Source organism: Dendrobates tinctorius, unplaced genomic scaffold (genome assembly GCF_039654945.1).
Source record: "Dendrobates tinctorius isolate UK_male_01 unplaced genomic scaffold, ASM3965494v1 ptg000060l, whole genome shotgun sequence".
NCBI classification, from domain to species: Eukaryota; Metazoa; Chordata; class Amphibia; order Anura; family Dendrobatidae; genus Dendrobates; species Dendrobates tinctorius.
This window is the reverse complement of record NW_027361728.1, coordinates 14,257,732-14,546,089: the sequence shown is the minus strand read 5'-3', so window position 1 is coordinate 14,546,089 and position 288,358 is coordinate 14,257,732. Positions and strand designations below refer to the sequence as shown.

The 288,358-nt window shown below is 44.4% G+C and overlaps 1 protein-coding gene across 1 annotated transcript; it reads right to left on the bottom strand.

Annotated features, from left to right (window-relative positions):
• Positions 1 to 48,654: 48,654 nt before the first annotated feature.
• Positions 48,655 to 256,490, bottom strand: MELTF (melanotransferrin). Its single transcript, XM_073578729.1, has 16 exons — positions 256,347 to 256,490; positions 193,986 to 194,140; positions 162,095 to 162,194; positions 145,784 to 145,966; positions 145,193 to 145,337; positions 144,389 to 144,453; positions 135,180 to 135,367; positions 126,130 to 126,310; positions 124,959 to 125,110; positions 123,565 to 123,661; positions 113,269 to 113,463; positions 112,698 to 112,848; positions 102,762 to 102,826; positions 51,073 to 51,260; positions 50,245 to 50,434; positions 48,655 to 49,044 (listed from the first exon to the last, which is right to left on the bottom strand). Exons 1-16 carry the CDS (start codon positions 256,390 to 256,392, stop codon positions 48,977 to 48,979), a joined length of 2,169 nt encoding a protein of 722 aa, XP_073434830.1. The 5' UTR covers positions 256,393 to 256,490; the 3' UTR covers positions 48,655 to 48,976.
• Between the last annotated feature and the right edge of the window lie 31,868 nt (positions 256,491 to 288,358).

Here is a 288,358-nt window from a genome sequence, read left to right as displayed (position 1 = left end):
GGGTACATGGGGGCCATGCTTGACTCCCTGCCCCGCATCTTTGGTGCCTGATTTTCAGCCCCAAAATATGTGGGGATTGCCTGCCAATTACAGTAATGCCATAGCCACGTTGATTACTAGCATTACTGTGATTGGCAGGCCACATAGCATCATCGGGTCTTCTGAGCATGAACCATCTTTTTAAGGTCATGCCACAGCATCTCCATTGGATTAAGGTCAGGAATTTGACAACCTGGTGGTGCATCATTAAGCAAACAGTCCTTTTTAGGGCTAACTCAAATACTCTCTATTCTATAATATCGCTCTTAGCAGCAATTAGGGTAGGGTTAGCTGGCAGACTAGGGATAGTGTATTACAGGCAGGATTGATTGTGTTATAGTCCTTGGTGCTGCCACATAGAAGAAAAAATACTTTTATGGACAATTACATAGATTCTATTCTCTAGTAATGCCGCTCTTATCTGCAATTGGTTTAGAGTTAGCTGGCAGGGTTGATTGCGTTATAGTCCTTGGTGCTGCATGTATAAGCATAAATTCTTTCAGGAACAATGTAAATAGATCCTATTCTATAATAATATCACTCTTATCTGCAATTTATTTAGTTAGCACCAAAGTAAAGGAACACCTTATCCATCATAAACCCATGTGGATCCACGGTAACAGCAGCCCCAAAGCGCGTTTTGAGTGGGCTTCTTCCGGGGTGCTGTAGTGCTGTATGTCTTTGTCAGCATTAAATGGGAGACTGCACAGCTGTCAGCGATTCCATATGTATACCAGTGCATGCGCAGTAAACTTTTTAAATTTCTGGTCGGTCCATTGTTATGAACGCCTTATGATGAAGGATGCCCTTTCTAAATATCATTGGATGACATGAGAGGATGAAATGGACACATCATCAGCATATGGTCAGTGCCGCAATTTTGAGTGCCCAATATTATATAATATTCTTTGTTCACTACTGTTTTTGCTTTGTATATTTATTGTACATTGCCTTCTTATGCATTTCAAGTTACTATTTTTTTTTTCATTTTGCACTGTCGCTTTATTTACTATGTTTTTTATGGTATTAAATATATTCAAATATGTATTGATAGTTATAATATGTATTGACACTTTCAAAGCAGCACTCACCCTAATTTGCATGGACTAGGACTCCTTGTCTCTTGTAGGAATTATCTGTTAAGGAGTGTCTTGGTGGAGAATCCACTACAGCCTTGATATGGGCATTAGGCTGTATAAAGTACTATTAATAATAATAATAATAATAAATTTTATTTCTGTAGCGCCGACATATTCCGCAGCACTTTACATTTCAGAGGGGACATGTACAGATGATAGACATTACAGCATAACAATAATCAGATAGATCATAACAGATACCAAGAGGAATGAGGGCCCTGCTCACAAGCTTACAATCTATGAGGAAAAAGGTAGACACGAAAGGTGGGTGGTAACAATTGCCCTGATTGTATGGACCAGCCATAATGTTAAGTGTGTAACAGTACAGACACAGAGGGATAATGGATGCATAAAGCATGTGGGAACATGATGCGCGGAACCTGGTTATGGTAAAACTTTTGGCTGTGCCACACAGGGATAGATTAGGTTAATGTGTTGAGGTGGTAGGCCAGTCTGAATAAATGCGTTTTCAGGGCACGCATAAAATTGTGGGGATTGGAGACTAATCGTATTGACCTGGAAAGTGCATTCCAAAGAATTGGAGCAGCACGTGTAAAGTCTTGGAGACGGGAGTGGGAGGTTCTGATTATTGAGGATGCTAACCTCAGGTCATCAGCAGAACGGAGGGCGCGGGTAGGGTGGTATACTGAAACAAGGGAGGAGATGTAGGGTGGTGCTGAGCCATGGAGGGCTTTGTGGGTGAGGCTAATAAGTTTATACTGAATTCTGGAGTGGATGGGTAGCCAGTGTAATGACTGGCACAAGGTAGAGGCATCGGTGTAACGATTGGTGAGGAATATGATCCTGGCTGCAGCATTCAATACAGATTGGAGAGAGGAGAGTTTGGTAAGAGGGAGACCGATTAGAAGAGAGCTACAATAGTCGAGACGAGAATGAATAATAGAAACAGTAAAAGTTTTTGCGGAGTCAAAAGTAAGAAAAGGTCAAATTCTAGAAATGTTTTTGAGGTGCAGATAACAAGAGAGAGCCAGTGATCGGATGTGGGGGCAAAGGAAAGCTCGGAGTCAAGTATGACCCCAAGACAGCGGGCATGTTGCTGGGGAGTAATAGTGGAACCACACACGGAAATGGCAATGTCGGGTATAGGTACATTAGTAGCGGGAGGAAACACAAGGAGTTCAGTCTTTGACAGGTTCAGTTTCAGATATAGTGAGGACATGATGTTAGACACAGCGTTTAGACAATCACTTTTGTTTTCTAGAAAGGCTGGCGTGATGTCAGGAGAAGAAGCATATAATTGGGTGTCATCAGCATAGAGATGGTACTGGAAACCAAATCTACTGATTGTTTGACCAATAGGGGCAGTATACAAAGAGAAGAGGAGGGGGCCTAGGACTGATCCTTGAGGAGCCCCAACAGTAAGGGGAAGATGAGAGGAGGAGGAACCAGCAAAAGATACAGTAACGGAGCGGTCAGAGAGATAGGAGGTGAACCAGGAGAGAATGGTGTCCTTGAGGCCAATGGAGCGGAGAATAGTGAGGAGGAGCTGGTGATCCACAGTGTCGAATGCTGCAGAGAGATCCAAGAAAATTAGCATGGAGTAATGACCATTTGATTTAGCTGTTAGTAGATCATTAGAGACTTTAGTGAGGGCAGTTTCAGTAGAGTGTAAAGAGCGGAAACCGGATTGGAGAGGGTCAAGAAGAGAGTTATCAAAGAGATAGCGGATAAGACGGGCGTGGACCAGGCGTTCCAGGAGTTTAGAGATGAAGGGAAGATTAGAGACAGGTCTATAGTTAGCGGCACAGTTTTGGTCGAGGGATGTTTTTTTAAGTAGTGGATGTATGATGGCATGCTTAAATGAGGAGGGAAAGATACCAGAAGAGAGAGAGAGGTTAAATATTTTAGTTAGGTGGGGGGTGACAGCAGGGGAAAGGGACTGGAGGAGATGTGATGGAAATGGGTCACTGGTGCAAGTGGTTGGGCGAGAAGATGCAAGGAGCCTGCTTACTTCTTCTTCTGTGACTGGTTCAAAATCAGAGAGTGAGCTAGATGCACTGGGGGAGGGAGGACAGTGCATGGTATGAGGTGATTGGGAGATAATTTCCTGTCAGATATGGTCAATTTTTTCTTTGAAGTAATTGGCCAGATCGTCAGCTCGAAGCTCTATGGTTGGGGCCTGTACTCTTCGGTTGAGTAGAGAATGAAAAGTGTCAAAGAGACGTTTAGGGTTATTGGACAATGAGTTGATGAGAGTGTTGAAATAGGTTTGTTTTGAGAGGTGAAGGGCAGTATTGTATGTTCTAAACATAAACTTATAATGGATGAAATCTTCGTGTAGATTGGATTTTCTCCACAGACGTTCGGCGCATCTGGAGCTGGAGCACCACTGCAGGAAACGTGTTTGCAGGGTGTGCCAGGGTTGTCGCCATCTGTGTTGTGGTTTTCTATTTATAGGAGGTGCAATTCATCCAGGGCACTTTGAAGTGTTTCATTGTAATGCTTCAATGCAGAATCAGGACATGAGAGGGAGGAGATAGGGGCCAATGAAGACTGCAAGTTCTTCATAAGTTTCTGGGTGTTAATGGCCTGTATGTTTCTATAAGTATGGACAGTGGGGGTGACCTGAGTGGCCTGGCAGCTCTTGATAGAGAATGAAAGAAGGTTGTGGTCAGAGAGCGGGAGAGAGGAGTTTGCAAAATCATCCACTGCACAAAGCCGAGAGAAGACCAAGTCGAGGGAGTTTCCGTCTTCATGCGTTGGAGAATTAGTAAGCTGTGAAAGGCCAAACGAGGAGGTTAGAGATAAAAGGTGAGTAGCAGATGGGGAGAGGGGAAGAGCAATGGGGATGTTGAAATCGCCCATGATGAGGGTAGGGATGTCACAGGAGAGAAAATGTGGAAGCCAAGTGGTAAAATGATCCAGGAACTGATGGGAATGGCCGGGAGGACGATACACCACCACCACTCGCATGGAGAAGGGGGTGTAGAGTCTGACAGCATGGACCTCAAAAGAAGAGAAGACAAGTGAGGGTAGTTGAGGGATAACCTGAAAGGTACATTTTGGTGATAGGAGCAGACCAACGCCTCCGCCTGCTCTATTGTCTGATCTTGGGGTATGAGAGAAGTGTAGTCCACCATATGAAAGAGCAGCAGCAGCGGTAGTGTCTGACTGCTGGATCCAGGTTTCAGAAAGAGCCAGAAGGTTAAGAGAATTAAAAAGGAAAAAGTCATGAATGAAGGAGAGTTTGTTACACACTGAGCGAGAATTCCAAAGGGCACAATTAAGAGAGACAGATGGCATGCAGGGAATATTAATAAGATTAGAGGGGTTTCTGAGTGTAGCAGTTGGGAGGTTTGAATTTTATAACATGGGGGACCAAGGTTGGGAGCAATGTCTCCTGCGACTAGTAGAAGGAGGATAGAAAGAGTGACCAGATGGTTAAGTGATTTGTGGGAGCGTCTCTTATGTTGGATGGTGGGACTGAATGGATTTGTTCAATTTAGCAATGTAAAAAGAGCGTGATTGCTTTACATAGGAGAGGAAAGGAGTGAGGGGCCAATATGGATGGAGTGTAGAGAGTTAATGCCAGGGCAGTGGATGTGTGTGAATGCAGCGGCCAGCATATAGATTACACAAATGCTTATGATATATATTTGTTGTAATCCAAATGTACAGGGAGTAGATGTATATAAATGTCTTACCTGTCTCCTACCCTGTCTAACTGCCATGTTATAACTGCCTCGTACTTTGATAAAATGTACTTCGATTCAATGTGCATAAATGCCCCCTGCATAAATGCCTTCCCCAGACTATGTCTGAATATATAGGAGGCTAAGGCTTAGATCTCTTTTTTTTTTTTTTGCTCTCTCTTCTCATTAATCAATCAAACTAAATTGAGACAGCAGGACCCAATAAATGTTGTAGTCAGATAAACAAATGTCCAGCACTACATGGATCATAAAGCACTTTGAAAAGTTTCTTGACCTCACAACATAAGGGGACAAGCAGAGTAAGTTGAAATAACTATATACCAGATATAAGCTTGCATAGTTGAAAACACATAGCATTCAGGATTAACTGCTTGCTGACATTGAATGGAGTGGAGACACACAGGAGTTGATTCAGAGCAGAGATTGAAAGAGCTGGTTACCTGTATGAAGAGAATATATAACATGCATGCGTTTAAGATTATATTGATCCTATCTATTCATGGTTGACTGCATTACAGTCCTTGGTGCTGCCACCAGGCTCGGACTAGCCCATAGGGGAACAGGGAAATCCCCGGTGGGCCCCTGTACAGATCTGGGCTCCCAACCCCACTGTATGGGCAGGACTTGGCATAATTCACTTGTTTCACTCTGTACAGAAAAAAGCAGCATCTCATCATTCATTAACCAAACTGCCCAGCTTATTATTGTATAGAGGTATAGGTAAATCTGTGAATGAGTAGTGTAATATTTGCATGCAGGTGAAAAGTGGGCTCCCCCGAAGTCAATGTTATTGGTGGGCCCTTGGCACCCCAGTCTGACACTGGCTGCCACGTTCCACTGAAAGTCCTTTCAAGGACAATTTAAATGGATTCTATTTCTATTAGGTGCATTGATTTAAAATGCGCAAGGCATGTGGCCAGCATCGGGCTGGAAAACCTTGGGCCCACCAGATAAAATCATTGATGCCACTGTATAGCTATATACATATAAATACAAGACCACCAATCGTGCGGTGGATGTTTTGGGTTGTCATTATGATTTAAAAAGAGAAAACACAGAAGTTTGACAGTAAATGGCTTCACCCAACCACTAACCATGAGTGGAGAAAAAGTTTTGGTGTTATCATTCATATTCTCTGAAAAAAGGCCAAGAAAGCAAAAATTCTGCCGGGGTATGTAAACTTTGGAGTACAACTGTATATAGTAATGTTTAACCAATGATAAGTCTGTCTTAAACCACATGTATGTAATGTTGTCATTGACAAGCGCATGTACCACCGATACCTCCAGAAATCAGCATGACCAAGGGCATCATCGGGAGAGAAAAGTGCACAGCACACAGGACCACCTACATGATCACATGAGCGTGCCTGCGGTCACGCGGTCCCCCTGCTCCGAGAGAAACGCCGTCGGCGATACCAAACCATGGAGCAGAAGCGGACATGCGCACTAGACAACAGGGTAAATGTTTTGTAATGACATAATAAAATAACCAAAGAGATTAATAACCTGCAGAGAAGATCAACTGGTAAGCGGCAGCAAAAAGAGGAAGGTTGAACTTTGTGTAGAAAGGTGAGTAATTTCTATATATACAGTATATAAGGATAATGCTATTAAAAAATAAAATAATGATTACATATAAAAATAGTAAAAATCTCATTTACTAGGGAAAATAAGTGAATGATGGATGATAATACATTGAAAAATAAATATAAAACACCTTGTAAAGCACTGACCAGCAAAAAGGGAATTATTAGAATGCTGGATGGCATGTGAAAGAGAGTTAAAATACCCACAGGGAGCAATAAACAAAAAGGATTAGCAATACATATAAAGTGCTACAGTGCAATGTACAGTTGATACATATCAATGTAGAAAAAACAAGAACAAAATTATTTGCTGTCTAAATAGATGTATAAGGCTGGTTTCACACTAGCGTTTTTTTGCGCTGCGTTTTTGCGCATACATGCGCATGCGTCCTTTGCACCTATCTTTAACATAGGTGCGCATGGTTTAGCATTTGCATGCGTTCGTACGTGTTTTGCGTGCGCATGCGGTTTTTTGTATTGTGCGCCCAGGCGTGCCAGACGCTACCTGTTGCATTTTTGGTCCGTCCGACCTGTCTCAAAAAAACGCATGTGCACGAAATGCACACAGAATGCGCAAAAAACACATTACAGTCTATGGGAATGCAGATGTGCGCATAAACATGCGCACGTCTGCGTCTAAAGACACAAGCGCAAAAAAACAGCAAACGCATAAAAATGCATGATGCATTCTTTGTATGCGTTTGCACTGCACAAAAATGCAGCGCAAAAAACCCAAGTGTGAAACTAGCCTTATGCCAGTGATTCCTCATTTACATAGTCCAATGGCCTATAGAAGAAGTAGAGACTCAATCAACCTTCCGGGCAAGTCAGGGCTCTCCTCTCCAACACTCCGCCAACATGTGCCTTTCCTGAACGACTCTATTGCGCCTTTTAGTGTTAAGAACTCCAGTACCGTGGTTCCCTGAAGTTCCTCCTGTCAGATGTTCCTAACAACTCTACTTGTATGACAGACAGCTGTAGCCTGCTTCGGGGACTCCCTTCTCCTGAATCCCGGCTCTCTATTCGGTTGCTGTTGTGTCCCAAGTCTTTGATGGGAGTAGTGCATTTACAGCCAACTACTCCACCGGTGTCTGCTGCAGAACCATAAGTGTCCATACAACCTCGGGGACCGGGCCCCGGCCTTGCGCTGAGAACCTATAGGCAGGGTTCCTATCCAACCCACTCCTCCTCTCTGTTCTCCTACTCCTTCGTTCCGCGCTGTTCCTTCTCTCTCTTATGGAAGCTTAGGTTGCATTCCTACGTCTCTCCACCTTTCTTACTTTCCCGTGCCAGCTGGCTCAGGTCACTGAGGCAGCTGCGGCACTCCTTCCTCTATCCCTTCTTCCAGGGATCCCCCCACTCCTCACTGAGTGGCTTCCTACTCCGCTGACCTTCTGTCAGACTAAACTGTAATTCTAAACTTTCCCACTCTTTTATATGAATCTCAACTCCACCCACCTCCCAGCACATCTCGTGTTACGCAGCAAGGAATCACCAGAGGTGCTCTGCTACCCTCTAAGCATGAGTCGCAATGTGATCAGTGCTGAACTATCCTGTGTGTGGGATGCAGGTGTTAGAGTGCGGAAAGGAGCTCCCAACTTACCAGGATGGTGGGGCACTACACCTTAGGAGAAGGTGCAGTACCTCTGTGGCGACTGAGCCTCAGGGGCGCCACATATAATCTACATATATATGTAGCTTGATTCTCCTGATCCTCTACTATTCAATGGCATCTGGCCAGTGTATTGCTTTAATTTTTTTCTAACAAGTATTTTCTTGTTCTTTTTCTTTTTTCGTATATAGGAATTGACAGCTGGGGGGGTGACATGAGGATATGGGAACTGGGAGTCCTAAAGATTTATTATAGTCAGTGTTTTTTCCACATTTTGTTTTTTCTAAATTTGAATGTTTCATTACTCCCCATACCCTCTGTCCCTCCCCCGATTGTCATTTTAGGTAGAAATATAACATATTGCAGTATGTACAGTATATGTTTGCCCTCGATTTGATGTGTGCTACTATGCGTTAATGAATCGGGCAGGGTGATATAATTCTGTTGATTGACTGACTAATATATTTGATATAGCAAGGTTTTAGTTCTTTAGATGTGATCTTTAAATTAATTTACAATAACATATATATGTGTGAAGCCAGGTCATTGCCAGATCGCTTATTAAGACGGCGGAGACCCTCATGTCTCAATCAGTGCCTTCCACCAGTCCCGCAATGAAAGCACAGACAGGCCTAGATGGGTTGAAACAGGTTGGTCACAGTTTATTAATTACTTAAGCAGGGAAAGGCAATTACATGTCATAATGGGCTCATCACCGAAGGCCCTGTCTGCGACCGACGGGCGAGCAGGCCAATGAGCGATTACGAACCTTTGCCCTTCTCCACATATTTCGCTGTGACTTAATATCGTCAATTTTTTTTATAGTATTTATATATTTATACATTTGTTATGGTAATATAAAACAGAGTTGAATGTATAAGGGAGGGTGGGACAAAAGCTTCCAGGGGTCAGCCAGGGGAAAGAAGAAGTCACTGACTCCAGCACCTGAATTTAACCCCTGTAGGTGTGGCCGGACGCCCCTTCCCCTTTAATCCCATTGGTCAGCTGGCGTCCCAATTTGTGCATCACCTAGGGAATGGTGGAAGGGGGGGATTGGGCACTGAACAGTATTTCCATCTAACTTTACCCATATGAACTCCACAGTCAGAGCCATGTTCCTTATTTAGTACCGTGCCTGCCAGACTGCGGAGACCTTCATGTCTCAATCAGTGCCTTCCCCCTGCCCTTCCACCAGTCCAGTAATGAAAAGACAGGCCTAGATATGTTGAAACAGGTCGGTCACAGTTTATTAATTACATAAGCAGAGAAAGGCAATTACATGTCATAACAGGCTCATCACCAAAGGCACTGTCTGCGCCTGACAGACGAGCAAGCCAATGAGCGGTTACGAACCTTTGCCCTTCTCCACATCTTCCGCCATGGAGGATCATGTGTATGACCTGCACAGGACTCCGACCCCCAGCCCTCAGTATTAGGGCCTGTTTGACTCCATCCTGTAAGCCAGACAAAAATATGTCAAGACCAATGTCCGTGAGGTGAACTCCATCCGGTCTTAATAATGCCGCATTATCTCCTTTCAGCTGGTGGTGACGAACCACAATACCATATTTTCCAGGATTCCAGGATTTTTCATTTGAAATAGAATACTTGTGTTTTCCAACTGCTTACCAGATAGCTCCACTGATAATGCTATTGCGAAAATCTCTAACAAGGCTGGATCGCGCCCCTAGCTTGATGTGGTTCATAGCTCCAGCCAGCTGCCTTTGCACCATTGTTTTTTGTAGATTGCTGCAAAACCCTCGTTGATACATCCCCTGTAAGGATTCGCTCTGGTAGGCAATAGCTGGGCGGCAGTATCAAGGCAACACACAGGCAAAAAGTCCAATTTCAGTGGTTTTAATGTCACTCAGTAACCAGCAGCTTAACAAAACATGAGGGAAATAAAACACATACTCCAGCTTGGAGAACCACTGGTCCAAGACTCACCCCTTGCACGGGACAGGCGTAACTAAGTGGCTGCCAGGTCCTGCAGCATCCGCCAGGTGCAATTCCCGGGGTTCTTCCGAGTCTTGCTGCAACAGTCCCGCAGCACGGGAATCCTATATACAAGTTGCAGGCTGCGTCCACACAAGTCCCTGTAGTTTCCAGAAACACACTCACACTGTGGCATTTACCAACCTCCATTACATAGGGCCTAACCCCTCCCACCAGTAAGGTAGACATCACATGGGCTGATCACGTGACCCTGACATCATTGCAGGTCCCTTCTTTAAGGAAAAACCCGGCCAAACATTAATCTGCTAGGAGAAACATATCTTCCATCCAGTAAAACACCCTTTACTGTACCACATACCTCCCCTCTATGTTCATCCCTAGAGGGGTGGACACATGACATACAGTGAACTCTGGAAAGGGCATCTGAATTCCCCTGTAGTCTGCCTGCATGATTTTCTACTGAAAACTTAAAGTTTTGCAGGGACAGGAACCACCTGGTGACTCGGGCATTCCTCTCCTTAGCTTGACTCATCCACGTAAGAGCGGAATGATCTGTCACCAACCGAAATGTTCTCCCCAGCAAATAGTAGCGCAACGATTCCAGTGCCCACTTGATGGCCAGGCAGTCTCTCTCCACAATACTGTACCGGATTTCAGCTGGGGTAAGCTTCCGGCTTAGGAAACTAACGGGATGCTCTTCCCCGTTAACTTCCTGAGACAGCACGGCACCGAGGCCTATCTCAGCATTGCTGATGGATGATGTCTTGGAAGAACCAACTCGTGATCTCGTCTTGAAAGAGGATGCTCGCCCTTGAGACATGATTCAACAGTTAGGCGACCGCTGTGATATCCCTTTGTCAGCTCTGTGTGGATAATGGCGGGCTCCGTATGGTCCGATTATTCAGTCTGACGGTTAGGAGGTTGCTGCAATACCCGTATGCAATAACCGTATGCTTGGATAATGGCGGGCTCTGTAACGTCAGATCTTCTGAGCTTGTTCTGAGCAGTTGTTTCACTATACTGTCCTCATACACGTTAGCAGGGTGTGCAATGAGACATGTAGCTAAACCCCCTGTCTTCTTTAAGAAAAAGAGGCTGTAAAATTGTAACCTTCTTTTATTGATTGCAGATGTGACAGGAAAGAGTGAAACTATAGAATGCAATAACAGGAGCATTTCAGAATATATAACTGCACAGAGCATAAAATACAGATAGTCTGCAATAAACAGTAACATGAGGTAATACATAGGTACCATGAGGTAATACATAGGTAACATGAGGTAATACATAGGTACTATGAGGTAATACATAGGTAACATGAGGTAATACATAGGTACCTTGAGGTATTACATAGGTACCATGAGGTAATACATAGGTAACATGAGGTAATACATAGATACCATGAGGTAATACATAGATACCATGAGGTAATTCATAGCTGATGATTACCTATTTAATACAACAAACGTTATAAACACAGGATTATAACACCTAGATAGTGCTTACCAACTATGCTTAGAGCAGGCTGTTTAAGAAGCGTGAAGAACACGAATAGTGTAGTTTCTCCTAAGACAAATGGAGGAATAATGGCTGCTGTTCCCCTCACAGTGTCATAAACAAGACTATGATGTAACAGGAACAATCCCACAATGCATTGCAAAGTAAAGTAGAATCTATGCATTAAACGGCCAGCAGGTGGTGCTGTTACCTTACAGTATGAAATATATGAAGGATTAATACACACCAAAATGACTTTCTAGACAGCAATTATATGGCTGGACAGAACAGTTACGCTCACCGGGGTTTTGCCATGTAGGCACTGTGTTTGCCTGACAAGTACACCTTGAAGCTGAGTGACCCCCCCCCCGCAAGCTGAGCATTCGTGTGTATATCTACAGTATATAACACGTGAAAATGGCAGTTTCCCATGTTAAATACCCAACAGGCCCCGGGTTTTCGTATGACCACTGAGTGTTGACCTGCCGCTGCGGACTAGTTAGTGGTCGTAGATGAAAAGGGGGGCTGCTTCTGTGACAGCATCAGTCGTAGCCACACATTTGTCGCTTTAACTCCCCAGCCTAGATTAGGTTGTAGGGCCAGCCGCCTGCGGAACTCCTTGTCATACCGCCGCCAGGCGGAACTGCCATGTGATTTATATGAATTATATATCAGATCTTGATATATATACAATTCAGAGAAGCATTCCAGATGCTTCTGGCCCATAATACATCCTAATGCTGCAAACGCCTGTAGCCAGTTATTTTATCATATAACAGTTCGCTTCTCCTCCTTTCTTTATCTACCGTCGGTTGATCAGCTGATAATAATGAACATATGTCGACATAATCATTATTCCATATTTTCTGTCTCGTCTCTTGATCTATGTGTGCACCTAGTGGGTTGATTCCACAGAAAAAAACATCTTTGTGTAAGTTTGCTGACTGTGTAGTTACCTCGTTTTCGACAGAACTGCCAGAGAGGGTCAACTGTTTAACTAGCGCCTTAATAGCTGAGGCTATTTCATTCTCCCCTGTGTTATGTACGGCGTGGTTTTGGTTGGCTTTGCAACACTCACCACTGTCTGCCGCAGGACAGGTGACTCCAGTTGTTGGAGGAACACGGTCTCCTGCTTTGGCGATGGTTTGTTGCTTAAATTGGCTGGAGGCCCTGGGAGATAGGGATATGTCTCCCAGGCTGGCAGCCAATGATGGCGCATGTGACAGCTGGCATATGTCGTGTGCCCGAGCCTGAGTGACTCCAGATGTTGGATGAACTCCGCGCCCGTTTGTGCGACGGTCTGGTGTTTGAATTGTCCGGAGGCCCTGGGAGCTGAGGATTGGTCTCCCCGGCTGTCAGCCAATGATGGAGCACGCGACCGCTGGCATCTGTCGTGTGCCCGCGCCCACCTATCAGGACTCTGCGATGCGTCGGACCACTCGGATGTGGATGGGGAATGCCATTTAGAGGACCGAGATCCGTGGCGGCTCCTATGTGAACTGTGTCTACGACGGTAATGGGAGGAACGTCTTTTAGAGGGGCAGCAGAAATTATGTCGGGAATCATCAGAGGAGGACCTGTGGCATCTATGCCTACGTCCGCTGCGGCTATGGGGTGTGATAGGTGTGTTTTTATTTGTGGCAAGGGGTTCGTTTACTGGGTTATGTGTTATGAATGAGTCACCGTAGGAGGCAAAAACAGAAATACAAGCTAAGTCCAGAAAACCAGAGAAGTTGGCAACTATCAGATTGCAGACCCCTGAACCTATCAACACAACTAGCAGTAGCCGTGGGGGGTTCCTACGATGCCCTAGACCCCTCGATCACAGCCGGAGAATTAAATAGGCCTAAAGAAAGAAAGGGGAAATCTAAACTGCCCCAGAGCAGACCCCAAAGCAATAGGCAGCCCCCAACATATAATGACGGTGAAGCAAGATGAAAACACTAACACAGACAGAAAGATAGACTGAGCAAAGACGGGGCCCCAAAACTACCTAGATAGGAAAGGACAGGAAGGCTGCTGTCTGCAATCTGCCAAAACCCTATCAAAGACATAAGCCAACAAGCTGATATGAAAAAGGCCCTGAAGCAGCTAGGCTTCAAAAACTAAATCAGCACTCAGGTATTTTCAGAAGACAAAGCTAAAGGAATTCAGCACACCCCAGCAGGGAATGGCAGAAATCCAGCAAAAACAAAGCAAAACAAAGTCAAAGCACAAAGCAAAAGGCCGAGCAGCAAACTTAGCTTTAGAGGAGCAGGAATTCAGACTGGTCTCCAAGGATCCCACAAAGAAATCACCCGCAGGGCAGAAGGGCGTCGGCAGCCTTATATCCAGTCAGTAACTCCACTCAGCCAGTCATCATCATCAGCCTCAGGTGTTTGATAATCAGGCTCACTACCCTTCTTTACCAGAAGAGGGAGTTCCTCGGGCCTCAGTAATGAAGGGGAAAATGAACTCACAACAGTACCTCCCCCTTGAGGAGGGGTCACCGAACCCTCAACTACGCCACCAGGGCGATCAGGGTGAGCCCGATGAAAGGCACGCACCAATCTTTTGGCATGAATATCAGAGGCAGAGACCCAGGAATTATCCTCCTGGCCATAACCCTTCCACTTAACCAAATACTGGAGTCTCCGTCTAGCCAGACGGGAATCCAGTACTTTCTCTACCTCATATTCCATGTTACCTTCAACCAATACAGGGTCTGGGGGTGCCACCCCCGGAACAACAGGTTCAACAAACCTCTTCAACAAAGATTTATGGAACACATTATGGATTTTAAATGTGACAGGAAGAGCCAAACGAAAAGAGACCGGATTAATAATCTCCACAATCTTGTAAGGTCCAATAAATCTAGGCTTAAACTTAGGAGAAGCCACCTTCATGGCAATATTTTTTGATGATAACCACACCATATCACCAACCTTAAACTGGGGACCAATGGTCCTATGTCGGATGGAAAACCGCTGGGCCTTTTCCTGGGAGAGAGATAACTTATCCACCACTTGGTCCCAGATCTGGTGCATTCTCTCCACCACAGTGTCAACACCTGGGCAGGCAGAAGGCTCCACCTGCCCTGAAGAAAATCGAGGATGAAACCCAAAGTTACAAAAAAAAGGTGACATCAAAGTGGCAGAACTAGCTCTATTATTTAAAGCAAATTCGGCCAAGGGCAAAAATGAAACCCAATCATCCTGATCAGCAGAAATAAAACATCTCAAATATGACTCCAAGGTCTGGTTTGTTCTCTCTGTCTGCCCATTGGTCTGAGGGTGAAAAGCAGAGGAGAAGGACAACTGAATTCCCAGCCTGGAACAGAAAGTTCTCCAAAATCTAGACACAAACTGGACTCCTCTGTCAGATACAATGTTCTCAGGAATCCCGTGCAAACGAACCACCTGTTGTAAAAACAGGGGCACCAACTCAGAGGAAGACGGCAACTTAGGGAGTGGTACAAGATGAACCATCTTAGAGAACCTATCACAAATCACCCAAATAACAGTCATCCTTTGAGAGACAGGCATATCAGAGATGAAATCCATTGAAATATGGGTCCATGGCCTCTTGGGGACAGGCAAAGGCATCAACAACCCACTAGAGCGAGAACACAATTTAGACCGGGAGCACGTCCCACAGGACTGCACAAAAATCCTGACATCACGAGACAAGGAGGGCCACCAAAAAGACCGACTCACCAGATCTCTAGTACCAAAAATACCTGGATGACCAGCCAAAGCAGAGCAATGAACTTCAGACATCACTCTCTTCTTCCACTGGTCAGGAACATACAACTTTCCACTGGGACAACGCTCAGGTTTGTCCTCCTGGAACTCTTCCAGAGCACGTCTCAAAACGGGCGAGATGGCAGAAAGAACTACCCCTTCGCCTAAGATGGTAGCAGGCTTGGTCACCACAGGAGAATCAGCAAAGAAGCTCCAAGAGAGGGCGTCTGCCTTGACATTCTTAGTTCCAGGAAGAAAAGAAACCACAAAATCAAAACGTGTAAAAAACAAGGCCCACCTAGCCTGTCTAGGGTTCAAGCGCTTAGCCGACTCTAGGTAAATCAAATTCTTGTGGTCAGTGAGGACCACGACTTGATGTTTAGCTCCCTCCAACCAATGTCTCCACTCCTCAAATGCCCATTTCATGGCCAACAGTTCCCTATTCCCCATATCATAGTTACGTTCAGATGGAGAGAACTTTCGGGAAAAGAAAGCACAGGGATTCATTTTAGATGTTACAGGATCCTTTTGGGATAAAACAGCTCCTGCACCAATCTCAGAAGCATCCACCTCTACCTGGAATGGAAGTGAGACATCAGGTTGCCGCAAAACCGGGGCGGAGGTGAATCTTCGCTTCAGCTCCTGAAAGGAAGAAACAGCCTCCGGAGACCAATTTAACACATCAGCACCCTTCTTAGTCAAATCAGTCAATGGCTTGGCAATACTAGAAAATTTTGCTATAAATTTCCGATAAAAATTAGCAAAACCCAAAAACTTCTGGAGGGCCTTCAAAGAAGTGGGCTGAACCCAATCGTAAATGGCCTGTACCTTGGCCGGGTCCATTTCAATAGTTGACGGGGACAAAATAAATCCCAAAAAAGAAATCCTCTGTACTCCAAAAAGGCATTTAGATCCTTTGACATACAGGGAATTCTCCCTCAAGATCCGGAACACAGTCCGAATATGTTCCACATGAGAATCCCAATCCTTGGAGAAGATCAAAATATCATCCAGATAGATAATCAAAAATTTATCGACAAAATCTCAGAAAATATCGTTCATGAAGCACTGGAAGACAGAAGGGGCATTAGTGAGCCCAAAAGGCATCACCAGGTACTCAAAATCTCCCTCCGGAGTATTAAACGCCGTCTTCCATTCATCCCCATGCTTAATGCGAATAAGATTATACGCCCAACAATCTGAAATATAATCCTTAAAGGGTTCTCAAATCAAACTCATATATTAAATCCCTAAAACGATACTTTATTGTTTAAAAACCACAAATGTGGTACACACCAGAAAAAATGTGACAGAAAATGAAAAAAAAAAAAAAAAAAAAAAGTGGTTAAAAACAATTTAGAACACACATGGCATGGGGTGGCATGTTAAAGTCCCACAAAAAAATAGAGACAACTTCAAGGCAGCCCAGTGGGATAACTCAGTTCAGATCATGCCTAAATCTTATACACAAGATAAGGAGAGGCATCTTTTACTCAATTGAAAGCCATAGCTCAAAAATGATTGAGAAATGGCTAAAAAATGCCATCAATAGTCTCCCACTAATAGAAATATATGGGGAACGCAGAGCTGCAACAGCGGTACTTATCTGCGTTTTTCGCCACCTGCCATCAAATCATAAATGCCTCTTTTCTTGGGACACAGGGTCCTCTATAGAGCAGGCTTGATCTCTGTCTAGAACTAGGGGTTCCCTTATATCGGGTAGAAGGGACCACTAGTGGCTGTAGGGTTTGTCAGGGCCCCCAGGGATAGCCATCGTGAGCGGGGGCGCCACAACGTTCCCCCCTTAGGGTGCCAACCTCCGCAGCCAGGCAGGGTACAGCTCAGTAAACAATTAGGGACTCACAGGGGTTACCCTAGTGTGGGCTATTTTTGAACACTTTTTTTTTTTTTTTTTTTTTTTTTTTTTTTTTCATTTTCTGTCACATTTTTTCTGGTGTGTACCACATTTGTGGTTTTTAAACAATAAAGTATCGTTTTAGGGATTTAATATATGAGTAAGATTATACGCCCCCCTGAGGTCAAGCTTGGTAAACCAGCAAGCACCTTTAACTCTGGAGAATAGATCAGAAATCAGGGGTAACGGATACTGATATTTAACAGTAATTTTGTTGAGGGCACGATAATCAATACAAGATCTTAATGATCCATCCTTTTTGGCTACAAAAAAAATAACGGCACCTAAGGGTGACAAGGATGGTCTAATATGACCCTTCTCCAACGCCTCCTTAATATAGGATCGCATAGCCTCGTGCTCGGGTACAGATAAATTGAAGAGCCGACCCTTGGGAAATTTACACCCCGGGCTCAGTTCAATTGCACAGTCATAACTCCTATGAGGAGGCAGAGACGCAGACTCATTCTCACTAAATACATCATAAAAGTCCGCCAAATAATCAGGAACATCATGCGACTGAGGAGAGGTGGAAAACACCGGAGCCTCACTAAAGGCACACCGACAACCCCAACTCACCACAGACACAGATTTCCAATCCAAAACTGGATTATGAATTTGTAACCAGGGAAACCCCAGAACAATAGTATCATGCAGATTATGCAACACCAAAAATCTGCAATTTTCTTGATGGTCTGGGGCGACCCGCATTACCACCTGGGTCCAAAACTGAGGTTTATTTTTAGCCAAAGGAGTAGCATCAATCCCCATCAAAGGGATAGGCGTCTGCAGAGGTGTCATCGGAAATCCACAACGTTTAGCAAAATCCAAGTCCATTAGGTTTAGGGCTGCTCCCGAATCCACAAAAGCCTTGGCGGAAAATGTGGACAGGGAGCAGATCAGAGTAATAGCCAGAAGAAACTTGGGTTGAACACCCCCAACAGAAAACGTGTGTGCAAAGCGTTTCTCTCGTTTAGGACAGACAGAAATAATATGCGAGGCATCTCCACAGAAAAAACACAACTTATTACGCCTTCTGAACTCCTGACGCTGCTCTCTGGAAAAAACTCTATCACATTGCATAGGTTCAGACATTTGTTCAACAGGTGGCAACACCTCTCGTGCAGCTTTGCGTTCGCGCAAACGCCGATCAACCTGAATGGCTAATGACATAGAATCGTCAAGACAAGAGGGAACAGGAAATCCCACCATAGTATCTTTTACGGCTTCTGACAACCCCTTCCGAAAGAGAGCAGCCAAGGCATTATCATTCCAGGTAGTAAGTACTGCCCACTTTCGGAATTTTTGACAGTACAATTCTGCAGAATCACAACCCTGGTTCAATGCCAGCAGGGTCTTTTCAGCCTGATCAATGGCATTAGGTTCGTCATACAACAACCCCAAGGCCTGAAAAAATGCGTTCACATTAGTCAGAATAGGATCATCTGGTTTCAAAGAAAACGCCCAATCCTGGGGATCGCCACGCAGCAAAGAGATGACAATTTTAACCTGCTGCGCGGAGCTCCCTGATGAGTTAGGCTTCAAGGCAAAAAATAATTTACAATTATTTTTGAAATTCAAAAATTTAGACCGATCCCCAAAAAATACTTCAGGTGTAGGAATCTTTGGTTCAGCAGCATGTGAATGAGCAAGGTAGGCGGAAATTCCCCGCACTTCCGCAGCGAGCTGCTCCACACGATCAGACAATTGCTTTATCTCCATTGAGAGAAAAAAAAATTCCCCCTACGGCCTCAGAGATATAGAGGAAAAAATATACACACTCTTTTTTTTTTTTTTTTTTTTTTTTTTTTTTTACAATTCTTTCCTGCTACTGAGTACCCTAGGATCTGCGGTATGGCGGGTGATTCTGTTATGAATGAGTCACCGTAGGAGGCAAAAACAGAAATACAAGCTAAGTCCAGAAAACCAGAGAAGTTGGCAACTATCAGATTGCAGACCCCTGAACCTATCAACACAACTAGCAGTAGCCGTGGGGGGTTCCTACGATGCCCTAGACCCCTCGATCACAGCCGGAGAATTAAATAGGCCTAAAGAAAGAAAGGGGAAATCTAAACTGCCCCAGAGCAGACCCCAAAGCAATAGGCAGCCCCCAACATATAATGACGGTGAAGCAAGATGAAAACACTAAAAACAGACAGAAAGATAGACTGAGCAAAGACGGGGCCCCAAAACTACCTAGATAGGAAAGGACAGGAAGGCTGCTGTCTGCAATCTGCCAAAACCCTATCAAAGACATAAGCCAACAAGCTGATATGAAAAAGGCCCTGAAGCAGCTAGGCTTCAAAAACTAAATCAGCACTCAGGTATTTTCAGAAGACAGAGCTAAAGGAATTCAGCACACCCCAGCAGGGAATGGCAGAAATCCAGAAAAACAAAGCAAAACAAAGTCAAAGCACAAAGCAAAAGGCCGAGCAGCAAACTTAGCTTTAGAGGAGCAGGAATTCAGACTGGTCTCCAAGGATCCCACAGAGAAATCACCCGCAGGGCAGAAGGGCGTCGGCAGCCTTATATCCAGTCAGTAACTCCACTCAGCCAGTCATCATCATCAGCCTCAGGTGTTTGATAATCAGGCTCACTACCCTTCTTTACCAGAAGAGGGAGTTCCTCGGGCCTCAGTAATGAAGGGGAAAATGAACTCACAACAGTTATGGGCCATAGTTATACCACATTGGGGTGCCATATTATGGGTCATGTATGGAAGGAGGGAGGGTATTGGGATTCCTATTAGTGCATTAATGGTGCTTGGTGTAGTAACAGTGTTGCAGGCTGGGTGAAGCTGTAGAGTGCGCTCATTGGATGGGTTGGACTGATCAGTGCCCTTTGCAGCTGTATACAGTGTCCTGTTGTGAGTTCATTTTCCCCTTCACCATTGAGGTCTGATGAACTCCCTCTTCTGGTGAAGGAAGGTAGTAAGGCTGATTGCCAAACACCTGAGCTGGTAGAGGATGACTGGGTGACAGGAGTTGCTGACTGGATATAAGGCAGCCGACGCCCTTCTGCCTCACTGGTAATTTCTCTGAGGGATTCTAGGAGACCAGTCTGATTCCTGCTCCTCAAAAGCTAAGTTTTCTGCCTTGCTTTTTGCATTTGTGTTTTGGGGTTTTTTTTGCCTTGCTTTTCTGGATTCTGCCATTCCCTGCTGGGGTGAGCTGAATTCCTTTGTGTCTTTTTGCTCTGTCTTCAGAAAATACCTGAGTACTGACATAGTCTTTTTGAAGCCTAGCGTCTTCAGGGCCTTTTTCCCTGTCAGTTTGTTGGCTCTTGTTTTGATAGGGTTTTTGGCGGATTGCAGACAGCAGCTTTTCTATCCTGTCCTATCTAGTTAGCTTGGGCCCCATCATTTGCTCAGTCTATCTTTCTATCTGTGTTAGTGTTTTTTCTTCTTGCTTCACCGTCATTATATGTTGGGGGCTGCCTATTGCTTTGGGGTCTGCTCTGGGGCAGTTTAGATTTCCCTTTCTGTCTTTAGGCTATGTAGTTCTCCGGCTGTGATCGAGGGGTCTAGGGCACCGTAGGAACCCCCCCACGGCTACTGCTAGTTGTTGTTGATAGGTTCAGGGGTCTGCAATCCGATAGCTGCCAACTTCTTTGATTTTCTGGACTTAGCTAGCATTTCTGTTTTTGCCTCCTATGGTGACTCATTCATAACAGTGTCCTCTGCCCTGTCTCCCCATCCCCCTGTGCAGGAAGTGCGGATGTGCCTGCAGGAGGAACGGTGTTGGACGGGCACCGGGTGTGACGCGGGGATGTGGGTGGAGCTTGGTGGAGACTTGCCGGAAGTTGGGCGGGGTCTGCAGTGGCCCGGGCCCAGTGCATCCTGGCCTGCACCCAAGAAGTGCACGGACGCAAAGCCCAGTCACTGACCTGGAGCCACTCTGGTGGGTGGGGGCACCTAGCGGAATGCCTACCTCCTCATACCGGATGACCTACAGCCAGAGCACCGGTCAAAGTGGAGGGGTCAGCCTGCAGCACGGACGAGGAGCACGGTGCCCCAGTACCGGTGACAGACCGAGGTGGGCCAGCGCATGGGGAGATGGCGCAGGGTCCCTGAGACACAAGGGAATCACAGGAGGCTGCATCGGGAGAGGCCAAGTAGAGGTAGAGGTCTGGAGGGGTGGGAGAGAACCGTGGACCGAGGGGGAAGGCAACACTAGGGGCACAGTAGAATGTATGGATAGGAGGCCAGGAGAGGGCACAGAGAGGTGAGCCCGGGGCTCCACGGTAGTGTGAGTATATATGATTGGCTAGCGGACTTTACAATTTTGGCGCCAACCCTAGTGAACACATCCATTGGTCAATGACATTGTTTGTATGTCTTGTATGGGTCAGAAGATTAGATTGGTTTGTGGTCTCTATGACCACTGCGATGCTTAGTTGTGATTGGCCTGATACTGCAAGGAGGTTGACAGTACGGAAACATTGTCTTCTTATTATCGATATTATATTTTATTTTTTGTTTAACACGAGATGTTTATGTTTTATATGGTGAATATATGGACCATGTGAGACCATGAATGTTTTTTGTAGAAATTCAAAGTGGGAAGTACCTTGATAGTGATTGGTGTGCATGTGCCTCTACATCAGTGGTTCCGAAACTCCAGTTCTTGCGGACCCCAACAGGTCATGTTTTCAGGATTTCCATAGTTTTACACATGTGAGAGAATTCCTGATTCCTTGATGATACTTCTATCACCTGTTGGGGTCCGCGAGGACTGGAGTTTTGGAACCACTGCTCTACATTATATTAGGCTGCCACTTCTTCTATTGTGTATACTTAATAAAGACCAACACTGGTCTAAACGTTGTATTATGGTGGAATAATTTTCTCTTTTTTCTTCACCTGGACTGGATCCTGTTCCTTTTTTGTTCTTTGGATGAAAAATTGGTCATGGACAGGAAATGAGATGTTGCTTTCAAACGTCATGGTGGCGAATATTCGAATATAAAGACTCCACATCACATGTCACAAGGATTATGTCATCCTCTATGTGAATGGAGTCATTTTTTAAAGAGAGTCAGATGTATCCTTCAAGTATGATGGAATAGTCTCGACCAGTGGTTTGAGAAATGAATCGATGTATCTTCCAATGCCCTCCGTAAGTCTCCCCACACCCGAAATGATGGGCCTACCTGGACATACTTGAATGTTCTTGTGCATTTTAGGCAACAGGTAAAGTGTTGGAATGCATGGGTTTTTGGGTAGCAGGATATCCCCGTACTTCATGAGTTATAATAGCATCAATTTCTGCTTTCTATAATATTTTAGATAGTTCCTCCTTATAAGATGATAAAGGATTAAAGGTCAATTTCTTATAGCAAAGATGGTTCTTTAACATACGATAAGCTTCTGTATCATATAATTTAGATGGCCAAACAACAATATTGCCTCCTTTATCTGCCAGCTTATATACCACGTCTTTGATTTTTTTCAGATGTTTAAGACATAGCTGTTTAGTATTTGTGAGATTATTCTGATAAATATGGGATGGAATCTTATCAAAATCATTGGATAACAATTTGACAAAAATCTCAACATTTGGGCAAAGATTAATGGGAGGAAACTTTTTAGACTTTGGGTGAAGAGAGGTTGGAAGATTACCTAAATGAGGATTCACATGTTCAAGCGCCAGTTCCTCCTATGATTGTAGGGCTGCATGCTCACTCGCCATGGGATACAGTTTCTGAATATCCTCATTATGATGCCATTTTTTAAAAAGAAGAGACCTTGCAAAAATATGTAAATCCTTCAGGGCAGTAAACGGATCAAACCGCATGCTAGGGGAAAAAGTAAGACCCTTAGAAAGAACTGACAATTCATCTACATTGAAAACATCATCAGAGAGATTGATTACCTTAAGGCAGGGCCGGCGTTAGTGGCAAGCAGCTAGCTGCCTAGGGCTCCCGCTCCTCCAGGAGTCCCCAGCAAGTGGCTGCTATGGGGCCTGAGAGTAAGAGAGGCCCGGTGCCGCCCCCTCCCCCTCATTCAACTATATTGGGGCTACATTATACTCTGTGTGGGCTGCATTATACTCTGAGGGGGCTGATTTATACTGTGTGTAGGGGGCTGCATTATACTCCGAGGGGGCTGCATTATACTCTGTAGGGGCTACATTATACTGTGTGTGGGGCGGCTGCACTATACTTTGTGTGTGTTTGTGGAGGGTCTGAATTATACTGTGTGTGCATTATGGGGGGCTGAATTATACTGTGTGTGGGGGGCTGCATTCTACTGTGTTTGTGGGGGCAGAATTATACTGTATGTGTAGGGGGCTGCATTATACTGTGTGTGGCTACTTTATACTCTGAGGGGGCTGCATTATACTGTGTGTGGGGTTCTGCATTATACTGTAAGTGTGGGGTGCATTATACACTGGGGGTTGCATTATACTGTGTGTGCGTAGCTGCATTATATTCTGAGGGGGCTGCACTATACTCAGGGGGCTGCACTATACTCAGGGGACTGCACTATACTCTGAGGAGTCTACATTATACTCTGAAGGGGCTGCGTTATACTCTATGAGGGGACTACATCATACTCTGAGTGGGTTGCATTATACTCTGAGGGGGCTGCATTATGCTCTGAGGGGACTACATTATACTCTGAGGAGGCTGCAGTATACTCTGAGGGGGGCTGCATTATACTCTATGAGGGGTGCTGCATTTTACTCTGTGAAGGGGGCTGCATTATACTCTGAGGGGACTGCATTATAGTCTATGAGGGGTGTTGCATTATGCTACACTGGGTGCAGAATTATTAGGCAAATGAGTATTTTGATCACATCATCCTTTTTATACATGTTGTCCTACTCCAAGCTGTATAGGCTTGAAAGCCAACTGCCAATTATGTAAATCAGGTGATTTGCATATCTGTAATGAGGAGGGGTGTGGTCTAATGACATCAAAACCCTATATAAGGTGTGCTTAATTATTAGGCAACTTACTTTCCTTTGGCAAAATGGGTCAGAAGAGAGATTTGACGGACTCTGAAAAGTCAAAAATTGTGAGATGTCTTGCAGAGGGATGCAGCAGTCTTGAAATTGCCAAACTTTTGAAGCGTGATCAACGAACAATCAAGCGGTTCATGGCAAATATCCAACAGGGTCGCAAGAAGCATATTGCTAAAAAAAGGCGCAAAATAACTGCCCATGAATCGAGGAAAATCAAGCGTGAAGCTGCCAAGATGCCATTTGCCACCAGTTTTCCCATATTTCAGAGCTGCAACATTACTGGAGTATCAAAAAGCTCAAGGTGTGCCATATTCAGGGACATGGCCAAGGTAAGGAAGGCTGAAAAACGACCACCTTTGAACAAGAAACATAAGATAAAACGTCAAGACTGGGCCAAGAAATATCTCAAGACTGATTTTTCTAAGATTTTATGGACTGATGAAATGAGAGAGACTCTTTATTGGCCAGATGGATGGGCCCGAGGCTGAATCAGTAAAGGGCAGAGAGCTTCACTCCGACTCAGACGCCAACAAGGTGGAGGTGGGGTACTGGTATGGGCTGGTATCATCAAAGATGTACTTGTGGGACCTTTTCGGGTTGAGGATGGAGTGAAGCTCAACTCCCAGACCTACTGGCAGTTTCTGGAAGACACCTTCTTCAAGCAGTGGTACAGGAAGAAGTTGGTATCGTTCAAGAAAAACATGATTTTCATGCAGGACAATGCTCCATCACATGCGTCCAAATACTCCACAGCGTGGCTGGCCAGTAAAGGTCTAAAAGAAGAAAAAATAATGACATGGCCCCCTTGTTCACCTGATCTGAACCCCATAGAGAACCTGTGGTCCCTCATAAAATGTGAGATCTACAGGGAGGGAAAACAGTACACCTCTCCGAACAGTGTCTGGGAGGCTGTGGTGGCTGCGGCATGCAATGTTGATCATAAACAGATCAAGCAACTGACAGAATCTATGGATGGAAGGCTTTTGATTGTCATCGAAAAGAAAGGTGGCTATATTGGTCACTGATTTTTTTTGCTTTGTTTTTGAATGTCAGAGATGTTTATTTCTAAATTTTGTGTTGCTCTATTGGTTTACCTGGTGAAAATAAACAAGTGAGATGGGTATATATTTGTTTTTTTTTAAGTTGCCTAATAAATCTGCACAGTAATAGTTACCTGCACAAACAGATATCCTCCTAAGATAGCCAAATCTAAAAAAAAAACACTCCAACTTCCAAAAATATTAAGCTTTGATATCTAAGAGTCTTTTGGGTTGATTGAGAACATAGTTGTTATTCAATAATAAAAAGAATCCTCTTAAATACAACTTGCCTAATAACTCTGCACACGGTGTATATGTACTATATGGGACCTACATTATACTGTATCGAGGACTATCTGTATCCATCATTCTTCCTCAGCCGGGGTAAAGAGGCCGGGAAACAAACGTCGAATGACTTCAATATTGTCGATCATGCTCGTTTAGCAACCTGAACTCAGCACATGTAAATACAACAGAAATATTTCTGTGTGAAAATGCAATATGTAAACATTTGGGGTACCACTTTAAACTTTTGCCCAGGGCCCCAATTTGTCTAAAACCAGCCCTGCCTTAAGGGTATCCTTTTTCAGGGTGGAATTTGCTGGCCGATTGATTCACTGTCAAGCACCTGAGCAACCTGAGTCTGCCAAGCTGTACCCCTAGCTTTGTAATCCATAATAGCCAATAAAACGAGTTTGTGAAAATACACAGAAGAGGTTATAGAAACATATACAGGTTAGAAAAATAGGAAAATAACAATAAAAAGTCAAGTGACCCTGTATCAAGTAAGAATAACGTGAGAAGGTTATGGTGCAGATGTGGTGCCCCTGAGGGTCCAGTCACCACAGAGGTACTGCATCTCAGCCAGAGGTGTGGTACTGCGCTCTCGGGTAAGGAGGGGACACTACCCAGTATCCACACACTAGCAACCAACACAACACCTCTCTTGGCCAGGGAGGAACTAGGTAGAGAGTGTGGGTGGAGGAAGTGGATAGAGTAGGAGAGTTGTCTTGGTAACAGGAGTGACAGTTGTAGGAGGAGTCAGGAAGGAGAAGTCAGTTGGTGAAGGGGATTGGAGGAGTGAGGAGCTCGTCCCAAGACTAGAGAAGAGTGAGAAGAAAAAGGAGTCTTAGGGGCATGAGAAGTGGGGAATACACCTGTGGCGCCCGAATCCACGCCGATCATAGTCAGGTGGAGAGACCAGGTCACAGTAGGGGATCAGCCCCAGACTAGTGGAGAAACTGAGGACTCAGTTAGCTAACAGGATGCTGCAGCATCTGCACGTACTACAGCCACATCCGCACACAATCACCGAAAAGTATACAGGATCAAGGAAACCTAGAGTACGTCGCCTGACAGGATCTGAGGCTGCTGGCTCGGGTCACTGTGTGTGAAGGTGTAGGGCAGGCGAGAAGGGAGCCAGCGCAGTGAGATGGCCAGGGAAGGAACATCTGAAGGGGGTTCTGACACAGTGGACAGCAAATTACTTGAGAGCTGTCTGGACCACCAACCCGGAGGACACAGCACCCCGGCTGGGGAATGTAACTGGAGAACTGTGAGTAAAAGTGTGGAAACTGCGCACCGCTGTGTCCTCGGTTTTATTTATTGCATCACCTGTCTTGCACCACAACCACCATCATCACCTTTTACACCTATAACTGCCCTGGGGCCTAGCTCTGCCTGTAACAACTCTGCTGCATCACCAACAGCCCCAGCGGTCTCTTTTGCATAGGCAATAACAGTATAACAGACCCACTGTTTAATAATGGCCCTTTAAGAATATTAATGCCGCACTGATGCCCCTATAAAAATAGGCTCTGTGACTTTAAGAGTCCCTCCTTCATAAATGAAACAAGATGTGTCTGCTTATGTGTCACACACCACATGGCCAGCTAGAATTGTTAAATGTTATAATGACATTTCCCAGTGAATGCATTTGTATTGGTTGAAAGCAATGTTAAACGCATCAAAAACGCTTTGTGTGAACATAGCCCAAGTGGCGGAGGAACAATTTGGTTTTGGATTAATTATTTTGCCTTATATACAAGTCATTAACCTGGAAAGGATGTTCCTTAACATATTTCCCAGCAAAATCCATTTTGCTTTCGTTTTTGTATGTTTTTTGGTGCGCCTGTAAAAATGGCGTGAAACTCTGACAACATTGTTTACAGCTGTGACCTAGGAGTCAGGAATGCTTCCAGGGGCGATCCCCATGATGTTCCTGTGTCATTTGAGCAGTGTTCCCATCATTTTCAGAAGTTTTTAGGCTATGTGCACACGCTGCGGATTCACCCGCGGATTTCTATCTGCGGATCCGCAGGTTAAACCGCAGCTAAAATGACCTGCGGTTTTACCTGCGGATTGGCCTGCGGTTTTCCCCTGCGGTTTGACACCTGGACAATGGAATAGGTGGCAAACCGCAGTGCCATCCGCAGAAAGAATTGACATGTCAATTCTATCTGCGGATTCAAAACCGCAGCTTTTCCGCAGTTGAAAATCCGCATCATGTGCACAGAAGAAGGTAAATCACATAGACTTACATTGTACTGTACACTGTCTGCAGAACTGTCGCAGATCCGCAGCGGCCAAATCCGCAGCGGATTCGCAGCAAAAACCACAGCGTGTGCACATAGCCTTAGACCTTAACCTCTTTCTGACATTAGACGTACTATCCCATCCACGGTACCCGGGCCCCTATGACAGGGGACGGGATAGTACGTCTAAGCGATCAGCGGCGCTCCCGGGGAGAGGCGCCACTGATCGCGGCCGGGTGTCAGCTGATTATCACAGCTGACACCAAGCACTATGTGTAAGGGGCGGTCACGGACTGCCCCCTGCACGTTAACCCTTGACACACTGCGATCAAACATGATCGCATTGTATCGGGGGGTTGGGGAAGCATCGGCACGGAGGGGGCTCCCTCCGTGCTTCCCTGAGACCAGCAAAGCAGTGCTGCGCTGCTCTGGGGGCCTCTTTCCCTGCAGGCCCCCAGATCCAAGATGGCCGCGGGGGCCTGCAGGGAGGCGGCTTCCTCAGTGCCTGCAGAGAGCAGGCAGTGAGGAAGCCTGTGCAGTGCCTGTCAGATCGCTGATCTGACAGAGTGCTGACCAAACTGTCAGATCAGCGATCTGACACATTACAGTGATGTCCCCCCCCCCCCGGGACAATGTAATAAAGTTAAAAAAAAAAGTGTAAAAGTAATTTATAAAAAATCGCTAAATAAATTAAAAAAAAATATATTCCCTAATAAATTCATTTTTTGGAAATAAAAAGAAAACAATAAAAGTACACATATTTAGTATTGCCGCGTTCGTAACGACCCGCCCTATAAAATTGTCCCATTAGTTAACCCCTTTAGTGAACCCCTTAAAAAATAAAAATAAAAAACAAAGCAAAAAACAATGCTTTATCATCGTACCGCTGAACAAAAAGTGCAATAATACGCGATCAAAAAGTCAGATATAAATATCCATGGTACCGCTGAAAATGTAATCTTGTCCCACAAAAAACAAGCCACCATACAGCATCATCAGCAAAAAAATAAAAAAGTTATAGCTCGCAGAATAAAGCGATGCAAAAATAATTATTTTTTATATAAAATTGTTTTCATTGCATAAAAGCGCCAAAACATAAAAAAACAACATAAATGAGGTATCGCTGTAATCATACTGACCCGAAGAATAAAACCATTTTATCAATTTTACCACACGCGGAACGGTGTAAACGCACCCCCCAAAAGAATTTCATAAAATGCTGGTTCTTGTTCATTCTGGGTCCTAAAAATCGGAATAAAAAGCGATCAAAAAAGTCACGTGCCCGAAAATGGTACCAATTAAAACATCAACTTGTCCCGCAAAAAATAAGATCTCACATGACTCGGTAGGTCAAAATATGGAAAAATTATAGCTTTCAAAATGTGGTGATGCAAAAATTATTATTTCAATAAAAAGCATCTTTTAGAGTGTGACAGCTGCCAAACATAAAAACCCACCACAACTAGTAAATCAAACCCCCCTTTATCACCCCCTTAGTTAGGGAAAAATATGAAAATAAAAATAAATGTATTTATTTCCTTTTTCCATTAGGGTTAGGGCTAGGGTTAGGGCTGAGATTAAGGTTAGGGGTGTGTTGGGGTTAGGGTTGGAGTTAGAATTGGGGGTTTCCACTGTTTAGGCACATCAGGTGCTCTCCAAACACAACATGGCATCTGATCTCAATTCCAGGCAATTCTGCGTTGAAAAAGTCAAACGGTGCTCCTTCCCTTCCAAGCTCTGCCATGCGCCTAAACAGTGGTTTACCCACACATATGGGGTATCAGCCTACTCAGAACAAATTGCACAACAACTTTTGGGGTCCAATTTCTCCTGTTACCCTTAGGAAAATAAAAAATTGGGGGCAAAAATATAATTTTTCTGGAAAAAATATGATTTTTTTATTTTTATGGCTCTACGTTATAAACTTCTGTGAAGCCCTTAGGGGTTCAAAGTTCTCACCACACATCTAGATAAGTTCCTTGGGGGGTCTAGTTTCTAAAATGGTGTCATTTGTGGGGGTTTTCACTGTTTTGGCACATTAGGGGCTTTCCAAATGCGAAATGGCGTCCGATCCTGTCATGCTGCTACCTGCCCCACAGGTCCCACTTGTATCCTTTAGTGATTCTGGCCCCACTCTTGCCTGTGTCCTCTCGCTCCTTCCTTCAGTCTTCTGTTACCTCATGCCCTGCGTCACTTTCACCCTTTACCTGTGCTCCTGTGTTTCAGCCATGTCAGCCTGTGTCTTCGCCCTGCCTGTGCTTCCTGTGTTCCTGCCTTGCCAGCCTGTGTCTCCTTCCAGCCCAAGTTCCTCCGTGCCACCCTGTGTCTCCTTCCTGCCTACGTTAATGCCTTGCCAGCCTGTGTCTCCGTCCACCCCAAGTTCCTGTGTTCCAGCCGTGCCTGCCTGTATCTTTGCTCTCGCCGTAGTTCCTGATTCGTGTTTTCGCCAGTCTACCCGGTTGACCTGCCTGCCACCTGTTACGTCCACCGTATCTGCCCCGGGTTCCAACTGCCGCGGTTATAGTTTCCCTTAGGCCTGTCTCTAACGCTACCTGTATAGGGGGTGGTCCATCTGGCCCACTCGCCCAGGGGAGGTTCGTTGCCATGGTCCAGTGGGTTCACCCTCGGGTAGCCTCACAGCACGATCAGGCCATGGACCCCACTGGTACCTCTGCTACCGCCCAAAAGGAACGAGCATTCCTACGGGAGAACCAGGCCCGGATCATGGCCTTCCTGAAGACCATGGAGTCTCGGCTATCTGCATTGCAGCCCTCCGACCCCGGGAATGCATCCCAGCTGGCCAGCCTTCAGCAGGAGCTCGCCCAGCAACGCGACACCCAGGCTCATATTTTAAATTATATGGCCTCGGTGGATAACCGACTTCTCTCTCTCCAGTCCGTCGCCGCTGCCCCTGTTCAGGCTTCTGTTCCACACTCTCTGCCCTGTTTAGGTATGGCGGGGATCCCAGATTGTGCCGGGGATTCTTAAATCAGTGCCAGTTGCATTTTGAATTGCTGCCTCAGCTGACCGAGCCAAGGTGGCCTTTGTGGTATCCCACTTGGAGGGCGAGGCGTTGGCCTGGGTAAACCCCCTCTGGGAGCGAGACGATCCGGTGGTCTCCCAGCTCTCTGCTTTTCTTGAGACCTTTCGCAAGGTTTTCGATGCTTGGCCTCGACCACCAAGTCTCTTTTTAATCTCTGCCAGGGTACTCTTTCTGTGGGCCAGTATGCCATTCAGTTTCGCACCCTGTCCTCTGAGCTCGGGTGAAACAATGAGGCCCTGGTGGGAGAATTTTGGCGGGGTTTATCTGCTCGTATCAAGGACGAGCTGGCGGGTCGTGATACACCGACGTCCTTGGAGGATCTCATTTCCCTGGTGACTCGCATTGATTTGGGCTTCCAGGAGCGCTTTCGTGAGTCCGCCAGGGAGAGAAGACTTTCCCGCGTTTCTCCGGCAACACGCAGTCCACCCCGCTCGTGACTTGGCTCTACCTCCGCGGCCTCGGCATCTGAACCTATGCAGGTGGATCGTCTCAAGCCGGCAGAGCAGCGCCGTCAAGAGAGGCTCGCCCAGGGTCTCTGTCTCTACTGCGACAGTTCCTCCCACCTTCTGCGCTCATGTCCAGTGAGGCTGAGAAACGCCTCCGCCTAGGACAGGTGAGAGAGGCCTCCCTAGGTGTTAGTGATACCTCTCTACCCTTGACCCTCTCTGTCCTGTTGAATCTCAGTTCCACCCGTGTCTCTGCAGTGGCCTATGTAGATTCTGGAGCCGCATGGAACTTCATCCAGCTCGAGGCGGTCAAAAAATTGCGGATACCTGTAAGGTCCTTGGAGTCTCCTCAGCCGTTAGCTTCAGTCTACGGCGCTCCCCTGCGGGAGGTCGTTACCTTGGTCACCGAAGAGGCGGAGTTACAGGTCGGAGCCCTGCATCGGGAGAAGATAGCCTTCTTTGTACTGCCCTCACTATCCCATACGCTCCTCTTAGGACTTCCGTGGTTAAGGACTCATGAACCCGTCCTCAATTGGCGATCTGGGGATATTCTTCGATGGGGTCAATTCTGCCAGTCTACGTGTCTAATTCCCGTTCTGCCAATCAAGCCTCCTAGGACTCATGCGGTACCTGCGGACTTGCCTTCGGCCTATTGGTCCTTAGCGGATGTCTTCAACAAGAAGGAGGCAGAGAGCCTGCCCCCGCATCATCCATATGATTGCCCTATCGATCTCGTCCCAGGCTCTACTCCTCCTCGGGGCTGCATTTATCCTCTGAATCCTCTTGAGTCCCAAGCCATATAGGAGTACGTCCAGGAAAATTTGGCTAGAGGCTTTATTCGGAAGTCTTCCTCACCCGCAGGCGCAGGCTTCTTCTTTGTCAAGAAGAAGGACGGGTCTCTTTGGCCTTGCATTGACTACCGGGGTCTAAATGATATCGCTATCAAGAACAGGTACCCGCTCCTTCTCATTCCGGAGCAGTTCGACCAGCTGCACGGGGCACAAATTTTCACCAAGCTGGACCTTCGTGGGGCCTACAATCTCATCCGTATTCGCCCCGGTGATGAGTGGAAGACCGCCTTCGACACCAGAGACGGCCACTATGAATATTTGGTCATGCCCTTCGGCTTGTGCAATGCCCCAGCAGTATTCCAGGAATTTGTGAATTATATTTTCCGAGACCTTCTGTACTCTTGTGTGGTAGTGTATCTGGACGATATTCTTGTCTTTTCCCTGGATTTGTCTGCCCGTCCTTCTTGTTCTGTCGCGCCTGAGAATCGCCTGTATGCCAAGCTGGAGAAATGCTCCTTTGAACAAACCTCCCTTCCGTTCCTGGGGTACATAATTTCCGATTCTGGCTTATGCATGGATCCAGAAAAAGTATCCGCCATGCTCAACTGGCCACAACCTCATGGAGTCAAGGCAATTCAACGATTTCTGGGCTTCGCAAATTATTACCGGCAGTTCATGCCTCATTTTTCTTCTTTGACCGCTCCAATCTCCTCTCTGATTCGTAAAGGGGTCAATTCTCACGTCTGGTCCTCAGAGGCTGAAAGATCCTTCCTTGCCCTGAAACAAGCCTTTGCTTCAGCTCCCGTTCTCCATCGCCTGGAGATGAACAAACCTTTTATTTTGGAAGTGGATGCTTCTGCCATCGGGTCCAGAGCCGTACTTTCTCAGAAATCCCCTTCCAGGACGGCTGGTCACATGCGGCTTCTTCTCAAAGACATTCTCCACTCCTGAACAGAACTACTCCATAGGTGACAGGGAGCTCTTGGCCATCAAAATGGCGTTGGAGGAATGGCGGTACCTATTGGAGGGAGCTGCACATCTATTAAGATCTACACGGACCATAAGAATTTTGCATACATCCGATCGGCACAGAGGCTTAACCCCCGGCAAGCGAGATGGTCCTTATTCTTCGCCTGTTTCGATTTTGAACTGCACTTTCATCCGGGTAGTAAGAACCTCAAGGCTGATGCATTGTCCAGATCCTTTCTTGCTATCGATATGGAGGAAGATACCGCGCACATCTTGGACCCTTCCAGAATCATCACGGTGGCACCCCTCAGTTTGTTTTCTCTACCCCCTGGTTAGACCTTCGTCCCAGAGACCAAGAGGAGGTGAGTCTTGCGCTGGGGACATGCCTCCAAAGTTGCAGGCCATGTTGGTTTCAAAAAGACCCTTCTTCTCGTATTTCGCTACTATTGGTGGCCTACGCTTCCACAAGATGTTCAAAGTTTTTTAGCCTAGTGTCCATCCTGTGCCAAAAACAAAGTCCTCAGGCAACTACCATCCGGTCTATTAAACCCGCTTCCTGTCCCTTCAGCTCCTTGGCAGTACATTGCTATGGATTTTATTATTGACCTCCCTCGCTCTTCTGGATGCACCGTCATCTTCGTCGTTGTGGATCGATTCTCCAAGATGGCTCATTTCATCCCTCTGCCCAGTTTATCCTCGGCTCCTGAATTGGCAAAGGTCTTTATCCATCATATTTTTCGCGCCCATGGCTTTCCTCAACATATTGTCTCAGACAGGGGAGTCCAGTTCACCTCCCGATTTTGGAGAGCGCTCTGCAAATTTATGAACATCAGGCTTGATTTTTTCCTCCGCCTATCGCCCTCAGACCAATGGTCAAGCAAAGCGTACTAACCAGATTTTGGTGAATTACCTCCGTCACTTCTCCAACGTTCACCAGAACAACTGGTCAGACTTACTCCCATGGGCCGAATTTGCATATAACAATCACGCCAGCGAATCTTCGACTAAGTCTCCTTTCTTCATCGTCTACGGGCAACATCCAGGTGTACCTCTACCGGTTCCTCCTGCCTTGTGTGTACCGGCCACCGATCTTCTGTCTGGGGAGTTCTCCAGGGTCTGGCAGGAGACCAAGACTGCTCTCGAGCATGCACGTGTAAGGATGAAAAGGCACGCAGACAAAAGGCGCTTGGACCCACCTCTCTATCATCCTGGCGATAAGGTGTGGTTGTCTTCCGAATTCATCCGCCTGAAGATTCCTTCGCACAAATTGGGTCCTCGGTACATTGGACCCTTTGAGGTCTTGTCTCGCATTAACGACGTCTCTTACAAGTTAAAGCTCCCTGCCTCGCTCCGTATTCCTAATTCATTCCATATTTCTCTTCTGAAACCAGTGGTTGACAACCAATTCCATGCCTCTACTACTCATTCCCCACAGCCTATTTCCGCTGATGATGTCTTTGAGGTTAAAGACATTCTTGCCATGAAAAGGCTATGAGGGAGATCCTATTTCCTGGTGGATTAGAAGGGTTTTGGTCCGGAGGAAAGATCTTGGGAGCCTCGGGAGAACATCCAGGCTACTCGGATATTGGCACGATTCCTTTCCAGTCTGGGGAGGGGGGCGCGTAAGGAGGGGGGTACTGTCACGCCGCTGCCTGCCCCGCGGCCGCGCATACCACCGCTGCCCGTGCCCCGTCATACTCACGGGGTCCGTCGCTTCCCCGTCCTCTCTCCTCCTCCTGCAGCAGCGTCTGCTGCCTGTCAGGCACGCTTGCACGGCCAGCCCTACCGCGCACACGCACACCGCACTCTGTGAGACCGGCCCCCTCGGCTCACTATAGGATCTGCAGGACTCTGACCCGGAAACACCGCCGCACTTGCCCTTATCAGGCCGCCCCTTCCTCCTGGCGTTGCCTAATCGTCACTTGTATCCTTTAGTGATTCTGGCCCCACACTTGCCTGTGTCCTCTCGCTCCTTCCTTCAGCCTTCTGTTACCTCCTGCCCTGCGTCACTTTCACCCTTTACCTGTGCTCCGGTGTTTCAGCCATGTCAGCCTGTGTCTTCGCCCTGCCTGTGCTTCATGTGTTCCTGCCTTGCCAGCCTATGTCTCTGTCCAGCCCGAGATCCTCCGTGCCACCCTGTGTCTCCTTCCTGCCTATGTTCCTGCCTTGCCAGCCTGTGTCTCCGTCCAGCCCGAGTTCCTGTGTTCCAGCCGTGCCTGCCTGTATCTTTGCTCTCGCCGTAGTTCCTGATTCTTGTTTTCACCAGTCTACCCGATTGTCATGCCTGCCATCTGTTACATCCACCGTATCTGCCCCGGGTACCAGCTGCCGCGGTAATAGTTTCCCTTGGGCCTGTCCCTAACACTCCCTGTATAGGGAGTGGTCCACCTGGCCCACTCTCCCAGGGGAGTTTCGTTGCCGTGGTCCAGTGGGTTCACCCTCGGGTATCCTCACAGATCCCAATTCCAGCCAAAAAAGTCAAATGGCGCTGCTTCCCTTCCTAGCTCTGCCATGCGCCCAAATAGTTGTTTACCCCCACATATGGGGTATCAGCGTACTCAGGACAAATTGCACAATAACTGTTGGGGTCCTGTTATCCTTGGGAAAATAAAAATTAGGGGTGAAAAGATCATTTTTGTGGAAAAAATTATTTTTTAATTGTACAGCTGTACGTTATAAACTTCTGTGAAGCCCTTGGGCGTTCAAAGTTCTCACAACATATCTAAATAAGTTCCTTGGGGGGTCTAGTTTCCAAAATAGGGTCACTTGTGCGGGGTTTTTACTGTTTAGGCACAGAAGAGGCTCTCCAAACGTGACATGGCGTCCGATCTGAATTCCAGCCAATTTTGAATTGAAAAAGTCAAACGGAGCTCCTTCCCTTCTGAGCTCTTCCATGTGCTGAAACAGTGGTTCCCCAAACATATCAGGTATCATCGTACTCAGGACAAATTGCACAATAACTTTTGCAGTCCATTTTCTCCTGTTACCCTTGGTAAAATAAAAAAAAATTGTACCGAAGTAATTTTTTTGTGAAAAAAAGTTAAATGTTCATTTTTTTTTTTAAACATTCAAAAAATTCCTGTGAAGCACCTGAAGGGTTAATAAACTTCTTGAATGTGGTTTTGAGCACCTTGAGGGGTGCAGTTTTTAGAATCGTGTCACTTTTGGGTATTTTCGATCATATAGACCCCTCAAAGTGACTTCATGTGATGTGGTCCCTAAAAATAAAATGGTGTTGTAAACACGAGAAATCGCTGGTCAACTTTTAACCCTTATAACTTTCTAACAGAAAAAAAATTTTGGTTCCAAATTTGTGCTGATGTAAAGTAAACATGTGGAAAATGTCATTTATTTAGTTTGTATGTTCTCCCTGTGTTTGCGTGGGATTCCTCCAGGCACTCCAGTTTTCTCCCACATTCCAAAGACATGCTGATAGGAAATTTAGATTGTGAGCCCTATCAGGGACAGCGATGATAATGTGTGCAAACTGTAAAGCGCTGCGGAATATGTCAGCGCTGTATAAAGATTATTATTAAGTTTTTTTGTGTGCCATCTCTCTGTGATTTAAGGGCATAAAAATTCAAAGTTGTAAAATTGCAAAATTTTCAAAATTTTCGCCAATTTTCTGTTTTTTTTCACAAATAAATGCAAGTTTTATCAATGAAATTTTACCACTAACATGAAGTACAATATGTCACGAGAAAACAATGTCAGAATCAGTGGGATCCATGAAAGCGTTTCAGAGTTATTACCTCATAAAGGGACAGTGGTCCGAATTGTAAAAATTGGCCCGGTCATGAACGTGCAAACCACCCTTGGGAGTAAAAGGGTTAAAAGGACCCCCGGGGGGATCGCAGTAAAAAAGCTCGGGTCTCCCATAAACTTACATTGGGCTTGCTGTTCTGTCCGGGTACCCGAGTATTCCAATTTGCTCGACCCGAGCAACAAGCACGAACATTTTAGTGCTCGCTCATCACTAATAAGGTGTATTATGATGATAAAATTACATTTCCTGAAGAATGTTTTTTCACTGTCAAAAGCAATGCAAACATGTAAAAACGCAGCAAAAACACTATGTGTGAACATAGTCCAAGGTGTGGAGGAGCATTTTTTTATTATGTATATACAAGTCATTATCCTGGAAATAATGTTTCTTAATATTTTTTCCAGTCAAATCCATTTTAACTGCGGTTTTGTATGTTTTATTGTCAGTCCATAAAAGTGGCATAATACTCTCACAACATTGTTCCCAGCAGCGACCTGAGATTCAAACAGAGATGCGTCCAGGAGTCTTCCCCATGCTGTTCCGATGTCATTTTAGCTCTGTTTCCATAGTTTTCAGCAATTTTTAGACCCCCTCCAGACCTCCGGGGAGGTGGGGGTCTGTAGAAAAAATGTTTGAGTTTCCCATTGACTTCCATTATATTCATTTCTCGGGTTGATCATCCAAGCATTACGATTTGCTTGACTTGGGTAACGAGTACCCAAGCTTTTTAGCGCTTGCCCATCACTAGTTATCACACTTTTACACATGACAGATATGTTAAAATGCAGAAAGATGCCAAATGTGTTTTAATACCCTGCACACACATTAGGTTTCATAGAACACAGTACTTGATTTTGTGAACATTATTTTAAGAGTTGTCTTCAGATTCTCTACAAGTAGACCAAATGATGGGTGCTTCTGTTTGGTGATCCAAAATCCAATTATATTACAAGGGAAACTACAGATAAAGTGGTTGCTTCTGCAGGGTAGGCTTTAAATTCACTAACTAGTGAATATCTATTCTGATTTCAACGGATATCAGAGGTAGTCCACACAAAATATGTCTTTCATATGGGAAAATAGAGGGCATGTCTAAGAAGAGACCCTGCTCTGCCTCCTCTGCACCGCACATACCTTAAAATTTGGGCGTCTGTGGGCTGAGTGGTCTCCCTTGGTAATTATTATGTGATTTAACCTGTTCTGTCTCTCTCTTTTTTTCCCCATATGCATGGGATGGTATCCGAGATCTGCATGGCTTTCCCTGGGTATTTTACCATTATGTGAACTAGCATTGCTCTTTTTACCTGTTCATTTGCATGAGGCACAAGCCTTTTTTGAAGATGTATGCACAATTGATACAAATTCATTATTTATAGTGCAAGCCATTCATTAGCTAGGTCTTAGTCCTTTTTTATATTCTTATATGCATGGGATGGTATCTGAGATCTGCATGGCTTTCCCTGGGTATTTTACCATTATGTGAACTGCATTGCTTTTTTCACTTGTTCATCTGCATGAGGCACAAGCCTTTTTGAGGATGCATGCACAATTGATACAAATTTATTATTCATAGTGCAAGCTATTCATTAGTTAGGTCTTAGTCTTTTTTTTCAAACTCTTAAGAGACAAGAGATACCTAATAAATCACATATAGAAATTTAATATACATTTTTTGCTCTTTATTATCTATTGGGAGAAAAAGAGCATTGCTGCAAATTTATGCTATTTGAACATATGTGATTGCTATATCATGTATTCTTTGCATGTATATGTATGCTCATATCCACCTGCCCACAGTGTTTTCATTGGTGTTTTTTAACTGTTTTTACTATGCACTTTGTTTTCTTGGCATTTTATGAACAATAAAAGTCTTTTTGCATAGTGATATTCAGCTGTGAGTGCGCTCCATTCTGTGCTTCTTTTTCTTGTGTCTTTCTTGGTACTTTCGGCACTGTGCTGCACCCAGCTATCATTTATCTGCTACATGTTGTGGTGCCCACCTATACATACATACCTTGTTCATACCTTAAAACTATGATAGGATCAAGGTGGACCTTACACTAGAATTTTTATTTAAAAAACAGTACTTCCTCCATTTTGTCCTGCTTCACTAATTATGGAACATTTTCTTTTTTTCTTTTGTACCCCCTTTTTACAAAGTTATGCTCCCACACCCCACCGAAAATAAATACGCAACGTTTTCCTTTCAATCAACTGGGTTTACATCACAGAACGTCTCTGTAGGTGTAGGTGATTGCTTTTACTCCTGTCACACTGGCCAATGAAAATATGGCAACGCCAATAGAGAAGATCTGTGGTATACGTCCAGTTAGTTAAAGGAAAATTTGATGGAGTGACATAACTTTAGAACAGAGCTGTGCCATTTAGACGATGTACTCGCTTTAAATAGAAAAAAAATCCAGTGCAAGGTCCTATCTTAGGGCTCATACTCACATGCGAAAAACTTGGACGAGTCTCGCACGTCAATACCCGGCACTGCCGCAGGCACTCGGATCAGAGTGTTTAGCTGCATGTATTTCTATGCAGCTGAACGCTTCGATCCAAGTGCCGGGTATTGACATGCGAGACTCGTCCAAGTTTTTCGCATGTGAGTATGAGCCCTAAAGGGTAGAGTAACACAACTGTTTTTTTTCCATTTGAGAAAAACGGTCAGATTGTTCTGATCAGACTTTCATCAGTTTGATCAGAGTGGCATCAGTGTTTCTCAGACTTTTCCGTTATGTCAGTCCATGAAATTGTCATCCAAGTGCGGTCAAATGTTTTTCTTGGACCCACAGACTTGCATTGCCGGTTTTGATCCAACACTCGGGACAAAATCAGACCTGTCTCTGATTTTTTCCACAGATCACTTGGTCTGTGAAAATAAGCGGACATGTGCACAGTCCCACAGAATATCATCGGTATAAGTGCTATCCATGAAAACCATGGATATTACTCATACACAAAAATCGGTCGTGTGCATGAGCCCTAAAGAAGAAGGTCCCTTTAGTTACTTAAAGTTAATAAATTAGCTTTTACCCTGTATGTATCAAATGATAAATATATTGTTTCCAATATCTTTTTTGGGTTCTGGCAATTTAAATATTGCTAGATAATTTTTGACAGGTTTATGGTTGTATGAAACACATAGGGAATAGAGTACAATGAATTGGCCTTGGCTTGTACTTTGATACACCAAATAAATAAATCACCCTTTCTACGGTAATGAAGGAGTTAATTGTCTCAAAAAAAGAAACCTTTAGTCTGCTCAAAATGACTTATCATGTAATTTACCAAAATAAAAATGTCATTCTATTGAATAAACAGGTCAAGAAAGATGGTTATATCACCCTCATGGAAATGATCTGGCCATGACCAGAAGTATATAATGATTAACCATGCATGGATGTGTCAGCAATCATGGAGATATGAGTACATTTTGTGCAGGACTAAAGACTGTATATGGCATTCAGCATACTTGATTACAAAGGAGACAGATTCAAAAAATAATGGCAATCTACATGTAAAAATATCATGGAACCTAGACATATATGAATGTCTAGTGTTATTGAGAAAGACAATATTCTATTACTGTTTCCCCTGAATAATACTATATCAATCTATGTTATGTTAAAGCGGTATTCCCATCCTAAGTGTTTTTAGCAAATACAAGTGGAATGTTATAATTGCTTGTTGGGTTTAGGTGCCATATGATATGAGAGGACAGAGGTCTGGTTGTGCTGATCTTCCCAAGCTCAAGTGCAAGAGTATTCTACCAAATTATCCAGTCATCTGCTTTGATACAACAATAGTTTGCAGAAATATCCTTGGGAACTGTTCTAAAAGTTTAGGTTCATGGAGAGAGTTGGATTATAACCCTGTTTCTACAATGGAGAATTTTTAGCATTAAGAATTTGTTATTTCCTAATAACTGATGAACAGTGTAACTCCAGTTAGAAAAAGCACTTGAAAATCGGCTGCCTAAATGAAAAAAAGTGGACAGCTTCTCAAAGTAGATGAACTCCACAGAATATGTACATGGGTTTAATCAAGTGTTTTATGATATTATAAAAGGAAATTTTATAAAATATTGATCAGTCAACGTCTGGCAAAAAGATAAGTTAAAGAGAATCTATCAGTAGGATTAATCTTCCTAAGCCATCTATATGGGCATGCAGGTCATAGGAAACTGAATAGGGCGGAACGGTGGCTCAGTGGTTGGCACTGCGTGGGTTTCCTCCGGGTATTCCGGTTTCCTCCCACATTCCAAAGACATACTGATCGGGAATTTAGATTGTGAGCCCCATCGGGGACAGTGTCAATAATAAGGTCTGTAAAGTGCTGTGGAAGTAATGGCGCTAAATAAATGAGTCAAATAAAATTATGACTCGATAACTGCGATTTTATGTCTTATTCCAGAGAAATCCACATTTTTCTTATATGTAAATGACGTCTTCCAGACTATGGGGAAGATTTTGCCTGAGAGATAACTCTTCCTCCAGAGCTTATTGTGCATGAAGAGGAGTTACCAGTGAGACATGTAACTAACACAGAACAGGAGAAATTAAATTTATCTTCTTGCAAACACATTTTTGCTTCTTTCTGAGTTTAGTTCACCATCTTCTGGTGTGCAGTGGTTTAGTTCTCCAAACCCTGTTGTCTAGTAGTTCAGTTCTCCATCCTCTGCTGTGCAGTGGTTTACTCCACCATCCTCAAGCGCCTTTCCAACCTTGGAGATTCCAATACTTGTGCCCCTTCACCGCCAGCTCTCACAGCCTCCAGAGTCACCCAGTGCCCAGTCAACGAGATGTAACACCCCTGGCCATGCTTGCTTATCCAGGTCTCAGTGGTGAAATGCAGCCTTGCAGACACTGATTTTTTCAAGGAATGGGTGATGTTGTCTGCGACATGCTGATGTAGGGCAGGCACAGCTTCCTCAGATAAGTAATGGTGACAGCAACTGGTACTGGGGGACGGTGATGGGCATCAGCTTTCAGAAGGAGTCTGTATACACCAGGTGGAAAAGCAGCAGCTTTGTGGCCAGATAGGAGATGGTGAAGTTCAAGCTGTTTGTTTTCACCTACACATGGCAAAACTATCTTTTAAAGGGAATCTGTCACCCCTGTTTTGAGATATCATATAATGATATCATTCAATTGTGTGTCACATAAGGATTCTCTTACTACTTTTGCTTCCCCTTGACCCCGCACCTTTCATGCATAAATACCTTTTTTATATCGGTTCAGATGTATGTAACCTGCCACGGTCCGGTCCGATGGGCGGGGCTTATTCAACTGCTCCCCCCTCCCTGTCTTGCTCTACACAAGAAGAAATGCGTAGAGCAAGACAGGGAGGGGGGGAGCAGGTAAATAAATGGTGCTATATAAATGCATAATAATAATAATTTATGCATGAAAGGTGCGGGGTCAGGGGGAAGCAAAAGTACTAAGAGAATCCTTATGTGACACACAATTGAATGATATCATTATATGATATCTCAAAAAAGGGGTGACAGATTCCCTTTAAGTGACCACAACTGAGGGACGGAGGGCTGGCTTCTGTGCTGAGAGAGTGTGGAGTAGGGTGAACACAACAAACTGCTGGACTGTGAATGAGGTGCAGGTGGAGATGTTATGGTGGATTGAGCAAGATGTGATGTGCTTCGTGACAGAGATCTGGCAAAAACAGCAGGCATGTCCATTTCCGTAACAGCTGATGGGCTGTCACTCACTCCGACTGTAGTGGGTAAATAAGTGGAGATTCTGTGGCTGGAGACTTGTGTGAGAATACTTGCCACAATGACAGAGAAGGAAGCAGCAGATGCAGTTTATATTGCAGCCAGTGGTTAGCAAGGCTCACTAGGCTGCATTTTAGGCTGGTTTCACATTAGCGCTTTTTAAGCACACGCACGGCCGGGGGTAGCTCCGCCCCCGAGCCGGCTCTCTGCCCGGCGTGCCCGCCCCTTGCTTGTAGCGCCGCCTCCTATCGCATAGCGGCGCCTGCGATCGGCGCACCCTATCTTTAGTATAGGGTGCGCAGATCGTGCGCAGGCCGTGCGCTAGTTGCGCTTTGACCTGCGCTGCGCACTTTTGACGGTGCGCCGTGCGCATCAAAATCAAACTTTTTGGATTTTGGCGCGCACGGCGCACCGTCAAAAGTGCGCAGCGCAGGTCAAAGCGCAACTAGCGCACGGCCTGCGCACGATCTGCACACCCTATGCTAAAGATAGGGTGCGCCGATCGCAGGCGCTGCTGTGCGCTAGGAGGCGGCGCTACAAGCAAGGGGCGGGCACGCCGGGCAGAGAGCCGGCTCGGGGGTGGAGCTACCCCCGGCCGTGCGTGCGCTTAAAAAGCGCTAATGTGAAACCAGCCTTAGCGCAGTGAGATTCCCAGACTAACGCATGTTGATCACGCATGTGCCGGTTCATGCATGTAGTAGTCAAATTATTGCAATTAGTGCCTCTACTGAGTATTTTTTTTACAAAGTTGGCAGAAAACGTGAGTTTGGTCATCCTTTTCGGTCTCAAAAATGGTCCAGGCTAGGCAACCCTTGCCGTCCATGCAAACTGCAGACCCATGACTTGCTGGCACAGCCAGAGTTGTGACCGAGAATGCAGTGCTTCTCGTGGTTGCATTACCTGGTGTCTGTGTGGCAAGCTGCAACATAACCTCCTTGTTTCCTCCTCCTCTGCTGATCTACTCAGCTGCGTGCATCTGGGTTCAAAACAAGTGGGATCTACAACCTCATCGTCTTCCTCTGTTCTCCCACTCTTTGCCCTGAGAATCGCCCTCCTCCTCTTCCTGCCCCGATAGCACAGTACAGTCCGTGTGTACCTCAGGTATCTGACTCTCATCAGGATCACCTCCACCGCTGGGGGTTAACGTACGGTGACGAGGGTCTGGATTCTGTTCGGACCCTACTTTGTCTGGCCCCAGATCCAACTGAAAAATTGTTTGGGCATCGATAGATGCTTTCCTTCCCTTTAGTTTGTGAATCTTTGGAGCAGAGCTTTGATGCCCATTGAATAGAATGTGTAAACAGATCTGCAGACTCGCACATCTGTGGTTCCCCACAATCAGTTAGGCGGTTTAGAGTTGTGACACAGGAGAAAACAAGGGTAATTGGGATGCCACCTATGAGGACTGTACTGACTGTGATGATAAGGTGGAAGAAGAGAAGGAGACACTTGATGCAGATAGTCGTCAATATAGTATAATGCAGCCCACATAGGCAGACTCTACAGTATAATGCAGCCCACCATAGGCAGACTCAATAGTATATTGCAGCCCCACATAAGCAGACTGTAATGTAAGGCAGCACCCCCCTATAGGCAGACTGTAATATAAGGCAGCCTCCCCATCCCCTATAGGCAGACTGTAGTATAAGGCAGCCCACCCATCCCCTATCAGCAGACTGTAGTATAAGGCAGCCCCCCATCCCCTATAGGCAGACTGTAGTATAAGGCAGCACTCCCATCCCCTATAGAAACAGAAAAAGAGAAAGAAAAGAGAAAGAAACAGAGAGAGAAAGAAAGATTCTATAAAGATACTATAGCAGCCTGGCTGCCATTGTAGTGCCCACCTGAGCCTCCCAGTGCAGGACATATCATGATCCGCTCACATGGCCAGCATCCCTGATTCCAAGGCGATCCCGCTGTCAGCGCTGTCAGAGGACATGGTGATGGATCTGAAGCATTCCCTGAAGTGCCTCCATGGCTCCATCACAATCTCCTCCTGAAATTACCTCATTTCTGCTTCCAGCACATCACTTCCTATGGAACATCACGTGCAAGTTTTAAAGTGCTCCTCGGGGCTCCGCCATGTACTCCTGTGTCCGCGGGAAAGTAAGCTGTCAGCCGGGACTCTCAAAATCGGGACTGTCCCGCTGGATCCTGGATCTTTGTTAAGTATGAATGCTCCCCACTTCCCCACATACACCTTGTACACACACGGCTCCGCACACCTCATACATACACGGTTCTGCTTTGTATGCTTCGTACACACACGGCTCTGCTCCATACACCTTGCACACATACGGCTCCACTCAGTACACACATGGTTCTGCTCTGTAAACCTCGTACACACACGGTTCCGCTTCGTACACCCCACACAGATGGCTCCACTCAGTACACACATGGTTCCGCTCGGTAAACCTCATACACATGCGGCTCCGCTCTGCACACCCCGTACACACACGGCTCCGCTCCGTACACCTTGTACACACGCGGCTCCGCTCCGTACACCTCATACACACGCGGCTCCGCTCCGTACACCTCATACACACGCGGCTCCGCTCCGTACACCTCATACACACGCGGCTCCGCTCCGTACACCTCATACACACGCGGCTCCGCTCCGTACACCTCATACACACGCGGCTCCGCTCCGTACACCTCATACACACACAGCCCTGCTACATCCACCCTGTAAACCCCTCCTGACCCCACACATAAACTTCCCCTCATCCAGCACCATGACAACCAGCACAGCAGAGTCCTGCATACAGAGGCCCCTGATCTTGTGACCCCTGACTCCTTCCCTCCTGTGACCTCATCACATGTCCTGTGCATACAAAATAGCCCAGCAACGTCATTGCTGGCTGTGAGGTGGGGGCCCACTGCTGGTACTGGGGCTCCCCTGCCTGCTCAGGTGCCCATAGCGGCCGGGCGGCAGAATAGGGAGATCGATTCTCCCTGCTCTGTCGCAGAATGTAATTGTATCGGTGTGCTGCTCACGCCGATACAGTTACAGTAGTGTGGCTCTGGGTGGGTCCCCTCAGAGCGCGGGGCCCGGGGCCATCACCCCCTCTGCCCCCCCGGTAGCTATGCTACTGCCATGCACTCATCATCTCCTGCCTCAACTACTGCAAGCTCCTGTTTTGTGCCCTCTGTTCTAACAGTCTCGCATCCCTCCAATCTATCCTAAACTCTGCTGCCCAACTAATCTACCCATCCTCTCACTACTCTTTCCTCTCCTCTCTGTAAATCCCTTCACTGGCTCCCCATTACCCAGAAACTCCAGTTCAAACCCTAATGATGGCATACAAAGCCATAAACAACTTGTGTACTCCATACATCTGTGACTTCCTAGTCTCCTGGTACTTATCTGCATGCAACCTCCAATCCTCACAACATCTCCTTCTTACTCCCCTGCCATGTCCTCTTCCCAAAATCGCATACTAGATTTCTCCCAGAGAAACTCTCTACTCTGCGACTCTCTACCCTAACCTATCATATTCTCACCTACCCGGGGAACCTTCAAAAGGAACCTGAAGAACCACCTCTTCTGACAAGCCATCAACCTACAGTAATCATTGTTCCACCATTCCGCTGCACAAGCAGCTCTACCCTCATCTATTGTATCCTCACCCAGCCCTGGTAGATTGTGAGCCCTCATGGGCAGGGTCCTCTCTCCTCCAGTACCAGTTGGTGACTTTTATTGTTTAAGATAATTGTACTTGTTTTCATTATATATACCCCTTTTCACACGTAAAGCTCAATGGAATAAATGGTGCTATAAAAATAAATAATTATACCGCTGTGCGGCTGTGAAAGAGAGGAAGTTGAATAGCCCATCCAGTAACAGAAGTTGTCAAAAAGCTGCACAATTATACTACTTCTTTGAAATGTTTGCACTCCAAGTTGGGTCTCCTTCATGTGTGTATCCTGTAGCAGTAGGATTCCCAGACTGGCAGGTTTGCACTTACTTTCAGTCAACTACCTGTGTTATTATCCTTACATTTTTAGAAAATTTGTGGTCTAACAAGCTGATATTTGTGCCACTTCAGTCTGGCTGAGTGAAAAAACAGTTTGAGCTGTTGCACCTCGTCTTAATGTAAACTTAAATTCAAAAAGCTAAATGCTGGCCCAGACCCTGATATCTCATGCATGGCCTATTGATGACTGCTGCTGTGCCGTTATCAAATTTCTACTGTGGGCCAATTGATGCCACTTTTCCTGGTGTCTGCCCCTAATTTTTGGAAACGTTTGTACTCCAAGTTGGGCCTCCTTCATGTGTGTTGCCTGAATTTGGCAGACCTATCAGAGCAGCAGGTCTACACCTGTTACTCATCCACCTGCTACCGATCAATGCTTCAGCTAGAAATGCTGGTCAAAGCCCTGTCCCATGCATCAATGCTGTGCAATTATACTATTTGTGCTCTTGGTCCATTGATGCTACTTTTCCTGATGTCTGCCCCTAATTTGAGCTGCTTGTCAAGCTTTTTGGCCCCCCTTAAGGTGTTGTCTATACGTTTGGTTTAGTCTCCCATTGAACTTAGTGGGAATTGGGAAAGTTTGGCGCACCGTTTGACGAAAGGTTTGCTCATCTCTAATAGTCACATCCTACTCTGGACTGATTTGCATTCCAAATTCAACCTTTCAAGTGAATGAGTGTCACCATAGTGGACCCACTGCGCAATGAGTTGGGCTTACCCTGGAGGGGCATGGCTAAGCAGCTATTTGGTTTTCACTAGAGCTACTGATGGTGTAGTTAGGCTTGAACTGCAGGTAGCCACCAGTTACCTCTCCAGGGCAGTCCCCATTACTGCAGCAGCTGACACTAAGGGTCGTGATTGCAGACACAGACTTGGATTCACTGGCAAGACGGGATTCGGAATCACGTGAAGAATGGATATCGGAGACAGTTCAGACAGAATAGGAACAGATTCAGACAGAACAGATGGAATAGACTCAGGGTTTGGACAAGACAGGTTCTGGAATGCTAACAGAAGATGCAAGTGCAAGTTCAGACAGGATGGGTTCAGGACTCAGGATCAGATTCTGGCATAATGAGCTTAGGAACAGGTTCAGACAGGACTGGCTTTGGAACAGGTTCAGATAGGACGGTTCAGGAACCTGACAACAGACTTGTGGGGGCAAACACTAACTAGAAACTAAAGTTGCTCACGTACCTCCCTTTAGGGGAGGGTGTCTTAAGTACTTGTCCCAGCTATAGGCTAGGGACATTTCCGGAGTATGCGCACTGCCCCTTTAAGAAGCTGGGAGCACGCATGCCCTAAGCATGTTGTCGGGATACCTGCCTGATGTGCGCAGGCCCTGGGAGCAGGAAGCCATGGCAGGGAACAGAGCAGAAGGAACAACAGAGTGGCCAAAGCGGTGACCATGTCGGCATCCCTGCCGGGAGGATGAGGTGAAGTCAAGTAGGGATGCCAGCGTTACAATGAGTCCATACAAATATCAAACAACATATGAAGGCTTTCCTAAACAATGACAATGATGTTAAAGATTAATAAAAACACGGTGCATTTTTTCTGATCATGGAGTTTACCACAAAATCCAAAATGTGTTATATACAGATTTGGATGCAGTTTTGTCTCAGACATGCTGTGGGATTACACCTATTGCATTGCAAACAGTGATACACAAATCCACATTTTATAGATGATGATTTTGCATAAGCTTCAATATGACCAAATCATTAGTTGTAAAATATGCCAAGTGAGAATCGATCAAAGTAGTGCGATAACCATAACCTGACAACCCTCCATTTAAAGAGGACCTGTCATTAGATTAAAAGCAGCCAGTTTTTGCACTTATTTTATTCCCACTGTCTGTTGTCCCTGTTTCCTTCAAGGGACTGTCAGCACAGAATGCCTGTTCAAACCAAGTACAGTCGCTCAGTGCATCATGGGGTAGCCAAATATTTAAGTATATCTTCCAACCTGCTTGTTTTCCATCCATTTACACCCTCCCTTCCTTTGATTAACAGCTCTGGCATTATAGATCCAGTGAGGGATGGAGATAGATGAAAAAGTCGGTCAGAAGCTGCACTTAAATGATTGGCCCCGCCTTGATGAACTGAGTGCATGTACTTGGTTTGAGCAGTCATTCTGTGTTGACCGAGTCCCATTAATTCCTATTGATTTGTATCTACACTAAACCAGCCCTCATCGACATGACCCCAGTAATACACACATGAAAAAGTCACTTAAGAAACATTAGCAAACAAAATAACACTTGTTTTTATGTCATTTGAAGTTAATGAAGATATACATGCATTTATCCATGTAAACATACCTGCCTGATGATAATGCTATGGTAATAAATAGTTTATTGCCTTTTTTTCTTATAAAATCTTATTATAAAAAATCATGTTTGATAATTGTGGGTCGGGTTTGTTCACAAGACAGGTACAGAAGGAATAGCAGTACATTCATCATTTACAGACTTGTGTCTTCAGCAGTACAAAAAAAAAAAAAAATCACCAAGTTTACAGCTCTGCAATTTCCAAAGGCATCTTGAGGATTCAGTAGTTGGTAGTTACGCAGAAAACTTAATTAGTAGGATGCTGCTAATTAGCAATAAGATGGTGTTCACTGGAGTTATAGCTGTAGGAGAAAGAAAGAAAATAATGAAATGATGCCATTTTATCGTGTATTCATTTAATTTTGATGAAGTTTCAAAATAGCTTTATTATTAACTCACTAATTAACACACAGTGTGTACGCTTTCATAATGACAAACCCCTATATAAAGAGCATGTCTGCATCTACTGCACCCATACAATGGTGCACAGAACTCCTGTACAGATGTCTTAATGATTGTGTGCATTGCATGATAATATTTACCCACTAAATACAGTAATGAGCTATTCACAAAATAGAAGATAAATGTGGGGTCGCAGAGAGTCCAACCACTGGGACCCTCACTTGTCACAAGAACAAGGAGTCATAGTGCACATGTACGACCAATGTGTCATTAGCTTCTATGGGACTGAAAAGTTTTACATTTGGACTTCTGATATCAAACACTTTGTTGCCATTTGCTTTCTATTTGTCTCATAATCACATGCGAGAAACTCGGACAAGTCTCGCACATCAATAACCGATACTGCCACCGGGCACTCGGATAGGAGCATTCAGCTGCATAGAGATATATGGAGCTGAACGCTCAGATCCGATTGCCGGCGGCAGTGCCGGGTATTGACGTGCGAGACTTGTCCGAGTTTCTCGCATATGTGTATGAGCCCTATCCAGAATTGTGGGTTTAACATAACAGTGTATTTTTAGTATGTCATATAGTCGTGATCAAACATTTTGAGACAATTTTTACTTTACCATCGTTGCTGCTTCAATGTTTAGATCTTTCCATCAGATGTTTCTATGATTACTGATGTACAATTATAGGCATTTCGTAAGTTGTAACACTTTTGACAAATACATCAAGTTTATGAAAAGACTACATTTACATTGTTGACCCCCAAAAAGGGGTTAGACAAGTAAAAACACGGAAATTGGGATAAACTCCAAGCACCGATTAGACAAGAATAGGTTGCCGCTCGTCAGGATTTGGCCCAGAAGCTTGAAAAATAAGGGTCACCACTGTAAATACTGAATTTTTGCAGAAACTTGATGAATTTGTTAAATGAAAGTTTAAAAACTTGTGAAATGCTTATAATTATACTTAAGAAATAATAGAAACATCTGACTTAAATGTCTTAAAACACTGAGTCAGAGAACTTTGTGATAGACAGTTTGTGTCAGTCTCAAAACTTTTGGCCTTGACTGTACATTACACAAATACCTTACCTTTACAAGATGAGCACTGGGAACCCTCTACAGAGTCAATGTAATTTCTTCCTAGCCACTGTTCATATGTTTTCTTCTCTCTGACAGGGACAATGTTTTGGGTAGAGTCTTTAAAGATCAGATCCTTATTATCATATTTTGAAGAGTTAAACAGTTTAAAAACAGAACTACTGTCACTCCCATAATAATCCTGTAATAAAAATAAAACCATCAGACAAAGTAGTAAAGTCAGTAGTTAAGAAATATTCTGATGTTCAATATTTAAACCAGACCTTTCACCGGATTTTTTTAAAATTTCATCTGAGTACCTTCTCTAATTGATGCTGCTCCATTGATTCTGGAACATTTTTTCTTCTTTTCCTCTCCATTCCAATTATATGCCTTGTGGAAATAAAGAAGCAACTCTTCCCTTCAATCAACTGGGCATATACCACAGAATGTTTGTTTTTTTTCCCCACTTGTGATGCTGGCTAATCAAAACATGGCTCTGCCCACAAAGTTCTGTAGTACATGCCCAGTAGGTTCAAGGGTGAATTTGCACCTTTATTCCCAAGAGCATATTGTTGGGGCAGAGAAGAAATGAAAAACTGTTCCAGAATCAGAGCAGCTTCAATTGGAGAAGTTGCTCAGCTTAAAATGTCCAGTAAAAAGTCCTCTTGAACAGCAAATTTAACTTTTATCTTTTGTCAGGGAAAGTGTCACCAACTGTTATCAAAAGTTATAACCACTCTAGTCACCAAATTGGGAGTTGCCATCTAACATCCTGCGTAGATTTTACAAAAATAATTTACAAGAATAACAAAATATAGTTCTGCTGACAATCCATACCTGAGCCTTGTCCAGAAGGCCAAACACTGCATGTATATTCATCTGCGGGTGTACCATAACTGCATGTGCAGGGACCTGAGCCCAGTTACAGTCCGCGTACTGAGTCACCTCTGCCCTGGCACCATTCGGGCACAGCAACTGGAAATCAGAAGAATTTAACTTGGATGCCCATTCATTATCATTGTTTCCTAAAAATTAAAGTATATCATTAATTGGAACGTATCGATAGAAAATGACCTATTGTTTAAATTAGGTTTTATTTTAAATGTACTTATGCAAATTTTGAGATTTTTTTTTTTTTTTTTTCAATTTTCCATATCACTGTCTAAATTAAAAAAAAAATAGATATTCCAATTTTCTGATGACATTCTCTATGATTTTCTCTATAACTTATGCTATATTTCCTGTTCTGTACAAAAGATTTTTCAATAGTATCAGCATCATCACAGACAGGATTTCCATGAGATGTAACACCTCTGTAGACAGCCAATGACATGGTATCCACCATTCACTATAAGTGATATGGTGATATATCAGCTCACCGCCTCCCTCTCCCTTCACAATAACCTTTGACCTTTGCCCACATTAGAACATTTTAGAGCGGAAGCTCAGAAACCTTCTATATAAAAGTTAGGATCTGAGTCAGTATATTGCTGGAAATATCCATGTGCCCAATATGCAATAGAAATCTGAAATTAGGTCTACGGGTCTGTAAAAAAAAATTCCAAGATTTTGTATATTTTTCTTAAATACAGAAAGTAATACGAGAAAACAAAATTGAAAAAAAAAAATGTGCACCTCTGCTCCATTCATTCCTAATGGGAGTGCAGAACACTAGGCAAACACTGCACTCTGCTATCTCCGGCGGTCCCATAGAGAAAGAATGGAGCAGAGCTGTACATGATCGACCACAGCCCCATTCACACAGAGCCCCAGTTCTCAGAATCAGTGGGGATCCCAGTAATTTGCACCTCCAGCAATTGGGAATTTATCCCCTATCCCTTGCGTAGGGGATAACAAACTTGATACAATCCTTTTAAGTATCTATATTAGGTCCTTTGAGTGCACAAGGGTATACTGTAAGTTTTAAATTTGTGTCAGTAAATTAAGGAAATATATATGTGACTAAGTCATCGCTTGTGGTCATCTCTCCACAATAATAGCTTACATGTTGATCTATGGTATATGCAGTTTTATGATTTAATAGTGATCCCTAATGAAGCTGTGAACACAGCAATACTTGTTGGACCTCTAGCTCACATGCTTTATCCCTCAGGGTCGAATGGCTGATTTACTTGTGTTTATTTTTGCATTTTTTGAGTTGATGATGTACCTTGCTGGTATTGTTCGCATAAGTTGTATTATTTGTCCAGCACTTATTTTTTTGGTATGTGTTTTTATTGGCATGCAGTTCTCTTCTGAGCTATTTTCCATTATTGTTTTATATATCATCCTACCATATACATGGGGTAACAGGCTTTATTGTTGTCATGTGTGAGCTACCTCCTTGTCCAATGTCTAATACCACAGGTGGCGAAATGTGTTGACACACACTACTGTGTGTTTTTCTATTAACATTTTGTGAACTAAGCATTCTTTGACATATTAAGAGCTACAGATGATAATTTGGTGCATATACTTTTTTCATATTTTGTTATGTTGTAGTTTAGTGTACATTTCTTATAAACACATTTTTTTTGTTTGCGACGACCACCCTACTGTTGTGTACATGATTAAATAGTATGTGATTGTAGAAAACCAACTACAATTCTAGTAAAGGTGCCTGGTGACCACACATTATATCTGGCTGTACAACACCCTGAGAGCCTCTCTCGAGGCATCCTTTTACTACAGGACCATGTTCTATATCTTTCCCTACACAAATACACTCCCCTGAAGAATCCTCGGTACCAAGGAGGAAACATTAGTGGGGATATTGGGGTTACTTAAGTGACAGTACCACACTTGGGTACTGTCCTTGTCAGAGCAGGAGCAACCACATGGGGCACAACAGAGTATGTTAATGCTGGTCCGCCAGCCTCACTCCTGTGTGCTTTTTCTGGATGGTCTTGTCTCATGACATAAATAGGGTGAGATTGAACCATTACTTATGAGCAGTTTTGAACCTTGTGCTGTACCTTAGTGCACCTTGTCTATGTGTGGTCTCATTCAATATATTGTGCTCCTATTCCAGGCATAGCTCCTGTGAAATAATTAATAAATGTTTGGTCTTATATTCTGCTTTGTACATATATTCTCTCCTTGCTTTTGATATTGTTTGCACTTGAGAGTTATTTGGCCTTACATCATCATCTGGGGTTATTGATTTATTATATTGGTACCTGGTGAAGGACTTTGCCCGAAACGCACGTCGGCGTGTGCGCTGCACCTGGAACCGGGGACCGCCACTATACCACCACCAGGTAATGCTTATCTTCATGATTTATATCATTATTGTTTGTGTATATTGGCACATACACCCTCCTTTTTCTATTGTTTGATTCAGGCACTTGACATTGTATCTGGATATTTCACTATGGGTTATGGACCAGTGCATTTAAGTGATTTTTCTTTGGGATATAATATCCTTATGGAATTGCATTACCATCTCTGATTGTTATATATTATTATATATTTTATTGATTTTATACCCTTTTTTGTGGTGAATTGCCTGATATAATTAGGGACCTTATCCATATAATTACCATTTATTTATTTAACTGGGATGTATTATCAATTATAGGGATTTAGTCCCTTTATAAACTATAATTTGTATGTGGTCCCCGTTCCGTCTATATTAATGAATCACATGTGTGTTTTTTTCCTTTAACATTTTGTGTGTGTGGGCACTAGGGTGACTGGATCTCATATGGGGGGGGAAAAATAGTCTGCATAGTCTGTTAGACTATAAAGAAGGTGACAACATTGCAGAAATAGCCCTGACCAAATTTTCAAACCATTTGTGGTATTTGAATGCAGAGTTGGTGGGATTATCGTTTTTTGATCCCACCATTACAGACAATGAAAAGTTGTTAATGGCTAATAAATTGCTCAGTAGCACAGATGAACCATCAGAGCACGCTAACCTACATGAGTTGATAAATTTTACATAGTTATCTAATCTATTCTAGAGCTTTTGTTAAAGTAGTTTTTGAAACGTCAGAATATAATGCTCGGCATTTGCTTACAACTTGCAGGACATATTGCTTTTGTTCTTCATCTTTTGTCAGAAGGTAGTTAAGGTCGGTTACTTCCTACCTCTTTTAATTTTTCTTTCCTAACTTTTGGATTTACAACCCTAGCATGCTCTGATGGTTCATCTGTGCTACTGAGCAATTTATTAGCCATTAACAACTTTTCATTTTCTGTAATGGTGGGATCAAAAAACGATAATCCCACCAACTCTGCATTCAAATACCACAAATGGTTCGAAAATTTGGTCAGGGCTATTTCTGCAATGTTTTGTCACATTCTTTATAGTCTAACAGACTATGCAAAATACCTAAATCTTAAAATACCTCAATTTGGATTTTTTCAAACTTTGAGCGACGAGCGGCACGGGTTAACGTCATTTGATAGAGTTCAAATTTTGGCTCTCAATATCTGGAAAGGGGAATCGTTTGGTGGGGTCCAGACGGACAAAATTCTGACATCGATTTTTTGCGGTCACCCTAGTGGGCACTCTTGCACATAGTGCCAAATCACTTTTAATAAAGGCATTTTATATTATTATTATTGTCACTATTTTTTATACACATTATTTTCTTTTATATATATTTTGTTTTTTGTATATTTATTTTTTATTTGTAATCCATAGTTTTTGGTTTAGTTGTCTGAGTGGTTTGCCATTCAGTGTTTTGGACATACAAGCTATAGTTATTCGTTATTGATATCTGGATAAAGATATTTTCTATTGATTATTATTTTTCCTACTACGTCCAGTTGTTCTGTTTGTTCTTATATTGGTACGGCCAGATTTTTGTCGGAGGGTCCAGACACTGAACTTTGGCTTTCAGGGACTAAGGATATCTACTCTGAGAAAAGCTTCTCTCAGAAAAAAAATATACAGCCACATACTGCTGCATTCAGGGAACTCACTAAAACTTGCAAGGAACAAATAACATTTTGGTGGGAAATTCAGTGTTTGGAAAACTAAATAAAAATGGCACAGTCCCACGTGGTTCACATATTACCCTTCTCCCTATGCTACATTGAGGAATTCCCCAACTCATGAGTATCTGCGAGAAAGAAGCTACGAACAGTTCACTGACATTTATGCAGTTTCTTTTGGTGGAGGTAATAGCAAATCTAGGCCTATAAAACAATAACCTTAAAGAAGAAATTGAAGTGACTAAAAAGTTTCAGGGTGAAACAGATTTCAATTCAAAAGAAAGCCATTTACAAAATACTACAGAAAAATTATGATATCGTTTAAAAGAAAGAAAACACAATCAATATCTTAGGGACCTTCAGGATTTCAGAGACAATAAAATTTACTAAGTTCTTTATGATCAACTAGAAAACTAGAGTGGGGGGTGGAAGTGACAATGACATCACTTCAACTGAGACAGTACAGTCAGACTGAGACACAGAACAGACCACAACAAGGGTGACAGAGGGAAAGAACAAGGGGTTATTCTTGAGGCGAACGTCAGTCTGGCCTTCAAAATAAAACAGTTTTTTTAGACCGAAACTATTCACTTTGGAACCGCATCCTACAGAGCAGAGACCAGGATTAAAATTTCATATCATGAATCTTTCTAACAGACCACTTAGTGGTATGGAAATGTCAGCACTAAGTGAAGGACTCTCATTTTTATCAACTATTGATGTTTCCGCATTTGAGTGAATTACAGATCTCAACCATTTTGCAAGGAACTTGAAAATGTGGAGACATTACCCCTTTGGACAGAAAAACAGGTGCAGATTTGAACATACCCATTGATTTACTTTCTGATGTCAAACTAATGGCTGATCTTGACAAATCCCCCACTGCTCATGCAGGTTTAGGTCCATTTTCAGCTCTGAAAAATCTAAGCAAAAAAATGCCCCACACCACGGGTGATCTCTCATCTATAGAAGTCTTTCTTAATTTAGTCACCAAGGAAATATTGGAGAGCAAGACTACACAGAATAAACATACTCTATCTACACATCAGATATCAGAACTGTTCTCCCTTGAGAAGTATCCTCTTATTACTATCAAACCCTCAGATAAAGGAGATATTATAGTAATTATGGACACAGATTACTGTTGTGACATGTGTCTTACCCTTCTAGGGGATCAATCTGCATATGGGATAGTACCCAGAAATCCAATGCCATCATCGACTGAGGACTTGAAGCAAGGAGGAACAACCTCATTGGAGAAGAATTTGTCTACATGATCCCCAAACATCCAGTTCTGGCCACCTTCTACGCCCTTCCCATGTTACATAAGAGCTCATCCTAAATCAAAGGTAGAGCTACAGAATAAGGCATAGTGTGGGACATAGGGTGGGAATTTTTGTCTTTGCCTTTCACTCCTACATTAGGGACACTATGGAATTCCTTAATAGGCTGGAAGGTGACCCGGTTGGGGAAGGGGTGTACCTGGCAAGATTTGATGTTAAGGCGCTCTATTCTTCGATCCACCATAACAAGGGGATTGAGGCGGGTGAATATTTTATATCTGCCTAAGAGATCGACAGTTTTGTACACATAAAAACTTTATACACATAACTTGTACTTCTAGGACAACCTCTTCTTGATCTAAAGGTTTGGCCCCAATAAAATAAAGTTTATATTCATCTCCGATGCCAGCGCTGTTCCAGTGGTGTCCGCACTCGCTCTCCCCTGGGCTCCCGTTTGTGACGGACAGCTTCTGCTGAGCTGATTTTTTGAGTGGACCCTCTGAGTCATGGCACCCACCCACCGAGGGCGAGCTGACCTTGTGAGGAACCACCCCCTATACAGGGAGTGTCAGGGGCAAGACCAAGAGGGTGAGCCACCATGACTGCTGGGACCAGATGGCCAGCTCAGGGGGACACTAGCGAGTGTCTAACAATAGGAATGAGCAGGATGCAAAACATAAAGCGAGGTCACTGGGTTTCTTCAATAAACGTGGTTTCAAGCTTTAATCAGGTGCAAGGCATAAACAGTGAAACACAGCAAAGTGCGTGCAGGGGCACGCCAAATGTTCAAGGCATAAAACGTGCTAGAAAACATACCAGAGTTCAAGAGAGGATGCGTGCTAGGAGATGTGCCACAGTTCAAGAGAGGATGCGTGCTAGGGGACACGCCAGAGATCAAGATAGGATGCTTGAGGGACAGCAAGACTGCAAATGTCCAGGTTGCCCACACCCATAATATCTCATCTCTGTGATACCCCCAGGTCGTGGTCGGAACTGTTGGGGCCTAGGATTGTGAGGCGTGATTGTCATTGGCTTGTGACTAAGTGGAAGGGCAGATATAATTGGAGGGGGACGGGGAGCGGGAGCAGACCGTGGTTCATTGTCCAGAAGCCTCCTCCATTGCGGCTGGATATTAAGGGCTTCATCGGCCAGGGCTGCAGCTCTATACACGGCGTGCGCTCCCGGACCCATTCCCATACCTCTGCGGGGCACTTGGCAAGAAATTGTTCTATAAGGAACGCCTGTATAACATCTTCCACAGTAAAGGCGTTTTCTGCTTCCAGCCATCTCCGACATGCCTGGGACATCTTATGTGCATACATCCTAAACGATCCCCCCCGTGGTGCATGGGAGGTCTCGGAACTTGGCCCTATTCGAGTCTGGGGTGATAGCATGGTAATCCAGGATAGTCCTCTTTACAGTGTTATAATCCCGATTCCGCTGTGCATCAATGGTTCAGTAAGCCTCCGCCATGCTACCGTTCAGGAGTCCCACTAACAAACGCATCCAGCCAGAGTGGGGCACCTCCATCACAGCACACTGCTGCTCAAAGTCCTTGAAGAACCCCTCCACATCTCCAGAAGCCTCATCACATGGCTTAAACTCTGTCCAGGTGAACCGTACAGGCTCCCGGATCCTTGGGGTTACACTCCATATTGCATTACTCCCTCTTTCAAGCTCCATTGCTTCTTGTCTCCGCTGTGCCCGGCGGGCAGCCTCCTCCTTGTACTCCTGAGAGACACCTGGGCCCAGAACTGCCATCTCTTCTTCCTACCACACTAACCACTGGCTTTTCTGAATGGGGATCCCTGTCTCCAGTGCTCGTCCTTCAGACATCTGGGAGGAGGTGGCCGGGCTAGCACCCACCAGTAGATCAATTAGGGCCTCTTTAGTAAGTCCCTGGTAGTTCAGGCCCAGGTCTCTGGCTCTCTCCTGTAAACTAGATACAGTCCAATTTCTGTACTCACTCTGTGGGTGGTTCTCCATTGGGTTACACTCTGCTGATCCCACCGCTGCCACCAGTTGTCACGGGGTCCTTCTTCGATAGCACACAATCAGAGCGAGGGAAGTGTGAACAATCCCAAGAACTTTATTACAGGCAAAATTAGAAGGTCCATAAACAATCCACCACACTGAGGATACAATAGTCCAGAACAAGAATGTAGTCCAGGAATAGGATAAAATGTCCAGGGAGATGAGTCCAAAACTCTAGCATCCAGAGGATAAAATGGGTCCAAACGCTTCCTCCTCTCTGAGGTGCTGTCTTTTTACACGATGCTCTCCACACAGGAACTGACTTGACCAGCTCCTGTCCTCCCCACCCCCTTCCTTGTGTCCAGAGGTTGTCAAACAGGTTGGGGCAGTTTGCAGGCCTCCCAGTGGAGAACAAAGGAGCCTTGGGGATTAAGGAACTACAGGGGGTCATCAAGAGACAGATACAGTCAGGCTGTAGACTTACAAGGCAACTAGAAAAACACTATGCAAATAAGTGAAATAGAAATATACACAAAATGATATCTACATAGCATATCACACCATCACAACCTCTCCCCCCCATAATAAGTGAGCACGCTATGAGGTCTACACAGACCTCTGGCCTGCGCACTTTAGTCCACATTGCTCAATCATTTATAGTTCCTTGTACAGTGGCAGGGGTAGGTCGGAAATACCATATAATGCTCACCTTTGGAATATTTATTTTTTGTTTGCGGTGTTTCATTATTTGATTTATTGGAAAAATCTCACGAATTAAAAATCATAAAAAAAATTTCTTCAAAGTCTCTTTTGCAAAGATTATTTATTTTCTGAGTGCGACTGTCCATCCATTTACTGTAGTCTCTGGAAAGTAGCGGGGGCAGTTTTCATCCCAAAGGGCAGTCCCAGGAACTCAAAAAGCCCAAATGGATTCATGAAGGCCGAGCTCTCCTGAGCGCCCTCCGTTTTGGTTATCTGTCAGTACCCCTTGCTCAAGTCTAACGTGGTCACAAATTGGGCACTGGCCAGACGATCCAATAGATCAATCCTGGGCATGGGATAAGCATCACTCTTGGTGGCATCATTTAATAGTCTGTAATCGACGCAGAATCGTGTTGTACCATCCTTCTTGGGGACCAGGACGACAGGAGAGGCCCAAGAACTGTGAGATGGCTGAATAACTCCCAGTCGTTTTATCCCCTCCAGTTCATCCTTTATCATGCCTTGAACAGCCTCTGGAACCCGGTAGGCAGCCTGCTGGATGGGGCGTTGTCCGGGGGTTTCCACATGGTGGCTGGTGAGAGTGTTCTTCCCCGGCTTTGAGGAGAAAGCAGCAGCCCTCGGCCTTAGTACGGCAAAAATATCATCCTTTTATATATCCGATAAATGGGAGCCCAGGGGCACTTGTTCCAGTGATCCTCCCACTTGGGCAACCTGGAGGAGATAGAGGAGATACTCGGCGGCGGTTTCACTAGGGTGTGGCAGACAGCTAGAACAGGCAGAGATCAGTCGTGGTAGTCTTTCAGCATGTTAATGTGGATGGTTTTCTGTTGACGACCACTAGAATCCAGGGCAATAACATAATTAGTGTCATTAATTTTCTTGACAACCTGATAAGGGCCTTCCCACACTGCTTGAAGCTTGTTGGCAGGGGAAGCAGTAATCATGAGCACTTGTTGTCCTTCCATAAATTCCCGGTTCCTGGCATTACGGTCATACCAGGTTTTTTGTCTGGACTGGGCCATTCGCTGATATTCTTTAACCAAGGTAGCTAGCTGGGCGAGACGGTCTCTGAACTCTAGAACATAGGGAACGATGGGCATTCTGGTATCTGAGATGTCTCCCTCTAAATGTTCTTTCAGAAGAGTGAGAGGCCCATGGACCTTCCGGCTAAACAGTAGTTCGAAGGGAGAGGACCCTGTGGACTCTTGGGGAACCTCCCGATAGGCAAAGAGGAGATGTGGCAGGTACTTTTCCCAGTTTTTTTCAACGTCAACAAAAGCCCTCAGCATATTTTTTTAGGGTTCCATTAAAGCGTTCACATAGTCCGCGGGTCGTATGGGGTAGTTCGAATGGCTCGAACACCACAGGTATGCCATAGGGACTGGACCAGATCTGACATGAACTGAGTGCCTTGATGCGATAATATTTCACTAGGAAAACCTACCCGGGTAAAGACGGTAACAAGGGCCTCGGCTACCTTTACTGCTGTAATGCTGGACAGGGCCACAGCTTCAAGATACCTAGTGGCATAGTCCACCATGGTCAGGATATATTTCTTCCCCGACCGGTTGGGGTGGGCCAGAGGACCTATGATGTCGACAGCTACACATTGAAATGCTTCCTCAATTATGGGCAGGGATTGCAGAGGTATCTTATGTCGAGCTCCTGGATGCCGCATTCGCTGGCACACATCGCAGGTGCGGCAATAATGGGCTACCGACTGCGAGACGCCCGGCCAGTAAAAACTTTGGGTGAGTCTCTTTTCAGTCCTTTTTCTCCCTTGATGCCCAGCCAAGGGGATGTCATGGGCCAGTTGGAGTAGCGGTGCCCTGTACTTCTGAGGGACAATGAGTTGCCTGGTCATTGCATCAGGGTTGCCCTGGTCACTGACCTTTGTTACACGATATTACAGTCAGTTTTCTCGAATGAAGCCATCCCCATTATCTCCCATGCACCAAGTTCCTGCCTTTCGCCTAAGGGCTGCTAAGCTAGTGTCACCCTCTATTTCTCTCCTAAACTCCTCTCTATCCCAAGACTCTCCCAATGTAGTAGGAGAGAACGTATTGCTTACCACCACTGATGCGGTTCGTGGTGGTTACTCCCCGGTGAGGTCCGGATGACGTAGTGCTTGAAGGGCCTGTAGTCGGGTGACTGCTCCCACAAATTGGCACTGTAACTCCCCAATGTCGTTACCAAGGAGGATATCTGCAGGAAGTCCTCCCTTAACTCCAATACAAAACAGAGTTTTTCTCCACAATCATAATCCAAACGCACAGAAGCTCGCTGTATATATTTGCGGGCACCCCCCGCCAGGACAATGAGAATTCCCGGACCCTGGTAAATTGCCTCGGGTCGAACCACACGGGGGTCATTGATAGTCAGGAATACCCCCGTGTCTCTAAATCCTGACACATTGTATCCATCAATTAAGATATCCTGCAGGTGGTGTTGCCATTGCTCTGAGTAGCTAAAAGGACAGAGGCCGGAGTCTGTACACTCCAGGAGGAGTATCTATGGTGCCGTGGTCGGTGGTCCACTCTGGTGGGGGTGGTGGTAGCTCTTCCTCAGGTGGGGTGGAGTGCACAAGATGCACTGGACGAGGTGGGGCTGCGTGGGGCTCCCTCCAAATCCTTGAGGAACAGCAAGACTTCAAATGTCCAGGTTGCCCACACCCATAATATCTCCTCTCTGTGATACCCCCAGGTCGTGGTCGGAACTGTTGGGGCCTAGGATTGTGAGGCGTGATTGTCATCGGCTTGTGACTAGGTGGAAGGGCAGATATAATTGGAGGGGGACGGGGAGCGGGAGCAGGCCGTGGTTCATTGTCCAGAAGCCTCCTCCATTGCGGCTGGATAGTAAGGGCTTCATCGGCCAGGGCTGCAGCTCTATCCACGGTACACGGCGTGCGCTCCCGGACCCATTCCCGTACGTCTGCGGGGCACTTTGCAAGAAATTGTTCTATAAGGAACGCCTGTATAACATCTTGCACAGTAAAGGCGTTTTCTGCTTCCAGCCATCTCCGACATGCCTGGGACATCTTATGTGTATACATCCTAAACGATCCCCCCATGGTGCATGGGAGGTCTCGGAACTTGGCCCTATATGAGTCTGGGGTGATAGCATGGTAATCCAGGATAGTCCGCTTTACAGTGTTATAATCCCGATTCCGCTGTGCGCCAATGGTTCGGTAATCCTCCGCCATGCTACCGTTCAGGAGTCCCACTAACAAACGCATCCAGCCAGAGTGGGGCACCTCCATCACAGCACACTGCTGCTCAAAGTCCTTGAAGAACCCCTCCACATCTCCGGAAGCCTCATCACATGGCTTAAACTCTGTCCGGGTGAACCGTACAGGCTCCCGGATTGTTTGGGTTACACTCCATATTGCATTACTCCCTCTTTCAAGCTCCATTGCTTCTTGTCTCCACTGTGCCCGGCGGGCAGCCTCCTCCTTGTACTCCTGAGAGACGCCTGGGCCCAGAACTGCCATCTCGTCTTCCTACCACACTAACCACTGGCTTTTCTGAATGGGGATCCCTGTCTCCAGTGCTCGTCCTTCAGACATCTGGGAGGTGGTGGCCGGGCTAGCGCCCACCAGTAGATCAATTAAGGCCTCTTTAGTCAGTCCCTGGTAGTTCAGGCCCAGGTCTCTGGCTTTCTCCTGTAAACTGGATACAGTCCAATTTCTGTACTCACTCTGTGGGTGGTTCTCCATTGGGTTACACTCTGCTGATCCCACCGCTGCGACCAGTTGTCACAGGGTCCTTCTCCAATAGCACACAATCAGAGCGAGGGAAGTGAGAACAATCCCAAGACCTTTATTACAGGCAAAATTAGAAGGTCCATAAACAATCCACCACACTGAGGATACAATTGTCCAGAACAAGAATGTAGTCCAGTAATAGGATAAAATGTCCAGGGAGATGAGTCCAAAACTCTAGCATCCAGAGGATAAAATGGGTCCAAACGCTTCCTCCTCTCTGAGGTGCTGTCTTTTTACACGATGCTCTCCACACAGGAACTGACTTGACCAGCTCCTGTCCTCCCCACCCCCTTCCTTGTGTCCAGAGGTTGTCAAACAGGTTGGGGCGGTTTACAGGCATCCCAGTGGAGAACAAAGGAGCCTTGGGGATTAAGAATCTACAGGGGGTCATCAAGAGACAGATACAGTCAGGCTGTAGACTTACAAGGCAACAAGAAAAACACTATGAAAATAAGTGAAATAGAAATATACACAAAATTATATCCACATGGCATATCACACCATCACACTAGGGTAAAAACTGGGACACAAATCAGAAACGTCCACTTGATCACTACCTATGAAAATGAGACCCCACTGAGTTAGGGACATCCTTGAAAAATATTGGGACATACTGAAAATGTATAAAGATATCCGTGACCACAAAGCGACATGATCATAACCTATGATAACATTTCACAAAAATCGATCCATTGGGGATTGCGTTGTTCAATGTTATTTCATTCCACCACCTAAAGTAGAAACATTTCTCCCTCTTAGACCAGGGGATTGCAACAAAATGTAATAGTTGTGTGGAATGTCCACATTTAGAGAAGTGAAGTCACACAAGAACGTTTGTCCATCAAGGACTTCATTTATTGTAAAACTAAGGGAGTCATCTCTAAGCCTACCTGTAAAAAGGAATACATTGGGAAGACGATGCAGGAATTTTGAAGGAGAATGGGGGAACTGTTATGATGAGTCACCGGAGGAAAAAACAAAATACTAGCTAAGTCCAGAAAAGCCAGAGAGGTTGGCAGCTATCGGATTGCAGACCCCTGAACCTATCCACAACAACTAGCAGTAGCCGTGGGGGGTTCCTATGGTGCCCTAGACCCCTCGATCACAGCCGGAGAACTACATAGCCTAAAGACAGAAAGGGGAAAAACTAAACTGCCCCAGAGCAGACCCCAAAGCAATAGGCAGCCCCCAACATATAATGACGGTGAAGCAAGATGAAAACACTAACACAGATAGAAAGATAGGTTGAGCAAATGATGGGGCCCAAGCTAGCTAAAATAGGACAGGATAGGAAAGCTGCTGTCTGCCATCCGCAAAAACCCTATCCAAAATGTGCCAAACGACTGATAGGAAAAACAGGCCCTGAAGTCGCTAGGCTTCAAAAGACTAAATCAGCACTCAGGTATATTCTGAAGACAGAGCAAAAGATCAACAGATCAGAGACAAAAATGGAATTCAGCTCACCCCCGGCCGGGGATGGCAGAACTCCCAAAAAACAAGGCAAAACAAAAAACAAAACTGAAGTGTACAAAGCAGAGCAGAAAAACTTAGCTTTGAGATGCAGGAATCAGACTGGTCTCCAAGAGTCCAGCAGGATCACCAGCAACGCAGAAGGGCGTCAGATGCCTTATATCCAGTCCTCAATTCCAGCCACCCAGTTATCATCTAGCTGCCCAGGTGTTTGGTAATCAGCCTCACTACCTTCCTTCACCAGAGGAGGGAGTTCATCAGACCTCAACGGTGAAGGGAAATATGAACTCACAACAGTACCTCCCCCTTGAGGAGGGGCCACCAAACCCTCATCCATGCCACCAGGGCGATCCGGGTGAGCCCGATGAAAGGCACGCACCAATCTTTCGGCATTAATATCAGAGGCAGAGACCCAGGAATTATCCTCCTGACCATAACCCTTCCACTTAACCAAATACTGGAGTCTCCGTCTAGCCAGACGGGAATCCAGTATCTTCTCTACCTCATATTCCATGTTACCTTCAACCAATACAGGGTCAGGAGGTGCCACCACAGGAATTACTGGTTCAACAAACCTCTTCAACAAAGACTTCTGAAACACATTATGAATTTTAAATGTGACAGGAAGAGCCAACCGAAAAAGAGACCGGATTAATAATCTCCAAAATCTTGTAAGGTCCAATAAATCTAGGCTTAAACTTAGGAGAAGCCACCTTTATAGCGATATTTTTTGATGACAACCAAACCATATCACCCACCTTAAACTGGGGACCAACGGTCCTAAGCCGGTTAGAAAACCGCTGGGCCCTTTCCTGGGAGAGAGACAACTTATGCACTACTTGGTCCCAGATCTGGTGCATTCTCTCCACCACAGTGTCAACACCTGGGCAGGCAGAAGGCTCCACCTGCCCTGAAGAAAATCGAGGGTGAAACCCAAAGTTACAAAAAAAAGGTGACATCAAAGTGGCAGAACTAGCTCTATTATTTAAAGCAAATTCGGCCAAGGGCAAAGATGAAACCCAATCATCCTGATCGGCAGAAATAAAACATCTCAAATACAACTCCAAAGTCTGGTTTGTTCTCTCCATCTGCCCATTGGTCTGAGGGTGAAACGCAGAGGAGAAGGACAACTAAATTCCCAGCTTGGAACAGAAAGTACTCCAAAATCTAGACACAAACTGAATTCCTCTGTCAGATACAATGTTCTCAGGAATCCCGTGCAAGCGAACCACCTGTTGCAAAAACAAGGGCACCAACTCAGAGGAAGATGGCAACTTAGGGAGTGGTACAAGATGGACCATCTTAGAGAATCTATCACAAATCACACAAATAACAGTCATTCTCTGAGAGACAGGCATATCAGAGATAAAATCCATTGAAATATGGGTCCATGGCCTCCTGGGCACCGGCAAAGGCATCAACAAGCCACTAGAGCGAGAACAAGTTTTAGACCGGGAGCAAGTCCCACAGGACTGCACAAAATTCCTGACATCATGAGACAAGGCGGGCCACCAAAAAGACCGACTCACCAGATCTCTAGTACCAAAAATACCTGGATGACCAGCCAATGCAGAGCAATGAACTTCAGACATCACTCTCTTCCTCCACTGGTCAGGAACATACAACTTTCCACTGGGACAACGCTCAGGTTTGTCCTCCTGAAACTCTTCCAGAGCACGTCTCAAATCGGGCGAGATGGCAGAAAGAACTACCCCCTCGCCTAAGATGGTAGCAGGCTTAGTCACAACAGGAGAATCAGCAAGGAAACTCCTAGAGAGGGCGTCTGCCTTGACATTCTTAGTGCCCGGAAGAAAAGAGACCACAAAATCAAAACGTGTGAAAAACAAGGCCCACCTAGCCTGTCTAGGAGTCAAGCGCTTGGCAGACTCCAGGTAAATCAAGTTCTTGTGGTCAGTAAGGACCACGACTTGATGTTTGGCTCCCTCCAACCAATGTCTCCACTCCTCAAATGCCCATTTCATGGCCAACAGTTCCCGATTCCCCACACCATAGTTACATTCGGATGGGGAGAACTTTCGGGAAAAAAAAGCACAAGGATTCATTTTAGATGTCACAGGATCTTTTTGGGACAACACCGCTCCTGCTCCAATCTCAGAAGCGTCCACCTCCACCTGAAACGGGAGTGACACATCAGGTTGCCGCAAAACCAGAGCCGAAGTGAATCGTCGCTTCAGCTCCTGAAAGGAAGAAACAGCCTCCGGAGACCAATTCAGCACATCAGCACCCTTCCTAGTCAAATCAGTCAATGGCTTGGCAATACCAGAAAAATTAGCTATAAATTTCCGATAAAAATTAGCAAAACCCAAAAACTTCTGGAGGGCCTTCAAAGAAGTGGGCTGAACCCAATCATAAATGGCCTGTACCTTGGCCGGGTCCATTTCAGTAGTTGACGGAGACAAAATAAATCCCCAAAATGAAGTCCTCTGTACCCCAAAAAGGCATTTTGATCCCTTGACATACAGGGAATTCTCCCTCAAAATCCAGAACACAGTCCGAACATGTTCCACATGAGAGTCCCAATTCTTGGAGAAGATCAAAATATCATCCAGATAGATAATCAAAAATGTATCTACAAAGTCTCGGAATATATCGTTCATGAAGCACTGGAAGACAGAAGGGGCATTAGTGAGCCCAAAAGGCATCACCAGGTACTCAAAATGTCCCTCCGGAGTATTAAACGCCGTCTTCCATTCATCCCAATGCTTAATGCGAATAAGATTATACGCCCCCCTGAGGTCAAGCTTGGTAAACCAGCAAGCACCTTTAACTCTGGACAATAGATCAGAAATCAGGGGTAACGGATACTGATATTTAACAGTAATTTTGTTGAGGGCACGATAGTCAATACAAGGCCTTAATGAACCATCCTTTTTAGCCACGAAAAAAAAAACAGCACCTAAGGGTGAAGAGGATGGTCTAATATGACCCTTCTCCAACGACTCCTTAATATAGGTTCGCATAGCCTCGTGCTCGGGTACAGATAAAATGAAAAGCCGACCCTTGGGGAATTTACACCCTGGGTTCAGCTCAATTGCACAGTCATAACTCCTATGAGGAGGCAAAGACGCAGACTCATTTTCACTAAATACATCATAAAAGTCAGCCAAATAGTCAGGAACATCATGCGACTGGGGAGAGGTGGAGAAAACAGGAGCATCACTAAGGGCACACCGACAACCCCAAATCACCACAGACAAAGATTTCCAATCCAGCACTGGATTATGGATTTTCAACCAGGGAAACCCCAGAACAAATGGTATCATGCAAATTATGCAACACCAAACATCTGCAATTTTCTTGATGGTCTGGGGCGACCCGCATTACCACCTGGGTCCAAAACTGAGGTTTATTCTTCGCCAAAGGAGTAGCATCAATACCCCTCAAAGGGATAGGCGTCCGCAGAGGTGTCATAGGAAATCCACAACGTTTAGCAAAATCCAAGTCCATCAGGTTCAGAGCTGCTCCCGAATCCACAAAAACCTTGGTGGTAAATGTGGACAGGGAGCAGATCAGAGTAATTGCCAGAAGAAACTTAGGTTGAACACCACCCACAGAAAACGTGTGTGCACAACGTTTCTCTCGTTTAGGGCAGACAGAAATAATATGCGAGGCATCTCCACAAAAAAAGCACAGCTTATTACGCCTTCTGAACTCCTGACGTTGCGCCCTAGACAAAACTCTATCACATTGCATAGATTCAGACATTTGTTCAACAGGTGGCAACATCTCTCGTGTAGTTTTGCGTTCACGTAAACGCCGATCCACCTGAATGGCTAATGACATAGAATCGTCAAGACCAGAGGGAACAGGAAATCCCACCATAGTATCCTTTACAGTTTCTGACAAACCCTTCCGAAAGAGGGCTGCCAAGGCACATCATTCCAGGTAGTAAGGACCGCCCACTTTTGGAATTTTTGACAGTACAACTCTGCCGAATCTCGACCCTGGCTTAATGCCAACAGGGTCTTTTCAGCCTGATCAATAGCATTAGGTTCATCATACAACAACCCCAAGGCTTGAAAAAAATGCGTTCACATTATTCAGAATAGGATCATCAGGTTTCAAAGAAAACGCCCAATCCTGGGGATCGCCGCGCAGCAAAGAGATGACAATTTTAACCTGCTGCATGGAGTTCCCAGACGAGTTAGGCTTCAAGGCAAAAAATAATTTACAATTATTCTTGAAATTCAAGAATTTAGACCGATCCCCAAAAAACACATCAGGAGTAGGAATCTTTGGTTCAGCAGCATGTGAATGAGCAAGATAGGCAGAAATTCCCCGCACTTCAGCAGCGAGCTGCTCCACACGATCAGACAATTGCTTCATCTCCATTGAGAGAAAAATTCCCCCTACGGCCTCAGAGATAGAGGAAAAAATATGCACAAAAAAAAAAAAATTCTGACACTTTTTTTTTTTTTAAACACAATTCTCTCCTGCTATTGAGTACCCTAGGATCTGCGGTATTGCTGGTGATTCTGTTATGATGAGTCACCAAAGGAGGAAAAAAAACAAAATACTAGCTGAGTCCAGAAAAACCAGAGAGGTTGGCAGCTATCGGATTGCAGACCCCTGAACCTATCCACAACTAGCAGTAGCCGTGGGGGTTCCTACGGTGCCCTAGACCCCTCGATCACAGCCGGAGAACTACATAGCCTAAAGACAGAAAGGGGAAAAACTAAACTGCCCCAGAGCAGACCCCAAAGCAATAGGCAGCCCCCAACATATAATGACGGTGAAGCAAGATGAAAACACTAACACAGATAGAAAGATAGGTTGAGCAAATGATGGGGCCCAAGCTAACTAAAATAGGACAGGATAGGAAAGCTGCTGTCTGCCATCCGCAAAAACCCTATCCAAAATGTGCCAAACGACTGATAGGAAAAACAGGCCCTGAAGTCGCTAGGCTTCAAAAGACTAAATCAGCACTCAGGTATATTCTGAAGACAGAGCAAAAGATCAACAGATCAGAGACAAAAATGGAATTCAGCTCACCCCCGGCCAGGGATGGCAGAACTCCCAAAAAACAAGGCAAAACAAAAACAAAACTGAAGTGTACAAAGCAGAGCAGAAAAAAAACTTAGCTTTGAGACGTAGGAATCAGACTGGTCTCCAAGAATCCAGCAGGATCACCAGCAAGGCAGAAGGGCGTTGGCTGCCTTATATCCAGTCCTCAATTCCAGCCACCCAGTCATCATCTAGCTGCCCAGGTGTTTGGTAATCAGCCTCACTACCTTCCTTCACCAGAGGAGGGAGTTCATCAGACCTCAACGGTGAAGGGAAAAATGAACTCACAACCGGGAACATTCAAAATAATATAGATACACCCATTGCCAGGCACATCAATCAAGAACACGGTGGTAATATTAGAGCCATCAAATTTAGAGACATTGAGAGCGGGAGCAACTTAGTTAAGCTCTTATTTCAGAGGGAGATTAAATGGATCTTTCGTCTCAGTACCTCTATCCCCATGACTAAATAAGCACCTTAATATTTGATGTTTTCTTTGAATACATTTATCAATATTCACTGTCCTCATTCATTGATTTTTATCCTGACGTTACCTCCTTGTCTTTTCTTCTTCACCTATACCCTATATGTCCTCTGAATCCCAGGATACACTATTATTGGGCAAAGTAAATGTTTTGGTTAATTCCTTTTTCCTGTATTTTCATTCTTATACTTTCTTCTAAATCCCTGATAAACCATTATTGGGCTTCTTAGGTATACTGTTAAATCCTCATGTAGCTTATGGCCATGACACAGTCATTACTCAACTTACAAAGCTGGTCTATGAAACCAAGTGTTTGGTACAACATTTAGTGGCTGGCGACACTCATTGCTATGATGACACATTTTCCCTCTTTCACGCCCACTCAAGATCGCGTCATTGCTCTGGCCATGCCCAGATTTCGGGGGGTTTGCATGTAACTTATGACGCGACAGGAGAGGGGCGATATTCAGAGCTAACCCACCTATTGGATAATGTGTCACCGAGGGCGTCATAGTCACACGTTCCCATCGACACACGGTGCCCTCATGTTTTTCCGAATTCACCAGCCTATAGTACAGCACGGCACTGAGCACGTCATAGTGACGCTTTCCTATCTCCACGCGGTGCTCTCATCTCATCTGGAGACATGTGATCCCTGATACTTCCCAGTAGTCATGTTCTCCTGTACCTTGTCTATGTGTGGTCACATTCAATATATTTTGTTCCTATTGCAGACATAACTTTTATTAACTATTTAAAAATGGGTAAGTTTCATATTCTGCTTTATGCATACATTCTCTCCTAGCTTTTGAGTGACTACCATCAGAAAGACAAAGATAATGGCAGTGCCAGATCATCTACTTACATTTCTTGCAGAGCAGCGACTGGGCAAAGTTTTTTATTGATCAGTAAATTTATTACCGTAAGGCTAAGCGGTCACAAACATTTTTTAAAAAATGGCCGTATTTCATCTAGAAAACTCACTCAATTTTTCTCATTTGTTTTTTGTGTGCAATCCGATTTATGGTATATATCAACAATGTTTTCAAAATCAAATATAGTTCCAGTGTTGAAGAACTGCAATGTATCTGAAAAATTGGATGCTGTACAGTTGCTCCATATGGAACTTGATAATTTTTTCGCACCCATTGTCTTGAACAGGCAAGTGTCATCTGACACACAGAAGAAACTAATGCACGTTGTGAGATTTTTCACATGCAGATTCAGTCTGTGAAAAAAAAACAATCATTTGCACTGCCCCATTGAACAATCGGCGTGCGGCCCGTGTGCTGATCATTTGTTTTTACAGACAACTTTGGACTGAAAGTACAGTTGTGTAAACTTGGCCTTGTTCTGATATAAGCAGCAAGCAGACATACCGAGTGTGAGCCTACGATAGAGGCCGTGGAAGAGGGAAGAGCTTTGTCTCTAGCTTCTATCTCCTGCCCCTTTCCATATAATGTTATGAATAGAAATTGCCATCCCCTATCTCTATGTAACAAATCTGTCTTCACTGAATACAGATTTACCTCTGGAATTGTGAAATCTCAGAATAAATAATCAGTTCCGGAGGAGAAAGAACCTGATTTCTCTGATAAAAATAAGCAATTTTGTAATTTATCTTATGTGTATTATATAATTATGAAATAAAAATTTAAACAGTTACCATTTAACCCCTTTACCCCCAAGGGTGGTTTGCATGTTAAGGACTGGGACAATTTTTACAATTCTGACCACTGTCCCTTTATGAGGTAATAACTCTGGAAGGCTTCCATGGATCCCAGTGATTCTGACATTGTTTTCTCGTAACATATTTTACTTCACGTTAGTGGTAAAATACCAAAAAGTGACACCATTCTAAAAACTGCACCCCTGAAGGTGCTCAAAACCACATTCAAGAAGTTTATTAACCCTTCAGGTCCTTCACAGGAATTTTTGGAATGTTTAAAAAAAAAAAAAATATCATTTATCTTTTCACAAAAAATGTAGTTCATATCCAATTTTTTTTTTTATTTTACCAAGGGTAACAGGAGAAATTGGCCCCCAAAAGTTGATGTCCAATTTGTCCTGAGTACCCCGATACCCCACATGTGGGGGGAACCACTGTTTGGGCGCATGGCAGAGCTCGGAAGGGAAGGAGCACCGTTTGACTTTTTCAACGCAGAATTGGCTGGAATTGAGATCGGAAGCCATGTCGCGTTTGGAGAGTCCCTGAAGTGCCTAAACAGTGGAAACCCCCCAATTCTAACTCCAACCCTAATCCAAACTTTAGCCTCAACCCTAACCCTAATGGGAAAATGGAAATAAATACATTTTTTTTTAATTTTACTATTTTTCCCCTAACTAAGGGGGTGATAAAGGGGGGGGGGTTTGATTTACTATTTATAGTGGGTTTTTATGTTTGGCAGCTATCACACGCTAAAAGACGCTTTTTATTGCAAAAAATAGTTTTTGCATCACCACATTTTGAGAGCTATAATTTTTCCATATTTTGGCCCACAAAGTCATGTGAGGTTTTGTTTTTTGCGGGACGAGTTGTCGTCTTTATTGGTACCATTTTCGGGCACATGACATTTTTTATTAGGATTTTTGGGAGGCAGAATGAACAAAAACCAGCAATTCATGAATTTCTTTTGGGTGGGACGTTTACACCGTTCCACGTGTGGTAAAATTGATAAAGCAGTTTAATTCTTAGTACGATAACAGCGATACCTCATTTAAGTAATTTTTTAATGTTTTGGCGCTTTTATACAATAAAAACTATTTTATATAAAAAAATAATTATTTTTGCATCGCTTTATTCTGAGAGCTATAACTTTAATTTTTCACTGATGATGCTGTATTGGGGCTCGTTTTTTGCGGGACAAGATAACATTTTCAGCGGTACCATGTTTATTTATTTTCATCTTTTTTATTGCGTTTTATTCCACTCTTTGTTCGGTGGTATGAGAAAGCATTTTTTTTTGCCTTGTTTTTATTTTTTTTATGGTGTTCACTGAAGGGGTTAACTAGTGGGACAGTTTTATAGGTCAGGTCATTATGGACGCGGCGATACTAAATGTGTGTACTTTTATTGTGTTTTTTTTTAATTTACACAAAGAAATGCATTTATTGGAAACATTTTTTCCTTATTTAAGAATTTTAAAAAATATATTTTTACACAGCATAATATTTTTTTTTACTTTTTTACATTGTTCCTGGGTGGGACATCACTGTATAAAATCAGATCGCTGATCTAACACTTTGCACAGCACTGTGTCAGATCAGTGATCTGACAGGCAGTGAAGGAAGCTTTTCAGGTCCTGCTCTTAGCAGGCACTGAGAAGCCACCTCCCTGCAGGAAGGACCCTGCAGCCATCTTTTTTTTTAATTTGCTTATTAACCACAAAATAAAAAGTACAATATACACATTTGCATACAGTATTAAGCACGATACAGAGCGCATATACATATATATTATTAAACACAGAACAAAATGCGCACTCCTATTTATATCCAAGGTGATACATGCGTATCCTACGGAGTATTTGCAAAAGGACAATAAGCCGTTTATAATTAAACATTTATGTCATTTAAATTATACAAGTCTTTATACTATTGTACAAATAATAAACCTAATAACAAAGAAACATGGAACTGTAAATAACGTTCGATCTTATACATGTTCAGAAACATATGACTTATTCAAAGCTCCTAAACTACGACTACAACTACAGCAACTACTATTTCGTCTAATACTTTACATTATCCCCTGTGCGATGCCCCCAAAAACGAAAAAACTTGACTCCTTACATTGATGTCGAGTCAGTATGTATCTGTAGAGTAAGATGGGAAGAATTCCACCTATCCCCAATTTTATCAAATTTACCCAGACATCCCCTGTTCTGATATAGTGTACGCTCAAATGGAATAACCAAGTTTACCAATTCAATCCAGGCTCTGAGGGAGGGACGTGAGCCCCCATTCATCGTAATGCCAATAGCCTTCGGGCCATAAATAGCATCTTTAATAGAAAAATCCCAACATAGTGACCCCAGCTTTCCTCATCCCATACCCCAAACAAACAGACCGGTGGTTCAAGAGGAACAGGAGTTTGTACCAGGGATGTCAATAATGACGTCACCTCTTTCCAGTGTTGAACGATAATAGGGCACTTCCATACCATATGAATAAAATCTGCATCCAACAAGTGGCATCGCAAGCATTCTGATGATTGGAAGCGACCGATCCTAAAGAGTCGAGTCGGAGTCAAATGATTGGTATATTATATATAACTGGGTTATTCTGTTATTAATAGATGGGAACACCCTGATTGGAGTCTCCAGAATCTCTTCCCATTCCCCTTGCTGCACATCAGGGATGAGCCCCTCCTACTTCCCCTTAATAGACCTTATGGTCGATTCAGCTCCCACTGATAGCATGTATGTATACAAGGAGGAGATAAGGCCCTGAGGACCCTGCGAGTTAAGAATCCCTATCAAAGGTAGAGACAAGATAGCACGGCTCGTGTCCATACACCTTATGTGTGACTGAAAGGCTGATCTTAGCTGTAAATAGCAAAAAAATTGGGATCTCGGGACACCACATTTAGCCTGTAGTTGTTCAAAAGACACTAAATTCCCATCCAGAAGTCAGCGGATGGGTAGTTTAACAGCAGCGGAAAATAATTGTTGTTCCATGAGGGCATTTCAGCTATGAGGTCTTCAAATTTAATAACTTTTTTAATTTGCCTCCAAACTGATCACGCTAGCCGATAGGGGCAATAAACGAGGGACACTAATTTTCTCCAACCCTAGGAAACCCAGTGGGCAGTCAATCTGTGCAGCATGGAGCAGATGACTTTCAGAATTTGGGCGATAATTACCAGGCATCCATTTACCTGGGCTTTAGCCTGTCCAGCCAGATAATATAGGAAGAAGTTTGGTAGCGCCGCTCCACCCCCTTGTTTAGGTCTCTGTAGGGTGGATAACCTGAGTTGAAGTCTAGTTCTCCCCCATATAAAAGATGTAATTTGGGAATTTAAATTCTCAAAGAAGGATTTAGGTACCAGTACAGCACTGTGTTGAAGGGAATAGCTGGGCTTAGGAAGCAATATCATTTTGATCTGTCCCCTTAGTGACAGAGCCATTTTTCGGCTTTTACAATTTTGACACTGTCCCTTTATGAGGTTATAACTCTGGAATGCAGGAAGGAAGGACTTTCGATAGTCCTCCCTCTCACATTTAGGATGAAGTAGCCGGTCACTGACAGTACTGCACATCTTTGTCACAGTCTCATGCATGGGATGGGAATCATTCTGCACCATGTAGCTCACCTTGGCCAGTATCCTCCTGTCGCCTACTTCCTGAACTGGATCAAGGGGGCATCCCAGGACAGAGCTGGCCCTTCTAATCAGTTTGTCCAGCCTATTCCTGTCCCTGGTTGATATGCAACTACCCCAGCATGCCACACCAAAGAAGAAGACTGATGCCACAACAGAGTTGAAGAAGGATGCAAGGAGTGCCCCCCTAACTCCGAAGGCTCTCAGCCTTCTGAGCAGATAAAGCCTACTGTGGCCCTTCCTGTACACTGCATCCAAGTGATGGGCCCAGTCAATCTTATTATTGAGGATCACACCAAGGTACTTATAGGTGTCGACTATCTCAATGTCATTTCCCTGAATGTTCACTACTACTGGTGGATTTTTTCCCTTGCGAAAGTCCACCACCAATTCCTTGGTCTTCCCGGAATTAATCCTAAAGGTGGTTCCTTTGACACAACTCCGCAAAAGCTTGGTTAGTATCTCTGTACTCTCTTTCATCTCCTCCTGTGATGAGGCCTACTATTGCAGAGTCATCAGAATACTTCTGCAAGTAGCAGATAGATGAGTTGCACTTAAAATCCGCAGTGTACAGTGTGAAGAGAAAAGGGGCAAGAACTGTACCTTTAGGTGCCCCTGTATTGCAGATCGCCGTGTCTGACACACTGTCCCGAACCTTTACAAACTGAGGTTGGTTCATGAGGTAGTTAAGGATCCAGGTGGAGAGTTGGAGGTCCACGCCAACAAGGCCCAGGTTGTCTCTCAGAAGACCTGGCTGTATGGTATTAAAAGCACTAGAGAAATCGAAGAACATTATTCTCACACTGTTCCCAGGTTTCTCCAGGTGAGAGAGAGTCCTATCTAGAAGGTGGATAATGGCATCATCCACACCAATGTCCGGCCTGTAGGCAAACTGGAGAGGGTCCATATCCGAGCTCACTAGAGGACGGAGACGTGCGAGAACCAATCTCTCTAGTACCTTCATCAGGTATGATGTCAATGCTACAGGTCTATAGTCATTAAGGTCTTTCGGATAAGGTTTCTTCGGAACTGGTACCACACACGATAATTTCCACAGTTGTGGTACTATACCTATTCTCAGGCTCATATTGAACAGATATGTAATGATCTCACTCAGTTGGTGCCCGCAGGTTTTGATTAGCCTTGCACTGATGCCGTCAGGACCTGCAGCCTTCAAAACTTTGATCTTATCCAGTTCTTTTGCAACCTGGGTACTTGTGAAGAACAGACCCTGGCTCAGTTGACAAGTTGCAGCAGGGGGTGAGGTTATTGTAGCAGAGAGGTGTGATTGGTATGCAGGGGCAGGAGCAGCCAGTGTGTGATTAAATCTATTAAAGAATAGATTAATAGTGAGATTAGGTGAGAATGAAAATTATTCCAAGATGTACCCGGGTGCTGGTTCTTCTGAGTCTAATTCTACAATCAAACGTATCATGACTAGGCAAACCGTTAAAAATAAGTCCAACATTGGGAAGGTCTTCCAATCTCAGGTTGGCCTACAGGTACTTAATTTGTCTTCCCATACATTATCTAAAATACAGCTGGATGTTCTGTCGAGAGGCCTTTCTTTTTGTCCCACTAATTCTTTTCATTTTTTTACAGCCATGAAGGACCTGCATTTATTTTCTCGCAAACTTTTGCTGCGGAAACTACATGCCAAGAAGGCTTCCAGGGAGGTGATGCGTGAGGTCGAGAAAGAGGCCCTCCGCACCTTGGAGGAATTGCTTGACGAGCAGGCGACTCCATCTCCAAGTAGGTTTCCACCATCGATTCTGCCAAGGTCCACAAAGTTTCCCCCCTTGTCGCTAAGTCCGGCTATTGAGGTCTTTACGAAATTAGTTTGCGAGGACTTCAAGGAATTGTCAACTAAACGTCAATTTGATAATTTGACTCATGCTCAACGTACTGCCATTTCTGAATTGCAATCCTTATCGGATGTGGTCTTTAAACCGGCTGACAAGGGGGGGGAACATTGTAGTATGGCCACACGATAAATATGAACGGGAGGCCTTTCGTCAACTTAGGGATACTGATACTTACCTTCGTCTGCCTTCCAATCCTCTTGCGACCTTCTCTCTCGACCTCCAATGCATTCTCATCGAGGCTTTAGATACTAATGTCATTTCCAAGCAGGTCTTTGATGGTCTGGTGGCTAAATACCCCAGAGTTCCAACTTTTTATTTGTTACCCAAGGTCCACAAGAATGCCCTCGACCCTCCTGGGCGTCCCATAGTGTCCGGTATTGATGGGTTATGTGACCCCATCTGCCAATTTATTGACTTTTATCTGAAACCGTTGGTAGAAACTTTGCCATCTTACATACGTGACACCACGGACGCCCTGGCTAGGGTCGATGGCATTTTTGTGGACCAAGGGACTCTTTTGGTTACTGCCGACATGGAGAGTCTATATACTTGCATTGGACATACCGATGGCATGAACGTGGTCCGCCTCTTCCTGGGTGCCTCCGACCTGGACGGCCCCTTATGTGGGCTTATCCTCGAGCTGTTGCACTTTATCCTTACCCACAATTTTTTTACTTTCAAAGATCAATTTTTCTTGCAGCAACGCGGCACAGCCATGGGCGCGGCCTGCGCGCCCGCGTACGCTAATCTCTTCCTCGGTTCATGGGAGAGATCTTTATTTGGCGACGCGGGAGTGCCGGCCGCCTCCCATGTTCTGTGCTGGCATAGATATATAGATGACATTTTCTTTTTGTGGGATGGATCGGTGCAGCAGCTCTGGGATTTTATGGAGACGCTGAACGATAATCATTTGAACATCCATTTGACGTACTCATTTGATGCTGTCAAAATTAATTTTCTGGATGTCACTATGTGTGTTGATCACACTGGTCGCATCCAGACTGATGTCTACCGCAAACCAACTAGTTCATGCGTCTTCTGCCCACAACCCTTCCACCATAGGGGCTGTCCCGGTCGGACAGTTCTTACGGATGAGGCGGATCTGTTCGTCAGATGCTAAGTTTGAGATGCAAGCAGCCGATTTGAAAATGCGTTTTTCGAGCCGGGGCTACTCTAACAGATGCATCAAAAAAGGCTATTTAAGAGCAAGAGCCACTCCACTCGGTAGTCTTTTGGTTTCTCGTGACAGGGCCTCTCGACAGACCATGGATGGACCAATTAGGTTCATCTCTACATTTAACCATCAATGGGAAGACATGAGGCAGATCCTTACCAAACATTGGTCGATTCTTGGGACTGAACCTGCTTTGGGTTCATCCCTGGGACTATATCCCTCAATGACAGCCAGAAGGTCAAGAAATCTTAGTGATCTTCTGGTGAGGAGTCACTATCTCCCAGTGTCAACTAATGTATTTGGGTCTAGGGGCCCTGTACCTGGCTCTATACCTTGCGGTCACTGTCTTGCATGCACAAATGTCCTGCGCTGCAACACCTTCACCTCCTCCGATGGACGGAGACAGTTTGATATTCGCCATCGGATTTCATGTAGCAGCACAAATGTGATTTATTACGCCACATGTGGCTGCTCAAAAATCTATGTTGGTCTCACGTCCAGAGAACTCAGGAGGAGGGTGCGTGAGCATGTGCGGGACATTTGTGCGTCCAAGACAGTGACAGATCTTTCTCTCCTTAAGACTCTGCCTCGCCATTTTCGGCAGTACCATAATGGTGATCCCATCTCCCTTAAAATTAGAGGCATTGATCAGGTCCATTTGGGGGCAAGAGGTGGTAACTATAAACGGAGACTAGCCCAAGTCGAAGCTAAATGGATTGTCACACTGGACACCCTGACCCCTAAGGGCCTTAATGAATAGTTATCTTTTGCCTCTTTCCTGTAGCTGACTCTTGCTTTTCTGCTAACATTCATGTCTACACTTATCAATACAGTTCCAAGATAACTCTTTAGTTTTCATTTGCCTTGCCCTCCCATCCCTCTGTTATTCCCCATTCCAGTGATTGGGGGTTCTTTTTGGTTTTATTATTGTATATTTTATTCATTGTTTTATTTTTCCTTTTCTAGCTTTCTTCTGGACCTTTTTTTGCCCTGTTGTACACTTACCGCATGGGAGATGGATCTGCCGCGTGTTCGCTATTTCTTATACACATTATCGTATTGACATTATTCCTCGCACATGGATACAAGAATTGCAATTCGGAGGATATCGTATTTCCCTATATATATGTATTCTGCATTGTTCGCATGATCATTTGTATTTGGTCGTTTTACAGCTATATATATATATTATATATATATATATATATAGTAAATATGGAGTGGGGAATCATGCCCCGCATATTGATAGGGGATCCGGTTTCTCTGATATTTTTACCTATGTTGAATTCTAGAATTAATTTATCATTTTTTGTTGTTTATTTTTTATCTTTTATCTTTAATTTAGTGTTATTATTTCTTTGATTATCCATGTGCGCTCATTGTGTCTGCATATGATTAGCTCATGCTCAGCCTTGTGTACTTTTCTAACTGATATCACCGCTCACTTTTGGGTTCTGGTTGTGCGCATGCCCGCTGTGCCTGCTTCTGTTCGGCTGCGGGGCGAGTGTCTTTACGCGTCTCTCGGCCTCCGGGAATTTCCCCCTCCCCCTGGCCTTGGGCGATGTGTGACGCTTTGTCCCTGCATTGCCAGCGTTTGCTGTGCCCACCACGCATGCGCCGCCCTACACCACTCCCATTGGTTTACCGGCGGTCATGTGATCTCATCACATGGTGCATATAAAGGTCCTTTACCGTTCTCTGTGACACTTCCCTTGAGAAAGCGTGTGTTTATACACGTGAAACGCGCGTCGGGCTCGCCCCCAACCTGGCCCCGGACTCTTCCAGCCTCTGCCTCCACCAGTGGTAAGATACCGCTCTCTATACTGGGCGCATTTAGCGCCTTTTGGATATCTCCATATTTACTTTCTGCGGCGTAGCACTGTTCAGGTGGTTGCTGCGTGGTGATTATTATTGAGTTACACACATTTATACACCACGTTATGCATGTTGGCTGTCTCTGTGCCCGTGGGCTTCTGGTTCTTTATCCTGCGGTGTTGTTGTTCCCATGATTTTACTTATTACTATTTGTCATTTGTCTGTATTTAATAAAGATGACTATTTTTTTACTATATACACCCGTCTGCTCCATTTTTCTCCTTGCATGAAAAGAATAGATTAAGTTCATTAAGCCCCTCTTCATCTACAACCATCCTGGAGACAGTCTGTCTATGCCCAGATATAGACTTTAGACCCTCCCAGACTTCATGAATCTTTTCTGTGACAATTTCAGTTCAATCTTTCTCTTATAATTAGCCTTTCCCTGCCTGATTAGATTCTTCAGATCTTTCTGCACTTCTCAGCCTGCCCTTGTCACCTGATCTGAAGGCCAACTTCTTCTGTTGGGAGTTCATTTTCCCCTTTGTCACTGAGGTCTGGTGAACTCCCTATTCTGGTAAAGGAAGGTAATGAGCCTGATTATCAGGCACCTGAGCCTAATGATGACTGGCTGAGTGGAGACACTGACTGGATATAAGGCTGCTGACGCCCTTCTGCCCTGTGGGTGATTTCTCTGTGGACTTCTAGGACACCAGTCTGATTCCTGCTCCTCTAAAGCCAAGTTTTCTGCATTGCCTTTTTTTGCATTTGTGTTTTGTTTTTGTTTGCCTTGCTTTTCTGGATTCTGCCATTCCCTGCTGGGGTGAGCTGAATCTCCTTTTGCCGGTTGCTCTGTCTTCAGAATATTCCTGAGTACTGACAGTCTTTTTGAAGCCTAGCGTCTTCAGGGCCTTTTTCCACTGTCAGTCTGTTGGCTCTTATTTTCATAGGGTTTTTCACAGATTGCAGACAGCAGCCTTCCTGTCCTATCCTATCTAGTTAGCTTGGGCCCCATCTTTGCTCAGTCTTTCTTCTTGCTTCACCGTCATTATATGTGGGGGGCTGCCTTTTGCTTTGGGGTCTGCTCTGGGGCAGTTTAGATTTCCCTTTCTGTATTTAGGCTATCTAGTCCTCCGGCTGTGATCGAGGGGTCTAGGGCATCGTAGGAACCCCCCACGGCTACTGCTAGTTGTGTTGATAGGTTCAGGGGTCTGCAATCCGATAGCTGCCAACCTCTCTGGTTTTCTGGACTTAGCTTGCATTTCTGTTTTTGCCTCCTACGGTGACTCAATCATAACATTCTTCTCTTTGAGAAGAGCCTTTATTCCGGGGCTGATCCATGGTTTATTGTTAGAGAAGCACCTCACTACTTTTGTGGGTACCGTATTGTCTACACAGAAATTAATGTAGTCCATTATACAGTGTGTGAGACCATCCATGTCATCACCATAGGAATCTTGCAGCACATCCCAAGTGGTTGTATCAAAGCAGTCTCTCAGAGCATCATCACTCTCCTCAGTCCATATCCTCACTGTGCGAGTGACAGCAGGTTCTCTCTGTACAAGTGTCTTGTACACGGGTTGGAGGTGCACTAGGTTGTGATCCGATCTTCCAAGGGCTGACGAGGCATATGCCCCTCTCACATTGGCAAAGAACAAGTCCAATATTTTGTTGTCTCTAGTGAGGCAGGTAACATACTGTGTGCAACCGGGTAGTATGGATGCTGGAGACACATGATTGAAGTCTCCAGAAACCAGAAGGAGTGCTTGGGGGTGAAGGGACTGCATCATGCTCACTGTGGATTGTAGGACCTCAGTGGTGGCATCAGCTTTCACAGAAGGGGGGGACATATGCAGCTATCATGATTGCATGCAATAGTTCCCTCGGTAAATAAAAAGGTCTCATGCCCACAGCTAATAGCTCAATGTCCTTACAGCATGTTTGCGCTTTGACCACGATGTGCCTAGAGTCACACCATCTATCATTCACAAATATCGCCAGCCCTCCGCCTTTTCTCTTACCGCTCTCCCTTGTCCTGTCCGCGCAAATGAGTTTAAAGCCATTCGTGACATATTTTACTTCATGTTAGTGGTAAAATTTCTTCTCTATGACTTGTTTATGAAAAAAACGGAAATATGGCAAAAATTTTGAAAACCACATTCAATTTTCAAGCTTTAAATTATGCCCTTAAATCAGAGAGATATGTCACACAAATTTCTTAATAAATAACATTTCCCACATGTTTACATCAGCACAATTTTGGAACCAAAATTTTTTTTGTTATGAAGTTATAAGGGTTAAAAGTTGACCAGCAATTTCTTATTTTAACAACATTTACAAAACCATTTTTTTTTTTTTTTTTTTTTTTTTTTTTTTTTTTTTTTAGGGACCACATCATATTTAAAGTCATTTTGAGGGGTGTACATGACAGAAAATACCCAAAAGTGACACCATTCTAAAAACTGGACCCCTCAAGGTGCTTAAAACCACATTCAATAAATTTATTGACCTGTTATGATTCGGTCACCGAGGAGGATTACCGGGGAATTAGCTAAGCAACCAGGAAACCAGAGAGGTTGGCAACTTAGCGGATTGCAGATCCCTAAACCTAACAACACAACTAGCATTAGCCGTGGGACGTGCCTACAATGCCTTAGATGCCTCGGCACAGCCAAAGAGTTAACTAAGCCTAAAGCAAGAAAGGGGAAAGCTAAACTGCCCCAGAGTAGAACCCCAAAGGAATAGATAGCCCCCAAACATATATTGTCGGTTGACAAGATGAGGCACAAACGCAGGCAAAAAATAGAGTGAGCAAATGATGGGGCCCAAACTGTTTAGATAGGACAGAAAAGATACTGTCTGCAATCATGCAAAAACCTTAAAAAATCCAACACGTCTGATATACAAAAACACTGAGGTCTCACGATCTCTCCCCCGCTAGATCAGCATTCTGGTGTGAACTGGAAGCAAAGCAAAAGATACTAATATAACAGGGGATTAGCAATACTGAACAGAATGACATAAGCTGTGACATATGAGTGGGGTCCAGCACAAATACCAGCAGGGAATAATGCTGAACCCACACAGCAAAGCAGAAAGCAGAGTATGGCAAAAACTATATCAAATGCAAAAGATTCAGCAAACAAATAACTTATCTGAATGATGAAAGACCAAGGAGGGGAAAAAGCAGACTTCACAATGCACAGGAAGACAAACAAATCACCAGCAGCAACTGAAGGAAGTCTGTAACCCCTGACTTACAATCATCGTCTTCAGGTGATAGACTTCTGTCAATACAACCAGCTCCACTACCCGTTGTAACCACAAGAGGGAGCCCCGACTCAGAAGTCAGATCAAGAGAGTTCACAACATTAACCCTTTACGTGCTTCACAGGAACAGAAGCAATGTGGAAGGAAAAAAAATTAACATTTAACATTGTTTTGCAAAAAATTTACTTCAGAACCAATTTTTTATTTTCACAAGTGTTAAAAGAGAAAACGAACCAAAAAAATTGGTTGACTAATTTCTCCTGAATACGCTGATACCCCATATGTGGGGATAAACCACTTTTTGTGCACATGGCAGAGCTCGCAAAGGAAGGAGCGCAGTTTGACTTTTTCAATGCAGAATTGGCTGGAATTGAGATCGGACGCCATGTTGCGTTTGGAGAGCCCCTGATGTGCCTAAACAGTGGAAACCCCCAAAAAGTGACCCCATTTTGGAAACTAGACCCCTTAGGGAACTTATCTAGATGTGTGGTGAGCACTTTGAACCTCCAAGTGCTTCACAGAAGTTTATAACGCAGAGCAGTGAAAATAAAAAATCATTTTTTTTCCTCAAAAATGATTTTTTTAGCCTGCTATTTTTTATTTTCACAAGACTAAAGGCCCCGTCACACTAAGCGATCTCGGTAGCGAGATCGCTGCTGAGTCACAACTTATGTGACGTAACAGCGATCTCACCAGCGAGATCGCTGTGTGTGACAGCGATCAGCGAGCGGCCCCCCTGCCGGTATCGCTGATCGCTGGAAGAAACCTCTGGACATTTCTTTGGTCGCTGGTCTCCCGCTGGCCAGCACGCATTGCTGTGTGTGACAGGCGGGAGACCAGCGATCAGGTGTAAAAAAAAAAAAAAAAAAAAAAAAATAAAATAAAAAATATAGTTATTCTCACCTTCCGACGTCCCGTTCAGCCATCCTGCCTCTCTCCACGCTCCGGTCCCAGTGATCCTTTGCATGAATGACCACGAGACTTTGTTATCCCTCGAGACCGTGACATCTCGCGGTCATTCTCGCAAAGGATCACTGGGACCGGAGCGTGGAGAGAGGCAGGATGGCTGAACGGGACGTCGGAAGGTGAGAATAACTACATTTTTTATTTTGATTCTATTTTTTTTACAGGGATGGCCAGCGATACCGGGCGCTCGGCATCGCTGTGCTGATCGCTGGTGAAGCTGTCTGTGTGACAGCTCACCAGCGATCACATAGCGACTTACTAGCGATCCTGACACCTTGATATCGGTGCCGGGATCACTGGTAAGTCGCGTAGTGTGACGGGGCCTTAACAGGAGAAATTGGAGCACAAAAGTTATTTTGCAAATTTGTCCTGAGTACACCGATACCCCATATGTTGGGGTGAACCACTGTTTGGGTGCATGGGAGAGCTCGGAAGGGAAGGAGTGCCATTTTGCAATGCAGACTTTGATGGAATGTTCTACGGGCGTCATGTTGCGTTTGCAGAGCCCCTGCTGTGCCTAAACAGTAGAAACCCCACACAAGTGACCAAATTTTGGAAATTAGACCCCCCAAGAAGCTTATCTAGATGTGTGGTGAGCACTTTGAACCCCTAAGTGCTTCACAGAAGTTTATAACGCAGAGCAGTGAAAATAAAAAATAATTTTCCTCAAAAATGATTTTTTAGCCTGCTATTTTTTATTTTCCCAAGGGTAACAGGAGAAATTGGACCACAAAAGTTGTTGTGCAATTCGTTCTGAGTACGCTCATACCCTGTTATGAATGAGAGAAAAAAAAAAATCCCCCTACGGCCTCAGAGATATAGAGGAAAAAATATACACACACTTTTTTTTTTACAATTCTTTGCTGCTATTGAGTACCATAGGATCTACGGTATGGCGGGTGATTCTGTTATGAATGAGTCACCGTAGGAGGCAAAAACAGAAATACTAGCTAAGTCCAGAAAACCAGAGAAGTTGGCAGCTATCGGATTGCAGACCCTGAACCTAACAACAACAACTAGCAGTAGCCGTGGGGGGTTCCTACGGTGCACTAGACCCCTCGATCACAGCCGGAGAACTACATAGCCTAAAGACAGAAAGGGGAAAAACTAAACTGCCCCAGAGCAGACCCCAAAGCAATAGGCAGCCCCCAACATATTATGACGGTGAAGCAAGATGAAAACACTAACACAGATAGAAAGATAGGGCCCAAGCTAACTAAATAGGACAGAATAGAAAAGCTGCTGTCTGCAATCCGCCAAAACCCTCTCAAAAACAAGAGCCAACAGACTGATAGGGAAAAAAGCCCTGATGATGCTAGGCTTCAAAAAGACTATATCAGTACTCAGGTATTATCTGAAGACAGAGCAAAAAGGAATTCAGCTCACCCAGCAGGGAAAGGCAGAAATCCAGAAAAACAAGGCAAAACAAAACCAAAACACAAATGCAAAAAGTAGAGCAGAAAACTTAGCTTTTGAGGAGCAGGAATCAGACTGGTCTCCAAGAATCCCTCAGTGTAATCACCCGCAAGGCAGAAGGGCGTCGTCTGCCTTATATCCAGTCAGCAATCCCAGTCACCCAGTTATCATCATTCTGCTCCGGTGCTTTGTAATCAGCCTCACTACCTCACAGTGTCAACACCTGGGCAGGCAGAAGGCTCCACCTGCCCTGAAGAAAATCGAGGGTGAAACCCAAAGTTACAAAAAAAAGGTGACATCAAAGTGGCAGAACTAGCTCTATTATTTAAAGCAAATTCGGCCAAGGGCAAAAATGAAACCCAATCATCCTGATCGGCAGAAATAAAACATCTCAAATACAACTCCAAAGTCTGGTTTGTTCTCTCCGTCTGCCCATTGGTGTGAGGGTGAAACGCAGAGGAGAAGGACAACTGAATTCCCAGCTTGGAACAGAAAGTCCTCCAAAAATCTAGACACAAATTGAACTCCTCTGTCAGATACAATGTTCTCAGGAATCCCGTGCAAGCGAACCACCTGTTGCAAAAACAGGGGCACCAACTCAGAGGAAGACAGCAACTTAGGGAGTGGTACAAGGTGAACCATCTTAGAGAACCTATCACAAATCACCCAAATAACAGTCATCCTTTGAGAGACAGGCATATCAGAGATGAAATCCATTGAAATATGGGTCCATGGCCTCCTGGGGACCGGCAAAGGCATCAACAACCCACTAGAGCGAGAACAAGGTTTAGACCGGGAGCAAGTCCCACAGGACTGCACAAAATTCCTGACATCACGAAACAAGGCGGGCCTCCAAAAAGACCGACTCACCAAATCTCGAGTACCAAAAATACCTGGATGACCAGCCAATGCAGAGCAATGAACTTCAGACATCACTCTCTTCTTCCACTGGTCAGGAACATACAAATTTTCCACTGGGACAACGCTCAGGTTTGTCCTCCTGGAACTTTTCCAGAGCACGTCTCAAATCGGGCAAGATGGCAGAAAGAACTACCCCTTCGCCTAAGATGGTAGCAGGCTTGGTCACCACAGGAAAATCAGCAAAGAAGCTCCTAGAGAGGGCATCTGCCTTGACATTCTTAGTGCCAGGAAGAAAAGAGACCACAAAATCAAAACGTGTAAAAAACAAGGCCCACCTAGCCTGTCTAGGGTTCAAGCGTTTGGCCGACTCCAGGTAAATCAAATTCTTGTGGTCAGTGAGGACCACGACTTGGTGTTTAGCTCCCTCCAACCAATGTCTCCACTCCTCAAATGCCCATTTCATGGCTAACAGTTCCCGATTCCCCACATCATAGTTACGTTCAGATGGGGAGAACTTTCGGGAAAAGAAAGCACAGGGATTCATTTTAGATGTTACAGGATCCTTTTGGGACAAAACAGCTCCTGCACCAATCTCAAAAGCGTCCACCTCTACCTAGAACGGGAGTGAGACATCAGGTTGCCGCAAAACCGGGGCAGAAGTGAATGTTCGCTTCAGCTCCTGAAAGGAAGAAACAGCCTCCGGAGACCAATTCAACACATCAGCACCCTTTTTAGTCAGATCAGTCAATGGCTTGGCAATACTAGAAAATTTTGCTATAAATTTCCACTAAAAATTAGCAAAACCCAAAAACTTCTGAAGGGCCTTCAAAGAAGTGGGCTGAACCCAATCATAAATGGCCTGTACCTTGGCCGGGTCCATTTCAATAGTTGACGGAGACAAAATAAATCCCAAAAATGAAATCCTCTGTACCCCAAAAAGGCATTTCGATCCCTTGACATACAGGGAATTCTCCCTCAAGATCCGGAACACAGTCCGAACATGTTCCACATGAGAATCCCAATCCTTGGAGAAGATCAAAATATCATCCAGATAGATAATCAAAAATTTATCCAAAGTCTCGGAAAATGTCGTTCATGAAGCACTGAAAGACAGAAGGGGCATTAGTGAGCCCAAAAGGCATCACCAGGTACTCAAAATGTCCCTCCGGAGTATTAAACGCCGTCTTCCATTCATCCCCATGCTTCATGCGAATAAGATTATACGCCCCCTGAGGTCAAGCTTGGTAAACCAGCTGTCATGATCTGACAGTTTAAAATTGCACTGGGTGAACTTTTTTTACTTTGGAAAGTTCCAAGGTGTCTTGACTGTCCCCGGTGGTGGTTAGTGGTATCACACTTTAGGTTTTTTGTGCACGGAATTATGGATCAGGTGTGACACCCTATAAAGGTGTGCTAGGGGTGTGCAATCACGGCTGGTGATATTGATTCTGTCATTTGAGTTTGTGAGAGCCTGGTGGAAGGATGGAGCTGAGGAGGAGTCCGGTGCAGCTTAGCCGGGGGGGAGTGTGTCAGCTATGGTGTCTGGACGAAGAGCTGGCATGGCGTGGTGGGGTCGCAGTGATGGTGTCAGCAGGAAGTGTCTGCATGGACTGGTGGAGTGGCTACTATGGAGAGTGGCACTCACCATGTGGGACTTGGCTGCTGAGCTGGACTCAAGCATGCTTGACTTCGTGGCAGAAGCTGAACTCATCCTTGGGACTCTGTTACTAAGCAGCAGCAACTGGTGGTGGACTCTGCTCCAAGGCTGCACTATGGTGAAGGATCCCGTTATGGTGATGGATCCGGGTGGAGGAGAAGACGCACGCAGGTGGAGGGCTCTGTTGCAGGAGCATAAGCACAGAGCATAAAGCTAAGTGGTGTCCCCCTGTATTGTTTCTTTCCTCATGTGTGTTGTTAGTGCAGTGGTGGGATTAGTTTCCGCACCGCCCAATTCCCTAGTGAGGGTTTAGGGTCAGGGCGAGCAAGGGGTTAAGGTTCGCGTGCGGCGACAGGCGCGGAGCCTGTATAGGGAACGTTAGGAGTGCAGGGACACTGGCTCAGGGGAGCTCAGGAGGTCTCCATGTCCCTATTCCCTATTGCAGGGCCCACCATTGTTAATGTTTCCCAGGTTCCCCCTTATTTTTTAAATTCGCCTTACTGGAGGCGGGGTTTCCAGAATTATTGTATAACGTGTAATACCTAAATTCGCCAGGTGGAGGCGGCGTATCCACCTGCACGTTTTATTATTTAAATGCGCCCCACTGGAGGCGGTGTTTCCAGGGTCACGTGTGTTATGGGTTCACCTTGCGGTACCCGCTGCGTCCAGAGACACGTGACCATGACACCAGCAAGCACCTTTAACTCTAGAGAATAGATCCGAAATCAGGGGTAACGGATACTGATATTTAATAGTAATTTTGTTGAGGGCACGATAATCAATACAAGGCCTTAATGAACCATCCTTTTTGGCCACGAAAAAAAAACGGCACCTAAGGGTGAAGAGGATGGTCTAATATGACCCTTTTCCAACGCCTCCTTAATATAGGATCGCATAGCCTCATGCTCGGGTACAGATAAATTGAAGAGCCGACCCTTGGGAAATTTACACCCCGGGCTCAGATCAATTGCACAGTCATAACTCCTATGAGGAGGCAAAGACGCAGACTCATTCTCACTAAATACATCATAAAAGTCCGCCAAATAGTCAGGAACATCATGCGACTGAGGAGAGGTGGAAAAAACCGGAGCCTCACTAAGGGCACACCGACAACCCCAACTCACCACAGACACAGATTTCCAATCCAAAACTGGATTATGAATTTGCAACCAGGGAAACCCCAGAACAATGGTATCATGCAAATTATGCAACACCAAAAATCTGCAATTTTCTTGATGGTCTGGGGAGACCCGCATTACCACCTGGGTCCAAAACTGAGGTTTATTTTTCACCAAAGGAGTAGCATCTATCCCCCTCAAAGGGATAGGCGTCCGCAGAGGTGTCATCGGAAATCCACAATGTTTAGCAAAATCCAAGTCCATTAGGTTTAGGGCTGCTCCCGAATCCACAAAAGCCTTGGCGGAAAATGTGGACAGGAAGCAGATCAGAGTAATTGCCAGAAGAAACTTAGGTTAAACACCACCCACAGCAAACGTGTGTGCAAAACGTTTCTCTCGTTTAGGACAGACAGAAATAATATGCGAGGCATCTCCACAAAAAAAGCACAGCTTATTACGCCTTCTGAACTCCCGACATTGCTCCCTGGACAAAACTATCACATTGCATAGGTTCAGACACTTGTTCAACAGGTGGCAACACCTCTCGTGCAGTCCTGCGTTCACGTAAACGCCGATCAACCTGAATGGCTAATGACATAGAATCGTCAAGACCAGAGGGAACAGGAAATCCCACCATAGTATTTTTTACGGCTTCCGACAAACCCTTCCGAAAGAGAGCTGCCAATGCTTTATCATTCCAGGTAGTAAGGACCGCCCACTTTTGGAATTTTTGACAGTACAATTCTGCAGAATCTCGACCCTGGCTCAATGCCAACAGGGTCTTTTCAGCCTGATCAATAGCATTAGGTTCATCATACAACAACCCCAAGGCTTGAAAAAATGCGTTCACATTATTCAGAATAGGATCATCAGGTTTCAAAGAAAACGCCCAATCCTGGGGATCGCCACGCAGCAAAGAGATGACAATTTTAACCTGCTGCGCGGAGCTCCCTGACGAGTTAGGCTTCAAGGCAAAAAATAATTTATAATTATTTTTGAAATTCAAAAATTTAGACCGCTCCCCAAAATACACATCAGGAGTAGGGATCTTTGTTTCAGCAGCATGTGAATGAGCAAGGTAGGCGGAAATTCCCCGCACTTCTGCAGCGAGCTGCTCCACACGATCAGACAATTGCTTTATCTCCATTGAGAGAAAAAAAAAAATTCCCCCTACGGCCTCAGAGATATAGAGGAAAAAATATACACACACTTTTTTTTTTTTTTACAATTCTTTGCTGCTATTGAGTACCATAGGATCTACGGTATGGCGGGTGATTCTGTTATGAATGAGTCACCGTAGGAGGCAAAAACAGAAATACTAGCCAAGTCCAGAAAACCAAAGAATTTGGCAGCTATCGGATTGCAGACCCCTGAACCTAACAACAACAACTAGCAGTAGCCGTGGGGGGTTCCTACGGTGCCCTAGACCCCTCGATCACAGCCGGAGAACTACATAGCCTAAAGACAGAAAGGGGAAAAACTAAACTGCCCCAGAGCAGACCCCAAAGCAATAGGCAGCCCCCAACATATAATGACGGTGAAGCAAGATGAAAACACTAACACAGATAGAAAGATAGGGCCCAAGCTAACTAAATAGGACAGAATAGAAAAGCTGCTGTCTGCAATCCGCCAAAACCCTCTCAAAAACAAGAGCCAACAGACTGATAGGGAAAAAAAGCCCTGATGATGCTAGGCTTCAAAAAGACTATATCAGTACTCAGGTATTATCTGAAGACAGAGCAAAAAGGAATTCAGCTCACCCAGCAGGGAAAGGCAGAAATCCAGAAAAACAAGGCAAAACAAAACACAAATGCAAAAAGTAGAGCAGAAAACTTAGCTTTTGAGGAGCAGGAATCAGACTGGTCTCCAAGAATCCCTCAGTGTAATCACACGCAAGGCAGAAGGGCGTTGGCTGCCTTATATCCAGTCAGCAATCCCAGTCATCATCATTCTGCTCAGGTGCTTTGTAATCAGCCTCACTACCTTCCTTCACCAGAAGAGGGAGTTCATCAGACCTCAATGGTGAAGGGGAAAATGAACTCTCAACATACCCTATATGTGGGGGGGGGGAACCACTGCTTGGGTGCATGGGAGAGCTCGGAAGGGAAGGAGCGCCGTTTTGGATTGCAGACTTTGATGGAATGTTCTAAGGGAGTCATGTTGTGTTTGCCAAGCCCCTGATGTGCCAAAAAGTAGAAACCCCCACAAATGAACCCATTTTGGAAACTAGACCCCGAAGAAGCCTATCTAGATGTGTGTTGAGCGCTTTGAACCCCCAAGTGCTTCACAGAATTTTACAACGCAGAGTAATAAAAAAATCACTTTCCTCAAATGATTTTTTTAGCCCGCTATTTTTTATTTTCCCAAGGGTAACAGGAGAAATTGGACCACAAAAGTTGTGCAATTTGTCCTGAGTACGCTGATACCCTATTTGTTGGGGGGGCACTGTTTGGGTGCATGGGAGAGCTCGGAAGGGAAGTCCCCAATATTTTTATTTTCCCAAGGGTAACAGGAGAAATTGGACCACAAAAGTTTTGTACAATTTGTCCTGAGTACACTGCTACCCCATATATGGGAGAAAACTACTGTATGGGCACACATCGGGGCTTGGAAGGGAAGTAGTGATGTTTTGGAATGCAGACTTTGATGGAATGGTCTACGGGTGTCATATTGCCTTTGGAGAGCCCCTGATATACCTAAACTGTGGACCCCATTTTGGAAACTAAACCCCCAAGGAACTTATCTAGATGTGTGGTGAGCTCTGTGAACCCTCAAGGGCTTCACAGAAGTTTATAACGCCCGGGCATGAAAACAAAAAAAAAAAAATCATTTTTTCCACAAACATGATCTTTTAGTCCCCAATTTTTTTATTTTCCCAAGGAAAACTGTGGCACCCCTGAGGGTTCAGTCGCCACAGAGATACTGCACCTCCTCCTGAGGTGTTGCGCCCCATCATCCAGGTAAGGTGGAGACACCAGACCACGCTCCAACACCTGCATCCCACGCAACATGGTAGTGTAGCAAAGCACCTTTGGTGGCTCCCTGCTTGGAACACGAAGAGTGCTGGGAGGTGGGTGGAGCTTAGTTGCACAAGTGAGCGGAAGATGATTAGGACTAGGTCAGTCTGAGAGAAGATCCCCTGAGTGGGATGGATGGAGGGAGGTGCTGCAGCAGTCTCCTGTGACCTGGAGCTGCTGGCACTGGAAAGAGATATAGAAAGCCTGATTCTCCATAAGAAAGAAAGATTTGTACGGAACGTAAGGAGAAGAGAACTAAGGACTAGGGTCGGAGTGGAACCCTTCCTCAAGTTCTAAGCGCATGGCCGGGGTCCAGTCCCCGAGGTTGTATGGATACTAATGGTCCTGCTGCAGACACCGGAGGAATAGAAGTTGTCACCACTTTATTCCCACACAAGACTTGGGGGCACAATAGCAACGTGAGTGAGCCGGGACTTGGTAGTAAGGCGTCCTCGAAGCAGGCTACAGCTGTCTGCCATACAAGTAGAGTTCAAAGGAACATCTTAAACGAGGAACTTGGGTTTAACACACAACCACAAGTACTTCATTACAAGCGCTAGAAAGGAGACGTTCAGAAAAGGCATATATGTTGGCGGAGTGTTGGAACGGAGTACTTCATCTTGCCTGGAGGTTGGCTGAGCCCCTGACCTGGAGGACACGGCACGGATGCGGGCACCTGTATGCTCAACAGACTGAGTAAAGCTTTGGAACTACATGCCCTGGTGTCCTCCGCTTATTCCCGCGCCAACCCACTCAGCACTGCTACATCTCTGTGCTTAACACTGCACCATTACGCTCTCCTCACTACCTCTCCATCTACACTGCACTGGGACGACAGCCCTACCTGTGAAGGGCCACAACATCATTGCTGCACCACACAATCTGTCCCAGAGGATCTGTCTGCAGCGTCGGCTTAACATACTCATTGCCGAACACCACATGTGGCGTCACGAATCATCCACTTATAAACTTTAATCATCAGCCACACTATTTCTTTTACATGGACGCCCAGGGCCACGGACCGGGTCACCGCCACTGTGACATCTCCCATTGAAATCAACGGGCCCCGCTCCGAGTACCCCACGGCCCTGGCGGGCGACCCATAACAGGAGAAATTGGACCCCAAAAGTTGTTTTGCAATTTGTCCTGAATAGGCTGAAACCCCATATGCGGGGGTAAAACACTGTTTGGGTGCCTGACAGAGCTTGGAAGGGAAGGAGCACCATTTGACGCAGAATTGGCTGGAATTGAGATCAGACACTATGCTGCGTTTGGAGAGCACCTGATGTGCCCAAACAGTGGAAACCCCCCCCCAATTCTATCTCCAACCCTAACCCCAATCTCAGCCCTAACCGGAAAATGGAAATACCACCATGGTTACTTACCGGTAGCCGGTTTTTCCGGAACCCATGACAGCACCACCTGAGAGAGGGATCCGCCCCGCCAGGACAGGAACCTACTGAGACATAAGGGGCGGCACCTCTCCCCCGCTTCAGTTGGGTTACAGAGCATTGAGAGGACTTCCCGGTTAGTTACATGTTTAATCCAACACCACAACACTCAAAACACCCTACTAATTGTGCACACCCATACAGTGAAAAAGGGGGGGAATGTACGGGTGCTGTCATGGGTTCCGGAAAAACCGGCTACCGGTAAGTAACCATGGTGGTTTTCCCCTTCACCCATGACAGCACCACCTGAGAGATTTTTGGAGACTTCGAAACACCTTAGGGAGGGACCACCGCTTGCAGCACCCTTCTACCAAAGGTTAAGTCAGCAGAGGAGGATAGATTTAATCTATAGTGCTTAAAGAAGGTTGAAGGTGAGGCCCAGGTAGCGGCCTTACAAATCTGTTCGATTGATACCTCTGCCTTTTCAGCCCAGGAGGTCGCCACGGCTCTGGTGGAATGAGCCTTGATGCAGTCAGGAATCGGGATACCACTAGCTGAATAGGCTACACTAATGGCTTCCCTAATCCATCTAGCAATAGTCCCTTTTGAAACCCCATAGCCTTTCCTGGCACCCTGAAAAGCTACGAATAGGGACTGTGACCTCCTCCACTGGCTAGTGGCAGATATATATTCTACGAGAGCCCTTTTAACATCCAGACTATGGAATTTTTCCTCCCCCAGATTTTTTGGATTTTCGCAAAAGGATGGAAGGACAATTTCCTGACCCCGATGGAAATCTGATACTACCTTGGGCAGATAACTGGGGTCTGTTCTTAAAACTACCCTATCCTGAAAGACTTGCGTGTAAGGAGGATTTACTGAGAGAGCCTGTAAGTCGCTTATCCTGCGGGCTGATGTGAGGGCTACTAACAGGATTGTTTTTAGGGTCAAGAACTTTAGGGGTAGCTGATGTAATGGCTCATACGGATCTTTTGTAAGGGCTTCTAACACCAGGTTTAAATCCCAGGGGGCTATTCTGGGTATTGGAATAGGCTTAGCTCTATGGCAGGATTTAATAAATCTGGCTATCCACCTATCTGATGCCAGTTTGCAATTGTAGAGCGCCCCTAGTGCCGACACCTGAACCTTAAGTGTGTTTACTGCTAACCCCATCTGCAACCCAGATTGTAAGAACTCTAGGATGGCCCTAATCGGGGGGTTCTTTTCCTAACGGCTTACCCAAGAACTGTAGGAACTTATCCCATGTTCTGCCGTAGATGTTAGTAGTCACCGGTTTCCTGCTTTTTAGCAGAGTGGCCACCAGCCCAGGGGAGAACCCCCTATCCATTAAAAGCGACCTTTCAAATTCCACGCCATCAGATGGAATCCTTTGACCTGAGCGTGCAATATTGGACCCCGAGCTAGTAGGTCCGGGATTTCTGGCAGAACCCATGGATCGGAGAGGGACATCTTCCGTAGCAGAGCGAACCAGGGCCTTTTTGGCCAGAATGGAGCTATTAGAATCACCCTGGCTTGATCGTTTCTGATTTTTCTTACCACAGTTGGGATCAGAGCTACTGGGGGGAACGCGTAAGCCAGTCTGAAGTTCCACTGGATGTGCAATGAGTCCACTGCCCATGGATTTTCCCTCGGGTTTAGAGAGCAGAACCTTTCTGTTTGCCTGTTGTGCTTGTTTGCAAAGAGGTCTATCACCGGTTCCCCCCAAAGCTGAATTATCTTTTGAAAAATGGACCGGTTTAGCGCCCATTCTCCTTGCCTCAGGGTATTGCGACTCAGGAAATCTGCCTCTATGTTTTCTGCCCCTTTTATGTGTAGGGCTGTCACGGAGTGTAGGTGTTCCTCTGCACTGCTCAGAATGTCTGTTGCTGCTTCCATTAAGGAGTGTGATTTTGTCCCACCTTGGTGGTTGATGTATGCCACTGCTACCTTGTTGTCTGACATGATGCGTACGTCTCGACCCTGGAGTAGCGGAATGAAGTGGCTTAGGGCCTTGCCCACTGCCCACAGTTCTCTCAGGTTGGAGGATGCCTTCCTTTCTTGAGGTGTCCAGGAACCCTGACCTATGAGGCCCCTTAGGTGTGCCCCCCACCCCGAGGAGCTTGCATCTGTTAAAATTATATCTGTCGCCTGTCTGTCCCATGGTATTCCTAAGGTCAGATTTGTCCCGTTCAACCACCAGTTGAGAGAGTCTCTGGTTTTTGAGGAAAGCTCCAGCTTCCCTTCCAAACGCCCTCTTAGCGATCTTTGTGCTCTTAGTATCTCCCCCTGGAGTTGCCGGGTGTGAAACTGAGCCCACCTGACCGCCGGAATACAGGATGTTAGGGTACCTAGTAGGGACATTGCTTTTCTTAATGTCATACATGGTTGGTTTCAGCCCTCCAAGGCCAGATTTTGTACCTTCTCTATCTTGGACTCTGGGAGCAGACACTCTTGCCTTTCTGAGTCCAGTATAAATCCTAGGAAGGTCTGTTTCTTTAGGGGTTGTAATTTTGATTTTTTGAAATTGACTATCCACCCTAACTCTTGCAAGGTGTTGATCACCTGAGTCAACTGTGCTGTACAGTGGTCCTCTGAACTGCCCACTATAAGAAAATCGTCCAGGTATGGCATTATGACCGTATCGTGAATCCGGAGAAAGGCTGTCACTTCCGCTATGACCTTGGTGAAGACCCTCGGGGCTATGGATATGCCAAACGGAAGAGCCCTGAACTGAAAGTGCCTTAGTGTGCCCTGAATATAAAGCGCTACCCTCAGGTATTTTTGGTAATCTGGAAGGATAGGGATGTGATAATACGCATCCTTTAAATCGACTACGGCCATGAAGCAATCTTGATGTAGCAGCTTCACTGCCGTAGTCACTGATTCCATCTTGAAGGTCGGGTTCCTTATCCAAAGATTGAGGCGTCTGAGATTTATGATTGTCCTGAACGACTGATCCGGTTTTTTTATTAGAAAAAGGGGTGAATAAAACCCCTTTCCTTCCTGTAAGCGTGGCACCTCGGACAGTACCCGCTTGTCTATCAGGCTCAGGATTTCTGTTTCTAAGGCCAGTTGTTCTTCGGTCATCTTCCTGATAGGTGTGATGACGACCACGGGTTTTGGCTGACGAATAAAGGGGATTTTCAGGCCTTCTTTTAGGATGCTCAGAATCCAGGTATTGGAGGAGATCTTTTCCCAGGCCTGGAAAAAGAGTGCCAATCTCCCTCCTACTGGAATACCGGCGTCATTGTGGTGACTTTTTTGAGGTGGAGGTGCCTCCACCAAACATAAACCCTGATTCTTTCTTTCTTTTATCCTCCCATCTTCTCCTGTCAGCGGGAGGACGCCCTCTATTGAATCTCCCCCTCCGAAAGGGCTGTCTCCTCTGATCCATAGGGAATCTGGGGAAGCCTTTTTTCTTATCGCCTGCTTTCTCCAAAATATCGTCCAAGTTCTTGCCGAACAGGAATCGACCATCGCAGGGGAGAGAGCACAATTTGGCCTTGGACTGAAGGTCACCCGGACAGCCCTTAAGCCATAACGCGCGTCTAGCAGCATTTGATAGTGATGCTGCTCTGGCTGTCAATCGCATAGAGTCCGCCGAGGTATCTGCCAAAAAAGCCGCTGCCCCGTGCAAGAGATATATGTCTGATAAGATCTTCTCTCTTGGGACCCCTGACGCCAGCTTCTCTTCTAACTGCTGCAGCCAAATCATGAGGGAGCGTGCCGTGCAGGTGCCCGCTATCGCCGGCTTTAGACCTCCTGCTGTCGCTTCCCATGCGTGCCTCAAATATGAGTCCGCTTTTTTGTCCAGCGGGTCTCTAAGAACCCCTGCATCTTCCAAGGGCAGGGCCGACCTTTTGGAAGATCTGGACACCGCTGCATCTATTTTTGGGACCTTGTCCCATACCTCCGTATCCTTGTATTCAAAGGGGTATCGTCTCTTAGAGGCGGATGGAAGGGCCCCCGATTTTTCAGGCTTTCCACTCCTTCTCAATAAGCGCCTGGATTTTCGCGTTTACTGGAAAGGTTCGTTTTTTCCTCTCCTGAAGCCCCCCAAACATGACGTCCTCTAGGGTTTTAGCCGCCCTTTCTTCCTGTAGGCCGATTGTGGTTCTAATGGCCTTTAGGAGGGCATCTGTATCTTCTACAGGGAAACATGGCTTACCCCCTGTGTCACTATCTGAGGAGTCTGAGGAGGATGATTTTTCCGCCTGAGATGATACTGATGCGGAATCTGAGGGGGAACTAGGGAAATCCTTCCTGCTTTTTTTCCCTTTTTTCAATAAGGACTTAATTGAGCCTTCCATTTCTGACCTGAGGGCAGATATTAGATTGGCTGCGAAACTAGGCGCTTCCTCCGCCATAGTCCGCTGAATGCACGAAGCACAGAGATCTTTTTGCCAGTCTCTTGCTAGGGGAGATTTACATATAGCACAACCCCTATTCCTCTTCTTGCTTCCCGCTTTTCTGGGCCTTTCCTACAGGGTGAAGCATACAATAGAAAACCCCTATTAATATACTGTTAACATTCACGAAGATCACTCACCACCCGTAATCAAGGGTACCGGACTTGGAGGCTGCATCGGAGCACCTGACCCGCGCTCTTTGGACCTTGAGGAGTGCCCCGACCTGCAGCTGGGGCGACTGCTGCTTGAATGGCTTCCATGCTTCCTGCCAGAGGGCTGTGAGGGAGGCAGGGACGCTGAACGTTCCTGCTCGGACTCCATTTTGCACCGCCGATCTACAGCTGTCTTCCTCCTTTTAAATTGCATGCCTCCGCCTGGTGAGCGTCTTCCTCCCCTCCCCCCTGCGACCGCCGGCTCAGCGCTTCAGAAGCCGGCCGGCGTCGCACCCAGCGCCATTACACCGTCGCCTTCTGCTGACGTCAGCCGGCGCACCCAGCATTCCAAGCGCCGCTGACGTCAGCGGCCGGAAGACGCCAGCGTCTCTCCCCTACCACGGGGATCGAGATGCGGCGTGCGCGAGGGGAGGGCGGCGCGGTGGGGGCTTCCCGGAGCCACCGGAATCCCATCCACGCCCGCACGAACCCGGAGCCCCAGGGACTGCGCTTCCAGGACCCGACGGCCGGCGCTACAGGTAAGCTACCTGTTCTTCCCGCGCCGGGACGGGCCTGGGTCTTATCTTTTTCTTCGCCCATGACAGGCACCGCCACAGTGGGATTCCTTCCAGGACAGGAACCCAACTGAAGCGGGGGAGAGGTGCCGCCCCTTATGTCTCAGTAGGTTCCTGTCCTGGCGGGGCGGATCCCTCTCTCAGGTGGTGCTGTCATGGGTGAAGGGAAAAAATACATTTTTTTTTAAATTTTATTATTTTTCCCTACCTAAGGGGGTGATAAAGGGAGGTTTGATTTACTATTTACAGCGTGTTTTTATGTTTGGCAGCTGTCATATGCTAAAAAAAACGCTTTTTATTGTAAAAATAGTTTTTGCATCACCACATTTTGAGAGCTAAAATTTTTCCATATTTTGACCCACTGAGTCATATGAGGTCTTGTCTTTTGTGGAACGAGTTGACGTTTTTATTGGTACCATTTATGTGTACGTGACATTTTTTGATTGCTTTTTATTCCGATTTTTGGGACGCAGAATGAACAAAAACCAGCATTTCAAGAATTTTTGGGGGGGGTGCGTTTACACCGTTCCACATGCGGTAAAATTGATAAAGCAGTTTTATTCTTCAGGTCAGTAGGATTACAGCGATACCTTATTTATGTCTTTATGTTTTGGCGCTTTTATGCAATGAAAACAATTTCATATAAAAAATAATTATTTTTGCATTGCTTTATTCTGCGAGCTAGAACTTTTATTTTTTTTGCTGATGATGCTGTGTGGCAGCTCGTTTTTTGCGAGGCAAGATTACGTTTTCAGCGGTACCATGGTTATTTATATCCGTCTTTTTGATCGCGCGTTATTGCACTTTTTGTTCGGCGGTATGATAAAGCATTATTTTTTGCTTTGTTTTTTATTTTTATTTTTTAAGGGGTTCACTAAAGGGGTTAACTAATGGGACAGTTTTATAGGGCGGGTCATTACAGACACGGAGATACTAAATATGTGTACTTTTATTGTTTTGTTTTTTTCATTTCCAAAAAATGAATTAGGGAATATTTTTTGTTTTTAATTTATTTAGCGATTTTTTTATAAATTATTTTTACACTTTTTTTTTTAACTTTATTACATTGTCCCAGGGGGGGCATCACTGTCATGTGTCAGATCGCTGATCTGACACATCACACAGCGCTGTGACAGATCAGCGATCTGACAGGTGCTGCAGAAGACTTCCTCATGCCTGCGCTCTGCAGGCAGTGAGGAAGCCGCCTCCCTGCAGGCCCCCAAAGGTCCCCGCCGCCATATTGGATCCAGGGACCTGCAGGGAAGGAGGCCCCCCACAGCAGCGCTGCACATCATGCTGCTGCGGGGGTCTCAGGGAAGCACGGAGGGAGCCCCTCCCTGCCGATGCTTCCCTAATCCCCCGTTACACTGCGATCATGTTTGATCGCAGTGTGCCAGGGGTTAACGTGCTGGGGGCGGTCCGTGACCTAATTAGCTGACACCCGGCCGCGATCAGCGGCGCTCCCCCGTGAGCGCTGCTGATGGCTATGACGTACTATCCCGTCCATGGGCATAGGGTAGTACGTCTGATGTCAGGAAGGGGTTAAGTACCCTTAACTACTGCCATTAAAAGGTGTATCGACGGTCGTTAAGGGGTTAATACGACTGGCTACAGATAGTGAGAGTTTACTCCAAGTCACAAATTTAGATTTGACTAGTTCTAGCAATGAGTGGACATTAAGTTGTAGGTCAAGTTTACTGTATTGAGATATGTGGATACCTAGATATTTGAAATTAGATACAATAGGCAGCGAGGAAAGGGTCTCAAGATGGGACATCGGGGTATGAGAGAGAGGCAATAGAGCAGACTTCTCCCAGTTTATATACAAGCCCGAGTATTTACTGAATTTATCTATAGTGGCAATCACCTGCGGTAGTGCTTCCTCCGCCCTATCCATAAATATCACCATGTCGTCAGCATATAAACCGATAGTGTCTACACGACCTGCTATATCTAAACCCCTAATATCAGGGGAAGACCTTATGCGTATTGATAATGCCTCGATCGCAAGGGAAAAGAGGGCCGGGGAAAGGGGGCACCCCTGACGGGTCCCCTATATAATAAAAATGACTCAGATATGGAATTATTTACAATTATAAGAGCTTTGGGTTTCATATATAGTATGCTAGCCCATTTTAAAAACTTATCACCAAAACCATATCTCTGCAAACATGCAGATAGGAAAGGACACTCAAGAGAGTCAAAGGCCTTGGCCGCGTCCAGCGACGCCAATGCCCAATTGTTGTCAGGAATCAAAGAGTTATATTGGACCACCGATTGGACTCGCCTGGTGTTAATAGAAGTACTCTACCAGGCATAAAGCCGGTTTGGTCAGGATGTATAAGCCCCGCAGCCATCTTGAATCCGGGGTCTGCAGGGAGAACCTCAGAACAAGGCGATCACATCGCGTTGCTCTGACGGAAGCATGCAGGGAGCCCCCTCCCTGTGTGATGCTTCTCTATGCCACCGGAACACTGCAATCATGTTTGATCGCAGTGTGCCGGGGATTAAAGTGCTGGGAGCGGTCCATGACCACTCCTGGCACTTAGTGCCGGGTGTCAGCTGTGATAATCAGCTGACACGCGGCTGATAGTGTATGACGTACTATCCTGTCAATGGGCATTAAGGCCCAGGGCACATGGACGGGATAGTACGTCATATGTCAGACAGGGGTTAAATGCATGGGTTTTGAGCTAAAAAAAATTCTTTACAATTTGATTTAATTAAAAATTTTGGCACCGTATAGCTTTTACAGGCTTCTGTTTTCCTGCACATTCAACTTTGATGTTGTCTGCGGTCATAAGCAAGTTCTAAGCAGCTATAAAAAAAAAAAAAAAAAAAAAAAAAGGGTAGATATGAAAAGTTTTATAAGAGTTAGAAACTCTCCCATTGACAATGAGAAGCTCACAGACGGATTCTCAGTTAACTCCTCCTGCAGCCAGTAATAGAAAGTGCAACACAAAGGCCATAGAAGTTAAAGGGAACCTGTCATCAGAAATAACGCTGTAAGTCTGCAGATATGTGGTTAATCTACAGGTTAACAGTTATTATGCTGCCTGCCACCTGCACGCAGCCGAATGCAGAGGGGAAAAAATGATCTTTATTCTCCCCGCCAGCATTCAGTATACAGTCATGAGGGCGGCGCCAGCATGGGTTTAGTCATCACTGAGTATACAGAACGGCTGCTGTATCCACACTCTCGGCCTGGACTTACAAGCGGCCACAGTGTAGAGCCAGTGTCAGGGCCTCGGTGACTGAATACAGAATGTTGGCGGGGAGAAAAAGATACATTTTCTCCTAGCTGCATTTGGCAGTGTGCAGGCGGCAGGCAGCATAATAACGCTATTAACCTGCAGGTTAACAGCTTTATTTCTGGTGACATGTTCCCTTTAAATGGTGTCAGGCTTATTTTTCAATGAAACACCATTTAAAAAATTAATTTTAGCCAAAATGTATGCATTTAAGAAAAACAATTGTTCCCAAAGATGGACTAAGCTAATTATTTTATAATTTCATCTCCTGGTTAATTGTTTGAGAAACCTGATTGAGTTGAGCTGCCCTAAATGGAGGGTATGGAGCTATATACTTTTCTTGAACTGGGGATCCTGATTATAACATTATGGTAGAGATAGAGATTTCACAGGTAATTTGTGAATCTTATAAGTCTCCGAGCAGGAACGTGGCTGTTTCTTAGCATTCTAGTGATGTCTGGAGCTTGCAAATTTCATTAAGGCAAAAATTGGCAAATAGGCCACAGTGCAGTAACTATGGTCAAAAAGGCTAGCATGCTGTACTCATCCACTACTAATAACTAAAATGTCAGACTTTGAGACAGTTGTAAGACATACCGTCAGTATTCTCAAAAACCGTGCTATGCTTCACAAATGCCACTTCTCCTTTCTCAACCAGACACCTGCAGTAACAAAGAAAACAATATCATACTAATATTCAGCATTTGTTACAAGAACAGTCATATCTACAGGTGCTTCTCACAAAATTAGATCAAAAAATTAATTTATTTCCATTCTTCAAGACAAAAAGTGAATCTCATATTATACAGAGTCACTACAAACAGATTGATCTATTTCAAGTGTTTATTTCTGTTAATGTTGATGATTATGACTTACAGCCATTGAAAACCCAAAATCATTATATCAGCAAATTATAACAATTAACAAAAAAAAAAAAAAAACTGCAAAGACTCCTTAAATGTGTTTAAAAAGGTTCCTTAGTCTGTTTCAGTAGGCTCCACAATCATGGGGAAGACTGCTGACTTGACAGTTGTCCAGAAGGCAGTTACTGACACTCCACAAGGAGGGTAAGTCACAAAGGATCATTGCTAAAGAAGCTGACTGGTCACAGAGTGCTGTATCCAAGCATATTAATGGAAATTTGATTGGAAGGAAAAAGTGTGGTAGAAAAAGGTGCACAAGTAACCAGGATAACCGCAGCCTTGAAAGGCTTGTTAAGAAAAGGCCATTCAAAAATTTGGGGGAGATTCACAAGGAGTGGCCTGCTGCTGGAGTCATTGCTTCAAGAGTTACCACACACAGACGTATCCAGGATATGGGCTACAAGTGTTGCATCCTTTGTGTCAAGCCATTCATGACCAATAGGCAACGCCAGAAGTGTCTTACCTGGGCCAAGGAGAAAAAGAACTGGACTGTTGCTCAGTGGTCCAAGGTGTTGTATTCAGATGAAAGTAAATTTTGCATTTCATTTGGAAATCAAGGTCCTAGAGTCTGGAGGAAGTGTGGAGAGGCACACAATCCAAGCTGCTTGAGGTCTAGTGTGAAGTTTCCACAATCAGTGATGATTTGGGGAGCCATGTCATCTGCTGGTGTAGGTCCAATGTGTTTTATCAAGACCAAAGTCAGCGCAGCCGTCTACCATGAAATTTTAGAGCACTTCATGCTTCCCTCTGCCAACAAGCTTTTTGGAAATGGAAATGTCATTCTCCAGCAGGACTTGGCACCTGTCCACACTGCCAAAAGTACCAATACCTGGTTTAAAAACAACAGTATCACTGTGCTTCATTGGCCAGCAAACTCGCCTGACCTTATCCCCACAGAGAATCTATGGGGTATTGTCAAGAGGAAGATGAGAGACACCAGACCCAGCAATACAGACGAGCTGAAGGCTGCTATCAAAGCAACCTGGGCTTCCATAACACCAGCAGTGCCACAGGCTGATCCCTCCATGCCACGCCGCATTGATGCAGTAATTGATGCAAAAGGAGCCTCAACCAAGTATTGAGTGCATTTACTGAACATACATTTCAGTAGGCCTACATATCGGATTTTAAAATAATTTTTCAAGCTGGTGTTATAAAGTATTCTACAGTGAGTACGGAAAGTATTCAGACCCCTTTAAAATTTTTCACTCTGTTTCATTGCAGCCATTTGGTAAATTTAAAAAAGTTCTTTCATTTTCTCATTAATGTACACTCTGCACCCCATCTTGACTGAAAAAAACAAATGTAGAAATTATTGCAGATGTATTAAAAAAGAAAAACTGAAATATCACATGGTCATAAGTATTCAGGCCCTTTGCACAGACACTCATATTTAACCCCTTTACCACCAAGGGTGGTTTGCACGTTAACGCCCGGGCCAATTTTTATAATTCTGACCACTGTCCCTTTATGAGGTAATAACTCTGGAACGCTTTCAACGGATCTAGGCAATTCTGAGATTGTTTTCTCGTGACCTATTGTACTTCACTTTAGTGGTAAAATTGCTTTGCTATAACTTGTGTTTATTTATGAAAAAACAGAAATATGGTGAAAATTTTGCAATTTTCAAACTTTGAATTATGAGTTATGGGACACAAAATAGTTAATAAATAACATTTCCCACATGTTTACTTTAAATCAGCACAATTTTGGATACAAATTTTTTTTTTTGTTAGGAAGTTAGAAGTGTTAAATGTTGACCAGTGATTTCTGATTTTCACAACACCATTTTTTTTTTTTTTTTTTGGGATCTATATGATAGAAAATACCCAAAAGTGACACCATTCTAAAAGCTGCACCCCTCAAGGTGCTCAAAACCACATTCAAGAAGTTTATTAACCCTTCAGGTGCTTCACAGGAATTTTTTGAATGCAAAAAAAAAAAAAAAATAATAATGTAACATTTAACTTTTTTTTTTTTTTTCACAAAAAAAAAAAAAAAATAATTATTTCAGGTTCAATTTTTTTATTTTACCAAGGGTAACAGGAGAAATTGGACTGGAAAAGTTATTGTGTAATTTGTCCTGAGTATGCCGATACCTGATATGTGGGGGGGGGGGGGGGACCACTGTTTGGGCGCATGGCAGAGCTTGGAAGGGAAGGAGCGCCATTTGACTTTTTCACTGCAAAATTGGCTGGAATTCAGATTGGATGCCATGTCAAGTTTGGAGAGCTCCTGATGTGCCTAAACAGTGGAAACCCCCCACAAGTGACCCCATTTTGGAAACTAGACCTCCCAAGAAACTTATCTAGATGCGTGGTGAGCACTTTGAACCCCAAAGTGCTTCACAGAAGTTTATAATGCAGAGCCGTACAATTAAAAAGTCATTTTTTCCACAAAAATGATCTTTTCACCCCCAATTGTTATTTTCCAAAGAGTAACAGGACCCCAAAAGTTATTGTGCAATTTGTCCTGAGTATGCTGATACCCCATATGTGGGGGTAAACCACAATTTGGGCACATGGCACAGCTCGGAAGGGAAGCAGCGCCATTTGACTTTTTTGGCTGGAATTGAAATCGGACGCCATGTCGCATTTGGAAAGCCCCTGATGTGCCAAAAACAGTGGAAACCCCCCAATTCTAACTCCAACCCTAACCACAACACACCCCTAGCCCTAACGGGAAAATGGAAATAAATACATTTTTTTTTTATTTTATTATTTTTCCTTAAGGGGGTGATAACGGGGGGGGTTTGATTTACTATTTATGGCGGGTTTTTATGTTTGGCAGCTGTCTCACGCTAAAAGACGCTTTTTATTGTAAAAATAGTTTTTGCATCACCACATTTTGAGAGCAATAATTTTTCCATATTTTGAGCCACCGAGTCATGTGAGGTCTTATTTTTTGCGGGACGAGTTGACGTTTTTATTGGTACCATTTTTGGGCATGTGACATTTTTTGATCGGTTTTTATTCCGATTTTTGGGACGCAGAATGAACAAAAACCAGCATTTCATTAATTTCTTTTGGGGGGGTGCGTTTACATCGTTCCGCGTGTGGTAAAATTGATAAAGCAGTTTTATTCTTCGAGTCAGTATGATTACAGCGATACCTCATTTATGTCTTTTTTTAGGTTTTGGTGCTTTTATGCAATGAAAACAATTTTATATAAAAAAATTAATTATTTTTGCATTGCTTTATTCTGCGAGCTATAACTTTTTTATTTTTCCACTGATGATGCTGTGTGGTGCAACAGCAGAATGTCCATGTGAAAAAAGGCTTTTATTGACATACAATAGCCAGAGAGATCCAAGTGTACAATAAAAACAATTAAAAACCGCAAATGAAACAAAAGTGGGCAGGTGGAGAACACATGCAGTATACAAAGGAAGAAATGTTTTATATAAATAAGTGTTTAAAAAAAAATGCATTCACAACAATGCCCTCTATCACCATATAATATGCATAAATTGTTTAGTATAAACATATGGACAATTTGCAGCAATGAAGTCCAATCAGTCTAATAGTCACTTGTAGGTATGTAAACAATCCAAATGATTACCATGCAAGTCCATAGATGAGGGAAGGCAATTGCTGGATCACATGAAAATTACCTACTCACACTGCCCACAGAACCTAACGCGTGTCGCTGCTAACCTGCAGCTTCCTCAGGGGTAGTAGCCAGGAATGATATCAAGTCCCCTTTATAGTACAATTGCAATCACTACAGAGCACACTGACACCTGAGTGTGGCATCAGCTGTGTGATGAAGATAACCTGAGTCCAGAATGAGTCATGACGCCTGCACAGTAGATAGCATTGTATTCCTGAGAGATTGTGAACAAGACACTAGCAGTTCAAAAGCCAGAGATCAGGAACCAGGAGGTGCCCCACATGTAACAAAGCTGCTGCTCTGTAAGCCAGGCAGGGAGGGGGGAGGGTGGTTTTTAACTCTTTCTCCTCACATAGCCCAGCACCCAGGAATGACATCAGTGCTCCATAACATAAACTTATGCTATCAACCTGGAAAAATAAAGTGATAATAGAGCGCCAGTACCTTGCAGCAGTGTCCATGCTCAGAATTACATGTAATACAAAAGTCAATGCAAATACTAAAAAGAAAAAAAAAAAAAAAAATTAATGCACTAATGACATGGAAACTGCACCTTAAAAAACTGCAGCATGTGGACAATGTATCCTAAAAATGGTGGAAACACAGACAATCAGCAAGAAATATATATACCTTTAAATATATCAAAAGGATAATGCAATTTCATGGATTACAACAATCAGGTAACCAATATAAACAGTAGGGAAAATATCAAAGATGAAAAAATATTCCATAAAAATCGATGATGCCATAATTCATAGTACCAAACTGAATGGTCAATTCTGTAACAGTAACTATCTTTCTAATCAGAATGCATATTCAAAAAACTCAGGATATTCAACACAGCAACCAATGTGATTGATGGTATAAATAAATCCTATCATGAGGAAAAATTATTTCTTTTTTTCTTTTCTATTTTCCAGGGGGTGCCAGGGGCTAACGTGTCGGGGGCGGTCCATGACCGCCCCTGACACATAGTGCCGGGTGTCAGCTATGATAATCAGCTGACACCCGGCCGCGATCAGCTGCGCTCCCCCTGTGAGCGCCGCTGATCGCGCTAGATGTACTATTCTGTCCTTGGGACTTAGGTCCCAGGTTACATGGACGGAATAGAACGTCTAATGTAGGAAAGGGGTTAAGCCACATACTGTGCATTTAATTGTGACCCTTCTTGAGATAGTTCTACTCCTTCATTGGAGTCCAGCTGTGTTTAATGAAACTGATAGGACTTGATTTGTAAAGGCACACACCTGTCTATATAAGACCTCACAGCTCATAGTGCATGTCAGACAAAATGAGAATCATGAGGTCAAAGGAACTGGCCAAGGAGCTCAGAGACAGAAATGTGGCAAGCAGGGCTGTCACTAGGAATTTCAGGGCCCCATATTGGCAAAATTTTTGGGGCCCACTTGAGACTCCGCCCAGGCTCCACCCCAGCCCCGCCTCCACCCCTCAAACTGTCCACAGTCAAATGATTTTTTAAGCCGCCACCACGTCAAGGTAGACTTTTGGACGGGCCCTACTTTACTCTAACCTATTAATCATTTGTTAAAATATACAATACAATTTAGGTATATTTTTACTTATTTTTCAACTTTTAAAATGACCAATAATATCATATACAGGGGACAAATACCACCACACCATTACCAGACACCACATTACCACTACACAGTGACCTATAATACTACATACCAGGAACAAATGCCACCACACCATGTTCAGACCACATATTACCACCACAGTGACCAAATAATATCACATACAAGGGACAAATACCACCACACCATGTCCAGACCACATATTACCACCACATAGTGACCAAATAATAGCACATACAAGGAACAAATACCGCCACAACATGGCCGGACAACATATTACCACCATATAGTGACTGAATACTACAATTCTGATCAGTAATAAAAATAAGCAATACTAATATCACCATAAGTGCCATTATACACAGGAGATCTGTACTTAGTATGTAGTGTCTGTGTACAGGTAATACAGTGATTACCGGTGACATTATACACAGAACCTCTGTATATAATGTATAATGTAAAGGTAATACAGTGATCACTGGTGACATTGTGCACAGGAGCGCTGTATATAGTATACAGTGTATAGTGTCATTGTACAGGTAACATACTGACTCACCAGTGATGTCTCTATGTGAAGTCCTTCATCTTTGCTTTTAATCTTCATCCAGCACAGACCGCCTTCACTTCTTCCAGCCAGGGATCGCCTCTGCAGGAAATAACACAGTTATCTAGGGCACCGCTTGCAGAACACATTACTTATTTTTTCCAAAATTCTAAACTACACCAGATGAAGAAAAAAATGCGACAGTGTTGCTCTGCACAGTAACAGGACCTCCCCATTTAAAAAAGTATCCTCAAAAAATAAAATAAATACATCACTGCAGTAATAATATCCCTTAATTAGCCCCTATGGTAATAATATGCCCCATTCTGGCCCCCATGTGTCTCATTCCTGACTCCAGCTATATGTTCTCCCATTCTACCCTCATGTGATGTCCCATCCTGCCCCATATGATCTCCCCATCCAGCCCCATCTGTCCCATGATCCTGCCCCTTCTGTCCCATGATCCTGCCCCATCTGTCCCATGATCCTGCACCATCTGTCTCCATCCTGCCCCATGATCCTGCCCCATTTGTCCAAAGATTCTGCCCTGTCTCCATCGTATCCATCCTTCCCCATGATCCTGCCCCATCTGTCTCCATCCTGCCCCATGATCCTGAACCATCTGTCTCCATCCTGCCCCATATGTCTCCATCCTGCACCATGTCTCCATCCTGTACCATGTCTCCCATCCTGCTCCCGTGTCTCCCATCCTGCCCTCGAGTCTCCCATCCTGCCCCTTGTCTCCCATCATACCTCCATGTCTCCATCCTGCCCCTGTGTCTCCAATCCTGCCCCGGGTCTCCAATCCTTCTCCCTTGTCTCCATTCTGTCCCTTGTCTCCATTCTGCCCCTTGTCTCCGTTCTGCCCCTTGACTCCATTTCTGCTCCTGTGTCTTCCATCCTGCCCCCGTGTCTCCAATCCTGCCCCGTGTCTACATTCTCCCCATCTACATTCTGCCCCCTGTCTACATTCTGCCCACTTGTCTCCCATCCTGCCTCCATGTCTCCATTGTGCCCCCTGTCTCAATTCTGCCCCATGTCTCTAATCCTGCCCCCTGTCTCCATCCTGCCTCCATGTCTCCCATCCTGGCCTGTGTCTCCAATCCTGCTCCCGTGTCTCCATTCTGCCCCCATCTCCATTCTGCCCTCGTGTCTCCCATCCTGCCCCGTGTCTCCAATCCTTCCCCATGTCTCCATTCTGCCCCTTGTCTCCATTCTGCCCCGTGTCTCCCATCCTGCCCCCGTGCTTCCAATCCTACCCCTGTGTCTACCATCCTGCCCCCGTGTCTCCATTCTGCCCTGGGCAGGATGGAGACACATGGTCCATGTGTCTCCATCCTACCGGTGAAACATATTGCGGCTTGCCGCTTTCAATAAAAATGAAAAAAACTTTCTTCTTACCTGGCCGCGCTCCTGCGGCGATGATCTCTCCCAGCGTTTCTAGCTTGCACTTGCCGGCGAATGACAATGACGTCATACGCTGGTGATGTGCGCGCTGATGTCAGTTGCCAGCCTCAGATTGGCTGGTGGCTTTAACTATTGCCTTGCGGGCCCGCACGGGCCCACAAGGCATTAGAGTAGCTGAACCTGCGTCTCGGACGCAGGCTCAGTTACTGCACCAGCAGAATCCTGCCACTGGGGCTCGATCAACAGAAGAGACAGAGCCCAATGCGGGCCCCCTCCGCTGTTCGGGCCCCATACACCAATCAGGGCAGTAATGCCCTGATGGCAACCCTGGTGGCAAAGCACACATCTGGCCAAGGTTACAAAAGAATTTCTGCAGTATTCAAGGTTCCTAAGAGCACAGTGGCCTCCATAATCCTTAAATGGAAGAAGTTTGTAACCACCAAAAGTCTTCCTAGACCTGGCTGTCCAGTCAAACTGAGCAAACGTGGAAGAAGAGCCTTGGTGAGAGCAGTAAAGAAGAACCCCAAGATCACTGTGGCTGAGCTCCACAGATGCAGAAGGGCAATGGGAGAAAGTTCCACAAAGTCAACTCTCACTGCAGCCCTCCACCAGTCAGTGCTTTATGGCAGAGTGGCCCGACAGAAGCCTCTCCTCAGTGCAAGACATATGAAGGCCCGCGTAGCGTTTGCTAAAAAACACATGAAGGACTCCCAGACTATGAGAAATAAGATTCTATGGTCTGATGAGACGAAGATGGAACTTTTTGGTGATAACTCTAAGCGGTATGTGTGGAGAAAACCAGGCACGACTCATCACCTGCCCAATACAATCCCAACAGTGAAACATGGTGGTGGCAGAATCATGCTATGGTGGTGTTTTTCAGTTGCAGGGACAGGATAATTGGTTGCAATTGAAGGAAACATGAATGCTGCCAAGTACAGACATATCTTGGATGAAAACATCTTCCAGAGTGTTCTGGACCTCAGACTTGGCTGAAAGTTCACCTTCCAACAAGACATTGACCCTAAGCATACAGCTAAAATAACAAAGGAGTGGCTTCAGAACAACTCTGTGAACATTCTTGACTGGCACAGCCAGAGCCCTGACCTAAACCCAATTGAGCATCTCTGGAGAGACCTGAAAATGGCTGTCCACCATCATCCAACCTGACGGAAACTGGATAGGATCTGCAAGGAAGAATGGCAGCGGATCCCCAAATCCAGGTGTGAAAAACTTGTTGCGGCATTCCCAAGGAGATTCATGGCTGTACTAGCTCAAAAGGGTGCTTTCTACTCAATACTGAGCAAAGGGTCTGAATACTTATGACCATGTGATATTTCAGTTTTTCTTTTTTAATAAAATTGCAACAATTTCTACATTTCTGGGTTTTTTTCAGTCAAGAAGGGGTGCAGAGTGTACAATAATGAGGAAAAAAATGAACATTTTTGAATTTACCAAATGGCTGCAATGAAACAAAGAGTGAAAAATTTAAAAGGGTCTGAATACTTTCCGTACCCACTGTAATTTACTGAGATAAAGACTTTGTGGTTTTCATTGGCTGTAAGCCATAATTATCGACATTAACAGAAATAAACACTTGAAATACATCACTCTGTTTGTAATGACTCTCTATGAGTTTCACTTTTTGTATTGAAGAACTGCAATAAATTAACTTTTTGATGATATTCTAATTTTGTGAGAAACACTTGTATACACATATGTTAAAGAATGGAATAGAATGAGCCTGTCATATGTTGCCAGAAAGTCTTTTAATAGAGGCAAACCTAAAAGGGTATAGCAGCACCAGACCATATACTTAGTGATCAGGCAGAGGACTCTCAATCTGCCTCATCATAATATAGTGAGTATAATATAATTGATATCGCATTTTATTCACTGTTCACGCTGATGTTTTTATCCTCCACTGAGCATGTTTTTCAGTGACTAAAAACAAGCCTTTTTTTCACTATATCGTTGAGATGTATCCTCCTTTCTTTTAAGATAATTAATAACCTAGAAGACTGTCATCTTCATAAGCTGTGCGTAGTGGTGAAGGGAGAATTATTCTACAGATATTGATTCAGATTTATAGACCGAGCCATGCGTAATTGACAATAACTGCTGCTATACCTTATAATTCTGATTTTTAAAAAAGTACTAGGTGACCTCATTAGGAAAGCAATAAGGTGAATATATATTCCAGATTCATTCTGGGTTCATCTACATTTCATCTTATTCATTTTGTAAGGACTTTTAAGTGTATTTATATGTATGACTGCAGTGTCCTAGCTCTCAGCATTGCTGCAGAATATGATATCTCATCACTAATAAGCTGTCAAAGCAGCGTCTTAGCATGCAGTAAAGCTTTAACTCCAGAGGAAAAATGAATTATTTTTCTTCATAAAAAATAAATAAATACATAAGATAGATTTTTTATTTTTTTTTTTACCTAAAAGCCCCTGAATATCCATAGTATGGTTCATTGATGTTCTTTTCACAGTTGTTGAGCCCAGGACCATTGCAGAGTTGGCACAGATTGGATGGAAACTCTTTTCCCTTTGCCCCTGGCACACAACTTTCAGAAAAAAAGTCACCAACAGCTTTATCAAAAGGGGAAGAAAAAAAGAGATTACTGTTATTAATTACTCATGTGTGATATATTAATTGTGATAGGTAAGAACTGTAGAAAGAAATCCTAAGACTGACTGAAAGCTGCCGCGCACTGACTGCATCAATCAGATGTGTAAATAAACTTTACTGTTTTGTCATTTTGAGTGGGATAAACTGAAATTCATATCTATTCAAAGAACAAAAGAGGATCCGCTGTTTTGGCATTGTTTGGCCCATCTTTTCTTGTTCCCATTGGGCGGAGGGGGCACAGGAGGTATATGGCAGATGCTGATGGCTCGCCGTGCTCTCCATAGTGTGGAAGGCACAGTATAGAACATGTTCACTACCAGAGACAGACATGGTCCTGTAGATTCATGTAATGACACATTGGAGTTTCCTCGTGCACCCACCTTTGGCAATTTTACAGCCTTCTGGTCTGATCATACGCTTTCTAGTCAGCAGACCTATTGGGATATTCCATCCCGCTGATCGCAAATATCCGGTATGACAGGACTTTCTGCCCTTCAGTTCGTGAAAAGTAAAGGAATCCTGGGAGTCTTTCTTAACCACGGCCACTGCATAGTAGTTGTCAGACGTGTCTTCCTCTAAGCAGATAAAGGTGATAGAAAGCCAGATCAGGTTGGTTTTAAAAGTCAAGCAATATTATATTCTGCGTCCTCTTAAGGCCTGTTCATGTGGAAAAATAATCTTTTTGGTTATAACAGAGCTGTTGGAAATGACCATAACATACTTGGAATGATTTTTCAAGCATTCATTAGTGAGAAAAAGTGTTGCAAGCATTAGATAATCTGGAGCTTACAGGTAATAGACTTGTATTATTATATTACATATTTTATATGTTATATAAATAATATATCTCCAGAATAAAAAGTAGAATCATAATATATGTCACTTCCTGTTACCATGGACACACTGTTGTAACTATATATTAGCAAAATATGATTTAGAGATAATGAGGCCTTGAACAACAAGCAAAATTGAATCTCCTAGACAACACATGTCAAACTATGGCCAAATCTGACCTGCAGGTTGAGTGTATTCAGCCCATGATACCGGGCAGGGCAGGCCACCCGCCCGGCATCGCAATTTCACCTGTATCGGCATGTGGATATAGTTGATAGCACTGATGAAAGAGGGAGCATTAGCTGATGCTCCCTCTTCCATCATTCTCCCTCTGTGTCTGATGTCTCAGTGCAGCGGGCATGATTATGTGGGGCCCATTATACTGTATGGAGGACTATGTGCAGCCATTATTCTGTTTGGAAGGCAATGGAGGACCCATTTTACTGTATGGAGGAGTATGTGGGGCCAATTGTACTGTATGGAGGACTATGTGCGGACATTATACTGTATAGAAGGCAATGCAGGACCAAATTTACTGTATGGAGGACTATGTGGGGCCCATTATACTGTATGGAGGACTATGCGGGCCATTATTCTGTTTGGAAAGCAATGGAGGACCCATTTTACTGTATGGAAGAGTATGTGGGGCCAATTGTACTGTATGGAGGACTATGTGAGTACATTATACTGTATAGATTACAATGGAGTCCCCCAAGGCTCTGTTTTAGGACCCCTACTCTTCTCAATCTATACACTTGGTCTGGGGCAACTCATAAAGTCCCACGGATTCCACTACCACCTTTATGCTGATGACACTCAGATCTACCTCTCTGGCCCAGACGTCACCTCTCTGCTGTCCAGAATCCCAGAGTGTCTATCAGCCATATCCTCCTTCTCCTCTCGCTTCCTCAAACTCAATGTAGACAAATCTGAACTCATCATCTTTCCTCCATCTCACAGATCTTCTTTACCCGACCTAGCTACAACAATTAATGACATCACACTTTCCCCAGTACCAGAAGTCCGCTGCCTCGGAGTAACCTTTGACTCTGCCCTGTCCTTCAAACCGCACATCCAAGCTCTTTCTACCTCCTGTCGCCTCTAGCTCAAAAATATTTCCAGAATCCGTCCTTTCCTCAACCCTCAATCTACCAAAATGCTTGTGCATGCCCTCATCATCTCCCGCCTCGACTACTGCAACATCCTTTTCTGTGGTCTCCCTGCTAACACCCTCGCACCTCTCCAGTCATCCTTAACTCTGCCGCCCGACTAATTAATCTCTCTCCTCGCTACTCCTCCGCTTCTCCCCTCTGCAAATCTCTTCACTGGCTCCCATTCCCTCAGCGTATCCAGTTCAAATTACTAATTCTGACCTACAAGGCCATCTATAACCTGTCTCTCCCATATGTCTCTGACTTAATCTCCCGATACCTTCCCTCACATAATCTCCGGTCCTCCCAAGACCTCCTTCTCTCCTCCACACTTATTCGCTCCTCACCCAACTGCCTCCAAGACATCTCCCGAATAGCCCCTATTCTCTGGAATTCTTTGCCCCAACAAGTCCGACTATCAACCACATTTGGATCCTTCAGACGGAACCTGAAAACCCACCTCTTCAAGAAAGCCTACAGCCTGCAATGACCCCGCTACCTCCTTCTCTCTCACCACTACCGGTGATATCACCTCAACCAACACCAGAACTGCTGCAACCCACCAACCTACTGTCTCCTTCCCCACCATCCTGTAGCATGTAAGCCCGAAAGGGCAGGGTCCTCTCTCCACTCTGTATCAGTCTGTCATTGTTAGTTTGTTTACTGTAAGTGATATCTGTAATTTGTCTGTAACCCCTTCTCATGTACAGCACCATGGAATCAATGGTGCTATATAAATAAATAATAATAATAATAATTATACTGTATGGTGGACTATGTGAGGCCCATTATACTGCATGCAGGACTATATGGGGCCATTATACTGCATGGAAGGCAATGCAGGGCCCATTTTACAGTATGGAGGACAAAAGACTCTCAGTGGGCCCCTTTAACACATACTATAATTCATGATGCACAGATACGGCAGAGAAATATAAGTACACGTATAGTACAATGCCAACGTTTTCACTTACTTCTTAAATTACATGAGTAATATCTATTGTAAATTCCACTATACCATATATATAGTATAATGCATCCCATAGTCCCCCATATAATATAATGCACCCCCATAGTCCTCCATATTCCACCATACAGTATAATGCATCTCCATATGTAATGCACAGTCCATATTTCTTCATATAGTATAATGCACTTCCATATATAGTTCACAGCCCATAGTCATCCATGTAGTATGATGCACAGACCATAACCCTCCATGTAGTATAATGCACAACCCATAGTCATCCATATATACCAAAAAGATCAAGGAAGCATAATGCCATAAAATGTAATATACTTTATTAAATGACGTACAAAAAAGATAGACATAAAAAGATTGACATTAAAAGAGATGGATATACCGATGGATATCACTGGTACAAATGTGCTAAACATATGCAGATGCACAAAAAATGGTATACTTAATAATCAGATGTCAAAAATATCATAACAAAGTGTATCAGTAAGAGGCAAGAGGTATACAACGTATGTGCATTCCTAGGCGACTAGATTATAAGATGCTATGGTAATATTGCTATCAAGGAAAAGAGTTATAAGCATCCATGGTAGTGATATGGCCACCACCCAAAATATATACCCAAATGGCAAGAAAGAGCTCTCAGCAGCTAATACAGTAATATGGCCAAATAGAGTGCACGACATAGCTATAATAATTTGGACAAAAATTCATGTCCTAACAGAGAGGTAATGATATGTATGTTCACCCACTGTCACAGCTATGACACTACATGGACACTTATATTAGTATAATGCAACACTGCTATAACTTGGACAGCCCAGTCCTGAAAAAGTGCTAATAGTGCAAAATATAGGTCTACTGTCACAGCTGTAACATAGGTAAACGTGCAAAAAGAATTGGCCAGAGTGTTCAATAATTATAATTGCGCTGTTTTGGGCAATTATGGATGCCGAATAGAGATTTCATAAGGTAGTGTATACCCACATAGTCATGTCACAGACATGGGTACAATGAATGACACAAGTGTGTGCATAGCATATAAGTCCCCATAGAAATGCTAAAAAGACCCCTTAACTGAAAAGCACATATGACCTGAGATACCGCAGTCCCCGACGCGCGTTTCGCCTTAGCTTCGTCCTGGGAGGTAAGTGAGTGTGGCTGTGGGGTGTATTGAAGTATATATAGCACCATGATTGCAAATCAATCACCACTGAGAAATCGTCCGGTGCCCGGCGTGTGACGTCATCATGGCGCGCGTCCCCCGGCCGCATAGCCACTCCCCATCATACACGTCATGATGTGGAGACGGCTGAATGAGGCCAGGAAGAACGCGTTACCACGGCGACGCACCACGCTGCAGGATGACACTGCAGATAGGTAAGCCACTCCTCCACCCAACGTGTCAAGGTAGAGAGGCAGGCTTAACCCGTCCAACAGACGTATCCGCACAGAGTGTGCACGGTGCTCCGGGAGATACATGGAGATAACTGTATGATAAAGTGTCTTAGAGTCATGTTGCTCAGATGCATCATTTATAAATATATAATAGGCTTAAACAGCGTCCTATCAAATTGTATACAGAAATACATATTTCCAAAAATTTCACCATTAAACTATACAGTATACAGTGGGTGAATATCTGTTGATAAGATATAGGGAGAAAATTCCAAGAATTATTAGTATAGAGAGAACTACATAGAGGATCATAATTTAGTAAATTTAACAGTAATATATACAGCGGCAGAATTAAGAATTTCGACTGCATACAGTATGAATCACATCGTACATTAGAAAATTACAATCAAAAACGTACGATGTCATGAATTATCCCCCTAGTTACCAACATAGCTAGAGCAATATTACACCATTAAATAAAAAATGACCATATAGAGATATGAAAATGTAATTCTACAGAAGTTTTAACACAACATTTTCCTTCCCTAAATAAATTGTATGGAAATATCATTGTAACCAGAGTGTCATCCATGTGCAAGTCAATTAGCACATGAATATATTAAGATTAAAAAAAATGAAGACTCCAAACCAGGTGATGTGTGAACCCAAAGACGTACACACATGTGCTAATGAATGCACACTTTATCAGACATCAAAGTCCACAGTGTAGACATGCAGCAGTCCTGAAAAATAAATCCCACGATGATCACATTCTCTCTTGATTTCCCATGAGTGTTGACCAATAGATATTCAAATCAGAAGCTGTTATATTCCATCTGATATTGGAGGGATTAAACTTCTGTAGAATTACATTTTCATATCTCTATATGGTCATTTTTTATTTAATGGTGTAATATTGCTCTAGCTATGTTGGTAACTAGGGGGATAATTCATGACATCGTACGTTTTTGATTGTAATTTTCTAATGTACGATGTGATTCATACTGTATGCAGTCGAAATTCTTAATTCTGCCGCTGTATATATTACTGTTAAATTTACTAAATTATGATCCTCTATGTAGTTCTCTCTATACTAATAATTCTTGGAATGTTCTCCCTATATCTTATCAACAGATATTCACCCACTGTATACTGTATAGTTTAATGGTGAAATTTTTGGAAATATGTATTTCTGTATACAATTTGATAGGACGCTGTTTAAGCCTATTATATATTTATAAATGATGCATCTGAGCAACATGACTCTAAGACACTTTATCATACAGTTATCTCCATGTATCTCCCGGAGCACCGTGCACACTCTGTGCGGATACGTCTTTTGGACGGGTTAAGCCTGCCTCTCTACCCTGACACGTCGGGTGGAGGAGTGGCTTACCTATCTGCAGCGTCATCCTGCAGCGTGGTGCGTCACCGTGGTAACGCGTTCTTCCTGGCCTCATTCAGCCGTCTCCACATCATGACGTGTATGATGGGGAGTGGCTATGCGGCCGGGGGACGCGCGCCATGATGACGTCACACGCCGGGCACCGGACGATTTCTCAGCGGTGATTGATTTGCAATCATGGTGCTATATATACTTCAATACACCCCACAGCCACACTCACTTACCTCCCAGGATGAAGCTAAGGTGAAACGCGCGTCGGGGACTGCGGTATCTCAGGTCATATGTGCTTTTCAGTTAAGGGGGCTTTTTAGCATTTCTATGGGGACTTATATGCTATGCACACACTTGTGTCATTCATTGTACCCATGTCTGTGACATGACTACGTGGGTATACACTACCTTATGAAATCTCTATTCGGCATCCATAATTGCCCAAAACAGCGCAATTATAATTATTGAACACTCTGGCCAATTCTTTTTGCACGTTTACCTATGTTACAGCTGTGACAGTAGACCTATATTTTGCACTATTAGCACTTTTTCAGGACTGGGCTGTCCAAGTTATAGCAGTGTTGCATTATACTAATATAAGTGTCCATGTAGTGTCATAGCTGTGACAGTGGGTGAACATACATATCATTACCTCTCTGTTAGGACATGAATTTTTGTCCAAATTATTATAGCTATGTCGTGCACTCTATTTGGCCATATTACTGTATTAGCTGCTGAGAGCTCTTTCTTGCCATTTGGGTATATATTTTGGGTGGTGGCCATATCACTACCATGGATGCTTATAACTCTTTTCCTTGATAGCAATATTACCATAGCATCTTATAATCTAGTCGCCTAGGAATGCACATACGTTGTATACCTCTTGCCTCTTACTGATACACTTTGTTATGATATTTTTGACATCTGATTATTAAGTATACCATTTTTTGTGCATCTGCATATGTTTAGCACATTTGTACCAGTGATATCCATCGGTATATCCATCTCTTTTTATGTCAATCTTTTTATGTCTATCTTTTTTGTACATCATTTAATAAAGTATATTACATTTTATGGCATTATGCTTCCTTGATCTTTTTGGTATATATAGTAGTTGGGGAGTGCCATGTGTTCTCAGGCCCGAGTTGTGGATATCCATAGTCATCCATGTAGTAGTATGGACATCGTGTATTCACTGATTTAAAAAAAAAAGTACTCACCTCCAATCTGTTCCCCTCCACACTGCGTCCACCTCTGAAGCTGGTGGGAGTGTATGACTGCCATACACCCCAAGTCACATGCACGTTGACGTCAGCTGCTGGTATTTGATTGGCTGTCATGTGATGCCACACACGGGTCTGTGCGCTGCAATAAACTTCAGGTGAATGTGCGTCTAGGATGCACATCCAGCTGAAGTATTTGCGGACGTCATCGGGCCTCTCACCCGTTGGGCCCAGGTGGTCACAACATGCCTCTGCCAATAGTGAGTGGACCCACCTCCCCGTTTGTCCAGGGCCCCAGCACTTGCCAGGGTGCTACGGGTAGTGATGCCTGCCCTGACCAGTGACATCAAATATTCTGATGTGAAAGATAAAATTTCAAAGTTCCATGCATGATGCATGTCTCCAGCTCCATCAAAATGCAGAATAATTGCGAGATACCACCTTTTCCTTAGCTCATATTACACAAATCTGCACATGGTGCGCTATTACACCGTCACAAGTCTCCTATTTCATGAAGAAAAGTTTCCGTGCCGCACTCCATGTGACACTGTAGCATAGCTGCTAGAAGAGAATATCCATGTGTAATCCAGCATTATAAGGGACCTGGACCACCCGTGCCTCGGGAATATGGAGCCATAGGGACTCCATAAACCATGTACGCAGCTTTTGCTCATGAGTAGAGTTGAGCGATACCAGCCGATACTTGAAAATATCGGATCGGAATGGATCGGCCGATCTTAAAAAAAAGTATCGGTATCGCTGATTCCGATACCGGGAACCAATGCAAGTCAATGGGGCCAAAATATCGGAATTAAAAAAAACCCTTATTTTCCTTGTAGGTTAATTCTACATGAAGAAAAACAACTAAGAATAATGTAGAATATATTGTGGGAGGTGGAGGAGACATTAAAGCCATAGAGGTTTAGCCCAATCAAATGGAATAGCAGGAATTAAACTTTTTTTTTAAAGACGTTAGGAGTTACAAAGATATTGACTATGTTAGCCTCATTTATATTTTGCCAGACATGTATGTCTTCTTCTTCTTTCTTCTTTCTTCTTCTTCTTCTTCTTCCTTTTTTTACCTTCTTCTTCTTCTTATTATTCCTTTTTTTACATTCTTCTTCTTCTTCCTTTTTTTACATTCTTCTACTTCCTTTTTTTACATTCTTCTTCTTATTCCTTTTTTTACATTCTTCTTCTTCTTCCTTTTTTTAAATTCTTCTACTTCCTTTTTTTACATTCTTCTTCTTCTTCCTTTTCTTACATTCTTCATATTCTTCTTATTCAACAATTATTATTCTACATATTCAACTTCTTCATCTTCTTCCTATTCTTCTTCATCATATTCTTGTTTGTGTCAGGCATTCCTGTAGTTGAGTCTCGTCATCATCTGATGCGTACTGAGTTGTGCTGACCATAGGCACTGGCCCACTCGCCTCTTCAGATTCAGAGGGACAAAGAAGTTGCGCATCACTGCATACTGCCTCTTCTTCACATTCAGGAATGCTGCTTGGCTGGCCCCCTTTTTCCAAGCCAACAGATTCCGAGAACAGAAGTAGAGACTGTGATGGCTCCTGTCCATGTCTCTCTGACTGCCTGGGCACTTTGGCAGGTGGTGAAGAGACAGATGGTTGCTCTTCGGTGCTCTGGTCCTGAGAGGCTGTGGAAGTAATTGAAGTCGATGCGTTAGCTGCCATCCATCCGACAACGGCTTCAATTTGTTCCTCCCGCAGCAGTGGGGTACGTTGAGGTCCTACAAAGCTGCGCATAAAGGACTGTTGCCTGCTAAAACTGGGGGATGCTGATCCACTGGTGCCCGCAGCAGGCCCAGAATCCCCACGTCCTCTACCTGCAGAATCCCCACGTCCTCTCCCTGCAGAATCCCCACATCCTCTCCCTGCTGAACCTCCACACCCACGCCCACGCCCACGCGCCTTACTCCCTGCCTTCTTCATCTTGCCAGACTGCTTAAGATAGGCAGAAAAGTACAAAGGGGGGCCTTAGTGTGCTTATTCCTGAACAGCTGATTACAGGTACAAGAAACACTAATTTTATGAAGTGTGTGTGTGTGGACTACACTTTAATAGGAGCTGATGTGGCCTACACAAGTTCCAAATGTAGTGTTTGGTGAACTTTTTTTGTGGTTTCTTTGTTGGAAACAAACTCAAAGTATGTGAACAAAGAATTGAAACTGATAGTATCACCAACTTTTTGGAGCTATTACAATGCAGGCAGGTAACCTACAATGCAAAAGATGAGGCTCCAAAAAAATTGGGTAATACTAATCTGGCTGCGCCGGCAGGGCAAAAGCCAGAAAAAAAGGCTCCTCTATCTACTCCTATATAGTGTTTGCAACCAACCAATGTTGATGGATACGGATGGATGCACACTAATAGGAGAAGAAAAAATGAGCTGCACTCAAAGACAAATATGTGTGAGGCAGTGACGCACGTTGAGCGTCCTACAACCAGACGTAGCTGCAGGACACTCTACTCTGCGTGAGCTGAACTCACACACAGTCAGAGACCTCTCAGACAGCCGTGAACAGTGCAGCTAAGTGGGCACTGGCACTGACAGGCTGCAGAAAGGCTCCGCTGTGTACTCCTATATAGTGTTTGCAACCACCGTAGATGGAGATGGATGGATGCACACTAATAGAAGAAAAAATGAGCTGCAATAAAAGAAAAATGTGTGAGGCAGTGACACGCTGAGCGTCCCACAACCAGACGTAGCTGCAGGACACACTACTCAGCGTGAGCTGCACTCACACACAGTCAGAGACCTCTCAGACAGCCGTGAACAGTGCAGCAAAGTGGACACTAGCACTGAAAGGCTGCAGAAAGGCTCCGCTGTCTACTACTAGTGTTTGCAACCAACGTATATGGATACGGATGGAAGCACACTAGATTGAAATTATGTAAAAAATGCAGCTCAAAAATTAAAAGATGTATGAGGCAGCAGTGATCACACTGGGTGGCCTACAGCCTGACGTGGCTGCAGGACCCACTCCACAGCGTGAGCTGCACTCACACAGCCCTTGCAGACAGCTGTGAATACTGCTGCTAGGACAAAGAAGGCTACAGTGGTGGTTTATGTAGCCTGGGTAAAGCACTAGATGTTTGGTGGAATCGCTATTTCTAACTGTCCCTCACAGTCTTCTACAGCAGCCTGTCCCTAACTGAATTCACAGCAGAGTGAACCAGAAATGGCGGCTGCGGTGGCTTTTATAGTGCATCATGACATCATTTCGGCAGCCAATCACAGCCATGCCAATAGTTAACATGCCTACATGCCTAACAGGATGTGCCCACACTTCGGAGGATTCCCATTGGCTTAATCAAAGCAAGCAGGCTCATAGCATGATGGGAACTTCAGATTCCGATTCCGGAATCCGATATGACAAAAGTATCGGAAGTCAGTATCGGAATTCCGATACCGCTAATATCGGCCGATACCCGATACTTGCGGTATCGGAATGCTCAACACTACTCATGAGTAATATCAGTTCAGCTCAGGTTTAGTCTCCATTATGATTCCAAGTAAATCTAAGACTGGACAACTGTAATGTATATACAGTGCTATATTCACTGAATGCATTTGTATTCAATATTTATGGTTACAAATGAATCCACTCTATAAAGATGAGAGATGGAGCCTAAAATATGCCTGTGCATCATTGTGATTGTATCTCTTACCAGAATAACGCTCTGCAGCTGCTGGCACCAGCCCATATGTTTTCCCAGCTGTGTAAATGTCTCCTCCATCCAGTGTAACCGCATCAGCGTCTTTTTGCTGAATGGATAAAGCAGAGAGCAATGGTGAATTCCATCAGTAGCTATTAACTTATTGATGAGGGGAAATTAGAGTAGTAATGGAGAGATAAAAGTTCATATAGGAATTATAATGTTGTCGCTAGACACTTTTAACTAATCTTATTGTTTCTCCCAAGGTGACTGCCAACCATTTATCTACTTCTGCTCCCCGAAAATTGACACTATATAAGGGCTCGCTCACACGAGCGTATAACAGGCTCTGATGTTATATTGGATAGCACTCTGCCCAATGTTATACTACCAGTCAGTGCAGATTTGCGATTTTTTTCTTATGCCGATTCAGCATGAGAAAATAATCACAGCATGGTGCTAGAGCATCCGATAATTGGATCACAAGTACCCATATAAATCTGTCTATGGGTGCATGTGAAACGTTGGACTGCACTCAGATGTTATCCAAGTGCAGTCCGACACTGCAGACTCAGATAATGGACAAGATGGAGAAATTAAGTTCTCCATCTTCTCTGCACTTGTGCTGCGATTCTCTCATGTGAGAGAATCAGATTATATTCAGATGACACGCGGCTCACATTCTGACAGAGCTTGAGCCGAGAGTCACTAGCAAAATCGGCCCGCTTCTCTCGCATGAAAGAATTGACGGCCGTGCAACCCCGGCCAAAGGCTAAGTATGCACATTGTTGCTGTCATGTGTCAAGTAGTCTTTAAAAATTGTGACATAACTACAACTTTGTAAAATTGTGGTAAAAAATGCACCACATGTGGACCCACTCTTTGGGGACGTTCACACACATGTATATTTTTGGCTGCTGTTTTTGCATCTGATATATGCAGATTTGACATGGATTTTGATGCAGATTTGCCACAAGCTTAATCCTCTGAACTGCAAATGGTAAAACTAGAGGGAAAATCTTGCAGCGTAAATTGACAGGGACATTGATTTAACATCCAAACAGCAGATCAATTTCGGCATTGCGTGGATAAGAGTTACTGCTATAATTTACTGCAGATTTTCTGACTGTAAAATTCAGATGGAAAATAGCAGTCATCTGACTTGGGTGTCAACATAGGCTAAAACTGCACTATATAATAAAAAGACCTACTATATAGTTCTAACTTTGTTTTGTTACTCCATTCAAAAGAGACTTTTAGAAGAGCATAAGGACAATGGTTTAATGGGACAACCCCATTAGTATGTGCTTGCCTGCGTCTTCATGCTGCAGTATATACTCTTAGAAAATACACTAAGTTGTGCTGGTTCTGGGTGGCCCAGGATTTAATATACATGAGATGCTAACCTGGATCATTCTCATGCAATCTTCATGACTTGCTGCAGAGACACACTGAATTGGCGGATACAACGTCTTGTTAATAAATGCTGTGGCCATATCACCACATTTCCAGACTTCTTCTATGTTAATGGTGCACCAGCGGATAGATTTTGGGAGCTCTTGAATATATAAGTACATAAAATAATGACAGATCACATATTGTTGGATGATTTTTCACATTAATCGGTTCTCTTACATCTTGAAATACTGATATTTCTGATGATTTTTCGTAGTTGTGAACAGAATTCTGAATCAAGTTGGATGTACAATACAAAATAATATTGTGGTACCGTGTTAGCCAGAAAAATAGATGTAAATACTTATGTTCCCCCCAAAAAATTGAGAAAAGTGTTCAAGGTGTGATACCTTTATTGGCTAACCAGAGAAATTATATTTGCAAGCAAGCTTTCAGGGCTCAGAAGGCCCCTTCATCAGGCTGAATTACAAGTGAATTATTGAGAAGAGACGGCAACATTTAAATAGGAATTAAAACAGGACATGAGGTGATGCTAGCTAGAGACAGGCCAAGGAAATCAAACTAAGGTTGAATCAAGTTGGAGAAATTACTCAAATGTATCATTTATCAGTATCTTGGGTTCAAATCCCACCATATGCCACATCTAAAAGCAGCTTGTATGTTCTTCCCGTGTTTGTGTGAGTTTCCTCAAGGTTTTCCAGTTTCGTCCCACATTTCAAACACATACTAATAGGGAATTTAGATAGCAAGCCCCATTGGGGACATGATGATGTCTGTAAAGCGATGTGTGAATGACTAGCGCTATATAAATGAGTAAAATAAAATAAGTAACTATTCAATATTTTGAAACCTGTTTTCTAACCTAATCATGCCCATACAATTAATTTATTATCACCATAGGTCCAAACATGCACACACTCACGGATACTTACAAGGATGCACACTTGCCAGTCACAATCAGTGCCCGCCCTCCTAAGAAAGCCCCCATTAAGGTCACAGCTGCAATACCCACATAAAATAACAATAAAATACTTCAGTGGCTGCATCTTTAAAATAAGAAAAAAAAAAAAACATTCCAAGCCATAAAATGTTGCTTTACTATCTGTGTAATAAAGTGGTAGACTTTGGGCTACTATGAATTATAAATGACATTTTCCTTACTGTCAGTGTCACAGTCTATTCCTGTCATCGCTTGAAGAAACTCATCTCCGAGCCAGGACTGATAAGTCTGGTTAGAGATCATCCGTAGCTCTGTCGTGGCATCTCTGAACAGTAAGTTGCTGGCATTGTAAGCGGTAGAGTCAAACATTTTGAAGCTGGAGCTGGGGCTGTTGTATTTTTGCTAAAACAGAAGAAAATTAAATGTTATATTACAAAACATAGGAAGTTGGTATCTAAGTTTACGAATCCCATTGGGTGTCTATAATGACTTATTATTACATGTTATTGAATACAAGACTATGAAGTTTCATAATGGAAAAAAAAACCTCTGTAGACCAGTCTGAGATCAATACCATCCTGTTAGAAATGCAATTATGTAAAAGCAGAAAATGGCACGCACTATCCAGTAACCTTTGGAGAACAAAGGTCTACCTCTAATAACTTGCTTGTTCTGCTCTTCTGCGTATCCTAAGGGATGTTATCTAAGTTTCCATCGATCTAGCCTGCCTTCAAAGATGTTTTACAAAGCATATATTAAATATCTATGAGGTCACTAGCTACACTGGTCATTTTTTATGTAGTCTAATATTTATTTTCTATTTACAGCACTGAAAACATTTGTCAAGACGTTTCTACTTAGACATCAGACAGAGGATCCACTGCTCGAGACCTTTCTCCAATACACAAAACAGAGAAAGGGGCAAGGGGCTTCTCCAACTGTGAGGCTCCCTCTAGAAATTGGGGAGGCAGTGTCCACAGAAATACTTATTCACTTCCCTGTAGTTTCTCTGGCAGCAGAAACCTTTAGTTTCACGCCATAGTTCACATACTTTGTACTTATTTTTACATTAGAGTTCAGGAAAACAAAGAAATTGTGAATTGAGTTGTTTTTTATTTTGGCTTATTTTTTTTATATACCTTTTAGTGCTGCTTAAGCACCATCTTTGTGCATGTGATGAGGCACCAAAGGAAAAAGGTTTAGAAGTTTGTAGCAGAACTACAAGTGCTTCTCACTAAATTAGAATATCATCAAAAAATTAATTTATTTCTGTTCTTCAATATAAAAAGTGAAACTCATTATTTAGAGTCATTACTCCTCATCCCACCCTCTTTCTGTTGGAGTCCCCCAAGGCTCTGTTCTAGGACCCCTACTCTTCTCAATAATCCCCTCTGAAATGTAAAGTGCTGCGGAATATGTCAGCACTATAGAAATAAAATTTATTATTATTATTATTATTATATTATTCTCAATCTATACACATGACCTGGGACAACTCATAAACTCCCATGGATTCCACTACCACCTTTATGCTGATGACACTCAGATCTACCTCTCTGGCCCAGACGTCACCTCTCTGCTGTCCAGAATCCCGGAGTGTCTATCAGTCATATATGGACAAATCTGAACTCATCATCTTTCCTCCATCTCACAGATCATCCTTACCTGACCTATCGTAATTAATGACATCACCCTTTCCCCAGTACCAGAAGTCTGCTGCCTAGGAGTAACCCTTGACTTTGCCCTGTCCTTCAAACGACACATCCAAGCTCTTTCCACCTCCTGTCGCCTCTAGCTCAAAAATATATCCAGAATCTGTCCTTTCCTCAACCCTCAATCTACCAAAATGCTTGTGCATGCCCTCATCATCTCCTGCCTCGACTAATGCAACATCCTTTTCTGTGACCTCCCTGCTAACACCCTCGCACCTCTCCAGTCCATTCTTAACTCTCCTGCCCGACTAATTCTTCTCTCTCCTCGCTACTCCTCCGCTTCTCCCCTCTGCAAATCTCTTCACTGGCTCCCATCCCCTCAGCATATTCAGTTCAAATTACTAATGCTCACAAACAAGGCAATCTATACCCTGTCTCCTCCATATATCTCTGAACTAATCTCCCGATATCTTCCCTCACGTAATCTCCGGTCCTCCCAAGACCTCCTTCTCTACTCCACACTTATTCGCTCCTCAGCTAACCGCCTCCAAGACTTCTTCCAAATATCACCCCTCCTCTGGAATTCTTTGCCCCAACACGTCCAACTATCAACCACATTTGGATCCTTCAGACAGAACCTGAAAACCCACCTCTTCAGGAAAGCTTACAGCCTGCAATGACCCCATTGCCTCCTCACCACTACCGGAGCTACCGCCTCACCAACACCAGAGCTGCTGCAACCCCCCAACCTACTGTCCTGATTCCTACCATCCTGTAGAATGTAAGCCCGCAAGGGCAGGGTCCTCTCTCCCCTCTGTATCAGTCTGTGATTGTTAGTTTGTTTACTGTAAGTGATATCTGTAATTTGTATGTAACCCCTTCTCATGTACAGCACAATGGAATCAATGGTGCTATATAAATAAATAGTAATAATAATAATAATAATACTGTAATTACAAACAAAGTGATGTATTTCGAGTGTTTATTTCTGTTACTGTTGATGATTATGAGAAACTGGGTCTGAGCAGAAAAAGTAAATTAATGTGCATGCAAAATGTAATTGCATATGAACACATGACCTTTACACAGAGAAAACCAAAAGCAAAACACAAAACAAATATCCTGGAATAAAAAAGTAAAAAAATATATTGCAAAAATTGCATGAAGGTAGTAATAATAGTAATAATAAGGGTATTTAGTTAACATAATTTTGATCAAAATAATGTAGAAGCCATGACGTGGCGGGATGGCTTCTACATTATTTTGATCAAAATTATGTTAACTAAATACCTTTATTATTACTATTATTACTACCTTCATGCAATTTTTGCAATATATTTTTTTACTTTTTTATTCCAGGATATTTGTTTTGTGTTTTGCTTTTGTTGATGATTATGGCTTACAGCCAATGAAAACCCAAAAGTCATTATCTCAGTAAATTAGAATATTTTATAACACCAGCTTGAAAAATGATTTTAAAATCCGAAATGTTGGCCTACTGAATGTGTATTCAGTAAATGCACTCAATACTTGGTCAGGGCTCCTTTTGCATCAATTACTGCATCAATGTGGCGTGGCATTGAGACGATCAGCCTGTGGCACTGCAGAGGTGTTATGGAAGCCCATGTTACTTTGATAGCAGCCTTCAGCTTGTCTGCATTGTTGGGTCTAGTGTATCTCATCTTCCTCTTGACTATACCCCATAGATGTTAAGGCGAGTTTGCTGGCCATTCAGGCACAGTGATACTGTTGTCTTTAAACCAGGTATTGGGTCTTTTGACAGTGTGGACAGGTGCCAAGTCCTGATGGATAATGAAATTTCCATCTCCAAAAAGCTTGTCGGCAGAGGAAAGTGACTCGCCCCCAGAGGCCGTGGGGTACTCGGTGCTTGGCCCGTTGACTTCAATGGGAGATGTCACAGCAGCAGTCACCCAGTCCGTGGCCTCAGGCGGTCAATGTAAAAGGGGTAGAGTGATGGGGATAAAGTTGTTGAGATGATTCGTGATGCCACCTGTGGTTTCTGGTCAGTTTGACCAGCGCTGCAGGGTTGCTTCTCTCGGACAGATGGTGTGGTGCAGCAATGATGTTGAAGCTCCCCACAGGTGGAGCTGTAGTCCCAGGGCAGTGTAGATGAGGTTGGCAAGTGGGAAGATGGTGTAAAGAAGTAGATGTAGCAGAGCCGGGTGCAAGGCGCAGGAATAAGTGGAGGACACAAGGGCATGTAGTTCCAAAGGCTTTACTCACAGTATGGTGCGCACAGATGCCCGGTTCAGTGCTGTGTCCTCCAGGTCAGGGGCTCAGCCAACTCCCAGGCAAGGTAAAGTACACCTTTCCAGCACTCCTCCAACTTGTGCCTTCTCTGAACGTCTCCACACTAGCGCCTAATCTGAAGTACTTGTAGTTGAGTATTAAACTCAAGTTCCTCCTTCTTGATGATACTTAGAACTCTACTTGTACAGCAGACAGCTGTAGCCTGCTTCGGGGACTTCTTGCTATCATGTCCCGGCTCACCCACGTTGCTGTTGTGCCCCCCAAGTCTTAGATGGGAATAAAGTGGTGACGACTTCTATTCCTCCGGTTTCTGCTGCAGGAACATCAGTATCGATACAACCTCGAGGGACCGGACCCCGGCCATGTGCTTCAAACTTGAGGAAGGGTTCTGCTCTGACCCTAGTCCTTAGTTCTCTTCTTCTCCTTATGTTCCGTACTAAACTATCTTCCTTCTGAAGAATCAGGCTTTCTATGGCCCTTTCCTGTGCCAGCAGCTCCAGATCACAGGAGTCTGCTGCAGCACTTCCTTCACTCCATCCCTCTCATGGGATCTTCTCTCACAGACTGACCTTTTCCTAATATTCTCCCGCTCTCTTGTGCAGTCTAAGCTCCACCCACCTCCCAGCACTCTTCGTGTTCCAAGCAGGGAGCCATCAAGGTTGCTCTGCTACACTACTGGTGTGCGTGTGGGATGTGAGTGTTGGAGTGTGGTCAGGTGTCTCCACATTACCTGGATAGTGGGGTACCACACCTCAGGAGGAGGTGCAGTACCTCTGTGGCGACTGACCCCTCAGGGGCACCACATAAGCATGAAGTGCTCTAAAATTTACTGGTAGACAGCTGCGCTGACATTGGTCTTGATAAAACACAGTGGTCCTACAACAGCAGATGACATGGCTCCCCAAACCATCACTGATTGAGGTTTAGTGCGAAGTTTCCACAATCAGCTTTGATTGTGTGCCTCTCCACTCTTCCTCCAGACTCTTGGACCTTGATTTCCAAATGAAATGCAAAATTTACTTTCATCTGAAAACACCACCTTGGACCACTGAGCAACAGTCCTGTTCTTTTTCTTCTTGGCCCAGGTAAGACGCTTCTGGCGTTGTCATGAATGGCTTGACACAAGAAATGTGACACGTGTAGCCCATGTTCTGATACGTCTGTGTGTAGTGGCTCTTGAAGCAATGACTCCAGCAGCAGTCCACTCCTTATGAAGCTCCCCAAAATTTTTGAATGGTCTTTTCTTAATCCTTTCAAGGCTGTGGTTATTCCGGTTGCTTGTGCATCTTTTTCTACCACACTTTTTCCTTCCACTCACCTTTCCATTAATATACTTGGACACAGAACTCTGTGAACTGCCAGCTTCTTTAGCAATGACCTTTTGTGGCTTATCCTCCTTCTGGAGTGTGTCAATGACTGCCTTCAGGACATCTGTCAAGTCAGCAGTCTTCCCCATGATTGTGGAGCCTACTGAAACAGACTAAGGGTCCTTTTTAAAAACTTAGGAAGCATTTGCAGGTATATTTTGTTAATTATCCTAATTTACTGAGATAATGACTTTTGGGTTTTCATTGACTATAAGCCAGAATCATCAACATTAACAATAATAAACACTTGAAATAGATCACTGTTTGTAATGACTCTATATAATATATGAGTTTTGCTTTTTGTATTGAGGAGCTGAAATAAATTAACTTTTTGATGATATTCTAATTTAGGGAGAATCGTTTGTATATCTGTAGTATTGCAAGCATTTGTACTGTCAGGGCAAATGGTCTGGCAGTAGGTACAGTATTTCTCCAACTATATTAGCCATAAAACAAGGGTTGAGCTCCATCTTGAAGCCAGTTTAAACATACTAAATGTTACTTCTATTCACAGAAACTAGTTAAAGATTTTTTCTTGCTTCTTCTGTAGAATATACTGTATGTACTATTTAGACATTTAAGCCATGTTTTTTGATGACTTTAGTATGACCAGAAGTTAGACGTACAAGTAGTATGATTGCTTAATGTATCTTGAGGATTTCGCATTGGTTTCTGCTTGAGCCTAATATTCAGGATTGAGAGTCCTCAGTAGTTGATACCTTTTAATGGCTAACTGAAAAGATGGTAACACATTGCAAGCTTTCGAGACTACCTTTTACATGTCTGCTACAGCATAAGGAGTAAAGTCCAGGGGCAATTTGAAACTCTGAGGAAAACACTTACAGAAAGCACAGAGCAAAAATTACAACAATACTACAACAAACTACGGACCTTTCTGGTTCATAACAAGGAAAAGAAACTACACAGACTGCGTCTCAATTCAGGACTCTATACAAACAGATACAAAACAAATCCAAAACCTGACAACTTGGACAACCACTCCACTCCAGACACAAAAGCATCTAACTGTGTCATCAATCTCTCAGATTATAAACCCAACAAAGTGGAACTGGCCGTGCTTTCTAGAGGACTCTCATTTTGTCCCACTAAGGCCGTAGATAAAACTGAACTCTGCAGTGATATGGAACAGTATTTCAGGAGACAGCGCCTGAGGGAATATTTCAATGATACAGAAGATTCAGAAAACACTCAGACCGAAGGAAAAGGGATCGTAACAACTAGGAAAAGGTCAGACTGGACACCTCCACCTGGACGCAACCCTCATTTGGATAAATATATAGACTCCTTCAGACATTTGATAAAATCCACAATCATAGACACTAACAGGAGACAAGCATCCAACATCAGTGCCCAGGAGAGAAAGGCCATACAGTCTTTAAAAACCAACAAAGAAATCATCATTAAACCTGCTGACAAGGGAGGTGCAATAGTCATGATGAATATGTCAGACTACATGAAGGAAGCAAACAGGCAACTTATGGACACACGCTACTATAGAAAATTGGAGTCGGATCCTACACAGGACTATTACAAGGAACTAAACAAGTTGGTTTCTTGTCTGCCTGACCACTCCATAAGAGCTGGCGATGACCTGATACCAGAGACTCCAAGAATAGGGACATTCTACATGCTTCCCAAAATCCACAAATCTGGAAATCCAGGAAGACCAATTATTTCATGTGTGGGCACCCTCACTGAGCAGGTATCTGGATGGGTAGAGGGTATTCTTAAACCACTGGTGAAGGATACATCCAGCTACATTCAGGACACAACTGACCTATTGAATAAACTAGCAGCAATAGGTCCTCTACCAGAAGGAACCATCCTGGCCACCATGGATGTGGAATCTTTGTACTCTAATATCCCACACCAAGATGGTTTAAATGCCTGCAAATTCTTCATGGAAAACACAGGGACTGATGCTGATGCTGTTGTGAAACTTATAAAATTCATCCTCACCCACAATTACTTTGAATTTGACAACAGGATCTATCTACAGGAGACTGGCACAGCTATGGGAAGTAAAATGGCTCCACAGTATGCAAATCTTTTCATGGCAAAGCTTGAAAGCGACTTTTTGTCCTCATGCCCCATCAGGCCCCTGGCCTACTACCGCTTCATTGATGATATTCTAATCATCTGGACGGAGTCTGAGCAACAGCTAAAGACGTTCCACGAACAGTTTAATCAATTTCATCCCACCATCAATTTAACACTCAACTACTCCAGTACTGAGATTAATTTTTTGGACACCATCATTAAGCTAAAAAACAATGAAATAGAGACATCCCTGTATCAGAAGCCAATCGACTGTCCAACATACCTTAAATGGGACAGTTTCCATCCAAAACACATAAAGAACTCTATTATCTATAGCCAAGCCATCAGATACAATCGTATATGTTCCAACCCCATGGATAGAGACAAACACCTTGGTCGCCTCAAAAAGACCTTTTTGAATCAGGGTTACCATCCAAGAACAATTGAAAACCAAATTACAAGAGCCACCAGATTGGCAAGGAATCACCTGCTAAATTACAAAGCTAAAGAAGAAAATAACCGAGTGCCTCTAGTAGTCACCTACAATCCAAATCTGGAGGTGCTAAGGGGAGCTGCACGGAAATTACAACCTTTACTACAAAAAGATGCCCGATTAAAATCCATTTTTCCAGACCTCCCACTGCTGTGTTTAGGCAGCCCCCAAATTTAAGAAGCATCATTGTCAGAAGCTCCCTGTCGTCTCCAACAGCTGCAGGAACCTTTCCTTGCAACAAGAAAAAATGTAAAACCTGTCCATTTATAATGACCACGGACAAGATAAAGATCCCCAGCTCACATCAGGACTACAAGATCCCAGGTACTTTCACCTGCATTACATCTAATGTGGTGTACTTAATTATTTGTACTAAATGTCCAACTGGGGGTCTGTATGTGGGGGAGACAGGGCAAAAGCTTAGAACAAGGATGAATGCTCATCGTCACACAATAAGAGAAAAAAGAATGGATCTACCTGTGGCAAAACATTTCTGTATCCCTGATCACAGCAGCGTGGATATGAAATTACTGGTATTGAAAGGTAACTTCAATTCTCAGAGAGAGAGACGAGTTTGGGAGTACAAATTTATGATGAACTTTGACACTCTCAGTGCTGGAATGAATGTGTCGCATGGATTTATGTCTTTTTACATCAATTAAGGAATTTCCTTTTAAAACCGTGTGGGGGCATCACAACACAGAACTAGACCCCAATCAGAGGACCATAAAACATCCGGACTCCTTATCTATGAACTGGTCCAATGTTTATATTTATGTTTCTCCCTCTCCCATGATGATAGTTCTGCTTCACGTCACTTGTCTTATCTATTGCATTTTTTCTAGGCTGTATTGTGCATAAATATGTGACTTCAGATTTTGTATTAGTCTAGACTGATGAAGAGACCTGAGTAGTCTCGAAAGCTTGCAATGTGTTACCATCTTTTCAGTTAGCCATTAAAAGGTATCAACTACTGAGGACTCTCAATCCTGAATATTTTTCTATCTACTGGCTAACATGGTACAAAGATATACATCTTTCCTGCTTGAGCCTAGAGTGTTTGATAACCCTCAATCCCATAAAGTGTCTGCTAACAAATAGTCAATCTCTGCATGTGTTGCGGCTGTTGAGACATATTGAGCCGCGATACAGGCAGGTGCGGGGGGGACTTGAACATACTTTTTGAGCCCTTAATAGTAGCACATTGCCGGAGATGTGCTGCTGATGATATTATGCTATATTAGGACAAAATTGTATTAGGGATCGTTCTGTCCCCATTATTGTTCTTTGGCCCAAGTAAGCGGAATGATAAACGATCACTAAATTACTTGTTTTATAGTTAAAGGATCTAGTTAAGATGCATTGGTGGGACAAAATTAGAACATCTAACTGCACCATTAGAATCGCTGTTCACTCCCCTGACCCACCTGGCCTTCATGTAGCATCTTGTAAATCAGAGATCCATCCACATCAGACCTGACCACAACAGCATGAGCTGGTACCCTGGCAAGGTTACACTTTTTCCATTCAGTGACATCCGCACGCGTACCATCCCGGCACAGCAGCTGATAATCTGAGGACAAGATATTCTTTGCCCAAGAAGCGGAATTTTTTCCTAAATTGTATGATTAACATAGCATTAATTCATATATACGGCGTATATACAGTTCTACAAATCCAACATATGGTATTTAATAAATATTGTAATTTTATCTATTCAAATAAATATCTCAGTTATTATAATGCAAGTAATGTATTCCAGAACAGCTGCCATATATGTTTCATTAATCACCAATTATTTTCCATTAAACCTGTTTTCAAGCAGATCTGACTTGTCAGTTTTAGAAAATACAGTTGTGCTCAAAAGTTTACATAACCTGGCAGAATTTTTGCTTTCTTGACCTTTTTTTTCAGAGAATATGAATGATAACACCAAAACTTTTTCTCCACTCATGGTTAGTGGTTGGGTGAAGCCATTTATTGTCAAACTACTGTGTTTTCCCTTTTTAAATCATAATGACAATCCAAAACACCCAAAAGACCCTGATCAAAAGTTCACATACCCTGGTGATTTTGGCCTGATAACATGCACAGAAGTTGACACAAATGGGTTTGAATGGCTACTAAAAGAAACATCCTCACCTGTGACCTATTTGCTTGTAATCAGTGTGTGTGCATAAAATCTGAGTACCTGGGATTCAGACAGACTCTTGCATCTTTCATCCCAGCCACTGATGTTTCTGGATTGTGAGTCATGGGGAAAGCAAAAGAATTGTCAACGGATCTATGGGAAAAGTTAGTTGAACTGTATAAAACAGGAAATGGATACAAACAAGGTATGCAAGGAACTGATAATGCCAGTCAGCATTGTTCATACTATGATTAACAAATGGAAAATCAGGGGCTCTGTAAAAACAAAACCATGGTCAGGTAGACTAACAAAAATTTCATCCACAACTGCCAGGAAAATCATTTGGGATGCAAAGAAAAACCCACAAATAGCATCAGATGAAATACAGAACTCTCTGAAAAATAACAGTGTGGCTGTTTCAAGATGCCCAATAAGGAGGCAGTTAAAGAAAAATGGGCTGCATGGTTGGGTCGCTAGAAGAAAGCCATTACTGCACAAATGCTACAAGGTATCTCGCCTAAAACACAACAAGAGAACACAAAATGACAAATTTGCAAAAATACTCTGCAGTAAAAAACATGACAGTAATCAGCAAGTGCTGTATAACAAATACAGGGTATTTAGTCGATACTTTTTTTGCAAAAAATGTATACCAAGCCGCTTCACCACATCACGGTAACCCTTCACGAAGCAGAAGGTATCTCACCTACACTATGCAAAACAGTACAGAGAAAAGCCTCAAAACTTCTGGAGCAAGGTAATTTGGAGTGATGAGACCAAAATTGAACTTTTTGGCAACAACCATAAACATTACATTTGGAGAGAGGTCAACAAGGCCTATGATGAAAGGAACACCATTCCTACTGTAAAGCACAAAGTTGGCTTGCTGATGTTTTGGGGATGTGTGAGCTACAAAGGCACAGGAGATTTGGTCAAAGTTGAAGGAAAGATGAATGCAGCACGTTTATCAGCAAATACTGGAGGCAAATTTGCAATCATCAGACCAGAAGCTGCGCATGGGACGTACTTGGATGTTCCAACATGATAACGATCCAAAACACAAGGCCAAGTCGACCTGTCATTAGTACAACAGAACAAAGTGAAGGTTCTGGAGTGGTCATCTCAGTCTCCTGACCTCAATATCATTGAGCCACTCTGAATAGATCTCAAGCGGGCAGTTCATGCTAGACAGTCCAGGAATTTACAGGAACTGGAGGCTTTTTGCCAAGAAGAGTGGACAGCTTTACCATCTGAGAAAATAAAAAGCCTCATCCACAACTACCACAAAAGACTTCAAGCTGTCATTGATGTTAGAGGCAGCAATGCAAAGTATTAAGAAATGGAGTATGTGAACTTTTGATCAGGGTCATTTGGATGTTTTGGGTTGTCATTATGATTTAAAAAGATAAAACACTGTAGTTTGACAACAAATGGCTTCACCCAACCACTCACAATGAGTGGAGAAAAAGTTTTGGTGTTATTATTCATAGTCTCTGAAAAAAGGCCAAGAAAGCAAAAATTCTGCCTGGGTATGTAAACTTTTGAGCACAACTGTATTTGTATTCACCATAATGTAAAAAACATGGATTTTTGTGATAACTCACCATAAAATCCTTTTCTCCGAGACGCTCATTGGGGGACACAGATACTGTGGGTGTATGCTTCTGCTGCTTGGAGGCTGACACTAAGTGAAAAAAAGAGGTTAGCTCCTCCTCCGTCGTATACACCCTCGCCCCTATTCCGGGCAGAACTCAGTTTGGTGCCAAAGCAGTAGAAGGACAACAAAATCAGCCTTAATACAGGTACAACATGTCTAGAAAAGGACCACCCTTATATCACATAAATAATTGTGTATTAGCTAAACAGAAACAGAGCCAACTGGCTAATAGGGTGGGTGCTGTGTCCCCCAATGAGCGTCTCAGAGAAAAGGATTTTACGGTGAGTTATCACAAAAATCCATGTTTCTCCTTCGCCTCATTGGGGGACACAGATACTATGGGACATCCTAAAGCAGTCCCTGGGTGGGAGATTGACTCACCGATCCAAGCTACATGCACCTCTTGTTTAACAGGTTTGCCACCGCTGCTTAGAGAATCCTTCTACCCAGGCTCGCATCCGCCGAGGCCTGAGCATGGATGTTATAATGTTTGGCAAATGTGTGCAGGATGGACCAGGTTACTGCCTTGCAAACCTGTTCCCTCAAAGCCTGGTGCCGAAGCGCCCAAAAGGCGCCCCCTGCCCGGGTAGAGTGAGCTAATTGCTGGAATCGGCGTGCCTCTAATGCAGTAGGACTCCTGAATCGTCCAACGAATCCATCTGGCTATGGTCGATTTTGAGGCAGCGGGTCCCTTCCTGCGCCTTTCGGGGAGCACGAACAGCGTGTCCGTCTGTCGAAAGGGTGCCGTCTGTGACACGTACCTCCGGAGGGCTTTTACCAGGTCTAACGTGTGAAGAGCCTTTTCCACATGGCGCACCGGTGCTGGACAAAATGAAGGCAAAACAACATCTTCATTAATGTGAAAAGAGGACACGACTTTCGGCCGAAAAGGAGGGGCTGGTCTGAGGACCACCTTATCCCTATGGAAAGTGAGGAACGGAGCTTGGCAGGATAGGGCCGCCAGCTCTGAAACCCGCCTGATGGAAGTGATGGCCACTAGGAACACCACTTCCCAGGTAAGGTACCTCAAAGAGATATTCTGAAGTGGTTCAAATGGAGCTTCCTGCAGAACACTTAGGACCATGTTAAGGTCCCAGGCGTCCATAGGCGCCTTCTAGGGAGGTACCAAGTGGGAGACTCCCTGAATGAAAAGTCTTCACCTGCAAATTAGTAGCAATTCTGCGCTGGAGCAGGATGGATAAGGCCGATATTTGTGTCCTGAGGGAACCTGGGGCAAAGCCCGAGTCTAATACTCTACCGACTGAGCTATCCGGGCTCTCTAAGCCCGACTGGAGAAAAGCCAAGATGTTGGGGATTGAGAATCCCAGCGGGGAAACACCGCAGTGTCAACACCAAGCAAAGAACACCTTCCAGGTGTGGTGGTAAATTCGTGCTGAAGCAGGTTTCTGGGCGCCAATCATTGTATCGACCACTTCGCTCCCGAACCCTGCCTGGGTTAGAATCCAAGATTCAACGGCCATGCCGTCAAACACAGGGTCCCTGAGTTCGGGTGGCAAATCGGCCCTTGAGACAGTAGATCTGGGCGTTCTGGCAGGTGCCAAGGAACGTCGGCGAACAGCTGCATTAGATCTGCGTCCCACGCTCGACGGGACCAGCAGGATCGCCGACACCCCTTTTGTCTTGATCTTTTTGATGACTCTCGGAAGTAGTGGCAGTGGGGGAAATAGATATGGGAGACGAAACTGGTTCCATGGCAGAACCCACGCATCCACCGCGAATGCCTGCGGGTCCCTGGCCTGAGCGACATATGTGGGCACCTTGGCATTCACTCTGGAAGCCATCAGATCCACATCCGGAGCTTCCCACAGTTGACAAATCTGCTGAAAAACTTCAGGATGTAGAGACCACTCTCCGGATGAAAGACCCTGCCGGCTGAGAAAGTCTGCCGCCCAATTTTCCACGCCCCGGGATGTGGACCGCCGAAATCACCGAGTAGTTTGCTTCGGCCCACTGAAGATGAGCTCCCCCTCTGGTTGCTCTGCTGCGGGTGCCCCCTTGATGATTTATGTAAGCCACCGCTGTGGCATTGTCCGATTGAATCCAGACATGGCGGCCTGCTAGAAAGTGAAGAAACTTCTGCAGAGCCAGCCGAATTGCTCGTATCTCCAATAAGTTGATTGGGAGGCGTGCCTCCTGTGGCGACCACCGTCCCTGGGCTGTGTGGTAGCAAAACACCGCTCCCCCACCGAGGAGACTGGCGTCGGTTGTCATTACCAGCCAATGATCTGGGGGGAAAGGTTTCCCCTGGGCCAGAGAGGAACTGGTTATCCACCATCTGAGCGACTGCCTGACTTGGGAGGACAGTCGCAATCAAGCGTGAAAGGATTCTTGTCCCAGGCTGACAAGAGGGCGTGCTGCAGGGGGCAAAGGTGGAACTGGGCGACAGGTATCGCTTCCATTGCTGCCACCATTTTCCCTAGAATCCTCATCCCAGATGGGATGGTATGAGGGACTGGTTGGCGAAGTGTCCGGACTCCCTGCCAGAGAGCTAGCACCTTCTCCTGAGGGAGAATTACCAACCCTCGGCAAGTGTCAAAGATCATTCCTAGGAAGGAGATCCTCTGAGCTGGCACAAGGGATGACTTCTTTGCATTGCCAACCATCCTAAGCAGGCAAGAGTATCTAGCGTGATGTTGACCTTTTCCTCGCATGCCTGTATTGACGGGCCCTTGACCAAGAGGTCGTCCAGATAAGGCAAGATGACTAAGCCTCGAGAATGCAGTGTGGCCATGACAACTGCCATAACCTTTGTGAACACTCTGGGAGCCATGGCTAGCCCGAAGGGTAGCGCTACGAACTGAAAATGTTGATCGCCGATGGTGAAGCGTAGAAACCTCTGATGAGGAGGAAAAATGGGAATATGCAGATATGCGTCCTGGATGTCTATTGAGGCCAAGTATTCTCACTGCTCCATGGCCGATATGACTGAACGGAGAGACTCCATCCGGAAATGTCTGATCCTGATGAATTTGTTCAGAAGCTTCAGGTCCAAAACAGGCCTGACAGACCCGTCCTTATTGGGAACCGCAAAAAGGTTGGAATAGAACGCCTGAGCTCTTTCGTGTTCCAGCACTGGAACAATGACTCCGTTGTGCTGGAGCGATTTGATGGCTCCCAATAGAACCCTTGCCTGGGTATCCAGCCTGGGAAGCCGGGAAGAAAAAACAGTCTTGGAGGATATCTGACAAATTCTATTCTGTAACCCGAGGCCACCAATTCCTTTCCCCATGCATCGTGAGCGACACTGACCCAGACGTAGTGAAACCAGAGTAGGGGGCCGCCCACCTTGCCGGTGTCGTCTGGTAAAGGCCTCGAGTCATTTGGCCGACAATCTTTGGGATCTGGATCCCCCAATCTGGGCTGCTGTGTATGCATTCTCCCCAATCGGTTGGCTCTATTTGAGACCTGGTTGGGGCTGCCTGAGGCGGTGAAATTGGCCGCTGTAGTCCACCCGGGGTTGCGAAAGGCCCGAAAACGTGCCTGGAAACGGGTGACGAAAAAGCGTTTTGCCCTTTTGTTGAGGGAGAAACCCGTTCTTTCCTCCTGTGGAGTCGGAGATAAGTTGATCCAACTTCTCCCCAAATAGGTGGACGCACTGATAAGGCAGGGAAGTCAAGGATTTCTTAGAAGTAGGATCGGCTCGCCATGTCCTTAACCATAGGGCTCTTCTGACAGAAATTGCATTAGCGGCAGCAAGTGCCGAGAAATTGTCCGCATCCCAAAACGCATTGATTAAATAGTCTCCGGCCATCGCCATCTGACCTGTTACCTCCGAAATCTCTGCAGGTAGATCCTGCTCCTGCGTGACCTTGTTTAATGTTTCTGACCATGATATCATAGCCTTGGCTACCCAAGTTGCTGCAAATGAGGGAGCGAGCGCTGACCCTGACGCCTCATATACTGAGTGAGCTAAGCTCTCTATAAGGCGATCCGTGGGATCCTTAATTGAGGAAACCCTAGGGACGGATAGCAGTGTCTTAGTGGCTAGGCGCGAAACCAGAGGATCCCCAACGGGGATTCCATCCATTTTTTACGGAGGTCCGGGGCAAACGGATACCTTGTTTCGAGTGCCTTTTGACCCGAGAAACGCCTGTCTGGACTTTCTCTGTGCCGCTGCACTATGTTCTCAAACTCCGGGTGAGAGGAAAAAATTCTGTGCGGGCGCTTCACTCGCTTAAATGCCACTTTATGCCCCGTAGCCGCTGCGGGATCATCCTCAATCCCCAGGGTCTGATTGACGGCTTCTATGAGGCTGTCCACTGTTTCACGTGATCCTGGAGTGTCCAGGTCAAGGGGCTCATCTGAGTCGCAATCTGAGGTCTGCTCGCTATCAACCACTGGTGACGGGGAGCGAGAAGCAGAGCTTACGGATGCCAAGGCACCGGATGGACTGGGCGACACCGTGTGGATTCGTTTTCTCCGGGTCTGCCTGGAGTGAGAGCGGCCCCTGCAGGCCGGAGGCTTTTGTGAAGTGGAGGTTCCCTCTGACAGAGATAGGGCCCACTCCAGGGACACATTGGCTACAGTCGCAGGGGAGGGCTCCTGGGCACGTACGGAGTCACAGGCTTCTGGCTCTGTGCTCGTGGAAACCTAGCCCTAACCCCACAAGAAATGCATGCGGCATAAAGGAATGTGTGCGATTTACCCTTTTCGATCATATTGCTGCCAGGCCTAATTTATATGTGGGTTGAGGGGAAGGGAGGAGGAGGAAAAAACCACCTTTAATCGCCCGTAGGGCGCCTTTAGGGTCAGGGGTCACACTTTCCCCATCCTGTGTCCCCACGTGCTCCTGCCGCTGCCTCTGCGCTCCGCTGCCCAGCGTTCCTTTCCTCTGGGTAGAATGGGACATTTCTCTCCCGGTCGCGGCCTACCCTGCAATGAAGCCAGGGACTCAATTTGTTCGGCGTCCGCCCTAGCCTGGGGGGTGGTGCCAGAAATGACATCACGCCGAGGGCGGGACTTCCGCCCGCGGCCTAGTCACAGCCGAAGCCGCGGGCTAAATTTTGCATGCCCACCGTGGGGGGGGTGCGCTGGCGGCCTCTGCCTTTTCCCCCTGCGATCCCTGCTTCCGGAACCCAGCATCGCTGCCTGGCGGAAGGAGGCAGAAGGGAGGAGGGAGGAGAGGGAAGGAGGATTGCCTTACACTCCCTAAGATGCCTGGAGCTTCCCCGGAACGCTGCCGCAGGGTCCTCCCCAGCCCTCCATACCTGACTCCGGATCTAGCACACCAGGTAGAGGGGATGGGGATAATTTCTGGACAGTGCAGGCACCCTAGCTCTGTCTAACCCCTTCAGGGGGTGAGGAGAGGGACCATCCGCCGTCTAGCGTTGGTGGAGCAGTTGGGGCCGCACAGACTAGTCTTGAGCCTCTGTTCAAGCCCATGGTTTCTATACCTAGGGGTGGACAGGGCTATGTTCGGCATCATGTCCCACGTCGCGGGAGAGGATACGTGAAGGGACACTCGCACGTGCTCGCCCGTTGTTGGTTTGGGGAAATCGGACCCTTTCAATATGATCCATTGCCCCTGTCTTATCTTCATAAAATAAAAAACAAAAATTGAAGTCTGGGGAAAAAGGCCCAGATATGTCCCTCGGTGCGGGAAAGGATACGTGGAGACGATACTCAACACGTGCTCGCCCGTTGATGGTTTGGGGAGATCGGACCCTTTCAATAGGATCTGTCGCCCCTGTCTTATCTTCATGGAAAAAAGAAGTCTGGAGAAACCCAGACACGTGTGCCTCCAAAGACATTTAGCATAAAACTAAGTTCCGCCCGCAATAGGGGCGAGGGTGTATACGACGGAGGAGGAGCTAACCTCTTTTTTTCACTTAGTGTCAGCCTCCAAGCGGCAGAAGCATACACCCACAGTATCTGTGTCCCCCAATGAGGCGAAGGAGAAAAGGGGAATGTTTTTTAGAAGTTTGTGCTGAGTCATTCCATTGTTATTCCTGGTAGAAATTTACAAATAATTTGACATGAAGACAAAAGAATTTCCTTTGTGGAAGAGGCGTCCTAAGTGTGACAGTATAAGCACTGATTAGACAGAGTCAGCCTATGAAGGGACACACTGCCTACTGGTAACATCCAGTTGTTGATTTATTCATAAAATTAATTCTTAAAAAATGGCGCCATTTTCCGAGACCTGTAGTGTCTCCATTTTTCGCGATTTGTGGCTGGGTGAGGGCTTAATTTTTGCTCGCCGAGCTGATATTTTTAGTGATACAATTTTGGTGTAAATGCAAGGTTTTTATTGCCCAATATTACATTTTATTTCAATGTAGCGGAGACCAAAAAAAAAACCATCATTCCGGTGTTTTGATTTTGTTATCATTACGCCGTTTAGCAATTGGGTTACTTTTTTTATACTGATAGATCGGGCGATTCTGAACACAGCGATACCAAAATATTTTTTTTATTGTTTTATTTTGAATGGGGTGAGGGGGGGTGATTTGAATTTTTATCTTTTTTACCTTTTTGTTAATAAATAATGTCAAAGATTGACAACGGCATTTAACTGGTTAACAGCCATGAGTGGATCGTGATTCCACCCACGGCTCTCGCAGGCACATGTCAGCTGTCAGCTGTATAGATCAGCTGTCATGTTCCCGGAAAGTGCGAACTCAGCACCAGAGCCTGCAGCAAACAGGGGGGTCCAACATGTGCGTACTATTATGGCACATGTCGGAAAGGTTTTAAAACAGGGTTGTCCACTAACCTCTTACCAGAAGAAAACCTCCTGTTGGCATCACTAATTGACTGCCCACTATACCTGTGTCCTTTAGATGCAAATTTAATATAGTCTCAGAAATTAATTAATATGTAAGTACCATCTGAATTGTCCAGCACGGTGCTATGCTTTACAAAAGCCACATCCCCTTCATCCACCAGACATCTGAAAAAGCAAATGAGATCATCAGAATTCCATTGTTATCAGTATATATTTCAGTCGACTTTTTTCTTGTTAAGTGGAACTTTGACCTACAATGTTTTCCACGGGCAATAATGTCATAGATTAATCATTTTTTCAGGTATATCCCACAGGACTAACACATAGCTAATTTTATTAAATCATTAACATCCAAGGCTTCTGACAATCCCAACCCCACTGATCACTTCCCTGTAATAAAAAAAAAAAATTCAAAATATTCCACTACTTTTAAAATTATTCTCTCTTAAAGGGAACCTGTCAGGTAGGATAACCGTATTAACCTGTAGATATTTAGTTAAACTGCAGGTTAATAGCATTAGGATAGAGCTTATCCACTATGCTGAAAGTGTGGCACCAGGGAGAAAATATTTTTTTCCACCTGGGAGCCACCAGCTTTCAGTCCTAAAGGTGTGGCTACTGATACCGCTCAATAAACGGGGAGTGATGGCTATATGTCCCTCACTTTCACTGACTCCCGGCTTAGCAGTGCATCAGTACTGTAAGCTGTGGCTGTATTTGCTCCAGGCACAACTTGATGGCTGAAAGACAACAGCTCCTGGAAAGAATTAAGTTAATTTTCTCCCGGTTGCTACACTTTCAGTACTATGGCTGGGCAACATGTAGATTAACCCTATATCTGTAGGTCAATAGGGTTATCCAATGAGACTGGTTCCCTTTCAATTGAAGAACAATTTGTGCATACCTAAAGGCTCCATTGTAGTCCTGGTACTTATCTTGTCCACATTGGCTTCCATTGCTGCTATCTCCCTTGCACAGATCACATAGAGAGGGGTATTTTGATTCATCAACTCCAGGTACACAACTTTTAGAAAAGAAATCGCTCACTCCTACAGGCCGAAATAACACACAAAACCCAAGAAAGAAAAAAAAACCACACAAAATAAGCATAGATCCTACAACAAGTAATTGAGTAACTAGTAATGGTACATGTAAAAGTCATAGGGTACTTAACTAATGCTATTTTGATTTATAAAAAAAAGCATAAAGGCCATCTCATTGCGTCAGACATAACAGTATAATATTCAAAATGTATAGAAATTACATCACATGACATGCAGATGTTAAGCTTTAACATATAGTATAATACAGGTCAAACATTGACAATGGGTCAAGCTTTGACAACATTTACAAACATCTAAGATAAGTAAATTCTGGGTCAAGCAATTTCTTTCATTTGGGAAATGTAAGTGTTTTCCCAAAGACCAACTTTCTAATGGCCAACATAGAAATCATATTTTCACACATTGATCCAAAGTTTTGTTTTTATTCTTACCTTTTGGGATGTCACAGACTACAGCAGACATGCGTCCACTATCAATAAAATAACCAATTGGCACATTCCATCCTGAAGTCTTCTCATAGCCAGTGTGACAGGACCTGGCACCCTTTAGTGTATTTATTGTGAAGTTAGAGCTCTTCTTGACTACAGCCACAGCATAGTAGGAGGTCTTCCCACCTGTAGGTAACATAATCTACACATGACTATTAAAAGGAAACAGAAGCCTGATACCGTAAATCTATGATAAATCTAGAGCTCTATCAGTACACAGTGTCTGAATGTATGTGTGTATATATACAGCTCTGGCAAAAATTAAGAGACCACTGCACAGTTTTATAAAAATCAGCTTCTCTACATGTCTGACAGCTATTCCATTCCAGTGTCAGTTGAATTCCAACCAGAGTTCACCTCATTCTACATAATGTGCTTCTGATTAGGTGATCGCCTGAACCAAATCTTATTTAACGAAGGAAAGTATAAAAAACCCTGCTGTGGTGTTCACAATCCTCTTGCAATAGGACAAGCTGGATGGCAAAACAAGTGCTAGTAATATCCCAAAAGTAATAGTAATGAAAAAATAACTAAACCATGCCAAAGGGATGCCAAAGGAGTTGAAAAGAAAAGTCTTGCGTGAGGAAAAGAATGGCTCAATTCTGGCTTTACTAGCAGAGGGATACAGTGAGCGTCATGTTGCCTCCATCCCAAAAATTTCTAAGACGGCAGTCCATTACAAGATCAAGCAACAGACATTGGGGACAACAGAGCTACAGACCAGCAGAGGGGGAAAATGACTCTCCACTGACCGGGATGACCATCATCTTATTCGAATGTCACTCAGCAACCGCAGGATGACATCAAGTGACCTACAAAAGGAGTGGCAAATGGCAGCTGGGGTGAAGTGCATGGCAAGAACAGTTCGTAACAGGCTCCTAGAGGCAGGACTCAAGTCATGTTAAGCTAGAAAAAAGTCTTTCATCAATGAGAAGCAAAGGAGAGCCAGGCTGAAGTTTGCCAAAGACCATAAGGATTGGACCATAGAGGACTGGAATAAGGTAATCTTCTCTAATGAGTCTATTTTTCAGCCTTGCCCAACACCTGGTTGTCTAATGGTTAGACAGAGACCTGAAGAGGCGTACAAGCCACAGTGTCTAGCACCCACTGTGAAATTTGGTGGAGGATCGGTGATGATCTGGGGATGCTCCAGCAAGGCTGGAATTGGGCAGGTTAATCTTTGCGGAGGATGTATGAATCAAGCCGTATACAAGGTTATCCTGGAAAAACAGCTGATTCCTTCTGCTCAGGCAATGTTCCCAAACTCTGAGGACTGTTTTTTCCAGCAGGACAATGCATAGTGCCACACAGCTAGGTCAATCAATGTGTGGATGAAGGACCACCACATCAAATCCCTGCCATGGCCAGCCCAATCTCCAGACCTGAATCTCATTGAAAACCGCTGGAAGGTAATCCAGAGGAAGATGGATAGTCACAAGCCATCAATCAAAGAACTGCTTAAATTTTTGTACCAGGAGTGGAATGAGTCACTCAAAAGCAATGTGAAAAACTGGAGGAAAGCATGCCAAGACGTATGATAGCTGTGATTAAAAATCATAGTTATTCCACAAAATATTGATTTTTGAACTCTTCCTGAGTCAAAACATTAGTATTATTGTTTCTAAATGATTATGAACTGGTTTTCTTAGCATTATTTGAGGTCTGCAAGCACTGCATTTTTTGGTTATTTTGACCATTTCTCATTTTCTGAAAATAAATACAAAATTTAGTGCTTGGAAATTTGAAGACATGTTGTCAGTATTTTATAGAATAAAAGAGCAATTTACATTTTACTCAAAAATCTCTCTCTCTCTCTCTATATATATATATATATATATATATATATATATATATATAAAAAAAATTGAGTGTATGTATGTATTTATGTATGTAAGTGTGTATGTGTGTATATCAAGCCACGCCCACTCCACATAGCCCCGCCAACTCCACATAGCCATAGTCACTCCACGTGCAGAGCCCAGCATAATAAATAACTAATAAATATATATATATATATATATATATATATACTGTATATATATATGTATATTAAATATCTAATATACATATTTCATAGGCACATCTTATTGACCACAACAGGTTATACTGCCTGTGTTGCCCATAGCAACCAATCACTAAGCATCTTTCATTTCACCAGAGCTGTTTAAAAGATGAAAGCGGAGTTGTGATTGGTTGCTATGAACAGCAGTTTTCCTTGTAGACAGTTGTGGAAACTGAGGCCTATTATTCCTACCATTTCTATGGTGTTATCGTCCTTCTGTAAAGCTGGAAATAACACAATTTATTACTGTGCCGACACAGACCACCCTCTGACACAGACTGCAGGGGGAGCCCAGAATCAGGAAATTCTCTTTGTCTGGCATGAAGCATCCTCATTAACTTAAAAATTCAAAGACAGATTAAAAAAAGAAACACAAGATGGATTTCTCAACCCATGTATCACTTTAATCAGTGTACCAGCGCCAACCTGACAATGTTGGCTCTGACGGGATGATGTAGGATATTAGGGGTAGTAGTTTGGTGGCTCTGACGGGATGATGTGGGATATTAGTGGTAGTAGTCCGGTGGCTCTGGCTGATGGGATGAGGTGGGATATTAGGGGTAGTAGTCCGGTGGCTCTGGCTGATGGGATGATGTGGGATATTAGGGGTAGAAGTCCAGAGGCTCTGGCTGATGGGATGATGTGGGGTATTAGGGGTAGTAGTCCAGTGGCTTTGGCTGATGGGATGTTATGGGATATTAGGGGTAGAAGTCCAGTGGCTCTGGCTGATGGGATGATGTGGGATATCAGGGGTAGTAATCCAGTGGCTCTGGCTGACGGGATGATGTGAGATATTAATAGTAGTAGTCTGGTGGCTCTGACGGGATGATGTGGGATATTAGGGTTAGTAGTCCGGTGGCTCTGGCTGATGGGATGATGTGGGATATTAGGAGTAGTAGTCCAGTGGTTCTGGCTGATGGGATGATGTGGGATATTAGGGGTAGAAGTCCAGAGGCTCTGGCTGATGGGATGATGTGGGATATTAGGGGTAGTAGTCCAGTGGCTTTGGCTGATGGGATGATATGGGATATTAGGGGTAGAAGTCCAGTGGCTCTGGCTGATGGGATGATGTGGGATATCAGGGGTAGTAATCCAGTGGCTCTGGCTGACGGGATGATGTGGGATATTAATGGTAGTAGTCTGGTGGCTCTGACGGGATGATGTGGGATATTAGGGGTAGTAGTCTGGTGGCTCTGATGGGATGATGTGGGATATTAGGGGTAGTGGTCCGGTGGTTCTGACGGGATGATGTGGGATATTAGGGGTAGTTGTCTGATACATCTGATGGGATGGTGTGGGATATTAGTGGTAGTACTCCAGTGGCTCTGACTGACGAGATGATGTGGGATATTAGTGGTAGAAGTCCAGTGGCTCTGGCTGATGGGATGATGTGGATATTAGGGGTAGTAGTCTGGTGGCTCTGATGGGATGATGTGGATATTAGGGGTAGTAGTCTGGTGGCTCTGATGGGATGATGTGGGATATTAGGGGTAGTAGTCCGGTGGTTCTGACGGGATGATGTGGGATATTAGGGGTAGTTGTCTGATACATCTGATGGGATGGTGTGGGATATTAGTGGTAGTAGTTCAGTGGCTCTGACTGACGAGATGATGTGGGATATTAGTGGTAGAAGTCCAGTGGCTCTGGCTGATGGGATGATGTGGGATATTAAGGGTAGTAGTCCGGTGGCTCTGATGGGATGATGTGGGATATTAGTGGTAGTAGTCCGGTGGCTCTGGCTGACGGGATGATATGGGATATTAGAGTGTGGCTATGCGGAGTGGGCGGGGCTATATGCTCAGCTTTATATATGCAGATATAATCAATATAATTTGTTATAACTATCCACAGTTAGTTACTATGCCTGGGCAACGCTGGGTTCTTCAGCTAGTATACCTATAAAGAGAAAAATCAGACAAACTGAAAATTTTGCAGTGGTCTCTTAATTTTTGCCAGAGCTGTATATATATATATATATATATAAATGAATGTATGTATTTGTGTATCGCCAACCAATCACAAAGCATCTTTCATTTCACCAGAGCTGTTCAAAAGAAGCTGAGCTGTGATTGGTTGCTATGATCAACGGTTTTCCTTGCAACCAATCACTAAGCATCTCTCAATTCACCAGAGCTGGTTAAAAGTAGCTAAGCTGTGATTGGTTGCTATGAGCAAGTTTTCCCACTTGACAACACCTCAGCAGACACTGACATGGTGGGAGAAATCTAGCATCCCGAGGAACATAAGCTCCCAGCCCTTGTCTACCCACAGAAAGGAGCACATGACAGAAATGAATTCCCCCCCTATGGATCAATGGTATGCAAGTTAGGGCAAATCTACTCAGCGTTTTGGTACTGACAACAGGCCTTTCTTAAAGGGATCTCCGGTATGGAAGGCAGGGCAAATCCATCCAGTGCTTTGGTTCTGACCCCATGCCTCTCTTAAAGGGATCCTCGGTATGGAAGTCAGGGCAATTGCCTTCAAATGCTCTGGTACTGACCCCAGGCCCTCTTAAAGGGATCGCCTGTATGGAAGTTAGAGCAAATCCCTCAGCGCTGATTCTGACCCCAGGGTTCTATTAAAGGGATCATTGGTATGCAAGTCAGGGCAAATCCATCCAGTGCTCTGGTTCTGATCCCAGGCTTTCTTAAAGGGATCCCCGGTATGGAAGTTAGGGCAAATCCACTCAGCGCTCTGGTTCTGACCCAAGGCCCCTCTGGAAGTGAGGGCAAATCCAATCTGCACTTTGGTACTGACCCCAGTCCTCTCTTAGAGGGATCCCAGGTATGGAAGTCAGGGCAATTGCCTTCAAATGCTCTGGCACTGACCCCAGGCTCTCTTAAAGGGATCTCATGAACAGAAGTTAGGGCAAATCCCTCAGCGCTCTGATTCTGACCCCAGGGTTCTATTAAAGGGATCATTGGTATGAAAGTCAGGGCAAATCCACTCAGCACACTGGTTCTGACACCAGGCCTCTCTTAAAGGGATCCCCAGTATGGAAGTTAGGACCGTTCCACTCAGTGCTCTGGTTCTGACCCCAGGCTGACGATGGCTCTGGCTGACGGGATGATGTGGGATATTATAGTGAACTAGCTGAAGAGCCCGGCGCTGCCTGGGTATAGTAACTAACTGTGGTTAGTTATTGCAAATTATAATTATCTTCCATCCCATAGTCCCGTGCCCATATACCCATCATACATATCCACGATCCCATAGGCCCGTGCCCATATACCCATCATACATATCCTCCATCCCATAGTGGAGTGCCCATATACCCGTCACACATCCTCCATCCCATAGTCTCATGCCCATATACCCATCACACATCCTCCATCCCATTGTCCCATGCCCATATACCCATCATACATATTCGCCATCCCATAATCGAGTTCCCTTATACCCATCACACATCCTTCATCTCATAGTCCCATGCCCATATACCCATCATTCATACTCTTCATCCCATAGTCCCATGCCCATTTACCCATCATAGATATCTGCCATTCCATAGTCCCATGCCCATATACCCGTCATACATATCCTCCATCCCATAGTCCAGTGCCCATATACCCATCACACATCCTCCATTCCATAGTCCCGTGCCCATATACCCGTCATACATATCCTCCATCCCATAGTCCAGTGCCCATATTCCCATCACACACCCTCCATCCCATAGTCAACCATTATGACATCATAATGAGCGGCGGGGCTTGCAACCTATGATGACATCAGCGTCGCCATGGCAACCATTATGACATCATAATGAGGGGCGGGGCTTGATACACACACACTTTTTCCCCATTAAGCAGATAGGGGCAAAATTGTTTGGCGAATTGGAACGCGCGGGGTTAAAATTTCGCCTCACAACATAGCCTAGGACACTCTCGGGGTCCAGACGTGTGACTGTGCCAAATTTTGTGGCTGTAGCTGCGACGGTGCGGATGCCAATCCCGGACATACATACATACAGTTGTGGACAAAAGTATTGACACCCCTGCAATTCTGTCAGATAATACTCAGTTTCTTCCTGAAAATGATTGCAATCACAAATTCTTTGGTATTATTATCTTTATTTAATTTGTCTTAAATGAAAAAACACAAAAGAGAATGAAGCAAAAAGCAAAACATTGATCATTTCACACAAAACTCCAAAAATGGGCCAGACAAAAGTATTGGCACCCTCAGCCTAAAACTTGGTTGCACAACCTTTAGCCAAAATAAATGCAACCAACCGCTTCCGGTAACCATCAATGAGTTTCTTACAATGCTCTGCTGGAATTTTAGACCATTCTTCTTTGGCAAACTGCTCCAGGTCCCTGATATTTGAAGGGTGCCTTCTCCAAACTGCCATTTTTAGATCTCTCCACAGGGGTTCTATGGGATTCAGGTCTGGACTCATTGCTGGCCACCTTAGAAGTCTCCAGTGCTTTCTCTCAGACCATTTTCTAGTGCTTTTTGAAGTGTGTTTTGGGTCATTGTCCTGCTGGAAGACCCATGACCTCTGAGGGAGACCCTGCTTTCTCACACTGGGCCCTACATTATGCTGCAAAATTTGTTGGTAGTCTTCAGACTTCATAATGCCATGCACACGGTCAAGTAGTCCAATGCCAGAGGCAGCAAAGCAACCCCAAAACATCAGGGAACCGCCACCATGTTTGACTGTAGGGACCGTGTTTTTTTCTTTGAATGCCTCTTTTTTTCTCCTGTAAACTCTATGTTGATGCCTTTGCCCAAAAAGCTCTACTTTTGTCTCATCTGACCAGAGAACATTCTTCCAAAACGTTTTAGGCTTTTTCAGGTAAGTTTTGGCAAACTCCGGCCTGGCTTTTTTATGTCTCAGGGTAAGAAGTGGGGTCTTCGTGGGTCTCCTACCATACAGTCCCTTTTCATTCAGACGCCGACGGATAGTACGGGTTGACACTGTTGTACCCTCGGACGCAGGGCAGCTTGAACTTGTTTGGATGTTAGTCGACGTTCTTTATCCAACATCCACACAATCTTGCGTTGAAATCTCTTGTCAATTTTTCTTTTCTGTCCACATCTAGGGAAGTTAGCCACAGTGCCATGGGCTTTAAACTTCTTGATGACACTGCGCACGGTAGACACAGGAACATTCAGGTCTTTGGAGATGGACTTGTAGCCTTGAGATTGCTCATGCTTCCTCACAATTTGTTTTCTCAAGTTCTCAGACAGTTCTTTGGTCTTCTTTCTTTTCTCCATGCTCAATGTGGTACACACAAGGACACAGGACAGAGGTTGAGTCAACTTTAATCCATGTCAACTGGCTGCAAGTGTGATTTAGTTATTGCCAACACCTGTTAGGTGCCACAGGTAAGTTACAGGTGCTGTTAATTACACAAATTAGAGAAGCATCACATGATTTTTCGAACAGTGCCAATACTTTTGTCCACCCTCTTTTTTTAAGTTTGGTGTGGAATTATATCCAATTTGGCTTTAGGACAATTCTTTTTGTGTTTTTTCATTTAAGACAAATTAAATGAAGATAATAATAACAAAGAATTTGTGTTTGCAATCATTTTCAGGAAGAAACTGAGTATTATCTGACAGAATTGCAGGGGTGTCAATACTTTTGGCCACAACTGTACATACATACACACACTTGAGCTTTATATATTAGATGTGGCTATGCGGAGTGGGCAGGGCTATACACTCAGCTTTATATATATATATATATATATATATGTGTATATACTTATATATATACACACTGTATATATATAATCATTATAATTTGTTATAACTAACCATATATATACATACCAGCTGAAGAGCCCGGCGCTGCCCGGGCATAGTATGCCCGGGCAGCGCCGGGCTCTTCAGCTGGTATGTATATACTGTATATATATATACAGTTGTGCTCAGAAGTTTACATACCCCACTATGAATAATAACACCAAAACTTTTTCTCCACTCATGGTTAGTGGTTGGGTGAAGCCATTTATTGTCAGACTAATGTGTTTTCTCCTTTTAAATCATAATGACAACCCAAAACACCCAAATGACCCTGATCAAAAGTTGGTGATTTTGGCCTGATAACATGCACAAAGGTTGACACAAATGGGTTTGACTGGCTACTAAAGGTAACATCCTCACTTGTGACCAATTTGCTTGTAATCAGTGTGTGCATAAAAGCTGAGTGAGTTTCTGGGATCCAGACAGACTCTTGCATCTTTCATCCAGCCACTGATGTTTCTGGATTGTGATTCATGAGGAAAGCAAAAAAAATTGTTAACAGATCTACGGGAATAGGTAGTTGAACTGTGTAGAACAGGAAAGGAATACAAAAAGATATCGAAGGAATTGATAATGCCAGTCAGCAGTGCTCAAAGTGTGATTAACAAATGGAAAATCAGGAGCTCTGTAACAAAAAAACCACGGTCATCCACAACTGCCAGGAAAATTGTTTGGTATGTAAAGAAAAACCCACAAATAACAGCAGCTGAAATACTGGACTCTCTGAAAACTAGCGGTGTGGCTGTTCCAACATGCATAATAAGGAGACACTTGAAGCTTGAAGAAAAATGGGTCGCCAGAAGAAAGCCATTACTGCTCAAATGCCACAAAGTATCTTGCCAACAACACGCAAAACAGCAAAGAGAAGAGCCTCAAAACTTCAGAAACAAGGTAATTTGGAGTGATGAGACCAAAATTGAACTTTTTGGCCACAACCATAAATGTTACATTTGGAGAGAGGTCAACAAGGCCTATGATGAAAGGAACACCATTTCTACTATAAAGCATGGAGGTGGATCGCCGATGTTTTGAGGATGTGTGAGCTACAAAGGCACAAGAAACTTGGTAAAAGTTGAAGGAAAGATGAATGCAGCACTTTGTCAGCAAATACTGCAGGCAAATTTGCAATCATCAGCCCTGAAGCTGAGCATGGGACGTACTTGGTCATTCAAACATGATAACGATCCAAAACACAAGGCCAAGTCGACCTGTCATTGGGTACAGCAGAACAAAGTGAAGGTTCTGGAGTGGCCATCTCAGTCTCCTGACCTCAATATCCTTGAGCCACTCTGAGGAGATCTCAAGTGTGCAGATCATGCTAGACAGCCCAGGAATTTACAGGAACTGGAGTTTTTTTGCCAAGAAGAGTGGGCAGCTTTTTATCTGAGAAAATAAAAAACCTCACCCACAACTACCGCAAAAGATTTCAAGATGTCATTGATATTGGAGGGGGCAATGCACAGTATTCAGAAATGGGGTATGTAAACTTTTGATCAGGGTCATTTGGATGTTTTGGGTTGTCATTATGATTAAAAAAGAGAAAACACAATAGTTTGACAATAAATTGTTTCACCCAACAACTAACCATGAGTGGAGGAAAAGTTTTGGTGTTATCATTCATATTCTCTGAAAAAAAAGGCCAAGAAAGCAAAAATTCTGCCTGGGTATGTAAACTTTTGAGCACAACTGTATTTGTATTCACCATAATGTAAATAACCGGGAAATGTTTTTTAGAACATTGTACTGTGTCATTCAATTGTTTCTCCTGGTAGAAATTTATAAACAATTTGACACAAAGACAAAAGAATTTCCCTTGTGGAAGAGGCGTCCTAAGGCTAGGTTCATATTGCGTTAAGGCGCTACGTTTAACGCATCCATTACATAGCAGCATTAATGCTATGTAACGGATGCGTTAACGCACCCATAGACCGCATAACGCGATCAAAAATATGGAGTAGCGTTAACGCAGTCCGTTTAACGCATGAGTTGAACGGACTGCTCTAACGCAGTATGAACCTAGCCTAAGTGTGACAGTATAAGCACTGATTAGACAGAGTCAGCCTGTGAAGGGACATGCTCCCTACTGATAACACCCAGTTGTTGATTTATTCATAAAATTAATTCTTAATAAAATAAAATTCATATAAATGAGCATAAAAAATGGTCCATGTATTGTTCTTGCACAGAGGCCATCTTCTGTCTGTGTACGCCAGTGTGTCACCCCTTGCCATTTACTAAAAGCTGCTTAACCCATTGTGAGGGATCACCTCTGCAGTAGACACTGGTTCACACACGGGACTTAGGTCGCAGGTTCTAACAAACGTGTGGATTATTTTAAAAAAGTTCATAACCCATCAGGGTTACAACGTAAAACAGCCTCTTTGAGGTAAGCAAAGGTATCACAGAGCAAAGTAGAAAATATCAAGTCCATATATCACACGGCCTTTTTTTAGCACAACTGTATATATATGTATCTATAGATATATAAACATACATATGCATAACTCTTAACAAAAGAAAACACTGTGATAAGGAAAAAGGTCAGTTCTTTATACGGAAGCCTCACAAGTCTAAATCTCTATACGTACATGGTGTCTGAATGTATGCATGTGTGTATATATATAATGTTTAATACATAAATATTTGTGTGTGTATATATATATATATATATATATATAAACAGTACAGGCCAAAAGTTTGGACACACCTTCTCATTCAAAGAGTTTTCTTTATTTTCATGACTATGAAAATTGTAGATTCACTCTGAAGGCATCAAAACTATGAATTTACACATGTGGAATTCTATAATTAACAAAAAAGTGTGAAACAACTGAAAATACTGTATGTCTTATATTCTAGTTTCTTCAAAGTAGCCACCTTTTGCTTTGATTACTGCTTTGCACACTCTTGGCATTCTCTTGATGAGCTTCAAGAGGTAGTCACCGGAAATGGTCTTTACTTCACAGGTGTGCCCTGTCAAGTTTAATAAGTGGGATTTCTTGCCTTATAAATGGGGTTAGGACCATCAGTTGTGTTGTGCAGAAGTCTGGTGGATACAAAGCTGATAGTCCTACTGAATAGACTGTTAGAATTTGTATTATGGCAAGAAAAAAGCAGCTTTAAGTAAAGAAAAACGAGTGGCCATCATTACTTTAAGAAATGAAGGTCAGACAGTCCAAAAAATTGGGAAAACTTTGAAAGTGTCTCCAAGTGCAGTGGCAAAAACCATCAAGCGCTACTGGCTCACATGAGGTCCGCCCCTGGAAAAGAAGACCAAGAGTCACCTCTGCTGCGGAGGATAAGTTCATCCGAGTCACCAGCCTCAGAAATTGCAGGTTAACAGCAGCTCAGATTAGAGACCAGGTCAATGCTACACAGAGTTCTAGCAGCAGACACATCTCTACAACAACTGTTAAGAGGAGACTTTGTGCAGCAGGCCTTCATGGTAAAATAGCTGCTAAGGACAGGCAACAAGCAGAAGAGACTTGTTTGGGCTAAAGAACACAAGGAATGGACATTAGACCAGTGGAAATCTGTGCTTTGGTTTGCTGAGTCCAAATCTGTGATCTTTGGTTCCAACCACCGTGTCTTTGTGCGATGCAGAAAAGGTGAACGGATGGATTCTACATGCCTGGTTCCCACCGTGAAGCATGGAGGAGGAGGTGTGATGGTGTGGGGGAGCTTTGCTGGTGACACTGTTGGGGATTTATTTAAAATTGAAGGCATACTGAACCAGCATGGCTACCACAGCATCTTGCAGCGGCATGCTATTCCATCCGGTTTGCGTTTAGTTGGACCATCATTTATTTTTCAACAGGACAATGAACACAAACACACCTCCAGGCTGTGTAAGGGCTATTTGACCAAGAACGGGAGTGATGGGGTGCTACACCAGATGACCTGGCCTCCACAGTCACCAGACCTGAACCCAATCAAGATGGTTTGGGGTGAGCTGGACCACAGAGTGAAGGCAAAAGGGCCAACAAGTGCTAAGCATCTCTGGGAACTCCTTCAAGACTGTTGGAAGACCATTTCCGGTGACTACTTCTTGAAGCTCATCAAGAAAATGCCCAGAGTGTGCAAAGCAGTAATCAAAGCAAAAGATGGCTACTTTGAAGAACCTAGAATATAAGACATATTTTCAGTTGTTTCACACTTTTTTGTTAATTATATAATTCCACATGTGTAAATTCATAGTTTTGATGCCTTCAGAGTGAATCTACAATTTTCATAGTCATGAAAATAAAGAAAACTCTTTGAATGAGAAGGTGTGTCCAAACTTTTGGTCTGTACTGTATATATATAGCTGAAGAGCCCGGCACTGCCCCGGCATAGTAACTAACTATGGTTAGTTATGACAAATTATAATGATTATATCTATATACTAGCTGAAGAGCCCGGTGTTGCCTGGGCATAGTAACCAACTGTGTTTAGTTATAACAAATTATAATGATTATATTGCACATAAAAACCTTGCATCTAATCCTATCCTGTGAGATACTGACTGCTGAGCCGTGTTTTTTTTTATTCCTATCCTGTGTGATACTGACTGCTGAGCCGTGTATCTAATCCTATCCTGTGTGATACTGGGCTCCCCCTGCAGTCTGTGTCAGAGGGTGGTCTGTGTTGGCACGGTAATAAATTGTGTTATTTCCAGCTTTACAGAAGGACGATAACACCATAGAAATGATACGAATAATAGGCCTCAGTTACCACAACTGTCAACAAAGAAAACTGTTGCTGATAGCAACCATTCACAGCTCATTTTTCATCTTTTAAACAGCTTTGGGACAGCGTGGCGAGTTTTGAGTGGCGACTTTTGTGTTTCGACTTTTATGTGGCGAGGTTGGTGTATGTGTGGTGAAATGTGTGCTGAGGGTGGTATATGTGTTGAAGCACATGGTAGTGTGTGGCGCATTTTGTGTGTTTGTTCATATTCCCGTGTATGGTGTGTATCCCATGTCAGGGCCCCACCTTAGCAACTGTACGGTATATACTCTTTGGCGCCATCGCTTTCATTCTTTAAGTCCCCCTTGTTCACATCTGGCAGCTGTCAATTTGCCTCCAACACTTTTCCTTTCACTTTTTCTCCATTATGTAGATAGGGGCAAAATTGCTTGGTGAATTGGAACGTGCGGGGTTAAACTTTTGCCTCACAACATAGCCTATGACGCTCTTGGGGTCCAGACGTGTGACAGTGCCAAATTTTGTGGCTGTAGCTGCAACGGTGCGGATGCCAATCCCGACATACATTCACACCCACATTGAGCTTTATATATTTGATACTGTATAAAGCTGAGTGTAAAGTCCCGCCCGCTCCGCATAGCCACATTCACTATAATATCCCACATCATCCTATCAGCTAAAGCTACCGGACTACTACCCATAATATCCCACATCATCCCATCAGCCAGAGCCACTGGACTACTACCACTAATATCCCACATCATCCCGTCAGCCAGAGCCACCGGACAACTACCACTAATATCCCACATCATCCCGTCAGCCTGGAGTCAGAACCTGAGCGCTGAGTGGAACGGTCCTAACTTCCATACTGGGGAACCCTTTAAGAGAGGCCTGGCATCAGAACCAGAGCGCTGAGTGGATTTGCCCTGACTTCCATACCAATGATCCCTTTAATAGAAGCCTGGGGTGAGAATCAGAGCACTGAGGGATTTACCCTAACTTCCATACTGGAGATCCCTTTAAGAGAGGCCTAGGGTCAGTACCAAAGCGCAGAGTGGATTTTCCCTCACTTTCATGCCTAGGATCCCTTTAAGAGGGGACTTGGGTCAGAACCAGAGCGCTGAGTGGATTTGCCCTTACTTGCATACCAATGATCCCTTTAATAGAACCCCTGGGGTCAGAATCAGAGCGCCGAGGGATTTGCCCTAACTTCCATACAGGAGATCCCTTTAAGAGAGCCTGCGGTCAGTACCAGAGCATTTGAAGGCAATTGCCCTGACTTCCATACCGGGGATCCCTTTAAGAGAGGCCTGGGGTCAGAATTAAAGCGCTGGATGGATTTGCCCTGACTTCCATACCAGAGATCCCTTCAAGAAGGGCCTGGGGTCAGTACCAAAGTGCAGAGTGGATTTGCCCTAAACTCCATACCAAAGATCCCTTTAAGAGACCCTGGTGTCAGAACCACAGAGCTGAGTGGAACTGTCCTAACTTCCATACTGGGCATCCCTTTAAGAGAGGCCTGGGGTCAAAATCAAAGCGCTGGATGGATTTGCTCTGACTTCCTTACCAATGATCCCTTTAAGAGGGAAGATGTGCCTATGGGAAGGAGGATGTGTGATGGGTATATGGGCACGGGAGGGGGGGATTAATTTCTGTCATTTGCTCTCTGCTCCTTTTAGGGGGGCAGACAATGGATGGGAGCTTATGTTCCCAGGGATGCTATATTTGTCAAGTGGGAAAACTGTTGGTCATAACAACCAATCACAGCTCAGCTTCTTTTAACCAGCTCTGGTGAAATGAGAGATGCTTAGTGATTGGTTGGTGATACACACACACACATTCATTTATATATATATATATATATATATATATACATATAAAAATGAATGTGTGTGTGTGTGTGTGTATCACCAACCAATCACGAAGCATCTTTCATTTCACCAGAGCTGTTCAAAAGAAGCTGAGCTGTGATTGGTTGCTATGAGCAACAGTTTTCCTTGCAAACAATCACAAAGAATCTCTCATTTCACCAGAGCTGGTTAAAAGAAGCTGAGCTGTGATTGGTTGCTATGACCAACAGTTTTCCCACTTTACAACACCTCAGCAGACACTGACATGGTGGGAGAAATATAGCATCCCTGGGAAAATAAGCTCCCAGCCACTGTCTGCCCCCCTGAAAGGAGCAGAGAGCACATGACAGAAATGAATCCCCCCTCCCGTGCCCATATACCCATCACACATCTCCATCCCGTAGGCACATCTTCCCTCTTAAAGGGATCATTGGTATGGAAGTCAGAGCAAATCCATCCAGGGCCTTGGTACTGACACCAGGCCTCTCTTAAAGGGATCCCCGGTATGGAAGTTAGGACAGTTCCACTCAGCTCTGTGGTTCTGACCCCAGGGTCTCTTAAAGGGATTATTGGTATGGAATTTAGGGCAAATCCACTCTACGCTTTGGTACTGATCCCAGGCCCTTCTTAAAGGGATCTCCGGTATGGAAGTCAGGGCAAATCCACCCAGCGCTTTAATTCTGACCCCAGGCCTCTCTTAAAGAGATCCCCGGTATGGAAGTCAGGGCAATTGCCTTCAAATGCTCTGGTACTGACCCCAGGCTCTCTTAAAGGGATCTCCTGTATGGAAGTTAGGGTAAATCCCTCGGCACTCTGATTCTGACCCCAGGGTTCTATTAAAGGGATCATTGTTATGCAAGTCAGGGCAAATCCACTCAGCGCTCTGGTTCTGATCCCAGGCTCTCTTAGAGGGATTCCTGGTATGGAAGTAAGGCGAATCCACTCAGCTCTTTGGTTCTGACCCAAGTCCCCTCTTAAAGGGATCCTCGGTACGGAAGTGAAGGAAAATCCACTCAGCGCTCTGGTTCTGACTCCAGGCTGATGGGTTGATGTGGGATATTAGTGGTAGTTGTCCGATGGCTCTGGCTGATGGGATGATGTGGGATATTAGGAGTAGTAGTCCAGTGGCTCTGGCTGACGGGATGATGTGGGATATTATGGGTAGTAGTCCGGTGGCTCTGGCTGATGGGACGATGTGGGATATTATGGGTAGTAGTCCGGTAGCTCTGGCTGACGGGATGATGTGGGATATTAGTGGTAGTAGTCCGGTGGCTCTGGCTGATGGGACGATGTGGGATATTATGGGTAGTAGTCCGGTAGCTCTGGCTGACGGGATGATGTGGGATATTAGGGGTATTTGTCCGGTGGCTCTGGCTGATGGGATGATGTGAGATATTAGGGGTAGTATTCCAGTGGCTCTGGCTGACAGGATGATGTGGGATATTATGGGTAGTAATCCAGTAGCTCTGGCTGACGGGATAATGTGGGATATTAGTGGTAGTTGTCCGGTGGCTCTGGCTGATGGGATGATGTGAGATATTAGGGGTAGTAGTCCGGTGGCTCTGGCTGACGGGATGATGTGGGATATTATGGGTAATAGTCCAGTAGCTCTGGCTGACGGGATAATGTGGGATATTATAGTGAATGTGGCTATGCGGAATGGGCGGGGCTTTACACTCAGCTTTATATATATAGATATAATCATTATAATTTGTTATAACTAACTGTAGTTAGTTACTATGCCCGGGCAGTGCCGGGCTCTTCAGCTAGTATATACAGTATATATACATATACATATATGCACACACACACATTCAGTCTCACACCGTGTACCTTTTTGTGTGTGTTTGTGTGTATGTATATATATATATATATATATTAGTATGTTGTGACACTAACCTTGGTCATATACTTCTCCAACCACTGGTTTTAGGTTGTACCACCTTCCTGCTTTATATGTGAGAATACCACTGAGAGTTACAGCATCTGCCTTATTATCCTGTATGAAGATATAAAATAAGGGTGAGGCACAGCTTATGTTCGGTGCAGGAATATTCAGTTTTCAACTTTTGCTTTTTCAATTTGTTTTGGGCAATGTGACACTAAAGGACCCCATACACATTTGACTATTGTCTGCCCACACTGACAATATAGACAAGATTGGATGAGAGTTTAATGTGTATTGGGAATTTAGGTATCCTGCATGTCCAATTTTGGACTGTCGCGCCTTAGGTTCTTTTGGTGGTGATATGTCTGGCAGTGACTCTCAAAGGAGCGCTTGACTAAACAAGTGATCCTGTCTATGGGAGAGACAACCAAAATAGTATTATTCAGTCAGCAGCTATCTAATGTGCAAAAAGTGCTTAAAGGGAATCTGTCACCTGGGTTTTGCTATGTAATCTGAAGCGTAATAATGAGGAGTAGAGATCCTGATTCCAGTGATGTGTCACTTGCTGGCCAGCATGCTGTCATTTTGATACAATTACTGTTTTCTTTGCTGCAGATCTAGCAGTGCTCAAATCCTGAGCCATGTGTAACCCCGCCCACATCACTGATTGGCGGCTTTTTGTGTACAGTGTATATTGACAGAAAGCTGCTAATCAGTGATACGGGCAGGGTTACAAAAAGCAGTTCATTAGGAGGCACAAGACACGTAGTCCTGTAGTAATAATCTCTTGTTGGTATAACACTGACTTTATTGAAATAGTAGCACACAGCCCAGTGAGTGACACATTGCTGGAATCAGTCTAAGCCCCTGAATCATGCCTGAGCAACATGCGGCCCACAAAGGGTTTGTTGCAGCCACCAGATCTGTCCAGGAGATACCAGCACCCTTCTTTCCTTCTTCCCATATTCAAATATATTTGCGTCTTTCACACCTGAATACATTTCAACACTTTAGAGCCAGGACAGGAGCAGAGGAATACTCATCAGCCCCAGGCCACGACGTGCAGCAGTGCGATCACATCAGCGCTGCATTGGCAGTTAGGGCATCATGTTGTGAATTCTCTCTCTGGCTTTACTGAAGGAAGTGGAGCTGGTCAGATTGACAGGGGGTTGCGAGCTCTCTTTCTGGACTCCCTCTGGTGGTTACTGGAGGTAGTGGAGCTGATCTGATTAACAGAGGCTTGCCACCTGATAATGGTGATAAAGGTTTCTGATTGGGATTTAAGACAGCTGACTCCCTCTATCCCTGCTGGTGATTTTCTTCCTGTGCCTTCTGAGGTCTGATGTCTCCTGCTCTTTCCCTGCATGGTTCAGCAATTTGATTCATTTGCTATTCTGTTTGCATTTGGTCTTGTTTTGTCTATCTCAGCTTTGTGCAGGTCAGCCAGCTCCGGCTGGGGCTGTGCTGAATCACCGCCCATATGTTACTGCTTGTGCCAGTTTGTTTTGTGCCCTGTTATATTGGTCGCTTTTTGCTGAGTGCTGATATAGTGGGGGCAAAGTCGTGCGACTTCAGTGTTTTTTGTGCATCAGACGTGTTGGACTTTTTGCAGGGTTTTTTGCGTGATTGCAGACAGTGTCTTTCCTTTCCTGTCCTGTCTAGTCAGTGTGGGCCACATCATTTGCTCAGTCTATTTTTCTACCTGCGTTTGTGTTTTCATCTTGTCTCACCGACAATATATGTTTGGGGGCTATCTATTCCTTTGGGGTCTGCTCTGGGGCTGTTTAAATTTCCCCATTCTTGCTTTAGGCTTAGTTAGCTCTCTGGCTGTGCTGAGGCGTCTAGGATCATCGTAGGCACGTTCCACGGCTACTGCTAGTTGTGTGGATAGGATCAGGGGTTTGCATCCGCTTAGTTACCAACCTCTCTGGTTTTCTGTGGCTTAGTTTTGGCCTGCTATCATCCTCGGTGCCCATTCATAACAGCGTCAGGCATTGGTAAGCGCTCCATGGTGAAGTTGAAGATTAAATGTCCTGTTATTTTAGATAAGGGGGCCAGGGGGATTGGAGGGTTGTGTTAATACTAGGGCACATACTGTGGCAATGGGGGACATTATGAGGTAATTTGACACATTATGGGGTCAGGGCCGCCATCAGGGCTGTACTGCCCTTACTGATGTATGAGGTCCATTGAGCAGAAGCAAAGTGTGGGGACTGGGTCTGGGCCCTCCATCACCTTTTGCTTCTGCTCTCCGGGCCCCAGGGTGTAATAATGTGTCGTGCGTCAACTCACCGCCATTGGCGGTGCACATTTCTACGCATGGAGCTTTCCTGGTTTTGAACAACTGTCAAAACAGAATGGCTGCGCAGCTCCAGGGCTCCCTCCGCCTCTTCCATGACTCTCTAGTGACGGCATTTACGCTTGCATCTACACACACAACTCGCCAGGATAGCAGAAATGGAGCTGAGCCTGCAGAGGATCGTCTGAGAGGTAAATATGAAAACTTTTTTTTTTAATAAAATGAATAATAATAAATAATATTATGATAAAATTAATAATAATAATAATGATAAATAATAATAAATAATACTTAAATGGATGTGGGGAGGAAGAGAAAATGATGATGAATTGAGACTGGGAATAGGGTACAGCAAATAATGATGAATTGTGACTGAGTGATGGGGAACAGTAAATGATTATCAATTGAGACTGGGGATGAGGAACAGTAAGTGATTATGAATTGAGACTCGGGGATGGGGTACAGCAAATAACGATGAATTGGAACTGGTGGGTGGGTACAGCAAATGATTATAAATTGAGACTGAAGGATGGGGAACAGCAAATGATTATGAATTGAGACTGGGGATGGGGGAGAGCAAATGATGAATTAAGACTGGGTGGTGCGGTACAGCAAATGATAAAGAATTGAGACTGGGGGTGAGGGGACAGCAAATAATGATGAACTGAGACTGGGGAAGGGATACAGCAAATTATTATGAATTGAGACTGGGGGTGGGGAATAGCAAATAATGATGAATTGAGACTGGGGGTGGGGAACAGCAAATAATGATGAATTGAGACTGGCAGGACAGCAAGTGATGATGAATTGAGACTGGGGGATGGGGAACAGCAAATGATTATGAAATGAGACTGGGGATGGTGGAGAGCAAATGATGAATTGAGACTGGGGGTGAGGTACAATGAGACTGGCGGGACAGCAAGTGATAAAGACTGGGGATGGGCATCATCAAATGATTATTCATTTAGCATGAGGTTGGGGGAGAGTAAATGATAAATTGAGACTGGGGGACATGGAACAGCAAATGATTATACATTCACACTAGGGGATGGGGCAAAAAATGATTATTAACTGAGACTGGGGAATGGGGTACAGCAAATAATGATGAATTGAGACTGGGGGTTGGGTACAGCAAATGATTATGAATTGAGATTGGGGGTGGTGTACGACAAATGATTATGATTTGAGACAGGAGATGGGGTACAGCAAATGATTATCAATTGAGACTGGGGGTGGGGTAAAGCAAATTTTTATGAATTGAGACTGGGGTGGTAAACAGCAATTTATTATGAATTGAGACTGGGGATTGGGTACAGCAAATGATTATCAATTGAGACTGGGGGTGCGGTACAGCAAATGATTGTCAATTGAGACTGGGGTTGTGGCACAGCAAATGATTATAATTTGAGACTGGGGGGTGCAGTACAGCAAATGATTATGAATTGAGACTGAGGGTGGGGAACAGCAAACAATTATGACTTGAGACAGGGGTGGGGAACAGCAAACAATGATGAACTGAGACTGGAGAGGGGGTAAAGCAAATAATGATGAATTGAGACTGAAGGTGAGGAACATCAAATAATGATGAATTGATACTGGGGGTGGGGAACAGCAAATACTGATGAATTGAAACTAGGGGATGGGGACAGTAAATAATGATGACTTGAGCCTGGAGGATGGGGTACAGAAAATGATGATGAATTGAGAGTGTACAGCAAATGATTGTGAATTGAGACTGGGAGATGATGTGAGAGGAAATAATGATAAATTGAGACTGGGGGATGTGGTACAGCACAATTATTAAGACTGGGATTGAGTACAGCAAATGATTAAGAATTGAGACTGGGGGGTGAGGTACAGCATGGTGGCTCAGTGGGTAGCACTGCAGCCTTACAGCTCTGGGGTCCTGGGTTCAAATTCCACCATGGACAACATCTGCAAGGAGTTTGTATGTTCTCCCCATGTTTGCATGGGTTTACTCTGGTTTCTTCCCACCCTCCAAAGACATACTGATAGGGAATTTAGATTGTGAGCCCCATTGGGGACAGTGATGATAATGTATGGACAGCGCTGCAGAATAAGATAGCGCTATATAAGCAAAGCACAATAAATAAATAATAAAGCAAATGATTATGAATTGAGAATGAGGGATAGGGTACAGCAAATGATTATGAATTGAGACTTGGGGGTGGATACAGCAAATTATGATTTGAAATTGGTGGGTGGGGGACAGCAAATGATTATGAATTTAGACTGAGGTGGGGCACAACAAATGATTGTGAATTGATACGGGGGTGGGGTACAACAAATGATTATGAATTGGTGGGGGACAGCAAATGATTATGAATTGAGACCGAGGTGGGGCACAGGAAATGATTGTGAATTGATACAGAGCTCATGTGTATAATGTTACTGGTGATCACTGTATTACCTGTACATTGACTATATGAACAGCGCTCCTGTGTATGTCACCATTGATTACTGTATTACCTGTGCATTGTCACTACAGTACAGTATATTTAGAGCGCCTGTCTGTATTGTCATTGCTGAGGCGATGTGTTACTTGCACAACTGACATTATACGCTGTATACTACATACAGAGCTCTTGTGTGTAATGTCACTGGTGAGCCACTGTATTACCTGTACACTGACAATATACACTGTATACTATGCACAGAGCTCCTGTGAATACTGGCACTTATGGTAATATTAGTATTGTGGTTTCTATTAATGATCAGTATTGTATTATTCAGTCACTATGGGGTAGCAATATGTGGTTTAGTCTTTGTGTGGCAGTATTTGTTCCCTGTATGTGGTATTGTTCAGTCTCTATGTGGTGGTAATATGTGATCTAGTCATGGTGTGGTGGTATTTGTTCCTTGTATTTGGTATTATTTGTGTTAGGAGTCGGGTTCCGGGCGCTGCACAGCGGGAATCCCGAGCCTTGCCATCGTCGGTCTCCCATTCCTCTCCGGCCGCAGTGGATCCTGCTCAGCAGACTCCACGATCCCGGCATCTTGCCCATACCAGCATTGTGGGTTCGGTTGCTGCTGCCACCTCTGGTCCAGTTATGGCAATGCAGCCTGGCCAGCAGCAAAAGACTCCAGAGTCTAAGTTCTTCCTTCGGTCCACTGAGCATGCTCATGAGACAATCTCCCATTGGGGATCGGGAGTCACATGCTCAGGTCCTTCCCCAGTTCTGATTGGCCCATCAGGAGGATCAGGAAGGTCCCGGAAGGGCACGACCATAAAAGGTTCGCATGACCGCCCTCGCCATGGGCTATGATAGACTCTGAGGCTATAGTACTTAGTGTATGTGTGATGATGGATGAATGAGCCTGGTGACTGACGCATTATAATTCCCCTTCCTTGGATATTACACATGAGTTAGGGTTAGGAATTAGAATCAGCACAGCAGCTCTGACACTACATAGTGCCGCAGTGTTCCTCATCGTTTTCCTTTAGCTCCTTGGGCATCGGCCAGTACAGGCCTCCTTTACCACTGCAACCGCAGCGTCCTGTTATGATTGGGTCACCGAGGAGGAGAGCAAGCCCAAGCTAAGCCACAGAAAACCAGAGAGGTTGGTAACTAAGCGGATTGCAGACCCCTGATCCTAGCCACATAACTAGCAGTAGCCGTGGAGCGTGCCTACGATGATCCTAGACGCCTCGGATCCAGAGAGCCAGAGAGCTAACTAAGCCTAAAGCAAGAAAGGGGAAATCTAAACTGCCCCAGAGCAGACCTCAAAGGAATAGATAGCCTCCAAATATATATTGGCGGTGAGACAAGATGAAAACACAAACGCAGGCAGGAAAATAGACTGAGCAAATGATGGGGCCCACACTGGCTAGACAGGACAGGAAAAGAATGACACTGTCTGCAATCATGCAAAAAACCCTGCAAAAAAGTCCAACAAGTCTGATGCAAAAAATAATGAAGTCGCACGACTTTGCCCACTATATCAGCACTCTGGTATATTCTGAAAGCAGAGCAAAAAGAGGCCAGTCTAATAAGGGACAAAAACAAACTGACAAAAGCAGTAACATATGGATGGTGATTCAGCACAACCCCAGCTGGATCTGGCTGACCACACAAAACTGAGATAGACAAAACCAGATCAAATGTAAACAGAATAGCAAATGAACACTTAGCTGAAAATGCAGGGACTGAGCTGGAAACTAAGACCTCAGGAGGCAGGAAGAAAATCACCAGCAGGGATAGAGGGAGTCGACTGTCTTAAATCCCAGTCTGAAACTCCAGATCTCCAATCGTCTTCCTCATTATCAGGTGACAAGCCTCTGTTAATCAGATCAGCTCCATTAGCTCCAGTAACCACCTGAGGGAGCCCAGAAAGAGAACTCGCAACCCCTCTGTCAATTTGACCAGCTCCACTACCTTCAGTAGTAACCAGAGGGAGGCCAGAAAGCAAATTCACAACAGTACCCCCCCTTGAGGAGGGGTCACCGGACCCTCATCCACACCACCAGGCCGATCAGGATGAGCCCGGTGAAAAGCACGAACCAATCTTTCGGCATGAATGTCAGAAGCAGAGACCAAAGAATTATCCCCCTGGCCATAACCCTTCCATTTGACCAAGTACTGGAGTCTCCGTCTAGCCAAAAGAGAATCCAATATTTTCTCTACCTCATATTCCACATTGACTTTAACCAATACAGGGTTAGGAGGCACCGCCATAGGAACTACTGGCTCCACAAACCTCTTCAACAAAGATTTATGAAACACGTTATGGATCTTAAACGTAACTGGAAGAGCCAATCGAAAATAAACAGGATTAAGGATCTCCAAAATCTTATAAGGTCCAATGAATCTTGGCTTGAATGTTGGAGACGCAACCTTCATAGGAATACGACAACCAAACCATATCACCCACTTTAAACCGGGGACCAATGGTCCTATGCCGGTTGGAAAACCGTTGGGCTTTTTCCTGAGAGAGGGACAACTTATCCACCACTTGGTCCCAAATCTGCTGCATTCTCTCTACCACAGTGTCTACACTTGGGCAGGTCGAAGATTCCACCTGCCCTAAAGAAAATCAAGGATGAAACCCAAAGCTACAGAAAACGGGCGACATCAAAGTGGCAGAACTAGCTCTATTGCTTAGCGCGAATTCGGCCAAGGGCAAAAATGAGACACAGTCATCCTGATCAGCAGATATGAAACATCTCAAATAGGACTCCAAAGTCTGGTTTGTTCTCTCAGTCTGCCCATTGGTCTGAGGATGAAATGCAGAGGAGAAAGATAACTGAATTCCCAGTTTGGAGCAAAAAGCTCTCCAAAATCTGGAAATAAACTGGATTCCTCTGTCCGACACAATGTTCTCAGGAATCCCGTGCAACCGAACCACCTGTTGTAAAAACAAGGGCACCAACTCAGAAGAAGATGGCAACTTTTGGAGGGGTACAAGATGGATCATCTTAGAAAAGCTATCACAAATCACCCAGATAACAATCATTCTCTGAGAGACAGGAAGATCGGAATTAAATCCATTGATATGGGTCCATGGCCTCCTGGGCACCGGCAGGGGCATCAACAACCCACTAGAACGAGAACAGGGCTTGGACCGAGAACAAGTCCCACAGGACTGCACAAAATTCCTGACATCACGAGATAAGGCAGGCCACCAAAAAGACCGACTCACCAAATCTCTGGTACCAAAAATACCTGGATGACCAGCCAACGCGGAGCAATGAATTTCAGACATTACTCTCTTTCTCCACTGGTCGGGGATGTATAATTTTCCCATAGGGCAACGTTCAGGTTGGTCCTCCTGAAACTGCTCCAGGGCACGTCTCAAATCGGGTGAGATGACAGAAAGAACTACACCCTCATTTAGAATGGTAGTAGGCTCGGTCACAATAAGAGAATCTGCAAAGAGACTCCTAGAAAGGGCGTCCGCCTTAACATTCTTAGTGCCTGGAAGAAAAGAGACCACAAAATTAAAATGCATGAAAAACAAGGCCCACCTAGCCTGTCTAGGATTCAAGCGTTTGACTGATTCAAGATAAATCAAATTCTTGTGGTCGCTGCGGACCACAACTTGATGTCTAGCTCCCTCCAATCAATTTCACTCTCCACTCTTCAAATGCCCATTTCATGGCCAACAATTCCCAAATTCCCACATCATAGTTACGTTCAGATGGGGAGAATTTTCAAGTAAAGAAGGCACAGGGATTCATTTTAGAAGTCACCGGATCTTTTTGGGACAAAATGGCTCCTGCACCAATCTCAGAAGCATCTGCCTCCACCTGAAATGGGAGTGAGACATCAGGTTGCCGTAGAACCGGAGCAGAAGTGAATCTTCGCTTAAGCTCCAGAAATGCCAAGACTGCCTCTGGAGACCAATTCACCACATCAGCGCCCTTTTTGGTCAGATCAGTCAGTGGTTTGACAATGCCAGAAAAATTACTCATAAATTTACGGTAGAAATTAGCAAAACCCAAAAACTTCTGGAGAGCCTTCAAAGAAGTGGGCTGAACCCAATCATATATGGCCTGTATCTTGGCCGGGTCCATTTCAATGTCAGACGGAGACAAAATGAATCCCAAAAATGAAATCCTCTGTACACCAAAGAGGCACTTCGATCCCTTAACATACAGAGAATTTTCCCCAAAATCGGGAACACAGTCCGGACATGTTCCACATGAGAATCCCAATCACTGGAAAAGATCAAAATATCATCCAGATAAATGATCAAAAACTTATCCACAAAGTCCTGGAAAATATCGTTTATAAAAGATTGGAAGACAGAAGGGGCATTAGTGAGCCCAAAAGGCATCACCAGGTACTCAAAATGTCCCTCCGGAGTATTAAACGCCGTCTTCCATTCATCCCCGTGCTTGATGCTAATAAGATTATATGCCCCCTGAGGTCAAGCTTGGTAAACCAACAGGCACTTTTAACTCTGGAAAATAAATCAGAAATCAGGGGTAACGGGTACTGATATTTAACAGTGATTTTGTTAAGGGAACGATAGTCAATACATGGCCTTAATGAACCATCTTTCTTGGCCACAAAAAAAAAAACAGCACCTAAAGGTGAAGAGGATGGTCTAATATGACCCTTCTCCAATGACTCCTTGATATAAGATCGCATAGCATCATGTTCGGCTACCGATAAGTTGAAAAGCCGACCCTTGGGTAATTTACACCCGGGCATTAACTCAATTGCACATAACTCCTATGAGGAGGCAAAGACGCAGACTTACTCTCACTAAATACATCAGAAAAATCAGCCAAATAGTCAGGAATATCATGAGACTGGGAAGAGGTGGAGAAAATAGGAGTGTCACTAAGAACACACTGTCAACCCCAACTCACCACAGACACAGATTTCCAATCCAAAACAGGATTATGAGTTTGCAACCAGGGAAAACCCAGAACAATAGTATCATGCAAATTGTGCAACACCAAAAATTTACAATTTTCTTGGTGGTCCGGGGCGACCCGCATTATCATCTGGGTCCAATACTGGGGTTTATTCTCCACCAAAGGAGTAGCATCAATACCCCTCAAAGGGATAGGAGTGCGCAGGGGTATCATGGGAAAACCACAACGTTTAGCAAAGTCTAAATCCATCAGATTCAAAGCTGCTCCTGAATCTACAAAAGCCTTAGCGGAAAATGTAGACAAGGAGCAGATCAGGGTAATTACCAAAAGGAACTTAGGCTGTACACAGCCCACATCAAATGTGTGAGCAAAATGTTTTTCTCGTTTAGGGCAGACAGAAATAGTATGAGAGGCGTCCCCACAGAAAAAACACAGCTTATTACACCTTCTAAACTCCTGACGTTGTGTCCTAGACAAAACCCTATCACATTGCATGGGTTCAGACATTCGTTCAATAGGCGGTAATGCCTCTCATGTAGCTTTACGTTCACGTAAACGCCGATCAACTTGAATGGCCAATGACATAGAATCGTCAAGACCAGAGGGAACAGGAAATCCCACCATAACATTTTTTACAATTTCTGCCAAACCCTTCCGAAAGAGAGCTGCTAGGGCATCGTCATTCCATTTAGTAAGGACCGCCCACTTTTGGAATTTTTGACAATATAACTCTGCAGAATCCTGACTCTGGTTCAATGCCAATAAGGTTTTCTCAGCTTGATCAATAGCATTAGGTTCATCATACAACAACCCCAAGGCTTGAAAAAATGCGCCCACATTGGCCAGAATAGGATCTCCGGATGTCAAAGAAAAGGCCCAATCCTGGGGATCGCGGCGCAGCAGGGAAATAACAATCTTAACCTGCTGCACAGAGCTCCCCGAGGAGTTAGGTTTCAAGGCAAGAAATAGTTTACAATTATTCTTACAATTCAAAAATTTAGACCGATCCCCAGAAAACACATCAGGAGTAGGAATTTTTGGTTCAACAGCAGATGATTGAGCGAGATAAGCAGAAATTCCCTCACTTCATCAGCGAGCTGCTCAACACGATCGGACAATTGCTTAATCTCCATTAAAGAAAAAATCCTCCTATGGCCCCAGAGAAAAAGAGGAAAAAATATATTAAAAAATTCTGACACTTTTTTTTTTTACAATTCTTTCCTTCTTTTGAGTACCCTAGTCTGCGGTTAGGCTGGTGATTCTGTTATTATTGGGTCACCGAGGAGGAGAGCAAGCCCAAGCTAAGCCACAGAAAACCAGAGAGGTTAGTAACTAAGCAGATTGCAGATCCCTGATCCTATCCACACAACTAGCAGTAGCCGTGGAGCGTGCCTTCAATGATCCTAGATGCCTCGGCACAGCCAGAGAGCTAACTAAGCCTACAGCAAGAAAGGGGAAATCTAAACTGCCCCAGAGCAGACCTCAAAGAAATAGATAGCCCCCAAACATATATTGTCGGTGAGACAAGTTGAAAACACAAACGCAGGCAGGAAAATAGACTGAGCAAATGATGGGGCCCACACTGGCTAGACAGGAAAGGAAAAGAAAGACACTGTCTGCAATCACTCAAAAAACCCTGCAAAAAAGTCCAACACATCTGATTCAAAAATACTGAAGTCGCACGACTTCGCCCATTATATCAGCACTTTGGTATATTCTGAAAGCAGAGCAAAAAGATGCCAATCTAATAAGGGACAAAAACAAACTGGCACAAGCAGTAACATATGGATGGTGATTCAGCACAGCCCCAGCTGGATCTGGCTGACCACACAAAACTGAGATAGACAAAACCAGATCAAATGTAAACAGAATAGGAAATGAACACTTAGCTGAAAATGCAGGGACTGAGCTGGAAACTAAGACCTCAGGAGGCAGGAAGAAAATCAACAGCAGGGATAGAGGGAGTCGGCTGTCTTAAATCCCAGTCTGAAACTCCAGATCTCCAATCGTCGTCCTCATTATCAGGTGGCAAGCCTCTGTTAATCAGATCAGCTCCATTACCTCCAGTAACCACCAGAGGGAGCCCAGAAAGAGAACTCGCAACCCCTCTGTCAATTTGACCAGCTCCACTACCTTCAGTAGTAACCAGAGGGAGGCCAGAAAGCGAATTCACAACAGCGTCCACTGTTGTGAGCTCTCTTGATCCGACTTTTGAGGCAAGGCTCCCTCTGGTGGATACTGCTGGTAGTGGTGCTGGTCAACATGATGTTAACCCAACAGCTGCAGAAGATAATTGGAGGAGTGGTGGTAGCGACTGAAACTACATAAGTGAGCAGACTTTCCTCAGTGACTGCCGGTGATACTCTTTTCTTGCTTACTGAGGATATCTGTCTGCTGCCTGATCCTGCATTTTTTCAGCTAAGTGTCATTTGCTAAACCCTTTGCATCTGTTTTTGCCTTGCTGTCAGGGGTCAGCTTGCTCCCCCTTGGGCTGCTGGCTCCTGCCCTGTATTTTTGTATCTTGTGTTTGTTTGCTCAGTCCCCTGCTGTATTAGCCTGTTGCTAGCCTCCAGTTCACACCCGAGTGCTGATATAGTGGGGGCGAGGTGGTTCAAACCTCAGTATTTTTGTACATCAGTCGTGTTGGAATTATTAGGGTTTTTGTGTGATTGCAGACAGTGCTTTTTCTGTCCTGTCCTATCTAGTCAGTGTGGGCCCCATCATTTGCTCAGTCTATTTTCTGTCTGTGTTTGTGCTTTAACTTGTCTCACCGACAATATATGTTTGGGGGCTGCCTATTCCTTTGGGGATCTTCTCCTGGGCAGTTTAGATTTCACCTTTCTGTCTTTAGGCTTAGTTAGTCCCCCAGCTGTGACGAGGCGTCTAGGGCAACGTAGGAACGTTCCACGGCTACTGCTGTTGTATTGTTAAGATCAGGGGTCTGCAATCCGCTGAGCGACCAACCTCTCTGGTGTTTTGGTGGCATAGCCTATTGTGCTCTCCTCCTCGGTGACCCATTCATAACAGAATCACCGGCCTAACTGTAGATTCTAGGGTACTCAAAAGAAGGAACGAATTGCAAAAAAAAAGTCAGAATTTTTAATATATTTTTTCCTCTTTTTTCTCTGGGGCCGTAGGAGGATTTTTTCCTTAATGTAGACTAGGCAATTGTCCGATCGTGTAGAGCAGCTCGCTGCTGAAGTGCAGAGAATTTCTGCTTATCTCGCCCAATCATCTGTTGTAGAACCAAAGATCCCTACTCCTGATGTGTTTTCTGGGGATCGGTCTAAATTTCTGAACTTTAAGAATAATTGTAAACTATTTTTTAATTTGAAGCCTAACTCCTTGGGGAGCTCGGTGCAGCAGGTTCAAATTGTAATTTCCCTGCTGCGCGGCGATCCCCAGGACTGGGCCTTTTCTCTGACACCTGGAGATCCTATTCTGGCTAATGTAGATGCGTTTTTTCAAGCCCTGGGGTTATTGTATGATGAGCCTAATGCTATTGATCAAGCTGAGAAAACCTTATTGGCATTGAAACAAGGTCAAGATTATGCTGAGTTATATTGTCAGTAGCTTGGAGGATTCCCATTCAAAATAAAACATAACCTTTAATAATTCATTAAAACCTGAGACATCACATAAACAACACATAAACAGACATAATAGTGCTCGTGCGTATCAGTGCTCATTTAAAAAATGGTTCGGACTCACCATTACTCATGGACATAGATGCCCTGGCGTATTTTTCAGAGGTCCCCTGCCGGGTATTCGGGTCCATATAGCAGCACAAGACAGCGTGTGGAAAAGGAGGTTAAAGGGTTACAGATGTGCAGTTTTCCCTATCCTCCCTGTCATGCCCAAGTATTACTCCTGCCCTTACAAGGACAGGCCCCCAAATGGACCGTATAGTGTCACCCCCAGTCATCAGAATGGGTATTTGCTCCCTACGCATTTCCTCACCAAAAACGGGGATTCATCAGGGGAGATATACAAATAGATATAAGGGGGTTTAAATATATTTGTCCATAAAGAGAAAAAAAGAAGAGGCCCAGCAATGGCTGGGTGCCTCAGCTAGCAGAGTGACTGTCCATATCACTGCGAAAAAGTAAGTTGTATAACTCCCCTGATGAATCCCCGTTATTGGGGAGGAAACGCATTGGGAGCAAATACCCCTTCTGATGACTGGGGGTGACACTATAGGGTCCATTTGGGGCCTGTCCTTGTAAGGGCAGGAGTAATACCTGGGTACGACAGGGAGGATAGGGAAAACTGCACACCTGTAACCCTTTAACCTCCTTTTCCACACGCTGTCTTGTGCTGCTATATGGACCCGAATACCCAGCAGGGGACCTCTGAAAAATACGCTGGGGTGTCTATGTCCATGAGTAATGGTGAGACCGAACCATTTTTTAAATAAGCACTGATACGCACGAGCACTAGTATGTCTCTTTATGTGTTGTTTATGTGATGTCTCAGGTTTTAATGAATTATTAAAGGTTATATTTTATTTTGAATGGGAATCCTCCAAGCTACTGACATTTAACCCCTGAGGGTTGTACATGTGGTATTAAGCATTCTTTGCCACAGCTGATCTTGAGTTATATTGTCAAAAATTCCAAAAGTGGGCGGTCCTTACTAAATGGAATGATGATGCCCTAGCAGCTCTCTTTCGGAAAGGTCTGGCAGAATCCATAAAGGATGTTATGGTGGGATTCCCTGTCCCTTCTGGTCTTGACGACTCTATGTCATTGGCCATTCAAGTTGATCAACGTTTACGAGAACGTAAAACTACACGAGAGGCGGTGCCATCTTTCGAACAAACCTCTGAACCCATGCAATGTGATAGGGTTTTGTCTAGGGTGCAGCGGCAAGAGTTTAGAAGGCGTAATAAGTTATGCTTCTTTTGTGGGGATGCTTCTCATGCTATTTCAGCCTGCCCTAAACGAGAGAAACATTTTGCTGACTCATTTGCGATGGGCAGTGTGCATCTTAAGTTCCTTTTGGCTGTTACCTTGATCGGCTCCTTGTCTACATTTTCCGCTAAGGCATTTGTGGATTCAGGAGCAGCTTTGAAGCTGATAGATTTTGACTTCGCTAAGCATTGTGGTTTTCCTATGGTGCCCCTTCGGACCCCTATTCCTTTGAAGGGTATTGATGCTACCCCTTTGGTGGAGAATAAACCCCAGTTTTGGACCCAGGTGATTATGCGGGTCGCCCCGGACCACCAAGAGAATTGTAAATTTTTGGTGTTGCACAATTTACATGATATTATTGTACTAGGTTTTCCGTTGTTGCAAACTCATAATCCTGTGTTGGATTGGAAATCTGTGTCTGTGGTGAGTTGGGGTTGTCAATGTGCTCTTGGTGACACTCCTATTTTCTCCACCTCTCCCCAGTCTCAAGATGTTCCTGACTATTTGGCTGTTTTTTCTGATGTATTTAGTGAGAGTAAGTCTACGTCTTTGCCTCCTCATAGGAGTTATGACTGCGCAATTGAGTTGATGCCCGGGTGTAAATTTCCCAAAGGTCAGCTGTTATGATGAGTCACCGAAGGAGGAAAAAACAAAATACCAGCCAAGTCCAGAAAAACCAGAGAGGTTGGCAGCTATCGGATTGCAGACCCCTGAACCTATCCACAACAACTAGTAGTAGCCGTGGGGGGTTCCTACGGTGCCCTAGACCCCTCAATCACAGCCGGAGAGCTACATAGCCTAAAGACAGAAAGGGGAAAAACTAAACTGCCCCAGAGCAGACCCCAAAGCAATAGGCAGCCCCCAACATATAATGACGGTGAAGCAAGATGAAAACACTAACACAGATAGAAAGATAGGTTGAGCAAATGATGGGGCCCAAGCTAACTACATAGGACAGGATAGGAAAGATGCTGTCTGCCATCCGCAAAAACCCTATCAAAATGAGCCAACCGACTGATAGGAAAAACAGGCCCTGAAGTTGCTAGGCTTCAAAAGACTATATCAGCACTCAGGTATATTCTGAAGACAGAGCAAAAGATCAACAGATCAGAGACAAAAATGGAATTCAGCTCACCCCCGGCCGGGGATGTCAGAACTCCCAAAAAACAAGGCAAAACAAAAACAAAACTGAAGAGTACAAAGCAGAGCAGAAAAACTTAGCTTTGAGACGCAGGAATCAGACTGGTCTCCAAGAATCCAGCAGGAAAATCACCAGCCAGGAAGAAGGGCGTCGGCAGCCTTATATCCAGTCATCAATTCCAGCCACCCAGTTATCATCTAGCTGCCCAGGTGTTTGGTAATCAGTCTCACTCCCTTCCTTCACCAGAGGAGGGAGTTCATCAGACCTCAATGGTGAAGGGAAAAATGAACTCACAACAGTCAGCTTTTCAACTTATCGGTACTTGAACATGATGCTATGCAATCTTATATCAAGGAGTCATTAGAGAAGGGTCATATAAGACCATCCTCTTCACCTTTAGGTGCTGGGGGGTTTTTTGTGGCCAAGAAAGATGGCTCATTAAGGCCATGTATTGACTATCGCTCCCTTAATAAGATCACTGTTAAATATCAGTACCTGTTGCCCCTGATTTCTGATTTATTTTCCAGGGTCACAAGTGCTTGTTGGTTTACCAAACTTGACCTTAGGGGGGCATATAATCTTATTCGCATCAAGCATGGGGATGAATGGAAGACGGCTTTTAATACTCCGGAGGGACATTTTGAGTACCTAGTGATGCCTTTTGGGCTCACTAATGCCCCTTCCGTCGTCCAGTCTTTTATGAACGATATTTTCCGGGACTTTGTGGATAAGTTTTTTGATCATTTATCTGGATGATATTTTGATTTTCTCCAGTGATTGGGATTCTCATGTGGAACATGTTCAGACTGTGTTCCGGATCTTGAGAGAAAATACTCTGTATGTTAAGGGATTGAAATGTCTCTTTGGTGTACAGAGGATTTCATTTTTGGGATTCATTTTGTCCCCATCTGCTATTGAAATGGACCTGGCCAAGGTACAGGTCATCTATGATTGGGTTCAGCCCTCTTTTCTGAAGGCTCTTCAGAAGTTTTTGTGGTTTTTTCTAATTTCTATCGTAAATTTATAAGTAATTTTTCTGGCATTGTTAAACCACTGACGGATTTGACCAAAAAAGGCGCTGATGTGGTGAATTGGCCTCCAAAGGCAGTCTTGGCGTTTCAGGAGCTTAAGCGGAGATTCACTTCTGCTCCGGTTCTGCGGCAACCTGATGTTTCACTCCCATTTCAGGTGGAGGCAGATGCTTCTGAGATTGGTGCAGGAGCCGTTTTGTCTCAAAGGGATCCGGTAACCTCTAAGATGAATCTCTGTGCCTTCTTTTCTCGAAAATTTTCCCCATCTGAACGTAACTATGACGTGGGGAATCGAGAGTCGTTGGCCATGAAGTGGGCAGTTGAAGAGTGGAGACATTGGTTGGAGGGAGCTAGACATCAAGTTGTGGTCCTTACCGACCACAAGAATTTGATTTATCTTGAATCAGCCAAGCGCTTGAATCCTAGACAAGCTAGGTGGGCCTTGTTTTTCACGCGTTTTAATTTTGTGGTCACCTTTCTTCCTGGCACTAAGAATGTTAAGGCGGACACCCTTTCTAGTAGTTTCTTTGCGGATTCTCTTGATGTGACCGAGCCTACTACCATTCTGGGTGAGGGTGTGGTTCTTTCCGCCATTTCACCCGATTTGAGACTTGCCCTGGAGGAATTTCAGGAGGACAAGCCTGAACGATGCCCTGTGTGGAAATTGTATGTCCCTGACCAGTGGAGGAAAAGGGTGATGGCTGAAATTCAATGCTCTGCGCTGGCATGTCATCCGGGTATTTTTGGTACCAGAGATTTGGTGAGTCGGTCTTTTTGGTGGCCCGCCTTATCTAGTGATGTCAGGAATTTTGTGCAGTCCTGTGGGACTTGTTCCAGGTCCAAGTCCTGTTCTCGTTCTAGTGGTTTGTTGATTCCCCTGCCGGTGCCCAGGAGGCCATCGACCTATATTTCAATGGATTTTATTTCTGATCTCCTGGTCTCTCAGAGAATGACTGTTAACTGGGTGATTTGTGATAGATTTTCCAAGATGGTCCACCTTGTACCACTCCCGAAGTTGCCATCTTCTTCTGAGTTGGTGCCCCTGTTTTTACAACAGGTGGTTCGTTTGCACGGGATTCCTGAGAACATTGTGTCAGATAGAGAAGTCCAGTTTGTTTCCAGATTTTGGAGGGCCTTTTGTTCTAAACTGGAATTCAGTTATCTTTCTCCTCTGCATTTCATCCTCAGACCAATGGACAAACTGAGAAAACAAACCAGACTTTGGAATCCTATTGAGATGTTTTATATCTGCTGATCAGAATGGCTGGGTCTAATTTCTGCCATTGGCCGAATTCGCTCTACACAATAGAGCTAGTTCCGCCACTTTGATGTCTCTGTTTTTCTGTAATTTTGGTTTTCATCCTCGAAAAGGCCCAACGGTTTTCCAACCAGCATAGGACCTTTGGTCCCTGGTTCAAAGTGGGTGATATGGTTTGGTTGTCCTCAAAAAATATTCCGATGAAGGATGCATCTCCAAAATTCAAGCCAAAGTTCATTGGACCTTATAAGATTTTGGAAATCCTTAACCCCATTTCTTTCCGTTTGGCTCTTCCAGGTACGTTCAAGATTCATAATGTTTTTCACAAATCATTGTTGAAAAGGTTTGTGGAGCCAGTAGTTCCTGTGGCGGCGCCTCCTGACCCTGTATTGGTTGAGGGTAATTTGAAGTATGAGGTAGAGAAAATATTGGACTCTCGTCTGGCTATACGGAGACTCCAGTACTTGGTCAAGTGGAAAGTTATGGCCAGGAGGATAATTCTTGGGTCTCTGCTTCCGATATTCATGCTAAGAGATTGGTTCGTGCTTTTCACCGTGCCCATCCTGATCGGCCTGGTGGTGTGGATGAGGGTTCGGTGACCCCTCCTCAAGGGGGGGTACTGTTGTGAGCTCTCTTGATCCGACTTTTGAGGCAAGCCTTCCTCTGGTGGATACTGCTGGTAGTGGTGCTGGTCAACATGATGTTAACCCAACAGCTGCAGAAGATAATTGGAGGAGTGGTGGTAGTGACTGGGACTACATAAGCGAGCAGACTTCTCTCAGTGACTGCCGGTGATACTCCTTTCTTTGCTTACTGAGGATTTCTGTCTGCTGCCTGATCCTGCATTTTTTCAGCTAAGTGTCATTTGCTAAACCCTTTGCATCTGTTTTTGCCTTGCTGTCAGGGGTCAGCTTGCTCCCCCTTGGGCTGCTGGCTCCTGCCCTGTATTTTTGTATCTTGTGTTTGTTTGCTCAGTCCCCTGCTGTATTAGCATGTTGCTAGCCTCCAGTTCACACCTGAGTGCTGATATAGTGGGGGCGAGGTTGTTCAAACCTCAGTATTTTTGTACATCAGTCATGTTGGAATTATTAGGGTTTTTGCGTGATTGCAGACAGTGCTTTTTCTGTCCTGTCCTATCTAGTCAGTGTGGGCCCCATCATTTGCTCAGTCTATTTTCTGTCTGTGTTTGTGCTTCATCTTGTCTCACTGACAATATATGTTTGGGGGCTGTCTATTCCTTTGGGGATCTGCTCCGGGGCAGTTTAGATTTCACCTTTCTGTCTTTAGGCTTAGTTAGTCCTCTGGCTGTGACGAGGCGTCTAGGGCAATGTAGGAACGCTCCACGGCTGCTAGTTGTGTTGTTAAGATCAGGGGTCTGCAACCTGCTGAGCAACCAACCTCTCTGGTGTTATGGTGGCATAGCCTATTGCACTCTCCTCCTCGGTGACCCATTGATAACAGTCTGCCTAAACGTCATGCGCCTTAGGGGCGCTTTCCAGCTCAGTTGATAGGCTGGTTAGTGGTGTCCGTCAGGGCGGACTTTGCAACCGTACTAAGCGGTGGTTCACACTACCGTGACCTGTGACGTCAACAGGTGGCGGTTGTTCGCCGGCTGGTATGTGCTTCGTGAAGCAACGGGGTTCGTGCCTGCTAAAACCGGGTCAGTGGTTATCAACTGGTGTCCGGCTGTCTTCTACAAGCCGCTCCCTCATTGTTCAGCTGCAGTTAGTCACCTCTGCACGGTGGGCCCGGGCTGCGAACACACCTCATATATTATTTCAGCAAAGAGCAGACAGAAAAATGGCAAACTAGGGCAGACAAATCACCACATTAACAGGCGGAGCTATTTATCTGAAGTATTGCAGTATATATTTCAGTCAAAAAACGGAGGTGCTTGTATGAAAAAACTTGAATATTTCAATGTGAAGCAAAAAAGAAAGAAATATGCAGCACTCACCAATATAGCTGAAAAACTGTGTGTCTTTATTTCACATGAATTCCATCAATGGATATGTGGACATGCAGGATGCTAGAGGAATGCTTGGGGTGGGAGGTGCCGGACAACGGCCGTTTCGCGATTACTCTCTTCTATGGGTCCAAGTGAGGGGATTAGCTTAAGGTCATTTCCTTTATAGGACCACAGACCTTACTAATTAACATACATAACGAGTTGTTAGACAAACATTTACAAAAAATTTTTTTTTACAAAAAATAGTTATACAATATGCAGAGTGCAAGATACTAGTAAAGAATAAATCTTTCCATATCATTTTACAAGATAATCTGTATTTTTACAATATCATAGGAAGATTATAATCTAAATAATTTTACATACAGTTCTTTTATATAACATTTTTTTATAAAAATACTGATAGATCGATCCCGTCATTTAGTCCCAAAGGACCTTGTGCGTTCGCTTTCAGGCTCTATTTCGCTTCTTGTTGCAATAAAGCTTTGTCATGGTTGCCTCCTTGAGGTGGAAAATTGCCCTTTTCAATCCCTGCAGAACTCAAACTTTCTGGGTTAACTTTATGCACATCTTGAATATGCTTCATTAATTGCAGTGAGCCCTTTCCTGAGGTGATAGATCTATAGTGTTCACCAAAATGTATCGTTAGTGGTCTTATAGTTTTTCCAATATAAAAATAACCACATGGACGGAAAATAATATAAACCACGAATTTAGTTTGACAAGAAATGTAGTTTTGTACCTTATGTTCAATAGAGCCAAAATGTATAGAATTCCCTGTCAGATGAAGATGACAGTATTTGCAGTGACCACATTTATAATTTCCTTTTATTGATAAATCTCGTAGCCAATTTTTTTGAGGGGGACGAAGTCTATGATGTACTAATAAATCACCTATATTATGTGCCCTTTTGTATGCAAATTGCAGAACTAATTTACCATCTGTGTGTAAGGTTTTTTCTGCATCAATGAGATGCCAATGTTTTCTCACTGCTACATGTATTGCTCTATCCTTTGGACTATGATTGAAACAAAAATGTAATTTTTTGTAGGCTTGACTACACTATTTAATTTTTTAGTCCTTTCCTTTAATAAATCCATTTGAGAAAATTTGTTTACCCTTTCATATGCTTCATTTAATAAAGTCATAGGGTATCCTCTTTCCAAAAAACGTTGTTTCAGCTCAGAAATTTGTTCATTAATAATGGTTTCATCATTATTCAGTTTTCTTACTCTTAGCATTTGACTATATGGAAGTCCCTTTTTAGTATGTAATGGATGAGCGCTCTTATAATGTAAGTAATTATTTGTTGCGGTTTCTTTTCTAAACACTTCTGTTTTTAAAGAGCCATTTTTTATTTTAAATTTGACATCAAGAAAATCTATGGTGTTTCCACCAAATGAAAATGAGAAGCGCATGTTGTCACTGTTCACATTGTTCAGGCATTTTACAAAATCTGCAAATTCTTCCTGAGAACCTCCCCAGATAATGAAGATATCGTCCACGAAGCGAAAATATGCTTGTAAATGTTTTAAGTGTGGATTTAGAGCTGTTTTTATATAAAACTCTTCAAATCGAGCTAGAAATAAATTTGCATAAACACAAGAGACTGGCGTGCCCATTGCTGTGCCCACCCTTTGACTCGATAATAAAGGAAATAAAATCCTGTGATTTGTTTGTGCTATGTAAAATCGCCTTTATTGCTGCTATGCCTTTATCATGGTGGATGCGGGTATATAGACTATCAACATCAATAGATGCAAAGGAGAAATGTGGTTGCCAATGAAAATCTTTCCATTTTTTCAATAAATCTCCCGAGTCTTTTACAAAGGATGGTACAGCTTTTAGTAAAGGTTTTAGTAGCCAGTCTAAGTATTGTGAAAGTGGTTCAGTCAAAGAGTTTTTCCCTGAAATTATAGGGCGACCCGGAGGTTCTTTTAAAGACTTGTGCACTTTTGGCACACTATACCAATAAGGAATTTCTGGGTATTCTGGAAAGAGTTTTTCTGCTCTCTTTTTTGATAATATCCCCAATTGAACATACTTTCTTAAAAGAGATCTTAATTTGTCCTTATATTGTCATTTAGCATACAGTAGGTATTACTATCATTCAAGTGATTTAGGGCATCTTGTATATAGTATGTCTTATCCAAAAGAACCAAATTCCCTCCTTTATCAGATCTCCTGAAAACAGTATCACTCCATCCCTTCATTTCTTCCAAAGCTTTCATCTCAGATGCTTTCACATTTTTTTCTGACATTGGATAGAGTTAAGCTTCTACATCCTTGATGACCATATCATGGAAGAAATCGATACTGTTCCCAGGAGATATGGGAGACATGAAATTTGATTTTATTCCTCCTTTAAAAGGTATTGGTATTTCTTCGTTGGAATTAGCTGATTCCAAGGAGAAATCTGGTTCAGTTATACTTATTAACATTGCAACATCACTTAAAAATTGTCTAGGACAGATATCTGAATTTAACATAAAGCCTAAAGGACCAATAGTTGGAGGGTTCTCACCTTCATGTAAAGAAACAGAAACTGCAGCTGAAACACTAGAAAAAGATTTTTTAAGATGTAGCTTTCTAAAACTTTTAAACAATTCAATCCTAAAATCGACGTAATCAAATTTTTCGGGAATACAAAAATTTAAGCCTTTAGATAGAACTTCAGTGTGTTCACTGGATAATTGGCGCTTTGAAAGATTTATTATACGTAGATTGTCCATTGGAGGTGTTATTTCCTCCATGATCCTTGCTTGCGTTTCTTTCCTTGATTTTGTATTTTTCCGACCTTGTCTTTTTCCCAAAGGGGGCGTGTTATTAGAGGTAGAAGGAAAAGTAAGCATGCTTGAGTCCTCTCGATCTTCTGCAACACTTGTGTCCGAATCCGTGGTCCATTCTTCATAGTTATTTTTCTTTTTATGAGCCATGTTGTATCTCCATTTTTTAAAAAAGAGGAACGATTTTTATTCCAGGAGAAAATCATGTTATTTTCATAGTCATTTTTATCTCTCAAAAACGCATCTTTTTTCTTCTGTTTAATGTCGATTTGTTGTAATACAAGTTTTTTATCCAATTTTTTGTAAAAATTTGTATTTTGGTTTTCTGTGTAGCGTGACTTTAATTCTGATTTCGCTTTCTCCAACTGTTCAGTCAGATCATTATACTCTTGCTCATTTTTCTCTGCTACCAATTATAATAAATTGAGAGAACATTGGTGTCATGGGAAGCCTAGGTAACTTTAGGCTGAAACCCCGGGGCCCCTGCGGTGTCCCCCAGACTAGGGGAAACCCTGTCTGTCCCTCAACCCAGGGTTTACACTGAAGGTGTGCCTGCCTGGGCCTCCACCCTGTCCTTGTCTCCTGTCCAGCCCTAAGCTGAACCCACCACCCTCCACCCAGTGAGGAGACCAAGCACCAGACCCCACAAATAAGTATGGACAGGGATAACGGGAATGCACCACACCGCGTACACACAGGGGAATACAGTAATGTGCAAGGGCAACCAAATAATACAACACAGGGAGGCAAAATGGCAACAATGGAATATACTACACCAGCAACCGTATGCTCCTTAGACCACCACTCCAGACCGGTATCGCTTAGCACAAGGCAAGAGCTATAGTCGGCGACGCCCATAGTCACACAGGGCAATTTAAAGACAGAGGGCATGGCTAAGCCCTCAGCCAGAATGACAGCCTGGTTAACCCAATCCAAGCCGGATCAGAAAACCAACCAGCGCCGCTGAGAACCATGTGGTAGGATGGGGTATTACCGCTGTCTGCCGGACACCCTGGTGCGAACAGTGTCCGACATGACAATTGGTGAAGGATTTCAGTTCATTTCTTTTGGAAAATAGGATCATCTTGAAATTGTGAAATTTCCTTGAAGATGCGTAAACCTCTCTTGCATTTAGTATATGATTTCAGTGATTTTACAGTCCAAAATGATCGGATTTCTCTTTCAGCTAGTGATTGTATTTTAAATTCAAGTGATCTTGTGCTGATAATATGCAGCTCTTCCTTAAGATTGCACTCTGCAAAAAACTCCCCTGCATCCTCTCGTCCTGCTAAAAGTCCCTGTTCAACCGCATTCATATCAGAAAGCTCTAAATTTACGTCAGTGTCCATTGTATGGATAAAAAGTGAGTGAAATAAACCCTGTGCTCAGTTCAATTATACAAGTTGAATGATCCCAGCAAAGAGCAAACAGATGAACGGCAAACTAGGGCACACAAATCACCACATTAACAGACGGAGCTATTTATCTATAGTCTAGAATGCATGACCATAAAAATCTACACTTTCACATACCAGGGGCCTTTTAGGCCCGTGTGCAAATAACATGGAATAACTCAAACAAAAATAATTTTCAAAGTTTATTTGAAATTTGCAAAGTAAGGATGCATTCCCACTAGCGCTGGTGTCTGCCAGGAGGAGATCTGAAATGGATCTGACCTCCTGGTGACCCCAGCAAGGCTGGCGGAATCCCAGCATTCCAGCAGCCTTAACTGGAGTTACCAAGAGATCAGATCCATTACGGATCACCTCCTGGCAGACCCCAGCGCCAGTGGGAACACAGCCTAAGATGTGACTAACTCAAAACATTACTATGTGCAAAAAAAAACAAAAGAGTAACTGAACGGGCTTAAAACGCCCAATATACGCATTCGATATAACTCTTTATAATAATGTTTTTTTGTCTAAAAGTTTTTTATATAAAAGTTGCAGTAAACATGCTGCAGGAATATCTCTTTTCAAAGGTTCCTTTTCTACTTTACTAATGACCGCAACAACTGACAGGATGAGTTCTCTTGTCATCAAAACAAAGGCTTCTCCGAATATCCTCAAATCTATTGACTGACATTGTAGCTTTGTAATGTGGATCTGAAAAAGGGTTCATAAAGAGTTCTCTGATAGGAACATTGTATGATTTTGTACTCCCTGCCAGAAGAGTAAGGCCAATATAAGCATACAGTTCCTCTTTTGTTATATTTTTCCATGTTTTTTTTCTTCCTGAAGCTATACGTTTTCCTTCTAAGTTAGTACACAAAACTACCTCATCTACAATATCATCTGAAAAAAATTTACAGAACATATCTCTTTTGGACAAGAATTGTGGAATTCCTACAGTTCCTTGAGCAACTCTTACAATATTATGTGATGGGGTTCGTCCAAGAACCTCAGCAGTACTGTTACAAAAAACATTAGTTTTGGAAGATCTATTTGTACGTTCTGCTGGATCCATTACTTCTTCATCATCTGAAGAATCACTGGACGATGAAGTAGAGACATTAGCTGGTGGCATGTACTCTTCATCAGACAAAGAAAGTTCACTGTCTTCATCACTATCAAAAATGATTACTTCGATTTCTTGGTCAGTCAAACCCCTGGATGTATAATAAAGTAACTTGGCACTCAACTGAATAATCCTTTGCAAATTAGATTTATTTTATAATTTATTGCAGTCCAGGAAACGTTTCGGCCTATTATCGGCCTTCCTCAGTCTGCCGACTGCTATCGCGAAATACTAATCCGGTACCCAAGTAAGGATTCCTATGGAGATTTCAGAATGTCATGTTGATCTAAATGGTATCTCCTATTATTATAAGAGTACTGATTTAAATGCCTTGCAAAATGGAATATATAACCATACATAGGGAAATGAATAAATCTCCTTGGAGGTATCATGGACTCTTAATCTGTTTGAAACTAGTGCTGTATAGTCCAGGAGGTAAATGGGTCCATATGAAGCTTGTTTAGATATGGAGGTGGCATACACAGGTGGGATGCGGTATTCCCCCGCTCGTCAGCTGACGTTAACTTGTGACATTATAGCAATATTGCTAGCGACATCGCTGTGTCTGATACTTACCTACGACCTGCTCCCCCGCTGGTTATCGGTGATCACGCGAGAACGTCCTGGACTGTTTCTCGTCGTCAGCTTCCTGCGGCGCTTCCTGTGGAGAGATGAGCGACGAGCGTGGAGTCGGGTGGGAGGACGTCAGGATCGCCTAGTGTGACAGGTAAGTAGCGACCCCCGTCCCCAGGGATGTCGCTGGTGAGATCTGCCTGTGTGGCAGCTCACTAGCGACCACTTAGCGATGTACCAGCGATCCTGACCCCGTCATATCGCTGGTCGAGATCGCTGGTACATCGCTAAGTGTGACAGTACCTTAAGACATACTATATACAAGGTGCCCTAAATCACTTGAATGATAGTAATACCTATTGTATGCTAAGTGACAACCCTTTGCATAAATATAAGGACAAATTAAGATCTCTTTTAAGAAAGTATGTTCAATTGGGGATATTATCAAAAAAGAGAGCAGAAAAACTCTTTCCAGAATACCCAGAAATTCCTTATTGGTATAGTGTGTCAAAAGTGCACAAGTCTTTAAAAGAGCCTCCAGGTCACCCTATAATTTCAGGGGAAAACTCTTTGACTGAATGTAAATTACTGGTCATTTGTTTATCCTTCAACAAAGGACCATTGATATTCAAGGCAATTACCCTAATTAGATTGGGTGTGTTAACTTTCCCAAGGATGTTATCTTGTGCTACGAAGCCCCTCCTCCAGGTTGCTGTATTTCTGCCATGTGGCACACATGAGGCCCCCTCTAGCTTCCTGTATTATATACTGGTTAAAACAGGTATTGAGGGGATGTGTTTATAGCCAATGCACAATAGACTTGTGACATCATTCCCCACATGGTGGGGCTGGACACACCTTTTAGCTGGACATTTAAAAGAACTAGGACACATGTGCTCACGCTCTTTTTGGCTCCTGGAGGATGACTGGTCGACGTCTATCTGAATAATGTAACGTATGAATAATGCTTGTTTCTGATTAATGCATATGTATTTATAGTTTTATACTGTTTATTATTTGATCTTATCATTTATTACTAAATCAATTTAGTAAATTCAATTCTTGTGTGAGCATTTTCTTATTCATCACAATCCGTTGGAACCTGTTATGTTTGAGTCACCGTAGGAGGAAAAAATAGAAATGCTAGCTAAGTCCAGAAAACCAGAGAGGTTGGCAGCTATCGGATTGCAGACCCCTGAACCTATCAACACAACTAGCAGTAGCCGTGGGGGGTTCCTACGATGCCCTAGACCCCTCAAACACACCCGGAGAATTAAATAGGCCTAAAGAAAGAAAGAGGAAATCTAAACTGCCCCAGAGCAGACCCCAAAGCAATAGGCAGCCCCCAACATATAATGACGGTGAAGCAAGATGAAAACACTAACACAGACAGAAAGATAGACTGAGCAAAGACGGGGCCCAAGCTAACTAGATAGGAAAGGACAGGAAGGCTGCCATCTGCAATCCGTAAAAACCCTATGAAAATAAGAGCCAACAGACTGACAGTGAAAAAGGCCCTGAAGACGCTAGGCTTCAAAAAAGCTATGTCAGTACTCAGGAATATTCTGAAGACAGAGCAACTGGCAAAAGGAGATTCAGCTCACCCCAGCAGGGAATGGCAGAATCCAGAAAAGCAAGAAAAACAATAACAAAACACAAATGCTAACAGGCAAAGCAGAAAACTTAGCTTTAGAGGAGCAGGAATCAGACTGGTGTCCTAGAAGTCCACAGAGAAATCACCCGCAGGGCAGAAGGGCGTTGGCAGCCTTATATCCAGTCCGTGACTCCACTGAGCCAGTCATCCTCATTAGGCTCAGGTGCCTGATAATCAGGCTCATTACCTTCCTTTACCAGAATAGGGAGTTCACCAGACCTCAGTGACGAAGGGGAAAATGAACTCACAACAGGAACCCTTACAATACACTGAACCACTTTTGCAATACTTGGACTGGCTACTAAAACCTTTACTAAAAGCAGTGCCATCCTTTGTAAAAGACTCGGGAGATTTATTGAAAAAATGGAAAGATTTTCATTGGCAACCACATCTATATCTATAAATATCTATATACCCACATCCACCATGATAAAGGCATAGCAGCAATAAAGGAGATTTTACATAACACAAACAAATCACAGGATTTTATTTCCTTTATTATCGAGTCACTCGATTATGTTTTAACACATAATGTCTTAAAATTTCTGGATAAGTGGTATATACAAAGGGTGGGCACAGCAATGGGCACGCCAGTCTCTTGTGTTTATGCAAATTTATTTCTAGCTCGATTTGAAGAGTTTTATATAAAAACAGCTCTAAATCCACACTTAAAATTTTACAAGCATATTTTCGCTTTGTGGACGATATTTTTATTATCTGGGGAGGTTCTCAGGAAGAATTTGCAGATTTTGTAAAATACCTGAACAATGTGAACAGTGACAACATGCGCTTCACATTTTCATTTGGTGGAAACACCATAGATTTTCTTGATGTCAAATTTAAAATAAAAAATGGCTCTTTAAAAACAGAAGTGTTTAGAAAAGAAACCGCAACAAATAATTACTTACATTATAAGAGCGCTCATCCATTACATACTAAAAAGGGACTTCCATATAGTCAAATGCTAAGAGTAAGAAAACTGAATAATGATGAAACCATTTTTAATGAACAAATTTCTGAGCTGAAACAACGTTTATTGCAAAGGGGATACCCTATGACTTTATTACATGAAGCACATGAAAGGGTAAAAAAATTTTCTCAAATGGATTTATTAAAGGAAAGGACTAAAAAATTAAATTGTGTAGTCAAACCTACAAAAAAATTAAATTTTTGTTTCAATCATAGTCCAATGGATAGAGCAATACATGCAGCAGTGAGAAAACATTGGCATCTCATTGATGCAGAAAAAACTTTACACACAGATGGTAAATTAGTTCCACAATTTGCATACAAAAGGGCACATAATATAGGTGATTTATTAGTACATCATAGACTTCGTCCCCATCAAAAAAATTGGCTACGAGATTTATCAATAAAAGGAAATTATAAATGTGGTCACTGGAAATACTGTCATCTTCATCTGACAGGGAATTCTATACATTTTGGCTCTATTGAACATAAGGTACAAAACTACATTTCTTGTCAAACTAAATTCGTGGTTTATATTATTTTCTGTCCATATGGTTATTTTTATATTGGAAAAACTATAAGACCACTTACGATACGTTTTGGTGAACACTATAGATCTATCACCTCAGGAAAGGGCTCACTGCAATTAATCAAGCATATTCAAGATGTGCATAAAGCTAACCCTGAAAGTTTGAGTTTTGCAGGAATTGAAAAGGGCAATTTTCCACCTCAAGGAGGCAACCATGACAAAGCTTTATTGCAACAAGAAGCGAAATGGATCCTGAAAGTGAACGCACAAGGTCCTTTGGGACTAAATGACCGGATCGATCTATATCGATCTAGTATTTTTATAAAAAATGTTATATAAAAAAAATTATATGTAAAATTATTTAGATTATAATCTTCCTATGATATTGTAAAACTACAGATTATCTTGTAAATTGACATGGAAAGTTTTATTCTTTACTAGTATCTTGCACTCTGTATATTTTATAACTATTTTTTGTAAAAAAAAAATTTTGTAAATGTTTGTCTCACAACTCGTTATGTATGTTAATTAGTAAGGTCTGTGGTCCTATAAAGGAATTGACCTTAAGCTAATTCCCTCCCTTGGACCCGTAGAAGCGAGTAATCGCGAAACGGCCGTTGTCTGGCACCTCCGTCCCCTAGCATTCCTCTAACGTCCTGCATGTCCACATATCCATTGATGGAATTCATGTGAAATAAAGACGCACAGTTTTTCAGCTATATTGGTAAGTGCTGCATATTTCATATATTATTTCATCTTTATTTATTTGGTGCATTCTGCCAGCCCGTAACAATTTGTTCTCTATGTGGTGGTAATGCGTGGACCGTCCATAGCGTGGTGCCATTTTTTGCTTGTATGTTGTATAATTCAGCCTCTATGAGGTGGTAGTATGTGGTCTGATCACAGTGTGTTGGTATTTGTTCCTTGTATGTGGTATTACTCGGTCTCTATGTGTAGGGTAGAGTAGGGCCCTACCAAAACAGTCATGGTGGCAGGCTTAAGCAATCTTTTGACCAAAACAAAAGCTGATGGCCATGTATGTGATATGGTGTATGATGGGAAATGTTAATGTGTGATTGATGAGGACGTGGTGCAGAAGTGAGTGGGGGGACTTTAGAAGGTTCGAGGCGTGGAGGCAGAGCTGGGATGGAGCCTGGGCAGAACCTCAAGGTGATCTGAAAATGTTGCCAGTATAGGGCCCTGAAATTCCTGGTGGCAGCCCTGTATGGGGTAATGGGTGTGGAGGGGATTGTGTAAGGGGGCATAGTGTAGAGGGAGGCAGTGAGGTGGTGGGACTTCACTGCAGTATGTGAGGAGACATCATGGAGAGAGGCTGTGTGGGTGGATATTATGGAGACTGGCAATATGAAGGACATTATAGAGAGGGGAAGCATGAGGGGATATTATGGAGGGTGATGCAGCCTGGGAGATCTTATGAAGAGGGGGCAGTGTGGGGGATATTATAGAGAGAGGATATTATGGAGAGGCAAAGAGTGGGGGGTATATTGTGCAGGAAGCCAAGTTAGGGGCAATATATTCAGGGGCACAGCATGGGAGATATTTTTATTTATGGGGCAGCATAATGGTACTTTTATTTTTAAAGTCACCATTTTGAGATGTGCTGCTTACGACGGAGAAGAGCAAAGTCTGGAGAAAAGAGCTGTGGGTGTGAAATCTCATCATGGTGTCTGTACTGCAGTTCAACAAAAGGGATGGGAATTATTTCAATCAGAGAGAATGTCACCTGTAAGGTTCCTGGGTGTAATTGTTTATTTGTGATACTGCCTGTATTTCATCAGTATTGTGGTTCCTATATGGTCCTCAGTCTGATGATGACTGGGAACAACAACTCCCAATATCTAGTTCCCATTGTTAAGGACATACTGGAAATTTTAAATGTGTGCAATACAATTATTTACGGGGCTTACCTGCGATAACAATAGATGACTGTACTAAGCTTGGTGCTGTATAAATGTACTCAAGGGGTTCTTGCTATGCATTCATGGACGGTATTTCTGGTGCTGCACCCATGTACTGATGGTGTTTCTGGTGCTGTATTCATATACTGACAGCCTTTCCAGCACTGCATTCATGTATTGATGGCAGTGTTTCTGGCTCTGCATTCATGTGCTCACAGTGTTTCTGCCTCTGAATTAATGTACTGATGATGGTTCTGGTGCTGTTTTCATCTACTGAGAGTGGTTTTGAGGCAGCATTCATGTACTGATGGTGGTTCAGGTGCTGCATTCATGTACTGATGGTCGTTCAGGTGCTGCATTCATGTATTGATGGTGGTTCTGTCTCCGTATTCAAGTGCTGATGGTGGTTCTGATCTTATACACGTGTAGTAGTCCACAACATGCTTCATGCCTATGTTAAAAATTGAAAATCCTCAAAATGTAGAAATTTGAGATTATTTGAGTTTGAGGGCGATTTGGGGAGTTTCTACTCCAAAAACTCAGTGTAATTTTACATGCGTTCATACTGATTTTTGGGAGCAGAAACTCTCCAAATACTCCTTAAATACTCAAAATATGGCTCTGATGATGTATTAATGTACTGATGGAGATGCTGGTGATATAGTCATATAGCTACCAATTGAAACATTTTTGCAGCCCTTGGGATTGGCTCACTATAGCTATGTGGCCCTTGGACCAAAAACGGTTGTGCACTCCTGCCATACATCATGTTGCTCTCAAATTACATAGCAAAAAATGCTGACAGATTACCTTTAAGAGAGAACTTTAAATATACTGTGAGTGTAGCAAGCCATGAACAGGACAGGTTTTCATTCTCTGGAAGTGAACAATTAAACTTATAATGTGATGACTGTAAGTAGATATGTTGAAACTCTGGCCCCTTTTAGGCAATGTGAAAGTAATGTCAATGTGTTTTCATGAAGATTTCCACACACCTGCACAATTTTTACACAGTTCAACTGTGACGTGCCGCTGACACAGGATAAAGAAGGCACAATCTTTGCTTCAGAGAAGGATGCTCTCATGTCATTGCATTTTTTGTACTCTGCTTCAGAGACTGTACACCATCGGATATCACTCAGGCAAAATACTGAAAAAAAAAATATTGTGTCAGATTTACATGGCAAAGTCGAATATTTTTATTATTTTTTAAAATAATTTTGCCTTAATATTATAACATCATCAGCTTCATTAATCCTGTCCATCGGTGCCCTTGTCATAGAGAGGATCTGATTGGTTGTAATCACAGCCAAAGATCTGCTAATGACTCCCGTATCTGTCATTATGATCCTCCTATGAACGCATAGCAGATCGTGATTTCTGCTATACCTAGCATTGCTAGGTATAGTATAAGTGATTGGACAATCACAGCTTCAAGCCTCCTAAGGAGACTACCGGTAATAAATTCAGTGAAAAAGTTTTAAAAAATATGAAAAAAAAATAAAAAATAACTTGAAATAATCCCCTTTTTATTGCCTCATTAAAAATATAATTATTTTAAAAAATACACATATTTTGTGTCGCTGCATTAATAAAAGTTGGATCTATCAAAATATAAAATAAATTAATCTGCTAGGTAAACTGCCTAATGAGGAAAAAAAATCAAAACACCAGGATTACGGTTTTTAACTACCGCAACATTGCAATAAGATGTGATCAAAACATTGTATCTACCCTAAAATGGTATCAATGAAAATGTCAGCTCAGGGCACAAACAATAAGCCATCACACAGCCCCATATCCCATGAAATGAAAATGCTACAGTTCTTGGAATATGGCAATATTTTTTTTTCTTACAAATTTGCAAAAAAAAATTTTCAACACTTACATAAAACAAAAACCTATACATGTTTGATATCTGCATACTTGTACTAACCTGGAAAATCATATTTGTAGATCAGTTTAACAATATAACTAAAATGGTAAATAAAAAAAACAATTGAGGAATTGCAATTTTTTTGCAATTTCAGCGCACTTGGACTTTTTCCCACTGTCCATCATATGATAAAATGAATGGTGTCATTCAAACGTACAACTTGTCCCGCAAACAACAAGCCCTCATACGGCTATAGGGATGGAAAAGTAAAAAAAAGTTATGGCTCTTGGAATAAGGGGAGGAAAAAACAAAAGCGAAAGAATGGAAAATCGCAAGGTCATAAAGGGGTTAAATGGGGTGTGGCATGGCCGGCGAGGAGTGAGGACGCGTCCTGGAGAGCTCCCGCTCCTATGCCGAGAACCAACCCAACCAGAGACTCACTCAGATGTCTAACACCCCGATGTCCACCAGGAGAAGCCGAGGGAGTGCGCCCACAGGCCCCACGGCACCTGAAAAGGTTCCCCACAGCATCTCCCGCTACTTCACGGGGCGGGAAAGAAGAAGGTTGCAGGAGCCATGATGAATGCAGCACGCAGGGGACAACCAGCTCCGCTGCCAGCGGGGAACAAGGTACCGGAGGTGGGGGAGCAACGTGGGAGGAGAGGAGATGATGGGGGGACCCCGGCGGCCATAAAAGGAACGGGGCAATCTCCTCATGGCGGTAACGGCACCGCTGAGCCCCTGGAAACATGCGCTTCACAGGGAGACCCCGTGGCCTGGCCAGAGAGGCCTCACACTGGTACGGCTTGTGCAGACCTAGGAAAAGCCTCCCTGAAACACCCTGCGCCATACTCCCAGGGAGATCATCATGTTATTCCCCCTGAAGTCAACTTTGCCATCACAGGTGACGATATAATGCAAGAAGGAGCGGATCCCACAATGAGAGGGCAGCTTAACCATTCCATGACACCTGCTCATCAAAATGACCTGCCGTCAGTCTTACCTCCCCCACCTACCCTTCAACTAGCAGCGACCCTAACATCACAGTGTGGACTTTCGGCCCTTCTTCCTGCGGGACAACCTGCAACACCCATAGGAGTCGATTTCACATGATAAGATTAGAGACATACCGACGAAACAAGACATGGAACAATATATTGTTCGCCTGGAATATTCTTACAAAGCTGAGCTTTCCATACTTAAGGACGATATCCAACAATATGGAGAGAAGGTTGAATCTCATGATCCGCTTCTAGCTTCCCTGAACGAAAGAGTAGAGGCTCAGGAGACTGCCATGGCTACCCAGGCTAGACAGCTGCAGACCCTAGCAGAGATGCTAGATGATTCTGAAAACAGGGGACACAGGAATAACATAAGAGTACGGGGATTACCTGAATCTATACCCCCTCAAGAGTTAAATAGCACTTTGAGAGGCATTTTCAACTCGGTATTAGACAGGCCCCAAGATACTCCACTGGAGTTAGATCGTGCTCACAGGGCTCTAGGCCCGCGTCCTAGTGAACAGGACCCACCGAGAGATGTGATTTGCCGGGTCCATAAGTATCAACTTAAAGATGCAGTCATGGGAGCGGCCAGGAAGGCAGGACCCATTAAGCACTTGGATACCCACATGCAGCTCCTACCGGACCTATCCAGATGGACCTTGCAGAGGCGCAGAGCCCTTCACCCACTCTTAGATGAGCTACGACAACATGATCTTCCTTATACCTGGGGGTTTCCATTTTGCCTCCGGGTTCAGAAAAGGGGCAGAGTGCATCGTTTGAGCCATCCTAGCGGAATCCCGGCATTCTCGGCCGCTCTGGATGTACCTGAGGTGGACTTCCCCGATTGGCCACCCTTACCGTCCCTTTACAGAATGAATGAACCTCGCAGGGGACGAGTTCCTCAACGACAGCGCCGACCCGGAAGACGTCCCAACGGACTTGGGCATGCACATCCAGGAGAAAGAGAGAATGACTGATCGAGAAGTTCTGTGATTCGGGGAGGGTTTTTTCATGAATGGATGGGGGGTTAGGGATGGAGCACCAGTTTTATTAGCAATGCAAACTTGTAGGTTGAATCCGTTGTCATTATCAGTCGATTTTCTTTCTCTTCCTCCTCCTCTCTCCCCCCCCTCCCCTTGCCCTCTCCTATGTACTCTCGAACGGCTATGTCTTCTTACTGTACACCTTCAGACACCTGGGTGGCTCGCCACTTTGTAGTGCTCCATTTTAACGAAAGGCATGATTTCTGGAAGCTTATGTTGTTTCAGATTTAAAGATTGTGATTTCCATAACACTATCAGTTCTGATGCTACAGTAGTTATACACGATGCGTGATGTGTTAACGATTCATGGATTCGGTAGATATAAGTATATATAATCTTAAGGGGTTGGATCTCTTGTTTTAGGGGTATGTGAATGTTATATCTCCATGGGGTCGGGGACCGGAGGAGACGGGTCTCCACTTCTCTTCTTCTCGTACACTTACCCCCCCCTGGAGGTGCTGTTCTGCCATTGTGACGTACAGCAATTAGTACACACCTCCTCCTGGTTCCACGTTACCTGTGGGTGTGTGCTTACTCGCACTCACACCGTTAATTCTACTGTTACTTTGCTTTTTCTAACTCTTAATTCTTTATTCACTCTTAGTGTTCAACCTATCCCCACTCTACTAGTCTCTTCCCCCTTTCCACAGCAGGCGCCGGACCTCGGAGCGGACCTACCCTTTCAGAGGAGGCCTGATTCTCTCGGCCCCAGACTGCAAATACAATGCCTGGTAAGATTGCCACATGAAAGATTACACTTGGCTCCTTGAATGTTAGGGTCTTTAATACACCACAGAAATGGTCGCATATCTTATATGGTATGCACAAGAAAAGAGTTAACGTATTGATACTGCATGAGACACATTTTAAGATTGGACATGTCCCTAATATACCCGACCGCTATTACACGACTTGGTTCCATAGCGCCAACCCAGACTCACGGTCCCGAGGTGTTTCCATTTCACTCCACAAGTCCCTCCAACATACCATACTGGATATGCTAATTGATACTGAGGAAATATACGTGATTTTGAAAATCCAGATTTTTTTCAACAACATATACTATAGCGGGGTGGTTCGCCCCCAGCTGGGACCAAATTCGAGCTGCGAGGTCCTTTTTGAAGACAGTAGCTGATTTCGCCGAAGGGGTTATTGTCATTGGGGAGACTTTAATCTGACTCTTAATCCGACGCAGGACTCAACAGCGGTGAGGTCTTACCTCTCTCTTCGCCAATTGACCTCTCTGAAAAGAGACCTTCATGACCTACATCTCACTGTTGTTTGGAGACTCCTTAACCCCAGCACGAAGGATTATACGTTCTTCTCCACGCCACATAACTCATACGGCAGAATAGATTTCTTTCTTCTCAGTCATTGCGCGTTGGCCTGGGACCCGAAATCGTCCATTCGGAGTTTCCTGTGGTCGGATCATGCTCCAGTTTTTGTGGACATTAGCCCTCCTGATTCGGGGACGTGACAGTGGACGTGGAGATTGAACGATAATCTTTTCATGTGTGGCTGACGTTAAAACTACTATAGCGACTTTTTTACAAGATCACGAACACGACGCTACTGCCATGCCTATCAAATGGGGAAACTCTTAAATGCGTACTTAGAGGGGTTCTTATTAAACATGGCTCCCGCTTAAAGCAAATGAAAAATGAAGAAATTAGAGATCTCACAGAAAAAATATTAATTTTGGAGATGACTCATAAGAATGACTTAAAGGCGGAGACGCAGTCTGACCTGATCAAATGTAGAGACGATCTGAAGTCTCTGCTAAATGAGATGTCCCGTATTCATAGAAATCGTTTTAAAAGTATATTATACGGCCAAGCTAATAAATGTGGACGCATGCTGGCCAGATTTTTACACCCACGCTGTCAGACCACATACATTCGATCCCTTCAGAAGCATCGAGGTCAGGCGACATCGAATCCAACCAAAATTCTAGACATAATGCGATGCTACTACCATACATTGTACAATATTAAGGGAAATGACCCCCCACAGCCGCCCCTGGACCCCCAACCACAAATAGAATCTTATATTCACGATACCGCCCTCCCGACATTGACTACAGATTTGATGGAACCATTAGAAGCAGATTTTACAACTGAGGAGATTGACGAGGTCATTCGGAGCACCCCGGCTGGTAAGAGTCCGGGTCCGGATGGCTTTTCCCCTCATTTTTACAAGATGTTTCCAGAGCATTATGACACAAGTCTTTAACTCCATCGCAGGCGACTCCCCGTTCGTCCCACAATCCTTAGAGGCCTTCATTACGGTAATACCGAAGCCGGGAAGGGATCCTACGGTGGTGACCAACTAGCGCCCAATATCACTCATTAACGTAGACGTGAAACTTTACGCAAAAATTTTAGCTAACTGACTAGTTCCCCTTCTACCTTTGGTTGTGCATTCGGACCAGGTGGGGTATGTGCGGGGGAGGGAGACGAGGGACGGGATAGGCAAAATCCTCATTTTGACTGCACATGCTAAGTCAAAACATAAACCGATGGCTCTGTTGTCGATTGACGCGGAAAAAGCCTTTGACCGTGTGCACTGGGGATTCATGTTCTCGGCCTTACGACTGATAGGCCTGGGGAGCTGTTTCCTACATAGGATTGCGGCTCTATATTCCAGCCCTAAGGCGAGAGTTAGGGTCAATGGCGCACTGTCAGATCCTATAGCCATCGAGAATGGCACACGACAGGGATGCCCTCTGTCGCCCCTTCTATACACGGTAGTTATGGAACATTTAGCGGTAGTGATTAGAGGGAACCCCAGTGTGCACGGTCAATGGGTGGACCGCGTTCATTACAAGGTCTCTCTTTATGCAGATGATCTTCTACTGTATGTATCTCAGCCGCACATTTCCCTCCCATCATCGATGGTGGAGTTTCAAAAATATGGTGCAGTCAGTATTTTTAAAATTAATTTTCAGAAGACTGAAGCCCTTAATATATCCCTGGGACAAGCAGAACTTACGAGAATAATGTAGAATTTCCCTTTTCGTTGGAAAAATGAAGCTATTCAATACTTGGGTGTTCGGGTTCCTACCGATATGACTGACCTTTACAAAGTTAATTACTTACCCCTCCTGGAGTCAACCCTGAAACGTTTGAAAGAGTACGGACGAAGGAACATCTCGTGGTTTGGCAGGATGAACTCCTTTAAAATGGATGTTCTTCCCAGATTTTTATATTTGTTTCAGGCAGTCCCGATTATGCCGCCAAAGGCATTCTTCCAAACCATTAGATCTGCATTGACCCGATTTGTCTGGCAGGCTTCTAAGCCCCATTTAAAGTATACCAGTCTGACTACTCCAAAGTCCTGGGGCGGTGCGGGTCTCCCTGATTTAGAACTTTACCACAGAGCCTCCTTACTAACATGTCTATTCGACTGGCAATTTGGCCTCCGTTCTAAACAATGGGTTCAATTGGAACAGACATCCTTTGACATCCCCTTGCGACACCTTCCCTGGATTTGATGTTATGACCTTACTCCAAACGACGCTGAGGGATCAACGGGCTTTTTGGCGCGAGAGACATTACGACTCTGGAATCGCATAAAAATTAAGAAGAAGTTGATCAGCGCCCTGAATCCGCTGACGCCAATTTTTGGCAATTCAGATTTTCCCCCTGGTCATTTCAGGGAACGTTTTTTAGGTTGGCTTGTGGGCTCGGACTTGCGTCAGGGACAGGTACTGGTGGGAGGAGAGATTACACCTCTGGAGACCCTACAGGAACAATTTCCCAATGGGGGGCTCTCCTGGATGGAATATAATCAGTTGAAGTCGTTTATCCAGGGAAACATAGCTGACCGCAATTCCTGCCCCCCCCCACAACAAGAATGGAAAATTTATTACAGCAGCAGGACCCTCCTTCTCATCTGATTTCTCTCTTACATAAGGAGCTCCATGTTGAGGATTCGGAGGTGATCCCGAGTTATATTCGGGCATGGGAAGAGGAGATGGGGTGTAAATTCTCGGTTGAGGACCTTAACAAAGCTTACCTAGTCACACACAAAATGTCCCCGGCTGGGGGCGCACAGGAGAAAAATTTCAAGATATTGACCAGATGGTATCTGTCCCCCGCTAGACTAAAGTCTATTTTTCCATCAGTAGAGGACACCTGTTGGCACTGTGGAACTGAGAGAGGCACACTATTTCATATATGGTGGCAGTGTTCCGCTATACAATCTTTTTGGAAGAAGGTGTTTCTGGCTTATCATAAAATTTCCGGAGATTATGTTCCCCCTTCCCCGCAAATTGCCATCCTTTCGATCCTTCCGGGCCCCATATCCGCTCAGAAGCGGAGTCTTCTCAGGTTTTGTGTCACAGCAGCACGCATGGTTATTCCACGCCATTGGCGAGAAGTAATACCGCCAACAATGGCGGAATGGGTGTCCGAATTTGCAGAAATCTTCCAGATGGAGGAACTGATGGCGGAAATGGAAGGGGACAACTCCCGCTTGATTCGTACTTGGCATCCCTGGATCATATTCAAAGAAATGGCCGGGCTATCCCAACTGGTCGAGGAGGCTTCTTAGGGGCTGGCTCAGAGGATTGGTGCCTGTCTCTTCCCTTCCCTTTCATCCCCCTCTCTCCCTTCCTACTACCCTACTACTCCTGAATGTTCCATCCTAAATTCTTTCAGGCTCTTTCCCTCTTCTTTCTTATATTTTCCCTTTTTCTTTTCTGTAATACACCCTTGTTGATATATGTTAAAGTACACTATGAATGCTCGCGACTATTATGTTAATGCATCTCCCCATTTATGTTACCAATATACCAAAGATAGTGGGAGAGAAAGGTTTGCTCTCCAGTCTATTTTATTGCATATCAGTCAAATGCTAATGTATGCTATGTAGCTGGGTTAACCAACCTACAATGCCAGTCACTTGTTTTGAGTCTGGTTCATGATGGGGTAATTGTGCTTTCTCAATATATACCCTAATTGTGAAGTTACAAGTTCATATTTCAGAAGATATGTAGGCTTTACATGAGATTGTTTATACTATGATCTTGTACAGATGGGTGTCTAACTTTTGTTATCTTGTATGCTTGCTTCCCTTGTCTACTTGTTTTTTCAATAAAAATAGATTCAACATAAAGGGGTTAAATATCTCATCCCATTTAAAGGACCTAGAGACCACTTTATTTCCCTTTGACTTAAAGAAAAAAAACCTGAAATTATTTTTCAAAAAACTAAAAAAATCTAAACCTATGTAATTAGACAGAATTCTTGTTTTGAATGACGATCAAGTACGTTTGTCTCTTGGAATCAGGAGGTAAAAATTTTCCCCTTTCGGACAGATTGGTTCACGCATTGAGATTTTTTCCCTTCTCTCGATCAATATAAGGGAACAAAATTGCAAAATGTATCCATACCCCATCCCTTCATCCACATCTTCTCCCATCCTTATGTTAAACTTGGATACAATGTATGTTTAGTTGTATTTCTTTTATTATGTAACTATGGAAGTACCCATTTACAGATCAAGCCTTCTAAAAAATATTGTGATTACCCCAGCTACTAACAGGCAATTCCAGTCACTGTCTGCCCCAAAGATTAAACAAAATTAATTTTTAGATTTGTTTTGCCACTCCAAATAAAGTTAGAAACCTCACTCTTTTTATTCCCTAACATTCTAATCTCCTCCCACCTTTTACTAAGCTGATTGCTCTGCAGCACCACTTCTCTGTCTAACCCAGTCCCTACTGAGCCTTTTCCATGCTATAATGTATGGATGGGATACTTGGCACAACATTAGAATGCTATAAAATCTTGACCTTTCCCATTGCCTGTTAAAAACCTTACCAAGCAGTGGATGCCCTAATGCTATATTAACAAATTGGTAGGGAAAGGATATTTGATCACTCTTCCATCCCATTGATATGGCTTCCAAATTCCCACACTGTACAAATCCCCAAGTTCCATTTTTCAGATATACCTCTTAAGGTACCGTCACACTAAACGATGCACCAGTGACCTTGACAACGATACGACCTTGTCAGGATCGCTGGTGAGCTGCCAAACAGGCAGATTTCACCAGCGATCAGGACCAGCGAGGACGCTGGTATCCAAGGTAAATATCGGATAACTAAGCGAGCGCGTCACTTAATTACCCGATATTTACCTTGGATACCAGCTCCCAGTGCCAGCACGCAGGTATACAAGGTACACAGCGGGTAACTAAGCGACGCTTGCGCTTAGTTACCCGATATTTACCTTGGATACCAGCTCCCAGCGTCTGCTTACAGCGCTGGGAGCTCGCTGATCGTTGCTCTTCCGCTTCCACACGCAGCGATGCGTGCTGGCCACCGGGAGACTAACGATCAAAAAACGGCCCAGGACATTCGTGCACGATCAGCGATACCCAGCGGGGGGCCAGTCGCTGATGCGTGTCACACACAGCGAGATCGCTGGTGAGATCACTTGCATCACAAAATCAGCGATCTCGCTGTGTGAAGGGGCCTTTACGTTATTTGCTCACCTACCGGCAACCAACTGTGTTCATAAATACCTAAAAAATCTCCTGAGGTCAAAGTGGAATCAAATTTCCTAATACATCAAAATCGAAGTGGAGCTTATTTGGCACCAGCTTCTAATATAATAGCACAAGTCTTTTCCCACATACAGAACACATCAGCCAGCAGCAGCGCTTATTGGTGGTGCACGCCTTGGCGATCAATCAGTAGCATTCAGATGGCAAATAGAAAATGGCACTCACCAAATGCTGCACCATACATATTCTTAACTCCATTACAAATACAAATAAGACAGCAGGCAGGGAGAGGGAGAGGAGGTAGTGAAGGACAACGGCCATTTCACACTGTCAAGGCAAGATTTGGACCGGTAGAAGTGCCTTGACAGCGTGAAATGGACGTTATTTTGCACTACCTCCTTTCCCTCTCCCTGCCTGCTGCCTGTTTGTATTCGTAATAGATTAAAGAATACGCATGTAGCAGTATTTGGTGAGCGCCATTTGCTATTGAAATGTCCTACTACCACACTAGACCAAATCTTAGCTTTTTGTAGTCTCTGATTGGAGCCTAAAGCACCCCATACACTTTAGATCAATGTCAACTGTCAAATATCTATCCGACATGTCCGATTTCACACTGCTGATAGTACTGTTTCCCAGAGAAAAGCTGTCGCCATATTTGACTGGCAATAGCCCTCTCATAGAGAAAACTGGAGTACTCATTAGGCCAAACAAGCATTTCATATGTACAGGGAGATCTGACCAAGATACCTGCCAGCCAAATAATCATCTGAACCATCGTTTAGCTGGCAGTAATCTATTGTGTATGGTGGTCTTCAGAGTCTGTTCACACATCAGCATTGAATCTGACACGTGGGCTAACACTCAGATTTCTACAAAGTATGTGGGTTATAAATAATCTAGTGATAGAGAATATATAATTGATGGAGAAAGTCCAACTTGATGGAACCACTGTATGTCTTTTTTTTAATTATTAGTGATGAGTGAACATGCTTGGATGCTAACGGAGTCAGGGGAGGACATACCGCATGTGCAGCCGGTGCGGATGCACCGGGGCCCGGAGGTGGAAGGGGGCCCCGTGGTGGAATGGGGCCCCTGGAGGAGGCTAATAATGATTGCAATCTGGTCCATTTCTCTGGCCCTGAGGCTCTGGGGGGGGGCCCTGGCCAGATGTGCGGTGGGCAGGGAGCGATACCTGCAGCTCCGCTGCCAATAGGAGAAAACGGCAGCGGAGCAGAGCAGCAGGGATCCGTCCTGTGCTTCCTGCCCGCGCTTCTTATCTGATATCATCATTCAGCGTGCTGCCGCTGTGCCATAGAGAGGAAGCTGCTGGCAATGCTGCAGCTGTGGGAAACGTGCCGAGAGGTGAGTGGTGCTCTGTGTGAGTGTGTGTGCGCAGAGGTGAGAGGTGCTGTTTGAGCGCTGTTGCTGCCCGGGAGCGTGCAGAGAGGTGAGTGATACTCTAACTCTGTATGTGTGTGTGTGAGCACAGAGGTGAGCAGTGGTGTGTGTGTGTGTGTAGGTGTTGGAGAGGGCAATGATGGGGTTGGTGGGAGTGTGTGTGTAGGTGCTGGAGAGAGCAATTATGGGGGGTGGAAAGGGCTATGATGGTGGTGAGGGAGGAGACAATGATGGGGGTGGTGGGGGAGGAGACAATGATGTGGGTGGTTGAATGGGCAATGATGGGGTGGTGGGGTAAAAGACGATGTTGGTGGTAGAAAGGACAATGATGGTGGGGGTGGTGGAAAGGGCAATGATGTGGGTAGTGGGGGAGAAGGCAATGATGGTGGTGGTAGAAAGGACAATGATGGTGGTGATGGGGAAAAGTCAATGATGGAGGTGGTGGAAAGGGCATTGATGGGGTGGTGTGGGAAAAGGCAATGATGGAGGTGATGGAAGGATGGAAAGGAAAATGATGGGGTCGTGGGGAGGACAATTATGGGAGTGGTGGGGAAGAACAATGATTGGAGTGTTGGAGAGGGAAATGATGGAGGTCGTGGGAGAGAACAATGATTGGGGTGGTGGAGAGGAAATGATGGAGGTGGTGGGAGGGCAATGATGGAGGTGGTGGGGAGAAGGCAATGATGGAGATGGAAAGGGCAATGATGGGGGTGGCAGAGGAGAAGGCAATGATGAAGGTGGTGGAAAGGACAATGATGGGGGTGGTGCGGGAGAACAATGATGGGGGTGTTGGAGAGGGCATTGATGGAGGTGATGGGGAAAACAATGATTGAGGTGGTGGAAAGGGCAATAATGGAGGTGGTGGGGGAGAAGGCAATGATGGAGGTGGTGGGAAGGGCAATGATGGGGGTGGTGGGAGAGAAGGCAATGATGGAGGAGGTAGAAAAGCAATGATGGAGGTAATGGGGGAGGGCAATGATGGGGTGGTAGAGAGGGAAATAATGGGGTGGTGAGGAGGACAATTATGGGAGTGGTGGGGAGGAACAATGATTGGGGTTGGAGAGGGAATATGGAGGTGGTGGAGGAGAACAATGGTTGGGGTGGTGAAGACAATCATAGAGGTGGTGGAGAGGGCAAAAATGGGGGTGGTGGAGACAACAAAGATGGATGTGGGGGATTGGGATGGGAGTAAGGGAGACTTATAATGGACTTACGAACAGGAGGGGGAGAAGGACATAAGATATGGATGTGAAATGAATTGGGTTGTTCGAGGAGGGTGCTAAGCCCCTGATAGGGTCCTCCCCCATCTCACAATTCATTGTGATGCTATTGGAGACTTAAAACTTATTGAGGAGTGGTGGTAATAAGGTGCATAGGACTTTATAATGAACTGAAAGGTGGAAGTGCAAGTGGAGCAGCAGCTGGAGACAGGAGCCTGTCCCTGATGTTAAAGAGTAATTAATATTCATCCTTCCCCATGCCCCCATGGGCATGGAGAGGAGTGAATATCTTTTCACTTTAATAGCAGACAGTGTTAGCTGCAGGCTAAGGCTAATACTGCCCGCATGTAAAGCCGGTGCTGCTGAATCGGGGGCCCAGAGGTGGGCCCCTAAAGGGCAGTGAACCCTGATTTCAATCCCTGCAGCTTGGTACCGGAGCGGAGCTGCAGGGATCTGATACCGTCCTGCTTCCTGCCTGGCACTTCCAGTCTGACACAGCATTGCTGGATGATGTCATCATTCATCGCAGCTGTTTCAGAGAGGAAGCTGCCGGGATGTGCTGCGGCTGCAGAGAACATGTGGAGAGGTGAGTGGGTGCTGTGTGTGTGTGTGTGTCTGCCTGCCTGCGTGCATGTGTATGTGGTGCGGTGTTTTCTGTGTGTGTGTATGTGGTGAAGTGCTTTGTGTGTGTGTGAGAGAGTGGTGCGATGCTGCCTGTGTGTGGTGCTGTGTGCGGGATAGTGGTGCTGTGTGTGTGTATTGGAGATTGGCAATGATGTGGGTGATGGAGAGGACAGTGATGGTGTGGTGGAGGAGAAAGCAATATTTTGGTGGTGGAAAGGACGATGGGGGTGGTGGGGGAGGAATCAATGATGGAGGTGCTGGAATGGGCAATGATGGGGGTGGTGGAGAAGAAAGCAATGATGGTTGTGGTGTAAAGGACAATGATGGTAGTGGTGGAAAGGACAATAGTGGTGGGGGAGGAGGCAATGATGGAGGTGGTGGGTGAGAAGGCAATGATGGAGGTGGTGATGAGGACAATGATGGGGTGGATGGTGAAAACAATGATGGAGGTGGAGGGGGCTGCATTTTACCTTTTGAGAGGGGCTGCATTATACCCTATGAAGGGGCTACATTATTTTCTGTGGCGGCTGCATTCTCTCAGGGGGCTACATCATACTATATGAGCGGAACTGCATTATGCCCTATTAGGGGGCTACAGGATATTCTATGGGGGAGCTGCCTTATGAGGCGGGCTGCATTATGCCATATGAGGGTGCTACATTATATTCTATGGGGGGCTGCATTATACCTTATGAAGGGGTTGCATTATATTTTGTGGGGTGCTGTATAATTCCCGATGAGGGGGGCTGCATTATATTCTATGAAGGGGCTACCCTAACCCCTACTACATAATTAAGACATGTACTACCTTATATTATACCCTGATTATAGCACATTTTACCACACAATTGATGGTCTTGTATTTATTTTTATGTAGCTAAATAGTGGGCCCAAGAATGATTTTCTCTTGTTGGCCCAAGGTGCTCCAGTCCGATGCTGAGTGTGTGCATGAGACTTCAGGGATCTTATTCACTTTTCTTGTACTGTAAAACCTTGAATATATTCCGTGTGCACATAACCTTACAGTAAATTGAGCAGAGTCACAGACTGAAAAATTTATATTATTGGGCAGCAGAGATTATAGTAAATGGGGGTACAGTGCTGCTTATCACTAATTAATGGTTGGGTTAGTGTCTGTATTGAGGGGAGAGACACAAGTATATATACAATATACATATATGTGACCTTGTTATTTTCAGGGCTGCGATGATCATTGTGACAAGACGAGTCTTGACTGAGAGATGTCGACATGAAGGTCTGACCAGATGTAGAAGAAACAGGAGAAAATGCTTCTAATCAGACGAGACATCAGCGGTAAGTGCCTGGATGTAGATATTATTCTGTATCTGTTCTGTGTGACTTGGAGTAATAATGTTATCTGTAATATCCCTTATTCTATATTCTCATATTTGTGAGAAATGTACGTATGCTTCAGGATTTGTTTTATCGGATGGCAAACGAAGTTTTATAGGTTCATTCACACATACATCAAAATCACAGATCTGAGAATGTTTTGTTCTGATCCAATTTTGAGGATCAGCTTAGGACATGCTCAATGCGTCTGTAATGCGTCTGTAAAAGCGCACAGAACACAGACACTGCACACGGTTACAGGAATGTAGCCTTATTATTTATAGCACAGTCTCATAGTATATAGTGTACTCACTTATTATGTATAGCACAGACCCTTAGTATATAGTGTACTCACTTATTGTGCATAGCACAGTCCCTTTGTATATAGTGTACTCATTTATTATGTATAGCGCTGTCCTTCGTTACATAGTTTCCTTTTATTATGTATAACACCATCCCTTATTAAGTACCATAATCTCTAGTTATATATATGGTGCCATCTCTTATTATATAGCTTCCTCTGCTGTAATGTACAGCACTATCTCTTACATAGTGTATTCTTGTTATTCACAGCACCCTGTTTTATCACATAGTCCCCTCTCTTAGATATAAAATCACTGCTCATGGAGCAGCTGATGACCAGACAACCAGTCCATAAGCTCCTCCTTTAGAAAAGAAGCTATCTTGTGGTACAACAGCTGTCATTGCATTATATATCTAACAAAAGAGGACGGAATGTAATAAAGACAGGGCTCTATATAATCCGATATGTAAGGGACAGTGGCGTACATAATAAGAGAGGGCACTGTGTAATAAGAGATGGCAATATACATAATAAAGGAGACAATGTAAGATATATACATGTATGTGTGTGGCGATATATATATATATATATATATATATATATAGATTAAAGAAAAATTAAAGAAAAATCCTGGTGCAAAGCCCCCCAGGCGAATATCAAACCTCAATTGTAGAATTCCAAAAATCAGAGGCAGCACACCGTTCTTGGTGGAAAAAAGAGCTACTTTATTTATTTAAAAGTTCACATCCATTTGGACCGAAACTTGGCCAAGATGGGCTAAATAAGGCCGGTTTCACATTTGCGCTTCAGAGCGCAGCGATGGCCTGCTCACGGCCGCCGCTAAGCCCCGCCCCCTGCCGCGCCTCCGCCGGTAGCTCCGCCTCCGGGCGCATGACGCTGCATGCGTCATGCGTCCCCTATCTTTATCACTGAGGACGCAGGCCGTGCACAGTATGCGTTTGGCGGTGCCTGCGTCCTTTTGACAGTGCGCTGAGCACACTGGTCGGCCTGCGTCCTCAGTGATAAAGATAGGGGACGCATGACGCATGCAGCGTCATGCGCCCGAAGGCGGAGCTACCGGCGGAGGCGCAGCAGGGGGCGGGGCTTAGCGGCGGCCGTGCGCAGGCCGTCGCTGCTCCCTGAAGCGCAAATGTGAAACCGGCCTAAAGTAGCTCTTTTTTCCACCAAGAACGGTGTGCTGCCTCTGATTTTTGGAATTATATAATTGCAGCTGTGTCACCATAAAAGAGGGGGGCCCTGATACATTTCTTGCATAGGGGCCCCAAGCTGTTAGCGCCCACCCCTGAACCGAGTGATTTCGACGTGCTCAAAAAATATGTTCAAGTCTCCATGCCTTGTTAGGCAATCATCGATGTGTTGTGGATGTCGAACAGCGGTGAGACATGCTGGTGCAGGGACTCGAACATATTATGTATGTGATTTCTATAAATGCTTGGGACTTATATACTTGCAGTCATGTGCAAACTAGATTCTCCTTTGCTTCTCTCCACAATCACTTGAAATAAGTAGAGGGGATTAAATTACTGCAGTGCGCAGGAGTCGGGAAAGGTCAGAGAGGCCAAGTGCCTACGCACTGCAGTACTTTGCTCTGCCCTCAACAGGGCAGCTAAGTATGCCTGGGCAGGAGCGCGATGCTGGGGAGCCATGAAGCAAGCAGGAGGGCGGCATCACAAAAAGATGGGAGGAGCCGGACCAGGACCTGAGACACCCATCAGACTGGACCGCCCTGCAGGTAAGTATAATAAAAGTTATTTTTCCTCTATTGTAGGGTGGATGGGGGGCTTATCTACAGCATTATAGAATGCTGTAGATAAGCCCTGAGAGACGGTGGCTGTAACTTGTACAGGCCAAACCTGGTGAACTCACTCTGCAGGTTCTTTGGAATAAACTCTGTCCCAGAGTTTAATATTGAATTTGTCAAAGTTTTTTGGGAAACAAGATTTGTAAAAAGTTATTCCCCAAAAAAATACACTCTCCTCTATCCACAGAATTTTAGTGGAACTACGGAACTGTATTTAGCAATGTGGAATGAGGATCAAACTAAATTAATTAAACATTTTCAACCAATTTAGGCAAGAACACCATTATCAGAGCCATTTTGTGCTCAATGTTTTGGAGGGTACATGAAGAAAAAAAAAGAAAAATGAAATGACTTGCACTTCATTTGTGTTTTGGACCTACTTCTAGCACTAATCCAAAATGTTAACCAAAACCCTGCAGTGTAAAATGGCCTTACACAATGGTACTATTAAGCTGGCAGAGTCATAACCAGGGCACAGAAATACTTAGTGACCGGTACAATCTTCTAAGCTCCCAGTGGGAAAAAGTCATCAAAGACTAAAAAAACGTGATTGTACATTTATATTAGTGATTCTCAGCTTTTTTCATACATTTACTCAACACATGGATATAGATTACAGATGATATACTAGTAGAGGCAGTAGCGTACCTACCGGGGGGGCAGAGCTCTGAGGGGCCCACTGAGCTTCGCTACTGTAACTGTATCGGCATGCACAGCGCGCCCATACAGTTACATTCTGCGGCAGAGCAGGGAGAATCGATCTCCCTACTCTGCCGCCCAGCCGCTATGGGCCCCTGAGAAGGCGGTGGGGGACCCGATGCCAGCAGTGGGCCCCCCACCTCACAGCCAGCAACGTCGTTATGAGCTTTTCTGTGCGCACAGGACCTGTGATGAGGTCACAGGAGGGGCGGAGTCATTGGGTCACATGATCAGGGCTTCAGCACAGGGCTCTGCTGTGCTGGTTGTCATGGTGCAGGATGAGGTGAAGTAAGTTTCTGTGTGGAGTCAGGATTGGTTTACAGGGTGGATATAGCAGAGCTGTGTGTGTATGAAGTGTACAGAGCGGTGCTGTGTGTGTAGAAGGTGTACGGAGCAGAGATATGCATGTATGAGGTGTACAGAGGAGCGGAGCCGTGTGTGTATGGGGTGAGCAGAGCTGTTTGTGTATGTAGCGGAGCCAAGTGTGTACTGGTCAGGGTGTACTGAGCAGAGCCGTGTGTGTACGGGGTGTACAGAGCAGAGCCGTGTGTGTACGGGGTGTACAGAGCAGAGCCGTCTGTGCACGTGGTGTACAGAGCAGAGCCGTGTGTGTGCGGCGTGTACGGAGTGGAGCCGCGTGTATACAAGGTGTATGGTGCGGAGCCGCGTGTGTACGGGGTGTGCGGAGCAGAGCCGTGTGTGTACAAGGTGTACAGAGCGGAGCCAGGTGTGTACAAGGTGTACGGAACAGAGCCACATGTGTACAAGGTGTACGGAGCAGAGCCCCATGTGTACAGCATGTACGGAGCAGAACCACGTGTGTATATGGGGTGTGGAGCAGAGCTGTGTGTGTATAGGGGGTATCAGGTGCAGTAATAGGGACACATACGGCAGCAGTGGCTCAGCATTGGGGTATCAGGTGCAGTAATAGGGACACATACGGCAGCAGAGGCTCAGCATTGTGGTATCAAGTTGAGTAATATGGACACATAAGGCAGCAGTGGCTCAGTATTGGGGTATCAAGTGCAGTAATAGGGACACAAACGGCAGCAGCGGCTCAGCATTGGGGGATCAGGTGCAGTAATAGGGACACATACGGCAGCAGCGGCTCAGTATTGGGGTATCAGGTGCAGTAATAAGGACACATACGGCAGCAGCGGCTCAGCATTGTTGTATCAGGTGCAGTAATAGGGACACATACGGCAGCAGCGGCTCAGCATTGGGGTATCAGCAGGATAATGGGTTTGTGCAGGTTGGGGATACATGGTGATGGGGCTGGAATATGAGAAGTGAAACGTGTCGTTGTTGTATTCTCTGTAGCCGAGTCCTGGCTGGAAGAGTTGTCATGTCGGTCTGGGCTAGATGGAAAAGACGTGAAAAGTGACCGATTCCATCAGAAAGAAAGTCAGCGGTAAGACACCAACTATACCTGTGCAGTAATCACATATGTTTTGTAGGACTGGTATTTACCACTGACCATATTGCGGTAATATCCATGTTGGTCTTTATATAGGGATTATTTTCAGTAACAGCGCAGTCATCTCCCACATCCACTATTAGGGTGCGTCACTGAGTTGTAATCAAAGTTACCTAGTTAGGGGCCCACTCAGAAGTTTCGCCCCCCTGAACCGAAACCCTAGCTACGCCTCTGAGTAGAGGTATATGACATGTTGTATAAAGAAAACAGTCAGAGCTGAGAGACTTCATCATGGCCCAGTCTATATAATGGTCTGTTGATGACAAGTCAGGGAAATGGAACTGCAGCTGAAGATTATGCAGAAATATATAGACAACATGTCATTGTGTCATGCAGGGTTTTTTTTTTTTTTCTGTCAGTGCGTACCATGATGTCTGAACTATAAGGAGATCAAGTACATTCCAGGTGTGGTGCTCCTCATAGATTTTTTTGTTTTGATATGTATGAAAACTACCAAACCAACATAAAATAACTTGCATATGCTTTATATTGTATCAATGTGATATGGATAAAATGGCCTATTAATATAATATAAACCCTGCTATTCAGGTTCCATCTTTCTCTCTCATACCTACATGGGACTGCTTGTAGCCACATAAACATATATAATACACAAATCATCAAAATTTCTGCTAAAAGTGGATTTAAAATGTCTAGATTCTTCTGTTAAAATTGTTAAAATGTCTTTTTTGTCATGTAAAAAAATCATACCAAGAAGAATTATTTCAGAAGTTTGTCCACCTTTAATGTCACTCATAATCTGTGCAAAAATCCATTGAGAAAAAAGAAGCATAATTTTGAGGAAAATAAAAATAAGAAAACTACATTAAAGTGATTGCATAAGTGTAAGCACCCTCTTATAAATGAGGATGTGGTTACAGTCATGGCCAAAAGTATTGACACCCCTGCAATTCTGTCAGATAATACTCAGTTTCTTCCTGAAAATGATTGCAAAAACAAATTCTTTGGTATTATTATCTTCATTTAATTTGTCTTAAATGAAAAAACACAAAAGAGAATGAAGCAAAAAGCGAAACATTGATCATTTCACACAAAACTCCAAAAATGGGCCAGACAAAAGTATTGGCACCCTCAGCCTAATACTTGGTTGTACAACCTTTAGCCGAAATAACTGCGACCAACCGCTTCCGGTAACCATCAATGAGTTTCTTACAATGCTCTGCTGGAATTTTAGACCATTCTTCTTTAGCAAACTGCTCCAGGTCCCTGATATTTGAAGGGTGCCTTCTCCAAACTGCCATTTTTAGATCTCTCCACAGGTGTTCTATGGGATTCAGGTCTGGACTCATTGCTGGCCACCTTAGAAGTCTCCAGTGCTTTCTCTCAAACCATTTTCTAGTGCTTTTTGAAGTGTGTTTTGGGTCATTGTCCTGCTGGAAGACCCATGACCTCTGAGGGAGACCCAGCTTTCTCACACTGGGCCCTACATTATGCTGCAAAATTTGTTGGTATTCTTCAGACTTCATAATGCCATGCACACGGTCAAGCAGTCCAGTGCCAGAGGCAGCAAAGCAACCCCAAAACATCAGGGAACCTCCGCCATGTTTGACTGTAGGGACCGTGTTCTTTTCTTTGAATGCCTCTTTTTTTCTCCTGTAAACTCTATGTTGATGCCTTTGCCCAAAAAACTCTAATTTTGTCTCATCTGACCAGAGAACATTCTTCCAAGAGTTTAGGCTTTTTCAGGTAAGTTTTGGCAAACTCCAGCCTGGCTTTTTTATGTCTCGGTGTAAGAAGTGGGGTCTTCCTGGGTCTCCTACCATACAGTCCCTTTTCATGCAGACACCGATGGATAGTACGGGTTGACACTGTTGTACCCTCGGACTGCAGAGCAGCTTGAACTTGTTTGGATGTTAGTCAAGGTTCTTTATCCAACATCCGCACAATCTTGCGTTGAAATCTCTTGTCAATTTTTCTTTTCCGTCCACATCTAGGGAGGTTAGCCACAGTGCCATGGGCTTTAAACTTCTTGATGACACTGCGCACGGTAGACACAGGAACATTCAGGTCTTTGGAGATGGACTTGTAGCCTTGAGATTGCTCATGCTTCCTCACAATTTGGTTTCTCAAGTCCTCAGACAGTTCTTTGGTCTTCTTTCTTTTCTCCATACTCAATGTGGTACACACAAGGACACAGGACAGAGGTTGAGTCAACTTTAATCCATGTCAACTGACTGCAAGTGTGATTTAGTTATTGCCAACACCTGTTAGGTGCCACAGGTAAGTTACAGGTGCTGTTAATTGCACAAATTAGAGAAGCATCACATCATTTTTCGAACAGTGCCAATACTTTTGTCCACCCTCTTTTTTATGTTTGGTGTGGAATTATATCCAATTTGGCTTTAGGACAATTCTTTTTGTGTTTTTTCATTTAAGACAAATTAAATGAAGATAATAATACCAAAGAATTTGTGTTTGCAATCATTTTCAGGAAGAAACTGAGTATTATCTGACAGAATTGCAGGGGTGTCAATACTTTTGGCCATGACTGTATGTATAGAATTAGCCAAAACTTAAATTAAATAGTAGATAGTAGACAGATTATTCTGATTAACCCCATATAAAAATTTGCTGTAATAGTCGGATTTTCACTTAAAGTGTTTACAACTCAGCAAAGAGATATCACTGTTGAAAGTTATCAGTCAGGGGAAGGGAACAAAGATATACCATGGAACACTGTGAACATGGTTATCAAGAAGTGGATTAAATTTGGCATAACAGTGACATTTTTTAAACATTTTGAAAAAACTTATATCAAGTCTGCCAAGAGTGTGGGAAAACATTTTATGGTCTGTTGAGACGACCAAGATTGAACTTTTTGGCAATTGTTCCAAAAAGTATGATTAGCGCAAAGCCAATGTGGAGCAAAGTCAGAACTGCGCATAACCAAAGAACACTATACCCACAGTGAAGCAGAGTGGAGGTAGCATTATGTTTTGGGGCTGTTTTTCAGCAGCTGGAACAGGAAATTAGTGAAGGTGGAAGCTAAAAAGCTGAACAGGAATTTAACTTTAAATTACCTTAACCACACCCTGAATTAACTAAAGAATGGCTTTGCCAGAAAAAGATTAAAGTTTTGGAATGGCCCAGCCAGTGCACAGACCTGAATCCAATTGACAATCTGTGAGTTGACCAGTAGAAAGGAGACACCCTCGCAATCTGACAGATTTGGAGCGCTACTACAAGGAAAAGTGTTACACACCTGTCCCTAGTCTGGGCTCTGCTCCATTTGACCTGGTCTATACAACTTCTGGTTCTCCATGTTGGGCTTTGCAGGTGGACTGACATGGTTCCATGTAATGAACTGCCTGGACCTATTTAAGGGCTTCCAAAACAAACACCCAGGCCTTGGTATTGAATCTAAGACTATACTTGAAGTTTGTGTGTGCACAGAAACCTGGCTGCAGGATGCAGGACAATCTCCTCTACATCAGCAACTTCTAGTGCTTCTTGCTACTTGTCTGCGACTTCTAGTGTCTCTGGAGTTCTGTAGGCTACCCATCCCCAGGTTTCCTGGACCACTTCCATGTGTCCAGGACATCTTCTTGGTTGTGTGCTGCTTCCTTAGTTGCTGTCTCTCCCATTACTCCAGAGTGTTATCTGTAACCTGTTGGCGGTTTCCTGCACTCCACCAGCTTGCATGTGGTTTCCTGTCTTCAGCTTCCCTGCAGTTTCCTGCACTTCACCTGTGATTTCCTACCATCCTCCGCCTTCCTGAGAATTCCTGCACTCAAGGTTGGACTGGCCCACCAGAGGACCAGATTCTCTGATGGACCCTGACACTAACATCTGCTGGACAGTGAACATAAGTCACGTGTGCCAGCAATGTGCATACCAAAAACTCTCCCCTGTTGTCTTACTGGGCAGATAAGTGACAGAAAATGTCATCAGAATGCAAGAGCGCTCTGTTACTTACCAATAGTGTGCCGCAGTCTGCAGAAGTCGAGCGTGTCAGCTGTGTTATCAGTGACGTGCGCACTGCTCTCTGACTAGCTCTGGGAGGAACCACGAGCATGACTTCCTCTCAGCATCTATGTCATCACCAGGGCTGTAGAGTCGGTAAGCCAAACCTGCGACTTCGACTCCTCAATTTCCCTTCCACCGACTCCGACTCCACGACTCCGACTCTGACTCCAACATATATTGCTTATATTTAAGTGAAAAATTTATTGTAGTACAATGTGAACATCAGACATTTAATCATTTTTATGATACAATAATCAAGACATTTAGATAGAACATAATATATTTATTGGAATACAACTTTAGAACACAAAAAACTGTAATAAATTGTAAATATGTAATACACTATGTAATATTGATTACATATATATATATACAGTATATATATATATATATATATATATATATATAACACTATGTAATAAACTATGTAAGTGGCAAAAAACAGTTTTCAACAAAAACATACAAAATAACATTTGTGCAGTCTATGAATTTGTACTAAGAAATAGAATTGCCTCCATCAGATCCTCCTTCATAGATGACCTAAAATCTGACCTAATAATTTTAAGGCCAGAGAACAACCTCTCTACACTAACTTGGGTTGGAGGCAAAGCCATAACCACATGGACAACATCTCCAACAATTTCCAAGTATAAAGGAATTACCTCATGTCAGTTTTGATGAACGGTTGAATTTTTCTTTTTATTTGAGAGCAAGTGAAACATTTTGCTGAAATATGGTCAATCTGCTTGCTATAGGAGATGGAGTGAAATCTTTTTCCTTGCAGCAATGCTTTGCCTGCTCCATATCATCCAAATACTTGTCAAAGTCAAACTCCTCATCTGATGAGGATGAAGATATGGCAGCAGTAGCACTGTCAGGACCCAAGTCCTCTTGCGCCTGGCAGTCCTCCTGTAGGCCACTCATCCTAACTGCTACCTCAGTCAGAGCTTCTTTTCCTTTAGTAAGCTGTTGATCATCAAGCAATATGCGATGACTTGGGTCCACATAAACAGCTGCCAGAAAAATTTTATTTTCCAATAGCTGTGTCTCTCTGCATTTCATTGAAGCAGAAATGCCATCTGCGATTAAATCTCCTTATTGGGACAGGCAAAATAGCAAGTTCTTCCACTCCCTTATGAAAATGCCAGGAGTAAAATCCTCAGCTTGTAATTTTTTAGTCACGGTAAATAGGTGATTAAGCAATTCCTTCAATTCAGCCACCTGTGTCCATTGACCTTCATTTAGGGTTACCTGAGGGTTCGCCATATCTATAAGAAACGGTTTTAGCCAGGATCAAAACTAGGGGGGGGGCAGAACCTCATACTGTTCTGCAGAATCTCATACTGCACACCTCAGCTGCTGCAGAACCTTATACTGCACACCCCTACACTTGAAAATAAAGCCTGCACCTTAAGATGTGGTGAATGCAGTCTATTTATTCCAACTATCAATTGATGTTGATGTGTTACTGAAGACGAGCAATGCCTGTCCTGGGCGCCCTTTTGGGCAGCTATGAGGTGTACCTGACTGGTGCTAAAAAAAAGGAGTGTTAGTCTGTGTGCTACCCGGCTTTCATTCTTTTTTGGTACAGATAAGATATGGATAGACAGATATGGATAAATGGATAGATAGAGCAGATTTCTAATCTGCTTTTGCTATTGAAAACATTATCTATGAGCTCAAAAACCTTTCAGGTGATGCGTTTTTTTTTAAAAAGCTGATCTGCTTTTGCAGCTGAAAAACGTATCCTCAAAAAACGCAGCAAAAACGCTGTGTGTGAATGTAGCCTTAGATCAGGAATAGAACAGCCATTTACAGGACATTTCAAACCTTTCCCAAATTCCTATGAAAAAATATTCAGCACATTCTGCATTGAACTACTGTACCCAATTTATTATATATTTTAGGAGTCGGAGTCGGACCATTTTATACCAACTCCACCAAAATGAGCTCCGACTCCACGACTCCGACTCCAACTCCACAGCCCTGGTCATCACTACTCACGGCTCCTCTCAGAGCTAGTCAGAGATCAGTGTGTGCGTCATTGATAACAGCTGACACGCTCGCCTGCTGCAGACTGCGGCTCATGATTTGTAAGCAACAAGAGTGCTCTTGTGTCCTGATGGCTTTTTATGACACCATGCTTCCCTGCATAGAACAAGCAGAGAGAGGGGAGCAGCTCTTGATAAGGCCAACACTCACTGGCGACACTGCGCCCAGTGTTAGCTTTGTTTTTGTTCTCTTCTCCCCGGCTGTACAGCACAGCTCAGGTAATGAGCTGTGCTGTCATCCATAATGCGTGCTCCCCTCACCCACAGTGTAAGCAGCAGAGGGATATAGATGACTCCCTGCTACAGCTGCAATGGTTGAAGAAGGTCCCCCCTGCCAGCCTATAGTAAGTGTAATTGGGGACCTTTAGTCTGGGGTGATAGAAGGGGAGGAGCTAAGTTACTTAGGGGTGAATGAGGGCCCTATTACCTCATCTCTCCTTTCACTACTGACTGACTGCACCCCTCCCACTATATCACCCCTGACTGAGCCCCTCCCCCTGTATCACCCTGACTGCACCCACTCCCCCTGTATCACTCCTGACTGAGCCATCTCCTCTGTTTTACCCTGACTGACTCAACCCCCTCTCCCTATATCATCCCTGCTGAACCCCCTCCTCCTGTATCACCCCTGACTGCACAACCTTGTAGCAATATGTTATATGTGATGTGGCCTCTAGGGGTCTCACTACGTTGACGTGTGTACTATAAAGAACTTGATGGTTAGTTGTTGTTAGCAGACATCTTGTAATGGAGGAATGCTTCACAAGTCTCATGTAATAAAAAGCCTGCAGATATCCAAGGAGTTTGATCCATGACAGGAAACAAATAACAGAACAAACCTCCCCCGTATCATGCCTGACTAAGCCCCTCTCCCCCTGTATTACCCGATTGACTGTGTCCCCACGCCTTATATTACCCCTGACTGCGCCACCTCCCCCTGTATCATGCCTGACTGAGCCCCTCTCCCCTGTATTATCCTTGACTACGCCACCTACCTCTGAATCATCCTGACTGAATCCCTCTCCCCTTTATTACCCCTGATTGACTGTGTCCCCCCTTCCCCTGTATCACCCTGACTGTGTCCCCTCCCGCTATGTCACCCTTGACTGCACCCCCTCCCTTAGTGTCACCACTGGCTGTGCCACCTCCCTCTGAATCACCCTGACTGAGCCCCTCTCCCCCTTTATCACCCCTGACAAATTTTTCTTTCCCTACTACTAACAAAATGAGACCCTTCATAAAAAGTTATGGCCTTATAGGTGGCAGAGAGATTTCTGTAAAAAGAGTATGGGGGTATATGAGGAAAAGCTCTTTCGATATTACTCCAATGTCATACATAAGTGATGTAGGACCACCACCACTATAAGAGGGGACATTCACATAATGTATTTGCTGCAGAAAATCAAACAGCAAATTAACAGCGGAAATATCCACATAGACATTGAGCAGATATTGCTGCGTTTACTACTATGTAATGTCGCACCTTTACTACTGACCTGATTCTTTGTATTGCAAAGGATGAAATTGGTGGTGAATACTTACAGCATAAATTGACACATTGTTCATGTTAAATCTGCATCGGTCAATTCCCACCGTGGATTTTCTCTGAGTATAGAAGAGATGTCATAAAATCCCATCCACTACACTGGTGCTATAACACATTGCCTTAGTGGCTAATAAACACCAGGGGACATTTATCATTGAGTTTGCATCAAAATGTGGTCGCCCCAACCCCTGCTATAAAACTAAGACGTGTACAACCTTATCACATGTGTTATGCACTGATATTAGCGTGTTTTACCGCACAATTGGTGGTCTTGTATTTATTTCTATGTAGCTACATAGTGGGCCCCTGGAACCTGGGCTTAGAGTATCCATCTCACCCATTGAGCCCCTTCAACTTCACATAACTAAGAGTGGTAAAAGATTGCCAATTCTAGATGTAGATGACTGAATACGATCATAAATTCAAAGTATTAGTTTAAGGTGATATTAAGGCTGGGTTCACACGTAGCGGAACTCCCACAGAAGTTACCACGAGAATGCCTATGCAGCATCAGTAGTAAAAAGATTTAATGTTAAAAATAATACAAAATCGTGTTATATTCACCTTCCGACGTCCCAAGGCCTCCGCAATGCTCCGGCAGCTCCTGTTCCCAGTGATGCATTGCGGCAATGACCTTTGATGATGTAGCGGTCTACAGCATCGCGAGACCGCTACAGCATTGCGAGACACGACGTCAGCAAAGGTCATCGCAATGCATTACTGGGAACGGGAGCTGCCGCGTGTATTGCTGAAGCCTGGGGACGCTGTGCGGGACATCGGAAGGTGAATATAACCCGATTTTTATATTTTAATTCTATTTTTTACAGGGATATGGTACCCACAGAACGGAGGACAGTCTCCTCTCCTCCGGACCGTGGGTACCATCCGTAAATGTTCTGTAGCGCTCCATTAGTTACTTTTGGGAGCATTATGGAAGAGCAATAACACTATTGGAGATATTTTGGTTGCTATAATTAGTTATATAGGCATAGCTACAGCCATGGGAAATATCTAATTGCCAAAATTATTTTTGGGGTCCTTTAGTTGACATTAATATAATCAGGGTCACTCAGCTTGGCACATTTTTTTAAGTGGCCATTTTGTTTGTGGCATTATTATTGTCAGGGGATTTTTTTGTTTGGCAAAATTATTATTAGGAACATTTTGTGTTACACTAGTTACTTTAGGGAGCACTGTATGGTACAAATATTTTCAGATGAAAAGCCATATGGCACTAATATTTCTGAAAAGCAATATTTTAGCCACTGGGTAGCACAGAGTGAACAGTATTTCGAGTTACAGCAGTTTTGAGATTTTTGGGCTACAAATGCGAAGAGACAAAGATGTATGTTCACAAAATTCTGCAGAGATTTAATATTGCTGAAAGAAGTGTTCATTGGTCTCTGGGCCTGATGAAGAAGAAAAGGAAAAATAGACCCGCTTCAATAAAAGAAATAATCATCTGGGAGTAACTGTTGTGTGAGAACTGCAGACAGTGTACAACTGATAACTGCCACCACTATGTGCTCACTGTATGGTAATAATGTTGGTTTTCGTACAGTGTTTCTAGTTTTATGGTGGTATTAATCAGTCACTTTGTGGCAGTATTATTTAGTGGTATTGTTGTAATAATTCCACGTTTATACTGTTTTTAGAAAAGGGTAATAACAACATTTGTAAAAATATGAAAAAAATAAAAATGTAGAAAAAATTATGAAAACATGTTTAGCAATTAAAATGATTGTTTTTCCGTACAAAACAAAAACATACACAATTGGTATTGCCACACGTAGAAAGACCCGATTTATAAAAACTGTTCTATTATTTAACCTGTGGTAAATACTGTGTGACTATTTCATCATACTAACAGAAACAATTGAATAAAAGGTGATCCAAAAGTTGTACCGTATATGAAAAAAATGATCTAACAGAAAACTTCATCATATTCCCCAAAAATAAGACTTTATCTGACTGTCAACAATAAAGAAATTATAGCTATCAGAATATGGCAATGAAAATGTATTATTGTTTGTAAAAAAAAAAATAATAATTTTTAGTGTGCGAAAGACACAAAACAGTGGTATCACTGTAATCATACTGACCTGAAAAATAAAGTTTTTTTCAATCTCTTTTACTAAATAGTGAAAGGAGTAAAATAAATAAAAAACATTTATAAATTGCTGTGTTTTGAACACTCTGTAACCCAAAAATGGGTTTTAATCACACAAAAAGTGCTTAAAAAATAATTTCACCTCATCCCGCATAATACAAGCTCTCACCTTGTTCTTTTTGCGGAAAAAAATAAAAAGTTACAGCTTTCATAATATGGCAATTTTTATTACAAAATAAGGTTGCAAAAATTGTAAAATATAAAATACTATATATCTCTTGCATCACTGTCATTGTACTGACCTGAACATTAAAGTCGTTACTTTTACTGACTGCACAGGGAACAGCGTAAAACGGCGCAACAAAAAATTATAGACAAAAGCTAAATTGCTGTTTATTTATTCATTCTATTTCTCAAAAATCTTTAAAAAAATTGTTTAAAAAAATGTTATGTACCCCTAAATGGCACCAATAAGAATTTTAACTCATCCCGCAAAGAACAAATGCCTAATCAGATGTGCCCTCTGTCAACAGAAGAATGGACATTTTCCATGTTACAAGGAGCTCAAAGGTGCTGGAAAAGCAACAAGACTCCCCAAAAAAATTAAAAAATCCACGTGTCCAAAGCCAAATGGCACCTTCTGAACCTTGCAGCGTGCCCAAACCACTGTTTACATTAATATGATGTCATTACTGCAGGCTGTATATCTCTTAGGTCAGACCACTGACCACCAGTTTTCAGCTGATTGGTGACATTATGGCCCAGATTCATCAAAGTGTTTTTTGTCAGAAATCTGGTGTAAAACACTTTGATAAATTGCATAATTTGGGGGCATTCAGTGTTGTACAAAATGTTACGAATTTTAGCATTACCAAGGCAGTTTCACCCAGCTCCAGCTACATGGGTGGAGCTGAGGCAGAACTGGAGCATAGCATAAGCCTTGAAGTAAGTTTTCATGTTAATGAATCAGGTGCCTATGACTCCAGCAAGCCATGAACAACACTATTCATCAAGAATCAGGGCCTACGCATTTGACACAAAAATTGTATATTTGCATTTGAATTCTGCAACATCCATTTTGCATTAATTGATGAAAAAGCCAGTGGGGTCAAAATAAACACTACAGGTAGAGGAGTTCCCTAAGTGTAATTTGCAAAAGAGTACAATTTTTAATGGTATTTCTGCTGTTGTGCCACTTTGAGGTTTTTTTCAAATGGTGCCCACAAACTATTTCAGGAAATTCTAAACCCCAAAAGTCAAAGGGTGCTTTTTCTCTTCTGAGCCCTGCCATGTTCTCAAACATTAATGTATGGTGTTGTACAGCGGCTCACTCGGTTGCACTTGGAGGTAGACACGGGTACACTGTGTCTTTAAGAACTTCCTTGGGTTTATTGTAGGCAGGATAACCCAAGGTGTGATAAAGAAAATACAGACCTCTGGGCAAGACAAGAAAACAAAACAAAATGGGATGCAGGACAAACACAGTCCTTCTGTGAGTAGGGTCCCTCCCGCTCACGACTGGCAGAACACATCCTGTTCAGCTTCACAAGTCCATGCAGCACAGCCATGGAGTGCTCCTTCTCCCGGCACGCACACTGAATACTGAACATTTTTTCCCTCAGCCATTTAAGCCCAGCCTATATGACTCCTCAACCATGTGACTGATCACATGACTGTGACCGCACCAAGGTCCTGTCAGCACACAGCGGTGCCGGATATGTAGGTGGAGATATGGGGTGACACTTTCTGACCCACTCTAAGAATGTCCCCCTAAAAACCAGCTCAGAACATACGTTAACTTAACCCTCACAACACTTACTGTGCTGGAGTAAATAAAACTGGATTTTATATCACTGATGCCATTAGGCGTAGTGTACATATTCCCCCCTTTGCCCAAAGCCAGAGGTTTTGGCACCTTCACTGGCTAATAAGGGGACTCTGGACATCTGCGTTCCCATGCAACCTCCCTGGCCTGTGCTCCACATGGAAAGTGAAGTCCTGGAGCACAAGAAAAAAAACAAGTTACCGGGGCATTCCTCCCCTTCTTTTCCATCATCCATCTCAGTGGCGCATGATCTAATGTTAGCCTGAACTTACAGCCTAGCAGGTAGTACCTCAGGGTGTCAACCACCCATTTGATAGCCAAGCACTCTTTCTCCATGATGGCATAGTTCTTCTCACAGGAGGAGAGTTTCCTACTTAGGTACACTACTGTGTGTTCATCCCCTTTAGGTACAGGACTGGGTGTTCTTCCCCATCTATTTCCTGGGACAGCACAGCTCTTAAACAGACTTCGGAGGCATTCGTCTGGAGCACAAACTCCTTTGTTAAGTCTGGTGTGACCAAGACTGGCTGTCGTCACAGGACGAGCTTCAATTCCTGGAATGCCATCTTCATTTCACAGGACCATTTGACCATTGTCGACTTTATGCCCTTGAAAAGATCAGTCAGGGAGGCGGCTAATATGGCGAAATTCGGGATAACTCGCCGATAATATCCCACAATTCGGGATAAATCATTGATAATATCCCACAATTCCCAGAAACACCCGAACCTGCTTCTTGGAGAACGGCTGCAGCCACTTTTGGATTGCCTCCACTTTGTCTACTTGCGGGTTTATTTTTCCTCTTCCGACGATGTAGCCCAAGTATTTTGTCTCTTCTTTCCTGAGAGTGCACTTCTTTGGGTTTATGGTAAACCCTGCTTTCCTCAGTGCATCCAGTACCATCTGGACCTTCTGCAGGTGACTTCCCCACTCTGGGCTAAAGATCACAATGTCGCTCAAACAAGCAGTGGCGTACTTCTTGTGAGTGGCTAGGATCTGGTTAATAGCCCTCTGGAAGGTTGCTGGGGCTCCTTGTAAACCAAACGGCATTCTGATATACTAGAAGGATCCATCAGGTTTAGAGAAGACGGTTTTCTCCTTGGCACTTGGGGACATGATAACCTTTCGTTAGGTTCAGGGTGATGATTTATCAGGCCGATGCTAACTTTTCAATGAGCTCATCAACTTGGGGCATTGGATACGCGTCAAACTTGGACACCTCATTTAGCTTCCTATAATCGTTACAGAAGCGTCACGCTTCATCAGGCTTCAACACTGAACCAACCGCTCTGACTCGTCGATGACTACCATGCTCTACATTTTCCTCACCTCCTTGGAGATCACCTTGCGGCGGGCTTTGGAAATCCGATACGGCCTCTGTTTCACCCTCACATGTGGTTCAGTCAAGATCTCGAGCTCCACAACATACGTACAGCCTGGTAGCTCCTTAAAAAAGGTCCCATTTCCGATGAAGCAGCTCACTGCTCTGTTGTTGTTTCTGGGCCGGTGACAGAGTCTCTGCCACTGTGATATCCTTGACCCTGGTATCAGGACTGGCTCCAAGGCACGCAGCCTCCCCTGGTTCCTAGTCTCGCCACGGTATGAGCAGGTTGATGTGGTACACTTGGTACAGCTTTCATCTCCCAGGTTGGTGAACCTTGTAGTTGCTGTCACTCAACTTCTCGACCAGCTTGTATGGCCCTTGCCACTTTGCCAGGAATTTACTTTCCACGGGGCAATCAACACCAACACCCGGCCTTCAGGACTAAACTGTCTCAGCCTCAAGCTCGGTTTTAGACCCTCGCCTGGGCTTTTTGTGCTTGAAGGAGTCTCTCCTTCACAATTGGCATCAGACTTGCAATCAGGTCCTGCATTTGGGCCAAATGCTCAATAATGCTCCGATAGGGTGTAACTTCTGCTTCCCAGGTCTCCTTTGCAACATCTAACAGTCCACAGGGGTGTCGTCGATACAACATCTCAAACGGTGAGAATCCAGTAGTGGTCTAAGGAAATTCCCTGATAGAGAACAACAGATATGGCAGTAGGCAATCCCAGTCTTGGCCATCTCTCTCCATGACTTTCATAAGCATGGACTTCAACGTCTTGTTGAATCTCTCCACCAGGCTGTCCGTCTGTGGATGGTACACTGACGTGCGGAGTTGTGCAACCTGGAGAGCCTTACACAACTCCCTCATCACTTTGGACATAAACAGGGTGCCTTGGTCTGTCAGGATCTCTTTCGTCAGGGCCGTCTGAGAAAAAATATGGACTAACTCTCGGGCTACGGTCCTGGCGGAGGAGTTTCTAAGGGGTACTGCCTCCATGTACCATGTTGCATAGTCCATCACCACTAGAAGGTATTGGTGCCTTCTGGTGGACATAACCAGGGGCCCCACAATATCCATGGCAATCCTGTCAAATGGGACCTCTATAATGGGCAATGGCACTATGGGTCTTCGGAAATGGGACACAACAGCTGTAAGCTGACAAGTAGAGCAGGACCGGCAGTAGTTAACAATCTCCCTGTGACACCCAGGCCAGTGGAACCTCCTAACGACCAGCTCTAGTGTTTTGTCTATGCCCAGATGTTTACCCAATATATGGAAATGAGCCAGGTCTAATAGCCTATGCCTCTAGGGATCTGATACTAACAACTGCTCTACCACTTCTTCTTTTAGCTTAGTGACACGATACAGCAGCTCTCCATTTAATGCAAAATGTGAAAGCCTGGTGTCAGACGCCGGCTCTTGGGCAACCCCATTTATCATGGACACATTTTCCAACACTCCTTTTAGAGCAAGATCCTGCATTTGTGCAGTCCCAAAAATTTCCACCAGAAACCCCCAGTTCAGGAATCTCGGCCTCACTGGTCACCGTCTCATCCTCATCACCAGCCATTACACACAAGGGGAACTCATCCACTTCCAACTGCGATGGGGTTTCCTCAGGGTTTAATTGACTTCTGTCTGGGACACTTAGTATCCCCGATTTCCTGCACAAGTCCCAGAACAGGCTAAAGTCCACCGGGTGTAACAAGTTCTTAACCATCCTGACAATCAACCCCACAGTTAGTTTTTATAGCTACTTTGGCAATGGTATAGTCCTTGGCATCCCCGTGGATACAGCAGATGCCCACATTTTTCCCTGAGACCAACTGGTGGGGGAGTGTGGCCCTTATCAGGTTCACCAATCTCCCTGAGTCTAACATTCATCACACCAGTACTCTGTTTTTTAATCACAGGACATGACTGCGGCCCCTCTCTGGACTGATAGTCCACACTGCAGGCGGGATATGCATAGTAGGAGCAGCACCTCCCTAGGCTGCAGTCCATCTCTTCTCAGGACAAGGGACAACGGGTGGCTATATGTCCTGGACCATGACATCTCCAGCAAAGCAAGTCTCTCCCCGTGAACTTTGAAAACCCCTCAGCGATCCCTTAGGAACTAGAACTCCCCCAGTGGTGGCTTTAATTCTCTTCTTTTGGAGCTCGGGTTCCCATTGGGTACCCCAGTATGGGGATGCACCACCTCCTGGTTTCCTTAGGGACCTTTCACCCACCTGGAGCCGTTCCACTAGGCCCACCTGTTCATCTGCATTTCGGGGATCTCTTTGGGCAACCCAGGTCTGTACCAGCCTAGGAAGGGAGTGCACAAATCTGTCCATGACAACACGCTCGATCATCTGGGCTGGAGTGCAGTATTCTGGCTGCCAGATGCAGTATGTTGAAAACTGGGTAGTTAGCGTGCACTCTAGTCAAATATAGACGAGGTGCAGGTGCAATGGACCAGTAGGTCCTAATTACAAGTTAATTAAATTCACCGCACACTCAAACAGACTTTATGCAAATAGGTGTTCATTTTATTACATGTGGGAGCCAAACAGGAATATAGCACACAGTGGAAGCGATATAAATAAAAGACGTTTCGGCTCAGCCCGAGCCTTTATCATATTATCGCTTATTCCAATATTGGAAGTTTGTATAGGGTGCAGAAGGAGGGGAGAATCTCTCAAGAAGAAATACCAAGATAAATGGCTGATGTGTGCTGAGAGAAGGAAGCGCTCCCGTGCCTGTCAGAGGTGGCTGAGCCGAAACGTCTTTTATTTATATCGCTTCCACTGTGTGCTATATTCCTGTTTGGCTCCCACATGTAATAAAATGAACACCTATTTGCATAGATGCAGTATGTTGAACATTTGGGACCGAGGTAGTTTATCCCTTGTAGGGACTCGCTCTGGTAGGTAATGGCAGGGCTGCAGTAACAGGGCAACACACAGGCTTAAAGTCCAATTTCAGTGGTTTAATGTCACGTTGCAAACAGCAGGTTAACAGAAAGTAAGGGGTTCATTAGTTCATTAGTTTCCTAAGCTTCCGGCTTAGGAAACTAATGGGATGCTCTTCCCCGTTAACCTCCTGAGACAACATGGCCCCGAGCCCTATCTCAGAGGCATCCGTCTGCACAACAAACTCTTTTTTGAAATTTGGAGTGATCAGGACTGGTGTACCACACAGTACCCCTTTTAACTTTGTAAAGGCCTCCTCTAACTGATCATTCCAGTGGACCATCACAGATTTCCTACTTTTAAGTAGTCTGTTAAAGGCGCGGACAGGGTTGCAAAGTTGGGAGTGAACCGCCTGTAATATCCCACAAAACCTAAAAAGGCTTTTACCTGTTTTGCTGTGAGGGGAGTGGGCCAGTTCTGAATTGCCTCCACTTTGTTTACTTGAGGCTTGAGAACTCCTCTCCCAATGACGTAACCCAAGTACCGAGCTTCCTCCAACCCTATGGAACACTTCTTTGGCTTGGCAGTTAGCCCTGCTTGTCGCAGAGAGTCTATCGCTGCCTGTACTTTTGCTAAGTGACTTTCCCAGTCGGTGCTGTACACAATAATATCATCTAGATAGGCTGAGGCATAGCGGCGATGGGGATGGAGAACAACATCCATTAATCGCTGGAACGTTGCTGGTGCGCCATACAACCCAAAGGGTAACATCTTATACTGGAACAGCCCCTCGGGTGTTGCAAAAGCCATTTTTTCCTTCGCCACCTCTGTTAGGGGTACCTGCCAATAACCGTTTGTGAGGTCCAAAGTTGTAAAATACCGTGCCTGCCCAAATCGCTCTATTAACTCGTCAACCCGGGGTATAGGGTAGGCGTCAAACTTTGAAATGTCTTTCAGTTTTCTAAAATCATTACAGAATCTTAGAGACCCATCAGGCTTGGGTATTAGGACTATTGGGCTGGCCCACTCACTTTGGGACTCTTCTATGACCCCTTACTGTAGCATAGTTTTTACCTCTTCCGAGATGGCTTATCGCCGGGCCTCAGGCACCCGATGTGGCTTTAGTCGGACTTTGGCCTGTGGCTCCATGACAATGTCATGTTGGATTAGGGAGGTGCGTCCAGGGAGCTCCGAAAAAATATCTGTGTTTCAGCTAACAAACTCCTGGATCTCCTGAACCTGTCTAGGAGACAAAGTGTCTGCAATTTTGACTGTGGGTTGGGTTTCTCCTGCCTTGCCCCGAGGTGATGGAGCCTTCTCCATCTGAAACGCAGGCAGCAGACTATCCCCACCAAGGTTTTCTCTATCATTCCATGGTTTAAGCAATTTAACATGGTAAACCTGTTCTGGCTTTCTCCGTCCTGGCTGGTGTACCTTGTAGTCTACTGGCCCCACCTTTTCCATGATCTCGTAGGGTCCCTGCCACCTTGCAAGAAATTTGCTATCTACGGTAGGCACAAGTACCAACACCCAATCCCCAGGGCTAAAGGTTCTTACCTGAGCCCCCCGGTAATAGACCCGACTCTATGACTGTTGTGCTGCCTCCATATGTTCCCGGACTAAGGGTAGGACTGTCTCCATTCTTTCTTGCATTTTTGCAAATTGTTCGATCACACTTTTGTGGTGGGTAGGTTGGTTCTCCCAGGTCTCTTTGGCTATATCGAATAAGCCCCATGGATGTCTGCCGTACAATAGTTCAAAGGGTGAGAACCCCGTAGATGCCTGAGGCACCTCCCGCACTGCACAACAAATATGGCAATAAGAGATCCCAGTCCTTCCCATCTTTGGAAACTGCCTTTTTTAACATGTTCTTCAGCGTCTTATTGAATTTTTCTAACAGACCATCTGTTTGGGGATGATAGACCGATGTGCGCAACTGTTTAACATTTAGCAAACAGCAGAGTTCCTTCATAATTTTTGACATAAAGGGGGTTCCCTGGTCTGTTAAAATTTCTTGAGGAATTCCCACCCGCAAAAATATACCCATGAGTTCCTTTGCTATAAGCTTAGCTGATGTGTGGCACAGAGGAATGGCCTCAGGATATCAGGTAGCATAATCTAGAACTACCAAGATGTGTTGGTGTCCCCTTGCCGACTTATTGAGAGGCCTGACCAGATCCATTGCCACTCTCTTGAAGGGTACCTCTATGATTGGTAAAGGCACCAAGGGACTCCGAAAGTGAGGCTGGGGACTGGTTACCTGGCACACTGGACAGGAATTACAGTACCGTTTAACTTCTTCATGGACCCCTAGCCAGTAGAACCGCTGCAGAATTTGGTTTAGGGTTTTTTTTAGCCCAAATGCCCCCCAAGTACATGCGCATGTGCTAAGTCCATTACCAGCCTACGATATGCCTGAGATACCAGTAACTGTTCCACCATTTCCCCACGTATTTTCTCCACTCAGTACAACAAATCTTGGTTCAACTTAAAGCGTGTCAACACTGTAGCTGCCCCAGGTTGTTGGGGTTCCCCATTAACAACCAGTACATTTTCTCTGGCCCGGGCCAAAGTAGGGTCTTGGAGTTGCGCCGTACCAAAATTTTCACCTGCTACATTCAAGTCTGACAACGGCCAGTCTTCCACCTCTCCAGCCAATACTTCTATGAGAGAATTCTTCCCCTCCTCCACCGAAGGGAAGGTTACCCCTACCGCCAGCACTTCTTCCTCTGGGCCACCAGGTTCATGCCCTACTTCTGGAGAATGTAACCTGGTTGCCTCTGGTGCCGGCAGTTGCTCCGTAGGTGATACAACAGATGGCCACAGCACAGAAAATAAAGGAAAGTCTCTTCCAATTATCACTTCATAATGCAGATTAGTCACAACCCCCACCTCGTGGCACTGCCTTCCTGCTGGCGTGTTTATCACCACTAGTACAGTGGTATAGTCTATTAAGTCCCCATGTATACACAACACCCCTATTTTCCGACCTCTATACTCGCTCGTTTGTATCCAGCTGGCTCGTACCAGGGTTACAAGACTCCCTGAGTCCAACAGGGCCGCAGCCGGGGTGCCTTCCGTTTCAACCCGACAAAAATGTTCCATATTGGGACCTTTCGGGGTGCCCATTGCACACATTGGTTCGGCATAGTGAGACTGGCAGTACCCAAAGTTTGTGTCCATGGGCTCAGCCAGGTGGGGGGCAATCAGCTCTCATATGACCTGGTTCCTGGCACCACCAGCAGATTATGGGGCCCCTTACTTCCCCAGATAAGTCCTGAGCAGCCTTCCTGGGCTCCGCTCGCTGAACCAGGGATGGAGACTTAAGGAACCTTCCTGTTACCTTCTGGGGAGTCCCTCCCTGTAGCTCTTTGGTAGCCCCATACCTTTCTATGAGGTCTATCATCTGCATGGCATTAGTAGGGGATGCCTGTCCGACCCATGTCTGGAGGGAGGGGGGGCAAAGCCCTCCAAAATTTATCAGTCACTATGCGGTCCAGCATGGTCGTGGGGGACAACACCTCAGGCTGCAACCACTTTCATAACAGGTGCATCAGGTCATAATACTGGGACCGAGCCGGCTTGGAGGCGGTAAACTCCCATTGGTGTACCCGCTGTGCTCGAACTAACACATTTACCTCAAGACGTGCCAGTATCTCACCCTTGACGACCATGTAGTCTGTCCTTTTCTCCGGGGGTAGGTCCTGATACGCTTTCAAAGGTCCTGGGGCCAGAAACGGAGCGATGATTTCTGCCCACTGGTCCGGGGTAGCTTCTCTCTCAGGCGTACCTTCGAACATCTCCAGGTACGCCTCCACATCGTCCGATTTCTCCATTTTGGGAACCGCTGTACGAACCGCTTTCCGGACATCATGGATTCCCCGGTTAGTTCCTTTTGTCTGCGCTGTTGTGATATGCTGTATCAACAGCTGATTGGTTTCCTGCTGCTGCTGCATAGCCTGCTGTCGCATGGCCTCCTGCTACTACTGCCGCATGGCCTCCTGCTGCTGTTGCATAGCCTGCTGCTGTGTAACCTGCTGCTGCATAGCCTGCTGCTGTCACATGGCCTCTATGAGCATTTTTACCGTGGCCTCCATTTCTGGAAAGTTCCCCACCTGGGTCTGTGCCACTCATTTCACCCAGGACATAGGCTGGGGCACAAATCAAAAATAAGAAAAACAGCCTGGCCTCACTGCGTTTGCCCGCATTCAGTCCACCAATTGTAGGGATTCGTTCTGGTAGGTAATGGCAGGGCTGCAGTAACGAGGCAACACACAGGCTTAAAGTCCAATTTCAGTGGTTTAATGTCACATTGCAAACAGCAGATTAACAGAAAGTAAGGAAAAACATAAATATACTCCAGCTTGGAGAACCACTGGTCCCACTCACCCCTTGCACGGGACAGGCTAAACTAAGCGGCTGCCAGGTCCGCGGCATCCGCCAGGTGCCATTCCCAGGGTTATTGAGAGTCTTGCTGCTATAGTCCTGCAGCACGGGGATCCTGTATACAAGTTCAGGCTAAGCCCAGCCAAGTTCCTGTAACTTCCAGACACACTCACCATGTGCCAAACACTAACCTCTATTACATAGCCCATAACCCCTCCTACAAGTGAGGTAAACATCACATGGGCTGATCACGTGACCATGACATCATCACAGGTTCTGTCTTTAAGGAAAAACCCAGCCAAACATTAACTTGCTGGGAGAAATGTATCTCCCATCCAGTAAAACACCCTTTACTGTACCACAACATGCATATATACATATATATATATATATATACAGTATATACACACATGCACTACAGATATACACAATCATACTATATACTGTACATATGCACACACATAGTATCAACACATATACACACCCACACGCACTGTATACTACCCATGTACACACACAGATATACATATATATGTATACTTATCAGGTCCTGATGTCACTTATGCAGATCTCAGGGCAGTGATGTAGGAGCAGCCATGATGAGGAGGAGGTGACACACACAAGGCTGACCTCTGCTGTGCTGTGCCCATCCCCCTCACTCTCAACTTCTAACCTGACTCTGCAGGGGAGATAGAGGGGGAATGGAGGGGGGTTTTGAGAGACAATCAAGGACTGCAGAGGATGCACAGCATTATTCACTGTAAGTAATGCTGTACACCCTCTGGACACCTCATAAAGGGGCTGCAGACACAGGCAGCTGCCTTGTCTGCCTGCCCTTCTATGAATACACTGACACCTCACTATAGCTTTAACCCCTTAACCCCCAAGGGTGGTTTGCACGTGGTGGTTTGCACGTTCATGACCAGGCCAATTTTTACAATTCTGACCACTGTCCCTTTATGAGGTAATAACTCTGAAACGCTTCCATGGATCCTGGTGATTCTGACATTCTTTTCTCGTGACATATTGTACTTCATGTTAGTGGTAAAATTTCATTCAAATAACTTGCGTTTATTTGTGAAAAAATGGAAATTTGGCGAAAATTTTTTAAATTTTGCAATTTTCCAACTTTGAATTTTTATGCCCTTAAATCACAGAGATATGGCACACAAAAAACTTAATAAGTAACATTTCCCACATGTTTACTTTACATGAGCACAATTTTGGAACCAAAATTTTTCTTGTTAGGAAGTTATAAGGGTTAAAAGTTGACCAGTGATTTCTCATTTTTGCAACACCATTTTATTTTTACGGACCACATCACATTTGAAGCCACTTTGAGGGGTCTATATGATAGAAAATACGCAAAAGTGACACCATTCTAAAAACTGTACCCCTTAAGGTGCTCAAAACCACATTCAAGAAGTTTATTAACCCTTCAGGTGCATCACAGGAATTAATTTTGAATATTTTTAAAAAAATGAACATTTAACTTTTTTTCACAAAAAAATACTTCAGATTCATTTTTTTTTATTTTACCATGGGTAACAGGAGAAATTGGACTGCAAAAGTTATTGTGCAGTTTGTCCTGAGTACGCTGATACCTGATATGTGGGGGGGGGAACCACTGTTTCAGCGCATGGCAGAGCTCAGAAGGGAAGGAGCGCCGTTTGACTTTTTCAATGCAAAATTGGCTGGAATTCAGATCGGACGCCATGTCACGTTTGGAGAGCCCCTGATGTACCTAAACAGTGGAAACCCCCCACAAGTGACCCCATTTTGGAAACTAGACCCCCCAAGGAACTTGTCTAGATATGTGGTGAGAACTTTGAACCCACAAGGGCTTCCCAGAAGTTTATAATGTACAGCAAAACAATTAAAAAATCATATTTTTTCCTCAAAAATGATCTTCCACAAAAATTATCTTTTCACCCCCAATTTTTATTTTTCCAAGGGAAACAGGACCCTAAAAGTTATTGTGCAATTTGTCCTGAGTACGCTGATACCCCATATGTGGGTGTAAACGACTATTTGGGCACATGGCAGAGCTCAGAAAGGAAGCATCGCCATTTGACTTTTTTGGCTGGAATTGAGATCGGACACCATGTCGCGATTGGAAAACCCCTGATGTACCAAAACAGTGGAAACCCCCCACAAATGACACCATTTTGGAAACTAGACCCCTCAAGGAACTTATCTAGATGTGTTGTGAGAACTTTGAACCCCCAGGTGTTTCACTAAAAGTTTATAACGCCCGGGCGTGAAAATCAAAAAAATTGTATTTTATCGACAAACATGATCTTTTAGTTACCAATTTTTTTATTTTCCCAAGGGTAGTAATAAAAGAAGAAATGATCCAGCTGAAGTGCTCTGGTGATTTATTGAGTGCTGTTTGTTCAGACAACAGAACATTGTTTACGTGTTTCTGGCTAGACGCCCTTAATCATTATGATTAAGGGCGTCTAGCCAGAAACGCGTAAACAATGTTCTGTTGTCTGAACAGCACTCAATACATCACCAGAGCACTTCAGCTGGATCATTTCTTCTTTTATTACTGCTGTGCGGCCAGGGCAGGGCCGGATCCGAGTCTGAGGTGCGGTGAGGTCAGACGTGGGTGAGCTGGTCTTTCAAACCAATTTCCCAAGGGTACCAGGAGAAATTGGACCCCAAAAGTTGTTGTCCAATTTGTCCTGAGTACGCTGATACCCCATATGTGGGAGAAAACTACTGTATGGGCACACGTCAGGGCTCGGAAGGGAAGTAGTGACGTTTTGGAATGCAGACTTTGATGGAGTGCTCTGCGGGTGTCATGTTGCATTTGGAGAGTCTTCGATGTACCTAAACAGTGGAAACCCCCCACAAATGACACCATTTTGGGAACTAGACCCCCTAAGGAACTTAGCTAGATGTGTGGTGAGCACTTTGAACCCCCAAGGGCTTCACAGAAGTTTATAACGCCCGGGCGTGAAAATAAAAAAATCGTATTTTTTCCACAAACATGATCATTTAGTCTCCAATTTTTTTATTTTCCCAAGGGTACCAGGAGAAAATGGCCCCCCAAAGTTGTTCAATTTGTCCTGAGTACGCTGATACCTCATATGTGGGAGAAAACTACTGTATGGGCACACATCGGGGCTTGGAAGGGAAGTAGTGACGTTTTGGAATGCAGACTTTGATGGAATGGTCTGCGGGTGTCATGTGCGTTTGGAGAGCCCCTGATGTACCTAAACTATTGAAACTCCCCACAAGTGACCCCATTTTGGAAACTAGACCCTGCACGGAACTTATCTAGATGTGTGGTGAGCACTTTGAACCCCCAAGTGCTTCACAGAAGTTTATAACGCCCGGGCGTGAAAATAAAAAAATCATTTTTTTCCACAAAAATGATATTGATATTTTGCCCCCAATTTTTTATTTTCCTAAGGGTAACAGGAGAAATTGGACCCCAAAACTTGTTTTGCAATTTGTCCTGAGTAGGCTGATACCCTACATGTGGGGGTAAAACACTGTTTGGGAGCATGGCAGAGCTTGGAAGGGAAGGAGCAGCATTTGACTTTTTCAATGCAGAATTGGCTGGAATTGAGATCAGATGCTATGTTGCGTTTGGAGAGCACCTAATTGGAAACCCCCCAATTTTAACTCCACCCCTAACCCTAATCTCAGCCCTAACCCTAGCTCTAACCATAATGGGAAAATAGAAATAAATACATTTTCTTTTAATTTTATTATTTTTCCCTAACTAAGGGGGTGATAACGGAGGGTTTGATTTACTTTATAGCGGGTTTTTATGTTTGGCAGCTGTCGCACGCTAAAACACTTTTTATTGTAAAAATAGTTTTTGCGTCACCACATATTGAGAGCTATAATTTTTCCATATTTTGACCCACTGAGTCATGTGAGGTCTTATTTTTTGCAGGACGAGTTGACGTTTTTATTGGTATCATTCTCGGGCACGTGACATTTTGATCGCTTTTTATTCCGATTTTTGGGAAGCAGAATGAACAAAAACCAGCGTTTCTTGACTTTCTTTTGGGGGGTGCGTTTACACCGTTCCACCTGCGGTAAAATTGATAAGGCGGTTTTATTCTTCGGGTCAGTACGGTTACAGCGATACCTCATTTATGTCATTTTTTTTATGTTTTGGCGCTTTTATGCAATGAAAACAATTTTATATAAAAAATAATTATTTTTGCATCGCTTTATTCTGCGAGCTATAACTTTTTTATTTTTTTGCTGAAGATGCTGTATGGTGGCACGTTTTTTGCGGGACAAGATGACGTTTTCAGCGGTACCATGGATATTTATATGTGTCTTTTTGATCGCGCGTTATTGCACTTTTTCTTTGGCGGTATGATAATAAATCATTATTTTTTGCTTAGTTTTTTATTTTTAAGGGGTTCGCTAATGGGGTTAACTAGTGGGACAGTTTTATAGGGCGGGTCGTTACGGACGCGGCGATACCAAATATGTGTACTTTTATTGTTGTTTTTTTGTTTTTTTTCCAAAAAATAAATTTAAATGGGAATATTTTTTTTTTAATTTAGCGATTATTTTTACACCTTTTTTTTTTTTTACTTTTTCCCAGGGGGGACATACCTGTCATGTGACAGATTGCTGATCTGTCACATCACAGATCACTGTGACAGATCAGCGATCTGTCACAGGCACTGCACAGGCATTCCTCATGCCTGCGCTTTGCAGGCACTGAGGAAGCCAGCTCCCTGCAGGCCCCCGAAGGTCCCCGTCGCCATCTTGGATTTGGGGACCTGTGGGGATGGAGCCCCCCGCAGCAGCGCTGCACATTGCGCTGCTGTGGGGGGCTCAGGAAAGCACGGAGGGAACCCCCTCCCTGTCGATGCTTCCCTTTAACCCCCGGTACACTGCAATCGTGTTTGATCGCGGTGTGCAAGGGGTTAACGTGTCGGGGGCGGTCCGTGACCGCCCCTTACACATTGTGCCGGGTGTCAGCTGTGATAATTAGCTGACACCCGGCCGCAATCAGCGGCGCTCACCACGTGGGCGCTGCTGATCGCTGTGACGTACTATCCCGTCCTTGGAAATTAAGTTCCAGGGCACATGGACGGGATGGTACGTCACATGACAGAAAGGGGTTAAAGAATCCTCTGCCACTGCACCACAACCGGAGCTGTGACTACCCCACAATACAGTCTCCTTCCCCATTACCCTGTAGACTGTTAGCCCACAAGGGCAGGACCCGCTCCCATCTGTATCAGTCGGTCATTGTTAGTTTGTTCACTGTAATTTATGCTTGTACTTGGTATGTAACCCCTTCTCATGTACAGTATCATGGAAACAATGGTGCTCTAAAAATAATAAAAAGTTTGATTTCATTTGTTGCAAATCTGCAATAAAAGAATAGAGAAAAAAAAGTTTATTGAAATCATGGCTGGTATCAAGAAACATTCAGACTTTGAACAGTGACTTTGTTAATGAAGTGGTGTGTAAGATTTCTACATGCTCAGCAACGTGCACAAAGTACACTGCTATCCACATTCTTTCATAATATCTAGGAGTATCTATTCCCAGGGCATGATTGCGTCTCATACACATTATGATTTTCTTTCCTATATTCACTACCGGCTCAATTTCACCTAATACTGGTAATACAATATCTTGGCTAAACAACTTGGGAACACCTTGGCATTTTCATAATCGTATATCTACAAATGTAGACAGAGCAAAGACAAAGGAATGCTTGTTGGTGGCAGGACAAAGTGTATTTAGAAGTCAACTCACAGTGCACAGTATAAAATAAAGTAGCGTAGTAGTAACGTCCCTGCGACCGGACATCCGGACCTAAGTAAATATGTGGACAGTCGGAGAGATTGCAATAAAACAAAGAGAAAAGAAGCCGACCATACAGTCGAAAATATTGTAGTGAAAAATCAAATATAATTTATTGAATTATAATCAGGTAAAGATATAACAGAAAAAACAACAATGTGGGTAGTGGAATAAAAGTATTAAAAACATTTAAAAAATTTAAAAAAATTTAATACTTTTATCATACTAGCTGCATTGTTGTTTTTTCTGTTATATTTTAACCTGCTAATTCAATAAATTATATTTGATTTTTCACTATAATATTTTGGACTTCTTTTCTCTCTTTGTTTTATCTACAAATGAAGGTCTGACCTTATTCACAAACCTTGGGAAATACATGCAAGAAACACGGAATATACCTGAAGCACATATTGGCTATTTCTGATGTCGGATTCCACACGTCAGAAATGTCTGGCAGGGAAGTGGCCTTGTAACCATAGCAACCAATCTGCATTCAGCTTTCATCAGGCTCACTAGGAATCAAAAGGTTTAGTAGAAATAGAAACCCAGCTTACCCAACTCTAACTTGAAACCTTTTTTTTTTTCCGGTTCTTCACTGAACAACAATTTTTTCTTTATAAAGATTATTTTATCCTTACATCATTTTTTATTTATTACTTCCAAATAAAAATAAAACACAAAATAATCCTCACCTGTCAACACATATTCCATAATGATGATGTCCCACGATGAACCCCCAGCTCTGCTACATCCAGATGGTGTGTTGAATGGTGGCATGATGCAACCTCTCAGCATGCCAGCCAGAACACACTGACAGTAGCATAAGAATGCGCCTGTAGTGATGAGCGGTGACGTCAGGAAGGTGACTGGAGTTCATCGGCTAGGAACTACGGTTACTTTACTGACGTCAGCGCTCGTTGTGTTAGAAATTTCTTCAGGGCAAATGTGAATATACGAAGCTAAATACCAGAACTGGCACATCTAATTGATGCACCATTACTGGGGCAGCTGAGGGCTGTTATTAGTCTGGAAGGGGGAAAATAGCCATGTCCACTTCCTAGGCTTTTAATATCAGACCACAGCTGTCTGCTTAGCCTTTGCTGGATATTAAAAATAGGGGGACCCCATGTCATTTTTTGGGGAGTCCCCCTTGTTAATGGCCAGTAAAGGCTAAGTAGACAGCTGTGAGCTGATAATAGCCTGGGAAGCTCCATGTTTATTACCCCCTTCCCAGACTATAAACAACAGCCCCCAGCTGTCAGCTTTCCGTGAGCTGGTTAAGAAAAATTATTTTATTTATTAGCTAAATACATGTACAGTAACTACACACGCACTGCACTGATTATATAGCACAATGACATTTATCTATCATCTATCTGTGTAGAAGATTGTTTTATTAGCTAGAAAACTAGCTTGGAATGACAGTGAATTACTGTATCTAAAATCTGATGTTAAAAATGCATTGCATACAGATTACATACACATTATGGAGATGTTAGGTGATAAAAAGCGCAACTTAACATGGCATATGGATGCTGGATGTGGAACACTCGCATGACACTCGCCCAACACTCTCCAACTTTTCTGGATGAGAATCTCAGCTACTTTATTTTTGCAGATGTGAGCATATCCTAAATCTGAGTTCCTGATCCTTATGTAGCCAGTTCCTGAACCCCTGATCCTTGAGTGCCCAGGGTCTGAGCCTTATACTCTGGTCCTTGTGTTGTCAGGGTGTGAACATGGATCTCAGGTCCTTGTGTGGCCAGGCAAAACCCAAGATAAAACATTATAAGCAAATACCCTGCAGTAAATAAACAACAATAGAGCATGAAAATAATATAGAGTGCTTAGCTAACATAATTTTGATTAAAAAAATGTAAAAGCCATCCGACCACTTCATGGTGACCCTATTCGGGACGGTCCTAACCTCGAATATTAATATCTTGCCATTTGTCAAGTGACATGCATGTGGATAAGGGCTGGGAAGGACAAACTCGGCTAGTGGACAAACAGCCATGGGGAACCACAAAACTGTAATGTCCAACTTTTTGTTTATGTTTGCTTGCAACCTGTGCAAACCACAGCACAACCACAACTAACCTTAAACCCAGTGTTCCCAACCTATGACTTGGGAACTACATGTGGCTCACGGGAACATATAGTGTGGCTCATGCTATCTGCCAACTTAGTGCCTTAGCACCAGATCTAGCAAACCGTAAGAAGAGAAGTTCTCCAGGTGGTGACTTTTGGGAGTAATGCCACACAGAAGAAAAAGTAGGAAGAGATAAATATGGTAAACTGGAGATGGGATTAAACTATCAGATAGAGAGGTGCTTGATGCTGGTGGGAGTGTGCTTAATCTGGGAATACTGAATGGGGTTTGAGTAGGAACTTTTGTATGTAAGTATACTGCCTATAAGGAACAATGGCACAAGGCTTTGGTGTGCTTTCTATGGGGAAGTTTTGTCTGTCATCAAATCGTTAATGAGGGGCTCTGAATGTCTTTACCATTGGGTGATGGGACTCCAGATGTGGATCAAAACCATGTCTCAGTGCTGAATGTAGCTCTCAAGACAAGAAAAGTTGAGGACCACTGCTTAAACCCTTGCTTACATCCGCCATACATTTATGGCACATATCAGGTCGAGGAGCTGAGCCCGCACAATACAGTACTCAGCAGATGACGGCTGTGATATACTGCCTGAATAGCCACAATAAAAGCTAAGCTCTGATCGATGCTGTTAACTCCTTGAATACAGCTTAGTTTTTTATATTTTAGTATTTTTTTAAATACTTTTAAACATATTTGTTATAGCTGGCTATTAAAATATATACTGTAATTATTTAGCCCATATGGTAAATGACCCCCCCCAAAAAAAAAATATTGAAATACCAGAACTTACACTTTTTGGCAACAGATCTCCTACAAAAAAAATGCAATAAAAAGCGCTAAAAGCATTGTATATACCCCAAAATGGTATCAATAAAACATGACTTAGAAGAAGTAACGAGACTCAGAAAATGTTTACAAAAGTTCTTGATTTTTTCCCCCCACTGAAAAGAAACAACTATATAAGTTTGATAACACCATAATTATACTGACTTGGAGAATCATATTGCCAGGCAATTTTTTTTAACAAAAAAATTAACGCTGTAAAAATCAAAACCCAAATTTTATAAACCATATTATCTCACTTGGAATTTTTGTTCTGTTTTCCTATACATTGTATGGTACAATTAATCATTTTATTCAAAACTACAACTCGTCCTGCAAAAAACCATGCCCCAATATAGCTATGTGAATGGAAAAATAAAAAGTTTTGATTCTTGAAAGAAAGGAAAGACAAAGGAAATCTCAAAAATGAAAATTGGCCATGGTGTGAAGGAGTTCATTTCATCAGTGTGAGGTGTAGCATTTGCCTTGTAGAGTGCTTCTCATTTTCATATTTTTTAATAAAAATATTGAAATGGATTGGTCAGATGGGTTGTTCAAAAATTAAGCTAGCAATCATCCATTGTTAATTATTAGACGACGCATAATTATAGTGTGACTGTTTCTGTTAATCATTGCTCAACCTGTTGAAACATTATCTGAAGGTGCTATAAATTAGTATGACAAGGATGGTTGACGGAGTGCTTCCACACTCTTAGGCTAGTTTTACACTAGCGTTTTTTAGCTCTGCACTTCGTGCGCAATAGAATCGCATGCAAAAAACCATCATGCGTTTTGCATGCGTTTGCTTTTTCTAGGCGCATGCATTTTAACCAGTTTCTAGCCATGTTAACTCTTAAAACACATGCGATTTTAAACGCAGGCGTACGCATGTCCATGCACACACCTGTATTCCCATAGGCTGTAATGTGTTATTTTGTCGCATTCCATGCGCAAGCGTTTTTTTGAGACAGGTTGGACGGACAAAAAATGCAACAGGTTGCGTCCGGTGCTTAGGCACACACTACAAAAAAAGCATGCGCATGAAAACGCATACGAACTTGTGCTAACGCTAGACCATGCGCGCCCATGTTAAAGATAGGGGCGCAGGACGCATGCGCAAGGATGCGCACGATGCGCTGTGCTAAAAAACGCTAGTGTGAAACCAGCCGCACAAGTTTTTTTTTTACCTAATTGCACATGATGAAATGACCATATATTTACTAAGTATAGGTCATGTCAATACAAAAAAGCTATAATTTTTACACAAACCACAAAGAAATTAAATGTTTTGTGTGCTCTAATTAATCTCCCACATAAAAAAGAAAAAAGATGTTATGATAATTGTAGGCAAGTCGTTAAGCAACTAACAAATATCCACAAGAAACATTCTTAGGCCACGTTCACACGTTCAGTATTTAGTCAGTATGTTGCATCACTATTTGTAAGCCAAAACCAGGAGTGAGCGAAAAATGCAGAAGTGATGACGGGTTTCTGATTTAGGCTGGAGTCACACTAACCGACGCAAAATACGATCAGTATTTTACATGCGTAATACGGATGACAGACCCCTAAATAGTGCTCCGTATGTCATCCGTAATCAAGGTGTGGTCGCGTATTTTGCGCATGTCAGCATCCGTATGTAATCCGTATGGCATCCGTATGGCGAGATTTTCTCGCAGGCTTGCAAAATGGACATATAATGGAGCCCTATGACAGTTTTAATAAAGAAATGAAAGAATAGATATAGACACATAGAATGCATATACTGTATATATATATATACATATATATATATATGTATTCTATGTGTCTATATCTATTCTTTCGTTTCTTTATTAAACCTGTCAGTGTGAGTTTACTGTATAGCGCACTGAATTGCCGGCTTTGCTAAAAGACACCGGGTGCGTATTTCTCGCAAGTCACATGTGTGGTCCGTGTGTACTCCGTATTTTTTGCGCACCCATAGACTTGCATTGGCGTACTACGGCCGGAGCGTAGAATACGGATGGGAAATATACGGCTGGTGCGAGTGACCCCATAGAGAATCATTGGTCCGTGTCTAATGCGTGCTTTTAGCGCCTCTCACTCGGCCGTATTCCTCGCCAGTGTGACCCCGGCCTTACTTTTCCTCTGATTGTTCCACTCCTGGTTTTGGCTTACAAATACTGATGTTAAATACTGACCAAATACTGAACGTGTGATCGAGGCCTTAGTGTTGTTTTCTATGGTAAAAGATAAGCTTTGTTCATATTAACATTACGACTTCAGTTTATATCAATGGTAATGAAACTGTAAAGGATTTGTTATACAATGATGACCGGCATACTCCACGGAGTTAGAATGGATTCAGAAAAGATGACTGTCGTTTTGGATGACAAAGATGTGCTCCATGCGGCACTATTCTTACCATTAGAAGTGACAAACACCCTCTGTGATGGTCACGTGTGACTGGACACACCGCCTCCAGCAGGGCGAATTTCTATGACACACATGACCCTGGATACACCGCCTCCAGTAGGGCGAATTTAAACAATATAATGTGCAGCTGGATACACCGCATCCAGCCGGGCGAATTTCAGAATAAAGGGAAACAACAGGGAAACCGATACAATGGAGGGCCCTGCAATAGGGAATGGGGACGTGGAGACCTCCTGCACTCAGTCAGTGTCTCTACACTCCTAACGGTCCCTATGCAGGTTCCGCACCTGGCGCTGAGCAGGATACCTAAAAACCCGAGCTCGTCTTGCACCTAGCCCTTTCTAGTGAAATGGACGGTGCAGAAACTAATCCCACCACTGCACTGAAACACACAAAAGGAAAGGTACAAACAGGGATAACACCATTTAGCTTTGCTCTGTTGCTCTTGCTCCCAGCAACAGAGTCCAGCACCAGAATGCAGCTTTTCTCCTGAATAGCTGCTCCTTCACCAAGCTTTGTCAGAGCTGCAAGGAACTCCTCTCTATGGCTCCTTCCACACCAGGACTCTGACTGAGCTGCCAGGAACTCTCTCTAGCTCCTTCCTCCAAAAGGATGGTTGAAATGACGAATATCACCAACAGTGAGTGAGAGAACAAGACACTCCTATATAGTTAAGCCAGAGCAATCACACCTGTTAGTGATAATCACGTGCACTAAACTAAAGTAACCAGAGTCCAATGACCCTAACGGCCACCGGGGGCAAAACTAGAACTGAAACCACATAGTGCAATGACCCTAATGGCCACCGGAGGCAAAAATTAACTTTAAGCACACAGCTTAAGGGAAAAAAAAGGTTACTAGTGCTTTTAACTGTCATAATCCAACATGGATCATGACACCCTCATGAAGCTATTTAAAAAATGTGCAAATACAAGAGACATTCTAATTGACTTGATTCAAATCAAATTCAAGTTGAATTTTATGAAATTTGCATATTTTGGTAAATTTGAACAATTTGTGATCTGGTTTGTGTGAATGTCCATTGCCGTTTTACACAATGAAGAAGTTGCATCGGTCATAAAAGGCTGACATGAGCTCAGGAGCAACAGTGCATGTTTCACCATAATGCCTTGCAGCATTGCATCACATGGTATAGCACAGGCAATCAGGAAGGACTGTCATATCCTGTGAAAAAATCCTAAGCAGGGAATGCAGCAGTTACTTTAGGGTGATTTTAGAATAGTGAGAGTATAGGGAGAGAAAGTACTAAAATACTGCACAAATATTATAGCCAGCAGCGAGCAGCTCCAGGGACTAAGTCCTTCTTTCGGCCCACTGAGCATGCCTGTGGGACGACCTCTCATTGGAGCTCGGAGGTCACACACTCAGGTCCTGCTGCTGCTCCGATTGGACCATTATGAAGGTCCCGGAAGGCTGTGACTAGGCCATGCGCTAATATAGACATATTTATGTACTTCTGTGTGAAATGATGGATGCATGTGTCCGATGACTGACTCATTAAGATCCCCTCTCTTGGTTGTGCATGTTTTAGGGTTATCTGAGTTAGAGTCAGCGCCGTTTGTAGTGACATAGACTGAGCGCCACAGTGCATTCAGTCTCAACACAAGAGTTAGCGTCATTGTGCCATCCTACCTAAGGCACTACGGTACAGCTTGTACAGCGGCATCAGCCAGAACGGCGCCGTGCGCGTCTTATACGCTTTCCAGACCAAAGCTTAGGCTGGTTAGTGGCATCCGCCAGAGCTGCACTGTACGCAGTTAGTGCGGTAAACAACTGTCTGCTGCACCCTGTGACTGTTAACAGAGCACAGCGTTCCATAAATGTCTACCCCTGGCGCCGCAGTATCGGTTCCGTGCGCGAGTGGGTCTAGAGGGACTCTTTCCCAGTGTCCTGGGGCAGCGTCCTGTGACATCACACTAGCGCTCTCCTGGCCATAGTCTGTGAGGCATAACAGGTTACGGCTTCTACGTCTGTTAGGCTAGACTCTGTGAAGTAACAGAGTCTGCCTCAGTACATACCGGGTGACTTTAACCCGCGTGCGTTCTGCTAATCTCTGCCATATACTGTCCGTAATTATCTGGCAGCAGTTAACATCTCTGCACGGTGGACCCCGGACTGCTAACGCACCTAGTCTCTAAGCTTATATTATTAGGTGCGTTCCGCCAGTCCCTAACATACTGTATGTATATTTGCCTTTTGCATATAATTTTTGTTTACTTTGTATAGCATTATATTGCTACCTGATTTACCTAACTTAATCCTTCCCCCTTCTCTCGGTACCTATGGGGCATGTATAATGCTGCCTACATAGCCTTTCCTATCTACTATTTTACATATATTACTCTTTACTGTACCCACAGTAAAGAGTATTTATATTTTTCTACCTAAGTATACATTTCCAATATATCTAGGCTACGTCTTTCTCTTTGGATATGTACTGTTTATATATATATATATATATATATATATAGCATGTACATAGTATGTATATAGTACATTATGTGTATATACATATATATTCATATAGTTGCCATCAATATAAGCATGGATACTTTCTTTTATAAGTAGGTTTCTTCATTTTTGGAAAAGAACCACAAATTAACAGTGCCTTCACTATAAACCTAGTATGAAATATTTCCATGTACATACAGCAGCAACTGTTACTACTTGAACAAAAAACTGTTGCATGTAATGTTTACAGGAGGGATTGATGGAAAAAAAACAAGCCATTACATCACAGCACAGATTTATAATGTACAGTCTATACATTCCAAGGATATGAGTTTAAAATACACATCTAAACTTTGCTGTGAAAGAATTCAACTTACCGTAACTTATAAATCGCATAATACAGTAATTGGTTATAAACACTGATTTCAGTGTGACCCGCTGTTTATTTAATATCTATACTGGTCTCCTAATGCCACCAGACCTCTCCCTATTTCACTGTCTGGAGGTAAATTTGGAATTCTACATTCTCCATACCTTGTGTGTACTGTACCTAAATCTATTTGTGTTTTTGAGATAATATATTTTACTTCTGATGTATTTGAATTTGTAGTTGGAATTCATGATACAATAGGGAAGATTTACTAAAGTATGTGCCAGATTTGAAAAGAGTGTTAGACAGATTTGAATGTCAAGAAAAGGAGCATGGCTTATCCCCTTTACCCCCAAGGGTGGTTTGCATGTTAACCCCTTCATGACCCAGCCTATTTTGACCTTAATGACCAGGCCATTTTTGGCAATTCTGACCAGTGTCCCTTTATGAGTTAATAACTCAGGAACGCTTCAACAGATCCTAGCGATTCTGAGATTGTTTCTTCGTGACATATTGGGCTTCATGTTAGTGGTAAATTTAGGTCGATGTTTGCATTTATTTGTGAAAAAATGGAAATTTGGTGAAAATTTTGAAAATTTCACAATTTTCTCATTTTGAATTTTTATTCCGTTAAACCAGAGAGTTATGTGACACAAAATAGTTAATAAATAACATTTCCCACATTTCTACTTTACATCAGCACAATTTTGGAAACAAAATTTTTTTTGTTAGGAAGTTATAAGGGTTAAAAGTTGACCAGCGATTTCTCATTTTTATAACAAAATTTACAAATCCATTTTTTTTAGGGACCACCTCACATTTGAAGTCACTTTGAGGGGTCTATATGGCAGAAAATACCCAAAAGTGACACCATTCTAAAAACTGCACCCCTCAAGCTACTCAAAACTACATTCAAGAAGATTATTAACCCTTCAGGTGCTTCACAGCAACTAAAGCAATGTGGAAGGAAAAAATGGACATTTTAATTTTTCCAACAAAAATTTTCTTTTAGCATCAATTTTTTCATTTTCACATGGGTAACAGGATAAAATGGATCCTAAAATTTGTTGGGCAATTTCTCCTGAGTACACCGATACCTCATATGTGGTTATAAACTACTGTTTGGGCACACGGCAGGGCCCGGAAGGGAAGGAGCACCATTTGACTTTTTGAATGGAAAATATGCTGGAATATTTAGCGGCTGCCATGTCGAGTTTGGAGATTCCCTGTGTGCCTAAACATTGGAGCTCCCCCACAAGTGACCCCATTTTGGAAACTAGACCCCCCCAAGGAACTTATCTAGATGCATAGTGAGCACTTTAAAACCCCAGGTGCTTCACAAATTGATCCGTAAGAAAAAAGGACTTTTTTTTCACATAAATGTTCTTTTAGCCTCAGTTTTTTCATTTTCACATGGGCAACAGGATAAAATGGATCCTAAAATTTGTTGGGCAATTTCTCCTGAGTACACTGACACCTCCTATGTGGACATAAACCACTGTTTGGGTGCACGACAGGGCCCGGAAGGGAAGGGGCACCATTTGACTTTTTTAATGGAAAATTAGCTCAATCGTTAACGGACACCATGTCGTGTTTGGAGAGCCCCTGTGTACCTAAACATTGGAGCTCCCCCACAAGTGACCCCATTTTGGAAACTAGACCCCACAAGGAACTTATATAGATGTGTGGTGAGCACTTTGAAAACACAAGTGCTTCACAGAAGTTTATAACGCAGAGCAGTGAAAATAAAAAATCATTTTTTTCCTCAAAAATGATATTGTAGCCCGCTATTTTTTATTTTCACAAGGCTAACAGGAGAAATTGGACCACAAAAGTTGTGCAATTTGTCCTGAGCATGCTGGTACCCCATATGTGGGGGGGAACCACTGTTTGGGAGCATGGGAGAGCTCAGAAGGGAAGGAGCGCGATTTTGGAATGCAGACTGATGGAATGCTCTGCAGGCATCATGTTGCATTTGCAGAGTCCCTGATGTGCCTAAACAGTAAAAACCCCCACAAGTGACCCCATTTTGGAAACTAGACCCACCAAGGAGCTTATCTAGATGTGTAGTGAGCACTATGAACCCCCAAGTGCTTCACAGAAGTTTATAAACCCAGAGCCATGAAAATAAAAAAAATAATTTTTTAGCCGGCTATTTTTTATTTTCACAAGGGTAACAGGATAAATTGGACCCCTAAAGTTGTTGTTCATTTTGTCCTGAGTACGCTGGTACCCCATATGTGGGGGGAACCACTGTTTCGGCGCACGGCAGGGCTGAGAAGGGAAGGAGCGCCATTTGACTTTTTGAATGGAAAATTAGCTCCAATCGTTAGCAGACACCATGTCGTGTTTGGAGAGGCCCTGTCTGCCTACACTTTGGAGCTCTCCCACAAATGACCCCATTTTGGAAACTAGACCCCTAAGGAACATATATATATGCACAGTGAGCACTTTGAACCCCTAGGTGCTTTACAGAAGTGTATAACACAGAGCCGTGAAAATAACAATAATTTTTTTCCTCAAGAAATGATTTTTTAGCCCGCTATTTTTTATTTTCACAATGGTAACAGGAGAAATTCGACCCCAAAAGTTGTTGTCCAGTTAGTCCTGAGTACGCTGGTACCCCATATGTGGGGGGACCACGGTTTGGGCACACGTCGGGGCTCGGAAGGGAAGTAGTGACGTTTTGAAATACCGACTTGATGGAATGGTCTGCGGGCGTCATGCTACGTTTGCAGAGCCTCTGATGTGCCTAAACAGTGGAAACCCCCCGACAAGTGACCCCATTTTGGAAACTAGATCCCCTAAGGAACTTATCTAGATGTGTGGTGAGAACTTTGAACCCCCAAGTGTTTCACTAAAAGTTTATAATGCCTGGCAGTGAAAAAAAAACAAACTTTTTTTTCCACAAATATGATTTTTTTAGCCCCAATTTTTTTATTTTCCCAAGGGTAACAGGAGAAATTGGACTGCAAAAGTTGTTGTCCAATTTGTTCTGAATACGCTTTTACCCCAAATGTGGGAGAAAACTACTGTTTGGGCACACGTTGGGGCTCAGAAGGGAAGTAGTGACGTTTTGGAATGCAGACATTGATGGAATGGTATGTGGGTGTCATGTTCCATTTGGAAAGCACCTGAGGTGCCTAAACAGTGGAAATGCCCCACAAGTGACCCCATTTTGGTAACTAGACCCCCCCATGGAACTTATCTAGATGGGCCTTAACAGTGGTAATGCCCAACAAGTGCCCCCTTTTTTGGATCTAATCTACTGTTTCCTGGTATGTGAGTTTTATACAGTGCTGTGCAAATTAATTGGGACAAAGCATTTTTTTAAGTAAAATCGTATCTTGGATATCAGTCAGTGATTCAAACCAGTTTTAACTGCTTTGAACAGGTGTGAGTGCCTGTTCAAAGCAGTTAAAACTGGTTTGAATCACTGACTGGTAACCAACTTACGATTTTACTTAAAAAAATGCTTTGTCCCAATTAATTTGCACAGCACTGTGTTAGCGTGGATGGTCAGGAGCGGGAGCTCCGAGAGTGGACCCTCTGGGCCGTGGCACCGAGGGACCCCGGGCGAGCTGCCAGGTGGAACCAACCCCTATACAGGGACCGTTAGGAGCAGGCCCAGGGGTTCGAATACCACGGTAGCCGGTACCGAGAGGGGCGGCTCAGGATGGACCGGAGTAAGACTGAGACTGGAGTAGGACGGCAGGAGCACTGAAGACAGGACTGGAGTAGGACGGCTGGAACACAAGGCAGGACTGGAGTAGGACGGCAGGAACACTGAAGGCAGGACTGGAGTAGGACGGCAGGAACACTGAAGGCAGGACTGGAGTAGGACGGCAGGAACACAAGGCAGGACTGGAGTAGGACGACAGGAATACTGAAGGCAGGACTGGAGTAGGTAACCAGGAATACTGAAGGCAGGACTGGAGTAGGTAACCAGGAACACGGGTAGCAGGACTGAGAAGCTGCTGTGAGGAGCAGCCGAGACAGGAACTGCAGGAGCAGAGTGTGCAAGATGGAGCGAGGCCGGAGTGTCAGGAAACACAACGATCAGGCGCCTCCCTCAGGGGGAAGCGGCCTGATATGGCCCCGTCTGGTCAGCCATTGGTCCAAAGGTGCTTCCGGGTCAGGGCACAGCCGGAGCATAATGAGCAGGAAGGAGGCGCGGCCGCGGCCTATGGCGCATGCGCATAGCATGCAGGGAAGGCATCGGTCGCGGGCCTGTCTCAGGTGACCGCCGCGGCAGTCGGGTGGAGAGAGGCTGCGGCGTGGGAGCGGAGGGCGACTGCGGCGTGGGAGCGGAGGCCGGGTGAGTATGGCGGAGCGGTGTAACACACTGTAAGTGACCCCGGATCTCACCGCAGCTTAGCCCGGCTGGGAACAGAACCCAGTGACCGGATGTAACTGCGGTAACTTCTGTCAGATCTCCGCTAGCACCGTGAGCCATGAGCACCCACGGTGCTAGTGGGGATATCACTGGATCTCACCACAGCTCAGCCCAGGTATGAACGGAGCCCAGTGCTAGAGGTAACCTCTATGGCGTCACCCCTAGTTACTGATGCTGTGTTCCCAGCAGCAGCTTGGCACCGTCCAGATTGAAAACTAATGTTTTTCTGTGTGGCTGTTCTCACACGCTAAGAGATGCTTTTTATTGCAAAAAATAGTTTTTGCATCATCACATTTTGAGAGCTATAATTTTTCCACATTTTGACCCACAGAGTCATGTGAGGTCTTGCTTTCGGTGGGACGAGTGGATGTTTTTATTGGTACCATTTTCAGGCACATGATATTTTTTGATCGCTTTCTACTGGTTTTTTGGGAGACAGAATGAGCAAAAACCTGCAATTCATTAATTTCTTATGGGGGGGTTAATACCATTTCATGTGTTTTAAAATTGATAAGGCAGTTTTATTCTTCAGGTCAGTACAATGACAGCGATACCGCATTTATTTTTTCACGTTTTGGCGCTTTTATACAATAAAAACTATTTTATAGAAAAAATAATTGTTTTTGCATCACTTTAATCTGAGAGCTATATTATTTTTATTTTTCCGCTGATGGAGTTGTATTGTGGCTTGTTTTTTTGCAGGACAAGATGACGTTTTCAGCGGTACCATGTTTATTTCTATCCGTCTTTTTGATCACGTGTTATTCCACTTTTTGTTCGACTGTATGATGGTAAAGCATTGTTTTTTTGCCTTGTTTTTTTTATGGTGTTCACTAAAGGGGTTAACTAATGGGTCAGTTTAATAGGTCGGGTCGTTACGGACATGGCAATACCAAATATGTGTACTTTTATTGTTTGTTTTTTTCATTCAAATATTTATTTAGAGATAGAATATACAGTGCCTTGCGAAAGTATTCGGCTCCCTGGAACTTTTCAACCTTTTCCCACATATCATGCTTCAAACCTAAAGATACCAAATGTAAATTTTTGGTGAAGAATCAACAACAAGTGGAACACGATTGTGAAGTTGAATGAAATTTATTGGTTATTTTAAATTTTTGTGGAAAGTCAAAAACTGAAAAGTGGGGCGTGCAATATTATTCAGCCCCTTTACTTTCAGTGCAGCAAACTCACTCCAGAAGTTAATTGTGGATCTCTGAATGATCCAATGTTGTCCTAAGTGACTAATGATGATAAATATAATCCACCTGTGTGTAATCAAGTCTCCGTATAAATGCACCTGCTCTGTGATAGTCTCAGGGTTCTGTTTGAAGCATAGAGAGCATCATGAAGACCAAGGAACACAACAGGCAGGTCCATAATACTGTTGTGGAGAAGTTTAAAGCTGGATTTGAATACAAAATGATTTCCAAAACTTTAAACATCCCAAGGAACCCTGTGCAAGCGGTCATATTGAAATGGAAGGAGTATCATACCACTGCAAATCTACCTCTAAACTTTCATCTCAAACAAGGAGAAGACTGATCAGAGATGCAGCCAAGAGGCCCATGATCACTCTGGATGAACTGCAGAGATCTACAGCTGAGGTGGGACAGTCTGTCCATAGGATAACAATCAGTCGTACACTGCACAAATCTGGCCTTATGGAAGAGTGGCAAGAAGAAAGCCATTTCTCAAATATATCCATAAAAAGTGTCACTTAAAGTTTGCAACAAGCCATCTGGGAGACACACCAAACATGTGGAAGAAGATGCTCTGGTCAGATGAAACCAAAATCGAACTTTTTGGCAACAATGCCAAACGATATGTTTGGCAAAAAGGCAACACTGCTCATCACCCTGAACACACCGTCCCCACTGTCAAACATGGTGGTGGCAGCATCATGGTTTGGGCCTGCTTTTCTTCAGCAGGGACAGGGAAGATGTTTAAAATTGATGGGAAGATGGATGGAGCCAAATACAGGACTATTCTTAAAGAAAACCTGTTGGAGTCTGCAAAAGACCTGAGACTGGGACGGAGATTTGTCTTCCAACAAGACAATGATCCCAAACATAAAGCAAAATCTACAATGGAATGGTTCACAAATAAACATATTCAGGTGTTAGAATGGCCAAGTCAAAGTCCAGACCCGAATACAATCGAGAATCTGTGGAAAGAGCTGAAAACTGCTGTTCACAAACGATCTCCATCAGACCTCACTGAGCTCGAGCTGTTTGCCAAGAAATAATGGGCAAGAATTTCAGTTTCTAAATGTAGAAAACTGATAGAGACATACCCCAAGCGACTTGCAGCTGTAATCGCAGCAAAAGGTGGCGCAACAAAGTACTAAGTTAAAGGGGCCGAATAATATTGCACGCCCCACTTTTCAGTTTTTGAATTTCCACAAAAATGTAAAATAACCAATACATTTTGTTCAACTTCACAATTATGTTCCACTTGTTGTTGATTCTTCACCAAAAATTTACATTTGGTATCTTTATGGTTGGAGCATGATATGTTGGAAAAGGTTGAAAAGTTCCAGGGGGCCGAATACTTTCGCAAGGCACTGTATATTGTATTTTTATTATTTTTAATATTTTTACAATTATTTAAAAAAAAATTTTTTTACTTTTCCCTAACTTTTTTCCTTAGTCCCACTATGGGACAATCATTTTTTGCAGACAGATCCCTTATTTGGCATGCAGATGAAGCAGCATCTGCATGCCACATAAGCTGTCAGTGCTGCACTGACAGAGAGAGACTTGCTGAGCATGCACGGTTCATGATCAGCAAGTTTACTTAGCTCTGGTGACCCGGATGTCGCCATGACAACATCTAGCTCACATCAAGCCACGGGGTCTCCGATTCAAAGGCAGAGGGGCTGTCAACCCGTGCCGGCTCCCAAATGCTGCGATCTTGTTAGATCGCAGTATTTCGGGATTTAAAGTGCCATCTGTGACCACTCCTGCCACTTAGTGCTGAGTGTCAGCTGTGAGAATCAGCTGACACCAGCCACGCTCCCCCCTGAGAGTGCAGCCGATCACTTAGACGTACTATTTAGTCCATGGTCAAATTGTGCCAGGGCACATGGAAGGAATAGTATGTCTGATGTCAGAAAGGGATTAAAAGATTTTTGGGAGACACTTTGGAGAAATGGCCGTACCACTGTTTCCACACACACCAAATTAATGTAACGCTTAGCTGTTGGTGTACCTAAAATTAAGAATTTAGGATTCTAGCTACTGGACATTATGCCACTCCAAAATCCCATGAATAGGAACGATGTGATGTTCCCTGGTGAAGTGCTAATCATGGTGTAGCCCACGTGGTCTCTAAAAATAATCTCAAGCTACCATTGCACCCCAATATAAGTGTGGAACTAATTGCTGAAGATGGACATCCTTTCTAGCTTCCATTGCTGTCTTCATCTGCATCACGATAGCCTTTGAGAGTGCTGGCGTGAGGTCAATGGAACAACTTTAGTTTGACATCTGGCTGGTAGCCCATTGTCATGCAAAATGCCTTACAATGGTCTGTGATGACACTGTTTTACTCCTAAGGTTTGGTACATCCAAATAGATCAATCATGAAACCAGTGGCAGGCAATTTTTCAACAAGACAGTGACAGGCCACATGTTGCTGGTGCTAATGTAAGCAGCCTGCATGGCCTAAATGTGCTACCATGACCTGCATCGCCTCCGGAATTACCTCATATCGAGCAAATCTGAGACGTCATTGGATGACGATAGTAGAGGGAGCTACCAGTAGTGGATCGTGATGATTTGTGTGGCCAAGTGTACTCAGCATTGCAGAATGACAACTATTAGTAACCTCAATGAAAATACTGATAGGCCTGCAAGTGCATGTATTTCTGTGCATGGCACTCATTTCCGATACTAGATAAATCGAGATGTTTTGACATTTTTTCCCCATTTTTAAGTCCTTTGGATATCATTAGCATGTCTATCTATCCTGTGATTTCTATATATCCCTGACTATTCCTTCTTGGAGTTACAATTTCAGTGTTGAGGACTGTAAATAAACTTGTAATCAACTTTAACTGGCAAATCTCATCAGTCTTGCCTAGAGAAATAATCACTATAAAACATTAAAAATGCTGTTTTTTTACATGGACATAAACCTATCCAAAAATTTTTAATTTTAATTGTGCCAGTAGAGAGCTCACCCTTCATGCGTAGGAAGATGATAGAACCTGAAGATACTAGGGGTTCTGAGGTAAGAAGCCACTTATAGTGCTGTCTACCATGTCTTTCTTATCTAATTGGTGCTGAGTTAAGAAGAGACTGCTCACACTACTGTCCTTTTTTATCTAATATTGCAGATATTGGGTGTGCTGAGGTAAGAAAAAACTGCTCACACTACTGTCCTTTCTGCTTTAATATTGGAGATATTCGGTGCGCTGAGGTAAGAAGAGGCTGCTCACACTGCTGTCCAACCAGTCTATCTGAGCTGATTATAGTGATACCAGGACTGTTGAGATAAGAAGAGGTTGCTCGCACTACTGTTGTTTCTGATCTAATATTTGAGATATTGGGTGTGCTGAGGTAAGAAAATACTGCTCACATTACTGTCCTTATAAATACACAAGCTATGAAGGTGCCAAAGTCATAAGATATAAATATTACATATTTAATAGAATATAAATAAAAATATTTATTGTTAAGCACTAGAAATCCTGCGGTATACTATCATATATTGCCAGATAATTCCACCTAATGCAATGTATAGTAAAGAGCATGAGGAAATTTGGATACCCGTAGTATATATACATTTATATACACTTAATTTACTTTTTTGCTTTAATTAAATTCTAGGAATATTTATAATCTACAAATCACTAATTGCTTGCCACCCTTCATGAACAATTACTAAACTAACATCTGTAAATATGGTGAAAATCCTTCCTATCATCTATCAATCTTTACAATGCAAATAGATCACTAACTTTTACAGGTAAGAAGAGCCTGGTGTCAGGAACATGCTTTACCCTGTGCGCAATAATTTTCATGTTATATATAAAATTATAACATTGAGCCATAAGTAAATGTTTTCATGAATATTTTACTCTTCTAATCTGTAGAAAAATATTGACATGCTGCAGATTTAAAAATCCACACTGAAGGTCATTTTTTGTGTGGAAAATCACTATATAGATGTGATCTCCTGTTTCATTATACTACATTCCAAACCTATTTCGGCAATCTGGCTAAAAAATCCACGTTCTTTAATTCAGTAAAATGATAGACACTACAGAAGTCAATCTGGTTTGCGTGGAGCCAATGGTGTCCAGCTTGTAAGGGATCTGTTTACAGACGTTATTTTTGTATTTCTGTTCCTATAGAAGATACCAACAGAGCCTTACGCATTAAATTTTCTTTGCAAAATTTTAGCAAAAAAATCCACATCTAATATATCCCATAGACATGTAGCCTAAAAGAAGAATGTGAAAGTGACGTTAGTATAAGAGAGCACTCACTTGTTTGGGAGAAGCAAAAAACGAGAAACAAACTTTTCCAGATCATTTCTCCTTGAGCTCCAGCTGACAACCACTCCAAGTTGCTTGCAGGAAAGAGACTGCTCTATTGCAGGCATCTCCTCTTATGAAAAGGTGTTTGGTGATTATGACTGCTCCCTGCTGGCTAGGTTCCACATCCAGGAGTGTTTGACTAAAGGGCAAAGAGGGGCTGGCAGATGGAAAACACTGGGGAAAAATGTCTGAAGTCATCACAGTTCTCCACACGTAGAGCAGCCGTTTCACAACTCACTCAATAAAATGCTTGTAATAATTTACAGCGCATACGCAAGAAAAACTTTCATGCATCAAGTAATTTGTCAACCAATTACACATATAATACATACAGTATATATTTATTATTTTATTATGTTGACATTAAAAAATATATATGCACAGTTGCAATCAAAGTAATTAGACCTCCATTAAAATTAGGTTTAGTAGTAAAATGTAGAAACTTTTGGCTTTTTGCAATAAACCAATAAGACCAGAGCAATTTAAATAGCTCAACACAGCTAATGGTGTCTCTAAATTCAACAGAAATTGCTACTTTTAATGACTACTCCAGTATCAGAATCATTCAACCCTTTCATGTCAAGCATCTTTAGTACAGTATAGCAAAACACTAACTTTTGGCAGTGTTCCTGAGGAATCTTAGCCCATTCTTTATGGGGCAATGGCCTTCAGTTCACCAATTCTTGGGTGGTCAAGTGAATGGTGTAAAAGACTAAGAGAACATTGCTGTGACGGACACACAGATTGTATCCAGGGAATGAACACTAGGGGAAGTGAGTGGGGAGACGGCAGTAAAAAATAGATGAGTGCGGCCGCTGCTGAGAACACGCTGCACTAAACAGGACCTGAGACATGTGACCACCGGGGGAGTGGCTGGAGGAGGAGCTAACCTCCATGCAAGGGAGGTAGAGAGTGAGAGTGGGAGCTGGCGGAGCTGGGAGAGAGGGAGAGAGGTCAGACAAGCCGAGTTCAATAGCCAGAGGGTAACACAGAATCCAAGGGCACAGACTGAAAAATGGTCAAATACAAACCAAAAATCAGAAACCAGGCAGGAACGCAGTAACCAAGGGCACAGACAAGGAGGGTAGTTGGAGGGCAAGCCAGAGAGCAGAACCAGAGAATAGCAGAGGTACAGAATCAGAGCGCAGGCACAAAATGAGGGACAAGCCAGATCATACACAGGACAAGCACACGGGAACAAATGGTATACAAAAGTGTAGCAAGGTCAGCTGCTCAGCAAAGGACAGAACTATCACTGACAAAACCCCCACAGAAGGGCGGATTAATTTAGCCCTCCCAAGACCAAAGGGAGGCCAGCAAAGTTAACTACATAAAGCCCATGACGGGGAAAGGAATTCCCGTCCAGAGCCATGACAGTACCCCCCTCTCAACGGAGGCCACCAAACCCCCAGGCTTCCCAGGATGTCTGACATGAAACACTCAAACCAACCGATCAGCATGTACAGAACGAGCCGGCACCCAAGATCAATTTTCCAAACCATATTCCTTCCAGTGTACAAGATACTGCTAAGTACCCCATACCCTCTGAGAATCCACAATGCATCCCACCTCATACTCAATGTGGCCATCAACTAGTACAGGGTGAGCAGCAGACAAAGACCCCTCATCAACAGTTCCCAAAGGCTTCAAAAGAGATTTGTGAAACACATTGAAAATCTTAAAGGAGTCTGGGAGACGCAACCTAAAGGCAACTGGATTAACCATCTCAACAATTTCATATGGGCCAATAAACATAGGACCCAACTTAGCAGAGGGAACCTTAAGTTTAATGTTTCGAGTGGAAAACCACACCTTCTGCCCTACCTGGAAAGTAGGACCAGATACTTGCTTCTTATCTGCAAAAAAATTGTACTTTTTCTGAACCTTGATAATGTTTTGTCAAACCTCAGTCCACAACTCATTTAGATGCTGCACAGTCCCCTCAGTCCCAGGACAACCAGAGTCTAAACGAAATAACTCCCCAAAATGTGGATTAAACCCATAATTGGCAACAACGGGCGACATGCGATAATTAAAAGCGAACTCAGCTAAAGGCAAAGCATTGCACCAATCTTCTTGTCGAGTGGATGATAAACATCGCACAATTTGTTCCAGAGACTGATTTGTCCATTCGGTCTGGCCAGTCAACTCCAGTTGATATGCAGAGGAAAAGGACAAAGTAACACCTTTTTACAAAACGCCCTCCAGAACTTAGCGATGAACTGGACACCTCTGTCAAATACCACATTCAATGGCACGCCATGCAAACGCACCACATGTCATACAAACAACCTGGACAATGTCTCTGCAGAAGGTAGCGCAGGTAAAGGTACAAAATGGGCTTGCTTAGAGAACCTGTCCACTAAAACCCACACAACGGAAGTTATGCCTGGAAGGGGTGAGATTGGTGATAAAATCCATGGTCAGGTGAGTCCATGGTCTATCAGGAATTGGCAAAAGCACCAATTCCCCGGCCTGCTATGAGAACTCAGTACAAGCACAAACTCCACACGCAGACACAAACTTTCTGACATCAGCAATCTGTGAGGGCCACCAAAAAACCCTAGTCACGGCCCCACAAGTGGCTGAGATCCCAGGATGCCTACAGAAAACATACTCATGGAACTCCCAAAGGAGCCATAGATGAAATTGTACAGAGACAAACAATTTACCAACCGGTTTAGACCTAGGAGCAAGAGACTGGGCCTCCATGATCTCTGGCTCCAATTCAGACGAGATATTAGCCACAACCACCCCAGGTTGAAGAATGGTCACAATTTCATGATAATGCATCAGCTTTAACGTTTTTTGATCCAGGACGAAATGTAATGGAAAACTGAAACCAGGAAAAAATTAGTGATCACCGGACCTGCCTAGGAGTCAACCTTTTGGCAGACTCGATGTAGGCTAAATTTTTATGATCAGTAAACACAGTGATGGGATGAGCCGCACCCTCCAAAAAATGCCTCCATTCCTCAAAAGCCAACTTAATCACAATAAGCTCTCTATTATTATTATTATTATACATTAATATAGCGCCATTTATTCCATGGTGCTTTACTGTACATGTGAAAAGGGAAATATAGACAAGTACAATAAACATGTGCAAGACAAGGGACATGCAAGTACTGGAGAGAGGACCCTGCCCGCGAGGGCTCACAGTCTACATTGCCTACATCATAATTTCTCTCGGCTGAAGAGAATTTCTTGGAAAAGAAGGCGCATGGTTTAAGATTGGTAAGTGTGGCGGGTCCCTGTGACAAAACTGCCCCCACCCCCACTTCAGAAGCGTCAACCTCCATGATAAAAAGTCTGGACGGATCCGGTTGCATACAACATTTCTTTAAGGTCAAAAAAAGATTCCACAGCAGACGTAGACAAATTTTTAACATCCGCAACCTTAAGTGTAACATCAGTAAGAGGTTTAACCACCTGTGAAAATCCCTTGATAAATTTCGGGTATTAATTTGCGAACCCCAGAAAGCACTGCAACCCATTAAAGTCTCGAGGCTGAACCCAATCGATGATAGCCCGGACCTTTTTGGGGTCAATGCGAAAACCCTCCTTAGATACAATAAACCCCCAAAATAACAATTCCTGCACAAAAAATGAACATTTTTCCAACTTAGCAAAAAGTTAATTCAGTCTCTCAAGAACTGTACCCAAATGCCCCAAATGGGCTTGTTTGTCTGAAGAGTAAATCAAGATATCATCTAGGTATATACAGTAGCTACAAATTGACTGATGAGGTCTGAAAACACAAAATTTATGACATTTTGAAAGATAGCACATTTGTCAGCCCAAAGGGCATAACCAGATTCTCAAAAAGACCCTCAGACGTGAGAAACGCCGTCTTCCACTTATTCCACCCTCGTATCCTAATCAGTTTATAGGCATCCCGTGAATCTAATTTAGAAAACCATTTTGCCCTGAACAACTGGTTACACAAATCGGGAATAAGAGGGAGGTACATGTTTCTCACTGTGATCTTATTGAGTTCCCGAAAGTCGAGGCAAGGGTGCAAACCACCATCTTTCTTTTCAACAAAGAAAAATCCAGCTGCCACAGTAGAAACAGAAGGACGGATATGCCCCTTACAGAGGCTTTCAGCAATATGCTCCTTCATGGCAACCCGTTCAGGACCCGAAAGATTAAAATTGCCTTGGGGAATTTAGCACCTGGAACCAAATGAATGGAGCAATCAAAAGTTCGATGTGGTGGTAAAATCTCAGCCTCGCTTTCGGAGAACACGTCCTCGAAATCCTTTAGGTACTCCAGAATACCCTCTGGACAGACGAAATAGACACAGAATTACAACATTGGTTAACACAATAGGATCCCCATTGGACAATTTCTCTGGTCTGCCAATTGATAACAGGTGTTAGGCGTCGGGTTTCTGCGTCTGCTCTGCAGGAATCCAGACCCTGACATTCTGCGGTCTCTTGCTGTTTATCTACTGCAGAGGAGTTTGCCTTGCAGCAAATCTCTCCAGGGGCTAAGTCCCTCTGTCCTCCTACTGAGCATGCTCATGAGACTATTTCCTATTGGAGATCGGGAGTCATGTGCTCAGGTCCCGCTCCAGATCTCATTCGTCCATCTCGGAGATCTGGAAGCTTCCGGAAGGTCCCGGCTGCTATAAAAAGTGCACATGGCCGTTCCGCAATGCGCTAGTATAGTCTCTAGTTGCTATTGTGTGAATGATAATGGATGTATGATTCTGGTGAATGACTCATTTGAAACCCCTTCCCTCTGATATTACGTATGTGGACAGGGACTAAGCTTAGAGTCGGCGCCAGCGCGCCCCTACTACATCATCCACAGTTGCTAGCATCCGACATTGCGCTTGCGTACTAGCTTTGTCGTCTAGCGGCAGTGTCCTACGCCACACTGCAGTTGCAGCCCTCCTTGGCGTCAGCAGTTGTGACTTCGCACGCACGGTGGGGCTAGACGGATGCAGTTCCGCTGTCTTTGGCTCTGCTCCTGTGACCAGATACCATGTGTGTATTTACTCTGAGTACTGTGACTCCAACAGGCTCAGCCTTATTGTATTTGTCTTTGTTGGCACCTCTGTGACTTAACAGAGATTGCTCTGCGCACCGGGGTGACGTTTTAACCCACGTGCGCATTTCCGCCATATTGCTTGCCTGCCACCACTTAGCAGCAGTCATATCATCTACTGCACGATGGACCCCGAGCGGCGAACGCACTTTATTATTTTTATTTAGTACATTCCCCCATTCCTAACATTATACTAGCATCAGGGTCTGGCTAGTGATGGCAGAACAGCAGCAACTCTTACAGTATATTCGGCAGCTGGAGGGCCGGTTGGCTACTCTTGAGAGTGCTGTCTCAGCTGCGAAATCCACTGAAGCTGCTGTACAGGCAATCGCAGACACGGTTTCATGTATGTCCACGTCCTCCCACGCGCCGACAGTTACCCGCCTCCCGTTGCCCGATAAATTTTCTGGCGATGGCGCCTCCTGTAGGGGTTTCGTCAGCCAGTGCTCTATCGAGCTGAAGTTACTGGCTGTGCGATTCCCTACGGAACGGGCCAAGGTGGGGTTTATTGTTTCCCTTCTGTCGAGCAAGGCGTTGGAGTGGGCTATGCCACTATGGGAGCGTGGTGACCCAGAGGTTCGGACCGCTGCTCAGTTTTTAACAGCTATTAAGCAGGTCTTCCTGGGACCACGGGTCACGCACGGCACCTCTCTTCAGCTACTTGCTTTGACTCAGGGATCCCTCTCGGTTAGTCAGTATGCCATTCGTTTTCGGACACTGGCTTCCGAGCTGGAGCGGTCTGACAAAGCCCTCATCCCTGTGTTTTGGAGAGGTTTGGCGGAGCATGTTAAGGATGCTCTATCTACCAGAGAGGTTCCTGCAAGTTTGGAAAAGCTGATTGCCATTTCCACCCGCATTGATCTCCGTTTTTCGGAGCACGGCCTGGAGCGTGCTCAATCCAAACGGAAGGTTACCTCGGCTCCCAACTTTTTTGAGCCTCTGGAACCACCCAAGCCAGAGACTCCACTCCCAGAGCCCATGGAGGTGTCTCGTGCCGTTCTCGAGGCGCGTCCGGCACAAAACTCCATTTGCGGTTACCAATGTCAATACGCTGTTTCTCAGGACAACAGTGCCCTGCAATGGCCAAACTCTGTGCCGCCGGGCAAGACCTTTGTCCCTCCCCGCCTTCGGCAGAGGGTTCTCGCGTGGGCACATGCCTCCAGGAGAGGTGGTCACTGTGGCTACATGCAGACCACAAAACTCCTGGCGGGGTCGTATTGGTGGCCGCACAGGGCTCGGGACGTTAAAAGTATATTTGGGCATGCGCCTTTTGTGCTCGGAATAGCTTCCTTAAACAAAGAGTGGAGACGCCAGCCGACACACTGTGGCGTTCCACTTTAGCTTCTGATCCTGGTGATTTTGCCGCCCCCGTTGTCTCCCACGCGTCCCTTCTCAAGCCTGGCGACCTTGCAGCATCTGATGCCTTCCACGTGACCCGGTTTTCCTTGTCACCTACCGGGACATCAGAATTGCCTTCGGACGGGTCTGAGGCCTATGCCCCTGATGGGCACAAGGTGGTGGATCGGAAGGCTAAGGGAGGAGGGGGCCCTAGAAGGGGGGTAATGTTAGGCATTGGGTTTCTGCGTCTGCTCTGCAGGAATCCAGACCATTACATTCTGTCGTCTCTTGCTGTTTATCTTGCAGCAAATCTCTACAGGGGCTAAGTCCCTCTGTCCTCCTACTGAGCATGCTCATGAGACGATTTCCCATTGGAGATCGAGAGTCATGTGCTCAGGTCCTGTTCCAGATCTCATTGGTCCATCTCGGAGATCTGGAAGCTTCCACAAGGTCCCGGCTGCTATAAAAAGTGCACATGGCCGTTCCGCCATGCGCTAGTATAGTCTTGAGCTGCTACTGTGTGAATGATAATGGATGTATGATTCTGGTGAATGACTCATTTGAAACCCCTTCTTTCTGATATTACGTATGTGGACAGGGACTTAGCTTAGAGTCAGCGCCAGCGCGCCACTACTACACCATCCACAGTTGCTAGCGTCCGACATTGCGCTTGCGTACTAGCTTTGTCGTCTAGCGGCAGTGTCCTACACCGCACTGCAGTTGCAGCCCTCCTTGGCGTCCGCAGTTGCAACGTCACACGCACGGTAGGTCTAGACGGACGCAGTTCCGCCGTCTTTGCCTCTGCTCCAGTGACCAGATACCGTGTGTGCATTTACTCTGAGTACTGTGACTCCAACAGGCTCAGCCTTATTGTATTTGTCTTTGTTGGCACCTCTGTGACTTAACAGAGATTGCTCTGCGCACCTGGGTGACGTTTTAACCTACGTGCGCATTTCCGCCATATTGCTTGCCTGCCACCACTTAGCAGCAATCATATCATCTACTGCACGGTGGACCCCGAGCGGCGAACACACTTTATTATTATTTTTATTTAGTGCGTTCCGCCATTCCTAACAGCAGGATTATGACGTTGTAACCAGGGAAAACCCAGAACCAACCCCACAGGTAAATTGTCCAAAACAAAGCTAGTAATACAGTTGTGGCCAAAAGTATTGACACCCCTGCAATTCTGTCAGACAATATTCAGTTTCTTCCTGAAAATGGTTGCAAACACAAATTCTTTGGTATTTATTATCTTCATTTAATTTGTCTTAAATGAAAAAACACAAACGAGAATGAAGCAAAAAGCAAAACATTGATCATTTCACACAACACCCTCAGCCTAATACTTGGTTGCACAACCTTTAGCCAAAATAACTGCGACCAACCGCTTCCGGTAACCATCAATGAGTTTCTTACAATGCTCTGCTGGAATGTTAGACCATTCTTCTTTGGCAAACTGCTCCAGGTCCCTGATATTTGAAGGGTGCCTTCTCCAAACTGCCATTTTTAGATCTTTCCACAGGTGTTCTATGGGATTCAGGTCTGGACTCATTGCTGGCCACCTTAGAAGTCTCCAGTGCTTTCTCTCAAACCATTTTCTAGTGCTTTTTGAAGTGTGTTTTGGGTCATTGTCCAGCTGGAAGACCCATGACCTCTGAGGGAGACCCAGCTTTCTCACACTGGGCCCTACATTATGCTGCAAAATTTGTTGGTAGTCTTCAAACTTCATAATGCCACTGGTCAAGCAGTCCAGTGCCAGAGGCAGCAAAGCAACCCCAAAACATCAGGGAACCTCCACCATGTTTGACTGTAGGGACCGTGTTCTTTTCTTTGAATGCCTCTTTTTTTCTCCTGTAAACTCTATGTTGATGCCTTTGCCCAAAAAGCTCTACTTTTGTCTTATCTGACCAGAGAACATTCTTCCAAAGCGTTTTAGGCTTTTTCAGGTAAGTTTTGGCCAACTCCAGCCTGGCTTTTTTATGTCTCAGGGTAAGAAGTGGGGTCTTCCTGGGTCTCCTACCATACAGTCCCTTTTCGCTCAGACGCCGACGAATAGTACGGGTTGACACTGTTGTACCCTTGAACTGCAGGGCAGCTTGAACTTGTTTGGATGTTAGTCGAGGTTCTTTATCCAACATCCGCACAATCTTGCGTTGAAATCTCTTGTCAATTTTTCTTTTCTGTCCACATCTAGGGAGGTTAGCCACAGTGCCATGGACTTTAAACTTCTTGATGACACAGGAACATTCAGGTCTTTGGAGATGGACTTGTAGCCTTGAGATTGCTCATGCTTCCTCACAATTTGGTTTCTCAAGACCTCAGGCAGTTCTTTGGTCTTCTTTCTTTTCTCCATGCTCAATGTGGTACACACAAGGACACAGGACAGAGGTTGAGTCAACTTTAATCCATGTCAACTGGCTGCAAGTGTGATTTAGTTATTGTCAACACCTGTTAGGTGCCACAGGTAAGTTACAGGTGCTGTTAATTACATAAATTAGAGAAGCATCACATGATTTTTCGAACAGTGCCAATACTTTTGTCCACCCTCTTTTTTTATGTTTGGTGTGGGATTATATCCAATTTGGCTTTAGAACAATTCTTTTTGTGTTTTTTCATTTAATACAAATTAAATAAAGATTATAATAACAAAGAATGTGTTTGCAATCATTTTCAGGAAGAAACTGAGTATTATCTGACAGAATTGCAGGGGTGTCAATACTTTTGGCCACAACGGTATCCATCTCAACTAACAGACCTTCTGAGGACTAATCCAGATATCAGTGCTAAGCAGGCAGGCAGTGTATGTAGTGGAATGCAGTGCATATAGTAAGAGAGTCCATTCTAGTTCTGTGTGCTGCTGCAGCTTTTACAGATATTTCTAGACATAGTCCCAGGTATCAAGGGCCAGGAATACATTTTTTGGATCTTAATCCTGATTATTTGCTTAAAAAACAATCCACAGAAGACCGTTTTTCTGCTCCATTTGCTTCTTGGCACTGCAGAATACAGCCAGATCCTTTCCATATTACTATGCTAAAAATCCATCAATTTAAAACAGCACATATCAGTGCGCTCAAAATTCTGCCATTTCAAGCCTCCATTTAAATTTTGTTACAGTGTCTTAGCCAAGTTTTTGACACCAGTTTGCTGTAAAAAAATAGTTACCTACAGGTCAGCTATTTAAAACAGTGGTTTGTCCGTCACAGGGATCACATATAAGTTCGCTCCAAATTCAGCCATTTGTAGTGAACGTGGAAAATATTGTCCTCCATTTAAAATGGGCAAGGTGTGTGGCAAGGGACGGGGAACTGGACATGAAGGTGATGGTGCATGCAGAGGCCGAAGTCAAGGCCGTGGGCAAGCTGAAATTATGCCACAAACACCCACATCTTCTCGTCCGAGCTTCATGTCACAATTACTAGAGGACCACAGCAGCACACCACTATTGAACCCAGAGCAGTGTCAAAAGGTTGTTGGTTGGATAGCAGATAATGCTTCCAGTCACTTTGCCACCTCCACCACCCTGTCTTCCACACAGTCAAGTCTCAGTAGCCGTGAGTCTGGACAGCATATTCCTCACCCTGAACCTCCTTTCTCCCACCATGCCCAGTGCCCGGAGACAACTGATCCCACACTTGGACACTCTGAAGAGCTGTTCACTTTTCCATATATAGATTCGGACCTCTTGACGGTCCACTTGAAGTGGGGCAAGAGGAGATCGCATGTAGCGATAGCCAAATATTTGAGCAGCCATGGTCACACAATGGCGACAGTGGAAAAGTGTCACAAGAGGTGGATCCTGATGAGACACAATTGCCAGAAAGTCAGGAGGACTAGGGTGTGGAAGTGGAAGACGAAGTGGAGGATGATATAGTAACTGACCCAACCTGGCAGGAGGACACGCAGAGCGAGGACAGCAGCACACAGGGGGAGGGAGTTGTACCACCCCAACAGGCAGCAAGAAGCAGTGTGGTGGCCGTTGACAGAAGGCAGGCAACCGTTCCCCGTAACACCAACATGACAGAAGTTTCCAGTACAACTGTTAGGTCTTCCAGAGTCTGGTTGTTTTTAAAGACTCTGCCGATAACCCCAAAAAGGCCATTTGCACCACCTTCCAGGCCAGCATCAGCAGGGGTAGCAAAACTACTAGCCTGACCACGACCAGCATGATCAGGCACATGACAGCAAGCACCCAACTTTGTGGGCCAAACCCCAGGAACAGTGTCTGGGGGTGACACCACTGCTTCTTCCACTGTTGTGCGTGCAAGCAAATCCCCTGTCCATGATGCATGTCAAGATGTCTCCTGCCCTGCACCTGTTATTGCACACACTCAACTAGCACTATCAGCAAGAACGTCCACATCCTTGTCCCAGCACAGCATTCAGTTGTCCATACCCCAGTCCTTGGAATGCAAGCGCAAGTACGCAACCAACGCCCCACAGGTCACACTAATAAATTCACACTTTTCTCGACTGCTTGCACTCTAAATGTTGCCTTTTAAGCTCATGGAGATGGAAGCTTTCCGCAACCTGATGACGGCGGCCGTCCCTCGGTACTTGGTCCCCAAATGCTCCTATTTATCCTGGTGTGTCGTCCCCGTATTATGCAAGCACGTGTCCCACAACATTAGCAGTGGCCCAAAAATGCAGTTACTTGGAAAGTCCACCTAACTACGGACACGTGGACAAGTACTTTTGGGCAGGGACGGTACATCTCACTGACAGCACACTGAGTTAACACAGTGGAAGCTGGGACCCAGTTGGACCTTAGGAAGGAACACGTTCTCCTGACACCAAGGCCCTAAGTCAATCAGGGTTGCCCCCACAGTCTGCAGCTCCTGCACCTCCTCCTCCTCAGCCTCCATCTCAGAAATGACCACATCAGTCACAAGCTGGAAGTACTGCAGCACTGCCTCAGCCAAGCTGCAACAGGCTGGGCTGAAGCTAATAAGCTTAGGTGACAAACTGCACAATGCTGGAGGGTTGTAGACAGGTCTGAAAGAGCAGGCAGATCTGTGGCTGACACCGCTGAACCTAAAGCCAGGCCTGGTCATGTGTTACAATGGCCGGAACCTGGTGGTGGCTCTGAGGCGAGGCTCACACACGTACCATGCTGGCCCATGTGCTTAACCTCGTGGTTCAGCAGTTTCTCAAAACCTACCTGGAGCTGCCAGATCTGCTTGTCAAAGTACGCCACCTTTTGTGCCCATTTTAGAGTCAGCTACAACTTATGCTGTCCTTGCCGTGCTTCAGCAGCGTTTGCAGCTTCCAGCTCACCGACTGGTGTACGATGTCCCCACACGTAGGAACTCTACACTGCAGATGTTCGGAAGGATTTGTGAGCAGAAGAGGGCAGTTGTTGACTACCAGCATCAACAATGTCGTCAGTATTCAGTTCAGACTCCACACATAAGACCTCAGGAATGGACATGGATGTCAGACATATGTACCATCCTCCAAAGGTTTGAGGACTCCACTAAGATGGTGAGTGGCGAGGACGCTATAATTAGTGTCATCATCCCTCTTCTCTGTCTTCTGAAACACTCTTTGCTCACAATCAAAGAGAATGCATTGCAGACAGAGCACGATGAGATGGAGCAAGGAACCATACCAGGCGATTACACACAGCCCAGCCTCATCTCAACGTGGATTGTGTGACAATGAGGAAGAGGAGGAAGAACAGGTGCTACTTTCATGCGCTATAGACGGTACTACCTGCCCAACTGTCATACCGTCTGTTCAGCGTGGATGGGCTGAGGACAGGGAGGAGGAGGAGAGCATGGTCAGTCTTTCTCTTGGTGAGGACACGGAAGTCTTGCCTGTTAGCAGTCTGGCACGCATGGCTGAGTTTATGTTACACTGCCTTTCCCGTGAACCTTGCATTGTTAAAATTTTGGGTGACAGTCATTACTGGTTGGTGACACTTCTAGACCCACGCTACAAGGAGAACTTTCTCTTATTCCTGAGGTGGATAGGTCTACTAAAATGGGGCAGAGCCAGATGGCCCTTGTTGTGGAATTATTAAAAAATTCCCATCTGAAAACGCTGGTGGCAGAGGTCACAGTTTGTTGCACAACCAAGGAGTACAGGCGAGAGAGACAACTCCAATCCAGCAGAGGCAGGGGATCACTGTCAAAGTTCTGGAGAGTTTTCTCAGACCCTCCCATTGCACAGGCCCTGAGGCGCGGGGTACTCTCGCAAGGAATGCAAAGTTTTGGAAGATGCTGAGGGAGTAACTTGCTGACCGTAACAACGTCCTCCGTGATTCCTCTGTGCCTTATAATTATTGGGTATCCAAGCTGGACACGTGGCATGAGCTGGCTCTCTACGTCTTGGAGGTCCTGGCCTGCCCTGCCTCTAGCGTTTTGTCAGAGCGGGTTTTTAGTGCCACTGGTGGAATTATAACTGATAAGCGCATCTGCCTGTCAACTGAAAATACTGACAGGCTGACTCATAAAAATGAACAAGGGCTGGATTGGGCTAGACTTCTCAACACCACTGAATGATATCAGCATAACAAACTCAAATCCAGTGTCTTTTGTTGGTCTACTGTATTCCCATGCACCTCTTCACACCCACACATGGGTATACGCTTCCTGATTTGGGCTATTTGCTGTTGTCATGCTCCTCATCGTCCACCACCATATCACCAAGGAGACCGTGGTCCATGGTACAACACCCAGATAATTTTTTAAAGGGTGTTTATGATGCCTGTAAAAAAATGGTATACGGTATGTTCATGTATATGTGGCGCCCCTGAGGGTTCAGTCGCCACAGAGGTACTGCACCTCCTCCTGAGGTGTGGTACCCCACCATCCAGGTAAGGTGGAGACACCAGACCACACTCCAACACCTGCATCCCACACAACATAGTAAAGTGTAGTAAAGTGTGAGTAAAGCTTTGAAACTACATGGCCTGGTGTCCTCCACTTATTCCTGCGTCAACCTGCCCGGCACTGCTACATCCCCTGCGCCTGACACTACACCATCTACGTGTCACTTCACCTACTCTGCCCTGGGACTACAGCCCTGCCTGTGGAGGGCTATAACATCATTGCTGCACCACACCATCTGTCCCAGAGGATCTGTCTGCAGCGTCGGCTTAACATCTGCATTGCCGAACACCACAGGTGGCGTCACGAATCACTCATAAACTTTCATCACCATAAGCACACTGAAGATTCCCCTTCTACAATGGGCACCAAGGGCCACGGGCTGGGTCCCAGCTGCCGTGACATCTCCCATTGAAGCTCATCGGGCCCGGTACCGAGTACCCCGCCAGCCCTGGGAGGGCGACCCAACTTGGCGTCACGAACAGGATGACGAAGCCCAGTGCCACCGGGTTCTGTGTGACTAAGATTTATTGGACTTAAAGATTGCTGACAATGTGCAGAATAACAAAATTGATAGACTGTGAAATGGACTCTAAAAATGGCCGCCGGCGTGGAGAAGAAGGGCGTGACAACATGGGTGGTCCTAAGAAAAGCCTGCAAACTGTCCTGGGCCTCCCCTGCCTGAACTTCTATGCAACCGCAACATGGCCCACCCCCCGAGGGGTTCGTATACTGGCTTGATATGGAGGAGTAGGAAGAAGATGCCGCCCCCAGAAGGAGGAGCGAGAGCCGTGGCGGGAAAAGAGTCCAGACAGGAAGAAGAAGAAAGAGAGAATGCCATGATGGAAGGAGGGAGACCCGAAGAGCGCAAGGAGGTTGAGCTGAACCTCCCTGGCGCATTGGTTGAAGGCTCCGATCCGACTTCCAAGATGGACCGCCAGCAGCTGGAGGCTGAGATCACCCAGCTGACAAACCGTCTACGGCTGAGGCAGGAGGCGCTCTGGATGGTGAACTGGCAGCACGACCGGGAGGGGCCCACGCCATCGGCACCTCCATTCCCAGTACCCTCCCCATTGGTACCCGCTGTCGCTGCTGCCATACCAGTACCTTCACCTGCGTTACCTGCCACCACTGCACAGGACTTCCCTCAGGCAGCACCCGTGGAACCGACGGCTGCTGCAATGTTACCTGCAGCGACTGTTTCCACCACCACGCTGCAATTGCCGCTGGTCGCGGCCCACCAGGAGTTCTCCGAGGGCTGGGAAGCTGAAACAGAGGAAATAGAGCCTCAACCTGTGCCTGACGTGGCTGCGCAGGCCCCACTGGAGACCCCTGTGGACCCAGAGCCACTGTCTGCCCCACCACCGTCTCCAGTCATCACCGCTGCCACCGGCTATCGCCCAATGCCTGCACCGGAGCCGAGGCAACACCGCCAGCAGGCCTCAGGTGCGTCCGCTGCCCCTACACCTGGGAAGGCCTCGGGGTGTACAGCTGCTGCAGCGTCCGGACAGGTCGTGCTGGACCTTGTCTGGGACCGGGACTCGGAGCCCTGGGGGGAAACACCTGAGCCCCTAGTGGTAGTACCCTTGTCCATCGTGGGTAGAAGCCGGTCCCGGGAGGAGGAAGATACAGTGGCCAAGTGTCAGGAGACCATCTGCCAGCTGGCAGCCGAGCAGAGGGAGCGTGAGCAGAGGAGGCTGGCTGTGCTGGGCCCGGATCTGGACTGGAAGGAAAAGGACCGTGCCGGTCACTTTGGTCCCCGAGACTCAGCCGGATGGGGACAGGTCCTCAATGTGAATCATGAGCGGGGGTTTGGTTTCATCACAGACCCCAAGCGGATCAGTGACCTATTCTTCAGTAGGAGGGATGTGGAGTCACACCTCCAGAAGGGACACCCTGCCAGAGACTTGCAACCGGGGGAATACGTTACTTTTACCCGGCATGAGGGGTTGCGTGACTGGTACGCCATGAATATACGCCGAATCCCCGAAGATTTAATTGTGGCCTACAAGAAAGAGAAGGCCTATGTCCCACTGGCAGGAATACCTCCCACTGTAGTGATCACACCTGCCAAGGTCAGACAGGCTACATCCACCCCTGTTAGGCACCACCTCGTCCTATGTGAACCCACAAGCAGGAAGAGGATGTCCAGAAGTTCTCCCCTGGAAGCAGCACAAGCGACCAGCTTCCAGTACCCCAGGAGGAGACCACCAACATTAAAGAGCATATAAAATAACTAACTTTGCTACCCAGGAGGGTATTTGCACCATTGTGCCTGTTTTTTCTATTTTTCTATTTTTACTATCATGATCTTTTCCCTGTTGATTCCAGTTTTGTTGCCCAGTTTTATTGGCAGCATTTTTCTTATTGAACTGCAGTGATAATGAACTTGGAGTGTATCACAAACTTTCTTGTACATAGTTGCACCTCTTTATGTGCCCTTTCTTGGTTTTGCATAAGTCTTATAAGAATAAGGACTACCTCACTGATTAGCGTTTTACATTTGGAATAAGGACATTTCAAGACATCTTGGCTGGATCAATGTCTATATTGCACTTATTAATAATGTTTAGCATTTTTGATAGAAAAAGTAAATAGTGAATGTTTTATAGAAATTAGACTAATGCTGATATTTGAATAAAGATTTAAAATTTACAGGTGACGAACCAGGCATCAGCGGTTGTCACTTAAGGTTAATAGTAGAAAGTAGAAAATGTGAAAGAAGAGATAATGAAGAAATGTGTTGATGATAATACTTGAAGTGGTAGTGAGTAGAGTTGAGCGAAACGGGTCGAAAAATTTCAAAAGTCGCCGACTTTTGGCAAAGTCGGGTTTCATGAAACGAAACCCGACCCTAGGATGAGGTCGGCCACGAGGTCGGCGACTTACACACCAAAGTCGCGTTTCAAAAGTTTGTTTTGAGCTCTTTTTCAGCCAATCAGGATCCACGGACACTGTGGGCAACGTGATGACATAGGCAGGGGTCACCACCATCTTTCAGAAGGCATGCAAGTGATTGGCTTGCTTTGGTGGGCGTCACAGGGGTTATAAAAGGGCGTGCACGCCGACCGCCATCTTACTTCTGCCGATCTTAGCATAGGGAGAGGTTGCTGCTGCTGATTCTGTAGGGAGAGCGTTAGGCAGGGAAGAAGAAAAAAAAACTGCTTCTGCTGCTAGCGATTTTGCCTGTACAACACACCAGTCACTGTGTGTGCAGTGCAAGGGGAGGCTATATTGTGGTGGATCAGCGGTGTTGGTTGTTAGGCTGCCTTCTAAGGCTTCCTGACAGCTGCATTGCTGTTTACCCACTGCTCTGCAAACTGCTTTTTTAAAAGCAATCCCAATTTTTTTTTTTGTCCTGCTGAGGTACTGAGCGTGAATTTTTTCACACCATACAGCGGTGTACGCTCCTCACACAGTAGCGTGTAACGGCTGTTATCACAGCCACAGTGAAGCTATCTGTATGTCACTCTGTGAGAATAAGTCGAGGACATGTTCCGTTCTTACAGACCTGCACCTACTAGTTTTGTCTAGCTTTCAAACAGTTAAATATATTTGCTGTTTGATCACATTCAAAACTATAGAGAGACAGCGTGTGTCAGTCCGTATACTTAAAAAACACGGAGCTTGACAATTTTACGTACACCGGACAGCCGTGTACGTGCACGCTCCTCTCAGTACCGTGTAACGGCTGTTATCACGGCCACAGTGAAGCTATCTGTGTGTCACTCTGTGAGAATAAGTCGAGGACATGTTCCGTTCTTACAGACCTGCACCTACTAGTTTTGTCTAGCTTTCAAACAGTTAAATATATTTGCTGTTTGATCACATTCAAAACTATAGAGAGACAGCGTGTGTCAGTCCGTATACTTAAAAAACACGGAGCTTGACAATTTTACGTACACCGGACAGCCGTGTACGTGCACGCTCCTCTCAGTACCGTGTAACGGCTGTTATCACGGCCACAGTGAAGCTATCTGTGTGTCACTGTGGAAGGATAAGTGGAGGACTTGTTCCGTTCTTACAGACCTACACTCTAGGGAGATTCCTATTCTGCCCAATTCTACATACACCTTGTAGTTTGTGATACACTAGCCAATTTCTGCCTGTGACATAGCGCTCTGATATTCAGTGGGCCTCACACAATCCAAAAGTGTCCAGTGTCCACTAGTATGTGCAGAAATTCAAAATCTCCCTTATCCTGTAGTCACTTTTTTCACACCTGTGCCATCGAGCCTGTGACATAGCGCTGTGATATTCAGTGGGCCTCACACAATCCATAAGTGTCCAGTGTCCACAAGTGTGTGCAGAAATTCAAAATCTCTGTGATCCTGTAGTCACTTTTTTCACACCTGTGCCATCGAGCCTGTGACATAGCGCTCTGATATTCAGTGGGCCTCACACAATCCAAAAGTGTCCAGTGTCCACTAGTGTGTGCAGAAATTCAAAATCTCCCTTATCCTGTAGTCACTTTTTTCACACCTGTGCCATCGAGCCTGTGACATAGCGCTCTGATATTCAGTGGGCCTCACACAATCCAAAAGTGTCCAGTGTCAACTAGTGTGTGCAGAAATTCAAAATCTCTGTGATACTGTAGTCACTTTTTTCACACCTGTGCCATCGAGCCTGTGACATAGCGCTCTGATATTCAGTGGGCCTCACACAATCCAAAAGTGTCCAGTGTCCACTAGTGTGTGCAGAAATTCAAAATCTCTGTGATCCTGTAGTCACTTTTTTCACACCTGTGCCATCGAGCCTGTGACATAGCGCTCTGATATTCAGTGGGCCTCACACAATCCAAAAGTGTCCAGTGTCCACTAGTGTGTGCAGAAATTCAAAATCTCCCTTATCATGTAGTCACTTTTTTCACACCTGTGCCATCGAGCCTGTGACATAGCGCTGTGATATTCAGTGGGCCTCACACAATCCATAAGTGTCCAGTGTCCACAAGTGTGTGCAGAAATTCAAAATCTCCCCTGTCCTATAGACACCTTGTACCTTGTTTTACATTACTATATAGTTTGTTGGATTTTGTCTACATTTCTACAAAAAATGAGGAAGGCTGGTGGAAGAGGCCGTGGAATTGGGCGGGGGTTGGCAGCTGGTAATGATGGTGTTGGTGGTGGATCTGATGGTAGTGGCAAGAGCAAAATAGGACCAAATGCAGGAGGTGTTGAGCCTGCGTCATCGTCTGGCTCCATAAGGCTTCGAAGGCTTAGTTTTCTAGGAGTTGGCAAACCGCTTTTAAAGCCAGAGCATCAGAAAAAAGTTTTGTCTTACATTGCTGACTCAGCCTCCAGCTCTATCGCCTCCTCTTCTTGAGTTGTAAAAAGTAAAAGCACTGAGTCGTCATTGGAGGCTCATGTTCATGAACCACACCTTTCCTTGTGTCCTTCACCCCAACCAAGATTGAAGGATGACGCAGGCCATACTACTGATTACTCCATGGAGCTGTTTTCACATACCATGCCTGGATTATCAAGTGAAATGGTGAATTACCAAGGCCAAGATGAATCTGACATGGAGTGCACTGATGCACAGACGCTGATAGATGATTCTGCTGGTACATTCACTCAGAGCACTACATTGTCCTCGCAGTGTACAGAGCCAGATTCTGACCCTGATGAGACTCAGGTGCCCCATCCCGCACACTATACCACCATACACGGTGACACAGAGGAAGGTGCACATGACATTGAAGAGGAGGTGATGGATGACCCAGTTGTTGACCCAGATTGGCATCCATTGGGGGAAGAGGGTGCTGCTTCCAATAGCTCAGATGAGGAGCATCCACAGCAGACATCGACATCGCAACAGCTGTTATCTGGCAGGCCCGGAGCACTCCAAAGACAGGTTCCAAAAATCAAAAGAGTTGCTGGACAGCTTGTCCAGAGGGTCAAAAGATCACAGCGTGCTAGGCCGCAAAATGTCTGCCAAAGTAGGAAGAGTGCAGTGTGGCACTTTTTTGAACAAAATCCTCATGATCAGGCCAAGGTTATCTGTAAGAAGTGCGCAAAGACCTTTAGCCGAGGGAAAAATCTGAAAAATTTGAATACCAGTTGCATGCTTAGACATTTAACCACCATGCACTTGCAAGCGTGGACACCAAACCTCAAGTGCCACATGTGCAACTGATCACAAAGAAGGTAGTCAGCAACGCTACATTGTTTCCCCCACTGTAAGCCCACCGGTTAGCACTGCAGCAAATGTTGAGGTGTCGTTGCAAGGCCACAGCAGTCAGGGAATCCCACTGTTATATCAACGAAATACTGAATCTAGGCCATCAGAAAGAACACCAACTCCATCACCATCATCAACCCTCTCTCAGTCCGCCCTGTCCACCGCTACTTCCACCATATGCAGCTCTCAAGTGCAGCTCACCCTCCCAGACACTATGAGTAGGTCAAGAAAGTACTCAGTCACTCATCCGCGTACACTGGGTTTGAACGCCCACATTGCCAAACTAATCTCGTTTGAGATGATGCCCTATCGGTTGGTGGAAAGCGCAGCTTTCCGCGAACTCATGGCCTATGCAGTACCACGCTATGACCTACCCAGTCGCCACTTCTTCTCTCGCAAAGCCATCCCAGCCCTCCACCATCATGTAAAAGACCGCATTGTCCATGCACTCAAGCAGTCAGTGAGTGGAAAGGTGCACCTCACAACTGATGCATGGTCCAGTCGGCATGGCCAGGGCCGTTACGTGTCCATCACTGCGCACTGGGTTAATGTGGTGGATGCAGGGTCCACAGGGGACAGCGGTGGTGGGACAGTGCTGCCTAGCCCACGATATAGGAAACAGTTGGCTGTAGGCGTTCGACCCTCCTCCTCCAGAAGCAAAAGCTCGTCCACAGAGCGCAGTCGTACGAGCACTCCATCTGCAGCTGCCACTATTGCACACGAGGTGTCCCCCTATCGAGCAGCTAGTGGAAAGCGTCAGCAGGCTGTGTTGCAGATGATGTGTTTGGGCGACAGACACACCGCCGAGGTGCTGGCCGAGTACTTGAAGCGACAAACTGAGTCATGGCTGGGCAGTGTACATCTTGAGGCAGGCAAGGTAGTTAGTGATGACGGTCGTAATTTTGTGGCAGCCATAGCCCTTTCAAAACTCAGCCACATACCTTGCTTGGCTCACACCTTGAACCTGGTGGTGCAGTGCTTCCTCAAAAATTATCCGGAGTTAACAGACCTGCTCCAGAAGGTGCGAAGACTGTGCGCGCACATCCGCCGGTCGCCTGTACACTCCGTTCGTATGCAGAAGCTGCAGCGATTGCTCCACCTTCCCAACCACCGCCTCATTATCGACATTGCAACAAGGTGGAACTCCACCCTGCACATGGTGGAGCGACTGCGCGAGCAGAGGCAGGCCATAATGCATTTGTGGGAGGATACACGGCCATTCACTTTGAGAGCAGACATGGAGTTGACAGGTGTGCAGTGGTCGAAGCTGAAAGACCTCTGTAATAATAATAATAATAATAAATTTTATTTTTATAGCGCCGACATATTCCGCAGCACTTTACATTTCAGAGGGGATTTGTACAGACAATAGACATTACAGCATAACAATAATCACATACAGTAGATTATAACAAATACCAAGAGGAGTGAGGGCCCTGCTCGCAAGCTTACAGTCTATGAGGAAAGAGGGAGACACGAAAGGTGGGTGGTAACAGTTGCTCTGATTGTATGGACCAGCCATAATGTTAAGTGTGTAACAGTACAGACACAGAGGGCTAATGGATGCATAAAGCATGTGGGAACATGATGCTGGGAACCTGGTTATGGTAAAACTTTTGGCTCTGCCACACAGGGATAGGTTAGGTTAATGTGTTGAGGCGATAGGCCAGTCTGAATAAATGCGTTTTCAGGACACGCTTAAAATTGTGGGGATTGGTGACTAATCGTATTGACCTGGGAAGTGCATTCCAAAGAATTGGCGCGGCACGTGTAAAGTCTTGGAGACGGGAGTGGGAGGTTCTGACTATTGAGGATACTAACCTCAGGTCATCAGCAGAACGGAGGGCGCGGGTAGGGTGGTATACTGAAACAAGGGAGGAGATGTAGGGTGGTGCTGAGCCATGGAGGGCTTTGTGGGTGAGGGTAATAAGTTTATACTGAATTCTGGAGTGGATGGGTAGCCAGTGTAATGACTGGCACAAGGTAGAGGCATCGGTGTAACGATTGGTGAGGAATATGATCCTGGCTGCAGCATTCAAGACAGATTGGAGAGGGGAGAGTTTGGTAAGAGGGAGACCGATTAGAAGAGAGTTACAATAGTCGAGACGAGAATGAATAAGAGAAACAGTAAGAGTTTTTGCAGAGTCAAAAGTAAGAAAAAGTCGAATTCTAGAAATGTTTTTGAGGTGCAGATGACAAGAGCGAGCCAGTGATCGAATGTGGGGGCAAAGGAAAGCTCGGAATCAAGTATGACCCCAAGACAGCGGGCATGTTGCTGGGGAGTAATAGTGGAACCACACACGGAAATGGCAATGTCGGGTGTAGGTACATTAGTAGCGGGAGGAAACACCAGGAGTTCAGTCTTTGACAGGTTCAGTTTCAGATATAGTGAGGACATGATATTAGACATGATATTAGACTCTGTAAAGTCCTTCAGTGTTTTGAGGAATGCACACGGCTGGTAAGCGCAGACGACGCCATCCTAAGCATGAGCATCCCACTTATGCGTCTGCTCATGCAAACTTTGACGCACCTTAAGGAGCAGGCGTCTGCATCCAATGTTGATGATGAGGAAGAGGAGGAGGGAATCCTTGATGACATTCAGCCATTGTCTGCTCAGGGACCTCTCCTGGACGAGGTGGAGGAAGAAGAGGAGGAGGAGGATGATGGGGATGATTACTTAGGGGAGGAGGATGCATCTCGTGGGGCAAGTGAAAATGTTGGCGTGGCAAGGTCTGGTACAGGGTTTGTGCGTGACTGGAGGGATGTGGATTTGCCAGAAAGTGCTCCTCCAACCAGCACTCGCAGTGCATCATTGACACCGGGAACATTGGCCCACATGTCAGATTATGCCTTGCAGATCCTAAAAAGGGACCCCCGCATTGCCAAAATGATGAACGATGACGACTACTGGTTGGCCAGCATCCTGGATCGATGCTATAAAGGCAAATTACAAAACATCATGCCACAGGAGAACCTTGACCTAATATTGGCTAATAAACAAGCAACTCTGGTAAATCGGTTGCTTGAGGCATTCCCAGCACACAGCAGCGGTGATGGTTCTCACACGAGCCGTACGGGCCGGGGGCAGCTTGGCAGAGGTGTTTATGGTGCACACAGCAGAAGTGGCGTTGGAGACAGGGGTTTCATGACAATGTTGTGGACTGATTTTTCAAGTACCGCTCACACAACTGGTAATACTGCATCGATGGAAAGTGACAGGAGACAGCAGTTGTCAACTATGGTTACAAACTACTTTTCCTCCCATATCGATGTTCTCCCACACAGGTTATTCCCCTTTGACTATTGGGCCGCTAAACTGGACACCTGGCCTGAATTGGCACAATATGCCTTACAGGAGCTCGCTTGCCCAGCTGCAAGTGTGCTATCGGAAAGAGTCTTCAGTGCAGCTGGATCAATCCTGACAGAAAAAAGGACCCGTCTGTCAACCCGAAATTTGGATGATCTAACCTTCATTAAAATGAACCATGCATGGGTTTCCAAGGATTTTGTCCCACCTTCCCCTGATGACACATAGGGTGACAGAAAAATGGCTTGCTTTGGTCCACCTCTTCCTGGGACTTGACCTATTTCGCCTTTTGCATCAGCTGAATGTCCAACATCAACATATGCCACTTTCTAAAACTCCCTAACTGTGCTGCCTCCCCCCCCCATGGCGAGTGCCGTTGCCCTGGACAGGTGGGTAGGCCGACTCTTGGGCGCGGGCACTGGCACAGGGTCCCTCATAGTGCAATCAAGTGTCTCTGACGGTGGTGGTGCACACCCGCCGTCAGACACACCGCCGTACTATGAGGGGCCCAGTGCCAGTACCGACGCCCACGAGTGGGCCCCCCTTTCTTGGGCAGGGCCCCAGCATTTGCAATCTTTACCTCTCCCTGCTCCTCCGCTGTGTAGTCTGGGCCGTCAAATCCATACTGTGCCTGACACCGTCTGAGCCTGCCTCCTGATGTATAGACATATATTTTGAATGTGTACGCTATCCATACATGTTATCCGGGGATACGGTACCCTTTCTCACCTTTGTGCAATCACGTGCAAGCCATACTGGGCCTAACACCGTCTGAGCCTGCCTCCTGATGTATTGACATATATTTTGAATGTGTACGCTATCCATACATGTTATCCGGGGATACGGTACCCTTTCTCACCTTTGTGCAATCACGTGCAAGCCATACTGGGCCTAACACCGTCTGAGCCTGCCTCCTGATGTATTGACATATATTTTGAATGTGTACGCTATCCATACATGTTATCCGGGGATACGGTACCCTTTCTCACCTTTGTGCAATCACGTGTAATCCATACTGGGCGTGAGAACGGCCGGCGAGCTGTTAAGCAAGCTACAGCACCTGTGGTTTGCACACGTAAGTTTTTCATTTCTTCAGGAATGACGGTTAGGCCTAATTCCGGAACTGCGGTTGACCTGCACTTACTGGGAAATCATCGTTCGCGGGTAATAATTGTAATCAGTGATCCCCATCACTAACGTTGTTCAGCGGGTTATCTTCACCTGTAAGCGACAAACGCTGGCCTTTTCAGTGTAGCGCACATGCAGCCACGGACATGTAAGGGCATGACACACCAGTTATTGGCCAATCTCATGTGCCAGAGTCTCACGTGTCCCTCTAGTAAGCCGGACTCGGACCGCGGGGCATGACGGAGTCTCGTTCATTAACGGAATTAAGCTTGCAATGTGTGCATCTTTTCTGTAGCTGGCATGGTTGATATTTCCCAGGTGGAGTCAAATTTAACCGTAGGCTCCACTCCTGGTGGTGCCCTTCTGGACATTCCTTTAAGGTTCAGCTTTGCAACCATACTGCCCACGTAAAACAAACACTTTGCCTTCATGAACGCTGTTTGGAGGGTCATGACTCATGGGAATAACGCCGCCCAATCAGTTAACCTGCTAGAGAGATCCTTCGTTGCTCCCAAGCATGACATCACACTCCCTAGGAGGAAGGTAATGCCACTGTGGCGACCGTACTCCTGGGGGCGACACAAGTGCACTGATGCCCAGCCACTGCTCGATGAATCTGCTGGTACATTGACCCAGACCACTACATTCCCCTCGCACGCTACACGGCCTGAATCTGACCCTGATGAAACTCAGGTTACCCCTCCCATATACAGTTCCATCTTACACGGTGACAAAGAGGAAGCTGCAGATGAAAGTGCAGGTTCGGCCCACCCGCCATCAGACACACCACCGTACTATCAGGGGCCCTGTGCCAGTGCCGTCGCCAACGAGTGGGCCCCCCCTGCTTGCTCAGGATCACAGCACTTGCAAGGTTGAAATACTGTGCAGTGAGATGGAAGATGGGGACGACGAGGAGTCCAGACTAGTACAGGGATTCCCTAGCGAGGAGACTTATTTGATTGTTTTCAATGTTGGGACAGCAATTTTTGGGGAGCACTATACTCTGGAGAATGATAGATGGGGCCCACCATACACTGGAACATTCCAAAGGTGGACATCAGACACTGGAGCAGCATTTGCAGGGCCCATTATACACTAGAGCATTAGAAATGGGGCCCATTATGTTTGGAGCATTATTTGGGCCCATAAGACAGTGGAGCTTCATCCATGGGGACCAACATATACTGTAGCATTATGTGGAGCTCATCATATACTGTTTCAAACATTATATGGGACCAATGATTCTGTATGGAGAAATAGATGGGCCTCGTCATGAGATGTAAAAAGTGAAGTATTTTTCATTGTACTAAACCGCTATTTCTCTGCCGTATCGGAGCATGATGAGTTGTGGTATGTGTTAAAGGGGCGCTCTTTCGCCCAGGGCACATGAAAACCTGGAGCCAGCCCTACCCCCCCACAACTTTAGCCAAATAACCTCCATTTTTCAGTGCGTAACTTGTATTATGAAGTTAATTAAGGTTGACAAGCTTAAGTAAGAAGAATTGATGCTTTTGGCATTCAAATGGGCACTGTAGGTGTGTTTTCTGTCCTCCTCTCACTGCCGACTTTTATTCCCCATTGACTTACATTGGGTTTCGTGTTTCGGGACGACCCCGACTTTTCCCTATAATCGGCCGATCTTGCTCGACCCGACTTTTGGAAAAGTCGGGTTTCACGAAACGAAACTCGACCCTAAAAACCAAAAGTCGCTCAACTCTAGTAGTGAGTTTACTGCCAATAGCACTTTTGAATTAGGTACTGTATTAGGACATAGATAGTTAAAAATTGTTTGCAACGTTCAAGAGTCAGTGCCTCCCACATTGGGACGTTTAGATAAGAACTGTTTATTTAGCATTACAAAAATTTTTGTATGTTCCTGTATTTTTCCATCTTTGAGCCCACGGACGTGCTGTATTTAACGGGGGGGTATGTGGTGCCCCTGAGGGTTCAGTCGCCACAGAGGTACTGCACCTCCTCCTGAGGTGTGGTACCCCACCATCCAGGTAAGGTGGAGACACCTGACCACACTCCAACACCTGCATCCCATACAACATAGTAGTGTAGCAAAGCACCCTTTGGTGGCTCCCTGCTTGGAACACGAAGCGTGCTGGGAGGCGGGTGGAGTCTAGTTTGCACTAAAAGAGCGGGAAGAGTGTAGGATGGGGTCAGTCAGTCTGTCACAGGAGTCTGTGAGAGGAGATCCCCGGAGTGGGATGGATGGAAGGAAGTGCTGCAGCCGACCTCAGTGACCTCGGTCCGCTGGCACAGGAAATGAACACTGATAGAAAGCCTGACTCTCCATAAGAAGGAAAGGATTAGTACGGAACATGAGGAGAAGAAGAGGACTAAGGTTTAGGGTTAGAGGAGAACCCTTCCCAGTTCTAAGCGCAAGGCTGGAGTCCGGTCCCCGAGGTTGTATGGATACTAATGGTCCTGCAGCAGACACCGGAGGAATAGAAGTTGTCACCACTTTATTCCCACACAAGACTTGGGGGCACAACAGCAACGTGAGTGAGCCGGGACTAGGTAGTAAGGAGTCCCCAAAGCAGGCTACAGCTGTCTGCCGTACAAGTAAAGTTCATAGGAACATCTGACAGGAGGAAGAGGAACTCCAGTGTAACTCAGTACTGTGAGTACTTCACTAAAGGCGCAATAAGGGAGACGTTCAGAAAAGGCAAATGTTGGCGGAGTGTTGGAAAGGAGTACTTCATCTTGCCTGGAAATTGGCTGAGCTCCTGACCCGGAGGACACGGTACAGATGTGAGTCCTTGTACCACAACAGACTGTGAGTAAAGCTTTGGAACTACATGCCCTGGTGTCCTCCACTTATTCCTGCGTCAACCTGCCCGGCACTGCTACATCCCCTGCGCCTGACATTACACCATCTACGTGTCACTTCACCTACTCTGCCCTGGGACTACAGCCCTGCCTGTGGAGGGCTATAATATCATTGCTGTACCACACAATCTGTCCCAGAGGATCTGTCTGCAGCGTCGGCTTAACATCTGCATTGCCGAACACCACAGGTGGCATCACGAATCACTCATAAACTTTCATCACCATAAGCACACTGTACATTCCCCTTTTACAATGGGCGCCCAGGGCCACGGGCCGGGTCCCAGCTGCCGTGACATCTCCCATTGAAGCTCATCGGGCCCGGTACCGAGTACCCCGTCAGCCCTGGGAGGGCGACCCATATACCCCCCAGGGGTAAATGTTTGTCAGCCCATACTTAGCACGTGGGCTTTACAAGTATAGGAGACCCGCTCCTTTCTAATGGGATCATTTTGTTATGAGGCCCTCCTCCACATCTATTCCAAGGGGCATTGTAGTGCCTCCAAATTTTTGGCAGCCCTTGCATTCAATGCATAGGTAAACAGTATGAGAGTCCCACTTCCTAATAATGGGAACATTGTTCTCTGGAGGCCCTCCTGTATGTCTCTTCAAAGGAGTATTGGGGTGCATTTAAATTTTGGGCAGCCCTGCCACTCACTGCATACGCAATAACAGTATAGGAGACCCACTGTTTAATAATGGGAACAGCAATGCATAGTCGGCTGATGGCTCTCTAAGAATAGTGAGGGCCGATTGCTGGCCCTTAAAGAATAGTAAAGGCCACCTGATGGCCCTATAAAAATAGGCTTTGTGACTTTTAGAGTCCCTACTTCATAAATGAAACAGGATGTGTCTGATGATGTGTCACACACAACATCCCCAGATAAGGTTGTAAAATGTTAAAATGACATTTCCCAGTGAATGCATTTGTCTTGGTTGAAAGCAATCCTAAAGTTCAAAGATGCTACCTGTGAACATAGCCCAAGGTGTGGAAGAGTATTTTTGGTTATTTATTTTGCCTTATATACAAGTTATTACCCAGGAAAGGATGTTCCTTAACATATTTCCCAGGAAAATCCATTTTAGTTTTGTTTTTGTAGGTTTTATTGCGAGTCTGTAAAAGTGGCGTAAGACTGACAACATTATTCACAGCAGTGATCTGGGAGTCAGAAATGCTTCCAGGGGTCTTCCACATGCTGTTCCCATGTCATTTGAGCACTGTTTCAAACGATTTCCGCAATTTCTCTGCAGACCGCCGGGGGGGCACAGTTAAAATGCTTGAGTTTCCCATACACTTACATCGGGCTCGTTGCTCGGGTCGAGCACCTGAGCATTCCAATTTGCTCAATCTGAGCAACGAGCACCCGAGCATTTTAGTGCTCGCCCATTACTAGCAGTTTGGCAAATTCCAGTCTGGCTTTTTTATGATTTTTTTCAACAATGGTGTCCTGCTTGGTCGTCTCCCATGAAGTCCACTTTGACTCATACAACGACGGATGGTGCGATCTGACACCGATGTTCCTTGAGCTTGAAGTTCACCTTTAATCTGTTTAGAAGTTTTCTGGGCTCTTTTGTTACCATTCGTATTATCCGTCTCTTTGATTTGTCATCAATTTTTTCTCCTGCGGCCATGTCCAGGGAGGTTGGCTAAAAAATTTCTGAATAATATGTACAACTGTAGTCACAGGAACATCATGCTGCTTGGAGCTGGTCTTATAACTTTTACACGTTTGTCTATAATTTTCTTTCTAATCTCCTGAGACAAATCTTTCCTTTGCTTCCTCTGGTCCATGTTGAGATTGATACACACCATGTCACCAAACAGCACACTGAGTATCTGAAGCCCTCTATACAGGATTACTCACTGATTCCAAGACTGTAGAGACCTGTGATGCTAATTAGTGGACACACCTTGATTTAACATGTCTCTTTTGTTACATTATTTTCAGGGGTAACATCATTTTCTGTCCAGGCCTATTTCATGAGTTTTATTTTATTTTTTAAATTCTGTGGAAGCATGGTTGAAAAGCAATGTCTGACTTTCATTTGTTCATTTTCATAGATTTTTTATTTATTATTACTTTTGTCAGTTACTTCTGTGACCATTGTAGTTTTTTCTGTCATTAAACGAGGGGTACCAACAATTTTGACCATATGTGTACATTGTCTGATCTTTTCTGTGATCTCTAAAAGTGAACAAAAGCTTGTAAACATTTTGTAGGTTTCCATTTCTCAGAGATATAGTGTTACATTGTCTGTGAACATTTCTGTGATCTCTAAAAGTGAACAAAAGCTTAAAAAATGTATAGGCTTCTATTTCTGAGACATACAGTGTTACATGGTCTGTGAACATTTCTGTAATCTATCAAACTGCTAAAAGACTTGTAAAAATTTTGTAACCTTCCAATTCTCAGACATACAGTGTTATGTTGTCTGTGAACATTTCTGTGATCTCTAAAACTGAGAAAAAGCAGAAAAATTCTCAAAAGTTTCAATGGATTGAATTTGATTGTCATCCATATAGGTTTTTTTCTGTTAAATTACAGTGGATCACAAAAACCTCTTTGATTGTTGCAAGTGACCAATTTTTTTCTTTTAATAAAAATAATCTTGGTTTCAAGAGACCTAGCAATTACAAAACGCATATGGCGTGCATTAAGGAATGGGGAAGTGGTAATGCTGATGATAGTGCATTCAGACGGGGCAGGTGTGACTATGCCTGTTGCTGGAGCACAAGAAACACGCCCATGAATGAAACATATGTAGGATACTGTACCACTTTGCAGGGAGGCACGGTACACCACTTCTGAAGCCAGAGCAGTGCGAACAAGTGTGGGAAATTTCAAATTTGGCATAAGGAGTATGATGATTATGAGACACAGTCGCCACTAGGTTTTGTTGTTGGCAAGTCAGAAAATCAGGAGGACCAGGGTGCAGTGGTTGAAGACGAGGTGGTGGATGACGTAGTCACTGACCCAACCTAGGAATCTGGCATGCAAAGCAAGGCCAGCAGCGCTGAGGGGAGACAGGTTGGCAGCACCGAAATAGACAGGAAGAAGAGTGGGGTGACCAGAGGGAGAAGGCGGAAAACTGTTCCACAGACCACAGACACTCCTGAATTTCTCAAAGAGTTAGGTGTTCCCCAGTCTGGGAATTTTTTTTTTAAAGAGAGTTCTGAGACAAACAAAATGGCCATCTGCAACCTGTGTCATGCAAAGATCAGCAGGGGCCTGACCACTAAGAATCTAACCACCAACAGCATGATCAGGCACGTCATCCAAGCACCTGACTCGGTGGGCCAAATGCCTGGGTCCACGATTGGTGCCCACGGGTGATACCAATGCCTCTTCCCCTGTGCTAGGTACTTCCCAATCCCCTGTCCAAAAGAATGGCACAGATGCTTCCTGCCCTGCATCTATCCTTGAGCATTCTGACTTATCATCATCAGGCACTTCCAAATCCTTGTCCCAGCCCAGTGTTCAGCTGCCCCTGCCCCAAGCCTTGGAGCAAAAAATAAAGTTCCCAGCCACCCACCCAACAGCCCAAATGCTAAACGGGCACATTTTCAAGTTGGTTGTCATGGAAATTTTGCCATTTGGACTGGAAGAAACGGAGGTTTTCCGCAGCAGCCGGCCCTCGGTACTTGCTCCCCAGCTGCCACTTTTTTCTCCCATGGTGGTGTCACCACTTTATACCAGCACGTGTCCAGGAACATCACCAATGCCCTTACCAGCGCACTTACTAGCATAGTCCACTTTACTGACACGTGGACAAGCGCTTGTGGCCACGGACACTACAAATCCCTGACGGCACACTGGGTAAACATTGTGGAGGCTGGGGCCGAGTGACACCCTGGCACAGTGAGGATTGCTGGCCCTACTATCAGGATTTCCTCCTCCTTCAACAGCAGCTCCTGCACCCCCTCCTGTTAATGAAGCTAATTTGTCTAAGAGACAAACTGCACACCACGGCAGTTACTTAAAGGAATAACAGACCAGACAGATGTGGTTTTTCCCACTAAACCTCCAACCAGGCATGGTCGCGTGTGATAATGGGCATAACCTGGCAGTGGCTGTGCAGCTTGGCAAGCTCACACATGTACCATGCTTGACACATGTGGTCAACTTAGTAGTTGAGCAGTTTCTGAAAACATACCCTGATTTACCAGAGCTTCTGGTCAAGATATGCTGCATCAGCACCAATTTTTGCAAAGTGGCTACAGATGCCACCGTTCTGGAAGTGCTGCAGCAGCGCATGCAAGTGCCAGCTCACTGACTGGTGTGCGACATCACCACTCACTTGAACTCCACATTGCACATACTGGCAAGGCTTTGTGAGCTGAAGAAGTCAGTGGTTGAGTACCAGCTCCAGCATGCTTGTCAGTATTCTGGTCAGCCTCCGCATATAACAATTGAAGAGTGGGCATGGATGTTTGACATTGGTTTGGTTCTCCAAGACTTTGAGGACTCCACAAAGATGGTAAGAATCAATGACACTACGAGTCAGTGCAACTATCCTGCTTTTGTGGCTACTTAAACAGTTACTGCTCAAAATTAAACATGAAGCTTTGCATGCGGACCAGCCTCATCTCATCTGCTCAGTGCGGATTGGGTAACAATGCTAGGTTCATTAAAACTAACCTGCAATTATGATTTTCCAGGTCATTACAAGTTCATAGACACCAAACAGGTCTATGTTCTTTTTTTATCTAAGTGGTGAAAAAAATTTCCAAACTTTATTAAAAAAAAGTTGCACCATATTCCGATACCCGTAGCATCTTCATTTTTTGTGATCTCGGGTTGGGTGAGGGTTTATTTTTAGCGCACCAAGCGAACATTTTTATTGATACTATTTTTGTGCAGATACGATCTTTTGATCGCCCGTCATTGCATTTTAATGCAATGTCGCGGCAACCCAAAAAAACTTAATTCTGGCGTTTTGACTTTTTCTCGCTACGCCGTTTAGCGATCAGATTAATCTTTTTTTTCAAAACAGCTGATATATACCGAGAAATATGTGGGCTTATTGCCAGAGCCCACATCAAAGGGAGGGTGACCGACATCGGCGTACTAGTACATCTGATGTCAGAAAGGGGTTAAAGTGGCGTAAAAGTGTAACACCATTGTTCTCAGCAGCGATCTGGGAGTCAGAGATGCTTTGAGGGGTCTTCCCAATGCTGCTCTCCTTCCATTCAACACTTTTTCCATCCATTTGAACATTTTCACTGCCCCTCAGACCTCTTTGTAGGGTTTGCCAGAAAAAAGCTTGGCTTTTCC

Excerpts from the sequence above, each read along its gene's own strand:
- MELTF (XM_073578729.1), bottom strand. The coding sequence starts at position 256,392 with ATGATCTGGAAAAGTTTGTTTCTCGTTTTTTGCTTCTCCCAAACAA. Across the intron at positions 145,967-162,094 it reads TGGAGAAGTATATGACCAAG|GTGGGAAGACCTCCTACTAT; the intron begins GTTAGTGTCACA and ends TGTTACCTACAG. Across the intron at positions 144,454-145,192 it reads GACTACAATGGAGCCTTTAG|ATGTCTGGTGGATGAAGGGG; the intron begins GTATGCACAAAT and ends TTGCTTTTTCAG.